The sequence below is a fragment of the Canis aureus genome, chromosome 4 (assembly GCF_053574225.1).
Source record: "Canis aureus isolate CA01 chromosome 4, VMU_Caureus_v.1.0, whole genome shotgun sequence".
NCBI classification, from domain to species: domain Eukaryota; kingdom Metazoa; phylum Chordata; class Mammalia; order Carnivora; family Canidae; genus Canis; species Canis aureus.
This window is the reverse complement of record NC_135614.1, coordinates 88,434,608-88,676,650: the sequence shown is the minus strand read 5'-3', so window position 1 is coordinate 88,676,650 and position 242,043 is coordinate 88,434,608. Positions and strand designations below refer to the sequence as shown.

The window sequence follows — 242,043 nt, the reverse complement described above, 5'->3', positions numbered from 1 at the left end:
CGGGGCGGCGACGAATGGGGCGGGGCTCCCGGGGAAGTGGGTGTGGCCAAGCCCGCTTGGGGCGGGGCTCCCGGAGACGTGGGTGTGGCCAAGGCGGGGCGTCGGCGAATGGGGCGGGGCTCCCGGAGAAGTGGGTGTGGCCGGGGCGGGGCGGTGAAGGGGGCGGGGCTCCCGGAGACGTGGGTGTGGCCAAGACGGGGCGTCGGCGGAGGGGGCGGGGCCTGCGGTCCTGCCTGGGGGGGCCGCGCAGCCAGGGGAGCGCAGAGGGGGGCGCGGCACCGGCACCGGCACCAGCAACGGCACCGGGGGGAAGAGCCGAGGTCCGGAGAGCAAGGGGCGGCGGCCACAGGCGGCCCTGGGCGGGGGGCGGGGGGCGGGGGGCAGGCGGCCGGCTCGCATGTGGCGCCCGGACGCGGAAGCCCTGGCCCGAGGCCCCGCAGGGGAGGCCCCGACGCGGAGGCCCGCACCTGGACCCCGGAGCCTGGACCCGGAGGCCCCGACCCCGATGTGGAGGCCCGAACGCGGGAGGCTGGACGGGGAGGCCCCGATGCTGAGGCCCGGACCTGGACCTGGAGGCCCGGACTGGGAGCCCAGACCCAGAGGCCCAGATGCGGGAGCCTAGAGGGGGAGGCCCTGACGCGGAGGCTGGACCCGGAGCCGGGAGCCTGAACCCGGAGGCCCCGACGCTGAGGCCCACACCCGGATGCGCAGGCCCGGACTGGGAGCCCGGACCTGGAGGCCCAGACACGGGAGCCTGGATGGGGAGGTCCCCATGCGGAGGCCCGGACCCGGACACAGGCCTGGACTGGGAGCCTGGACGTGGGAGCCCATACACGGCCCGAAGCTCAGCAGCGAGGAGGGGGCGACGGGGAAGCCGCTGCCGCAGGGCCTCCGTGGCCCCGAGTTTGCGCGAGTGCGGGGGGAGCCACGGGGACTGCACTGACCCCGTCACTGCGTTTTGCGCAGCCTCGGCCTTGACCCCGAGGGCGTCCGTGGCGCCGTGTGTCCACCCCGTCCACCCGCCGGGAGCCCGTGTCGCGGCCCAGGGCTGGCTGCGGGGCGGGGACCGCCTTCTGCCCGGGGGCCGCGGGGATGCTCGCCTGCACGGCCTGTCCACACCTCGCGGCGCACACGCCCCAGGGCACCCGCATGCCCGCTGCGGGGGTGCTCCCTCGGCCACGCTGGTGGCTTAGGGGACCTGTTCGAGTTCCCTTGGGAACTTGGGGTGTGCTGAGCCCCGGGGAAAGGCTTCCGCCCTCAGGAAGCCCCAGGCCGCGGGGGCTCAGGTGCCCCCCACTGCCGGGCCTGAGAGCCTGAACTCCCATCACCCAGGTTAGGGAAGGAGAGGCAGAGCCGGGTTTCGGGCCGATTCGGGACAATGGCATCAGCTGAATCGCCAGGAGGAGGGAGGCGAGGGGGTGGTTTCTGCCGGGAGACGAGGAGGAGGAGGTGCACCGCGGGTACAGAGTTCCTGGGGGGCGTTGCAGCCCACCGGGGCCTTGAAGGACGATCCACTAGTGGGGGGCAGTCTGGGTGCTTTCCTGCAAGCACGGGGGGGCTCCGCAGGCCCCACTTGCCCTTGAGGAGAATCTGACCACCGAGTCAAGTGGCCAGGGACGCCCTGAAAAAGCATCGTGGAAACAATTCAGGTATTTTTTTCCAGAAAATAGACTCGCCTTTGCGGGGATGTAGGCCCTGCCGCACAAGCTCCCGTGTCAGCTGGCCTTGGGGGGGTTGGGCGCGGCCAGGTGGTGACATCCTGCCATCTCCCCTACACTGCAGCCGGAGGGCACCAGAGACCAGGGACCCGGTCATCCCCATCGACCAAACAGCGTGGACGTGGACGTGGACGTGCTGCTGGAAACACGGCTGCAAGACTCTCCGAATTCCTTCGTCTCCCCGAGTTCTAATTGCCGTCGTCGGGGTCTGTGGAAGTGGTAGACGGTGTGGACAAGAAGCCACGTAAAGGCTAAACTTGTCACTGCGCATGTTTTGTGCAGTAGGTTTTGTCTCTGTAGGGGACGTGGTCTCCTCCGTCCTACCCACCCGTAGCAGGAGGCCCGCGCGGGGCCACTCGCTCTTCTCTTCTAAAGGAGCTGGGCAGCGTGCAAGGGGAGGGAAGGGAACAACTGATTGGCTCTCAGTCCAGAGGGCCACACAGACGTCAGGCCGGCCCTGGATGGCATGGAGGCGCCCCAACAGTGCGTCTGTTTTGTCTTAATCCTGCAGTAGGGCCGTGACCCGAGTCGAGTGGCGCGCATAGAGGTTTGGGGCTGACGGTTTCACCTTCTGTTCTCACCATCGCCTCTACTCCTTATTCCTCATCTTCCTTCATCTCCCCGCCACTGGGCAGGAGCACTGGAGAGCGGACTGCGGCCCGGAGAAGCAGGAACGTTGGCGACGCCTGGAGGGCCCCGAGCCTCGCCGGAGGGGAGGGGCGCGTCTGCCCTGGGTCCGCGGTGGGCGCCCGGGGTCCGAACGTCCCACCCGCAGTCGCCTGCGCCTGCCGAGCGTGGGGTCAGGGGTGCTCAGCACCGACGAGCAACCGTGCACCTCAGCTGATATCACACAACAGGGGTGGTTAAGGCCTCAGGGTGGTGATGGTGACCTGAGGTCCTACTGCACCTGGAGGGTCTCCCGGAAAGGGACTAGCCCCCTCGTGCACGCATGCACAGCAAGGACAGCTCGGGGCGTTAACTTTTTTTTTTTTTTTAATATTTTATTTACTCATGAGACACAGAGAGAAGCAGAGACACAGGCAGAGGGAGAAGCAGGCTCCCCGCAGGGACTCGAGCCCAGGACCCGGGGTCACACCCTGGGCCGCAGGCAGGGGCCCCAGGTCCCTAAGCTCCATCCGTCCCCACTGGGCCAGCACCTGCAGCCACCTGAGTGGGGCAGCCTGTGCCCTGGTGCTACCTTGGGGGAGGTCACCCAGAGGACGTGACTGCAGGTGCACCCACAGCGAGACCTGGGCAAATGCGGGCTCCCCCCGCCCCCGCCTGTCCTCGGAGGGTAGGTTTTGTCACGCCTTCCCATGGTAGGAGCCGTCTCAAGGACGCGGCCCCAAAGGGTGCTGTTGCTTACGGCCTCTGTATGACCTTTAAGGTTCTGCGGACAGGTGTGGGGATCTTGCCCAAGACAAGCCTCGTCGGTTAGGTTCCTGCGTGTTCGGCCTGCCACCTGCCACCTGCCACCTGCCACCGGGCGGCCTGCCTCCTCCCACGTCCTTGCCGTCCCTGTGGGGCGGGGGTGTTCAGGGTTCACCTGGGAAGCTCCCAGAGCTGGGAAACACCACCCTGGCCTGCAGCCTCCCACTTGGCACCCCCAAGCCCCTTGGTCCTGGTTCCATCCCTTTGCAATTTTGTATCACTCATTCCTCGTTTCTTTGTTTACGGGCCATTACACACTCATTAGAGGCCGCTCGTGGGCTCCCAGTAAGGTGGGCTAGGCGCCCAGGTCACGGGCAGGGAGCCGAAGGAAGTGAGGTGGGGGGACTGGGGTTAGCCTGGAGGAGGACGAAAGCCAGCCTGGACCAGAGAGGGGATTGGGGACAGGCCCGGCCCAGAGAGGGGAGCGGGGACAGGCCCGGCCTGGGGAGGGGAGCAGGCCCAGGGGAGGCGGGAGGCGAGGGGAATGGGGACAGGCCCAAAGCTTGAGGACAGAGTGGGGCCAGCCCTCAGAAGGGCCCCCTCCATGTGCTGCTAAGGACTTTGAGCTTGGGGGTCCGTGGGGGGCTTGCAGCACGAGGGGGTTTTAGAAAGCTGTGTGGACCGTGGGTGACAGCGCCGGGCAGGGCCTCGGGCAGCACCTTCTTGTTCACTGAGGCGAGCTGAGGGGGGCGGGGGGGCTGCCCATGCACAGGTCTGTGGGGTCCCGGCGAGCCGGATTCTGGGCAGAGGGCGGGACCCGAGAGGCCGGGGTGGGTTCCCAGCACTGGCCCGAGCGGTGGCCTGCGAGCGACCCAGGACATGGGGGGGGGGTGTAGGAGCTCGAGCTCCAGCCTGGGTGTCCTCTGGGCTAGAACCAGACCCGTGGGACGCTGTGACACGTCCACAGATGCGCCTTCAAGACGTGTGCTCCGCTCGTCACCTGTGACCACCTTCAGTCCATTAGGAATCAGGCACAAACGCTGGCGACCCCGTGGCCAGGCTGGTGGGCGAGGTGGCCCGGGTCATGGGGACCCTGTGGCCCGCGCGCGAGTGGGCCCAGCTGGGCGTTCAGCGCGCACCAGGGGGTGTTCGTGGGGACCGGAAGCTGCTCGGACGCGTGTTCCGTGAAGCAGCAGAGGAACCGTGAGGCACGTGTACCCCGCGCCGGGGCGGTGGCCCTGCTGCGGCGGGTTCCCCGGGAGGCCCCGGCCCCTGCTGGCCTCCAGCACCTAGAGGCAGCGCGCTCCGCGGAGGAGGCTGGCCCGGCTCTTGGCCCGGAGGGGACGGAGGCGACAGAGGGACGCCCGATTCCCCATCAGCCCTGTGGGCAGGACAAGCCGCCCAGTCGCTCACATCATCGGGGGCCCAGGGCGCTCTGACAACGTAAGAGGACGCCCTCCTTGTGAGCGATGGGACGTGCGGTATGGAGGGCGACACGCCGCGACGCAGCCGTGTGCCCTCAGCAAGAGGAAGTGTCGGCACATATAGAGGCAAACGGGGAGGGAGCCGCGCGGCAAGGTGGCAGGTGGCGGGCGTCAGTGGGGCGGTGGCGCCGTCCCTTGCACTTTGATTTTTTTAATTTTTTTTCCTTGCACTTTTCAACTTTCTTGTGGGTTTGAAAATTGTCAAAAGAAAAAACAAATCTGTTTTAGAAGACCGAGAAAATAAGAAATCGAGAAAGTTCTTATAGTTTTTGTTTTTAAGAAGAGCATCCCCTCTTCCTCCTTTTCCTCAAGACTGTGACCTTCAGTGATTCGTTCCTTCCATCAAGTCCTGCCGGACTTAAAATCACTGGGGCAACCCCGAGTGTGGGAATGCAGGGACGGCTGGCGTGGTGCAGCGGCGGGACGGCACTGCCTGTTTCCTCCAGAGAACCGGAGCTCTTCTATTCTATTTTTATTTATTTATTTATTTATTTATTTATTTATTTATTTATTTATTTTTATATTTTATTTTATTTTATTTTTTGTTTTTGTTTCTGTTTTTTTTGAGCTCTTCTTTAATTCGGTCTTCTCCTGTCGAGCAAGAGCCGAGGTGCCAGGTCCCCATTCTGGGCCCTGGGTCCTTGTCCTGCGCGCAGCGTCCTAGGAGAGGCACCGTGAGTGACACGACAACGAACAGCAGTATGATTTCTGCCTTCGAAGGGCTTAAACTCTGACACGCGCAGGTCGACTCAGGAGACACACGTTTTTAAGTGACGGTAATGAGCTAAGCAGAAGCCGGGGTTCGGGCTGCAGTTACTGTCATCAGTGCGTACTAGTGTCCCTTGTTGTTCACAGTCGCTGCTGTCGAAGAGCCTGTCTTTGAGACGTACACACACGCACATTAGTTCCAAGACAATAAGACTAATGGAAGGATCTCGAGCATTGTCTATTACGACCAGACATCCTGGGACAGCTGAAGAACAAGGGGCTTGTCTGACCTCGAGCTTGCAGAAAAGGCTGGAATATTCTCAAGACAAACCGAGAGGCACTCCAAGTAACCAGCACACGGTGTGCAAAAGCAGGCGCCTGGGCGGCTCGGGCAGGGAAGCTTCTGACTCTTGATTTCGGCTCAGGCCATGATCTCGGGGTCGTGGGATCGAGCCCCGCGTCGGGCGCCGCGCTGAGCATGGAACCTGCTGAAGATTCTCTCCTCTGCCTCCGCCTCTGCCCACTCCCACTCCCCCAGCTCTCTCGTGCTCGTGCACGCTTTAAATTAAAAAAAAAAAAAAAACGGATCTTAAAACGTGCAAAAGCATGAAGGCACAAAATGAGCGTGTGTGGAGCCGCACAGGTGCTCGGGGGAGCTGAACCTGGGAGCTGCAGCGTGAGAGCTGGAGCTGGGAAGACGGAGCTTGTCGAGAGCAGCTGCCCTGCTATGCTGAGGCTTTTGCGCTGATTGGAGATGGGGGGCGGGTGGTGTCATGGTCAGACTCCTGGAAAGGACCCCCGGGCGGCCGGGAGCACGCGGTGGGAGGAGACGCGGCAGGAGACTGGTTCACAGACCTTGTGATAGTCCGGGCGGGAGATGCTAGGTCTACACCAACACAAGGGACATGGAGGCAGAGAAAGGGGGGGCACAGCAGGCATTTCATGTCCTGCCCCAGCAGCGTTTGGTGACTGGATGGATGCTGGGGAAAGGGGGACGGGGGATCGTCAAAGATAACCCCGTATCGGGGCTGTCCAGAGACACAGAGCCAATGGGGTGTGCTTGTGTCTGTGCGTGTGTGTGTGTGCATGTGTGCGTGTGTGTTGTCTAAAGCTGGGGAGGATTGATTCCAACAATCGGCTCCTGCCGTCGTGCGCACAGGCAAGCCCAAGGCCTCCTGGGTTGGCTCAGGGGCTGGAAATCCAGGCAGGAGCTGATGTTGAAGTTTTGAGTCTGGAGACACAATTCCTGCCCCCGCTCAAGGGGCTTCAGAAGCCTTCAACTGATTGGATGAGGCCCACCCATACTATGGAGGGTAACGTGCTTTGCTCAGTCTCCTGATTTAAATGTTAATCACATCTAAAAAATAACTTCACGGCAACATCTAGGTGAGTATTTGACCCACCCGCCCCCCCCAAAAAAAACCCGAAAATGGGCACCTTAACCTAGCCAGAGTGACACATAAAATTCAGTGTCATCACAACCCATTGTGTCATTGCTAAAATATGAAACAGAGGAGAAAAGCTGGGGACAAATTTAGAGGAAAAGACCCCATCAATTTAGATGGTGTTGGATGTCAGTTGGTCACATCGAGTGGTCAACTGGAAGACGGGAGACCAATTTTTTTTTTTTTTTTAAGATTTTCTTTTTAGGTAATCTCTATTCCCAACGTGAGGTGTGGACTTAAAATCCTCAGATCAGGAGTCACATGCTCCGTGGGCTGGGCCAGCCCGGCACCCCGTGGAGACGGAGCCCTCCAACGGGCCACACGTCGGGAGTTGGGTGGACGCCGTGGGACCGGACAAAGCCGTTCCAGGGGACGCAGCCGCTGTGGGCTGGGTGCCTCTGCGGGCCGGGGCGCCGGGGCGCAGTGTGCTCGGGGTGACCATGCCGTCGTCACACAGCTCCCGTTTACAGGGCTCGGCAGACCGCGAGCGATGGGCAACCACACCCAAAGTTTCGGGCCGGCCGCCTCCCATGTCCCGCTGTGCAGGACGTGCGGTCCCAGCCTCGGCAGCCCGGCGGCTCACGGGCCGATGGGGAGAGGCCGGGATGGCCCGTGTCAGGGCCCCGTGTGCCGCCGGGCTCGCTCGGCACCGGCCACCGGTCGGGCGGTCGCTGTCCAGGCCGCGGGCTGCGCACCAGCTCCCTGGGTGGCCCATGGCCCGCCGGCAGGTGCACACGCGGACTGCGGGCCTCTGCCGAGCCGTTTCCCCGGCCCTGGGGGCCTGTGCCCACGCCCGGCGGGGACCTACCGGGGCGGGCAGAGGAGCCGAACCCACACGGAGGGCCGGGCTCGGAGGCCGGGGGACGCGTGGCCCGCGCAGAGCAGGTGCAGGGAGGCCGCCCGCCAGGTGAGGCCCCGGAGGCCAGGGCACGGCCCGCACGGCGGCAGCCCCAGCGGGGTCACCGAGCCGAGGCAGCCGGCGGCGCCCACGGTTCAGGGCCGGAGCGGGCAGGCCGGGGACTGGCGGCAGAGCCCGCGGCTGCAGGCCTCGCTGTGGACCCTGGGCAGGTCCACACCAGGGCTCAGCTAAAAGACGCTTCTGGGCGCCGATGCCGACGCAGACGGGGCGGGAGCAGGCCGACGAGGGGTGGCGGCCTCGTCCCCGGGCACCGGGGTGCCGGCCCGGGGGGACGAGCGGGTCTGGAAGTCCCGGGGCGCAGCCGGCAGGAGCGGCCACGGCTCAGATGCCCAGACCGACGACGCCTCACAGCTGCCGAGTGGGCTCTGGGGGATCCTCTGCCGGACCCGAGGCAGGTCCCCACACACGCAGGAAACCAGCCACGGGGACCATACACTCTGGGGACAGAGGCCCCTAAGGGACACAGACCCGGGGGAGCCCACGGGATACAGTGGAAGATGTGAGGAACGCTGCTCCTTGGATTTTCACAAGGAGGTAAGGAGTTGGGGGACTGGGAGGGATCGTGATGTGAAGTTTAAAAGAGGGGACTTGGGGCGCCCGGGGGCTCAGCGGTTTGGCGCCTGCCTTGGGCTCAGGGCGTGACCCCGGGGTCCCGGAATCGAGTCCCACATCGGGCTCCCCGCAGGGAGCCTGCTTCTCCCTCTGCCTGTGTCTCTGCCTCTCTCTGCATCTCTCAGGAATAAATAAATAACATCTTCTTAGAAATAATAAAAAATAAAAGGAGAGGACTTTTGAGATAGTGGCCTTAGGCCCCGGAAGGCCACCAGAGGGGGGTCACACCTGCAAAGCCTCTTTTGCCCTACAAGGCGACACAGGCCCAGGGCCCAGGATGTGCACAGCCTTCACCCCACGGACTCCCAGGTGGCTCCCAGGTGGCTCCCAGGTGCCAGACAGCAGCGGGGGCGGCGGGTCCCCACGTGCTGCGCGTCCACCGGGGACACAGGACGCAGGGCCGCCGGAGCCGTCTGTCCCTCCTCCTCCCGGAGGGCTGCCCTGAGTATCCACCGCGTTCAGACACATTCCGCCTTAGAGTGACAACAACAAACACAAAACGACGTCTGCTCCCACAGAGATCACCTTTTTCAGTTTTTTTTAGAGATTTTATTTTGTGTTAGTGATTGATGCACGGCCGGGAGCAGGGGAGCAGGGGAAGGCGGAGGGAGAGACGATCGCAGCCGCGCGGAGCGTGGAGCCCACCGGGGAGAGCAGGACCTGAGCCAGAATCAAGCGCAGACGCGTAACCGCGAGCCGCAGGTGCCCCCGGTGCCCCCGCTGACGGCGACCTACAAGCCAGGCTCTGCTCAGCGCCGCTCAGGACAAGTGACGGTGGAGGCGGCTGTGCCGTGTATGCTGGGGGGAGGCCTTTCTGGACCGGACCGTGAGCCTGAGCCGCGGTGATGAGGGCTTCTCCCCCTCCCCCTCCCCCTCCCCCTCCGTGCAGACCCCAAGGGAGGCCTGGGTTCACGGCTGCGCTTCCCGCGGGGTCCCTGTGGTGCCAGCTCCATGGAAATTCACTGCTAGAAAGTTCCCGAGCCTGCGGCCTGTGGCCAGCAGGTGGGACTTGCTCTTTCTCGTGAACCGGCGGGTTCTAGTTTAGACGTCGGTGTCCTCGGAGTCCAGCCTCCCGCAGGAGAGGCCCGAGCGAGCGCAGCCCCGCATCTCTAGTGCATCCTAGGCCTGCCCCCCCCTCCCCACCCCCCCCCAGCCCAGCCTGTTTTCCGCTGCGAGAGCGATGCTTAGAGTCCGAGGCTTTGCGGCCCACCCGCCCCTTAGCGGGACCCAGCGTGGGGACCCTCCTGAGCTGGCCCGGGCGCTGCAGTGGCCTCCAGGTTTTCTCTTAGGTGCTCCGTGTTTCCGGGTCTTCACGCTGTGCGCGGTGGCTGCTGCCGGGCGGGGCTGTGGCCGGTGCTCAGGGCATCTGCCCGCTGGCGACCCGCGGCCTCGGCTCCTGGCTCTGCAGGAAGGTGGCCCAGGAGCGGCGCTGACCCAGCGCTGACCACGGCCACCGACAGCGGCTCGTGCCCTCGCCCGAGGGGCCGTTGTGAGTCGGTGGCAGCCGGTGGGGCCCCTCGCAGGCTGGGGGCTGGAGCGGCCTGCAGGCTCCCCCCGGGTCTGGGGCACAGCCGGGCCCCTGGGGCGCTCCTCCGCCTGCGGCTCCCGGCCTCCGAGGCGGTGGCTCTGCGGTCCCCAGAGGTGCCGGGGCCTCCCGCGCCTGACTAAGCCTGGGGAGCCGCGGCAGCCCGGGCCCCACCGTTGGACCCCACCTCCGGGGGACAGTGTCCGAGGAATCCGCAGGTCGGCGAGGGCACCACAGGGACCCCTGGCCCCGAGGACCCACGTCCCTCCCCGCCCGTTCCTCAAGTCCAGCCAAGCCGGGGACGCAGAGCTGCGACCGGGACCCCCTCCTGAGCCGTAAGTGCCGCCGGCCTGGGACTGCCCCTGCCCCCGCCCGGTTCCCCTTCGCGGCGACGGTCCCCACGACCGTCCAAGGAGGACGGGGAGCCCGTGTCGCAGGCAGAGGAACGAGCTGGACTTGTGGAGCCACCGCAACAGGCTCACGGACACCCGGGCGGGTTTGCACGACTAGTTCCCGGCCCAGGCCCCCGGGACACTCGGGGGGGCTGGGGCGGGGGCGCCGCTTGCAGAGGGCTGGGGCCGGTGCTCCGGAGGCGCCCGCATCTCGCATCTCGAGGCCGAGACGGACCGACGGTCCCGGTCCGGGGACGGTGCCGGCGCCCACCGCCCCCCGTGGCCCCCGACGTGGCCCCGCCGGTGGCGCAGGCTGCTGGGGTCCTTCGGCTCCAGAGGCACGTGTCGCAGAGAAAGAGCGCGCAGGGCTGTGGCCTGTGGCCCGGGCTCGCCAGCTGCGCCGCCGCGGCCCCCGCCCCCAGCGCCTATGCGGGCCCAGGCCCGGGGCCCCACCGCTCACCGCGCCCCCAGCCAGGCCCCAAGCCGCGCGACACCGTCCTGGTCCCTTTGGAACCCCGCGGAGCCGGGGCGCGGCCTCCCGACCCAGACAGTTCAGTGAAGAAGTCGACGGGGCCGCTCGGGGTTGGGCAGGTCGCTGCGGCCACCTCGCCCGGGTGCAGACGCCTGCTCGGTTCCCTCAGCGGCATCAAAGGCACCCACGGGCCCACGGACTCTTGGACTCTCGGACGGACTCGCGGACTCATGGAGCCTCGGACCCACGGACTCTCGGACGGACTGACGGACCCACGGACTCTTGGACGGACCCACGGACTCCCGGACGGACCCACGGACTCTCGGACGGACTGACGGACCCACGGACTCCCGGACGGCCGCCGTCCGAGCCCCAGAGCGGCCGCAGGCCCTGGGCTCCCCGCGTGTCCCGCGGGCCTCGGGCGCCCCCTGCAGCCCAGCCCCCGCCGCGCAGACGCTCCCGGGGGAGCCGCTCCACCTGCAGGGCCCGGCCGCGCCGCGACCCCAGGGCGACCTCCCTCCTGCACAGGCCCTCGCGGGGCACCGGCGCGCCCGCCACTGGGAAGCCCTTCACGGCTGCGGCCTCCCGGGGGCCACCGGGGGCTTCACGTCGGCCTGGCGGGAGCGCGGACACCCGGCGGGAGGCGCCGACCCACAGGGGTGCGGGCGGGGAGCGCGGGGGGGCGGGGCCCGCACGGCCTCTGACCTGCGCCCCACCTGCGGCTCCGCACCGTCCGCCCCCCCACCCCGTGCACGCGGCGCTTCTGTCCCCCCCGCCCAGGGAGATCCGCGCCCCGGCCACACCGCGAGAGCAGCTCCAGGCCCCTGCTCCGGCCGGAGATGCAGGAGGCGGGGGTCCTGGCGCCGGCGGCGGGAGGGCGGGGTCTGCCCCGGCGCGGCCTTGGGTCCGGGACGGAGGGAGGGACGGAGGGAGGGACGGAGGGAGGGACGGAGGGAGGGACGGAGGGAGGGACGGAGGGAGGGACGGAGGGACGGGTGGCGCGGGGCCAGTCCGCGCGGACAGAGGGCAGTGGGGGCTGTGGTCCCTGTGGAACAGGTGGACGCAGAGCCCTGAGGACAAGGGACAGCAGAGAAGGTGGCTCGGCTTGCGACTTGCGGCCAGTGCGCCGGGTGGGCACGTGGTCTCCTCTCGGCGCCCGCTGCGCCCCCTCTGACCCGGTTATTTCTACATGAAACCTTCGAACAGGGCGAAGCCTCGGCTGAAGGCCCAGGTGTGCAGACCCACGCCGGGGCCCGCCGCGCCGCGGAGACGCTGTGCGTGCGCCTCTCGGCCTCCAAGCGGGTCGCAGGCCTCCGCCAGCTGGACCCTGGGCTGCAGCTCGCCTTCCTGCTCGCCTCACCTGCGGCCACACCCGGTCGGCGGCACCTGCCTTCAGGGACCTTCCGACCCGAGGGGCAGGGGTGCGTGGGCCTCAGTGGGGCGACCGTCCAGGGCTGCGGGGACCAGCTGCGACCCCTGCCCGAGCCCAGCGGGCTCTTCGGTCCGTCCACACCGCCGACCTGGGTATCCTCCACGGGGAGCACGGGGCAGGCACGCGTAGGGCCCGACTCCACAAGGAGACATTTTGGGGGTGAGACCATGTGACCTGAACACAGCAAGGCCTTCGTTCCGGATTCCACGGGATCCTGTCACCTTCTCCGTCCCTGGCGTCCTGCTGTGTGTCTGAACGAGCAGTTGAGGCGTCTGCGCGCCTGAGACCCGGTGGTCAGCTTAGGGAACACGCAGCGTAGACGCATTAAAACCAAACCGACCACAAAACCCAAACCCCACGAGGTGTTCGAATCACCCCGATCAAGAAAACACACTGCACGACGGCTGAGATCCTTTATTGTCAGACTGTGCTGGAGCCAGCGAACAAGGACTTCTCATGGCGATCCCGGAGAGATAAGGCAATTGTTTTTTCTTTGTGGGCAGACTTAGTTGGCCTGAGTCTTTACAACTTTTCCATATAAAAATAAAAGTCCAAGACCAGATTATTTTTCTTCTGGTCATAAACGCCAATTTATTTACAGGCACTGCGTCAGATTACCATCATAACCTTGGGATAAAATGTATTTTCTTAAAGTCTCGGCATTCATACGGTCAGGGTTGAGATTTGCTCGCGCGTTACACGCCTGGAGAAGGCAGCTTTCCCCACCCGACCCAGCACGGCTACGTGGTCATTAGCCACCTGGAGCGACACAAACTGACCTTCAAAGAAACGGTTTTTAACTTAAATCTTTTAAGGAACTAAAGCTTCCAAAATGACTTCCAATGGTTCTAAAGACGGCGTTGGAGTCAGAGTGGTTATAAATACAATTCCTTGCGTGGGCCACCTGTCTGTCCACAATACAGCAGACACAGGGCACAGACCTTGCTACATGTAAAACAAAACAGGGTCAACTGTGGTTCCCGAAGTACAGCAAAGACAGGGAAAGCCAGGACTCTGGTCTGTTAATAAACCCCCTCACAAAGTCACAACCAAAGAGCAAAACTCTTAACTATTAAAATATACAGACAGACTGTTTACACCATTGCACATCCTCTTCCCTTTGCTTTTAATGCTCATGAGACAATTAAAGTGATGAGTTTGAACACATGCATGCGGGGCAAGCACACAGACGTGAAAGAGGAAACAGAGAAAAAAGTTAATATATGTCCACGAGGAAGGCTGCCAGCAGCGCTCCAACTAAACTGTCCTGTCCCCTTGTGCTCCCTCTGTTCCCCCCCTCGCCGCCCCCTCACCTTCCTCAAAGCAGGGAAATCGGGTGGGAGGTTAGTGCAGAATCGAGGGGTCGACACCCCCCTCCCAGGCTACGTGTCCCCTGAGTCATCTGGGGGTGCTTCCCTTCAGTAGCACAGCTAAGGCACTTCTGGCTGCTTTGGCGGCAGCGGGGGTGGGGGGGGTCCTCTCTATTTTAAGGCATGTGTCATCTAAGAGTAGTAAAGCTTTCGAAACTGGGCTGTTAAGGTTGACAGCTTAATACGGGATCATGGAAACGGACGGGGCGGAAGGACCCTCGGAGACCCCTGCCCGGGCAAGGGGCTTCCAGGTGCCCCGGCTCTGAGGCAGCGGTGGCGGCGGCCAGGAGCGGCGCATCCAGACACGAAGACACGGCGGCTGAGGCGGCCTTCACCTGGAGCTGCCCTGGCTGCTCACGGAGCGCGACGTGCTGTAGCGTTTCTTCACGATCATGCTGATATAGGCTTTCATGAGCTTGGCCACGTCCACCACCTGCCCGGGGAAGCAGAGTCAGCACGCGGTCGGAGTCCCCGCCAGGGCCCCGTGCCGGGGCCACCTGCCTGCCCGAGTCCAGGACCGAGAGCTTGGCGGCCCTCACCTGTTGCTCCAAGCGTGGCTTTTCTGAATACAGTGTGCACGCCCGGTGGCTCTTGCACCCGACCGAGGGCTCCGGCTTATCGCGGGTGCTGCCATCACCAGCCCCACTTAATACTGGCTGGTGCACACGGGGTCCCCACCGTCCACACGCCGGGGGCAGCTGCTCCTGGGACGCCGGCGCTGCCCCTCCCTGGGGCCTGCACCCCTGCCCCTTCAGGGACCCTGCCTTCCATGTCCCTCCTCCCTCCTGACCTCACCCCACGTCTGTTGGCAAAGTCACGGTCATTCCGTCAGGCACAACCAAAGACCCCCAGGGTGGCTCCCTCGTGTCGCCGGGTGCCTACCGAGTCTGGCAGCTGGCGCCTGGGACCCTCCAGTCAAGGCCCGGACGCCTGCCTGTCACTGCTCAGCCCGCCAGCCTCACCCCTCCTGCATAGTGGCCGCGGCCCTACTCCGTGATGACAGCAGCATCCACCTGTGCCTGCCAGCAGCTCCCTGAGTGGAGCCCTCAACTGGCTTCCTAATGGGCCATCACGAGGACACCCTACACCTCCAGAGGCTGTGATTCCGTGAGCCAGAGTCAGCAGCGCCCAGGGTGGCTGCCCCTGTTCCTGCCAGCTGGCGCCCTCACCGGCACAAGGCTGTCTCGCCCCACTGCACACATCTTCCACGTGTGCCTCGGTTCCCTTCCTCCAACGAGTGAGACCCGCTGGTAAAGGAGAATCAGGCTTCTTGGCCCCAAGAGTAGAGAAGACCCTTGGGGTGATCCCGCTTGGGCCTCGGGAGGCTCAGCGGGGAGGGACCGCCGTGCTGAGCTTTCACGTGTGTTAAAGCAGAACAGGTGCCCAGAAACGGGGCATCACTCCGGTCCCTTGTCAGGGCCACAGGGGGTTCCCTCAGGTCGCTCCTTACCTCACTGGTTTCAAAGAGCAGCTCCCTCTCGTCGACCACGATCTTGTACGTGTTTGCCAGCGGCGCCCCGAAAGACAGGATGTGCTCGTACTGGAAGACCTCTAACGGCCTGCCCTCCCCACGCTTGTACACGGAGACTGCGTCGGCGCTGACGCCCAGCCAGAGGTCCTGGGGGAAGCCGCCTTCCCTGCACTGGGGACGAGCGGGACACCAAGGGCAGCAAGAAGCAGAGAACAGGGAGGCGGAGTCAGGCCCTCTGTGCGGAAGGCCAGGCACACCCACATGTGTCCTGTGCCGGGGACGGATAGAGGGCGTGGGCTCCCTCCCGGGATGTGCTGGCGGGTTTCTGACTAGGTTTCCCTAACGCCCAAGGTGGGTCGACCAGCAGGTGACTCCTAACATCGCACCTGTGGAGACCTTCCTCTACCCATCATCCAGGGAGCTCCCGGAGATGCCGGGCTAGGGAGGGTGACCACGGCTCCCCAGCAAACCCGGCAGCCCGAGCCCACGTCCCCTCCCTAGCTCGGCCTCCGATCCTTTCCAAACACAAAAATGTAGGTAGGATCAGAGGAAAATCCTCCAAATCCCTCCATGCTGAGCCGTTTGGCTCCTTGACAAGAGGCCGTGGAGACCTCCCTCGAGCAGAGGGGAGAGGAAAGTCCCTGGAGGAGCGACAGGCTTCCCTGTGTGGATTGGTGTTGGAAAGGAAACAAGGCCCCGACGTGGGGAGGAGCACCCCGTATGGCGGCAGGGACAGGGGCAGGGACACCACACAGGACGTGTTGCACAAAGCGTCTCATTTATACCTCAAAACAAACCACACTGAACCCGCCAAGCAACCAGTGTCCGATGAGAAGCCACGACGGGGTCTCGGGATACGTGATCATCAGTGGTTAGGTTTCTACAGAGGCTCAGCTAAAAGCCATCGGAACCGAACATGCTGAAGGGGATTGTGCTAAGACAGCCGGAAGCTCCTCTGGCCGGGCCGGCAAGCCTACCCGTCAAGGGACAGGGAATCATAGTTTAGGTTTTGGGGGCCACGTGGTCCCTGTCCCGTCTACTCAATGCTGCCGTTCTTGTGTGAAAGCAGCCAGAGGAAGTAAGGAAGGAAGGAAGGCCGCCGCGTTCCAGCAAGTCGTCCTGGTGAAGGCGGCAGGGGTCGGGGCGCACGCTGCCAGGCCTCCATCTAGAGGCAGGAGCGCTGGAGGACCTGCTGTCAGTAAAGGGGCTGCTTAACACCCGGGGAGGAGTCATCACAGCAGGTCCTGCTCGTGGCCAAATCCCGTTTGTGACACAAGTCCTTCCTCGGACAGAGATTCACGGGGACAACCAAATGTAAACTCCAGGTACAGTGGACCCGTGAACACCCTGGGGCCGAACTCCGTGGGTCCCTTACGTGCGGGTTGGTCTTTTTTTTAGAAATACAGTAGAGGCTGTATTTCCTCTTCCTTGGGACTCTCAGTATTTTCTCTTCTCCAGCTTTACAGTAAGCACGGAACACGCAACAGGCTAAATGGGTCGCTGGCAGGGCGGTGCAGGCCTAAGTCACCCCGCAGGCAGTCGCAGCCGACTCGCAGATTTCCAGCCCTCACAGTGTTCAAGGGTCAACGGTATCCAGAGTCACTGATTTCATGTACATGGCTCAAAAAAATTTTTTTAGATTTTAAAAGCTGATTTTCACCAGCACTTTCTGATTGGGTCTACCTGTTGCTTCCAAAGAAGGAAGTTACCGTGAGCCCTGAACTTTCCGTGCACTCCTGATACCATGAAATCCTCCACTGCGGGGGAGGAAAACTGGGGGGGGGGGGGGGGCTCTGACCACAGGGGCAAGAGCACCTAGGCCCCGCCTTGCTCCCTGCCCTGGGCCGCCCTCCCACCCCCAGCCCTACACCCTGGGCCGCCCCCCCGCGCACATGCGCAGTCAGCCCAGCGCACCGGAGGAGCGAGGGGCGGTTGGTCCTCACCTCCACGTCGAAGAGCGTTGACCCGTAGCCCGGCCACTCCTTGATCAAGGCCATGTACTTGGCCATGGCCTGCTCCTGGCCCACCCCCTGCAGCTTCTTCCATTTGTCCACGATGCTGGCCCGGGCCGAGGACACCTCCTCCTTAATCCACATGTCCAGCATCTGCTCCTCCTCTACCTTCTGCCGGACGACGGAGCCCGTGCGGAAGCTCCGCCTCAGCGTCCCCTCCAGGAAGCTCGTCCGCCTCTTCTCCAGCCGCTCACAGGGGGTGAAGGTCTTGGTGGCCTGGCTGATGCGGGCCTTGAGCCTCTGCAGGGAGTAAACGTCCTCGAGGGGCGGCAGCGAGGCGTGCGGCAAGTAGTCGCCCTGCAGGTACTGCAGCCGCAGGGCCGCCAGGACCTGGAGGTTCTCCTCGGGGGCCGGGTAGTGGCCGCGGATGACGGCCTCATGTGCCTGAATGGGGTAGGCCGCAGGGTCAGGGCGCACTCGCCCCAGCCCCACTTGCTGTGCCCTCACCCCCTTCACCTGACTTCACCTCCCCGCAGCACAGAGAGCATCTGGCACACGTGTTACCCCCCAATCTCTTCCCCAACCCCCGCTAGGGCAGTTCTGGGTGCAGCCGCCCCCTGCATGCGCGCCCCACTCCTCGGCACCAACCACCAACTCAGGAGGCCTATGAGCGCATTTGTCCCTGCTCCCCTGCCGAGGAATCCGTTTGGAAAGCTCCTCCTACCTGTTCAAACATAAAGGCAAATTCCACGCTATCTTTTGGCACGTTGTCCGTGTCCAGGAAGCAGTAAAGCTTGAAGTAGAACTTCCAGGGCAGGTCCCCCACCTCCGATGTGGCCGCCAGCCTAAGACGGAAGGCAAGAGGGGCTCAGAAAGCAGGAGGAGGGATGGCCCTTCGGTGCCACGAGGCGCTGACCCCGGGGGCTCGCTCCAAGGACGCAGTCTGTGCGAGCCCAGGTCCCGGGGCTGCGGGTGCAGAGCAAGGTGCAGCTGGCTACCAGAGTTCCTCACTAGGGCACTTGGCCAGAATGAAAGTCACGCTTCCACTCTGGCCCCACTTTAAGGCAACACACAGGCCCCCTCAGGTAAACTGTGCTGACCGCGTATTTGCAAAGTGCGCAGCCAGAGGGGCCCGGCGAAGCGCGTGCGGAGTCCCTCCAAGTAGAACAAACGGGCTCCGTCCTCCTTCCCTCTACTAGCCCTCAAATAAATACTTACAAAAATTGACACGATCGGTATGGAGGCTGCGCTCACGTGGAACAGAAATACCTTTCGTGTTCTTAGGGGAACTTAGGGGAACGTCCTGGATCATGTATTACAGGTCCGAGAGCTATAAACTGCAGCTTGAAGAGGGTATGAGTTTGCTTGTGGCTAGCCCTGTTTCGAAGCCAATGACACGTAAGCAGCCTGGAACCAGGAGATTCCAAGACACTGTGTACAACGGGGACCTCGGAATGGGGGTGGGGAAGCACAATGGGGCGCTAGAGCCTATTTGAGACCGTGGCTTTACTTAGGAATCAAGAAAAGCAGCAGGGAGCAATGACAAATTAACAGGAACTCAGGACGTCTGGGGGGCACGGTCAGGCAGGGGCCTGGGGTCCTGGGATTGAGCCCCACATGGGGCTCCCTGCCATGTTCTCTGTCTCTCAAATAAATAAAATCTTTTTTTTTTTTTTTTTTTTTTAAAGGAACTCAAATGCCTACTGAAGCTAAAACAGATGGCAAATTCGGATCCTCAACTCTTGCTCTTAACTTATTTTATCTGCTGACACTTTAGGGAGAAGGAACTTACTTTTCAAACTTTGCTAACACATCGGCTACGATGGTTCTGCTTTCGATGGCTTTATCGACGCTCCCATTGTACTCAAACAAGGAGAACATGTTCCTGCTGTCCTCCATGGCGAGGCCTCTGATCAGCTTCTCCACCACCTGCAAGACACCCCGAGGCCTTGAGCTTCCAGCACGCTGTCCTGGGTGCCTTCACCAGACCCCAAGGGCTGCGGGCACAGCGCACAACGCCCCCTTGAACTGTGTGGCCACCTAGAACCTCAAAGGGGCTGTTTCTTCAGTGTTCTCGAGAAATCAGATTTCTCTGGTCTTTGTGAAAAAGAACACAGAGCGTCTTGCCCACCGGAGGAGAGACAGATGCCGGGCAAATTTCTTGCAAACCCACACCAGTCGGAAAAGTGCACAGAAACTGCAGCCCTGTCTTTCATCTGGTACATTCATCCACTTCCAAGAAACAATGGCTTCAACCAATGTTTCCTCTTTTCGCACTGGAAGCTTTTCTGGGTTTTAGTCCTTCTTTTACCCAATTTGTTTTATAATGCTAAACGTAGGTTTAAAAAAAAAAAAAAAAAAGGAAATGTGTACCTCCAGCCCATCCTTCTAGATATTTGTATGGCAATCAGAGGCCCCTTAACACGGAGATGCTACAGCAAACCTGTGTCGTGCACGTGAGCTCCACAAGGCCGCTCCTCACATCAGCAGGATTAGGTCTCCGATGTTTCAGCGCCAGCTTTATTTTTGTGCCTCGACTCATCTTTGATACATATCTTTACCTCTTTGTACCTGAGTTTGGTTGTGGGTCACACCTTGTTTACCGAGTGGCCGCACTACGCAGCCCAGAGCTGCCCGGTCGCCATCCGACCACGCGCCACCTCCGGGACTTACAGGCTCTGGCAGTTAGGTACCAGACGGCACCAGCAACGCAGGGGCTCGTCCCTCACCTCGCCGGCTGTTGTGTGGGAGTTGATGGTGATCTTGCACGAGCCTCCACCATGGCAGTACACCGTGGACGTCATCTCCTGCCTGTGGATCAGGGCTTCTATTTCATCTCGGGAAGGCACAAACTCTCTGCATTTGGTTTTCTTGAGCGATTCATAAATGAAGAGGGAGTATTTTTCCATCTCAGTTCCTGGAAACTGTTCCCGTATCCTAGGAGACAAACACTTCACTGTTAATTGCTAGACTGTGGCTGGCTGGCGTCTGGGAGCTGGGCTGCTTCAGGCAGCTGCCAGCCTCAGCCGCCCAGGCCCCCTGTGGCGCGGAGCAAACACCACTCACTCTCCAGTGGGCCTGACCCTCCTGTGCAGGTTTTGTTTAAAAGCAAAAAAAAAAATTCCCAAAGAGCCAGTGCCATAACAGGGAGCAGCTCTTGATGCCAGCTAGCTCCCCGCCGCAGTGCTGCTGGGAGTCACGTCTCATTCCGTCGGACGAAAACAGTTTTTCCATAGTTCACCAGAGTCTGAATCACAGTGTTTCTACCCGTTTTGGTCTGAATCAAAATACCCAGGCGTCCCCCCAGTCCACTCATACAGGCAGCGGTAACTACGTGTACTCAACATCATCAACATCAGGACACCACACTGACAGGGGCCCAGTGCCAGTGCCAGCCTTGCATGTGGCTCGGCGTGGGGATGAGGACGCCTCCCCTGTGTAACCCGTGCCAGGGACCCACCAGCCTGACCTGGAGCCCCTGACCACACCAGGTGCCTTCTGTCTCACAGCCTCTCCTCTGAGCCACGACCCACCACGGCACCTGTGGGACTGCGCTGCCTGGGCCACCTCCTACCTTCTCAGGTGGAAGCGGAGGTACTTGAGGATCCCCCGGCTCGGCAGGAAGGTGCAGCTGAGACATGTCAGGATCTGCCAGCTGCACAGGTTGCCCACACTGCCTGGATGGGGCACTTTGTTGGTCTGCTTGATGAGCTGGCAATACAGCTCGTCTCGCAGAGGTCGGAGGTCATGCCCGGTCTGCAGGATGCCTTGGATTATGGGAATGGGGTCAGACATGGATTCCAGTTGCTGGAGGGAATTGAATATCTTGATGGCTTCATCCTGAAGGGTCGTGTAGCCCTTGTCCTTGAGCACTGGGTAGAGACAGAACACAGAAGTGTTTACACCCAAGTCTGCACAAGGGGGACACTAAGCAGCACACAAAGGGAGGGCTGGGGACAGTGACGTTCCCCGAACCTTTGCGTCAGGGGAACAACACCATCAGGACACAGAGGTGGGCAGCGTACACCACTGAACCATTTTACCCCACAGACCACCCGAGCGCTGGTCTGTGGCCAAGCAGGTTCCAGATCTGTAATGTCAGGTGTTCAGCATCTGGCTCTCTGTACGTTCAGGTGGCTCTGAGTTCACAGGGAGGGCTGGTGCTTCCTGACTCCCTTTAGAATTGCTCTGTTCGCTCGACCATCCCTGTACCAGCGCACACAGCAAGTGCCAACGGGACACGGCTAAGGAGTGACCAGGAGGACGGAAGAGCGTCGCTGGGAGCACGGGGTCGGGGGACTCACGGTTCAGGTTTATGTCTCCGTAGGGAAGGGGCAGCAGCGGCGAGTGCAGCGGGTGGTGTGTGTGGCGGAGGATGGGGTTCCGCTTGTAAATCTGCTCCACCACGTCGGAGTTCAGGCAGTTCTCCTTGGAAGCAGAGGACCCAGTCAAATGAGCATGCAAGCTCATCCGAAACGTGTGTGTACAAGCACAGAAGCATCTGTATTCTTTTTTGTGGTTTTTTTGTTTGTTTGTTTGTTTTTTTAGTTTTTTAAAATTAAACTTTTTTTTTTTTTTTAGACAGAAGGTGAGTGAGCATGAGCGGGTGGGAGGGGCAGAGGGAGAGGGAGAGCAGGTCAGGCTGGCTCCACGCACGGAGCCCCCGTGGGGCTGGGGCTCACAGCCCTGAGACCGTGACCTGAGCTACCCAGACGCCCCACGCAGGAGCACTCCCCGGAGTCCAAAGCATCCAGAAGCCTCAGGACTGTGGTGAGCACAGGCACTGGCTGGTTAGGGAAGTGTCCAACTCTGGATCTCCGGTCATGAGCTCAGGGTTGTGGGCTCTGTGCTCAGCAGAGAGTCTGCTTCCCCTGTCCCTCTTGCTCTCTCCCTCTCTTAAATCTCTCTAAAAAAAAAATTCATGCATGAAGATACCCACAGTCTGCGTTTGAAGACAAATCACACATTTTTCTTACACACGACCCTTCCTCTTCATTTCACGTATATTTTCCCACATTAAAAAAAATACCCCCCTGAGATTATATATATTTCAAAAAATTAAAGATTTTTTTTGCTATTTAGCCATCAAACATTTAACCAAACCATGTATTTTTTTTATCTGTAATTCATATAAAAATATATATTCTGCTTTCGTCCTTTAGGTGTATTCTCTGTATACCTGAAAATTATACTTGGTGATAGGTTATTATTGAGACTGTTCAACATGCCTGCCTTCTCTTTTTGGAAATTTAAGAGCTCCTTTCATGGAAATTCATCATGTATTTATGCTCCTAAAATGTTAAATTGGGATTCAAGGAAGGCAAAGTTCCTTTTAGAACGTTAAATAAACAGGAAAGTTGAAGGAGGGGCAGTGAATCATTCTATCCTGGTAATTTCCACTATGAAACTTCTTTAATAACACCTGATTGAAAGCCAAAGGGGGGGGAACCCCTCAACTTTAATTATTTCAATGATTTTATATGGACTAAATTAGGGCAACCTGATTTTTTAAAAAGGATTGTTTCATATTTGGAAAATATTATCACTCTTTTAATGACAGATTTCAAATTAGAGACTCTAAGAAGGGGTAAGATGTAGCTTTGAAGAGAAAGTTCAGCTGATGTTTTTTCACTCCTTTCTCAAAAGAAAGCTTCAAAAAAATTTTTTTAGAGCTAGACAGGAAGTTGCTGGCATTCGGCACCCTGGGTCTTGTGCAAAGCTCTGCGGAGTCTTGGGAGAATAAATGACCTAGTAGAACAGCTCCAAACACCCAGGACACAGCCCGCCTTGGAATCAAGGGGCAGACCCGGATTCGGGAGAAATGACATACGAGGCCTGCCCCCCGTAGCAGCGTCGGGCCTCTCCCCTGGATCTGATGAGCTAACGCCCCCGATGAGGACCAGTCAACGCCGCCTTGCTATCATTCCCAGATCCTTTCTGTCACTGCTCCAGCCCTTTCCCTTGTATTGGGAAAATCTCTGATGGGTAACTTAGAGGAACGGCAGTAAAGATGATCCCCATGACCTGGTTCTGCATCAGGGACTGACCAGCTGTGTGAACAGCGCAACACAATACTCCGCATTCTGTTTCCATTCCTGAAAAATAAGCGCGGTCTTCCCCGTGCATGGCTGCTGTGTAGTTATTCCTTGAATGTAGACTCACCGGGCGATTCATGTTTATGAAAAGGAAATTACAGTTTAAATCACAGTTTCAGGTCGACGGTGGTCCAGAGACTTGGACGCTTCCTGTGAGCTTGGAGGTGTCTGATAAAGGCGTTGAGTTCTCTAGACAGTCTAGGCTGCGAATCCACTTACGTGCTCTAGTAGCCGTACAGTAAGAGAATTGCTGGTGTTCCCAGAAGGTCCCCGACCCAGGGCTGAAGGGGAACGTGTGACGCAGCAGGTCGTGGCCTGCACAGATCACACCCTGACCCTGAGGTGAGGAGCCTACGCCCCACACCTCAGGCCATCTTCCCTCTGTCCACAGGGCCCATCACTCGGGTTTGCCTCGGCAGCAATATTTGATGCCCCACGGAGGCGAGGTTTGTTTTTAAAGATTTCATTTATTCTGAGAGACAGAGAGAGAGGCAGAGACCCAGGCAGAGGGAGAAGCAGGCTCCATGCAGGGAGCCCAACGTGGGACTTGATCCCGGGACCCCAGGGTCACATCCTGAGCCGAAGGCAGGCACTAAACCACTGAGCCACCCCGGGATCCCAAAGAGGTTTCTTTACTGTAAAACTTCACCTAAACTGCAGCATGAGATTTCTAAAAGCAGCGACGTTCCAACACGAATGTCATCTAAAGTTAGTTTTGATTATAGAATAAAAATGGAGCTTGGCCAACGTCTGGATTCCCAGGGTGGGACTCAGGCCCCTACCTTGATGTCCTGAATCAGCTGCTGGGTGGGAGTGTCGATCGGGGCCTTGGTGTCCGTCACGTTCTGGATGGCGCTGGACCACCTGGTGGCCTCGTTGAGCAGCTTGGTGTACAGGCGGTAGCAGTGCTTGCGGCCGTACACAGTGATGTTCCAGTAGCCTGCGGCACAGTGTGACGGCCGTGTGAACCCCGGGGACGGCCGGCACTCACGGCCCGGGAACTCAGCACCCAGCACCCTCGGACCCCATGCCCTCTGCGACGAGTACACGCCCAATCCCTGAGCACACCAGGCACCCACATGCCCGACCGCATGAGGGCTCACAGCTCAGAGGGGACCAGGTCCAACAGCAAACCCAGGCTTAGAGCTATAAATGGGGGCGCCGGGGGCTTGCCGGGTTAGCCGTCTGCTTTCCGCTCAGGTCACAGTCCCGGGGTCCCCGGGTCCTGGGGTCGAACCCCCGCGTCAGGCCCCGTGCCTCCCGCTCTGCCTGCCGCTCCCCCTGCTTGTGCTCTCTCTCTCTTCATCAAATAAATGAATAAAATCTTATTATACATAGAAAACGGTCTGCTTTGCTCTGAACTATATGTGGCTGTATATACTGCATATATGTATACATATGAAATGCTACCATTTGCTCTGAAAGAAAAACAGGCATAGACAGAGTCGCTTTCACGGCTCTGGAACCAGAGCGAGAGCGCCTCAGCCCCTGACGTTCGTTCCTCTGTCTTCCTGTCACATTTCCTTTCCTTAGCGCCCCTGTGAGAAGCCCTCTTGCTAAGCAAGCAGTCTGTGTGCCCACAAACAAGCGGGCATTTGGAACAGAGGAGCGATATTTAAAAAAAAAATAAAAAAGAAAAAGCACAAAATCACAACTAGCAACAAAACTAAAACAATCCAGAAATATTTTCATGATTCAGACAAGAAAAAACTACGCTAACATGACTGCTCTTCATTGCTCGAGGTTCATGAGCCCCCGGGGACCCAGGGTTTAGCTTCTGGGGGCCGCGTTAGGGCTCTCCCAGTGCCAGGCTGGGAACCCTGAGCCCAGAGCCGACACGGTCCTGGGAGCATCCAGGCAGCGCAGGGAGGCAGGCCCTCCGTTCCCCGCTGTCCGCCCGTGTGCACTGAGCTACCCCGCGGGGCTCCAGAGGGCGCATTGGCGAGACGTGAGCTGCTGGGGGGGCACGCGGGGGCATGCGGGGGCACGCTCATTCCCTCGCTCTCCTCACCTGTCTCCTTGAAGATCTTCTCGTCCGGGGGTACCACCGAGCAGAGGCTGTTAAGGACCAACGTGCCCAGTTTCAGAGCATTCTTCTCGGAGCTCTTGTAGTAATCCAGGGAATTGTGGGTCAGCACAAACCACCGCTTCTTGAGCTTCAGCGAAGACATCTTCGGGCTGTTCTTGCCTTCTTTGTGTAACCAGCCTGCAAAGATTCAAGCGTCCGATAAGAACCACGAAGGGAAACACCCAACAGCAGGTAGCCCGCAGGATACTGACAGGCAGGTCCTGCTGCCACATATTTGCTAGAAAGGGCCACCGCCACGTCTCATGTGATTTTTTTTTCTTTTAAAGCGACTTCAGGAGTCTCGAATTCTCACAAACACTGCTCCCATGGGAGACGCCACAGGGTCCCTGCCAAGGGAAACCGAGCTTCAGGACTGAGCCAGGCATGGCAGCAGTCACCTCTCACGATAAACTCCTGGCCTTCCACTCTGGTGTCGCCCTTGGATCTCTGCAGCAGGGTTATCCAGTGATGCATCTCCTCTGGCGTGTCAGCGTTGCAGTGGAGCACCCGGTTGGCCGTGATGATCACAAACGAGTTGGGTCTGCGCAACGGGGCGAGAAGGAAGCAAACAGCCTTAACTCGACTGGCGGCACCAGCCGTTCGAACTGAGACCCAGACGCCGGTCTCCTGGCTCAAGGGTCACAGGGGTTAAAAACCACGGTGCCGCTCGCGGCTCAGGCCCAGGCAGATGTCGCCCACTCCCGCAGGAGCTGCTTTATGCATCACTGACCCTTACACTTGGAGCAACACACTCTGGAGGCCCTCCAAGGGGAAACACTGCCTCATGCAAAACTTTCCGGATGACACTGGGTTTGGGGGGTGGAGGGGGCCGGGGGAGCTAAATAAGGAGACGGTGCAGGGAAATCCTTTTGGGCGCCTCTCCAAAGTAACTTTCTTCCTGCCCCTGGGTCCTGCCTGGGATCGTGCTGCCGAGGGGCGGGCGTGCAACGTCGGGCAGCAGTAAGAGGACATTGGCAGTGGGGGAACATGGAACATCTGACACGATGGCTGACGCCTGCTACCAAAGCCACCCTGGGCCGTGTTTGCACAGCAGTCTCACAGAGGCTCATTTCCCAGTCGGGGATCAGGGAATGATGGAAATGCACTTTCTCCCTCCTCCCTTTGGCCTGGCAATGCCCTGCATCGGTCCTGGGCTCCTGCTCCTGGGCGGTCCTGCATCAAACCACTCAAACTAATGACGGTGAACGATTTCTTGCAGGTGCTCGACTGCTGACTGTAGTTAAGTGCTGCAGAAGGTCGAGAAAAAGCAAGATTCCCAGGACTGGAGTAGGCAGACAGGTGCTCCTTAGAAGTAAGAGACTTTTCTAAAGCTGACGGGAGAAGGACGGCCACTGGAGGGAGAGAGGGGCCGAGGCGGGGATGGAAGGTCCTACACGTGGATCCTCATGTGCCCAGCCTGCCGGAGCAGAGGAGACTGAGGGAGACACAGGTCGATATGGCTAGAACCTGACTGTCAGAATGACATCTGCACGACTACTGACAACACACACTTGTCAAGGCCCCCGAGCCAGGTGCGGGGTGGGGCGGGGTGACACCAGGCGATGGGTCTGGGGTTCCGAGGGGCCTTGGTCAGTGGCCCGATGGAGACTCCAGGTCATTCTGCCTGCTAGGCGCTGTTTTCGTTGTGAGTAGGAATACGTCTCCACTGGCTTTCTAAAGCTGCGTTCCTGAAGGCAGCAGCCAATTTTCATTCTTACTCAGAATTCAAACAGCAGCAAAGGAAAATAGAGACGATGAAGACAAAGGTCAGTGGTACAGACTCCTGAGGCCATCTGCCTTCGAAACACGCTGGTGCAAGGGCACGGATAAGGTGGGGACGTCAGGGAAGAGCGTCTGTGGGTTCATCAGTGTCCTATGTCAACGTTGCCACCAGAGCCCTCTTCAAGTTCATCACTGAGTCTAGAAGGGGAAGGGCACCCTCCCCATGTTGAATACTGTTTTCCTGCGCAGGCGTGGTCTTCCTCTAGGCAGTCTGGGTTTACCCCTGTACCCAGATGGAGAATATTCCTCCGGTGTGAGTGTTTCTCACTGTCCCCTTCCCCAACATCCCGAAGGTACCCAGAGAGGAGAACTTCCCGAGGACACAAAACTGGCCACAGGGAACGCAGCCTGGGATGGAGCAGGCCACCTGCAGCTCAGAATTGGCTCACGGCCCAGGAGCCTGAGCCCTATGGGGGCAGGGGGGCTGCTCGTTAGAGTCACATCCAAACTTACCTCTCGGGGCTGTCGGAGGCGCATACAGAATCAATCAGCCCCACGTCCAGCGTGCCCTGAAAGGGAGCAAAGCCGGGGCAAGAGACCCGTGTGAGCTCCGCGCACGCGGCCATGATGTCCCTCCCCAGACTACGATGTCCACAGGCACGCAAGAAAACCCCCGTCCTGTCTGTGTGAACTGCACAAGCGGAGAGTCCCCTGCACAAGCGAGGCCCCCATCCTGCTGCTGAGCCCAGCCAGCCCCTACGCAGGGCACGGTCTGCGGGTCAGTCGCTTAAGAGAAAAAAGTCGATTAATTAATCTATCTTTGTGCTTAAGTGTTTTAAGCACTTAAAACACTTTAATTAATCTATCTTTGTGCTTAAAACACTTTTGGTGAGAAGGGTTTATAAATTTCTTTCAACCGTACAGGTTTTCTGGCTCACAGTACGGTCCGTCACCAAACTCTAGACAGACTCTAAGAAACTCTGTACGTTGCCCTCAGGAGAAATTACAGCCTTGCTCTAAAATAGGACCATCCGGTCTGTGTGCATCTAGCATGCAGTGAAGACGGAAAGAATGCGAGTCAGAATTCGCTGAGTCCCTTGAAGGAATGTATGCTGTACTTCCACGGTTTCATAAAACTCAGGAATTTTGGGGGGGGCGGTTCTTGGAATGTTTAAAGTGGGAGGGCTGGAACCTAGGACTACTACCATCTTCTTTCACTTACTCTCTTTTCTGCAGGATCTTTAAACAAGATAGTCCTGGTTTTCTCTTTAATTGTTACTCTTGTGGTTGAGTGCCCAGAACCCCCAGCGCCCTCCCACGCCCGCGGGGACGCCCCTCCCCTACCCCCCTCCCCCGCAACGCCCACGCACCACGGCATTTTGCGGGTTGGCCTGCTCATCGTGCATCTCCCGGATCTCCTGGTCGGTGGACGCGTGCACCTGGCTCAGCACGCTGAACCACTGGCTGCAGGGAAGAAAGCGCGGGTCAGGGGGCTGACTGCTGCTGGCAACCAGCACCTGGCACCCTTCTTGCCACCTTCTCTGTGAAAACGACATTTCCTCTGGGCGACTTGGTTTTTCACGTGCCTACACTACTCACGGGTGAAGGGGGGCTTCACGCGGCCTGCAGCGGGCAACGCCCAAGGGCCTGTAGCTGCCACCTGCTGCAGGCTGGGACCCATGAGACACCCTCTCCTCCAGCCACCCCCAGACCTTGCGCAGGTGATGAGCACGGGGAGGAGATCCTCAGTTACATCAAGGATCCTTACTGAAGATGTGACCTATAACCTCGGGAATATTCAAGTGCCTTCCATTTTTTTAAAAGTGAATTGCAGGGTAAGAAGGCCAGTGATGTCCGGGTACCTCCTCAAGGTGGCCCCTGAGGTACGTGCCCCGCTCACTCCAGGATGCAGTTTCCAACCACCTGATAGATAGATGAGGATAGATGCATCCTTCCTTCCTTCCCTCCCTTCTTTCTTTCTCTTTCTTTTAAATGTTTTAACTTGTTTGACAGAGTGAGAGAGAGCACAAGCAGGGGGAGGGGCAGAGGGAGGGGGAGAAGCAGACTCCCCGCTAAGCAGGGAGCCCAATGCAGGGCTCGACCCCAGGACCCCGGGATCATGACCCGAGCCACCCAGGAGCCCCAGGTTTTCTTTTTCTTTTCTTTCTTTCTTTTTTTTTTTTTTTTTAACCTGATACAATTTCTACGTAAGTATGAATAAAAACAGAGGAGAGCTGGAAACAGGAAACAATTGCTTGAAGCAGAAAGTGCAAAGTTATCTTGACCTGAGAACTCCTCTATCTTAACCTGAAATGAGCTTTCTCACTTGCAGCCCCATTAGAGTCAGACAATAAAGGAAAACAGGCCCACCCCAGAAAAGTCAAGCTGAACAAAAGCTGTGATGCAACTAGAAACACAATACAGGCTTGAGGAGAAGGACCACAAATATCCACTCGTCCGTCCATCTGTCCATCCAGCATCTATCAAGCAACTCTAAAATGTGAGAGGCACCAGATGCGAGACGCTATGACATCCTTCTCCCGCAGGGGCTAAGAAGACCAGTAGGTACAGCGTGTACAGCACTTGGTATAGGGCAGGAGATGTGAGCAAAACATGCGCGCCTGCCTTTACAGAAATGTCAGTCATGCCAGGTATCCACAACAAGGCACTAAAATCTATCTCCTATGATCCCGAAGGAGAAAAATGTGACCCAGGGGCTTGAAAATAGGCAACATATACAGATTCTTTGGGAACCCAAGGGAGACGTCTCAATGTAAATTTGCTTCATCAATTCTGATGAACTCAAAAGCAAGACCTGAGTCACTGCTTCATGAAGCTCAACAATTCCCCAAATCACTGAAAAGCACACGAGTTCAAGATGCAGGTAGGCCACATGGGATCTCCCCCTCTCATATGCATGCACACTCAAATTTGCACATTTCTCCTCTTGAGTCAAATTTAACTTCATCTGAGAAGAAGTCTTAAAAAAATGTGTCCTCCTGGTGAAGGGAAGAAGTCCCCTGCTAAAACATCCCAGATGTGGGGGCACCTGGGTGGCTCAGTGAAATGTCCAACTCTTGATCTCAGCTCAGCTCAGATCTTAATCTCGGGGTCATGAGTTCAGGCCCTGCCTGGACTCCACACCCAGCATGGAGCCCGCTTGAAAAAAGTCCCAAATGTTAAATTTAGCAGGTTGATTATGGCATCAAACAGAGAGGATGGCTACCAAGCGCTGGTCCTATAATTCAACTGAAAAGCTATGGGCTTTCCCTGGACCCCAACCAACCCCAAGTGGTCTCCAGGAGGCCCAGATGGGCTATAATTCCAGGTTTGCTTGTTTTTCCAGTCTGTGTCATCAATTATGGATCTAAGCAGGGTTTTCATGCATTCCCATGGGAAGAATTACTCTTTGCCCTTAACGCTGTTACCATGGTGTTGTATCAACTCAAACGTTCAAAGGGCAGAGAGAGGGGTAGTGAGGCACCAAGAATTCGTGACAAAATTCTAATGATTCCCAAGGTCAAAAGTAAGGGTTTTAGGCTGAAGATGCTCTCTGGCGTTGCTCAGAGACGACAGGTACCTCCAACACAACCCTGGGGCTCACAAAGCAGCAGGAGCAGACCAAGAGACGCTCTCCTGTGTCTCCTCCCCTGCATGACCCTGTGATCTATCACACTGGGGAGCCGATACCAGTTCGCTCGTACTTCATTCCACGTCCCCCCTAGAATGGAAAGTAGGAACATGAGACTACTTGGTTCGGCCAATGGACACCAAGCACACTGTCCTTTGAGTGCGGTCACCAATCTAAGTTCTTGAAGAACCATGAGAAACGTGATGCCTCGGTTCAGCAGGACTGAGCTGCTGTGACTTCACCCTTCCTCGTACCTGGGTCTCTACTCTGTGAGATGCGGTACGTGGTAACAGTGGTAATAGTGCTACTACCTCGTAGGCAGCCGTGAGAATTAAATGAGGTGATATACGTGAAGCGTCTCAGAATTTTGCCTGAAATGCGGTAATTCTCTAGGCATCAACCATCTCCTGTCCTACCGACTTCACAAACACCTAAGTGCTGGTTGTCGCTGCAGCGCTATCGTCTACTTAAACAACTAGTGGCTGATGCTCCTGCCCTCCCAACCTTTCAGCCAACACAGGCTGTTCCCTCCCTTGCAAAGCTCACAAACTTCCAGAAGGTGGGCTTTGAGCTCTGGGTGGTTGCATGGTTTGCACACGCTGCCCGGGACAACCGAAGCCGGAGCCGCGGGAACACAGGGTCCCATGCAGCAGCACCCAAGGCTGGAAGTCCTGGTCGGCGTGCGGTCCTCATACCACCCCCACCCCCCGGGACCAGTCTGTCAAGTTCGTGATGCTTCAGCCGTCCTAACAGAAAAGCCCAATGAGAAAATCACGCACAGTCTATCCAGAGCCAGCAGGGAGGCGCCCAGGCCCGAGCAGGAGTGAGTGTGGCAGGCGCTGGCGGCATCTCACCTGGCATCCTCCGGGGATTCAGCGATGAGGTGGAAGGTCCTGTCGGCCATGATGATGTCTATCCCGTTCTCCTTGCTGGTGTTATCTATGATCTCTCTGCAAAGCAAGAGCACCAAGGCCACATCAGGACCAGAGTCCTCAACACTGAGTGGAAAAGCAACTTCACCACACTAATGACTGGATTGGAAACTGTAACCGAAAAGCCAAACACCTGCTTCAGCCTTGTTTTTTTGAGAAATGATGCAGATGCCTGTGGCGTCCGGGGGAGCTGGGCTCCTCCCCCTTCCCGAGATGGGGAGGCTCGGGCTGGAAGCAAGGGCAGGTGGGTCCTTGACTTCTCTAGTCTCGCGCCTCACTCGGCCTCCCCGAGGCTCGGGACGGCTGCCCCCCTCTGGCCCGCACCTTCCTGCTCCTCTCACTGCCCTATGGAAGGGCCCCCCAGGTGATGAGGCTGCCTTTGCGCACCCCCCCCCCCATCCTCGCAGCTTCCCATGACAGCTTAAGGCCTTGGCTGGCAACTCGGACTGAGACTGCCTGGTGGGGGCACCTTATTTCCACCGCAAGAGCAGGGCTTGGGTGTTTCTGGAGCTCCACACCACCTTGCTCTCATCATCCACAACACTGGAAGTTTAGAACCAGTGGACCAGGTCAACAAGATCGGGGTAAACACAAGCGGGTGTTGGGATAGGACCAGACAGTTGATGAAGAAGGGTCTTGGGGATAAAGCCAGCTTGCTTTGCCAAGTGATGTTGCCTAACTTTTCAGGAGTTAGTAAAACATTTACATCTACCAAACCAAACAGTCTAACTAGTTGGGAAAAATAAATATCTTACAGCGAAAATCACTGAAACAAGATAGAGTGTTTTTAAAAATCAAGATGATGCACATTCCTGGAGCAGCCTGTGACACCTGGTCTGAGCAGGAAGCAAGAGGTGACGGACGGGCCAGGAATCATCAGCCATGCATCGGGTCACAGAGTCTCTTGAGCGTCGAGGCCCCAGCGAAACCGTCCAGACCATGTCATCCTGGACAGCCACGACCTCGCATGTAAAGTGAGCGGTGAGGCTCTGATGTAGCTGGAAGGCTGTGGCTCGGAACCACGGTGGCCCAGTGGATCCTGGGAAATGTTCCGAAAACACAGCTGGGGGCGCGGGGACCCTCGGGATAGGGCCCAGGGACCTGCGCTTGTAAAAACCTTCCCTGGAAGGGGAGTGATGCTATCGTCACATCACCTGGAAACACATGCCGCGGCTTCTCCAATGACAGCAAGTGATGAAGAAAACAATGGCGGGGGTGGGGTGGTGGTGGTTGTGGTGGTGGAAATTATAAGAGATTCAAGAGATCTATGAATGGAATAAAAATTATAGGCCTTATTTGGATGCTGATTGGAATAAACCAACTGGAACCAACAAGAGTGTTACCGCCTCCGTTTGCAAGACCAGGGAGGAATTTTGAACCATGACTAGAGTTTGGACTAAGAAGTTAATGTTATTTCTTTAAATGTTGTCGCCACAATGTCATTATGTATTAAGACTCCTACATTCTAAGTGCAGAGTAAAATATTCAGGACTAGAACTCTGCTGCCGGGAACTTGCTGTGCAGAACACGGAGGGCGTAGGGGCGTAGGGAGGCTGGGGTTCCTGGTGGGCACAGAGGCCATGGCTGGGGGGGGTGCGGGGCGAGCACGGGGACTTCATTATATCTGCCTACTTCTGCGGGGCACAGATACTTTCTGTAACCAAACATTTCAAAATACAAAGGGGATGATTTTAATTCAGGTCAATTAAAATAATCTTAATGTGGTAAAACCCTGACAGCTCCACACCCTCCCTCCGAACAGGGCGGAGGCAGCCCAATGACAGCTGTGTCCTTGACCCTGACACTCACAGAGCACCCGGGACCAGGGCGTTATTAGGGGGCATGGGGTGAGGTTCAGGGGCTCATCCAGGATCCCCACTGTGAGATCCCTTCCGCCCTCCTCTGAGCCTCCTGGCTTTGCTGACCTTCTGGGGGGTCGGTGAGAGCATCAGGCAGGCAGGGCCGAGGCCCAGGCAGAGCTGTGAAAATCCCAGCCCCACACGGACTCCATTCCCCAGCCTCGGCTCCTCACAAACCCCAGGGGGCAGCCTGGAGGAGTCAGTACTCTGCTCTCTGCACTTCACTATTCGCCCTCAAAATCAAATAAATGTGTAGATTCCCCGCTTTTCAATAAATAGTCATTTGACTCCCTGCTTTTCAATAAATAATCCTCTAACTTTGCCGATGCTGGTCACGAACAATGTGCTGTCCTCGGGTCTCGAGGCTTCAGGAGTGAATCACTCTCAGAGCTTATTGTACTCATTTTCTAACTACGGTGACTGCTTGGTTTTAAGTGAAGCAGTGGCCGTGGGTTATCCCAAAACACTTCACATGTAGCATTGAGGTGCCTGGCTGCTGCTAAGCCCAACAATTTCCTGCAAACTTTAATTTTTAACCCAACTAATGGGTCCTCAATAGTCCAGTGCTTTGGTTCTACAAGTGGGTAGCAGAGAAAGGGGCTGTGTGGGATTCCGGGCCTGGTTCTGTTCCTCTCGTTGCTGGGAACAGAGGTGGCTGGCACAGCCCACGTCAGTAAAAGATCAGGGATTCATTCCAGAAACATCTCCCAAAACGTTAAAACCAAAAAACCAAAATGAAGGTCGTCAAAAGTCACAATCTTCCAGTTACAAACGCCATCCTGGGGGTGCCCCGCACAACGCGGGAGAATAGTGAAGGACACAGCACTGCATACTTGGAAGCTGCGGACTGAACAGACCTGAGTCCTTGCCACCGGAAAAGAACCGCATAAGCGTGTGTGGCAACGGGCATAAGCAGACCCACCGGGGACATTGGTTTGCAACCAGGAACCAGAATGTGGAGCCCCCGGGGCCGCAGGCTGCATGGTGACAGCCCCAGGGCCAGGGAGCAGAGCCTGCAGGCCGGCAGTCTGGCCGCACGGGGCGTCCTCTCAGCACATGTACGCTGACCCACGCGGGATGAGGTCTGGGACCACAGCGCCCGGCCGACCCCAGCCCCCGGCGAATCATGAGCTGGATAGAGTGATTGGGGCACACAGACATGAACCCTGAGCACCCCCAACCGCGCCCCTGACAGGGTCTGTCCGCATACCTGGCTGCCCGGACCTCCAAGGTGCCCTTGAGCTTCTCCTCGCTGTCGTTCTCGAAGTACATCAGCTTTGACTGGCGGAGGACAAACCAGCGCTTTTTCCAGTTTCTCCGGGACAGCGTGGATGAGCCGCCGCCCTTCTTATGCAGCCAGCCCTGCTTCAGGGCCTCCTGCTTGGAGCGGAACCACAGGAAGGTTTCATCCTTGAGGACGCACCAGCGGCGCTTCCAGGAGTTCATCAAGCCACCTGCAGCCCCAGGAGCGGGGACAGAGGGGATGGACACGGTCAGTCCCGCTGGACCACGTGGCAGTAGCAGGCCTCGAGGCTCGGCCGCCCCCACCGTGTCACGCCGGCTGGCCTGAGGACGCCAATGCTGCCCTGCCTTCCAGCTCACAGCAGCCCCCCCACCCCCCAGCTGAGAGGTCTTGGTAAGATGCCCACACAGGCACAGATCACCAGCTCACGCTCCAACCCGGACTGGGTGCAGGCCGCGGGCGAGGGCCATTTCCCCAAGGGGCCGCGTGGGTCTCCAAAGGCCCCAGACAGGAGAAATTAGTCTAATTTATCTTTTAACAAGATAACAAATATTTTGTGACATCTGGGTGGCTCAGCGGTGGAGCGTCTGCTTTGGGCCCAGGGCGTGACCCTGGAGTCTTGGGATCGAGTCCCGCATTGGGCTCCCCGCAGGGAGCCTGCTTCTCCCTCTGCCTATGTCTCTGCCTCCCTCTCTGTGTCTCGTGAATAAATAAAATCTTAAAACAAACTCAGTATTCACCTATTAAAAAAAATATATGTATTTCTAGGGGCACCTGGCTGGCCCTGTCAGTAGAGCATGCAACTCTTGATCCCGAGATTCTGAGCCCGACACCGGGTGTACAGACTACTTATAAATAAAATCTTTTTAAAAATTCCTAATGCTTTTCTAGCAGAATCATTTTATCTTGGTATTCTCGATTTCCCAAGGACATTCCAGAATGACATCTTAACTACCATCAATCAAAAATCTCTTAATGAATCCACTGAAGAACATGGAATCTACCTCAGCAGTTAATTATAAAGCGACAAGTTACTTTTTTGCGATCAGCCAGTAATAAAAGTAAGGCACACATGAACAGGGATACTGAACGAATAAAGAAAATGCTTTCTTGTACAGATCGGAGATGGCGTGAAGACAGACCTCTGCAGATTAACTTCTTCAGTGACTAGCGACGTAAACCTCACACTGAAACAGGTGAGGCAGGGCCCACGCAACATGCTGGCTGGCGCGCAAAGACACTTGCTCTCACTGAACCCACTGCTGCCCCTTCTTAAGCCCCTTGCCTGCTCGCCCGGCTGAGAAGTCCGTGACCACGCGGCCACACTCCAGAGCGGTTTCCCAGCAAGCTACAAACCTGCTGGGGGCCACCAGGATAAAACTTTTTCTTTCCGATTTGTGGCTTTAATCTGGGGTTCCCAAAGCAAGCCCAGAGGAACCTGTAGCACAAAGTCATTCTATGATCTTATCGTCTTTAGGCGACAAAGGGTAATGACTGGCAATGGGTAATGACTGTTCTCGTAGGAGAACAGATGGGAACTAGACTTCTGGTGGTGGGCACCAGCAACCTGCGGAAGCGCTAACCCACTGCGCCGTACCGCTGAAGCAGAGGACACTGCTAATTGTACTTAGATCAAAAAAATGTTTTTAAGTGATAAAGGTTATCTGCAGTTGTTCTGAAGACACAGAGTATACCAGCCATCAGCAGAGCCATCAGCACAAGTTTACTGGCTCTGCTGCTCTGAAGCGGCATGTGAGACTCATCCCAGCTGCCCCCCTCCAATCCTGGGTGCTCTCTCCATGCTTTGTCCTTCACAGATTTTGATCGGTGCTATTAATTTCCTAACGGCAAACTCCTTAAGCAGACCACGAGGCTGGTGAGAACGCATTTACACTCATAAAGAAAATCTAACCACCAGGTTATATTATATTTTATGATTGGTTTCTCTGCAATGTTTGGTCACAACTTCATAAGTACTTTATTAAAAATTAAACGATAACGTATCAAAGGTTAGAAGGTGATGCATTTATACAACTTGTTTTAGTTAAAAGTTTACCAAAAATTCACTTGCTTACTTTCTTGAACTCTTTGTGCTTTAATCTTAAGATTTTGATGCTCTGAATATACCTTTACTTTTTCCTCAACTTATTTTGTTTTAATCAATTTTATGGTAATGCCATATATTCTATATATATCCATATATAATCAATGCCATATCCCTATAAAGAGTGATTTATAAGGAATTCTAAAGCTAACTTAAGGGAATTAGAATTAAATAGAGACAGGGGAAATATATACTATTAACAAAAAGCTTATATTTATTCTGAGAAATGCATAACACAATCTTTTTTTTTTTTTTGCATAACACAATCTTAAAATGCTATTAGATACATATCAGACTCTGTTCTGTGAATCTTTTCTTGACTATTCCAGTGAACACTTGATTACACAGAATTTTCCAATCTTTTTTATTCCACTGCTCCTATAAAAATTTCCACCCACCAAGGACTTCAGGCAATAGGCCCATCTCCCCTAAATTAAACCTGGTGGGGTTTCCATGAGCATTTTGGGATCTGGGGTTGAGAACAGTAGGGCTTTGAAAAGCACGTGAGCGATATTAGGAGCTAGACTGGTGTTGAAGACTGAGGGAGGCAGAAGGGGAGGGGAGGGGAAGGGGAGGGGAAGGGGAAGGAGAAGGGGAAGGGGAGGGGAGGGGAGGGAAGGGAAGAAAGAAGGGAAGGAAGGAAGGAAGGAAGGAAGGAAGGAAGGAAGGAAGGAAGGAAGGAAGGAAGGAAGGAAGGAGGAAAGAAAGAAAAAGAGAAAGAAAGAAAGAAAGAAAGAAAGAAAGAAAGAAAGAAAGAGAGAGAGAGAAAGAAAGAAACAAAAAAACTAGGTGAAGAAGAACAGGAAAACTACTGAGGAGGAGAGTGATATGAAAAAAAGATAAACATGCCACTAGGAGAGAAAAGCAAAGAACAGGAGAAACAGGGAAAGGGAGTACAGAAGTCAACACTGCTTCATGGAGGGAAACAGAAGGAAGGCTAATGAGAAGTGAAGAGTTAGGCAAACTTGTCGACAGAATGAGGAGGGGAGGGGAGGAGGGGGGCATCATCAGCGGGGTGATGGTTCTTGTCATCCCTGCCCATCCCCAGGTTTGGACCTGTTCTCTCATCTAGCCTGGAGCCGGATTGACCCTTCTTTCAGGGACCCGTGTGAAAGCCCAGCCAAAACCTGGTGAGGACTGCGTCTCCTCTGGGCCCCGCCACCACCCAGAGGTCAGGGTTGAGGGGCGCCTGGAGGCTCAGTAGGCTAATGTGTCCAACTCCTGATTTCGGCTCAGGCAGGTCAGGATTTCAGGGTCATGAGGTGGAGTCCCACATGGGGCTCTGCGCTGGGCGGGGAGCCTGCTGAAGATTCTCGCTCTCTGCCTCTCCCTCTGCTCCTCTCCACCCCCACCCAAGCAAATTAAAAAAAAAATAAATTAAAAAAAATAAAATAGAAGTCAGAGTAGAGACCATGAATTAGGACTACAAGGTCCTAATTAAGTTCCTTTCCAAAAGGAACATGCTCTGAAGTCTTCCAGGGTCAGGGGCCACTAGGTCCAGTGGCAGCCACAGCATACAACCCAAATCCTCCTCATGCAGTGCGGGGTAGACGGCAGGTGAGCAGTAAGGTGAGGGGTACCCCTGGCTCAGACCTTTACTTCTCTTGTAAAGGAAACCCTGGGGGTCCTCCAACACTCCCGTGGCAGGAGAAGGTGTGGTTTGCCACAGAAGGGGCCACACCGATGCCAGCAAGAGTGTGTGAGAGAGAAAGGAAGGAAAGGAAAAAGGAAAAAGGGAAAAGGGAAAAGGGAAAGGAACAGTGGGGGGAGGGGTTGTTGGGGAGGAGATGTAGCAAGAGAGGGGCAGAGCACAGAAATGAGATGGGGTGGCAAGAGGGAGGAGCCAGGGGCTGAGGACGGGATGGTGGCCACACTCTACCCTACAGCAGGCACCAGCGGTGCGCAGTCCAGGCAGCCCTCCGGGAGGTGTGACCGCGACAGCCACGCATCCCCCATGCACCTAAGAGGACCCGACACCAGGTGAGGGCAATGGAGTCTTCCTGGTCCTGCCCACAATCAGCCTCCATGGAAACAAAACCTCAGTTTTCCACCACACTACCCCCAACCCAAGCGCCCCTGACAGGTCATACCTTTCATGTACAGGAAGCTGTGGAAGTAAGGCAGCGTGACGCAGCTGTACACGGAGTCGCGCCGGTAGGAAAGTTCATCGTCTGTATCAAATCTAGAGTCAAAGTCTTCCTCACTGTCTTCAAACTGTACGAGAAGGAAAGAGCCAGTGGTGAGCCAAACAGAAACAGAAAAAGCCACAAGAAGGCCCAGCATCTGTCATCACCGAAAAAAATAAAAACCCAAGAGAAGCAACCTGTGGACTCGTACCATTACCACACAGGGTGGCCATCAAATCAACCAACCAATCAATCAATCCATCACAAAATAGGGACCATTAAGGTCAAATGATCTGTGGAATTGACACATTGTGAGACATACCTTGATCCAAAGGCTTTTCTAGAAACCCTGTTCAAGGGTATAATTTTCATCAAACCATACAAGAGCGAACTCCCTTTAAATTACTATGATAAAAATACCTTCAAGTCTTAGAAAATCAAGGGGATACTTAATGCACGCCCCCAGACGTAAGCCCATAAGCTGGAAAGGGCATGGGTAAGCCACAGAAAAGTCCAGAACCAGGCAGCACATCCCGGGAGGGGACGTGGAGCCAGGGAGTCTGGTTGTGCAGTGAGCCCAGGGCCATTCCAGCTGATTCAGGGCAGGCCTGCCTTCCCTACCTGCTGGGCTGCTGGGACAGCGCACACACCCCAGTGTCCTCGGGAAATGCCAGCTTGCTTGGGTGGGGGGGGGGGGGCGCATACCTTGGCTCCGTGTCCGACCTACCACCTGCCTCAAAGTTCATTTACCAGTGACGGCTGGTGGCCGGAGAAAGCGGCGGACAACCATCCTCAAGAGCTCGACTTGGAAAGATAGGCTGGTCCACCCCCGGGGGGTGGGCACGGGTGAGGGTCACACAGACAACGACGGCACCAACCCCACGCCCCTGGGAGAAGGCGCAGAGGACTGCGCCCCTCGGAGCTGGAGCAGTAGGCCCCCAAGCTGTCGTCCACCCCCACCCTGCACCCCTGGGGGGGGCTCACCAAGGACTGTGCCCCCCTTGGAGCTCACCGAGGACTGAGCCCTGTTGGAGCTGGAGCAGTAGGCCCCTGAGCCGTCATCCACCACCACCCTGCACCCCCACCCCCCGGGGGGGGCTCACCAAGGACTGTACCCCATTGGAGCTGGAGTGATTGGCCCCTGAGCCATCGTTCACCGCCACCCTGCACCCCTGGCGGGGGGGGGGCCTCACGAGGACTGTGCCCCCTCAGAGCTGAAGTGGTAGGCCCCCTCCCTGTCATCCACCCCCACACCCCCAGGGGGCTCACCGAAGACTGCGCCCCCTCCGAGCTGAAGCGGTAGGCCCCAGAGCTATTGTAGGTGCCCACGGAGCAGCGGTAGTCTGGGGACCACTGGCTGCCGTAGGAGGTGGAGAAAGTCACGCTGCTGCCGGAGGTGGCGGCGCCGTCCTCATAGTCGTCCCGGTCGTAGTCGTAGTGGCCGTCTGCCGACGGCAGGGCCCCCCCGCCCTGGGGCATGCAGTAGGCGGGCTCCCCAGCCACCGAGATGGGCTCTGACGGGCCGAGCAGGAGGGAGCCGTCCGCACTGGGGCTCACAGGCACCACCGTGTCATTCATGTACGGGTCCTCCTCTGACGATTCGTCGCTCGTGCGGATGCCACTGGTCCTCTGGTCCGAGTGGCCGTGCTCACTGGGGTTGGGCGAGTCCTTGAAGGCGTCGTCGTCGGCCTCGAAGCCCTCGTCCACCTCCTCCTCGGGGTACGGCTGGCTGAAGTTGAAGCTGGGCCTCTGGGCGACCGCGCCCTCTGCACCCTCCGCGCCTGGGGCCTCTGCGCCCAGGGCCTCGCCGCCCGCCGACAGGGAGCGCTCGATGTGGCGGACGCACTCGTCGATCTCGTCAAAGTTGAGCGACTCCAGGAACTCCTGCGCAGCGCGGCACGCCTCGTCCTCCAGCCGCCGGAGCTCCTCGTCGCGCAGCTGCTGCAGCTTCTGCAGGGAGGCCTCGGTCAAGGACAGCTCCTGCCGCTCCTTCATGCGCTGCAGGTCCTCGATCTCCTTTTCCAGGCGGAGGATCTCCTCCACCTGCTTGTTCTCCTTCTGCTTCTCTAGGTCGCAGTGCAGCTCGGCTGCCCTCTGGCTCTTCTGCAGGGCTTCCAGCTCCTGCTGCCTCCTGGCGGCTTCCTCCTGGGCGGAGGACGGAAGAGGTCAGAGAGGGCCCCTGCAACCAGGGCGAGCACGGCCATAGATAGCCCCAGGACACCTGGATGTGCCTTCTGGGGGCTGATGCCCTCTGCTCCAAATTGGTACGCAGAAGCCCTAATCTCCTGCACCATGGAATGGGTATTTGGAGATGGGGCTTTTGTTATTTCTTAAAGATTTCATTTACTTATTCATGAGAGACACAGAGGAAGGCAGAGACACAGGCAGAGGGAGAAGCAGGCTCCATGCAGGGAGCCTGACGTGGGACTCGATCCCAGGACCCCAGTGTTACACCCTAATCTCAACCGCTGAGCCACCCAGGTGCCCCTGGATATGGGGCTTTAAAGATGTGATTAAGTTAGAATAAGGACAAAAAAAAAAAAAAGTTAGAATAAGTCCAGGAGGTGGGCCGTAACCCCATCTGACTGGTGTCCCTGAAGGTCCAGGAGATTGGAACACACACATGCACACACCAGGGATGCACACACACACATGCAAGACCACAGGAGGACACAGCGAGGAGGTGGCCATGTGCAAGCTAAGGAAGAGGCGCCTTGAGAGAAATGAAACCCGGGACACCTTCACCTTGGGGGTCTGGCCTCCAGAGCTGCAGCACTATTTCTGTTGCTTAATCCACGCAGGCTGTGGTACTTTGCTACGGCACCGCTAGCAAACTAAGACAGCAGCGACTCTGCGTTAGAGAAATTACGCAGTGTCCACACTTAAAACCTTAGACATCAACAGAATTGTACTCAGTTGCAATAGGTTGCATCATAAACATCTCCTCTCAGATTCCTCTGTCATCTTTATACTTCATTTTAGTTTAGAATCCTTGAATTTTCAAAGTGTTTGAGGTGGGAAGGAAAGGGGTTAGCAAGCTGACGCACGGGCACGGCATTCTTTACCTGTTGGGTGCGGAGCTCAGCCTCTCTTCGTGCCCTCTCTCTTTCTCTAAAAACCAGTAAATAAAAAAAAAAGACGGTGATAATAACCAAAAGCAATGGGAAAAAGTCCCAGAAGCACTTTTCAGAGAGAGCTCCCTTTTTAAAGACAGCTTTGCTAGAGACAACTTAAAAAGGATGAAGGATGAACCCTCTTCCTTTGGTAAATGACTCATTCTGTACATGAATAAACATGCACATAACTCGGTCTTCGATGCTGCCAAGGAATTCTATATCCAGGCCTCCAAGAGGTAGTTTTAAACAGCAGCATCCCCTGGGAATTCTTGCTGCAGGAATGCATATTGACCTTAAAACTCAGAAAGTGTCCTTCTGCTTCATCGGAGCAAGAAAGCTACTATACCTCTCCTCTTCCTCCCATTTCCTCTTTTCTTCCTCCGCCCGCTTCTCTTCCAGCAGCTGCCTGTAAATTCTCCGGGCGATCTGGCCTCTGAGTCGCTTCTGGAAAACTATGGCGGCTTTCCTCAGGTGCAAGAATCTCCTCCTCAGAAGGAACGCTCTGTAATTCTTCTGTATGATCACCACACAATAAAGGACCTTTCGGTATTGCTTTCTGAAAATGAAGACAAAAGCCACACAACAGAAGAGCTGTTGAGGTAACGAGGCTCTGAGCTCTTCAAATGGGTTTGCGTTAATGCTACGAGACAAAAGAAGAGGGCCGAGTCTGGAAAGTCTCATTATGGAACCGTAGCGACCAGGAGGCCCCTTCGGACCAAACAAAACGGAAGAAAAACAAAAGAATAATAACAAACAAAACAAGAGCAAGGACCTTATCATTATCTTGGCTAAATAAACCCATGACCCCTAACGCTGACTTGGAAGCATCCCGGCAGTGACAGCCCAGCCCCATAGCGCTGGGCCCTAAACAGCCCCGAAGAGACTTGATGCGGTCCCTGTTCTCACGGCAGGGCGGGGGCCCTAGCGCGATGGTCCTGCACCCGAGAGCATGGAGCGACATGGGGTTCCACGGGGCCTGCAGGTCCGCATGGGGGACAGGACTTCAGGGCGTGAGGCAAGCAGCTGCCCCCCTGGGCAAACACGGGAGCGGCGCCCGTGGACCCGATGGGCTAACAGTGGAGTCCACAGCAAGGCGGCCTGCCTCCAGTACGAGGCACAGAGGGACGGGGTAAACAATTTAAATGTCTCAGCACCGTCCCCTCCTGTCACTGCTCTAATGGAGACACCGGAAGGCCCCCGGCCAGCTTTCCGCGCGGGGCAAGCCAACTGGGCATCGCTAGTTGGAAGCGCGACCCGGAGACTCCCCATGGCCTGGCGCTGACCTCCATCCAGGTGTCTCGTAAGTAAAAGCACGCAAGGGCCACCCCCGCCCGGTGATGCGCGCCGGGGGAGGCCTCCCCTTGGCGTGCCACGCCGTCCCTCTCTGGGCTTCTTACCGTGCCAAGTAGCCCAAGACGTGGGCCCGGATCACCATGGCCGCCCTCGTAACTTCCTCCTCCCGTTGCTTCTCCAGCTTCTGCTCCAGGGATTCTCGGAGGAAGACCTGCCAAGGCAAAGTGACGCATCAGAAGTAAAGAACAGGGCTGGTGAACGCAGGTTCTTGCCGAGTCAGCTCTTTTGGAGGGAAGGCTTTCTTTACTCTCGGGAAATGTGCTCCAAACACACAGTCTGCTCTGAACGGTGCTTCTCCAACTTCCTGTGGGGAAACGCTGCTTTGTTTTTTAAACTTTCTACTTGTGATGCACTAAGACATGTGAAAAATACAGTCAAAATATATGACCAGGAAGAAGCAGCAAATAAAGTCCCCCCGGGCCGTTTTGTTGGTTAGAGGACTGTGAGGTTGACATCAAAGCTCACACTCCCTTCAGCGGGACTACGAGCTCGTGAACAGCACCAGTCCTGCATGAAGTGTAAATCACAAGAAACGCAGAGATGCTCTATGCTAAAAAAAGAAAAGAAAGAAAGGGAGGGAGGGAAAAAAAATCCAACAACTTTGCACAACTTACTTTGGTAGTACATGGAAACTCTCTCTGCAGGACTGTCAAGTGACAACAGTCACAGTGTCTAGGCCTCAAAAAATTTTAATGCACATTTAAAAAATTGACATTAAGAATGTAATTCTGAAGGGTGCCTAGGGGGCTCAGGGTGTGACCCTGGGGGTCCTGGGATCGAGTCCTGCATCAAGCTCCCCTCAGGGAGCCTGCTTCTCCCTGTGCCTGTGTCTCTGCCTCTCATGAATAAATAAATAAAACCTTAAAAAAAAAAAAAGTAATTCTGAAGTTAGAACTGAACCGTTTCCGTTCCATTTCAGTCTGATCCTCACAAGAATACCAGAACTGGGACAAAACCGATCCCAGCAATTTGCTGGCCTGTTTCTGGGAACAGGCACCTCAATCCTGTGCGTGTTAAGTTTGTGAAGTGTATCTGGTAATTGGCATTCTGTATCAGCATTCCCAATACTTGAAAAGATGTGAAGACATTAAGACCCTCCCTCGACCACGGTAGCTTTTAATTTCATAATTTTGGATTTACTGCACGCATAAGAAATTCCGAACTATTCCCTAGAAGAACTAGTGCCAAACATTTGTATGCTTTTCTGTTAACGTTCAGGGCAGCCTGGAAGCATCCTGCTGGTGGTGGGCGGGAGGCTAAACGACACTCTTTCCCACTCATGATGTTTTGATTTATGTGCCTCTGACTCATTCTGGCCCATAATGATGCAGGATGTTTTCTTAATAGCACATTTTCCCAGACACTCTGCTCCGTCTCTTCCAAGACATTTGGGCAGAAAAAGCACATAAAGAATCCTACCACCATGTGACTCACAGAAGCTTTACCTGCTCCCGCTCTGGGTTCCCGAGCACTGGTAAAACTCGACCACAGATCATCCTCTCAGGAAAGTTTTCCATACAACTGTCTTCCTACAATTGCAATTATATACCCTCCTGATGCCTGAAAAAACTGTTTCTTGCAGGGGGGGAGGTGGGGGTTGGAGGGGAGAAAAACAAAGGACAAAGCTACAAGTACAAAACTTCGTTACTTGATGATAATCACAAGTTTTCAGTAATATGGATTTCTGTTCAAGGCAGTTTTCGTCAAGGCTGGGCTTTGAAGAAGTCTTTAAACTTCTTTGTGACTTTCTTCAGCCTTAAAGATCCCACTCTGATGCCGGTGCCGTGGGGAGTATTTATGGGTGCGAAGGTCAAACCCTGGGGGAAGCACGGTGGTGGCGAGGCTCTAATGAAACAGATCGCAGTTCCAGTGACCATCCACCTAGTCCATGAGCAAACAGAAAGCTTTATGAAGGGAGGAGGGCCTCCCCCGATGGAAGTCTATGGGAAGTCCTGGCTGGCACCTGGCTGGCACCTGGCTGGCACCAGAAACCCAAGAGCACCTGTGTGAGCGCCGGGTTCAGGCCGGGCGAAGGCACCCTGCGCCGCCTGGTGAGCGTACCCCCCCTTCCTCTAGGGGCTCTCTCGCCAGCCCGAAGGCCAGGAAACAGCAAAACACTCTCAAGGACCGACTCAGCCTAACGATACCCAACCGTGACTTTACGCAACGCCACCCGCTGTCCCGCCAGCCTGGCGGCGGTGAGCACGTGCCCATGGTGCCGGGACGTGGCCATGGTGCAGTCAGCGTGGCCCAGCCGCTGGGAAGGGCGCCGCCCAGGCTGAGAGGGCTGTGTCCGCTCGAAGGGCCGCCCCCCGAACCCCGCTCGGCATATGATGCGAGCACCTCACTTGCCTTTGCCTCATCAAGGCCTAAGGGCGACTCTAATTCAACGTCTTTACTGCCCCAGAATGGCGGGTACAAGCCCGGCTGCACAGTCCAGGTGCTCCAAGAAACCAAAGCGCTGGCGTCACAAGCCCGCGCAAGAGTCGAAGCAGGTCACCGGCCACCCAACCTCTCGGGGTGGACACACGTGGGAACCTTCTGGACGGGCCGCTCATCGGAGGTCCCGGCAGGACTCCTGCCTTCCCTAGGAACGTTCCCTAGCGCCCACGAACTCCTGCCTTCCAAGCACAAAACGTGTTTGTATGTGAGCCAACTCCCTTGGGCCTGGCGCCGTGCTACCCTTGCTGACCATGACACCGTCCACGTTGGCCTTCGTCACGCGTGACGGGAATTTCTTCACCAGGAGATCCAGATCTCCATTAGATTTCAGGGTTTCGAATACAAAGAACCTGCTGGCAGCAGCACTGACCAAAACACACACCAGGACGTAATAAAGTCCAATGCTGGTTGGGGTCAAAGCTACTTCGCAGACACGGTTCATTTTCTTCCCCGTGTTTCTGTGGACCGCCAAGCGTCCTTCCTCCTCCTACCTCCAACTCGTCACCAGCTGAGGTTTAACTCCTGTCTAACGATCTCATCTCGATCCACGGTGAGGCCTCTCCTGGGGAGGCGGGGTCCTTACTCCCAGAGGACACAGTGCCCAATGATTGATGGGCAGCCGTGGTGTCTTCTCTCCCAGAGCCCCGTGGCCTGAAGGGCAGCGTCATCCTGTGTCTGTGGCCCCTGTGCTATGCCCGGGCCCAAGCCTCGCCTGGGGCTCGTCTCCATAATGTAACTGTAAGTGAAGGTGGACAGGTGCTCGAGGGCCTCGAGGGAGCACGAGTGTCATCTGAGATCATGACCTGTGCTGTCACTCCACGGACGAGGTGGCGGGTACCAGGAGCGTATCCGTTGGCACAGAATGCAGTATCTTTTTGATTAAAAAATCAGAGTAGGGGACACCTGGGGGGCTCAGCAGGTGAGCACATGCCTTCAGCTCAGGGCGTGATCCCAGGGTCCTGGATCAAGTCCCGCATCGGGCTCCTTGCCTGGAGCCTGCTTCTCCCTCTGCCTGTGTCTCTGCCTCTCTCTGCGTGTCTCTCATGAATAAATAAATAAATCTTTAAAAAACAAAGTCAGAGCAGGCGATGCTGTATTGTCAAGAGCTCCCGTGTTTAGGCAGCTTCCCTCTGGGGACTGAATGGGTGACATCTCGGTCCTGTTCCGTAGGGTTTCTAGCGCTTACCAGACATGGAGTGAGCTCCTAACTCTGTGCACCATGTACAAGAACGAACAATTAAGTCTACACTTGCCCCCGCATGACAGAGAAGTCTACAGGCGATGGCTGGGTTAGGTGTCACAGGCGGACGGATGGAGACGACAGAGGGGGCCTGGCTCACTCGGGGGGGATTTGTTGTGTGGGGTACAATGGGGAATGTCAGGAAGGATTCCTGTCCTAGTCTGTCTGAGCTGAGACTGGAAGGGTGAGTCAGGTAAACGGGGACGGGGTGGGGGAGAGCATCCTGAGGTGGCCCCACAAGCAGCCATGCCCAAGTGTGGGTGCGATCTGGCTCACTTCTAGCCAACAGTGTGGAACCGTGAGGGGCTGTGACCTCTGAGACTGCACTGATCATAAAGCCCCCACGTGGGGAGACCACAGCTGGACTCTCCTGCAGCCTCCAGGTCGCGGACACGTCACGCGGGGGGCAGGTGCTGAGCATGGCCCTGGGGGGCAGCCACCAACAGAACTGGGACCTGAGGCCCCACTGTGAAGACCCAGGTTCTGGCACCGCGGAAGCCTGAAGAGGCCCCCGAGCTCCAGCGGGAAGGCGGCCTGAGACCCCGGCAGAGGAAGGGTCGGCCATGCCACGCCTGGGTCCCCGCCTGGGACTCGGTGGGGCACCTCAATGTGTGTCACTGCCGCAGCTACGCTACAGGTAGCTCGTTCCACGGCACAGGTAAGCGACCTGTCACCTCTGCGGGCCACCTGCATCCTGCAGAGGGCTGAACCCTACATCCCTGGTGAGACCGCTCAGGGGCAAGGGCGCAGGCGTGGGCGCAGGCTCAGTCTGGGAGCACCTAACTCTTGATTTTGGCTCAGGTCGTGACCTCAAGATGCAGCCCCGAGCTCAGTGGGGAATGGTTGAGATTCTCTCTCCCCACTGCCCCTGCCCCACCTCCCCCCGCCCCCTCCACCACCTCCACCCTCCCCTGCTCCTCCACTGCCTCCCCCCAGCCCCCTGCCCCTTCACCTCTCCCCCAACCCTGCCCCTCCACTGCCTCTCCCCCTGTCTTTCTCTAAAATAAATCAATTTTTAAAAATAATTAAGAGAATATGTCCATTATCCAATTTCCCTCGCTGAGTGTCCCCACATGATGCCTCAATACTCGTCCCTGAGGTTCTGGACTGAATGTCTGTGCACCCTCTCCATTCCCCAGGGTGATGGTTGGATGAAGGACCTCCAGAGAGTCCGGAGGTTTGGATGAGGTCAGGTGGGTGGGGGCCTACAATGAGATCAATGCCCTCTAAGAGGAGGAAGGGAACCCAGAACTCTCTCAACCCTTGAGCTTAGAAGAGGACCCACCCTGCACCTCCAGCCCCCAGACTGTGACAAACATAGGTCTGTCCTTGAAGTCACCCAGTTGGTGGTATTTTGTTGCAGCGGCCCAAATGGACTGAGACACTCAACCACTCTCCTTTCTCCCCCACGCCTTTCTTTTATCTGAAAGACAGAGAGCTCAAGTTGCGAAGGGCTGAGGGAAAGGGAGAGAATCTTATCAGGCTGCACACTCGGGGCTGAGCCCAATGCAGGGCTCCATCATGACCCTGAGAGCCTGACTGGAGTGGAAATCAAGAGATGCTCAACCGACTGAGCCACTCAGGTGTCCCCTTTCTCTCTCTCTCTTTTTTTTTTTTTTGAAGAAACTCTTTGGTTAAAAAGAATGTAACATGAGTACAAACTTCAAAATACTCTTCTGAAGCTGCACTGCTACCTGTAGGGTCAGGAGGTTCAGCCGTGAGGCCCAGGTCTGACTTGACTTTCGAGGACGTCCACACACTCAAAGGTCAGCCCACATCCCCCGCAGCTGCCTGCTTTCTGTGCCAAGTCACATTTCGGTCGTTCCTGTGCGACGAGGCCCGGGAGTGGAGGGAAGAGACAGAGCGAGAGGCAGAGGAGGATTTGGGCTGCTCCCTGATAACAAGGAGAAAAGGTCGCACAACCAATTTTTTTTGGCTAATTTTGGCTGTTGAGGCCAAACTGTCTGGAATCGAGGGTAAAGGTCTCATCGCAGCCACACCAGCACGTTCCGAAAGTGACCTTCACTTGGTTTTCTCGACTGGATTTTTGTCAACCTACGAGATTCCAGGCTGTTGGCTGGTCTCTCGCACAACAGCTCCTGTGGTGCAGGGACGGCATTCGGCATTTTTTTTTTTAAAGATGTATTTATTTTATTCAGAGAGAGAGAGACTGAAAGGCAGAGACACAGGCAGAGGGAGAAGCAGGCTCCAAGCAGGGAGCCGACGTGTGACTCGATCCCGGGTCTCCAGGATCACACCCTAGGCTGCAGCCAGCGCCAAACCGCTGAGGCACCAGGGCTGCCCGGCATTCGGCATTTGAATTACAAATAGTTGGAAGGGTCTAGGCTCTCACTTCTCTGAAGCCAGAGGCCACCCTGCACTTCATGGCACCAAACTGCCCACCAGCCAAGAGGGGTGGACAGCCTGCAAGGAACCACACACATACACACCCAGGGTCTGGTGTTTCCAGAAACAGAGTTCCTGACAAGTCAAGGACTTCAAATAAAACATCAACTGTCTGGAGGACAAAAGACTAAGGTGGGCACGACACCATTATCTTCCAAGGTAAAAAAAAAAACAAAAAACAATCCATCAGCCCTAGCACAGGACACCGGCCCTAACACCTCTAGGAGCTGGACGGGATGACCGCTCCTCCCCTGCGGTTTTACCTTGGTCTTCCCCAGCTGCCACTCGCTGTTGGAGGAGTCATAGAGCTGCAGCAGGGCTGTGCACTTGCCCCTGATGTCGTCAGGCACCGCCGCGTTCCTCATCAGCACCTTATACCTGCAGCATAAAGACGCCCGCGTCACCTCCTAACAATTCCTCTTCTGCCAGACCCTCGGAGAAGAAAGACCATCTATTCAGCCCCGCCTTGCCTTTTGTAAAAATCCTGAAAGGGTCTTCGGACTGCATACCCAGCCTTTCGGATCCGCACCGTCTCCAGCATCCCGGAGTACCGCAGCTGGTTTAGCACAACCGCCTGGTCAAACTGGTCTGGCATCTAAAACACGCGAAACCGTGAGAAGATAAAGTTAACAAGGCCTCCCTCTCATTCTCGTTCTCTTTCTCGCTCTCTCTCTCACGCATACCCGACACAAAAATACAGAAGAAAAAGTGAACCCCACCCCCAGGGACCCATCACTTGGCTTCACAGCACCACCATCACCCCATGAATCCTGCGCCATCCACGAGCTCTTACTCCCTGCCCTTCAATTTTTGAAGTCCCAGAGTTCACATCATCTCATTCATAAATATGATCAACACCATTTCTCGATACAAACATGGCACCATCAGCATATCTTCAAAGATACCAATGATTCCCTAGTACTTATATCCATGTTCAAACAAATTTCCAACGGTTTGAACAATCATCAACCTACCACCATTTTTAATACTGTTTTTCAAAGAACCTAAAAAGTGTCATCCAGGTATCACTTTCTTTACTTTTTAAATTTCCATTTCGAGGAATTTGAAGGCATTTTTAAATTTTAGCCAAAGAATACAGCAACCCAGCGAGGGACACAGGGAGGGGTAGGCGAGGTTGGCGTGGAGAGCGGGGAGGAAGAGAACACACCAGCAGAGAAAAAAAAAAACGAAAATAAAGAATTTTAGTTCTCTCAATACCCAGTCAAATCCTCCATTTATTGAGAGCTTTCTACCGTGATCACAAAGTACACCCAGAAAATCCAAACCAAAGACAGGCAAAAATCAAACCAAAACTCACGTCCTGAAATGTATTCTCTCATGCACGCCGTGGCCAAACAAACTGGCATTGCTGACAGGACAATAGTCTTTCAGGGTAAAACTCAAAAGTAGGCTGTTTCCCACTTACAGCTTTTGGGGCAATGACTTGTTTCTCACCAAATAGCCGTTCCCTTGAACTACTTTGTATTTTATCCTGCACAACTGTGAATAAGGGGACTGAAAAGGGGTACGAGAGGATGGAAGGACGCTGTTAAGAAGTGCAAGGAAACCAGACCAGACCAAAACAAAGACGGTGTCTTACATTTGCAGTCCTTATAAACACAGTCATTAACACAAATTTGGGCTTAAAGCCGTTATCCCACAAGTTTCCCAAACTCGGAGAGAAGAAACCTGAAGAATGCTCTGCACGTCTCCCCTACAGCTTCCGCTGGAGCAACAGCCTGCCACCCTCTCCTGCAGGCTGACTGCTCTTATATTTAATCTAATTTCTTCTGCAAACAGCCTGGTCAACTTGTCTTTACTCAGCAGTAGGCTACCCGAGTACGGCCAGTAAGTTAGCGCAAATGTCCAAAACGTTGCGGCTCCCTGATTTTTAGCCTTGACTGTTTAAATATCCCTAGAAAAATAAGAAAAAAACAAACATAAAAGTAGGTGAAAATTACCCTTGGTTATGTTTCCGCCTTATAAAGAGTGAAGCGAGGCAGCAGCTGCAGAGGCACTTGGTTAGCGTGCTCGCGATCCATCATCTGGACTATAAGCCGAGCAGAGGCAACCCCAAGAACTAACGCAAAAGGGAGCTAACGTAGAACAAACGCGGAGTAACGCATCAGACTCACTCGACCCTGTTCAGTTCGTCATCAGAGAGCTGGTGACTGAGTATCCCACCACCAGATGCCCAAAAAGCCCTTCCTCAAGCTCTCCCGGGCCGGCCCCCTCCCCGAGCCACGCTGCTCTGCTGGGCGTCTTTTCTCCCAATCCTCCCTTAACAAAGTCCGCGCGATGTTCTCTGGATTTGGCACCGGCTCCCAGGATGTCCTAAAAAATGTTACAAAAGGGACGCTCCATCCAAAAAACGTTCAGCCCCACTCACCATCTCCGGCCCCTCCGTGGAACATTCCACCTTCGGCTTGGCTCTTGGGCCAAAATTCATATGGAAAACGCCTGCCACACTGACCTTTCCGCCACAGCTAAAGACACTGAACAATAATGAACACCATTCCTGTGCTTTAAAAAGTGCTCGGTCGCCATGACAACCCCTTCCCTTCTCGGGCTAATTAGTGTGGTGTGGTTGTAGGATTTCCTACAGCCGGGAGGGGGGCACCAGGCGCAGAGGCTCCTTCCAGGCTCCCAACCCCATTGTGTTTCTGGCCCTTCCAGTAATTGAAGCAGGAAGGGGGACCCACCGGCAGATTGTCGCCACGGGCAACCCACGCAGCAGTCACGGGGCGGGGGGCTGTATGTCCATCAGTGGGTCTCTGTTTCGCTTCAGCTCCCCCCTCTGGTGCCTGTGACGTTCAGTGATGCCCGGGATCGGGGCAGACACGCCGCAGCCTACAGGAACTGCCCCCAACACTTGCCCGGCGCACGGGTCTCCACCGGAACCATTTCCAGGGCTGCACGGAGCTCACTCACACAGAGCCCACCTGCACCGTCGGGACAGCCAAGCCCGATGGCGACGAACCTGAGGACTTTGGAAGTCACAGCTAGGCATGGGGAGTCTGGGCCTTACACACGTGTTTACTGCGTGCAAGGTGTCACGGTTCTTGCTCCAGGAGGATTAAAAAAAAAAGTGGGGCTAGATTTTTTTTTCTGTTTACTCAACACCCCCCACCAGAGCACCACATGTGTTACACCTGGCAAAGCCACACGCACGCGTCCAAAACACCTAGATGCCAGCTTGGAGGGCTCGGGCTTGTGCACCTGAAGGGTTTTGATGCAGAACGACATACACCCACCGTGCGAGAGTCCCACGGAGTAGTTCTGCGGCCCTGAAGACCCCTGCGCTCCACCCACCCATTTCCTCCTCCCCCAATCCATGCCAAGCACTAATTTTTCCACGGTCTCCATATTGCTATTGCTTTTTTTTTTTTTCTTTTAAACATTTAATTTTTTAAAAAGCAGTGTAAGGCTCACAGCAAGGCAGAGAGGATGGTAGAGAAATCTCCACTTAGGGCCCCTGCCCCCAGGTGTGTAGCCTCATCACAGGGGCTACATTCTGTTCCCAGGACCCTCACACTTAGAAGGCCGGCAGGTGTCCCAATCCCCACTCCTTATCCTGCAGAAAGCCTAAAACAAAACCGTATCAAAGATTAAAATGAAATTGCTTAAGAATGTAGGAGTAAGAAGAGTATGAGGGGGTACAGGTGACACATGTTTGAACCCAGGTCTGACTGAAAGTTTGCGCTCTTCCAACCTGTATCCACTGCCTCCAGGGAAGGGTGTCAGCGAACACGGCCCAGGAGTCACTCCGGGACAGAGGGGGCCCAGTGGACCCAGGCTGCTGTGCTTTCTGCGTCTAACTCTGATGCCAACTGTTTTCAAGAGAAGCAGCCAACGAGGCTTTAGAGTGAGAGCTGAAGGCGCTCAGACCTGCCGTGTGCCAGGATCCCTTTGCTGGCAGCGCCAAACTGGAAACAAAACCCGGGGATGTTTTGATACCATGCACATCACAAAATATTATGCAGCCGTTAAAAAGACAAGACCAAATGAAAGATGCACCAGTTGGCTCTCGGGCCTTTGGCAAGGAGAGAACGGACGCAGGAAAGTATGTATAACAATCTCATTTTTGTAAGACAATGACCTCACCAAAAAAAAAACTCCCCCCTAAAAAACAAAAATATTCCTCGCTTTATCACACTTCACGGTAATTGTGTTTTTCACAATTTGAAAATCCGTGTCAAATCTGTCGGCACTGTTTTTCCAACAGCTTTGTCTCTGTGTCACGTTTTGGCAATTCTTGCAGTATTTCAGGTTTTTTCATGGTGATCAGTGACAATGACTCACCGTAAGCTCAGATGATGCTGAGCATTTTTTAGCAACAGGCATTTTCAAACTAAGATATGTACACTTTTTTAAAGATATAATGCTACTACACAGCAACAGACTACAGAACAGCATAAACATAACCTTTACATGCACCGGGAAACCAAAAAATTCATGTGACTTGCTCTTTGTGATATTCACTGTATTGCAGTGGTCTGCAACCAGACCCACAGTATCTCCGAGGTAGTGCTGTCTTAGTCTCCGTCCGCATGTGCAGAAGGCCACAGGGAGACTCATGCTTGGTATCTACTGAGCAGGGGCTGTTACGGATGCCGGGAAGAAAGGCTGCTAGGGGAAAAGGGAATGAAAATAGAGGTTGCACTGGACGGAGATAATCACATATATCCAACCCCACTGTTTCTCTACATGGCTATAGGTCTCTGAAGATGTGTAATAAATGACATTTTTTACAAGGTAAAAACCTGGATATTGAGTGGATTCTAGAGGTCCTCCAAGGAAGAAAGCAAAGAAGGGTAAGAAAAGCATGGAGACCAAATATGAAGCTCCTGGAAGGATACTTCCAAGTACAAACAACCTAAATGTCCATCAACAAATGAATGGATGGGGGTGCCTGGCTGGCTCAGTTGGTAGAGCATGCAACTCTTGATCTCGGGGTCATGAATTCGAGCCCCACACTAGGCGTAGATTACTTATTAAAACAAAACAAAACAAAAAAACAAAACAAAACCCCCAAATGAATAGATGAACAAAATACAGATTATCCAGTCACTCCTTGGGAGTATTAATCAGTCATAAAAAGGAAATGAGGCACTTATGCTATGTGAACCCTTAGATACTACGTGAAGGAAGCCCATCACCCCCCCAACACACACAAACACATGTGTGTATTATATGATCCTACTCATACGAAACGTCCAGAAAGGGAACTGTGCAGACACGGAGTCGTGGCTGCCTGGGGCTGGGGGAAGCAGGGGTGTGTGTGTGTGTGTGTGTGTGTGTGTGTGTGTGTGTAGGGGGGATGGATAGCCAATGGCAGGGGGATCCTTGGCAAGGTGATGAAGTCCTAAAACTGACAGTGGTGGTGGTTGCACCTGTGAACACACAAAACCCCACCAAACTGTACACTTCCAGTGAGCTGACTGTATGGCATACAAATTCTATCTCCATAAAGCTGGTTTTTTAAAGTATTTTAAAACCCATATGGACATGGAGGCATTTAAAATGCACAAGGAGGGTCGTGTGGGTGCCTCAGGGCGTGACCCCGGGCCCCGGGATCAAGTCCCACATCCCACTCCCTGCACAGAGCCTGCTTCTCCCTCTGCCTGTGTCTCTGCCTCTCTCTGGGTCTCTCATGAATAAATAAAAATATTTAAAAAAATAAAAATAAAATGGACAAGGAGTGGGGCACCTGGGTGGCCCAGTTGGTTAAGCACCTGACTCTTGGTTTCGGCTCAGGTCACAATCCCAGGGTCCTAGATCCACGATCCCTGCATTCTGCTCCGTGCTCAACAGTCTGCCTCACAGTCTCTTTTCCTCTCCCTCTGCCCCTCCTGCTCGTACTCTCTAAAATACGCAAATCTTAAAAAATAAATAAATAAAAGTTAAAAAACCAAAATGGACAAGCAGCAATGGATGTGAGAGACCATCTTGATCTTGGAGACTGGAGTGAATGTGTTTAGTTTCAGGTAGTTCAAGTCTTAAAAAAAAAAAAATTGGAAAAACTTTTCCCCTACAATCTTAAAAAGTAAGATTTCAAAATGCCTAGACAAAAGAAATGACTGATAACAGAACATGCTAAGACCTCTCACAAAAATCCAGTTACGAGGAAGCCCTGCCTCCTGCAGCTTCAAACCTAAAGGGCAAGGGAGATGCTGACACACAGAAACCAGGACAGCAGAGGCGCTTCACAACAAGGGTCGGAAGTAAATGCATTTATGCATGAATGGTCTGAGGACCCCGCACACTGCCTAGCCTTTCATAATTTCATACATATTGCACAGAGATAACAGGAAGTATGTCAGCGGACTTGGGAACAGCCACCTGTCTACAGTACAAGGACATTCACTCTGTGCTTACGGAAAAAATACAGTTGGTTGATTATCTCTGGACCCTCAACGTTCTAGTACTGCTTAGCATCTGAGAGATCTTTACGAACCAGCCGAGGGGCCCTGAGAACTCGGGACGAGTGGGAACCGGGCTTGCCAGACAGAGGCCCCTGGGGCTCGCCGGGCGCCAGCCAGGGTTTCAGGGAGAAGGCATTTCTCTACTCTGGGTGGGTTGGAAGGGCAGGTGATCCCACTCTGTAGATGAGGAAACCCGAAGTTCTGTCCTTGGCAGGGGCACAACCTTCTGGGTAACAGCACAAAATGCACCTGTCCCTGTGGGGACCCAACAAAGGCAGGCTTCTCTCTGGCTCCAACCTGCTTAGACGGCACTGTGCCAGCAAGCCCTACACCTGACAGCCCAGGTCCTCAGAGCACAGAACAACCAAACGTGAGGTCTGAGCGTTATACCGACAACTGCCTTCCTTATTGCCCTTAGTGGCTTCATAGAAAAATAGCATTTTGGGGGATGCCTGGGTGGCTCAGTGGTTGAGGGTCTACACCTTCGGCTCACAGCGTGATCCCAGGGTCCCAGGATAGAGTCCCACATCGGGCTCCCTGCAGGGAGCCTGCTTCTCCCTCTGCCTGTATCTCTGCCTCTCTCTGTGTCTCTCAGAAATAAATAAATAAGATCTTTAAAAAAAAATAAGTAAAAAAAATTTTTAACTTTCTATCTTAAAAGACTCAATCTCCCACCCATCCCCCTTTGGTAGACTGTTTCTCTGAATGAGTGAGTAGTAGGACATCCTGAAAGAGTTGTACTTTTTCCTCATATTTTGCAGTGGATCCTGACCTACTTTCTCTACATGAAATGCAGTCAACTTTATTTATAGATATTACGTCTGCACCTGAGAGACTTATGTCATAGTCCATATTATGTTGGATGAGTCCCTGGCATCCTAAAACATATAAAAACAAGCTGATTATCTGATTCTTTATCTTGGCAAGTAGATACTATGGCGTGGGGAAAAGCACTGCGACTGACCTTACAGAGAGGATTTAATATCTTAGCTGTATTCGTATTTGTATTACCATTATCAGATATTCCTTTGCTGTATTCACCTTCAACCAGAAATCTCACCTCTGATAACCCTTCTTCGACATTAGAAAATTGAAGGTCCCAGCAAAGTCTATCCAAATCAGCTATGTCACACTAATAAACTATCCCACCCTGTAATGACTGACAAAGTCTTGCAGTGGGACCTCTGTCCTCACCTGACTAATTCACAAAAAAATTCATTTAAAAAAAGATGCAAGGCCTCTCCATCTCTATTTGCTGCATTTGCTACATCGGACTCTCAAAAGCAGTTCATAAATATTGATAAATATTGAATAGAAGTTTATCGTGCTTTGAAGAGTTTCCTGAATGGGATCCCTGGGTGGCGCAGCGGTTTGGCGCCTGCCTTTGGCCCAGGGCGCGATCCTGGAGACCCGGGATCGAATCCCACGTCCGGCTCCCTGCATGGAGCCTGCTTCTCCCTCTGCCTGTGTCTCTGCCTCTCTCTCTCTCTCTGTGACTATCATAAATAAATAAAAATAAAAAAAAAAAAAGACTTCCATTGGACTCCACACTCAGGGAGGAGTCTTTTAAAAAAAAAAAAAAAAAAAAAGAAGAGTTTCCTGAAGCACGGTCACTAAAGCAGCAGTATAACTTTCATGACCTTGAACACTTAACAGAAGCCGATTAAATGAGCGACAAAAGTTCTTTGCACTTAGAACGGTCATTTCACTCCCGGGCTGGTACACGTTACACAGTTGTCGCCACTTGCAAGCTTCACATTTTGTGCCAGGAGACAGGAGCTCAGCGCCCCTGGGGGACAGGCAAGCCCCTTCCTCCCAGGCGAGGACTGGGGAGCACCGTGGTGACAGGATGGACAAAAGCTGCGGGGCAGTCGGGCAGGCGGACTGCAGAGCCCAGAGATTTCTGGCTCCCCAGGCACAGCGCGCTACCCGTCCCGGCCAAGCGCCGTCCCTACTTGGGAGGGGCACGGTGCACTACTACAGCTGCAAGCTGCTGTCCTCACCTCGGAGCCACGCAAACCCCGATGACTCAACAGGAGAGAGAACGGGAACAAGGAACACGGGCCCCACATAGCCCCCCACGCCCCACAGAATCGCCCACGGCTTGGGCCATGCCACGCCCCCGTTCCCACATCTGCGGCATACACTGAAGCACAGAGGCTTCCGTGGCACATTCAGGCCGCACAATGCGGCTCCAGTCCGCCCTCCAGCCAACACACGGCGAGGTGAACCCTACGTTTCATTAACGTTACGAGAACCCCAGGTGCGTCTGCACTAAAGCCATGGCTTCCCGTCTTCCTCAGCTGGAGCTAAGCCTCACCACCCGGAGGTTCTCCATCGCCTCAAACTGTTGAGCTTTGCGGGTCTCTTCGGGGGTGTCTCAAACACGCCCTTCCCGATAAATAGATGTGTTCCTGAAGCCTCTGATGGGCACACGTGTCACCTCCCCTGCCTAGAGTAGCGCACCTGTACTTGCCCTAGGATGTGACCGTGACCATACTTTCTCCTGTCGTGTGTTATTGCATGTCCATTAGGCATATCCGTGTGAGGTCCCCATTAATGATGCCTGCTCTCGAGGAGGGTCTGAATTTTATGCATTTGTCCCTAAAATGCCTACCATTGGCCCTGACACACTAGATACAGACACACGTACACTCCGGGGCTGCCTAAACAAAACTGTGGTTCTGTTCACAGCCTTTTCCAATGCACTTCTACGGCAAGGACTTAGAAACAATGTCACAAGACAGTTCATGAAAGGAAAAATGGATTAATGTCTCTGTGAAGAACACTCGTAGGACGATGATAAGACAAGACATTGGGAAAATATTTTAAAAACACTTAACCAAAAAAACACTATCCAACATACAGAAGAAGACTTACTACTCCACGATAAGAAAATAATCGCCCAATTTAGAAAACAGGGAAAAGATCTAGACACATCATCAAAGAAGATTTAGGGATGGCTACTAAGCCTGTGGGAAGATACTCGGCAGCAGTTGGTTTGGGAAATTGCTAGTTAAAACAGTGATACCACCATGCACCTGTGAGAACAAGGAAATCCAGAAACTGAGAATACTCCATGATGGCGAAGATGTGGAGCAACGGAAGGCTAATTCACAGCTAGTTGGACGCAGAATGACACAGCTAAGTTGGAAGACAGTTTCTCATAAAGCTCAGCAGTTTTATAGGTTCCAGCAAGCACGCGTTTCCAGATTTAGCCAACTGAACGGAACACACGGTAACCTGCAGGTGAATGTTCATAACATCTTCATTCATAGCTGTCAAAGTCTAGAAGCAATCAAGAGGTCGTCCAGTTGGTGAATGGCCAGAGACTGTGGTATATCCATACTACGGAATAGTACTCAGATAATTTTTAAAAAAGATTTTATTTATTCACGAGAGACACAGAGAGAGGCAAAGACACAGGCAGAGGGAGAAGCTGGCTCCCTGCAGGGAGCCCGATGTGGGACTCGATCCCAGGACTCTGGGGTCACACCCTGGGCTGAAGGCAGATGCTCGACCACTGAGCCCCCCAGGTGCCCCTATTCAGAGATTTTTAAAGAACAGCTATCATGTTCCCTGAAACACGGAGGGACCTTAAATACATAGCATTACACGAAAGCAGTCTGAGGTGAGCATATGTATCTGCTAGTTGGTCCCAATTATATGGCACTCTGAACAAGGTGAAGCTATAGAGACAGTTTATAGAGCTATAAACATCAGCGGTTCCCAGGACGCAGAGCGGAGGGCTGAACAGGTAAAGCACAGGCAAATTTTAGGTGAACTATTCATCTGATACTGTAATGGATCCATTTGCCCAAATCCAGAGAATTTTAAAGCCCAAGAGTGAACCCTGGAGGATCCCAGGAAGTAGATCGTCCCAAGAGCATCTCAGAGTATCACAGAGGCGTGAAGCCACTGCACTGAAGGACTGGGGGCCGGGCCATCCTAACTTTGACACGAGGTCTGGAAGACGTACGTACCGCACTGTGGCTGGTGGAGCTCTTCCCTGGGAAGGACCCATTCACAGCGCTGCCACGGCTCTATGGTAAGCAGATGATGACATGTGGTGGGAGCCAGGTTTCTCACTGTTGGAGTGCGGATTTTGCAAGAAAACCTTAATAAAACGAACTCTATCCAAGTAGATTTGACTTTTACGAAAACGGGAGCAGAAAGACTCCGTTCTGGTGCTAGCTTACCTGGCACCCTAAGGATGCCGGCCGCAAGGTCCAAGCGGTCCCCAAAGCGTGTTTCCAGAGAACACGCCCAAAGCTTGGCTCCATGTCCCATTATTCTTTTTAAGTACTTATATGACTAATCAGGATCTGTTTCTAGAGGAAATGGCTTGGCTGCAAAATACACGGAAGCAACTCTTCAGGGTACAGTGTGAGGACAAATGTAAAAGAAATTGAGAAATAAAAGCAGTCTCGTTTTCCCCATTAAAGTATCATTAAATGACAGATTAATGCATCCAAAGGTTATGTGTTTTTTAAAAATTAGAAACATCAGAGCACCTGGGGGGCTCAGTCGGTTAAGTATCTGCCTTGGGTTCAGGTCATGATCTCGGGTCCTGGAATCGAGTCCTATGTCTGCACTCAGTGTGGAGTCTGCTTCTCTCCCTCCCCCTCCCCCTGCTCATGTGCAGGTGCACTTTCTCTAATCAACAGATCAATCTTTATAAATACAAAAAATAAAATAAAATATTAAAATATACAATAAAATCAGAAACATGGAGAATGTAAACAGCAAAAAGTCCCACAGCTCTCCTGGAGAAAAGCGCTCTTGCCAGTTTCCCGCGTCTCAGGCTGGACACAGTCTATGCCCGTGTAAACATACATCTGCGTGTGCATCGTATATGCACCTGCAAGCACATGCACGGAGGCACACATACTTTGTTTAAAAAAAAAAAAAAAAGCGAATGCAAACATGCCCTACCTTTTGTTCTCCTACCCTAACAAAATCCCCGTCAGGACACACAGGTGGCTCCCACCTCCCGTCCTTGGCTGCACGGCAGCATCACCACTGGGAGGACTTGCTCAGCTCCCAGCAGAGGCCCTTCCGCTGCTTCTACTCTTTGCTGTATCCCATGCAGATCTTACCCGATGGAAGGACACTTAAAATGGCGGAAGGGCAGGGTCCCCAGCTCCAGCCTGGCCCCCCGGTCCCCTGGAAGGTTAAGCTTCAGAACCTCCGCGTCTCTGCCCAATGCCGCCTGCCCCAGGAAGCAGGATTCTGGAGACACCCTGGGCGAGAGGGGCTCTGCTCCAGGCCAAGATCACCCTGCGCCCCGCGGCTCCCCCTCGCCCAGTGTCCTGTCAGTTCCACGTGTTAACCAAGCAGAACGAACTACTGATAAGACTCGATGACGTCCTTCCGTCAATGGTCTATGACGTGTGTCATAATTCTGTGTGTGTCCCGATTTTCTAGAGCATCAGACCGTGGACATTTGGGGGTTTGTAGGTCACACCACATAACGAGGTCATCTGATAGTATTTCTAGTCCAAAGGATGCATAGAAATCCACAGGGATGGGTCAGGATAAAGGGCTGGGACTTAAACCAATGTAACAGAAGTAGCAGCCACTGCGCATTGAACGCCAATGCAGTACGAGCTCAACAGACAGCTCTTCGCCCTTCCAGCCGCCCTGTGCATCACATCAGCCCGCGGTGACCCAGTGGCCTGTGTGATAGAAGGCAGAGGAGCCAACATCTGCTCAGCACTTTGCAGCGCGCCAGGCCCTCCCGTAGCCGCCTGCATGCGCTCACCTCTACCTCCCTGGGAGGCAGCCGGCGGCTGGCAGTGTCCCCTTCAGCCCGCTCCAAGAACGAGTAACAGAAGCCACATCCCCGGGGAGCAGGACAGGCGCCACTTCTGAGACCAGAATCCCTGCAGATTCTCCCAAAATGTCCCTGGGGTACCGTGGGTCCTCTCCTCGCCCACAAGCCCACGCCTCTGCAGTGACGTCCTGCTCTGATCCCTGCGGGTGGCTGAGCAAGCTCAGGCGCTTCTGTGCTGCTCTGTTTCCAGGAATCCGTGCGGCCACGTAGTACTAGTACCATCTACAGCAACAGCACCAGTAAGAACAGCCGCAAGAGAGGCTAACGTACCAGGGGCTCACCACGTGCCAGGCAGCACACCAACCTGCTAAGGCTCGCTTTTATTGGACTCTGCGAGGTTTTATTTTTTAAGTAATCTCTACACCCAGAGCAGGACCCGAACTTACCTCCCCGACCTCAAGCATCGCACGCCCTATGGATGGAGCCAGCCACGTGCCTGCTTAAATTCTAGCAACTGCGTAAGGCAAGGATCCTCATCACCCCCATTTTAAAGATGCATCATCCGAGGCACAGAGAGGGTAACTTATAAGGGTCACAGAGCTCGTCCAAGTCGGAGCCAGGCCCGGGGAGGGCTGAGCCAGCACTGGGAGCCACTAGCTTGGCCTGTCTGCCCTCTGAGGTGCACGTTTGGGGTGTGGGATGGGGAGCTCCTGCGCTTCCAAAGTTTTCATTACTTAACGATGGGCTTTGTTTCCTGGTATATTTTTCTTGAATGAAATTCAGCACAATAGCTGTGTTGTAGGAGACTTTACACCAAAACAGAAGTCAGCTTCTGAGGATTAAAACTCAGAGGAAACAATACATTTCGTTAGGACAGGGCTTGGCCAACTACAGCCTGTGAGCCACATCCGGCTTCCCACCTGCTTCTGTAAATACAGTCTTCTTGGAACACAGCCCTGCATTGTCCGTGAACACTTTCATAGGACAATGGCACAGCCTACACTATTTACCATTTTGCTAGTTGCAGAAAAAGCATGCGACCGGCCCTGGAGGGTGGAAAAGCCAGGTAAATAGTGCAATCAAATAGTGCAAACTTTGGCGCAGTCAGCAGGGAATCAGGTCTAGGTCAGATAAAAAAAAAAAAATCAATATGAAAAGGAATGCAGACGACCTCATTAATAATTCTGAAATTCAGTACATGTTGAAATGACATTTTGGATATATTGGGCTAATGTGTATTATTAAAATCAACTTCGCAAAAACTATTTTTCTGTTTACACGCCAACGTGACGAGTGGGAAAATTTTAAAGGACGTATAAGACTCACACTTGATTTCCACTGGACAATCTGTGCTGCTCTGATAAATTAGGCTGAGCCCCTGGCTCGGGGAGGACATGGAGTGAAACAGCAAGGCTTCACATAATTCTATTTGCCTTTGGTGCTTGGAGCACATCTTTATACAAATGAACTGTCAGACTATTTTAATACGAAGCTTATATAAAGACCAAACTAAAATATATTACTTTTCTCCAAAAACATTGTCCTTTATTCAAATATGAAATAACGTTGATTCTAACAAAAACACTGTCCATTATTCAAACATGAAATAATGTTGATTCAAACAAAAACACTGTCCATTATTCAAACATGAAAAGCACGCGAATAATGTGAAAGATGCCCCATGAGTAGTTTCAGGAGGCTGATGATTCTAAAGAAATGAGACATGAAGAATTTCCATGAATTTCAAACAACATGGGAAATATCGACACAGTTCTCAAACAAAACACGTGGGTTTCATTTTTCCTGAAAAATTGATATGTAGCTTCTGATGTGACTCCAGAAGCTTCCTAGGGCATTCAGTTGGCCATGTTTTTAACAGGCCTCGGAGCCCAGCATCTTCAGCATCTGGAGTGACAAGACAAAGCACACCAGCAGGGAAATCTGTAATAAAGCTAGCCTGAACGGGCCACAAAGGGGGCACCCCAATCGATTTGTTCCCCCCACCTGGCAAATAACGGCTTGGAAAGGTTATGGCTAACGGCCAGCTCCCGGGGTTCAGAACAAGCTCTTTAACTGTGTCCGTGGGACATTTCCCCGTTTGAATCCCAGCTACCATTGTGCTCACATCACAGGCTCGTTTCCAAGCCCCACCAAGGCCTGAAAGCCACACGTATTTAGCGTTTGCTCCAATGCTTCCCTGCCCTCCAAGAATGCAGGCCTCCCCTCCTCCTCCACAGCCTCTTTCTCCTATTCTTACTCCTTTCCGGTTTCCTGCTTTTAACAACAGCCCTTGCACCTGCTGCTCGGACTTCTATGCCTCCTCACGGCCATGCGTGCAGAGTACTGCACACGGCTACGTCTCCTCCCCTCCTTTCCTGCACACACCGGACACAGACACCCCCAATGCCGCCTCCCTCTAAGCCATGAATCCCCAGGAAACCCCTGCAGGAAGTTCCCAGTTGACATGCCTGCATGCCTGACCCTCTGGGGGGACACCTGACCCCTCTCGGGGGATGCCCGGCCCTCTGGGGGGGACACTTGACCCTCTCAGGGGACGCCTGGCCCTCTGGGGGGACGCCCGGCACTCTAGGGGGACGCCTGGCCCTCTCGGGGGATGCCCAGCCCTCTTGGGGGGATGTCCAACCCTCTCGGGGGGATGCCTGGCCTTCTCAGGGAACACCCAGCCCTCTGGGGGGATGCCCGGCCCTCTCAGGGGACACCCCACCCTCTCGGGGGACGAGGCACACGAGAACCTGGGGCTTTCCTGGGGACTCCCTGTGCCACTCACACGAAGCCAGGAAAGCAACGTGTTCCTGCTAGAAGGGAACCCGGCGCAATCAAAGTCAAGCCACTATCGAATCCTCACAAACCAGAAGGGTGCCAGTCGGTGCAGGCTGGTGGCAGCAGGTACCAGTCCGTGAGGAGACAAACTCCACAAGGGAGAGCAAGCCCTCAGGAGCTTCAATAGAACACAACACGGACACCCATCAGGGCCCACGATATAGGACACCTGGGGCTCCGCGGTGGAGCATCTGCCTGTGGCTCAGGGCATGACCCCGGGGTCCCGGGATCGAGTCCCGCACTTCAGCCTGCTTCTCCCTCTGCCTGTGTTTCTCTCTCTCATAAGTAAATAAAACCTTACCAAAAAAAACCCACAAAAAAACAAAAACAAAAACAAAAAAGATCTGCTCTTTCGGCACATACAGCATGAGTGCTGTCCTACAAGGGACCAATGTCAGCACTGGGGGATGCTTTTAAGAAATTTCTTGATACTCATGTTTCCACAAATCTGTTATTACGGTATTAATTTTGCATTAAATACTAGAATTATTTCCCTTTCTATTGTTTAACATCGAATCCAGCTGAAAAAATAAGGGGTGCCTGGGTGGTTCATTCAGTCAAGTGTCTGCCTGGGGCTGAGGTCCGATCACAGGGCCCCGGCTCTGCAGGGAGCCGGCACTGCCCTCCACCCTCCCCTGCTCATGCTCTCTCTCCTGCTCAAATAAATAAAAATATTAAAAAAAAAAAAAAAGGTCAGTGCATTTATGTAACTCCTTCCTCAGAACTGTTACAAGTATAAAACGTCCATCCAGAAAATCCAGGATCACGTCCCTGAAACTTCTCAGAAGTATACGTATGTTCCAAATACTCTGGTTATTTCCATCTTCCCAGCTTCATCCTGTCTCCTCATCTCAAGTGTTGTTCACTGGCGGGGCCCATAGTCCCACCCTTGCGAGGGGACACCCGCTGTCCTGGGGGCAGCCATCCTGGATGACGACCATCGCGAGCCAACCTGCCAAAACTGCTCACCCCCCGGCTTCCGGCGCACAGCGCTCAGCCCCAGGCCCCCAGTCTGGCCCCCGAGCCACGCAGAGAGGTCGGGATCCCGCTTCCTTCCTAACACAAGGAGAGCGGCTCTTCCGGCCCTGCCCCTCGCACGGATCAGCCTTTACTCCAAGACGACAAAGTCTTTGTTGGCTTGATTCAGGGCCATCCCAAAGGGCCAACAGACGCTCAAAAAACAGGAGCTGTTAGCTGAATGAGGGTATTCTGTGGTGACGTGATGGCTGCCCCGTGGCTGCCACTTGGGAGCCTTGAGGAAGGACCGAGAGACCCGCAGACACCCCCGTGTGAAGCCCAATGTGGAGCCTCTAAACAAATGCTTATGAAATGGGACCCTCATAAGTCGTACAGTCCCCGCCTGTGAGTTACTCTGTCTGGCTTTGGTTTTCCAAAGGGAGACCGAGGGGTCAGTGTGTGTACACACCTGCTCCGTCTACGGTTAGGTGGACGTGGTGCTGGGGAGGAAGGGGCTCCGGCGGGGCCTGGGCTCTGGCTCCGGAAACACCAAGATCCCAGTGGAAATGCAAGGCCGCTGGATAGCTTAAGACGCGTTGAGGTTAACGCGGTGAGGTCCGAAGACACCCCGGAGGCACAGCGGAGCAGAGGTCATCATCACTGGCAGCACGACCTGGGGATGCCAAAGCCAGGCTGCAGACAAGGTCCAATCTAGGTCAGGAAGTCAGGATGGAAGACGCAGCACATGGACCGAGCGAGCGCCCTGCAGCCACGGGGACAACTTCGAGCGGGTGGCCTCGTCTGGAGCAGCCACACAGACAAGGGCCTGGGGCAGGGTCGTTCCAGGAACAGGATACACAAAACACAGTGGGAACCCAGCATGGGGGTGGGGGGGGGGTCGTCGCAGAGAGAGAAACGGGCCATCATGTGGGAGGGCCGGTGAGCCTGCTGGTCACAGATGTCCTCCCCTGAGGGGTCACGAGCCCACGTCAGCTGCTGGAGCAGGAAGGCTGACATCAGGCCTGGAGTGTGGGACGGAGGTCTCTTCCTCCAGGGTGGGCACGAGCGCGTCCTAGGAGCCACCAGAGCACATTTCTCCATGGCCCCCGGCCACCCAGGGGGATCAGGGAGGAGAACGGGGCATCACCCGAGACGAGGCTGGCCATCCAGAGGGAGGCCAGGGAGCCCAGGGTCCTAACTGAATTCCCTCCCTGCCGTAGCTGCCGTTTTTACGTCTGGGCTCACGCAGTGATCAAAGCAGGTTCCTTAGGACCCAAGCACTTGAGAAAACATGTTCGTTGCGTTCCAATCAAAAAACAAAAAACAAAAACCAAAAGGAAAGAAAGAGAAATGTAAGGCCCATCCATGAATCCAACTGGGGCAAAAATATGAAATTCCAGAGTGAGTCCACGGGGAGATTAGAAGCCACGGGGCTGTCTGGGCAAAGAAAGTAAGTTTCCCTCAAACAATGGACGGATCACAGGGTGGGCCAGTGGGAGAAATGCGAATCCCGAATAGGTCACGTAAATTTGAAATCAAGACATTGGGACTTCCCGATACATCTGTATCCATAAATCGATCTTGGGGTCAATTAACGTGTGTTGAAAGAGACTCAGGAAAACCAGAGAAAGGGGGTTGGGGGGCAGGTGCAAGACCAGAGATTCGGTCTAAATCGGCCACAGACCCCAGTGAAGATGACAGAAGGCCCGATCCTCAGCATAAACCCCATCGGGACGTCCCCATAACGCAGCCTCCCTCTTGGGTATCATCTGTTGCCACTTCATGGAATGCGTGTCACTAAAACCTTTATCCTGCTAGACTGAACCTCCATCTCCTGTGCATCACGGTTCTAGTCAAAACCCTCAGGCCACCATGTCGAACCCATCAGGGGCCCCTTTATTCACACTCACGCTGAGAAACACGCGTTAGGGGGCAGCAGCTGTGTCTCTGCAGGTGCTGCCAACGAGGCGCCCGCCGGGCACCGAACTGCCAACATTGCCGTGGACCTGCCCGACTCACACAACTGGCGAGGTGAGGCCAATGCCAAGGGAGGCTGAGCTACAACACGCGAAGCCGGGGACACGGTGGGAAATGAGAACGACGTGCGCCCAGGGGCCCCGGATGCTCTGTGTCCAGAGCCCAGAAACCTGGCAGGTGGGTTAGTGTCTCCACAGTGTTGGTACCAGGGTATCCACCGTGGGAGCCGCGTTAGTCCGCAGAGATGGTCAGGAGACCGGAGACACTGGTGGCTTCCTGGGGCGCCTGGAGGCGCAGCAGCCAAGCGGCTGCCTTGGCTCAGGGAGTGACCCCAAGGTCCTGGGATCAAGTCCCACATCGGGTTCCCTGCAGGGAGCTACTTCTCTCTCTGCTTGTGTCTCTGCCTCTTTCTCTGTGTCTCTCAGGAATAAATAAATAAAATCCTAAAAAAAAAAAAATAAAAAAGACTGGTGGCTTCTTGCTTTCAGGTAGTTGAGCTTCAGAGACAAACTTGTGAGCCCACTCACCACGGGGGGCTGAGGCCAGGACACGGGGCAGAGGGGTCCAGAGACACCGCTACAAGGGCCGATCAGGACCTGGGAGCTGAGCTGCTCTGAAAAGGATGAAGATCAAACCAGCGACTGGGAAAAATCCGAGCCCCGAAGTAGAGATGTCGATTATCAGGAAGGACAGGATCTCCGTGACACACAGGGGCTGAGAGTCACTCCACCCCATTGCCTCATCCCCGTGGGAAGAAACGGAGGCCGAGGGGCCACTGTGTGTCTGCTTACAAGGGGCCCCAGGAGCAGCTGCCCCTGATAACCGGTGGCCCGGACTTGTGAATACTCATGAATATGCACTGGGGGAGCAGGAGAAAACCAATGCGCAAGACAAGGATTTCACTTGAGAAGCGCTGGGTGCCACCTGTGCAGGCGGACACGTCCACGCGTATGCAAGGCCTCAGCTAGGTCTACTTTCTGGAAGGAAAACGAAGGCCTGGAGAGAAGGGGGTGCGGGGCGCCCAGCCTCCCAGGGCTCCTTTCTCTTGCTTATCCGTGTCTCAGAGTGCTTGTCTGCAAGTCATAATGGGAAATTAGCCAGCCTTAACCGCAGCCAATATCTGTTAAGTATAAATTAGGAACAGCACGAAATATTCCACCGAGCACTTGGGAGTTGCTAGGAAACAGGAGGTCAAGCAGCGCTCAGAGGCCAGGCTCTTCCCATCCCTGGGGCCTCTATGGGGCTCCCGGCGCCTCGGCAGCCAGTGGGTACAGGCTTCAGGCCTGTTCCACTCAGGATGCTTCAGGGGGACGCCCCTCCCGCCCCCCACGTGGGACAGGGCCCAACGTCTGCAGCCTGGCGCTTCCCTTCACGGCACGACGCCTGGGAATCAGCACACAGGAGCTGGTAGTTGAAGACAATTCCACTGATGAGGCAAAAGGTGGTAAGAAAACACAAGAGCCACGTGCGGGGCGGAGCGCACACATTCCGCCGTCGGGACACACAGAGCGATGGAAGACACGTGTGACAGGCGAATGTTCTCTCCTGTTCACCAGGCCTCAGAGGAACACTTCCAATCCACTTCCTCTACTCACCTACCTTCCTGGGAGCGCATTCCCCGTCCCTGGACGTAAAGAATGGTCTGCAGGGCTCTGCTGATACCTTTCCCACAAACCTGGTCTTTTCTACATTTACCGCAAAATGAATATATGTCCTTAGTAAGTGCTGGTGGCAGGCACAGGGTCAACCTCAGGTGAGTGGTGAATACATACAAGTGACTGGTCAGGAGGGGAAACGGACGCTGCTGCGGGGACAGCCATGCCCTTCCCATCGGTGGCCCCTGCCGAGACTACACCCCCTCCATGATGACCAACAGGAGCATGAGTGTTTTTTAAAAGATTTTACTAGAGAGAGGCAGAGACACAGGCAGAGGGAGAAGCAGACTCCATGCAGGGAGCCCGATACGGGACGCAATCCCGGGACCCTGGGGTCACTCCCTGGGCCCAAGGCAGGTGCTCAACCGCTGAGCCCCCAGGTGCCCCTCAACAGGATCCTTATCACCAGAGGTCACTGGGCGCCAGTCCAAGCTGGGAGCTCTACAGATGTGATCACAGTCAGTCCTCATGACCACCCCCAAAAAGGGGTAACTTTCGTCCTCACTCCACCAGCGAGGATATGGAGGACTTAAGAGACCAGTGACACATGGCTGGTGACACAGTGAGAGCAGCACTCTCTCCAAACATCGCTCTGTCCATCATGATACACCTGCATTCATTATTTTAACCCCAAAACGTGTAAGGAGTGGCCCGTCTTACCATCCTGTCGCCCACTGTCTAAAGGGCAGACCCTTCGCTAGCAAGCAGAGGCAAAGCCAACCTGTTGTCTGAGAACATCACGGGAGGCTTGTGGCGTTCGCCCCAGGACGCGGAGGAAACAGGTGCAGGTCAGCTGGCTGCGAGTCAGCGGGCCGGGCCGGCCGGGGCTGCACTACAGCTGTGAGACAGGCAGGAACCCGTGAGACGCAAGCACGACGACGACATGGGGAGCACGCGACACCTGCTCCTGGGTCGGCCTCCCCGTCTGCCCTGCTGAGACTGCTCAGGGATAACGAACAGACACAGAAATGATGCACCACGACCTGTCCATGCCTTCCCCGCTTCCTCGATTTTAGCGCCAGTCCTCGGTGGAGGTGACCTGCAGCTGGAGACTGTCCCCTCCTTTCTGGCCTTACAGCAGAGCCCCCTGGCGCTTGCCAGCCCCCACGGCACCCATGCCATCTGCGAGCCAGGCTCATTGCCAGAATGACCGGGACAGAGGACAGTAAACCGTGTGCATCCAGCCTGTGGCTGACGGCCTCCCAGGAGCCGCAAACCACCTCCTCGATCATTCAGATACGTCAACATGTTGTAACAAGGAGCACGGACGGGCTGGGACCCGGCAAGGTGAGTAATGGAGAACAAGCGGCGATTGTATTGTAGTTAATCTTTTCTAATGGAGCATGAGAAGAGAGAGGCCCGCACTCTGGACGCTGGCACAGCTCCGAGTTTGCGCAGACCAGGAAGGCCTCCAGCACAGCTCCAGACCGCAGGCGCTCCCTCCAAGGGGGGGCCCACCTGCTGAAGCCCCCGGGCTGCAGGCAATGATGGTCCAAGGCACGCCTCGCTCTGCAGGGGTTTTGTGACCTTTCTGCACCTTGGACACACCTGGCTCTGAGTATGCACAAGTGTGTCGGAATCCTGGAAATCCAAATCAAACGACGTCCTAGCCAGTCCAAAATGCCCTTCCACCTCCACGAGGACTTAGGTCCCGATTTACACGGTACCTGGGAGCAGAAGCCCCAAGGAGCTGCAAGTGTGGCCGATATAATCGAATAGTCCAAGCTTTATTGGAATGGAGGAGCTGACTTTGATGAATCAAATATATAGGCCAACGCTTCAGAGTTAATAAGAAAACCAACCAACCCCCAAAAAGAGAGAAAGAAATGAAAAGAAGCCAGACGAATTCTTTCTGCAACTTCCCAAGCCACAATTAACATATTAATGATGCCCCAAGCCGGCCCTCACCGTCTTGCGAGATTCATCTGACTCCACCAAGTTTTAGTTCTCTCCTTCTGTATGGCGACGACCTTAATTAACCTGTCCCGTGGGGTCCAGAGCAAGGTGCACTAAGATGACTTCATATCCCAACCCTCTTCCATTTCAACTCTTTGTGGCTCAAAAGCAGAAATCTGCTATCCAACCTCAGGACACGTTTGCAGACTTCGCTTTCTTGTAGCACCTAAGAGACTTTTTTTTTTTTTTAAAGCTTTACTTAACAGTTTGAAAGACATTGGTTTGGTAGTGACGTTTTCGTCATAAACGTGGAGAGAATAGAGCGGGGGATGCTGCAATATTTTTCACGGGGACTCTTGTCTTGCATTTCATAGAGGCATACTTTGAGAGTATCACAGTGTAATTCTGAAGCTAAACAGTATTCCCTTTTGAGCGAAACAGTGACAAATGAAGCATCTGGCGCACTTTAATGAGCTGCTTTATCCTTTCAGAGAGGCTGAAACTAGGCCACCCATTCATCTGAGAAAGCGGGTAGCACAGAGCAATTACGTAATCCTGCAAGACACACGGATATTCAGGGCACACACACCCCCCATTTAAAATTTTCTACTATTACTTACTAGGAAACAATACATGTTAACAAGTGACTCGACACATCTGGAATAATGTTAAACCATAAGCTGTTTTCCAATTTCACCAAATATCCAATAGCAAAACTCCAAAGTTCACAGCTCTAACAACTGGCATCTTAAAAATTAACTTGTACACAAATGCCATTTTTACCAAAAGCAAAGGAAAAATAGAAAAACCAAAAATCAGCAAGAAATAGGATAAAAACCCAAACCAGCATGGACAGCCTAACCCACCAGTTGCCAAACAGAGCAACTCTGCCTCCGGGGCGGGGGGGGGGGGGGGGGGGAGGGTTGGAAATGTCAGCAGACCCACGGGGGCTGCTAGTGGCATCTGATGGGTAGAAGGCAGGGTGGCCGCGACGAGTCCCACGCTGCACAGCATGTGCCCCCACAGCAAAGGATCGCCCCGTGCAGAATGTCGAGGGTGCCAAGGCTGGGATGCTCTGCTTGATAAATGACCCGATGAATAAGAAAAACCTGATAAACAGGGAGGTGGAGAGTAAAGAATGTGAAATTTAATGATGCACACCCTCTAATCTGAAATGGGAGGCGGGTGATGCAGACCAGCACAGAGCCAGAAACTTTGGAAACCCCGGGGGGAGAAAAAAGAAATTAGGTTACAAAATTAGCCTGTGAGGCCTAGAAGGTTTCGGGCTGGGGAAAGAGCGCAGAGGTACTCACCTCACCGAGGGCCAGAGGACAGGAGTGAGCACTGCTGCGGGAGCGGGCAGGTGAGGAGGAGGGCAGAGCCGCGGCCAGGCCTACCTGCCGGGAACCAGTCAGGAGGAGGGGGGAGGGGAGGAGGCCCGGACAGGTGCCAGGAAGGCGGCGGCGCCGGTCACAGCCTTGGGGGCGAGGGTGGGGGGTGAGGGCGGGGCAGAGAACCGGGTACCCGCGGGCTCTCTGCGGAGGGGAGGCAGGGCAGCTCTGATGGCACAGCATTAGGAAGAAGAAACGCGCCTGGCCTCTCTTTGGAGGCTTTTAGCTGCAAAAAGACCGCTCAGGGGAGCATCCCCTACTCACCCTCACCTCCCTCCCTTCGTGCGGGTATTTCTCTATCAAATATTATTTACACGTATTTAATAAAAAGAGAGTGTGGGCCAGGGAGTGGAATCTGGAGAGAAAAACCGATGGCATCCAGTCCGGGGGCACCCAGAAGACATTAAATCAAGAGGACAGGAGGAGCCTGTCTTTGGGAAAGGCCGCCACAATACGGAGTACAGTACTGGGAGCCGCTTCCACGACTGCCCCTGAGTGTGACTGCAGAGCAACGTGAGACCAAGAAACTCCATCTTCCACTGGCAAGCTTATCCCGCTATTCTCAGTTTTATTTCTTTGATCACGCTACTGGAGTTGTCAGGTCACTTCCCACTTGTGTGTCACTTTTTGGGAATTTCTCACTCACGTGTCTTACTCATTTTTCCACTAAAACATTGGCTGTTTTTTAGGGCAACACATCCACTGTCACACACATTGCAAAATATCTTTGGGCCGTAGTGAAGAACAATCTGGCCGTGTGCATGCTAGGACTCAGCAAACAAACTGATGATTCACCTTTAAAAAACAATCCTGAGTGTGCACAGGTATGAACACACACGAATCCTCAAAGCACTGTTTACCACAGGAAAAGGAAAGAGTCCTATAATAGAACCTATTCGAAAAGCATAGTGGCCTCGAGAAAAAGCTCAGGGAGGTCTCCAGGTACAGTAAGCCAGGAAGAAGGGACTTCTAGGATCCCGAGCAGACTCTAAATAAAAGTGTAAAGAATTTACCTTAAATTGATGTTTTGCATATTTTCCAATGATTTTATGATCAATAACTACTGCCCTCATGTTGGGGGGTGAGAGGCAAAACCCAGTTACTAAGCATCGTGCGGTTTTTACTGTTGGTCTGCACTGGAGCGTTTGTGTGTCGGAGGCCGGCCGGGCAGGAGCCGCAGAGCTAGGGGTGCAGCGGTCGCCTCCTCCGGTCCGGAGCCCCGGCCCCACCGTCCACCCCAGCTCCACCCCCATCCAGGCTCACACCTGCGCCCTCTGCCCCACACTCATCCAAGGGGAACCACTATCCGGGGAGCTGGTTCTCCGTAAAGTTGCTGGGCAGGCAGCGGGTGAGTTCTCAGAACAAAGTCACGGGGGCTGCTGTGAGAAGGCTGATGCAAGCCACTTCAGCTAACGACCAGAAACAAAAGAAAGAAATCACCCCACAGTCACCATCGGGTAGACAAAAGGCCTGAGCCAGGGATTGGCTCATGTGCTGAGCGGGGCTGCTCTTCTGATTGGTCGCGATTTCCAGAAGTTCACCAGCAAGAGCCACTGTAAACACGCACAGCTGGGGGGCTGGGGGGCACCCGGAGCAGCTTTACCCCGTCCAGCAGGTGGAGCCTCCCGGCAGGAAGCCAGGGGGCGGGCGGGTCTCCGGGGACCCTCTCCGGATCCACATCCTCCACGGGAGGGTGAGCAGCACTCACCGGGGCTAGGGTGCTGTCACCAAGCCACCTCGCAACACCGAGGGGCTGCGCACCCGGCACCTGCGTACCCCGCAGCACGGGGAGTGGGTGCGGACACCCGTGAGAGAGGCAGGCACAGGCGGCTCCTTCCCGCGGCAGGCGGCTGCCCTCCCGACCTGCCCTCCCGAGGGTAAAACATCCCCTCACGTCGGGTTTCCACCCAGCACTGGGAGCCGTGGTCCCAGACAGCAGATGGAGCTGAGTGGACGACAGCCGCATTATTATTCGTTTCTTTTAAACTAGCTCGATTTAATATGAAAGCCCGCCTTCCCGCAAGCCTGCCCCCTTCAAGGGCACTTTTAGCAAGTGAATGGGAATCAGGAACACAGTCAAGGGGCGGTGGAGGCGGAGATTAGCATTTCAGTCGCTGCGTCCCTCCCGTGGGGACACCTACGGGGCGGGGCGGAGAGAAGCTGGAGGAAGCCTGGCCGTCGGGTCTCCCGGCAGCTTGCAGAGCTGTGGCCGCCTGTGTGACCAGCCGCAGGCGCCCAGGCGGCTCCAGGCCGCCTCCGACTCCACCTCGGTCGACGAACCAGTTTATGATACGTTTTTAAAAAGAAGGGCTTCTAGGCAGGCAGAGGTCCTTCACAGGCGCACGCGGAGCGCAGAGCAAGGGAGCGCTGCAGGCCGGCACCAACTTCTAAAGGGAAAGGCCTCAAGGGGCCACCGTGAGCCGCGCCCCCGCCCACCCGACCCCAAACAGGAGTTTTCCTATAAAAGGCAAATTCCCAATGAAAACCACCTGTGGCTGCCAAAGCTCGCATCCAACCAGGTCCTCCATGGAGGCGTGGAGGCGAGCAGCACTCCGCCACCCGCTGGGACCCGAAGGGCCCTGTCGCCCAGGGGGGTGGAGGCAGCAGCCGGCTGGCAGCGCTTCCCCCACACAGCTTGCCCAAACGACCTGCCAAGGCCATGCCACCTGCCGACGAGGGGACAGGCTCCTACCTTGGGCTTGCCGCCGCCGGGCCGCTGCCTCTCTGGCAGCCCGCGCCTGCTGGTGTCTGGCGTCCAAGGCTACGGTGCCCACGCGGGCTTTGTTCAGCTTGCCGGCCTTCCCGGGCTCCTGCGTGGGGCCTGGGCTCTGCCCGCCTGAGTCCCACTCATTCTACAGAGCGGAGGCCGGCCCCGCACGCCTGGCGGCGGGGCACTCGCTGAGGGCAGCCCCATGGGCGGAGCCCACACGCACCTCCGGCCCCGACCGGGGTGTGAAGACCTCTCCAGGCACCCCCACACACACACCTTTCAAAGATGGCCTAGTACTTTAAACAATGAAAAAGCCAAGGGACAGAATGGGGCAACCAGCTGCGACCTTGGAAAGCAGGCCCTGGGAACCGCGCCCCTCCACTGCCTGGGCCCCTCCGGGCCCTTTATCCAGAGCCGCTGTCGTGGCAACGTGGTAAACAGGCTTCAAGTGACCAGGAGGGCTCTTTCGGGATTGTGTTGTTGGGGAGAAGAATGGTCGCTGGAATGCTTCCTTGGCTGAGATTTCCTGAAAAGGTGAAGCTGCCTGGCTGTGGCGTCTGTGTGAGATGCTCTCAGAAGTCAAGGGTGCAGGCAGTGGGCACTCCGGCCGCAGGAGGGAAGCGTGGTGGCCATGAATGAGACAAGAAGCGACACACAAGGTCCTGGCGCCCCTTGGGCACGCTCCAGCAGCGGGGGGCACGCGGGTCACCTCCCCAGGCACTGAGACCAGCCCAACGCAGGCAGGTGGCCAGGGGTTGCCAGTCCGCAGAGCCCTAGACATCCTTGGCTCCCTGATGCTTATGACCCTTTCGCTTTCGCATCTCCCACACACCTTCCGTGTTTCTCCCACAGAGAACGGGATCGTTTGCGTGGGGTCCTGGGCCACAGAGACCTCATGGTCAGCACTGTGCCGCTGGGCGCAGCAGCAACAGTCCTGTTCTGACGAGATCTGACTTGAGAAAATGTCCATCATACGGTGAGTGGACCGTGAACACTTGGCGGAGGGGGCACAGGTGGGCAGGCCGGGCATCCGCGCAGGTCTTTCAAAGGCCGCCGTGTGAGAAGGCTGATGTGTCCCTGGACCACAGATGGGGCTTTGGGACAAGGCCACCACAGATGGGCCAACCCCTGCTCCAGCTCCAGGCTCCTGCTTTGTATGCCGGTTTCCAGCCAGCATGAGTGCGGCGGGGCGGGGGGTTGGGAGGGGCGCTCAGAGACTTGGAGGGGGATCCCCCTCGGGACATCCCTGTCCTCACCCCACCCCACCCCAATAAATGTCACTCCACGCAGCACCTCTGCCAGAAGCCCTCCTGCAGCAGCCCAAAGCCTCAGCGTGATCCAGGTGACCCAGGGCCTGCCTCCTTGGAGGAGACCCATGGAATCTTCCAGGAGGAATCTTCCACGACACCGTAGGGTTGAGCTGAAAGCTTGAAGAGGATGCTGTGGGAATTGAGGATGTGTCCCTCCCCCCCACCACCCAAGGGCTCCTCACATCAAACCTCCTGGAGGGGAGGGACGGAGAGGAGGGTTCGGCCAGGCCCAGCTCCTGTCCGGGGAGTGCAGCCTGGCCCTCCCCACACGGAGGCTGGGAACTGGAGGCTGGGAACTGCAGGCAGCCAGCGCTCACAGCCCCAAGGCCTTCCCAATGTTTAGCAGTGTGTTTCCTCCTCCTGCGCATCCTCAGCATCCTCAGGGTGTTCCTGAGGAATGTTAATGACAGACTTTTCTGACTAGAACTCATTTGCTAAAACACCAGGTGGGGAGAGATCACAGGCCATGGGACACCCTTGGGGAGACATTCTGATGAAGCAAAGCAGGTTTCCTTTGTTGGGGACATCTCCTGGGGTGGGTTCCGCACCTCAGGCACTTCAGGCCACAAGCTAGTACCGCCAAACAAATCAGGACAGAACAAAGCCAACAGGCTACACCTTGTGGAGAAGTCTGCCCTCTGTCAACTCCAACAGTCTCAGGTGAGGAAGAGGCCATCTTGCGGTGCCATGTAAGGGGAAGAAGTGACCGCACGCTAGCCCCTATGGAGACGTAGGCTTTTTTATTTCTTTTTCTATTATTAAGCCTTTATTTTAATTCCAGCCTAGTTAACATCCAGCATGGCATTAGCCGCAGGCGTCTAGTGTAGTGATGGAGCATTTCCCACATCCCCGGCACATCCGCCTGCGCAGCCCCTCTCCCCTCTGTCGACATTCGGTCTGTTGTCCACAAGCTAAGAGCCTGTTTCTTGGTTTGCCTCTCTCTCACTTTCTTACCTTTGCTCATAGGTTTTGCTTATGAGACTCCACACACGAGTGAAATCGCATGGTGCTCATCTTTCTCCAACTGACTTACTTCGCTTAGCCTAATACCTTCCAGCTCCATTCCTGTCTTTGCAGATGGCAAGGTTTCAATCTTTTTTATGGCTGAGTAGTATTCCATTGTGTTGACAGGCAGGCTCTTTAAAATTTGCCTCATAGAAAAAATGAGTGAGAAATATCAGAAAGGGAGACAGAACATGAGAGACTCCTAACTCTGGGAAATGAACAAGGGGTGGTGGAAAGGGATGCGGGCGGGGGTTGGGGGGGACTGGGTGATGGGCATGAGGGGGGCACTTGATGGGATGAGCACTGGGGGTTATGCTATATGTTGGCAAATTGAACACCAATAAAAAATAAAAAATAAATAAATAAAATTTGCCTCATAACTTAGCACCAGAACTTCTTAACGCAGGTGAAATGCCTTTTAAACCACAACCTGCTGTTCCTAAAAAAAAGTCCATTATTGTTACAGCTGGGTTGCCAGAAGGTTCTAGCATTTCCACTCTATTCTCCCTGCTTGCACTTGCTTTTCAAAGCAAAACACAAAAATCCCGTGATATTCCCAACAAAGGACTTCTAGATGCTTTAGGCCCAAGCACCCAGCTCTGAGCTTCACACACTTACCAAGGAGGGAGGCAGCCTGTCCTACAAGCTGAGGCCCACTGAGCTGTGCTCACACTCACAAAGCCACCATGGGAGCCTTGGATGTGCTGGACATGCTCCTAAAAGCTCAAAGCTGGTTTTTCACTTTCTCCAAGGCCACACTTCTTTAAGCCACAGGCTTTTAAGCCACTATTTCTATCCCTCTGGTCATAGAACCGTCAAAAAAAACAAAAAACAAAAAACCTCTAGAACTTGCCCAAACCCACAATCCATCTTCCTGAACGATGCACAAAATACCCATGTACATGCAAGTTTGAATACCACCTCTCAGGGTCCCCTGATGAGCAAATGACTGGAAAAGGATATGAGAGAGAGAGACAGTGTCATCCCTTTGAGCCAGAAGTATACACTCCTCATCCATGGGGTGACTGCAGGTAAGATTTTCCCTGTGAAATTTCTAGAAGCACTGATCGCTGGACAAAAGAAAACTTGCAATAAACTCCAAAGGAGTGTTGTTTACATACATTTCAGAGAACGTCATCACCAGTAACATCTGATGTTTTCTGTGGAACCAAATGAATGCTAAGCAAGTCATAATTAACTATTTCCATATTCTAATTAGCATCTTCACACTTCAAATCACACCCACATCTTGAGCCTCAGATGACTGGGTTCACGTGTCTGTGCCTTTACTTTCTGGCTGCATTTAAAATGGTACCAAGATGTTTCTCCAGAGTCTCCTACGGCCCCTCTCTTGGTGATCAGTAATTAGTGTCTGCCATAGGTCAGGCCACGGGGAGACTGTAAGCCGTACATATGAACTAGGAGGTTGGGCTGTCTCATTTCTTTAAATGGAAAAACCAGAGCAATTAGGCACAGTCACATCCCAGTAAGGAAAAAAATAAACATCAAAAGAGGTGATTTCTTCAAGATTCTGCTGCCTGCTGAAGAGCTTTGCAGCAGGCCTAATTTCAGAAGCTATTACAATTTAAAGGGAAAACTCTTGGATCCCTGGGTGGCTCAGTGGTTGAGCGCCTGCCTTTGGCTCAGGGCGTGACCCCAGGGTCCTGGGATCAAGTCCCACATCAGCCTCCCTGCAGGGAGCCTGCTCCTCCTTCCTCTGCCTGTATCTCTGCCTCTCTGTGTCTCTTATGAATAAATAAAATCTTTTAAAAATAAATAAAGGGAAAACTCTTATGCCACCTGAGAAAGAAAAATACACGAGGCACTGAGTTTTAGATTCCTATCCCCATAACAGTACTGGCATGGCAGGTCCCCGGTTCACCAAATCTAAGATACCAGTGCCTCTACACCTGCAGGATCGGGTTACACACCCCTAAGACAGGAGATCTCTCAGTTAACTCTGGCTCACCAAAAGCTGTAAAATGCCCTCCAATACCCAAGTCCTTAAAATGTGGGGGGGAAAAATGGCATGTCTGAAGAATGAAATACGATATTATTAACACCATTGAGAGAAAGTAACCAAACAGCTCCTCTGAGTGTAGACCCAAAGCTTGAAGCCCACTTGTGCTGTAAATACTGCCCACTGAGATTATAACGTGAAACATAAACCAGCTGACATGGTATATCATCATGCTTTAACCAGTACTTTCCTACATTATGTCCAAAAACTACATACTGTCTATGCTGCCATTTTTTTTTTTTTTTGTGATAATCTAAGACATCTGGATGGAAATTTGGGAAATGGAACGATGAGCTACTCTTTTAAGCTACCAGAACAGAGGCGTCCATCTTCTCCACAGGACCAATCCCGGCCGCTCTATGCCATACAAATACCAAATTCCCACCATCAGAGCTCAGGGTAAGCTAGCAAACTTCACAGGTTACCCTTGGTTTGAGAAAGCACCCACTTTCGCCTCCTGCTAGAAGACAGAGTCCAATATTGCACTTCTTAGAAGCATGTTTAAACTAAAAATGGGAAATCGCTAGTATTAAAGTCACGAGCAACTAGTAAACAAGATAAAAGAAGTAGCCTCAGCAAAGTTACCAGAATACGACACAAATCTCACAGCAAACGGTTCTGACAGTTTCCTCCTCTCAAGCCTTAGGAGGATAGCAGTTTTTTGACATGAGAGGCCAGGGACATTCTCAGGGAGGTTCCTAAGAGCTGCTATGTCCCAAATCAAGATAATTTCCATTTCTCAACAACATTTGAGGGCAGGCTGCCCATTTAGTCTTGGGTTCAGCAACTACATACACTCAGTACTGAATTCTTTGTTTAGATAGCGTCTTGCAACAGTCCTATTGTTTCCAGTTGGGCCATGGCATGAAGGAGCTAAACTCGCAGAGCCTACCCTACGACGACGACGACGACGACGACGACGACGACTACGACGAAGGCCTTTCGGGGGTTCTCAAATCAGGCATGACCACCTGGTCAGAGCACTTAAACGTCAGCACTGCTATTCAGAGTACAGACTCTCTGTCGTGTTTAACAAAATGAAGAAAGAAGTCAACCACAAAACATACACCAAGTATGTCTTCCATAATAGAAGCCTGCCCAAGAACTTCAAACCAAATCCTTAAAAACAAACAAACAAACAAAAAAAAACACAGCACTTCCTCTTAAATTAGATTTCTCTAAAGCTGAATGGCATCATTCAGAAGCAGACAAATAGGCCCAAGAGACAATGGCAATTTTTTTTTCATTTAATGTTAGGTTATAATAATGTCCTATATACTTCGAACCCTCTATGATGAAAGGACTTTAGAGAAAGTGCCCCAGGAGGTGGTATCCCTAAAGACCCAGCCTCAGTCTGACACTGCTGCAAATCTTACCTTCTGCGTGTTTGGCTTGATACAGCGAACAAAGAAAGGATTAGAGGAGCTTAGCGTGGCCATTAAGGAATGCAGTGAGTCCTGTTAGAAAGGAAAAAGTATATGTTGATTTAGTCTCTTACCATGTGTCCTTCTTTAGATTTCTCAGCATTCTAGGCACTGATCAGAAACAGGAATAAAGACCAATATAAATCTACAGGAGTAGTAAGACTTTTTAATCTTTACCGTCATCGTTCTAATATAAAATAAAGCCAAGACATAACAATTCGTAGTCACTGAAATCATTTCACAGAATGCGAAGCTCATTTGTCACTTCCTTGAAATAGGGTCATTAAAAACAAAAACATGTGTTAACCAGCAAAAGAACAAACCAAGGTTATTTTGATGTTACATACACAAAACCTGCACTCTCCCCCTTGCGAGTTTTTTCTAATTCATTATTTCCGTCATTTTGATGGAACGTATTCCCCAGTCTCTCACCCTCACCTCACCAGGCAGATCAATCTTCTAAGATACTGCTTGCTTTTTTTTTTTTTTTTTAATTTTTTAAGATTTGCTGTCGTGGTGGTTGTGAAGAATTTGTAACATCTCCCCAGGCAGACAGAGCGTATGAGGAGCACTCATCACCAGCTTGGGCTCATCGCTAATCTCATCTTATCCCATCCCCGTCTGTGTACATACTACACCCGTCCCTCATAGGAAAGCAAATCCCAGACAGCGTATTAGTTCCTCCCTCAAGATTTCAGTGTGTTATTAAAGGCTCTATACTTTCAGACGTGTGGACCACCGCTACAGCATTACCCCAAAAAGCTTAAACAGGAATTCCTTAATCCCAATATTAAAAGAAGCAACTGTCTCAGATTTCGAATTAAATCAAGTGTCTCAAATTTCATCATTTTTCAAGTGGCGTGCTCTTTCAAGTGGTGTGCTCTTTCATCATTTTTCAAGTGGCCCACCTGGGTGGCTCAGTGGGCTAAGGGTCCAACTCTCAGTTTGGGATCAGGTCATGATCACAGGGTCCGCGCTCAGCAGGACCCCCTCCCTCCCCTCTGCCCCGTCCTGTGAGCGCAATCTCTCTCTCTCTCTAATACATAAATCTCTTTATTAAAAAAATGATCTGTTCTTGGAAATCAGAATGTAAATAAAGTTCTCGTGTTGCAGTTGATGTGCCTGTAAGTCTCCTGTAAACCACCATAGGACCAGGTTGCCTACAGCACAGCACTGATGAGTTCCTTCTGTGCTTTGGAAGCCTGGGGACTTCTCAGCGATGACAGAATGGCCTGGTCTGCAAGGCTCTTCACATATCGTGGTACTAACTCCATACGAGGCATCCCGTCAGTGGGCCCCCTGGCCACAGCTGTCCAGAGACAGGGCCCGACATTCCTGTCTCAGGACTCCTTCTCCTGCCTGGTCTCTCGACCTGGAAGGCCTGCCCACTCTCTGCCATTCCCTTGATTCTTAGTGCAATTTAATCCTCAAGCATCCACAAAGCCTTCCGGGGCAATTCCAGGCACCGCCATCCTAGAAAAAGGTAATGTAACAACTGGAAGACTCCGTATCTAGGCTTTAGAGTCAGACAGGCTCGTTCAAGTCCTAGCTTCAGTCGTGAATCTTCATCTCTCTAAACTTTAGTTTCCTCGCCTGTATAATGGGCGTAATAAGCACTTCTAAGATTCCGGGAGAAAGGAACAAGACAGCGTACGTGAAGCGATTAGCCCAATGCCTGGCACAGAATAAGTACACAGTAAGTGGCAGCGATTTTTATTACAGCCTCTCTGGGTCAAACCTGTCCTTCCCGTCGCACGATCCAGCACCGCGTACCCGGTGCATCGCCAGCTACGCTGTACGACCGACGGCCCTCACCACCCCGCCAGATGCATCCTGCTCTGAATAACTAAATCAGAGACCCCTTGGAGGCAGATTTAATAAATGTCTATGAGTGACATGCTTCTAGTTCTCTTCCTATTAGCATTTGTTACTTTGGAGTAAAACAATTAGGTTCAGAAAATGGTTTTTGTGTGCTCCACCTCTATTCTAAAATGATTACATATTTAAAATGCAAATAAAAAGGGTCCTGATTTACCCTGAATTCTAGGTATCTGGACAAGGTAAGTGACTCTGTTCTTATTTAAATAGGCACTTATTCAGTCATTATTCCCAGTTATGATACTGTAAACATACCTGGGAAAAACACAAAAATCCAAACATGAGAAGAGATATACTTCTATTCATACAAGCCTCTCCATACACATCAAAGTGATCCCAAATGGCCCACGAGTCCTTCGACTTAGATAAGTAGCTATTTATTTTTAACAAGACCAAAAAAAAAAAAAAAAAAATCTACACATTTTCATCTGACCCAGAAAAAGTGTATTTTAAAAGCACTGCCTGGACCAAAGAAACAAACAATCCAATCATGAAAAGGGCAAAAGACATGAAGAGAAATCTCACAGAGGAAGACCTAGACATGGCCAACATGCACATGAGAAAATGCTCTGCATCACTTGCCATCAGGGAAATACAAATCAAAACCACAATGAGATACCACCTCACACCAGTGAGAATGGGGCAAATTAACAAGACAGGAAACCACAAATGTTGGAGAGGATGCGGAGAAAAGGGAACCCTCATACACTGTTGGTGGGAATGTGAACTGGTGCAGCCACTCTGGAAAACTGTGTGGAGGTTCCTCAAAGAGTTAAAAATAGCCCTGCCCTACGACCCAGCAATTGCACTGCTGGGGATTTACCCCAAAGATTCAGATACAGTGAAACGCCGGGACACCTGCACCCCGATGTTTATAGCAGCAATGGCCACGATAGCCAAACTGTGGAAGGAGCCTCGGTGTCCAACGAAAGATGAATGGATAAAGAAGATGTGGTCTATGTATACAATGGAATATTACTCAGCTATTAGAAATGACAAATACCCACCATTTGCTTCAACGTGGATGGAACTGGAGGGTATTATGCTGAGTGAAGTAAGGCAGTCGGAGAAGGACAAACATTATACGTTCTCATTCATTTGGGGAATATAAATAATAGTGAAAGGGAATATAAGGGAATGGGGGAAGAAATGAGTAGGAAATATCAGAAAGGGAGACAGAACGTAAAGACTGCTAACTCTGGGAAACGAACTAGGGGTGGTAGAAGGGGAGGAGGGCGGGGGGTGGGAGTGAATGGGTGACGGGCACTGGGGGTTATTCTGTATGTTAGTAAATTGAACACCAATAAAAAATAAATTAAAAAAAAATGAAAAAATAAAAGCACTGCCTGGTAACATAAAAGAGAAAAAAATAAACACCTTCACAGACCTCACATACCCCCAGTTCCTGTTTTCAATTCCTAAAGTCACAGCAACCGTAGATTCATGAGAGCGCCAGCCACGCAGACTAACCTTGAACTGTGAGCTGACTGTGGGCCGTCGATGTTTGCTGCCACATTTCAAGGTATCCTGGTTATTGCGGCTTGAAACGTGTTCAAACAGGTCATAGATGAAGTCGAATCTGTGTGAGCAAAGAGCAGGAGGGCCGTGAGGGGCGCACACCCAATTACCAGGCGCCGGATTACTGTAATTAGAAAGCATTTTCCCACTGAAGGTAACACCCTGAGTCCAGGAGGAGCAAAGACGCCTTCCGAAGATTTCAGAGCCACCATGGCCAAGGAGCTTTAGGCACTGAAAAGCAAGCTGTGGCCACCTTCTGAGCACTGGAGTCTCGCAGAAGGGAAGTGGCTTGGGGTGAGTGTACCCTGGGGTGACGTGCCCCTTGGGAGCACAGTGTTTGCAGAGTGCACCTATGCTCCTGCAGCCTTGACGTTTGCCTGAAGGACAGGGGTGTTCTGCACACCTCACAGTGTCTCAAAGATCCAACCAGTTAACAGGGAAAGGGGCTCCTCTGCAGTAGAGCACACTAGGCTTCATCTTGCCTCCATCCCTTCTGAGCTACGTGACTTGGGTAGATGCTGGACTTAGCCTCATTTCTCAAATTTTAGAATTTATGTTATTACTAAAAAGTTCTATAAAATTGTGATTACGGGGCAGCCCCAGTGGCCCAGTGGTTTAGTGCCGCCTTCAGCCCGGGGTGTGATCCTGGAGACCCGGGATCAAGTCCCACATCAGGCTCCCTGCATGGAGCCTGCTTCTCCCTTTGTCTGTCTCTGCCTCTCTCTCTGTGTGTCTGTCATGAATGAATAAATAAAATCTTAAAAAAAAAAATTGCGATTACGGGGGCACCTGGGAGGCTCAGTCAGTTAAGCTTCTGCCTTGGGCTCAGGTCATGACCCTGGGGTCCTAGGGTGGAGCCCCACATCAGGCTCCCTGCTCAGGAGGAGCCTGCTTCTCCCTCTCCTGTTCTTCCTGCTTGTGCCTTCTGTCAAATACATAAAATCTTTTTTAAAAATTGCCACTACTAATAAAAAGTAAAAAGTTTCTCAATAACTTCCTGTGTTTCTTGCATGGAAGATGCTACAGCCATGGGCTGGGAAGTAGGGGGCAGCTGGCTCCCCCAGCCCCAGAGCAGATGAGGCAGGGAGGGGACAAGTTCTGGGCATCGGCCCCTCCAGAGGCGGCACCATCAAGGTGCCCCACTACCGCTCGCTGTCCCCATCCCTCCTCCATTTCCCTTGTAGGTTGCTGTTTCGGGCTCACCCTCTGAAGTTCTCTAACTGTGCTTTGAGCACTTTGGAGAAAAACTCTGTTTCCATTAACATGTCACAGATGTCAAAGGTGAAAGAGCAGAGCAAGCGACAGCCCAGGCCCCTCACATTTTTGCAGAGAGAAACCCGGACCGAAACAGAAACTTCTCCACTCCAGTCACAAAATCACCCCATGTTATGACAGAGGTGACCGCCTTGCTGACCTCCATACCTGTCCTCTCTTCACTGCGAAAGGCATCCATGTAACATCAAGGTCATTTGTAAATGTTATCCTTTAAAATCTAACCACCAAGAACTTGCTGATAGAGAGCATGCTATGGTATTTTTAAAGCATCACCATTATCATTTTCTGAACTTTTTTTTTTTAAAAGTAAGCTCTACCCTCAACATAGGACTTGAACTCAGGACCCCGAGATCAGGAGTCACATGCTCTACTGAGTCAGCCCACTGCCCCTGAACGTCCCTGTTTTTAAGATCTGAAAACTCATCTAAAGATAAAAACAGCTGACAGTGCTGTAAATAGGGAATCTCCACACAGGAAAGTCAAAACAAATCTAAATATCTTCCAGTTTTAAGGTCCTAAGCTGATGTGTAGGTGGGCTTCCTTCACCCCGATTCAGAGCTGTGTGACCAGGTGGTCACAAGACACTTACATTCCTAAAAATCTTAGGGTTTTTCATCATTGTGCTGCTTTCCTTCCCTGGATAATAAACATTTGTTTCTGTTACAGATTCACAGTGGTTCTGAAACAAGTATGGATGGAAAGTTCTACCCCAAGGGCTACTCCCTCCCTTTCTCTCACAGTCAGTCTCCCACCTTATAATAGGGCTGTCCCGCAAACAGCGACACCGACCAACTACTGAGCTAACCGTGTGAATTTATGATTCACGAATGGATGAACTAACATGTAAGGTTGTAATCTTAGCTGAACTGACACCTATTCATTTTTTCTGACATACTTTAGAGACACACGCGTCCTACACACACAAGGCTGAAACCAATCTAACACAGAGCTTTAAGCTTGTTGTGAAGAAAAGAGGTCATCCTGGTTAAGATCTTGGGTTCTGGAGCCAGGCAGAGCAAATCCAAACTAGCTGTGGGTCCTTGGCCAAGGCTTGTCACTGCCCCAAAAATGAGTCTCTCCATCTGCGCATCAGGCTAAGTCATACCTGACACATGGATACACTGTTCTTATGGCACCACATTAAATGGTAGTCACTGCTACTCTTATTACTTTCCATACTTTGGTCATTTTATTAAGGAAATATTGCCCATGAAAAGTATTATTTTATTCTATGTTTGTAAATTAAAAGCATTTGCACAAATGACACTTTGCTTGCTGATGACATCTTGGAAAGGAGATTGACATACCGGCTTTCTCTTAACAAGTTGAGAAGATCATCTCTGAAGGTATCTCTGTTCTTCTCCAAGATGCCCCGGACATCATATTGCACCTGGTTTTTAAAAAAAAAAAAGACAAATGATAAATGGTACAATTGATCAAAAGAATAGGTTCTAGTCATAAGCATCTCCTTTAAAAGCCAGACCCATGAAAAGGAGTCATTTTGATACATTTATGGATGGTTTCTGAAATTACTATTTTTCTAAATACCACATGGGAAATAGCAGTAGGAATTTTTTTCTAAAGATTTTATTTATTCATGAGAGACACAGAGAGAGAGGCACAGACATAGGCAGAGGGAGAAGCAGGCTCCATGCAGGGAGCCTGATGTGGGACTCGATCCCAGGACCCTGGGGTCATGTCCTGAGCCGAAGGCAGACGCTCAACTACTGAGCTCCCCGGGCACCCAGGAAGGATCTTAATTAGGAAGTTACCTCTCCAGCATAGTGTTTCACTCCAAAATTGTTGACCGCAACTCTGGGTTTCACGTAAAAGTGGTTATTCTAATAAAGAAACAAATACAAACACCTAATTTCACTTAATGATTTGCACGGACTTGCCGAGAGAATTCACCACAACACATAGTGAAAACAATCTCAAAACCCGCCACACATCAGAGGTTTAGGGCAGAGCCCGTGATACGCTCGATCAAAACCAAGTAGGTCTTGTCTTGTCACCTCAGTAGTGAGCTGAACTCTATACTCATAAACTAAACTTGGGCACATTCTGACAAGCAGCCCCAAGTCTATGCCTTTCACTAATTTCAATTTCGTTCTAGCAACTGGAAGAGAGCACTCTGGTTTGAGAAAAAAGTTACACATGGGAGGCACAGCAGAGCCATCAGCACTGAAAGATCTTAGGTGTATCTGATGCCACAGATGTGCTACTCAGACACCATTAAGAATTGGCCTGTTTGGACGTACAGCATGTTGACTATGCAACTTCTCCAATAATGTGCTGTCTGTGGCTTGGGGGAAATGGCTTTCTTCATTGATAAGGGCGAGGAGACCAAGTTTCTAAAAGACAGAAAAGAGGTTAAATGAATTAAAAGTTGACCACATGCCTCAAAATAGTTCAGAGCTCCTTCCCCCTTCCCTCTCTCTCAAGTAAGCATCAAAGGGAAAGACATAGCAATTTCTTGGTTTAAATTCAGAATGACACCATAAACACATCCAACGCATTTAAACTCCATATAAACATGGAAACATGGAACCCACCACAATTTTGTGGACGAAACCACAAGCGGCCAGTGTACCAGTGATGCTGGCAAAGCTCTGAGGGCTGACTAAAGTCTAAGTGGAGCCGGTTTACACACTTGATTCTAAAATATGGAGTCCGATGAAACAATAAGTTGAAGCAGCCAAGTATCTAAATTCAACTTTGCACATTTGCATGTATGTTTGCAAATGGTCCATTGTGTTCCCCGCATTCACATCTTTGATGTGCATGTTTGCACAAGCTAGTTTGTTCCCATAAATATGAATCAGCCCAGCGGGACAGCCTCGGGACAGGGCCACGATGCATCAGCAAGGTTACCTTCTCAATCAGGTCCAAGCATTCACCATTGTCTATCCAGTCAATGTCTTCCCACACCAATCCCTCCCTGTAGCAAGATTTAAAAGGTCTGAGTTATAATAAAATAGAGCTTTAAAACTATCTAATTTAGTGGCTGATTAAAAAAAAAATATTTAGAGGCGAAACTCTATGAGCACTTACCTGCTATATTCTAGTTGCTCCAGAGAAAAAATATGTTTGTTGAAATATTCCTGAAGTTTCTCATTTGCATAGTTTATATTGAACTGTTCGAAGTGATTAACCTAAGGGGGGGAGGAGGGAACCATTCAACAAGTATCTTTAGTGCTCTTCCTACTACATATGAAGATGAAGAAAAGGAAAAGAAAAAAATCTGTGGAGAAAAATATCAACATTTATTTGAATAGATTTCAGCTGAGCCAGTTAAGCGGATAGAAAAGAACTCATGCACCCCACTCCTCAGAAGCATACCTCGAAGTTCTCAAATCCAAAGATGTCAAGAATGCCAATAGATTTAAAGTCATCTTTGCCTTTGATCCTGCTGTTGATCTTCTTAATCACCCACTCGAAGCAGCGTGCATAAAGTGCCATGGCCAGGGAGTCTCTGCTGTCCTCTGCCTGGGGGAGAGGAGATGCCACCACCGTGTCCCGCTGACCACAGACCCAGGCAGCCATGTCCATCCCTGCCCCCCACCCCCAGGTACTCAACAGGAGTAACACCTGTGCACCCAATATCAAGCTAATCAGGACCATCTAGGAAAACCCAGATGAAAAAAAAAAAAAAAAAAAAAAAGAAAACCCAGATGTCCCAGGAACGGGTATCCTGGAGCTTGCTCACTCACTTCACGGTGGGATGCGCTGAAGGCTCCCTTAACTATCAAGCTCTCAAACTCAAGTGTTTATGTTGAGTTACAGGAAAGGATCTGAACCAACACATACAACTTCGATTTTGTCGGGCTTAAGACCATAATTAAGGCCTGAGTTCTCCCATGATCATCTTCTCTTAATCTACTTTGTACACAGAAAAGTTTTCCCCGTGGCATGGTCAGCATTTTTACTTATGAATCAAGAAACGGATATTGGGTGGGCCGGCACATAGGATTAGCTCAAGGCAGTTGCAGGAGCAAAACTAAGTCCTGATACATAGTAATGACAATAAATTATTAAATCTCATGTTTCTTTAGTACTTAGGTCACCGGCATGTATTTATCATCCTCACAAGTATCCTATGAATTAGGTAGGATAATCATCCCTGTCTTACAGAGGAGGAAACACACACAAATGAATGCATCCTCCAAGAACAGAAAATAGTATGTCAGGACCCCAAACTCAGGAAATCTCCATCAGACCCGTCCTTTTGTTGTTGTTTTTTTTTAAATATTTATTTATTCCTGAGACACACACACACACAGAGGCAGAGGCAGAGGCACAGGGAGAAGCAGGCTCCCTGTGGGGACGTGGATGTGGGACTCGATCCCAGACCCCAGGGTCACGCCCTGAGCCCAAGGCAGATATTTAACCAACTGAGACACCCGACTGAGCCCCCCAGGCACCTCCCCAGGAGTGTCTTTTAAAACAAGCTTTGATGGCAAAGTGCACATACCTGCTGAACAGTGAGAGGAGTGAGGATCTCTTCCCCCCTGAGGAACATGGATCTCTGCGTCAGAGCATCAGTGAGCTGTGCTGAGTCCAGCCCAAGTAGCTCTGCAGACCTGCCCAAGGCTGGAAATGAAGAACAAGGCAATAGTAGATACACTGACCCAAGAAGGGAGGGGCCAGGGGACCCGGAGCTACTCCACACTGTGCCTTGTTAAAGCAGAAAACATTCCTAAACTTACCCTTAGGTAAAATTAGCAGAGACCCTGATGCTTGGACCACGTGTGGTCCTGAGACTCCAAGGCAGAGTGTCCCTGAGACCCTGCCACAGCTCTGCAAGGTCATAACTATTTCCAATGACATTAAGATGCTATTTGCTGTTTTACTCTCATCCCCTCATCATGATACAGACGAGTTTATCCTGTGGTTACGTGATATGAGGCATCTCAACAAACCAAATGCAGAAGCCGATAAGAGAATCCAGCTGTCCTCCCTGACATCAGGTATTTTTAAAGTTGGCAAAAATGTAAGACAACTGTCAATCTTCTGGCAAATTTTCTTTTATTTGGGCAGTCTTTTAAATAAAAATATGATATTTATGTAAACACACAATGGGTTTTTTATAATCATTTCAAAATTAATTAGTAAATTTTTTTAAAGATTTTAAAGATTTTATTTAGGTGATAGCACAAAGCAGGAGGAGGAGCAGGAAGAGGGAGAGGGAGGAGCAGACGCCCTGCTCAGGAGGGAGCCTGACCCAGGGCTCCATCCCAGGACCCTGGGATCATGCCCTGAGCCAAAGGCAGTCGCTTAACCCACAGAGCCACCGAGCACCCCAAAATCAGTTTTCATTTCTAAGGCAGTAACATGAACAGACATGACTCCCGTAAACAAAAGCTCTTTGGAGTTCTCTACGGTCTTATGATGATTAAGAGGCACTGGGACCAATGTGAGAACCACTGACCTACAGCACTGGCTTCACACCTACAGCCATTTCAAACTTTAACATATCCAAACCCTAGGCTCCATGCCCTCACATGTTGCTTCCATCAAGAAAGTTTCAAAAGTAAATACATAAATCATTCCAGGAAAATGACAACTGACATAGCGATGTGCATTATTAATTCATTTAATCTTGACAACACATCACCGAGGGACTTTATAGATATGAAATCACTCATGTAGGGCATCGTCAGTACCTCAAGGCAACGGCCTGTGGCAGAGCTGGACTATGGACCAAGCATTTGTACTTGAGAACCAGTGGGCATCCCCAGCACACCAGGTCACCACTCAAGAACTATGGGAAAGGACACCAACGCCACCACAACTCCCTGCCGCAACATTTCCCTACATCTAATCTTTGTAGCTCATATTTCTTTATTGGGTCTATTCTCCTCTTTCCTGGTTGAGAATGAGAACACAGCCACCATCCCAATCAGCAATCACTCCTCATATGCTCGGATCCTTTCTTATCTGACAGTTCCCATCAAATACAAAGCTCCATACTTCTCTATACAGGACTCAGAAAGCTCTTTCTATAGGAGGCCAGAGAGTAAACATTTTAGGTCTAAGTTCCTTATGAGGACAAAGCCACAGGAGGGAAAAAGGGGAGAGCCATCTTACCTGTTTTGAAGGACACTTGGGCCCCACCAGCAGTGATAAATTCTATGTTCCCAAGATGTAAGACACCAGCAAGCAACCTCAAGACCTCCCGGACTTCTTCCTTGCTGAACTCCATGACCTCCATTGCCGTCTGAAAGAAAACAAGTTATGTTTAATTTTTTGTTGTTTTCCTTCCATATTAGAGAAAATGAAAAACCCGTTACTCAATAAAATTGTCAGGTATTATTCTAAAGGCAAGAAAACAAAAAACAGATTCACGACCTCTTGCTTTTAAATGATAAAGACTCGGCACAGGCACACATAAGAGAAGGTGATATTCAGAAAGAACTGTCGAATGTGGAGAGATCACCCAGTTGATGAAATAAAATGAGATATCTGCCTTATTACATACCAGCCTCCCAGTTATGCCCCCAGAGAACTGCGTCAGAGAGTCACAGTAAGGATGGTGGTAAAGAAATGCCCTTTCTGTAGATACTGAAGCATAACAGAAACCTTTATTTTCTTGCACATAAGCTGGTGGAGAAGGGGAAGGCCTCATGGGACTGCTCCAGTGCACATTCCAGGGCCCTTCCTAAGGGCTAAATGCAGTGGGGACCCAAGTGGGAGGAATAAGGATTCTCCATGAGGAACTCTGTAGATGGGAGCTATTCCTTTTATAATAGATACTGATAAAATCTATGAATTGATTTAGATCGGTCTTCCCTAAACATGCATCACATCTCTACTTTTAATTTCTTCAAAGAATTTTTAAAGATCTTGTTTTTTCCTCTCCATAGTAAATGGAAGTTACCAAAGTGCTGTTTAGGGCAAAATAAAAGTAAACAAGTACCTATATGAGAGCAAGTTTGTTCCCAAATACAAGTCTCTAAACAACTGAAGCCAGGGATCTTCTGAATCACATCTAAGATCATTTTCCATGGTGACTGATTGATTGATTTCAGAGATTGGGGGGTGAGGTCAGGAGGGGAGGGAAAGAGAGAAACATAAGCAGACTCCATGCCTAGCATGGAGCCCGACAGGAGACTGGATCCCAGGACCCTGAGAGATCATGACCAGAGCCAAGATCAAGACTTGGATGCTTACACTTCAACCAACTTGAGCCACCAGGTGCCACTCTATTGTGATTTAGAAGCCACATTCTTGTCAAGAAAAAAGCCTCCTTCTCCCCCAACTAAGGACAGAATTGTTGGCAATACTGATGAAAATGACCCACCAAGAGCACGTGGACCACAATGTAATAATTGTGACAATGACAATCACGTTAGGAGACTAGGAAGGAAACCATGTGACACTCTGAAGCCGCAGAAATTGTAAAAGGAAACAACTGGAGATTTAAAACGTGAAAAGTTTAACTTCTTTACAAGGAAAAAACAAAGTTGAAACAAAGGGCAAAAACAATAGGCAGGGAAACAATTTAAAAATTAGAAGCAAGGAGCAATTGCTTAGCCATAATAAAAGATACATGAACATCAAAAATAAAATAGGCATTTCTTATAGTAGCAAATGCAAATCCTTCCTAAAAATCAAATGTGTACAAATCAAAGAAAATATGAGATCGTTTCTACCAAATTAGCAAAAAAAACAAAACAAAACAAAACAAAACAAAAAACCCCTCATGAATGATAAACCTGAAGTTGGTAAACTGGGACATTTATGCACTGGTCATTGGTGTCATGGATTAATATAATCTTTCTGGAAAACAAGATGACATGACAGTATTGTGCTGGCCACATATGTACATAAATGTATAATGTTCAGAAACGTTAAATAACTTTCACGGGGTTGTACAGCTAAGACTCAAAATCAGGCTCAATGAACCCAAACTTCACCAACTTCTTATCCAGCCAATGCTATTACTCTCTAAAGACATAAAAAGAAAAAAGCAATCTCTTGTATAATCTTCCATAATTTCAATGCTGGAAATTCATTCTAAGGAAAATCTCAACAGGAAATAAAGTTCTATAATATATTCACTGCAGTGTTATATCAACATGTTCACAGAGAAAAAAATTCTACCTATCATCAGACAAGTCGAATATAGCAATAGTTTAAAACAGTTCTATAGTTTGGAATAGTATATACTTTTTAAAGGAAATTATGATCATACAGAAACATGACTTATGAGATAGCTTTATATAAAAGTTTAAAATTGTATTTTTGTGGAGTGCCTGGCTGGTTTGGTTGCTAATGCAAGGAAGCAATCTCCAGGTCATGGGTTCAAACCCCATGTTGGATGTAGTGATTGCTATAAAAGAAAAAAGTCAGTAAATTTTTAAAAAATTTTTGTGACTTTTTTTTAAAAAAGTAACCCCTATACCCAATGTGAGACTCGTACTCACAACCTGGAGATTAACAGTCGGATGCTCTACCAAAGGAGCCAGCCAGGAACTGCATTAAGAAAACCAGGCTGGGAAATAAACATACTGTACTGGAAATAGCTGCGATGTTAGTTTTAGCAAGCTCACAAACATTATGTTCCATCAAGTCTTTTAACATTTCGACAATATTTTTATGATACTAATGGGTGAATGGATAAACAAACTGCTGCCTATTCAATGGAATACTACTCATTAGAAAAAGGAATGAACTGAGTCATGTATGATGTAGATGAGTAAGGGAGCTAGACGTGAGAATACACTCTGTATCATTTCACTTACAAGAACTTCTAGAAAAGACAAATCTACTGATTTGTGCCTGAAAACAGATCAGTGGTTTCCTAGGAGAAGGGTGGCTTGGAAGGGCCAAAGGAAGTTTTTGAATTTTATTTATTTTGATTGTGCTTGTTGGTACATGGGTGAATAAATTCAAAATCCATTCAAATGTATACTTCAAATGGTAGCATTTTATTATATATACATTACATTTCAATAAATCTGATTACAAATAATAAAAACACCATGAATTATTTAATCAGGGGTGAGAAGACTCATTTTACAGGCGCAAAGAGAAACAGACACAAGAATAAGAACTACAGTCTAGTGCTTATTAAAACAATATATGGAAAAACTGCTGAAATTTACTTATTCCAAAAGTTAAAAGTAAAGGAAGATGGTTAGGAAGTACAGAATAACTTCTTATTCTCAAGACTTAAAACAGTGGTAAGGACCAAATGAAACAGTGAAATAACTGTAAAGAACCAACACTGTGCAAAAGTTAGTATTTTCCCTCTCCGTGATGAGAGTCCTCCTATAAGCCTAATACTCAACATTAACTTATAAACATTCTTAGCTCATCATAGGATGAGCATAGAAATGAAAGTCTTCACTGTTTGTCAACCACCTGGACTTTATAGAACACTAAAAGGAAGTAAGATAAAAAAATAAGTTTGCAGTAGCAGAAGACGTCAAGCCATCAAATGAAAAATATCAAGAGATGCCTGATGAAAATATTCTTGGTTAAGTTCTTAAAACACATTCCGAAGTTACATACGGAGATATGAAAGCAAACGAACTGTGCTTACTGTGTTAATAAATACAACTACTTTCAACTCAGCTCTAAGTGAATTAGGAGTGTGCTGATAAGTAGCAATCGCATTCATCAGACCACGGGGTCATTTAACGGCCGCCCCGGTTACCAGCAGCCTGGGCACGCACGCCGGAACTGCCAACAAGAGCCTCTACTTTTGTGTCCTACTGTCCTGCTTACAATCTCTCCAATAGCAATCTCCATCCCTTGGGCAAGAGTAACCACTTTAAAGCTTATTATCATGGTCTTATTTTCTCAACAATACGGCTCCAAGACTTAAAAAGCATGCTGGGAAGTTCTCAGTATAGTTCAGAAGCAGTAAACAGAAATTCAGTTATAATAAAACTGTAACAAAATAAAATATATTCAATACACTCATTAGGCAACATAAAAAATGATAGGTGTCTGGGAACGTGGGAAGTGGGTGGGGAGAAGGGGAGGGGTGACAATATGTGATCTGGTCTCAGCCATGAAGAATCAAAGGAAGCCAGGCTCATCATACTAGAAATGAATAGAAAAGTGAGATAAATTTCAGGAGCTTTACTGCCAAAAGGTACATCTAGGGTCTTGGGCAGTTGGCTGTAAGGTGTGGAGGTGCCATTCAAGGCAAAGGAACCACAGATGAATCTTGAACAAATGGTGCCACTGAAATGGGGGGGAAAGAGGCTATTCTGGGCATAGCAAACTGCAAGTAAACAAACCAATAATAATTTATCATGTAATGTTATATTAGGCAACAGCATGTTGTTTTATAAGATTTGCTTATGCTCCCAAGTTCTCCACCACTGAAAAAGATTGATGTTTTCATCTTGGCAAAATTGAGGTATAAAGATGGCCATTTAAATCTTAATAAAATCTGACTCCTGTGGAATGAATTTCTGCATTCATATACATGGGCTGACACCATTAAAAACCCATCGATAGGGATCCCTGGGTGGTGCAGCGGTTTGGCGCCTGCCTTTGGCCCAGGGCGCGATCCTGGAGACCCGGGATCGAATCCCACGTCGGGCTCCCGGTGCATGGAGCCTGCTTCTCCCTCTGCCTATGTCTCTGCCTCTCTCTCTTTCTCTCTCTGTGACTATCATAAATAAATAAAAATTAAAAAAAAAAAAACCCATCGATATACCCAGGAAAGCCGATACCGTCCGGAAACCCCAGTCCTGGTCCACAGCCGTGCATGCTATAAACATTCAACATTTGTGGAGTAAGAGATCTGAAAAGATTATCACCCAAAGACACCTGTTACTTCACACACATATTATCAGCCACCATTCTAGTGGGTCAAATACAGGCAATAAAATAAATTAGTTGCTCCTATTGACTTGAAATAGCTGCATAAAAACATGGCTATGAAACTCAGCATACATTCACCAGGAAGAACCAGGTCCCCTAAAGCCACCCAGGCTACTTTACAGGCATTTATTTATATTCCTGCCAAGTGGTGGCAATGATGAACTCTAAAAATACATAAAGCAGATTCTCAATTAAATAAGCAAAAATTTTAAAAGAAGTATACAAGAGGGGTACCTGGGGGGCTCCATCGGTTAAGCATCTGCCTTTGGCTCAGGTCATGATCCTGGGGGCCTGGAATCGAGCCCCTGCTCAGCAGGGAGTCTGCTTTTCCTTCTGCCCCTCACCCTACTTGTGCTCTCTCTGCCTCTCTCTCTCTCTCTCAAATAAATAAAATCTTAAAAAAAAAAGAATTTCTATGAATATTTCAACATATTCTGCAAACAAATGTCCTTCAGTCTTAATGGAATATAGCTCCTTTCCTCTGATCTCCAAACCACTGGGAAAAGCAGCTTTACACAATTGAAATACGAAGATGCAGATTTAAGTGGTATTTGCTTTTGGAAGAAAATACTGAGAGGGGTGCCTGGGTGGCTCAGTTGGTTGAGCATCTGCCTTGGACTCAGGTCATGATCCCAGAGTCCTGCTCCATGGAGAGCCTGCTTCTCCCACTGCCTTTCTCTCTCTTTCTCTCATGAATAAATAAAATCTTTTTTAAAGAACCAAAATACTGAGAGACAAAGTACATTAAAAACAGCAGTACAATACAGTCCAATCATGTTTCCTTCTTTAGCAGAATACCGGGATGATCTGTGGCTTATTTACTGCAGTCTCCTTGCTGCCTAGAACAGTGCCGGGCACACAGCAGGTGCTCAAACATGTTGCTATATAAAACCAACCTCAGCCTGAAGACTTCAGGGTTTCTTTTTCGCCATTCCTGTGTCACTCCTGTTATGGAGTACTGCACAAGGCAGAACAATGGGCTGGCTGGTACTGATAGGATATTCAGGATTCTAGAAATTTATTTTACAGAAATTGCAATTTTAGGAATGTAATCAAAGTTATGTAATCCTTAAAGCTGATATATTCACTGTAAATATATAACACAAAATGATAAAATCCTAGAGTTCTGCCTCGTGAGAGAATATTCTTGCCATTTATCACATATCCTAAATTATACATAAAATGCTTTTTTAAATAAAAAGATTATTTAGTATTGCAACTTATCTCCCTCAATTATAAAATAAGTTTTTCCATGTCATTAAATATACTGGAGCGTATGTTTTGCTTGCCGTAATGGACCTTATTTTATGGATATTATCATTATTTTTTAAAGGTTTTATTTATTCATGAGAGAGAGAGAGACAGGCAGAGGGAGAAGCAGGCTCCATGCAGGGAGCCCAATGTGGGACTTGATCGCGGGTCTCCAGGACCACGCCCTGGGCTGAAGGTGGTGCTAAACTGCTGAGCCACCCGGGCTGCCCTGGATATGACAAATTATTGAAGCCATTCCCCCAATCTGTGATTCTTGCATGTTAAAGTAAAGGGAGGAAAAAAATAATAATAAAGACAGAAAAATCCTACTTTTTAGAGAAAAGAGTATTTTCCTCTTTTCTGAAAAGGTACACATTTCTTTTTTCTTTTCTGACTGCACTGCTTAGACCTTCCAGAAGGTTAAATAATAATTACATGTTCCTGATTTTAAAAAAATAGCCACTAGTTTTTTGTTGACATTTCTAATAGGTTGACACTAAAAAGTAATCAGAAGGTAAATAGTTAAGAATCTATAAATGGAATACATGTAAGCTTGTTGTGTACATCTATATCAATGTCATGCACAATTTTCTTCCTTTGTAGAGGATATCTTTTCATCGTAAGATCAGATTTTAAATGCCAAAACCTACTCTTTCAACTCAATAATAAAAGCTAGCAAACGATGAAAGCAGGGTGCACCCCAAAAGTCTACCCAAAGGCTAACAAAAGGAATAAACAATTCTGAATCAGAAAACGAAGTCCCAAAAAAAAAAAAAAAAAAAAAAAAAAAGAAAACGAAGTCCCAAGAGGAAAGCGGAGGAAAGCCAAGAGAGTCGCTTCTCCGGCGCTTTCAGGGTAAGCAGGGTGCCCAGTGCACCCTAGTGGCCAGTGAGGTAATCGGTAGGAGACCTGCTACTTCTTGGACAGTTAGGAGTCTGTCTCCTGCAACAAGTTCCTTCTATCATGAAGCATTGTTCTCCAGCTTCAAGAAAGAAGAAAAAAAAATTCCTGTCTTTCTTTACCCTTTTCATCAAAAATGAGTTTCATATTTATTCTAACACACAGTAAAGACAATAATGAATGAATTGAGAAGAGAGAAAGTCTGAGTAGTGATAGAAATCCAGGGGCAAAATAAAATTGGGAAAGAAAACTTAAAATGCTTAAAAAACATTTCATAAAATCCAATTCTCGGGGCCAATTCCCATGCAGTCCAGGGTGCTCGGCAAAAGGTGCTGTCAGCAGGGGGCTGTTTTGTTGACAGTTTCAAGAAAAGAGATGTGGCAAGAGAAACTGCTCTGCATTATAAATGCAGGATAAACGGGAGACAGGGGAAGAGGATGTTCTAGCCAATGCTGTTCTTAATTTCATTTTCAATTTAAGACCTGGAAAAAGGATGTATGATATATACTCACTTAAAAAAAAAAAAAAGACCCTGATATCATTCCACAAGGCATTTTTTGAACAATCTAGAAGAATGGATGGGGATGTGGAGTACAGAACTGTTGACAACTCTGAAGACAAGAACTTGACAGACAATCTGGGATGTTGTACCGGAAGCAGGTACAGTCTCCCTGCCTTGTGGATTAGAGCCTGGGATCTGGGGTTAGACTGGCTCTGTCTGGTACTGTGTACGGTCAGACTGGGCACCAGCCTCCCCAGGTGTAGAATGTAAGACAGCCACAGTTCTTACCCTCACAGGGTTAAGAGCAACAAGAGATGTGGCTCACTTGAGTCCATAAAACAAGTGCTCGATGTCATGTATGATGATGAAATCAAGCCTAGATCCACCGTATCCAATGCTGGAGCAATGATCCTGGCAAAGGAATGGAGATTGCACTGGCAAAATCTACTGGCCATCCTCCAATGGGGGGGATGTTAGTTACGCTCAATGACCAGGCTTCCTAAATGTTCCTTAGAACAAACACCTGTGATATCAGAAAACTGTAAGAGACCACAGGTATCCACAGCTCAGAGCTGCAAGGTGACTACTGTTACTGTTGTCGTCAGAATCGGATGTCAGAATGATCCTAACAGTCACCGGGTCTAATGGTTGACAGGTTTTTAGCTGTAGAAACTGTTATAAAAACATATGTACATATATATATACATAAAAGTTCAAAAAAGAAAGATTGGTAGGTTCCACTGCCAAGCCTAAGATATATCTATATAGAAATATAGATATAGATATGTCTATATAGATATATAGATATAGATATATCTATATATAGATATAGACATATCTATACACACACACACACATATTTTAATACACTGTTCCAAGTTAACCCACCATGTACCTATCCCGAATGCCACGGATATTCATCTACCTTCCAGAGAAAGAGGATCCTCTTCCAGTCTGGAACATTCTTTTTTGTTTTTTTTTTTTTTGGAACATTCTTTACCATGATTTGGAACAAGAAGAAAGTACCTTTTCTCATACAGTGGTGCAAATGTAATTACTTCTATTTTCATTAAAAAAAATTTTTTTTGAAACAGGAATGAAATGCCACTTTTCTTTTTTGAGGTTGTCACTCTTAATAAGGGGAAAATAAGAAAATAACTTACAATCACTTCCCTGAAAGATTCCTGGTCACTGATTGTCTTGTCTCCTATACATCCAGACTGACTCAAGTAGTGGTAGTTTTCTGGTACAGATAAATAAAATTCTTCTACAAAAGACAAAGAAAAACATAAAATCAGTACTTGGCCAGGATAAGACACAATCCAAGAATTCTCACTTTGTAACTTTAAAAAAATAAAGTATGTAAATAGTTCTATGCTAACAGTCCCGTTAACATAAAAAAAGTTCTTAGTCATCATTTAGAGAAAATAAAAAGGATTTAAATTAAGAAAGCCTGGGTGGCTCAGTCGGTTTGATTTTGCTCTCTAAAGAAAGAAAATAAGTATAGCAAATATTCTTGAAAAACTAATAAGAATCCTGTTTTGATTATTTTCTCTTAAAAAATCACACTTTTAAAAATTAACTGTATTTGAGTATGGTTTAAGAGTAAACCAGATAAAATATGCACTATATATTTTTTATTAATATTCTATAAATTAGAAAAGTGCCAAGAATCCAAAAACAAAAATTTAACATTTCTCTATTGGTGATTTTCCCTCTACATTATTTGGCTGTAAAATGGACTCCGTGGGGCACCTGTGTGGCTCAGTTGGTTGAGCCTTGGCCTCAGGTCATGATCCCAGGGTCTTGGGATGGAGCCCCACTTAGTCCACCAGCTCCCTGCTCACGGGGGTGTCCCACGTCCCCCGCCCTCTGCTGCTCTGCCTACTTGTGCTCTCCCTCTGTCAAATAAAATAAATAAAATCTCTAAAAAATAATATAAAACGAGATGGCCTCAGCATCTTCAGTATTCTCGTACACCATATTTCAATGGATAGAATACCAACAAAGCCCAAGTAGATGTCTTACTGATGGCTTTTCAGGGAAAACAAGTTGCTAGTCCGTATTTCTCTGCCGGTCGCACACTCACTTACCTCTCTGTTCATGTTGTAGCCCTGCCAGCAGTGCATAGAATATGTGATAATTCCTTTCCCCGGGGTTTTGTCTTACTACTCGGTTCTGTGGGATAAATCAGATTTCTTCTCAGAGACGATTCCTCCATTTCATGAACACAAACCAGTAATTTCCAGAAATTATTATCAATAGAAGAAAATGTGAATTAAATCATGTTTACTTACTTTTTCTAATAAATCTTCATGTGAAAAGCAATGGCCAGTCAAGGAACAAAACAAGGATAGGGCATGCTCAATTGGTCCTTAATTTTCTATCCTTTGTCACCCAAATCATCACAAATCCCTGCTCCTTTGGCATTGAGACTTCCAGCGCCAAACATGAGCCAACAAAGCACAGACTAGTTCACATAAACCCATTTTCTGACAGGACACATGGGCCTCCTAGGAGGTGCCAAACTATCTAACAGAATCGATTTCAAACAGCAAACACCTGATGCTTCATGATGACTCCACGTTTCCAGATTATGAACATGATATCCGAAGTTTCCAAAAGGAAAGAAAAACTTTTGGAAGTTTCCAAAAGAATAATTAATAGGTCACATGCAGAATATTAAGCAATAACCGTGATGTTTCACGGTATCTGTCCTTAATGATAACCAAGTTTGTACTTAATAGGGTCAAATACTAACGACAGGACCTAAATGAAACAGGATACAATCTACAATTCTCCCGCCCTGAATATTTCCCTTCTGGCAGATGTTCAGCTGAACGAACTTCCCAAAGCGACTGGAGTTGTTGTTGTACACCGTCTTTGCGTTGCCGAAAGCTTCCATGATGGGGCTGTGAGAGACGTAAGGACAACCTCCAGTTATACAACACACAGGTCATGAGATGTAATTTCAGCATAAGCGACCTATCAAGAACACTGTTATCACTGTGCACGGGGTGACCGATGGTAACCAGAGTTACCGGGGGATCAGTTCATAAGATTCACAAAAATCTCATCCCTAGGACGGACACCTGAAGCTCCTACCAAACCGTTTGTCATTGTAGTTCAATCAATAATCAAAAAAAAAGTGAGGACGGTGGAGTGTTCATTAGGAGAGAGGTGAAAACAGCAGGAGCGGGCCTCACAAATGTCAAAATCCGCCACTGTGGGAAAAATCTGAAAGCGGAAAGGCCCACGGTGACCGACCGCGTTTGTTTACTGAAGAGCCAGATCTCAGCGCACTTGCTGCCGCGGGGTCACAAGGCACGTGCATTTTGGCCCGAGCTGGGGCAGGTCACGGAGCAAGCGCAGGAGCAAGCGCAGGATGCGGGGGATTCCGGGGCCGGGACGCTGGTCCCCGAGCCAATGGGCTGCGGCCCACGCTGGAGCCCGGGGCTGCGGCACAGGATCCCACCCGGGTTTGGGGACGACAAAGTCCCCGTCCGGGGCACTGCACCGTGGGCGCGCTGTCCGGGGGCTCCCTCAGGAGGCAGCTCCGCCGACCTTCCCCACATGTCAGCCGGGGACGGGCAGGCCCAGGGCGGCAACATTTTCTATAAAGGACCCAAGAGAGATTTCGGGCTCTGCGCCCCGAGGCCTGCAGTCGGCCCGCGGCGTCCAGGCGCCGAGTCCTCGAGGGCCGCCTCCACGTCTCCGCGTCTCCACGGGCGCCGGTCCTGGACAGCGGCCCACACGCTCGGGCCCGGGTCTCACGTCCCGTGTGTTCGACGACGGCCACGGGGGAGGAAGCGCGGACGCCCAGGAGAGAAACGGGCTGCGGTTCCCCGCGGGTCCCGGGGCTGGCGGCGGCGGGCGGGCTGCGGGCGGGCTGCGGGCGGGCGGGCGGCTGCGCCTCCGCTCAGGGCCTGAGGGGCCGCGCCGCCCGCCGCCTCCGGGGCCTGAGGGGCCTGAGGGGCCTGAGCGGCCGCGCTCCGTCCGACACGCGGCGGTGCGGGCGCTTCTGCTCCGGACGCGGCCTCCAGGGCGAGTGGGCGCCCCGCGGCCCGGGCTCCGGGGCACTCCCGGGGTCAGTCACCGGCCGGGGGGGGGGGGGGGGGGGCGGGGGGGGCGGGGCGGGCCGGCGGGTACCTGCTCCCCAGGATGGCCTGCTCCACGCTCGACGTCCGCTCCCGGGAGGGCAGCTCCGACGACTGCCGGCTGACGGCCGACAGGAACCGGAGGATCAGCTTGGTGCTCTCCGTCTTGCCCGCGCCGCTCTCGCCGCTGGAACACAAGGCGCCGCTCAGGCTCCCCGCGGCCCACAGAGGGGGGCCGCCCGCCCGCCCGCCGCCCGCACCCGCCCGCACCCGCCCGCACCGGAAGCGGAAGCGGGACCCGCAGCCTGACACCCCCCCCCCCCCCCCCCGCGGGTGCACGGAGACGCCGCGGGGGCAGAGGCCGCAGAGGCCGCAGGTCGGGCCCACACAGCGGGGAGCAGCGGCCCACGCCGTCGCCCAGCACGTCCCCGCCCAGGGCCCAGCGAGCCGGGGCCCGCGCACCCACCAGCCTGGGCACCCACTGGAGCCACCCGCAGCCTCGTCTCCCGCCATATCGCCTCCGAGGCCCTTGCTGTGGAGCTTTTAAAGATTTTATTTGAGAGACGGGAGCCGGGGAGCCGGGGAGCCGGGGAGCGCGGCGGCTTCTGCCCCCCTTCGGCCGGGCGCGGTCCTGGGGTCCCGGATCCAGTCCCTCACCGGGCTCCCTGCACGGGGCCTGCTTCCCCCTCTGCCTGGGTCTCTGCCTCTCTCTCTATCATGAGCAAATAAATAATAAAAAAATCTTAAAAAAATGTTTTTTTATTTGAGAAAGAGACACAAGCAGGGGGAGCAGCAGAGGAAGAAGCAGGGGAGCAGCGGGCTCTCCAAGGAGCCGCCCTGGGACGATCCCAGGACCCGGGGTCATGACCTGAGCCAAAGGCAGAGCAACCCCTGCCCAAGCCTCTTCTTTAAGTACATATTTATTTGGGGGGGGGGGTACAGAATTAAAACTTGGAACGGAGATAAAACACGGATCGGAATGGAGATGTGCCAGGGTTCTCACACTTGGCTGCCCATGTGGATCCCCTAATCTGCCCACGCGGGTCCCTAATCTGCCCCTAAGGTGCACCGACAGGGCTGGGGCCGAGTGGTCAGGACCCCGAGGAGTTTCCCAGGGGCCCCCCCACGGGCCAGTGCAGGAACCACCACAGCTGAGAGCAGCTTCCCCAGGCCACACAGCAGCAGTGATCGGGCCCGACGGGCCAGGACATGCTGCGGCGACAGGGCACAGGATGAGGACGAGCACACAGCTCACAGCCACTAAGACCCAGAGCACACGCGTGTCCCCAGGTGCCAAGGTGACGGCGGGCGCTCTACAGGCAGCACTTCCGCGTGACCCTGGTCTTCCAGCCCACTGTGGCACAGACACTCCCACGGACGGTCAAGGCCGTCTGGTCTTGGAGGCCATGAAGGAGGAGCATGTGCCTGGGGATTCCTGCACTCCCAGAGCGTCTGCAGGCGCCCGCGTCAGGCTGCACCACCGACTCCGTGTCTGTGATCCAGAAGCACAGGACTGCACAGCAGAGCAACACAGATGCCAGGGGCAGAGAGCTCACAAACGGGTGGAGGTGAAGGCCCCGGCGGTTCTGGGGGAGGGCAGGCTGACCTGCACAGGGGCAACGTGCACTGGGCAGGAGGGGGGACGCAGTGGGGGTCACGGGCTCAGCACAGTCCCCTAGCCCAGGACGCCATCCGCTTTCACCTCTTTGTAGGGTTTATTGCTGAGAGCATGTGTGGAGGGGCAGAGGGGGGTGGGAGGATCCCCGCAGGCCCGCGCCCCCTGAGCACAGGGCTTCCTGCAGGGCTTGGGCCCAGTGCCTCAGAGGGCACGGCAGAGACCCCGGCCTGAGCTGGGAACCGGCAGTTGGCCGCGCCCCGGACCGGGTGCTCTCCAACAGGGCAGTAGGGTGGCAAGGACCAGGAGTCACGGCGTTCTCAGGTGAGCCATCCGTGGGGCTCCGTGAACATGATGCACATGCCACGCACATGTGCTGGTGGGATCGCTTACAGCAAGACACTCTCGGCCTTGTCAGAGTCCCCTCTGATGCAGAGGGGCTCACACCCCCATCGGAGCTCCACGGTGACAGTAATCGGACCCGAGACATCACGGTAGGGAGGCGACTTTTGGAAAGCGGCTAGGGCGCCCAAGCTGGGGGCTGCTTCCAGGGGGACCACCCACAGGGTCGGAAGCAGGGGCTTCGGTCGCTTCCCGCAGCTGGCCTCTGGGTCAGGAAGCGCCGGGACCTGAACTCGAGGCCGAGAGCCAGGGACTTCATCAGCGGTGCCTACGGAGCGAAGCCCGCACAGCAATTCCAGGGGCGTGGGGAGGCCCATGCTTGGTGTCAGGCACACAGAGGGACGCAGGGCCCACGGCCCCCTCCCAGGGTAGGCCCCTGCGTGGTTGTGTCCTCCTGCAACATCCTTTCCTGGTAAACCTTCTAAATAGCATGAATCGCCTGGTAAGCACAGGGGTTCCTGGGCTCATGAGCCCCTTTAGCACATCCATCATGCGCAGGTGGGGGTGGGGGCGTCGGCAGGCGCCCAAGGAGGGGGGCGTGCAGACAGCGGTGTTGGAGCCGGGCCCTTCACCTCAGGGAGCCCACCAGCCCAAGGCAGACAGCGTCAGGTTGACTTCCGGGCCGGTGCCAAGGGGACGGCCTCACAACGACAGCGGCCACCCCCATGGAACCACAGGGCCAAGGGCGGGAGCGCAAACACGACAGGGCAGCCCCCGAATGCTCGCCGGCCAGGCTGACTTCTACCCACTGGTTCCCGGTGCTGGGCTCAGGTCCAGGGGCTGCCACTCCCACCCGGCCCACCCAGCAGGCTGCGCCCGCCCTTCCCCGTGTGCCCTCCCCATGGCCGCGGCGGGACGGTGGCCCCACAGCCATCACCCCAGCAAGCCCCACTCGTGTCCAGTCCTACATTGGTCTCAGCAGACCAGGCAACCACAGGCCTCACCCGGGCGCTGGCGTGATCACAGACATGCACCCAGGGTCGTCTTGATGAACCCAAGCGGGCGTCCACTGGTGAAACAAACCAACACAACCACGAAAGAGAGAGAACGTAAGCCAGAGCACCGAGCGGCGGCCTCACAGGCCTTGCTAAGAGCTTTGAGGCCTCTCCGGAGGCCGAATCCACCACCAGGCCTTGTCCCGCAGGAGAGCGTGGGGATTAGGTTCAAGGCTACACGCGGTAGGGGTCTGCGGGGGTCCACAGGGGACTGAAGGTGGGGGATGGTGGGAGAGGGGAGGGCAGAAGGGTAGCGAGCAGGGCAGCAGCGACTTGGGGAGAGGCCCCGGGAAAGACAGGGGAGAGACAGGCACGGACCGCCGATGGCCTGCCAGCAGGGTGCGGGCTGACCGGGGCGAGTGCACAGGTGCACATGACGCCAAGCCCATCGAGCTGCGTACGTGGGCCACGTGCTTTACCGTGTGGAATTCCTCCTGAATGGAGGCCGGGGTGGGGGGCACACAGAAAAGGCCTCACAGTCCCAGGGGCATGGCTAGGTCTCGGCGTGCCACCTAGTAGGATGCAGCGCCCGCTGTTGACAACGGGATGTGAGGAGATGGACACATTTCTGGGAGACGCTCAGGATGCACCTTGAGATGCCCACGGTGGTCCCCCAGGGGCACCTAGGCCACCGCCTGGACCTCAGAGGAGAGCCCGACCGGGTGGGGGGTGGAGGGGGAGGCCGGGAGGAGCACGAGCAGGCGAGGGTGAGCGAGGGACGCCCAGAGGCATGGCGCCCTGTGGACAGCAGTGGGGGGGCTGCGTGGTCTATCAGGATGCAGAACAGCTGCACATCTTCTTCAAAGGATGGAACGTGCTAGAAATGCCAGTGATCAGTAGAGAGGAAGACACTGAGGAGTCAGGGGCAGGAGGGTCAACGACGGCCCGGACGTGACCAGGGCCCCTCATGCACACCCACAGGCCTGCGCCGCTGTCCACAGACCACACCCCCAAGTCGGCTCTGCCGCCTGTTTCTATAAAGTTTTATCAGGACACGGCCCAGACTTTGCTTGGCTCACTGCTTGGGAGTGTTTCCATGCTCAAGGGCAGAGGTGCGTGGCCGTGACACGTCCTCCCCGCCCTTCACAGACGAGCTTGCTGACCAGGACCAGCCTCCGTCATCCCACGGGAGTCAAATCCCCAACTCCCAGGACACTCTCGGGACCTCCATCGGCCACTTGCTGGGCGGCCTGAAGACGTGGGCAAGGCTTTGAGTCCCTGGGATTTGGCCGTCGGGTCTCAGCCAGCAGGACAGAGCCCTGAAATGTGAGCCGGCCCCCGGAAGGAGGCTGCCACTCCGAAAGGGCCTAGTGGGACTGGAGCCCAGGCCTGGGCCCCGCACACGACTCCGAGCCTCGGCTCCCCGTGGACAGTGCCTCCTGGGCTCGTCCGAGCATAGGACGCCACAGTCTCTGTGGACGGACGTCACTTCCCTCTCTTTGCTCTCCAACCCCTTCATGTCCCCACTGCTCATGCTCTCTCAAATAAATAAATAAAATATTTTTTAAAAAAAACAAAAAGCAGGGGCTCATGGGTGGCTCAGTCAATTAAGCACCTGCCTTCAGCTCAGGTCATGATCCCACAGTGTAGGGATCCAAGCCTGGATCAGGCTCCCTGCTAACAGGGGAATCTGCCTCTCCCCTTCATGTCCCTTAGCCCCTTCATGTCCCACAGCCCCACAGGCTACCTTCCATCCCCGGATTACCCTTGTTTCTCCAAGTATCTGTTTCTGCAGATGCTTCCGTGGCCGCCCCTCCCCTCCACACCCGCCAGGTCCCCACATGGCCTTTGCCTCCTGGTCACACCTCACGTCCTCTAAGTACTGTCTGCATTCCCTCCTGAGGACCGACTGCCACCTTCTCGGAGCAGCCACGTACATGTTTCCGTGACAGCATCTGGCAGGTGCTATCGAGATCAGTCACATCGGTTTCTTCCCGTCGGACAAGGTGGTCCTAAAGGCAGCGACTGGATTTTATTACCATCGTGACTGTTTTGACCGCTAAAGTCTAGCACCGTGAGCTGCCGGGTCACGTGAGCCAGAGCCCGCGGCGTCTTATTCAGGCTGGCACCCTGCTGACCCCGGACACAGGCTGTGTTCATTGTGCCAATTCGACCATTTATGAACATATTACTAGAAACAGAAAAGAGACTGGACACCTGATTATCCATTAGGTGCCTAATCCACCCCGTGTTGGAAAACCGAAACATGCAAAGGTCCTGACGGCACAGCTGCCGCGCGTATCTCTGCGGAGACTGACGGCGGGAACGCTGGCCCCCGACACTGCCCTGGTCCCACGGGGACTGAGGCACAGGCCTGCCCTACGCTGCGGATCTCAAAAGGCCGCATATACCGATAGGCCACAACACGCTAAGCCCCGTGGGCCCCATCAACATACAAGGGGCACAAGTCAATGTGAAATGTCCCAGATCAACCAAAATCAAATGCTGCTCTTGCCAGTTAGATGGAAAAACACCTCGAGTTTTAAACATTTTTTTTTTAGATTTTACTTATTTATTCATGAGAGACAGAGAGAGAGAGAGAGCGAGAGAGAGAGAGAGAGAGAGAGAGGCAGAAACACAGACAGAGGGAGAAGCAGGCTCCCTGTGGGGAGCCCAATGTGGGACTCGATCCCGGGACCCCGGGGTCGCGCCCTGAGCTGAAGGCAGATGCTCACCCACTGAGCCACCCGGGCGACCCTTAAATATATAAAGACCATAATAGCGTAAACATTTGCTTAAATGTGCAGAAAAAGATAGAATTAGAGCTGAGGAGGGAGGACAGCCATGAAAGCGAGCCCAACACGAGGGGCTTGGACCGGAAGCCTAGACACCTGGCATTGCCCGCAGGACGCTGGGGACCTGGGCCAAGGAGCCGAGGCTCGTGAAGCCAGGGGGAAACTGCTCTCTGAAGTCCTGATTCCAAGCAGGCCTAGGTTCTGGCCCTAAGGGTCTTTGCATAAGAAAATGTTCTCAAAGTAGAGAAACATGTTGTATCCAGCAGGGGGCGGGTCCCGCCTGAGGAAACGGGCGCCGGCTACAGGGACACGGTGACAGGGACACGGTGACGGAAGGTCTATTTCTCTACTCAAGGTCTCTGATTCCCACAGCCCCAGCCTCCACTTAAAAAAAAAAAAAGCTGTCTATGAAACAAGATACGTTACTGAGCACTCTATTCTTAAAGACGCCGTTTCCTGGGTTAATTGAGATAAATACAGTTACTCCGTTCACGCCGGAGTCACACAATGGGAGCTTTCTATTTGGGATCCACTCCCCCTCCGCCTCCGCCTCCGCCTCCCACCTTATTTTTAAATACTGCGGTCTCGTTGGCATGAAAATGCTGACCCCCTCCCGTTTTATTAGACACCCTCACACTTACGCACGATGACCTCACTCGATTTACCGCGTTCTTCCCCAGCCGCTCTGTCTAGCGAGTGATACGTGAGTCATCCTCTCGTTTCTCCCATTGAAGGGAAGGAACACAAGCAATGATCAATGGCAAATATTCAGGTACAATTTGATCTTCTTAAAAATGACTATGTTTGCTTTCTTCCCGCTGGTCTTAACGCATCCTATTCCGTATTACGCTGCAACGGGGATCTGATATTCTGACTTCTGAGCTTTGGGGAGGTCGCCTGCAAGAGCCTACGAACAGGGCTGCCAGTCATAAGGCAAGTTTCTCTCTTGGGAACGGGGCACTTCAAAGCTACCCCCGCTTTAAAAGCTACTAAATAAGAGCTTCATTTTGATGAGCTGCAAGTCATCATGATTCACGGTCACCTGATTAGACCAGTGGGTAGCTCCCCCCCGCCCCGAGTTCTTTCCACAGCCCCGGACATTAGCACCAGCAAAATGGTTAAGAAAGAGGGTGCATCTGCTCAGATGCCTGCGTCCCCTAAACGTGGCAGAGGCAGGCAGGGGGAGAAAGGCAGGGTTCTGCTGTGCTGTTCATCACATTCCGGTTTGTTGCAAAGGCAAGACCCATGCAGAGAAGTAACGGGCGCAGACCCCGGGGAGGAGGATACGGGCCCCGACATGGTTTTCTGCGCGGGGCACCTGCACGCTCGGTGGTAGCCCCGGCCATCGCAGGGCCATTGGAAGATGTCAGTGAGCTGATGCCTGAAGGCTCCTGGCACCGTGCCCGAAACCCACTAACCCCTCAGGAGCTGTTGGCGAGCTCGTCTTCACGCAGGTGCCATGTGGGCGGGGGGTCTCGTCCCCGCCATCCCCTCCCTGGGATTCCGCGGTCTGCTGGCCCCTGCCTCCCCGCAGGAGCTGGGGGGACCTTTCCCTGACAGGTGACCTGGGCGAAGGACTGGAAATAGGTTTCCCCACGGTGAGCGTGGCCACCACGTACCTGCCTGCATCCGGATCAGGTGGTTTCGTCTAATTTGGGGCTCGGATGTTCGCAAGGCCGATTGGCTCGAAGTCTGGAGCGAACATATGGCTCTCCATCTGTCTCCTTTTCATTGGATCAGGAATCCGGAGGGTGGGAAAGGAGGGTCTTCCTCTCATCTCACCCAAAGCCAAAATGCCTCGTCCTTGCCTCTTAAATAATGCAATTATTTTGCCACAAGTTGGGATTTGAAAGTCGCCTGAGGGAAGTCCAAACCTTTGCCACAGATACCAAGGAAACCCAGCTGAAAGTCAGGCTCTGCACTTCGCTCTGGGTACTAACCAGGGGTGTTCTGAATGTCCCCAGAACACAGTTCTGGTATAAAGAATTAAGAAGATCCAGCTGGGTGTCACTAGAAGGTAAGCGATGAGGCCAATTCAAAGTAGTTCATAAAAGGATTTTTTTTTTTAAGAGACAGCATGAGCTGGGAGAAGGGCAGAGGGGGAACGTCTCCAGAAGACTCTGCACCCAGTGTGGAGCCCGACACGGGGCTCCTTCTCACACCCCTGAGGCCGTGACCTAAGCCAAAATCCAGAGACTGATGCTTAACCACTGAGCCACCCAGCCACCCCATTAAAAGTTTTTCTTAGAGAAATATACGCCATTGCTTGTTTTAGATGGTTCCTAGGGATGGGTTTTGACAGTGGGTTTCCTGGTATTTTGCTTTTAAAAATTTATTTAGAGAGACAATGAGAGTGAGAGCGAGCGCGTGAGCGAGAGCACACACAAGTTGGGGGAGAAGCAGCAGAAGAGAATCCCAAGCAGCCTCCCCGCTGACCACAGAGCCCGATGACGGCCTCCATCCCAGGACCCTGAGCTGAAATCAAGAGTCAGATGCTCAATCGGCTGAGCCACCCAGATGCCCCTTCTGGTACTTTATTTTAAAGAATTTGTTTATTTATTTGAAAGAGGGAGAGAGAACATGAGCGGGGTAAGAGGCAGAGGGAACAGAGAGGGAGAAGGACAAGCAGAGCCCCGCTGAGCAGGGAGCCCGACATGGAACTCAATCCCAGGACCCTGAGATCATGACCTGAGCTGAAGGCAGACGCTTCGCCGACCCAGCCACCCAGGCGCCCCCCTTGGTAGTTTAATTTGATAAAAGTACAAGTTCACTGGAACAGAGATGTCAAGACCCTCGTCTTTTGCCTGAAAGATCGAAATAAACACATGCTTCCAGTGTTCCCTGGGCGCCCACGTGGTGAGCGTCCCTTTTCTGTCGCTGATTCTGTAGCTAACGTCAGGAACGCCCAAGTCAGTCAAAATCATTAGAATGCTTCAGTTTGGGAAATTCTATGTGACCTTATTGAATGAGAGAAAAATCTCTTGCTCAAAGATACGAGCATTCTCGCTCTAGAATATACGTGACACTTCAAATTTGAAGGAACTACACATTTTCCTTAATCCCCGGAAGGACCAACGCCACAATGGAATAAACCAAAGAATAATCAAGACAAATAAGAAAAATGGAGTAATTATTCCGTGAGGCCAAGAGTCAACAAATGTGGTACATCCTGCTTTTTTTCTCAGTGAGCTTGGGTCTTTGAAAGCTGTGGGTATCAGGCTATTCAAACTGTAAAACTCCACCTGAGAAATCCAGGTGCTTATTAAAGACCGTTCTCTTGACGGGATGAGCACTGGGTGATATGCTGTAAGCTGGCAAATTGAACTCCAATTAAAAAAAAACAAAAAACCCCGACCGTTCTCATTTCCTTCTCGGCAGGTGTCGTGTCCTGGGGGCTGGCCGGTTGGGGCCCCACGCGGCCGGTTGTGCACGCCCGCGCCCCGCGTGGCCCCCTCCCAGCCCTCTGCCAGCCTCAGCGGGACCGGTTACCTGATGAGGACGCACTGGTTGTCGTGCCGCTTCCACAGGCATCGGTAACACTCGTTGGCGACGGCGAAGACATGGGGGGGGAGCTCCCCCAGGTGGCACCTGCTGTAGCGCTCCACGGTGGCAGGCTCGTACAGGCCGGCGACGGTCTTGTAGGGGTTCACGGAGGCAAGGATGGAGCCGATGTAGGTCTGCGAGCACACGGGGCAGGGAGAAGAAGGAGAGCGGGTCACACATGTGCGGCACCGGCAGGCAGCGGGGGCGGGGCACTCACCCGGACAGAAGAGTCTGGAAGGGGCTCCAGAAGGTGGAGGGCCCGCCCACCCCCAGAGCCGCCCGCCTGGAGTTCTGACAGCATCCACCTGGGTGCACGGGAGGGACGCCGCCCTCCGCAGACATTTTACCTGGGCCGTTTTGGTACAAAATCTTGTCATCCTGCACCAAGCAATGGAGTCATTTCAAAGAGGACTCGCGGGGAAAGCTAAGCCAGAGACGGACGGGGAAGCAGCCCAGGCCCCAGTCCCCACCCCGGTGACCTCAGCCCACGCCAAGCACCGAGGACTGTCCGCTCCCCGCCAGGTGGCTCAGGAAACGGCAGGATTAAAGGAAGAATTGGCGCAACACCAGGGGCTGGGTGGGTGGGGTGGGAGAGGGACGGACAGTCCCTGTCGGACAGACCGGGAGTTTCTGCTTGGACGGTCAGAAGGCTCTAGAGATGCACCGTGGTCACAGCTACGCAGCACTGCAAACGTACTGAGTGCACCGGATTGTACACGTGGAAACAGTCAAATGGCACATGTTAGATCGTGTTTATTTAACCTTAGCATCTTTTTTAAGGATTTTATTTATTTGAGAGAGAGAGAGAGAGAGACAGACACAGTGCATGCACAAGTGGGAGTAGCAGAGGGAGAGGGAGAAACAGGCTCCTCGCTGAGCTGGGAGCCCGATGTGGGGCTTGATCCCGGGACCCCGAGACCATGACCTGGGCCAAAGACAGACGCTTCACCAACTGAGCACCCAGGCGCCCAGGATATGAATACATTAGAATCAGTCTGCTCGGGTGGGCCCGGACCCAAGCTGGTGAGGATCCATTTAGAAGAGGCGGACGCTCCAAGAAATGCAGGACAGGTGTGTGCACAGGTGAAGGCCGCCTGAGGACACAGCCAGGCCAGGAGCCTCCGGGGCGGCCATCCCCGCCGACACTCGGCCTCGGGCCCGGGCGAAAGCCCCTCTCTGTCCCCTCCCAACAGCCGCAGCCTGTCCTGACGTCCCGAGCTGACCACCACAGGCGGCCTGACCCCTTAACACCCACGAGAGCCCGGGGAGCCTCACGGGACCACGGCCCCGATGTCCAGGCTGGGCAGCGGGCACAGGGCCGCTGGAGCTGGGCAGGGGTGGAGGCGGGATGTGGGCAGGGCAGCCCGGCTACAGGCTTCCAGCTTCCTTGGCACCACAGGGCCACACGGGGTGAGGGAAGTGGGCAGCGCCAGAAAGGTCAAATGTGCCGCTGGCAGCCGAGCTTCCCGCAGCCGTGCCCGCCAGGGCCATGTGCTGCATGGACCCGTCGTCAAAGGTAGGGCGCTTTGTGGTGCCCTTGAGAAACAGTCTGCACCGGGACGCCCGGAGGCCCAGCGGTGGGGCACCTGCCTTGGCCCAGGGCGTGACCCGGTGTCCCAGGATCGAGTCCCACATCGGCCCCCGGTGGGGAGCTGCATCTCCCTCTGCCTGTGTCTCTGCCTCTCTTTCTGTGTGTCTCATGAATAAATAAATAACATCTTTAAAAAAAAAAGTTTGAACCAAAAAGGTTAAAAACGTAAACGAGTTATCACCGTATGACCAACGGTTCCAGTCCCAGGTCTGTAACCAAAAGAGTTCAAGCAGTGCCCCCAGGACAGCGTATCACACGAGCCTGGGGGGAAACAACCCAAACACCGAGTATCCGACGGGCAGGGGTAGATGAGACGGGGTGTGTCCACACAGGGGGGCACTCCTGAGCCGCCGGAGGAATGTGGCGCCCACACTGCTGCCGGGGGGGGGGGGGGGGGACACGACTCTGAGGACACGACCCTGAGGTCAGGAAGCCAGACACCAAAGTCCATGTGTCTGAAAAGAGAAATACGCACGGACACACGGACGGGCGGCAGGGACTCTGGGCAGGGGGAGAGGACAGGGGGCTGCTGGGGGCTGACAGGGTTTCCACGCAGGGTGATGGAGACACTCTGGATCTGGACCCGGGTGCCGGCTGCACCCCACGTGGGTGTACCACACACACCGATTCGACCCTTTCCTGTAGGGGGTTCTCTGTTGCAATCATTTCACCTCAATTTGAAGAAACGACAGGAAAAGATCCAGCGGGTTACTGGGTGACCATGCAGGTCCTGGGAAAGCTCAACCCTCAGAAGCCCCACTCCCCCAGCCAGGCACCGTGGCAGAGCTGTGGCCATGAAGGAAGATGGAAACTGCTCATCCTCTGCGGAAGGAATCGGTCCTACTTCTGAAGGACCACCGAGAGCCACCCAACTCCCGGGGGGCGTCCCCCACCCACGCTATGACCTTGGGTGCCCGGCCTTCCTTTATGTCAGCTGTTTGCAGGGGCGAGGCAGGCGGGCATTGCTGGAGCACGGGGGCTGCACCTGCCACAACTTTGTCTAAACTCTCAGACCTGTTTCTACCTTTTGGCAGAGGATTGGTAGCCGTATGATTATTTTTTAAGGATTTTTTAAAAAGTTTAAGTGATTTCCATACCCATCATGGGACTCGAACTCATGACCCCAAGACCAAGAATTGCCTGCTCTTCTGACTGAGCCAGCTAGCTGCCCTGATTTTTATTTTTATTCTAGAAATACCAAAGCTGGTCATTTTCTGTTGAAATGAGTTCTTACTTTCTTCCTACTTTGGCAGAAATTAAGACAATGCCTTCTCTCTTAAAACTGCCAGGTAGGCACACTGCAATCCTCTTTCTCGGTTACAAATAAAATGTAAGAGCCACACGGTATCAAGCTGAGTATCAGATTTAATTAATATTAGGATATTAACCCATGATTAATGCACTTAAAAAAAAAAAAAAGGATATGTCCCAGAGCACCTGGCTGGTTGGCTCAGGAGAGCATGCAACTCTTGACCTCAGGGCTGTGAGTTCAAGCCCTCGGTTAGGTGTGGACCCTACTTAAAGTCAAGAAGAAAAAAAACACCAAAAAACCAAAAAAACAAAATTAAGAAATGACATGCCCAGTGCATGTCTTGACAATTTTGAGCACCTTGTCATAACACATTTGTGTCGTTGTTATAAAATTTGGGGAGAGAAAAAATAAAAATAAAATAAAATAAAATTTTGGGAGATGAGCCTTTCTTTTAAAAAAGTATCGATTGGGGATCCCTGGGTGGCGCAGCGGTTTGGCCTCTGCCTTTGGCCCAGGGCACGATCCTGGAGACCCGGGATCGAATCCCACGTCAGGCTCCCGGTGCATGGAGCCTGCTTCTCCCTCTGCCTGTGTCTCTGCCTCTCTCTCTCTCTGTGTGTGACTATCATAAATAAATTAAAAAAAAAATTAAAAAAAAAAAAAGTATCGATTGACTCATAAACAGTATCAGCCTTTCCACAAACCTTGACTTTGAAAGCGATGATTTCGGTGAAAACCGCATAGGCAGGCTACCCCCGGCCGGGCTGGGCAACCCCACTGGTCACCCCGCGTGGCTCAGGGGGTCATGTGTCCTGCATGCGATGACACGCTATCTACACGGGGGTGGGAAATCCGAGGGCATTAAAAGCCTGTTGGCAAAGTCGAGGCCCCAGCATCCAAAACGGATCTTCGGCCTGCCTGAAGTGACGCTCAGTGGCCGGGGAAGCGGCAGACGAGGTGTCAGGACGACAGTGTGGCGGGGTGCGCAGGGGCCCCGCTCGCTGCCAGCAGGCCCGGGGAGGCGGCAGCCAGATGCCCAACAGTGGGCGTCCAGCTCGGGGGCAGCTGCAGCACCGCCCGTGGCACCTGCCGGGCCCCCCGAGGCCGCGCAACAGTCGTGCCCGCGCAGCTGGCCCCACACGGAGGTCCCACGGCACCGGCGGCTCCGAGGAGCCTTCCCAACACCTGTCCGCGTGCCTCCGCGGGCGAGTCACCACCCTGACCTCAGCAGGGAAGAGAAGCAGGCGCGCTGCCAAGCACGACACTCCCAGCAAGAGCCCTGAGAGGCCCAGAATTCGAGGGGAAGCCAGCATGCCACGCGGGGGCAGCTGGACGACACTCTTCATGCCCAATGACCGCCACGGCTCTGGCGGTCGCCGCTCTTCCTACAGCAACAGTGACCTTCGCGTGGCTCCACAGCAGGAGGCTGAGAATACATTCCTCGACTTTCAGTCTAGCCGGCTGCCGTGACGAACGCGTGGTCCCTCATACGTTGTCGAGAGGATGGTTTCATATAAATATCACTAAAAACAGACCTTCCCCACTTTATGCAAGAAAGCCTGACTTTCCCCATTTTGATGGAAAACGGGAAATGGACAACACGAGCCTGTCAAACCCAGGGTAGTGTACCTAAATTTACTCTTTCAACGATATTTGGTCTTTTTTTTTTTTTTTAAGATGTTATTTATTAACTTATGAGAGACCCAGAGAGAGAGAGATGGAGACAAAGGCAGAGGGAGAAGCAGGCTCCCTGCAGGGAGCCCAGTGCAGGACTCGATCCCATGACCCCGGGGTCACCCCCTGAGCTACCCAGGGGCTCAATTTTTGGTCTTCTTCAGTCTCTCAGCCTATGACAATGATGCCCACCCTGAAGGGGGTGGACACAGTCTTCTCCTCTCCACTAACACCTACCCCAGACCCTGAGCTCCCGAATGCTCCTCCAAATGCAGCTTGTCCACCTTGCCAGGCACCCCAGTGGCGACATTTGCGGTGGCTTTGACCTGTGGAATAAAAGGACGAAGGCTTCTCCTTCTGAGACTGCTGTGTTGGAGGAATGGCTGAAGGTGCCAGAAGAACCTGCGGATAAGAGGCCGCTTTGCTGTGGGGTTAATGGGAGATACCAAGCCAGGCTTCTACTTTACTTCGCGTTGCCCACTCCACATAACACATGAGATGAAGACCTATGTTGCAAGTGATCTGCATTTCAACTGCTTCACACCTTCACCATTATAGGAAGGTAGGAGCTGCCTGTCGTCAGCCACGGGACAGCTCTTTGCACCCCCTGAGCACGTCTGCATCTCTACGCCAGACGACGAGCTGAAGTCCTCTGTGTACACAATGCTCAGGACCCTTGCTGGGTGCAGAGAGAGCACTGAAGTATAAAAGAGCTGCACCGGATTTTGAGAGACGGGGCATTCAGTGGTATATGGCTATATTCTGATGTGACTCTAAGAAGGCAGGTACTCCTGTTGGGGTCCTTTCCACTCTGTAGAGGTAGAGTCTTCTAAAATAGAAAGAAAAGAAAGAAAGAAGAGAAAGAAAGAAAAGAAAGAAAGAAAGAAAGAAAAGAAGGAAGGAAAGGAAAGGAAAGGAAAGGAAAGGAAAGGAAAGGAGGAAAGAAAGAGAGAGAGAGAGAAAGAAAAAGAAGAAAGAAAGAAAGAAAGAAAGAAAAGAAAAAAGAAAGAAAAAAGGAAGAAAAAAGAAAGAGAAAGAAAGAAAGAAAGAAAGAAAGAAAGAAAGAAAGAAAGAAAGAAAGAAAGAAAATCCCTACAGTTTAAACCATATTAAATACACTAAGCAGATTAACAGGTCTTGTTTTTTTTTTAATTTTAAATATTTTATTTATTTGAGAGACACACAGAGAATGAGAGAGAGTGAGAGAGCAGAGCACGAGTGAGGGGCAGAGGGAGAAACAGACGCCTGAGGAGCAGGGAGCCTGATGCGAGACCATCCCAGGACTGTGGGATCACGACCCAGGCCGAAGGCAGACGCCTAACCGACTAAACCACCCAGGTGCCCTATAACAGGTCTTGAATCTGTTCAAGGTTTTCCTTAAATCAATGTTCTCCAAGCACTTTATTTTCTTCGCTGTATTCCTACTGAGTGAAGAATGGCTTTTCAAACTTGACATTCTCCGGGGCCTATAAAAGAATATCACACAATAGCTAAAAGGCGTTAGCAACCCACGTGTCCACCAATGGAAGAATGGATAAGCAAACTGTAGTAAATGCACATACAGTGGCGTGTTGTTCAGCCTTAAAAAGGAAGGAAATTCTGACATACACAACGTGGCTGAGCCCTAAGGACATTATGCTAAGTGAAAGAAACCAGCCCCAAGGGACAAGTGTATGATTCTGCTGAAATGATGGACCAACAGCAGTCAAACTCATAGAAGAAAAGTGGAATGGCAGTTGCCGCGGGCTGGCATGAGTGGGGATGGGGCACTTGTTTTTAATTTTTTTTCTTCTGAAAGATTAATTTTTAGAGAGAGAGAGAGAAAGTGCACACGTAAATGAGAGGAGGGGCAGAAGGAGAGAATCCTCAAGCAGACTCCTGGCTGAACACAGAGCGGACACGGGGCTCGATCCCACGACCCATGAGCCAAAACCAAGACCAAGACGCTCAACTGAATGAGCCGTCCAGCCGCCCTGGGGAGTTGCTTAACAGGCACAGAGTTCTAGTTCTGAAGATTTAAGCGTTCTAAAAGATCCACAACAGTGTGAATGTACACTACGCTACCAAAGTGTATGCTTTAAAATGGTTAGGATGACAAAAGTTTGTGTGTGTTTGATGACAAACATTTTAAAAGTTTAAAAGATTAATATTGTGGAACACTCAGGTGGCTCAGTGGTTGAGCATCTGCCTTCAGCCAAGTGAGTGATCCCTGGTTCCAGGATCGAATCCTGCATCGGGCTCCCCACAGGGAGCCTGCTTCTCCCTCTGCCTGTGTCTCTGCCTCTCTCTGAGTCTCTCAGGAATAAATAAAATATTAAAAAAATATATTGAGAATTTTGGTACTGATAGAATACATAAATCTCTTTTTTTGTAAGATCAAGGAAAGATCTGAAAACAAGCACAGAATTAAGGGTAAATAACAAGAAGCTTCATACTCCATTTTCAGAAAATTTTAACCCAAATTGAGAAACAAAAATATCCTGGCAACAAATTACAGACTGTTTACTAAGGGAGAGGACAAAAGGCATTTAGACTTTCAGGGATGAAGTAATCTCATCAGAGCTCAAATATTAATAAGTACATAGGTTGTGGCTGATAGTGAATTCAATAGCTGGACTCCCACATACCAGCAAACGACTAGGCCTAATTTGAATCAAACTCAATCTGAAAAGAAGAAGAGGAAGAAAGAAGAAGGAAGAAGAAAAAAGAAGAAGGAAGAAGAAGGCAGAAGAAAGAAGAAAGAAGAAGAAGAAGAAGAAATATATAAAAATGTGTGTCTGGCTGGCATGCATAGAGAAGCCAATCTTTTATTTCTTAAAGTTCTTTCATTATTCTTTTTTAAGATTTATTTATTTTAGAGAGAGAACACAAGGGGGAGAAGCAGAACACTGGAGAGAGAAGCAGACTCCACACACTGAAGCCAGAGCTCGACACAGGGCTGGATCTCCGGACCCTGACATCATGACCGAAGCCAACACCAAGAGTAAGATGCTTAACCCGACTGCACCAGCCAGGTGTCCTTATTTTTATTTTTTAAGATTACGGGCAATTTTGTGCCATTCAGAGTTAAAAATGCCTCTTGCATACCTTGAATTTAAGTGAAAACTTAAAAAAAATAATTTTTAAAAACGCCTGTCCAATCTAAGTACCTCCATTTAGTACCGGAGGTTAACCAGGCTCGTCCAACATGCATGCCCAAGTTTTACTACTTCACCTTCTCACTAACGGCCTCAGACATTTCTTAAAAGTCTTGTCACCAGATTTTATTTATTTATTTATTTTTAAAGATTTTATTTATTTATTCATGAGAGACAGAGAGAGGCAGAGACACAGGCAGAGGGAGAAGCAGGCTCCATGTAGGGAGCCTGACGTGGGACCCGATCCTGGGTCTCCAGGATCATGCCCTGGGGCCAAGGCAGCGCTAAACCGCTGAGCCACCTGGGCTGCCCTTGTCACCAGATTTTAAATGACAAGCCTACATGTTTCCAAAGCAACAATTTCATGGTTGTGGGACACGGAGGACAGCCCCACCCACGTAGACACGTCTTCACAGCCCTCATTTGCTCCAACACATCCTTGAGATGTGGGCAGGCCACAGGCCACGGCTGGGTCTCCTCTGACACAGGAAGGGACGGCTACATGCTGCCCCTGCAGTCGCAGAGCCCGGGTGTGAGATCAAGGGCAGGAACCGGGTCCCCGGTGTGCCCTACTGCGGGTGTGTGGTGGCCGCCTCTGCTGCTTGCCCACGTACAGGACGGGAACCCCTGCAGACTGCGTCCAGCTCTCTACCCAGGCCCAATGCCTCCACACCTCGTGTGTAAGTCTTTCAACAAACCCCAGGGTCCATCTCCTTCCCGTCCGTCTCCTGCCCTGGCTTCACTCAGATTTCCCAACGTAGACCGGCATGTTCAATCCAAGCTCCTCCGTGACACACGAACTCCTGACCCTCCAACAGAGTCCCCCACCTTCGGGGTCCCCCCACCTGGGATATGAGAGAAGAGAGTCTGAGTGGCTCCCAAAAGGGGAGACAGTCGCCTGACTCCTAATGAATTCTCTCTACAGCTACAGAAGCTGTGCGGGCGGGGGCGCGAGGGCTTCGGTTACTGAGTTTTTGTTGTTCCTGCCCGTGTTCGTGCCAAGTGGCCCTTCTGAACCTCCATGAAACAGAAGCACAAGACAACGTGGCAACAAGAGCAGTAGTTCTTGGGATCCCCAGGTGGCTCAGCGGTTTAGTGCCTGCCTTCAGCCCAGGGTGTGATCCTGGAGACCCGGGATCGAGTCCCACGTCAGGCTTCCTGCATGGAGCCTGCTTCTCCCTCTGCCTGTGTCTCTGCCTCTCTCTCTGTGTCTCTCATGAATAAATAATAAAATCTTAAAAAAAATAAAAAGAGCAGTAGTTCTTAAGAGCTTATTCAAAGGACGACAAATTAGGTGAAGTCTTAGAGGTCTATCAGCAATATAAATAATTACGGCCAAGGGCATCTTATCTTTCCCCCACTACTGTACACATCCCGCTCTGCATGGGTTATTTTATCACCAAAACAAAGGCTGCACGGATAAGAGAGCATTGGGTAAGTGAAGTTCAAATAGAAATAGAAATAAAAATGGTGACTGGCCAGTTAATCTACAACCAGGCTCTTCTTTGACCCTCTTAACTACCCGGTGAAACACAGATCACATGTGGTAAGAAATCCCAAGAGCTGTGAGACACATTTGTTAGGTCTCACCATTTATCCCTCTATAAAAAGGTATGACTACGGCTCCAGAAATGGCCAGGACGATGCTATGCCTCTTCAGACTCCAGACACGTGAAGCTCTGAAACATAGGGTGGGACCAGGTACTGGTCTCCTCATACTGGATTCCAACTTCCACCAGGATAAATAGCTTGGTCATTTTCATGGCTTTTCAGAAATAGAAAGAATGCTCTATTTTGAAGCACATAACAAATCTTCCTAGTCAGAAAAGTTCCACATAACTCACCAAAAAATACATTTCCTTGCCCATTTTAATAATCTGGAACAGCTGCAGTACATATTGCTTAAAAATGTTGGAAGAAACTCACTCGCTGCATTTCTTCAACCCAAAGTCTACCAATTCAAGATTTTCAAAAACAGGTAGAACTCAGAAAAAGAAAGGTGACCCAGTGGCCTCAGACGTACTCTGTTCCGAGACACCGAGGGATCCGTGCTACCATTAGGAAGACACTATTCAACCATGGGAACCAACAGTCTATACAACAAGGTTTGGTCATCGGAACCCAAGGGCTCCTCAGCCCAGAGCCACCTTCCCTGGAACATGACTTAACCCCCTCTGGGCCTAAGATTGTGATCAGTCATAAACACACGCCCTCCGTCCACCCACATGATTGCTACGTGCAAATACTACATAACCCAGAGCTGTGTATTGTTTTCGTTAGGGAAAATGAAAACCACAACTGCTTCTCCCCATGCGATCGTGAATACATCTCCCATCCACCATTCTCTACTTTCCTTCCGTCTTGATCACCTGAACTACCAACAGCAGTTATCTTTATCTTGAACGCAGCTTCAGTTTTAAATCACAGGTCCATACGCCCAATGGCCCACTGGACATCTCCACCTGGATGACCCTTAGCTCTGACTCACATGGACAAGGCTGAGCTCCCCAACACACCTGTTTCTTTTTACTTAGTGACACCTTTTAAAAAAGTTGTTATCTATTTACTGAGAGGGAGAGTGCAAGCAAGCACACACACGTGAGTCAGGGGAAGGGAAGAGGGAGAGAGAATCTCAAGCCAACTGCACGTTGAGCGTGAAGCCTGACACGGGGCTCCATCTCACAACCCTGAAGTTGTGACCTGAGCCAAAGTCAAGAATCAGACACTTAACCAACCGAGCCATCCAGGCTCCCTTCACTTAGCGGCATCTTGATAAATGCACCATGGTCAACCCAAAGGGTTAATCCAGAAATCTGGGAGTCATCCTATAGAAATTCAGCCTACTTGCCCCCACAAACCCTACAATCTTCCTCTCAGTGTCCTCCATACTCAAACTCCCCCCATCTGGTTTGGAACCCCATCATTTCCCATTCTGCTCGCTGGTCCTAGACTGGATGTCTGCTGAACTCATCCGTCACCCTGCAGCCAGAGCGAGTTTTCCGGGAACTCAGGTTCAAGCTGTCGCACGCAGCCTTCACAAATATATTCGAACTTGTTCACTTGTACACAGAGCCCTTCCTCACCTGCTCTTGACCACCTTGCCAGATGACTGCATGCGACATTTCAGCATCTGGAATGTCCTACAGCTGGACGAATGTGCCGTACTAGTTCATGTCTTTAAACACGCTGATCTTCTGCTAGAAATAGGCCAGCCTCCCTCGTGGCCAAAGTCCCCTATGAATACTTCAAAACTCAGCAGGACTCGTGCTTCTGCTGGTAATCGTGGTCTGACCTCTTCCTTTTTTTCCTCCTTTGGATGCCCATTCATTATGTTCCAAGTACTTTTATCACATTCAGTGTCACCCTGGGCAGTTGTCAACGGTTGGCCTGTGTGTCTTCACCAGTGAACTATGAGGTCTTGGAGGCGCAAAGTCTTTCATTTATCCAATCTTCCAAGAAATAACTACTCTGAACAAGAGTAATTTTGCAGCCTTAGAGCTTAGCGCCCAGCCTGGCACACAGGTGGGGCTGTATCAACGTAGATATACTGGGAGCACATGATTTGACCACAAATCTACCAGATAAATTCACATTTCCACTGTGTTCTAGTGCTCTGTGTCCAGTACCTTCTATATAAGAGAAACTGCTGTTGTTATCCAATTTAAAAATTTAAAACATTTTTGAACAATGAACAAGACTGTTAAGCATTCAAGTTTGATGAAAACTAGATTACAACAGGTAAGTCAAGTTGTTGCTGAAGACAAGCTCTTAAACTTACAAGTGACGTTTCCATTTAATTTGAGTAAACTTCTGTCTAAAATTTCCTCCTTGTTGAAAGGAATCTGACCCAAAAAAAGACCCAAAAGAGACAGGAATGGAAGAAAAAAATCATAAAAATAACGTCCCTAATTGCCACCATCATGTGCTGATGTGGAAGTGGCCACTCAAGAGTATGAATGTTTGGTGAAGTTTAAAAATACATATAGTCAGACAGATGGTTACAATCATCTTTTGGCAACACCAGTCTTGATTTCATGTGAAAAAAAGGCCCCGACAAACCACACAGCCTTCAGCTGTTCCCCACACGAGGCGCACGCGGAGGCTGCTAACCGCCGGCGCCCGGGCCATCCCGGCATCCGAGAGGCACGCGGCTACCTGACATGGGCTTCCGAAGGGGCCGGAAAGGAATCCAGAGACAGTCTACTCTGGGAAAACTCCCCTCAGAGTTAGATTTGCGCGTGGGAGCAGTCACGGCCATCTAGGCCAGGCCTCCCCGGCTGGCGGCCCAGGACCCGCGGGTGAACGCGGCTCACCTGTCTGCTCCGCGAGCGGGTCTCTTGCTGGCTGCTGGCAACACATCACTCCGCAGGAAGGAGGAGGCTTCCCAGGTCACTCGGGAACATCGTCCCGCACGCTTACAGACTCGGGGGGCAAGGCCACCCAGCCCAGGGAGGAGGTTTTTGAAACAACCTAAAAATACACTAGCTGCAGGGAAGCCCTGGGTGGCTCAGTGCTTTGGCGTCTGCCTTCGGCCCAGGGCCTAATCCTGGAGACCCGGGATCGAGCCCCACGTTGGCTCCCTGCATGGAGCCTGCTGCTCCCTCTGCCTGTGTCTCTGCCTCTCTCTGCGTCTCTCATGAATAAATAAATAAAATCTTTAAAAAAAAAATAGGCTAGCTGTGAAGAATTGTGGGCGCTGATATCAGCGTGTGTCTTTAGTCGGGCCGCTTCTCCAAGTGGGTCGTTAGCTGCTCATCTCCACACTGTTCGGCAGGACCAGCAAAAGAGCCAGGGTCCCGGCGCAGCAGAGCGCGGCCTCCCTGGGACCCAACCCCACGGCCACAGCGCGGCCTCCCTGGGACCTGACCCCACGGCCAGAGCACGGCCTCCTGGGGTCCAGTCCACAGCCCTCCACGCACCTGCCCCAGTGCGTGACAGCCCAGGACGGAGACCCTGCGTGTCCCCCAGAGGAGGATGACACCCTGCCACAGCATGGGCTGCGGGGCGGACACGGGGCCTGCGCTCTCCACAGTGGAAGCCCCGCTTTCCTGTCCCCACCGTGTGCACGTGCAGGGCCCCCAATAACGTGGAACCCCCCAGGCTCTGAGGGTACAGCAAGATGGGCATCCCGAAGCAGCTCCGGCCCCAGCATCCCCTCCCAGAGGAGCTGCCTGGACCGTGGCCCAGGTCCTCACGGCCATTAGGGCTTCCCGAGACTGGTGGCCACCAGAGCTGCCCGCCCTCCCCCAGCATCCTCCCCCTTTCCTCCCGACCCCTGTGCCCAGGCTAGACCCCATGCATGCGCTCTGCGCCACTTGCCCTCTGCGCCACTTGCCCTCTGCGGTCCGTGCACTCCACCCCTACCAACGTCTAAGTTCTACCTCTGGGAAATCCTCTCCCCAAAACCCTTAACAAAGGTGCTGTGCTCTCTCCCGCCCAGCCCGGTGCCGCTGCGAACCCAGTCTGGCCTCGGGGTGCGGGGTGCGGGCATGTGTCCAGCCAGTTGGCCTCTCAGCTCGCCACTGCTGACAGTTCAGCCCAGGTCCCGCTCTGCTGCGTGGTCCCGGGCACCACTGGCCCCACCCGCTGGACACGTCAGCATCCCCAGCCTGGGCCCTGCAACCAGGAGTGTCCCCGGGCAGTGCCGACCGTCCCCTGGCACAGTCCCCCGGTGGAGGACCGCTGCCTTAGGCTGTCCTGACCACAGCCGGCCGCCCTGTCGGAGGGCTCAACCCTAACACACACCACAATCCACGAGCAAAGGAACTCCCTCAACCCAGGGAGACCATCACCCCGAGTCCGCTCCCATCGCTCCATCTTCACGTGCAGTGTCCACCAGCCTCTCCGAGCCAGCTCGTACACTCCTCTGAAGTGTCATTGCTGCCCCTCCCGTCACCGCCGTACCCACCCCACCCCCCACATAGGGCTTCCCACGGCAGCGCAGGCCTCGTCCACCCGCAGGTTACCTCGCCCTCTGTCTCCCCTCGTCGTCCCACAAACACGTGCCGGGCTCCTTCCCTGAGTCTCTAGGAACCTAACGGGGGTGGGTACTTGTCCTCCTGGTCCCATGACGGGTAGGAGGAGAAGGGATCGCGGGGCCCTCATCAGACCCTCTCCCAGGGAGAGGCAACCAGGGAGCGGCCTCTGTGGCGGGAAGCCCAGAGAAAGGGGGCTCGGGGTGGGGTTTGGGGTGAGGCCCAGGCTGGGGGCTGTGGTGCGACTCGGGGAGTCGCCAAAGAGGGAAAGACAGGTGGGGCCTCAGGCGCCAGGAACCTGAAATCCCAGGAAAGGACCCCAGCATCAGGGGGTGAGGCTGTGGCTCGAGCGGAGCTGCTCTCACCAGGGTCCGATCCCAGAAGGACCTGCAGCGGGGCCGGGGCCACGCAGGCCCTCACTCGGACAGAGAAGGCCGCCCAGTTCTGCCCTCGAGGACTCAGGACAAGTGTCCGGCGGAGCTTCCTACAGACCTGGGTGCAGACGAGGAGGACGCGGGGAGAGCTGCAAAGGTCCCAGAAGCCTTCGCCCGCCACCTGCTTCGAGAACAGCCCAGTCAGGGACGCCCCGTCCCTCTTAGAAAACAAACCTTAAAAAACCGACAGGCTCCTGACGCCGAGCCCAGGAGCGGGCGAGTGGAGAAACCTGCTCAACTCGGACCGGTCTCCTCGGAGCGCTTTAGCGCTTCCTGGCTGTGTCCCCCGTTCACGGCTGGGGACGGCGGGGGACGGCTCGTGGGGTCCGGGAAGGCCGGTCCCCAAGGGGAAGAGCGCCGGGGCCCTCACACAGGCCAGCAGGCCTTCCTGCCGGGCCGGGCCTTCTCACAGCAACCTGTTTCCCGCCCACAAACCCAATGCTGCGAGACCCGGGGCGTCGGGGGAGACCCGCGGGGGCCGCCTCAGGGGCGGGGGGCGGACAGGGCGCCCCCGGACCCCCGTGGCCAGTCCGCAGACGCCGAGACCGGGCCGCCGGGAGCTCTGGGGATGTGACCGCGGCCGGAGGTGCCGGATGCACCCGTACCCCGCCCGGCGGGCCCCATCCGACCGCGGGGGGACGTCCTGGCGGCAGAGGGGACGACGGGGCGGGAGGAGAGACCCACGGCGAGAGCCCCGGTCCCCGCTGCTGGCTCTGAGGGCCGAAGGTGGGGACCTGCCAACAGCCGGCGGCCCGCCCGCCAGACGACGGGACCTCCGGCCTCCGAGGGCGCGGGTGGGCCCCCGCACCCAGACGGTGCTTCCACGGAGCCGGGGGGCAGCGGGCCTCTTAAGCTGCTACGGTCACGGCCCGCGGCGATGACCGGTGCCCGCGGCGGAAACCGGACCCGGCACCTTCCGAGCAAGCGGCGTCGTGTCCCCCTTCACAGATCTGGGCAGGCGGGCTCGGAGCGGGAGGGCAGCGCGGCCGCGGCTCTGCCCACAGCGGGGCCTCTGTCCGCAGGGGCCGCGCCCGACGCGGGGACGGACGACCAAGGGGCGGCCGCGGGACACCTCGCCCACGCCTCAGAGGGGCGAAGGGCCTCGTACTGAGCCGACCTGCAACCGGAGGTGCAGGATCCTATGTTCTTCCCTCAAAGGGGAGGAAAAAGACCTTCATTCCAGGGGAAGAAACAAGACGGTATTCACAGGCTCTACTGGGCAGCTTAGCTCTCAGGTTTAACGTCATCACAAAAGGAGGGAGAGAAAAACTTTTTTTTTTTTAAAGATTTTATCTATTTATTCATGAGAGACACAGAGAGAGAGGCAGAGACCCAGGCAGAGGGAGAAGCAGGCTCCCTGCAGGGAGCCCGACGTGGGACTCGATCCCGGGACCTCGGGATCACGCCCTGGGCCCAAGGCATATGCTCAACCGCTGGGCCACCCAGGTGCTCCGGGAGAGAACTTTTACTTTTATTTTTTTGAAAAAAAACTTTTAAAAGGCTGTGCTTGGGTCATTTTTTCCCTTTAATGGACTGACATTTCCCTGACTAATAAATGTAGAGTAAGAACTTGCACCTAAAGAGGGAAGAGGGCGAGTCCTGAAATCCTCACCAACGAGACACCTACCGATGAAGAAATTTTAAACCCAGCTTCACATTTTATCATCAACTAGAACGGTATTTCTGATATGCACGGGCTTTGTTTTACAGACATTTCTTACACAGCCGCCAGGGGCCCTGGGAATGTCCTTGGCTCAAGAAAGACAAAATAAGTCCTTGGCAAACTGAGCGAGGAAACTGCTATGTAAACCAAGGCAGCGTCGAACAACACCGCACACACAGGTACAGTAACTGGGACCCGCTGCTGGCCCCCCCGCGGGAAGCAGGGAGTTCCCGGGTCACCCTGGTGTTTCTGACAGGGGAAGACAGCAGAGCTTTGCCAGTACACGCACAACCCACAAGAGACGGCCGCTTCTTCCTAAATACGTACAGAGGCTGCCTCCCCTGAAGAACATATGGGAAATCCTGTAATCTAAAGACCCTGTAAGGAAGCTCAGCCGGCAGAGGACTGGAATCCCTCTGCGTTTCTCTCCATAGGGCTGCTTGAGAACATGTGGCGAGCATTAGGTCAAGCTGGCAAAAATGACAGTTTCACAGTGTAAAAAGCAGAGGAAAATTAAGCAGTAAACCCACAAACAACTGATTTCTCATTGCCCAGCTCTCCTCTTCCGGTCTAAGGTCAATATACTGGAGACACAAGAATACCAAGCAGGCCTTGAGTTTCCATGAGCATCTACTAGCTTGCCATAAAGGCGGACATGACCCATCAGGATCACCAGTGCATTGGCAAAATTCAGCATAACTGCTGAAGGACAAAAATTACTGAAAGATCAAGAGTTTTCACAATATCAAAATTTTGGTTTTTTTTTTTAAAACCTATATGTTTGAACCTGACAAGAAAAAAATATAGGTAAGCAGTTCACCCCTTTACTATGAGGACTTGGAAGCAGGCAGATGAAAGAGATAAAATCCGCCGGGCAATCTTGACAGATAAATTCAAGTATGTACTTTAGTGCCAAAAAGTAATGACATATTATAGAAATGATTTTTTAATGATTTCTAAATATTACATGTATAATACAGATATAGTCACATTTCACAAAAGTTGAAACATGTGCATGCCTGCTTTTTTTTATGGACATGTCTCCCTTCAAAACAGCAACCCTGCAAGTAAGAAAGATGGGTTCCCTGAATCCAAATATTCCCCTGGAGGGGCTCCAGGGCCAGAAAAAAAAATGTGAGAAATCCATAAAAGGAGAAACATCAAGAAAAGGAGAGAAAAGTTGGAGCTTGAGGTGCTATTATTTGCAAATCCACATTTTCCACCTGGCCCTTAGCTGAGAAAGACAAGCACTCTGGTGACTTCTTCGTAAAAGAGAACCCTTCCAAGACAGAATGCACTCACAGGGGGTCAAATCACCCTTCCACGCATAAAGCAATTCCTTCTAATAAAATCAGGGCAACACACACAAGAACACGATTCACTGGACCTGGACCACGTTTCTAATTGGGCTGAACACCTGAAAACACAGTTTTACTTAGATTAAGTGGACGGTCTCAAAGGGCAGGAAACACTCGTTGAAAACAAAACTTCACAATCACACGAGGGATTTTTAGAGAGAATCAAAGCAGAACTTACGTATATTTGATCCCTCTTGTATCGCTGGTGTAAGTTATGCATGATGGAGCCCCCGTGGAGTTCCGTCAAAGTGGCCATGTCATCTACGCCCTCCTCGGTCGTGGGGTGCATAGCGGTCACCTTCTGCTGCGTAATCGTGCTCTGCTTGTAAGTGAATACCTGGCGGGCAGAAGGAATCCCACTGTTTAGTGGTCAGCAACGAACAGTGTCCCCGGACATTTCCCCACTTTGAAGTACAATCTCAGTACAGTTTCCGCGACAAGACCCTGAGTTGGCCAAGAGAAAGCGCACCGCAGACAACCTCTGCATTCTCCGTGCCACCATCTACTTCTAAAGGAAGCTATCATAGGACAAGCGCTAATAGACGTTCCTAAACGACAGCAGTTCCCGCAGCAGCCACCCCTTGGGAATCGCACAAATCATAAACTCACGCTTCACTGCTCTGCATGTTTCTCCAAGCGCTATCAATCCGTAGCGGTGGAGAACCCGCCTAACCAAAGTTTTTTGAAAGTACTTTGGCTCCACTGTGTAACATCTCACATGGGATCACACGATATATTTCAAGACTTCATGATAACCGCTCTTCAATGCAAGTGTCACATAAATTCACCACGCAGTCGGATTTGTTCAAACACGTATTTGCTTAGAGGCTGGAACACATCATCACAGGAATATTTTTAAAATGTCCTTAAATCCCTTCTTGGACTTAAAATCGGTTGGTGTCCTTGACAGCTGTCTTCCTTAAAATTCCGAGCATCACGGATGCGTGCTGCACACGTGCGGTGGCACGCACAAGCCAGAGCTCGGATGGGAGAAGACTGAGCCCTGAATTCACACGCATTTCCATAATCTACTCCACGCTTCTCGACCACCACTGACTTGGTGTAGGATTAACCGTATTAAGTCAGCTCCACCTATTGATCAAAAGTTGGCCAGCTTCACCTACAAACACGTGTACGTAACAATCATCTGGCGGCGTCTACTCCACAGTTATTCATTTTATACTTTTGTGACATTCATCCCTAAAAAACACGAAGGTAGAAAAAGCAGGGGCCTAAACGACGTGAAAGATGTACCGCGTTCGCATGCGCACACACTTCACTCACGCCGCAGACGCAGAATGACTTTGGGAGACTATCTGCAGGACTTCCTGACTGGGGAATTCTATTTTTACACGTTGACCGGTTGCCTACGTGGCAACAAATAGCATGTTATTGCAGACGAGAATGACCCACTAAGAAAAGCAAAAGTACCAATCCGATGGTTTTCAGAAGCCATGAGAAATGGCATGTTTTATGTTTCTAGAGGAAAAAAATAAGACTTCAGCCGTGGCATCTCTGCCACAGTAACCACAAGAGTTGGTAGAAACCAGTCCTGAGAAACTGCTCCAGGCGAGGGCGGACACCTGACCATGTCCTGTCAAGGCCGGCCGCTGTCCCCAGCTGCATCCTGGGGCCCAGACCTCCCGCAGGACACGCGCCGGCCGCAGTGGCCCACCTCCTGCCAGCCAGCCCCGCCACGTAGGCACCCGGAGGGCAGGACAGGCCGGGGCGCTGCCCAGGGAGTGCACGGAGGGGCAGGCCATGGCCAAGGATCAGTATTCAAGAAAACAACCCTCGGGAACATTCAAGAGTGTGGACGCACGTTTAGGACACTGACCCTCCACTCTAACTCAGACCCCATGGAAGAAAATTAAAGGGAGGGATTCAGACCAAGGCTCGGAGTTGTCCTGGGGCATCTGGAAAGGCCCAGAAGGGAACAGCTAAAATTCTCTACTCTTCCCCAGCTTGCTACATGCCAACAATGCTAATCCAGGCAGGTTTTCTTTTCTTTATTTTTTTAAGACTTTATTTATTTGAGAGAGTGCGCGTGCGAGTGCACATGAGTGGGGTGACAGGCAGAGCGACAAGCAGACTCCCCGCTGAGCAGAGGGCCCAACGTGGCGGTCGATCCGGGGACCCCAAGACCCTGACCCGAACCCAAGGCAGACGCCCAACCGACTGAGCTACCCGGGCGCCCCAAGCAGGCTTCCTGGAAACACCAACAACTGGGCTGGTACTTGGGTCTCACACCTGCAGGGGCTGTGAGGGTGGCCAGCCGAGCAGTGCAGAGAATCCCGTGCCGCCTCTCTGCTCCTGGCACACTCGGGAGGCTCGTCATCTCCCCGCGCTTGCTCAGAGCTCCCGCCAATCCCGGGGCAGAATGGTTGCTCCGATTCCCAGGGAAAGCTTCTTGCAGGAAAGAGGAGGGCAGCAAAGCCAGCACCCTGTCTCCTGCCCAAGCCCTCCCAAGACTCGTCATCAGCAAGTCTTTCCCCACGTGGAAACAACTCCTGCTAACTGTCTCTGAGTATATGGAGAATTCCAAATTTGAGGATAGAAAGAATTCAGATTCTGCAGACGGTCTTCTGTATTCATCCTGAATGTGCCTTTTGGAAATGATCATAGATAGTCCACAACGACAACACTTAGACATTAAGAGATTATTTATGTACACCCCTACCTATAACATACACAAGGAAATATCGATGTCGTATATAAACGTGTGTCTTTTTTAAAGCCCTGGGAATAGCAAGACCACATGTGGACTCAAGTCCAGAGCGGGGCACAAGGGCACTGGAGGAAACGGCTACACACCACACAGCTCCCCACCTTCGCACACCTGGCCTCAGGTCTGCAGGGGCATATGGTGTGCCAAACGTGGGCACGTGCCCATCCTAGGGGGGGAAACCCAGAGAACTGGAACCCATCCTTCCCATACCCTCAAGGACTCAGAACCATGACGGAAGATAAGGGTCACGTAAACAAGAGACTGTGAACAGAAACAATAAAAACACGATGCCAAGACGGAGGCCAGCAGCTGCTCAAAACACTAATTATCTCCAGAGAAGGAGAAGAGTAGAGAGAATGTGTTGGCGAAGGCAAGGCCGGGGTGACCAGCCCTTCAGAGCCGGGCTGACACGGGTGAGGATCTTCCGAATGGTACGTGGCACACGGCAGGTGCTAAGGAAGGAAGGGTCTCATAAATTAAGGAAACCCATTCATTCAACCAAGTATTTACTGGCGTGGCCTGCGCACTGGGAATAGAGCTTACATTCCAACGAGGGGAAGGAAACAAAACCAAATACACAAGTAAACACCGATCACAGATGGTGATGAAAGTTTGTGAACATAAATGTGGGTAAACGGACTAAGTGCCGAGAGACGTTACTTTCTAGGAGGAATGAGGCCAGCCTCGCCGTCAGGGTAACAACGCAGTAGAGACCCTACGGAGGAAGGCGTGGATCCAGCCCCCTGCAGCAGCGTGTTGATGCGGGCTGGCTGAATGAGCACCTGATTTAATTTAGAAAGATTTCAAAGGATTAATGAGACCCACGGTCTTATTCAAGAATTTTTCAGGCGAGTCCCTTGAAGCGTCAAAAGTCATTGGTATGTAAAAAAAAAAAGTCATTGGTATGTGCAACAATTAACAGGGTATTACTTACAGGAGATTATTCCCAAATAGCAGGAAAACGCTAGGTTTAAAGAACGGAATTCTTTTTACAGGAATTTTTTTGGGGGGAGCAGCAGCCAAAATACAGTAACAAAACGTATTCCGTAAAAACCCAACTCAGAGTACGTGGAGTTCCCTGAACGGAGCATGTACTAGGAGAAAGGCGGTAAGGTTGAGAAGTGGGGGAAAATATGGAAGATTAATAGACAGGAAATCAATTTAGAGAAAATGCAGCCTCAGAACAAATAGCTCCTGTTACAGAAATACACGCCACCGGTCACAAGACCAGACCGGATTAGGCACGGGAGCAGAACCAAGGAAACCAAGAGTGTCGGAAAAACTACTCGGAAGGCTTGTCTAACGCTGGGTTCACTTCTGCAGGAAAAATCTAAAGGAAAGGAGCCAATTAATTAGATTAAAAAAAAATAGCTGAGCCACTGTCAACCCACTTTTACTTTTAAGCTTAGGACAGCACCTACACTGCAAGGACGCTCCCACCACGTGGGGGCAAGAGGCTCTGTGACACAGGGTTCTATAATCTATACACATGATTTCTCTTATTACAAGTCATTGGAAGCCCCAGTCATAATATTTGACTTTTCCAATTAAAGAGAAAAGAAAAAGAAAGGAACCCTGGCACGTCCTCCCTTGATGGACGGATGCGATGGAGGGTATCCTCGGTCTGGGCCACCTCCTCTCACTGTATCCTAGAATTCCTGCGAGAGTAGTTCTCAACTCAGCACCTGCCTCCTCCGCCCCCGGGACACGTGGCAACGTCTGTAAACATTTCTGGTCGTCAGAACCGGGGGAAGGAGACAGGTGCTACTGGCATCAGGTCACCAAAGGCCAGAAATGTGGCAAAACAGCACTGAATCGTTCAGTTTAAATGTCAAGAGTGTCATGTTGAGATGCCGCGGTCTAGAAAGGCCAACCAACCAGAGGTCTGCGTCGACACTAGGGGAAGAAATGATGTGGACAAGCTGAGGTCTATAAACAGGACCTTTCATAAAGTATAAAAATATTTTAGAAACAAAGAAATAAAAACATAGAAGAGAGGTTAACCAAAGATTGGCATGACAATACTCTGCAATTTGGTTTCTGGTTCTTCCTTATTTGACCTAAGTTAAGGGGGTGACGGTGGCGAGGACCAGGATGATGTCTAGGCATTGGGGTTTGCTCATAGCTGCCTTACTATTTTCCACCGTCCTGGAATTACGGTCGGATGCGAAGGCCCAGCTCCTTCCAGGCCACACGCATCCTGCGACTCCCCTTGAGGTCTCAGCCCCGAGGTTGTCCTCTCAGGAGATGCCAATGTGGCGAAGGACACGGTGCCGGCCTCCTCCTCCTCCTCATTCTGTTGTGTGTACGGTCTTCCCAGCTCCCAGGACAGCCTGTAATCGCTCATCTAATCTGTCATCTTGTGTGAAAATCACATCCAGGTCCGCCACTCTGGGACCCCAGGCCAGTCTCTTTCAACTCATTTGACCATTAAAACCATAGGAATGGTTTTGGGATCCCTGGGTGGCGCAGCGGTTTGGCGCCTGCCTTTGGCCCAGGGCGCGATCCTGGAGACCCGGGATTGAGTCCCACGTCGGGCTCCCGGTGCATGGAGCCTGCTTCTCCCTCTACCTGTGTCTCAGCCTCTCTCCTCTCTCTGTGTGACTATCATAAATAAATAAAAATTTAAAAAAATAAAATAAAATAAAACCATAGGAATGGTTTTAACCATAGGAACCAACTCATTTGACCATATAAAACATTAGGAATGTTTTATACCGTAAACCACTATGCACAGAGTTTCAGAAAACACCTGTCACGACGTTTGACGCATCTCAATATTTTCTCTCCGGCTTCTTTTAAATGCTGGCTGTGAGCCTCCGAAATGATTTCACACCCATTACGTGTTGCCAACCGTGGTTCGAAAGTTCTGCGAGGGCAAGAGGCATGCCTACCCGGTTCTCCGGGGCCAGTCTTGGCCCATGATACAGACTCAACAAACATGGAACAAACGGTCCTGGCTCTCCAAGTGGGCATAATGTATATGGAGAGGTAGTGGGGGGGGGGGGTGATGACCACAGCACGGCCTCGGAGTACCGGAGGCAGATCTGGCTGGGTTCATTTCTCCTAGATCTACGCTTCCGAGAGCTTAGGAAAAATGAGCACGGTACTTACACCTGCTCTGGCCCACGCTTTTCTTCCACCTACAAAATAGGAATGGGAAGAACAAGAACTCAGAATTATCACTGAGGCTAAAGAAAATGATGGTGGGAAGAGCCACAGTGATTGGCACCAATGGGGGCTGAACAAAAGGTGCCTAATCCCACGAGGAGGGGCAAAACACAAGGAAGAATGAAGAAGGTTCTAAAAGGAAATACACCAATTGTCTTTGCACACACAGGAGCCCGGGCACGAGCCCGGAGACTAGCTGCATGCCGGGAGTCAGCAAAGGGGGGGAATCAGCAGATGGTTGGTTCTACGTTTTTTTAGGACCACTGGAACCTGTACATTGAGGAGCGGTGTTGAATCCAGAGAAAACCCAGACAAGGCCAGCCGGATCTGTGCAAAGGGATCGAAAACGTCAGGTTTTCATTGCTCCTGGCGGGTGCCTCTCTTAATTTAATTTCCTTCTTTCGTTCGTTTATTGGCTCACGAATTCATGACTGCAAGTATGAGCCAAGACAGAGGTTCAGGCTTCTGCGTCCCCCCACACGGCTGAGATGAGCAGTCATGGGAACCAAAGACGGGCCTCCCCACGGCCAGCCCCACTGACTCGAGGCTCTCCGTGCCGACCTATGTCCCCGGCACAAGCTGTCTAAGAGGACGCGGCCTACTTTGCTGATATCTGCCTTGGCCTGTTTCTGCTGCTCCCTCAGGAGACCACAGAAAGAAGACGGAGCAGAGAAATGTTAGACTATTCTACTGTTTTATTCAAAAAAAGAAGATTTTAGGAAAATCTGCACGAAGAAAATCTCATTGCTCCAGCTGCGTTAGGAAGCACCTTGCAAAGCTCTCTCGTGTACATCACAAGGCGTTAAGGCCGTCTTTGCACCTTGAAGAATCTAGGGTCAAGAAAAAGCACGATGCAAGTATTTTTTCATCACAGTTATGCTAAATCATGGTAACATTATACTATGCACATAGTATAATCCCATGTTTAATTTTTCAAATGCACGCACACAGATACGCACCCCAGTAACTGTGTGCACACAGATACACACCAGCAACTATACTCTTGAGCACTCATTCTACCTAGATGAAAACTTACGTTCGCACAAAAATGTACACACACGCATTTATAGCGGCGCTGTGTGTAAAAAGCAAAAGCTGAAAAAGCCACTCCCAGAAGGTTACACGGGGTATGATCCCATGTATATAAGATTCTTGAAATGACAAAATTATAGAGAATGGAGGGCAGGTTGGTGGTTTTTCCAGAAGTTGAGAAGCTCGTGGGGGTGAGAGGGTAATGGAGGTGCTTTCAAGGGGCCACATGCTGGATCCCAGGGATAATGGAAAGGCTCTGTGTCTCCGTTCTGTGTCAAGACCCTGGCTGTGATATTGTGCTTGAGATGTGCGAGATGTCATCACTGAGAAAAAGCAGGTAAACGGTATATGGAATCCTTCTGTATTATTGCTCAAATGCATGTAGAACTACAACGATCTCAAGACAAAAAGTTTAATTACAAAAGTTTTAAAAATGCATGTGAAAAGCCTGGAAGGCCTCTCTCTGTGTGTTTTGTCAGGAGTAAATAAATAAAAATCTTAAACACACACACAAAACCCTGGGACGCCTGGGTGGCTCAGTGGTTGAGTGTCTGCCTCGGCTCAGGTGGTGACCCCGGGGTCCTGGGATCGAGTCCCACATCGGGCTCCCTGCAGGGAGCCTGCTTCTCCCTCTGCCTGGGTCTCTGCCTCTCTCTGTGTCTCTCAGGAATAAATAAATAAAATCTTTTAAAAAATAAATAATAAATAATTTTTTTAAAAAGTCTGGAAGAAAATATACCAGAACTCCAATAACGGACCACATGCTTGTAGAGGTTTCTTTGTTTATACTTTTCTACCTTTCCCATTTTCTCAAGTTTCAAAACATTTCTAGCCTTAAAAAAAAAAAAAAAATCCAGTCCAATCAAAATCACTATCACTGAACATACCTGGCTATGAATAACTGATTCAATTAATTTTAAAAAATGTCGTAGAGCTACTTGTGCAAACTAACAAATGACATAGTGCCCCCGCCCCCAGAGTCACTGGCCTTTGGAAGGAGTAAGAGCTTCTCCTCCCACCTACTGGTACTGAGCGGGCTAAGCTTCAGTCCAGAGAAAGCACAAAGCAAGAGGCACGGGTGGGTAACAGCCCAACGGCCCCGATTCCGGGCTCCCTGCGCCTGGGACAACTGGTTCACCAGTCTTCACTTCGGAGGTTGCTCATTCCCGGTCCTAAGGCCCTGGCCCTCGTCCTAAGTTCAAGGGCTCATTTCTGATCCGTCTCTTCTGAGTCGGAAGCCTGGACCCTGACGCATGAACCTGAACTCCGGTGTACGACCTCCATGCCCGTAACTGCAAACCAACTTGACGTTTCAGAAGCATCTTTATCCCCCGCCCCCCACACACTGGACCTCCACATCCTACCCCGTGCCTCCCCCCATCCTCCCCCTCTCTCAGGGATGACACCCTCATCACCAGCTCCCAAGCTTGAAGTCTGAGTCGGTCTAAAGCCCCCGCCCGCTGCCGGCCGCGTCTCCTTCCCAAGCCCTACCCTGGATGGCCAACATCGCCCGGACTCCATCTGCTCTCGCCTTCCTCCCCCGGCACCTCGCAGTCTTCATCCGACCCCCACCACTGCGCTCTGGTTAGTGCTTCTGCCCCCCGTGTCCCATGGCACGAACCTGATCATTCTCAAATCAGAGTCCGAGGAATGTTTTTTGATGCTGAATTTTGAGTTTAATGATTAAAAAAGTATTTTCCCCCACTGGTTCAAATTTCCTTGGCACTGGTAACTTCGAACTGGAAGAAATTTTCAGAGGTGAGATTCTGGTTCCTTGGGCTGGGGTTTCCCCAAATGGATCCTTTTAGGGAAATGCCGCTCAAGTCTGAACAGCGTGGACGGTGGTGGCTCTGAAGCCCCCGTGCTGCCCAGTGGCCAAGCAACGCTAGCCTCTAGCTGCTGCGCGTGTCGCCCTCAGCTCCCCACTGTGGGGTTAGGGTCATCACACCTGCACTCGCGGGGCAGGGAGATGGCAACGAGACGACGCACGGGAAGGGCTCGGCGCAGGTCCTGGTGCGCAGCAAGGACCCCGGCGTTGGGCTGGTGGCCGTGCTGCTACCAGCGGCCTCACTGGCCGTGCACAGATGGCAGCTCTCTGCTCCCGGTCACCTCCAGGTGAGGAATCATCTCAGTGTGGCTTCCCTGCAGCGTATTTCCCGAGGGGCTCCTGCCACCTGTCCCAGCACGCCGGCCGAGGTGTTCCTCCCGCCCACCCGTCCTGTGTCCCTTGCCCGGTCACCCGCCCTGGGCTCCTGCAGGTCGCCCTCGCCCAGGCCTCCCCCCATCCCGCCTGGCCCAGCTCGGCCCGGGTGCCCTTCTTCGTGCAGCCCCTCGGCCAGAACCTCTCCTGTCCCGCGCCGCGCCGCGAGGACGCTGGAAGTGCCGACGTCCTGGGCACCGCTGCCGGGAAGGGGAGCCGCACGGGGCCGGAAGGGGGGCCGCACCAAATCGCGATGCCACCGCCGTCGGGGGGCTGTGTGGCCGTCCTCGAACGGCGGCCGTCGTGAGGACCCGGGTGGCACGTCCCGGGAACCCCGAGCCTTCGCTGCCTCGCCAAATGCCCGGCGCGGGTGGCTGCTTACACGCCAGCCGCCCCGCCACGGAGCTGAGATCACTGGGCGGGCGCCCCTCGGTCACCCCAGCCCAGCCCCGAAGCCTGAGCCGGAAATCCACACCTGTCCTTTACTGGCTGCTCTGCCACAGCCTCGGCCGAATGACAGCAAGTCCTTGGCTGCTCTTAAGTGAAATGAAAAAGTCCTATTTGAGCCAAGCACGCGTCCGCCCCCGAGTCGAGAAACAGCGGAAACAATCTTATGAGTCCCAGCTTTAAGCTCCAGGTTTCTTGCAGCCGCTCACGTCCCAGTGTCAAGTGAGAGGACACACAACTCAAAGCATGTAGTCCAGTGAGGAAGCAGAACCGGGATGATTCCGGATCGAAGCCAGAAGTTCAGACTGTGGCTGAACGTCTACACAGGCGCACGAGAGCCGCGGGGCTCAAACCGGGGGTAAAAGAACTAGGAGAAGACACGCCCCCAGATAAGGAAAAGCCAGAGACAAAGCACCACAGGCCCGAGCGCGGAGTAACGAGCTCCCACACCTCCCCTGCATGCCAACCCCACGGCCCTGCCAGGGAGATCTCTAGAAACAGCAGCAAACTACTGGAAATACTGGAAAGATGAAAAGGAGGCAGAAGGCCTGAAAGATTGTTGACTGGAAAAACTATGAGATCACTAGGTGAATGGGGCAAAGGTCTCTTCAAAAGAAGTGTATTTAGGGGACACCTGGGGGCTCAGGGGTGGAGCGTCTGCCTTGGGCTCACGGAGTGACCCCGGGGTCCCGGGATCCAGTCCCGCATCGGGCTCCCTGCAGGGAGCCCGCTTCTCCCGCTCCTGTGTCTTTCCCCAAAAAGTGCCAACAAGGACTTGTTTCTCCGCCAAGGTCTACAAACCCGAAGGATATAAAAGCCCTGTACACCCTCTGTGGGAAATCTGGCCCTAAGAGCCAGACTACCTGAGGTTTAGAAACTTATGGGAATCAGGTTGAAATCTGAATCCTGAGGGCCACGGGCATGAGGGTAACCGCGGCCGCGCTGTTGTCAGCAGCAGCATCCTCCCCGCAGCGTTCCCAGAGGGCATCAGGAGGGCCTTCCTTCCTGCTGAGCGAAATCCTTATCAGAAGCTTGCATCTCTGCAAATCCCTCAGAATGTGACAGAGTCAAAACATAAAGTCGGGACGCCCGGGGGGCTCAGCGGTTGAGCGCCTGCCTTCGGCCCAGGGCGTGACCCCAAGGCCCTGGGATCGAGTCCCGCATCGGGCTCCCCACATGGAGCCTGCTTATCTCCCTCTGCCTGGGTCTCTGCCTCTCTCTGTGTCTCTCATGAGTAAATAAAATATTTAAAAAAACCATAAAGACAAAGGGGTCCCTACACTGTCACCATCGCCACCAGATGGTCACTATTCCCACCAGAGAGCAGCAGCTCCTCCCGGACGCAGACCGGACACACGAAAGCCTCACGTCCCCCTCCTACCTCCACTCAAACTCTCACACCCACAGGCTCTCAGGCGTCAGCCACCAACGGCTTTCCAGGGGCAAAGGTCGTGGAGAAGGCCGAAACCAGAAACCGCGCAACCCCACGCACATGACTGAGCTGACGGAAACCGATGAAGAACGCAATGATGGACGTGCACCAAGGGACGGCCTCCTACCTGTGGACCTCTGAACGCCCAGAGAAGCTGCGTCAAACCCAGAGCAGTCAACTCCCTCTCAAGATGTGCATTAAGCATGAATCAATCCACCTTATTTTTATCACTGTCCATATTTTAAAATAACGTAACGCTATCTTACCGTCTTGACAGCTGGCTACAGACGCCGCCATTAGGAGGATGGGAGTGAATCCCCTGCCAGAGGGAACTCAAATGACGCACCTGCTCTGGAGAAGAGTCTGAGGTCCCCCAAGTTAGCACAGATGCCAGCAATTCCGCTCCTAGGTATATACCCAAGTGAGACCACACCGTGTCCATGCAAAAGGCTGAACACAAATGTTCACAGCAGCATGACTTCTCTTAGTCCGAAAGGGGGAGCAACCCAAATGCCCACCGACAGAGGACGGGATGAACGTCACGCGGCATACATGTATGACTAGTGGTGGGAGAGCACCCAGAACAAGGGGCCGGAGTCCCGAGGCACGCTACAACACGCGGAACCTCGAGAGCAAGTGAAGGGGTGAAGGGGCCCGTGTTCTAGGACGCCTTTTATACCAGACGTCCAGAGCAGCAAGTCAAAGACAGCAGATGGGTGGTTGCCAGGGCCCGTGGTGGGGCGGCTGGGGTGGCTGCCCACAGCTCCGAGGCATCCATGCGAGGTGATAAAAATGTTCTAAAACGGACCATGGTGATGACTGCACAACTCGGCAAATATACTAAAAACTGAGCTGTGCACCTTAAATGGGTAAATCTATGGGGTGTGAATTATATCTCAGTAAAGCTGATGGTGGGGTTTTTGTTTGTTTTTATCAAATACTTGAATAAGGTACTTGGCCCAGAAGGGGCACAGGCAGGCACAGCACGGGCCTCCCCCTGGCTGCACGCCGAGCCCACCTCCCACCCTGGAGCCCCCCCACACCCTGCTGACTGCTGCTCCGCTGATTACAAGGCAGGGACCAGAGGGGCATGATGAAGCCATGAGCAGAAATGGGGCAAAACCAGCACTTTTAGAAGGAGGAAGGTCAGCCTGCCCACGACCAGCGGACCCGCCCTGTAAAGCCCAGAAGCCCAGGGCTGACCACAGACACGACGCAGACCCCAGGCAGCCTGGGGAGGAGAGGCCGGGAGCAGGGAGAGGGTGACGGGGGAGCTAAGAGGATCGGGCTGAGGGTGCCCACGGCCCCTCACGTCGAGCCAGCCGGGTGGCTGCCCCTGCGTTACTTGTACTCTGGGTGTGCCCTTCTCATGCCCCTGTCAACAAGAGGCTCTTCCCTTGGGACGTGTCCACCATCTTGCCACCAACACAACCCTTCCCGCCTTACGCTACTTGTGTAAAAACCCTGCCACACTACCCGGGGGCCTCTCCCGAGTGCCCAGTCCAAGGCAAAGTGCACTCGTGGCATTCGGACGGGAGAGGGCTCCACCATTCTTCACGGGCGGGTATTTAGGGCCCTCAGTGCATCCGGGCTGTTTTAGTGACCACAGGACAGGACCCCACACGTTTTCAAATACCCTCACGCCTCTGGCTGGAAGACACTGGGCTGCACCAAGCACGGGCATCCGCCGTGTGGTCCAAGCACGCCGATACAGGCACCCACAGCTGCACCAGGGGTTTAGGCCGAAGACTTAGAAGCTTATGAAGTCACAGGTAATCACGCACGTCATCAGTAGAACAACCGGCCCCTGTGACAAGTCAGCACGACCGGATCACCATCTCTGGCATCCCAGGGATCCCGGCTCTAATGCCCGCTCATATCCCTGGCACATCCGATCAGGGCTGCGCAGCCTTGAGAACGAGGCCCTCCCACCCCATGCCTCAGTTTCCAGAACTAGAAATGAGAAAGCAAGAGGCTTGCCTCCTGCCATCGCTAGGAGCGAAGCCACGTAAGGCACTGAGTACAGCCCCGTCTCAGAATAAACGCTCAGAAGCACCTGACGCGCTCGGGGACAAGGTCAACCGGCCTCTGCAACAGCGGGTGCGGGGCTCCTTCCACTGCAGGTGCATGTTCTCCGCTAAAGAGCGGACACAAGAGGCCTGTTCTTGACATCGGTGTGTTCACCGTTATTCCAGATGATGAGACATCTCAAAACACCGCACCCTAAGCGGTTAACCACAACCCAAAGACAGGGCCAGGTTAGTGGAGGGAAACTGCCATGAGCATCAGGTTTCATAATAATCGAGGCCGGCATCTCCTCCGAGGGCGAATCTGCACAAGGTGCTGCTGCCCTGATGTTGCCCGGGCACGAGGCCACGGCATCACCGACTACTTCCCATTCTGAACGCGCGGTCCCTGCCAGCAAGGGACAGGTGGCAGAGAACGGTGGGTATTCATAACCACGGGGCGATGCCCACTGCTGTGGGCCTCCCTTCTAATCTCCCCAACGGCCTTACTCTCCACGCACCTGCCACGGGAAGACCGGCGGAGGGGGCCACGCAAGAGCTCCAATTTCTCTGCCCGCGAGATACCCGAGAACAGGAGATTTTCTTTAATCCATGGGAATATTTTAAGACTGAGAGAGATCTGTCTGTAACTAGTAGACACACTACTGATAAATACTTAATAGATAAAGCCCCCAAAAGTCATTAAATAGAGTTAACTGAGCGTTTAAGAAATAGGTCGAGAGATCGTTCCATACAACTTCCGACTGCGCGGGATCTCCGGTGGGTCTGTGAAGGCTGTGAATGCTGATGAACCAAGCAGTGGGGCGCTTTGTTCAACTGATCCCTCAAATACGGCATTGACGCAGGCAGAAACGGGGCAAAAGCAGAGCTTCCAGAAACTCCTACACTTTGCAGAGAATTACAGAATTCTGAATTACCTTTTTTTTTTTTTTAATATTTTATTTATTTATCCATGAGAGACAGAGAGAGAGGCAGGGACACAGGCAGAGGGAGAAGCAGGCTCCCTGCAGGGAGCCCGATGTGGGACTCAATCCCGGGACCCCGGGGTCACGCCCTGGGCTGAAGGCAGGCACTCAACCAGGGAGCCACCCAGGCGTCCCCACTTTTTATAGAGAGACTCTCAAGTCATCTCGACACCCAACATGGTTCCTTGAACTCAACCCTGTGGTCAAGAGCCACATGCTCCATGGACTGACGCCACCAGGTGCCCCGTTACCTTGCTTTTTGAACCGAGTTTCCCCAAACACCTCGTTAGAGTGCAGAGCCCCATGCAGCACCCAAAGGAGGGGCCGGGCCGGCGTGGAGGACCCAGGACGAGTGCCAGGCTGAGGCTAGAGCTGGGGGCACTCAACCTCCAGCCCGAGGGTGAGGAGCCACCAGCAGAACCATGGACGAGCCCCGGGGCCCCTCGCGGTGGCTGTGACTGGGTGGAGGTGTGGGGTGGGGTCAGTAAACCGGGTTGGGGCGATCGGCGAGGGCAGTGGCGTGGGGCACAAGGGGGGCCGGCTCAGGGCACCGGAGACCCTCAGCCCTGGCCGGCGACAGCCCAGCACGCTACCCGCACACCCGGGGAACCACCGCCCGCTTCGGGACGTGTGCTGGGCTGGCTTAGGAGTCCCTGTCGGGCCGCAGAAAAGCTACGAGGGGGTCCGGAGGGCCGGCACCAGCTTCAGTGCTTGAGCAAGCCCCTCACCTCCCACACCTCCCGGAGGACCTGCACTCAGGCCCCCTATACCGCCGCGCCCCCTCCTCCGCAAGCCCCTTCCTCACGGTCCTCAGAGGCTCTCTGCGTGTTTTACCTGCAAGGCCAGTGCACAAGGGAGGATGAGCGCGGGAGGGAGGCAGCCAGGTAAGAGAGGAACGGAGTGGACACAGCGCAGCAAGGCCTGGGCGCCCCTGGCCAGGTTCCTGCCGACGGTTTTCTGCTCTCATCGCCGCGTGACAGCCTCACGCAGAAGGGCTCCCGCACACCTGCCCCCCGAGACTCGGAGTCACGGCTCACCAGCAACACGTGACCTTCCTTCTGTTCTTTCGAGCCCTCATGAAAAATGATTTAGTACCGACCACCCCCAGGAACCGAGCGGCTACCCGCACGCTGGGATCGAAATCAAATGCTGAAAATGTTTACCTGTCTTCAGAGAAGGTGCTATTGAGGCCAAAGTTGCATACAAGGCCTTATTTGAAGTGTCTGGCTGCCAACTGTGGAAGGAGCCTCGGGGTCCATCGAAAGAAGAAACGATAAAGAAATGTGGTCTGTGTATACGATGGAATATGACTCAGCCATCGGAAAGGACGGATCCCCACCATGTGCTTCGACGTGGATGGAACTGGAGGGGATGATGCCGAGTGAAGTCAGTCCATCGGAGAAGGACAATCACATGGTCTCACTCATACGGGGATATAAGAAATAGTGAAAGGGATTATAGGGGAAAGGAGGGAAACTGAGAAAAATTAGGGAGACAAACCATGAGCGACTCCTAACTCTGGGAAACACACAAAGGGCTGCAGAAGGGGAGGTGGGCAGGGGGCTGGGGTGACTGGGCGACAGGCACTGAGGGGGGCACTTGACGGGATGAGCCCTGGGGGTTATACTATATGGTGACAAGTCGAATTTAAATAGAAACAAATGTAAAAAAATAAAAATAAAGATTTTTATTCTGTTAAAAAAAAATGCCTGCTGCTACAAATAGAATTAAAAAAAGAATGTATGGGGGCAGAAAACAAGATTCAACACAGGGAAGGGTATCTGAGAAAATAAAAGAGACTTAAAAGGTGTAGAAGCTGCTCACATAACCCCGAAGACAGACTCAGAGAAAAGTCTATTCAGAATCAATGCCCGTTTTCAAGCGAATTCAGCTGGAAGTCTTTTCACCGTGTGTCAGAGGCACTGAGATATTACAGGTGATCATTGTGTGGGTCGAGCTAAGCCTATTAAAATGGAGACAGTATTTCTGTACAAAAGGTCAGGACAAATTTATTAACAATGCAAACAATTCTGGGAAGCAGGCTAGGACCCAGTAGTCAGATGGGTTTTCCGGATTTTAGAAAAACAGCTTAAAATGTCTTTACCTTGTACTAACACCGAACTTTGCCTCTCTCCAGGTCCCTTTTTTTTTTTTTTTAAGATTTTATTTATTTATTCATGAGAGACAAAGAGAGAGGCAGAGACACAGGCAGAGGGAGAAGCAGGGTCCCTGCAGGGAGCCCGACGCGGGACTCGATCCTGGGACCCCGGGGTCACGCCCTGGGCTGAAGGCAGACGCTCACCTGCTGAGCCCCCCAGGGGGAGGGTGCCCCCTCCAAATACCTTCTAAATTATGCCTGGGCGAGCCTGGAACAGCAGAGCCGGAGGCCAGTTCCCATTTGAAGAGTGTGGATCTACGGCTACGTCAGGGGAGCTGCACAGCCCTCCGAGCGGAGGAGCCGCTGCGGCTGGGGACCGCCGGGAGGACCCCGGGCGCCCACAAAGCACGTCCCCCTGGAACCCTCCAGCACTAGGCGTGACTTCCATGCCCGCCTGGTTTCCACTAACCAGCCTCCCCGTGTGTCTAATAACAAGGCCCGCGCTCTCTCCGTCCCCGTCTCATTGTTCCAGGCTCGGGCTCCTCAGAGGCCTCGGTGGTGGTTTTGCTTTAGCTGCTCGGGCACATGTCAGCGCGGGATCTGTACGGACACGAAGAGCCCCCCATCTCGGAAGCCGTGAGCCTCGTCTTTTCTTGGGGGGGGGGGTGGCTGCTGTTCGCGGCGGGCGAGCATGTCCCGGGTTTCCGAGGGACCAGGCCCTCAGCATCCGCCGCCCAGCACGGAGCCCCTCACCCGTAACGCGCCTTGGGAAACCTGTCCGCACACCTGTCGCCACTTCGAGGCAACCTGTCGGCACACCTGTCGCCGCTTCGATGACTGCGGCCTGTTCCGAGGTGTGACGGAGACGGGCCGCCTGTCGCCTGAAGCCCCCCTGCTCAGCACGCGCTGACTCCACACCTGGCAGGTGCCAGGGCCCGGGCAGAGGGAGACCGGAGACAAGGAGCAGAGACACCCCAGGGAGGGACGGGGCACCCGGGCCGTGACCCTGAGGCCACCCTCAGGAGATGCCCTACGAGAGGCGCAGGGCCCCAGGCGGCGGGAGGCCACGGCCACCAGGGAAGCCACCTCCCACGGCAGCCCCGATACTTCGGTGATACGAGCAGACCCCAGGCCTGCTGTTCCGAGCACTGCTAACCAGCGAGCGGCGATCCGGATCTGCGCGGCCTGCCTGCCCCTGGGCTCGGGCGGGGGGCTCTTCTAATCCTAAACGCATAATGAGAAAACCAGGGCCACACAGTCCTTGCCAAAGGGCCTGCCGCGGACACGCCGGGCTGTGGTGGAAGCGCAGGCCTGGGCGCCGCTGGTGCGTGTGATGCTCCCGGGGCTCAAGACCTGGTGTCTCATCCGTTTGCATAAGGTCCTAAAAACTCCCTTATCTAACTTTTTAAATATTTTTTGGCTTTTTAGGTATTTTGGAAAGTCACCCTTGCCGGCCCATCGCCACACATCAAATTAAAATGAGCAGTGTTTTCAACCTGCCTCCATGCTAAGCACCTGGACTCTCGTCTGACGCACCAGACACACGGCGATGGGTAAAATCACAGGCAGATTTTGTTTTTTAAAGGAGGTGAAAAGTGCCGACACGAAAACCAGGATGTTAATGCTCAACCAAAAAGCTGGTAGGTCTCCTGAATTCGTTAATAGCCTCAAAACTGGTTTGCACAGGTTAGGCTGGGCAGGCTGAGCGAGGACACCAATAAATAATAATTACAGGGTTACATAAGAGCTTCAAATACAAACCCACGGTGCTCTGCAGCACTCTATCCCAACACACAAGAATGACAGACGCACAAGAGGGGGAAAGTGGGCCCTCCTAAGCCAGCCCCGGACACCTGGCCGAGCCCACTCCCTTCCTCCCCACCGCCCCCTCCCCTCAGCTGGCCTGGGGAGCTCTGGGCCTTTCTCTGTCTTATTTTCCCCCGCATCTCCTTCAAATCCTACTACCCGGAAGCAATTGGCTTCCAAACAATTTTAGCCACTTCTTTTTGATGAGAGAATGCCTGCTCGGACTCAAGGTCGACCAGCTGGGCTCTGAGCTCCTCACAAACCTCAGAGGAGCGGCATTCCATGCGGTCGGGCCCACGTCACACCTTCACACAGACCTTTCCCTTCCGTGCGGTCTGTTCTCATCTCCAGGGCACCCCTAGGTGAGGTGAGGGGAGCAGACAACAGTGATGCCTGAAAATAAAGGGGATGTCCAAGGGGCCACGACGGACCCGCTACACTTTCTCCAGAAACTGGCCTAATGGGCTCTTCACTCTCTCTATAACCACAATCAAAAAGGACAAATACACAGTTATAAAAAGAATTATGATAAGGGGACTGTTTAAAGACCAAGCCCAGGGGTCTCTGGAGGCTCAGTGGTTTGCCTTTGGCCCACAGTGTGACCCCAGGGTCCCAGGATCGAGTCCCACACCAACCTCCATGCGGGGAGCCTGCTTCTCCCTCTGCCTGTGTCTCTGCCTCTCTGTGTCTCTCATGAATAAATAAAATCTTTAATTAAAAAAAAAAAAAAAAAACCTCAGTTGATCTTTTCATTAGGTTAATCCACGAGAACCGAATGTCTCGGTGTTTTTTTGAGAAGGAAAAGAACCTATAGCCGACCACTAATTTAAGTTCTGTGTATTCTAATTTTTGTCGTTCCAACTGGGTCCATGCGACTGTGAGGTTAGGTGAAGATCACGGCAACATCAAGAACACGCGCTACGTCGACCCGCTCCTTCTCAAGGGCCCTCAAATCAAGGTCTGCAAAACTCCGAGGTTCAGGGAAACCCCAGCTAAGAACTGGAGGGGCCACTTGGGCGCACCCCTCCTTATACAGTCTGTACAACCCGTAGGCTTTCCAGTAAGATCTTGTCTGAAGCAGAGGGATTCCAGATATGTATTTTTTTGGAATATAACTGTGTTAATGATCCCACCAAAACATATAACTGAAGCCTTAACTAGACATATAAAAATAATCAAACCTCATCTTTAAACAACAGGAACGAGAGTAATTTAAAATGCCAACTCCAGACCCAGCTTTCTCCCGAAGACCAGGTCCAGGAGGTATAAGCCAGAAGCAGGGACTGCATTTTCTGTTAGGAAAAGATTCCCATTGTTGAATTCAACTGTAGTAGGAACTTCCAATTTTTTTTTTAAATTTTCTTAATATTTTTTAAAGTAGGCTCCGTGCCCAGCATGGAGCCCAACACGGGGCTTGAATTTAGATTCTGAGATCAAAAGGCAGACGTTCAACCCAATGAGCCACCCAGGTGCCCTGGGACTTCCAAATTCATACCTGGGGCTGCAGATTTTCAGTAGCCAAGTGAGAAATTGAAGACAATGGAACCAGGTTTTCATAAAGCTTAGTTTCTTCCCTTTAAACAATTGTCCTTTATTCTGAGATTACATCTTCCCCACTCTCGATGTGTTAAAATTGTGGGGCCTGACTCCTGACTTCAGCTCAGGAGTCGATCTTAGCGTCGTGAGTTCAAGCCCTGTGTTCAGGTCCACACCAAGAGCCCACTTAAAAAAAAAAAAATGTCTTTTAGATTTAAAATAATGGCAAGAGTTATCCCAATGCCCTTACCTGACCATATAAGAGACGGGATAACGGTGCTGGTCTAGAATCTCTGGATGCCGGCGTCCCAAGGCCTGGGAACCACCATCCCGTCGCCACGGCAGCCAGGTTGATGAGAAACACCAGAAACAGACGGACTGTGGCAAACCGTGTGTGGACTGGACTGGTGATTTGTTTTCAAAGTAAAACAAGGCCAAACAGAAACACAAGCTCCTGGAGAACTAATTATAACATTACTATCTTTAAGTGTCATGAAACCAAAGAGGATTTGGGTGGTTTGTTCACACCAAGCTTTTCGCAACACCGAAAACCAGCACGAAAGCGCTGAAGGGCGACAGTCACTGCTGGGTGTGAGACGGTTTGTTCTAGAACCTCCCAGATCCCTTTTCTTCCTCCCTTCCCACACCCAAGCACGAAGGCGAACACCGGGCTCCAGAGAATCCATGACCGTAGAAAATTCTTCTGGATTTTGGTCATGCTGAAAGAGCAGAGGTCTCACCCCCACCTGCCAGCGCCAACCATCATCTCACTTCTTTGCTGTCAGAGTAGCTAAAACAGGACAAGAAGCTGGATGGCCAGACAGCTTGGTAACCCGCCAGCTGGGGCTGAGAGGTGGGGAAGATGCTTATGCAACAGGGCCAGCCTTGGGATGACACTTCCTAATGCATGACAGGTGCTAATAGACACGATGCCGACAGATCACTAACCACGAGTGCCCCCCTCTTCAAACCCTGAACGGTGAGTATCGCCATCGCCAGGTCACAGGTGAGACAACGGATGGTTCACGTTATGTAACTGTCCAAAGTTACTCCGTCGGCAGCGGTGAGAGCTGGGGTCCTGCTGTCTTTGTCACCAGAGTCCTATTTAATCTCTGAGATGCACCTCTTCAGGCCACTTAAGATAAATCACCGCCCTCCACACGGCTGAGTCCCTTCTGCTGTGATAGGATAGGAAATGCACGCAGCCTAGAACACAGCCCATCTTCATTCCCTCAGCCACTCAATATTTACTGAACACCTGTTAGGTGGCGATATCCTGGGAGGTGCTGGGGGGACACAGACGAACAAAGTTAACACGGCCTCCACCCTCACGGAACGCAGAGGCCAAGAAAAAGACAATAATCAAACACACTTCTAAAGTTTTTTTTTTAAATAGGAAAACACTCAAACGGTACTTGTAGAGGACTCCTATCCTAAAGACAAGACTGCTATTAGGTGATTCATGCTGATAAGCACCCAAATGAAAGTGGCAACCACAAAAAACAAAACAAAAGAAACACACACACACACACACACACACACACACAAAACATCTGAGTCAGCATTTCTTAAAATGAAGGCCTGTTAATGGGCATTAATTTGCCCCATGGCTTCTCTTGCTGCTGGGGAATATTATTAAGCAAAGAGACATTTCTTTACTGTAGAAATTAAGATTCAATGTGTGCTCTTAATTTCTGAGAAATAACAGAGCTTTTCCCAAACTGGACTCGGCCAAAGCCCCCGCCTACTGCTCCCAACATCATTTAGAAGGCGTCAAGCCTTTGGGAAGCCCTCGTAGCTGACACTACCACTAGTGACACACCTGGGGCTGACACCCACCAGCCACCGAGAGAAGGGCCGGTCCCTCTGCCACACAACCCGAGAGGCTGGTGTCTACACGGGCAGCATCACCACCGTTACTGGAGCCAACTGCCATAGGAGGCCACGGTGCTTAAATAGAAGTCCTAGAGGGTATGGACGATGCCTCCCCTTGAGCTGTGCCTAGGGCGTCAGCATTCCTTAGGGGTATTTTCAGCTACATTTGGAAAAACAAGTATCACTCAGAAAGATTAAAATAATAGGAACTAAAAAAGCAGTCCTGACAGTCTTATCTGAATTATGTTTAAAGCATTTTTCTCCTGTCATTTGGATAAGTGAGAAATAGCCGCAGCCCATAATCTGCCTGCTGTACGCATCTATGGATTGCTACAGCCTAATCTGCTGCCGGCCATCAGTCATCTCATCCCCTGCCCCACCTGGTGTGTGTGGTTTTTTTGTTTTTTGTTTTTTTTAAACGTAATGGCTTTTCCAAAGGTAACTAAAAATACACTCAAAAGACAGCTTCTAGGCATCGTCCTGAGTGATAGATTCACATAAAAGTCAGGTATGACTAAATCTGTATTAACCATGGTCTTTATGCCACTAGAATATAAAAGGTAGACTATAAAAGCACAGCACCAAAAAAAAAAAAAAAAAAAAGTCACATTACTTAGGAAGATACATTTAGAAATTTTGTTTTGTTTTGTTTTGAAACATAAATTTCATTTACTTATTCATGAGAGATGCAGAGAGGCAGAGACCCAGGCAGTGGGAGGAGCAGGCTCCATGCAGGGAGCCCGATGCGGCACTCCATCCCAGGACTCCAGGATCACACCCTGAGCCAAAGGCAGATGCTGAACCACGGAGCCACCCATGTGTCCCCCATTTAGAGATTACTGCAGGGTTTTATGGTTGGGAGGGGAAACCATTCCATAATACATTAACAGCAAAATATTTCAGGGTCTGACATTCTCTTCCTATGTGTGCTGAAGCCAAATCACAGTTGCAGGATTCAGACATAAGGTAAACATCTGGCTAAGTAAAAACAAAACACTCCAAAAACCCAGATCAACAACAAATTTAGAGAAACATCCAAATGTTGTGAAACAAATGTACTTATTTCAGAGGACACTCGTTCACAAAATACTCGGGTTAGTCAACTTAGCGGTGAAAAAGAACACGCCACCAACTTACTTTGTTCTCCCACAACGTGGTCTGAAATCTTCCCAACATCCCCAAGCAGCTAAAAAAAATATACGCCAAGCACGCAGGAGAAATTAAGACGGCAGGCTCGCACATCTGCCTTCACCTAAACACAAAAGCCGTGTCTGCGGTCTCGCGGAGCAGCAAGACGAAGGCACCCAGCGCCCCGTGGCTTACACCTTCTTCTCACAAAGTGACCGAGAGGAGGACCCTCTGGACTGCGTACTAAGTCTGATCCTCACGGCAAATTCGAGCCTGGAATTTCTGTAAGATGAAGAGGAATGCTTTTAGGCGAGTAAGAATTTTTTTTTTAAGATTTTTATTTATTTATTCATGAGAGACACACAGAGAGAGAGAGGGAGGCAGAGACCCAGACAGAGGGAGAAGCAGGCTCCATGCAGGGAGCCCGACGTGGGACTCGATCCCGGGACCCCAGGGTCACACCCTGGGCCAAAGGCAGATGCTCAACCATTGAGCCACTCAGGGGTCCCAGAATGGCTTTTAATTAAAATAGTAGCCAGCATGAAAGCTTTCATCTGCCTTGGGGTCGATTTTACGTTTCCCAACCGGAAGTCTTGCAAGAGGAGAATGAGAAAGCAGCTGTTACTTTCCGGGACCTTTTTCTCCGCCCTGTGCGGTTTCACACTTTTTAAGAAAAAGTTGTACATAAAGGATGGAAGCCTCTAGGCCAAGAATCTCACCCCCGGCCGCCTAGCTTTGTTTTACCCCCGGGAAGTCAGATCCCAGGGACTGCCGGCCTCCCCAGATTGCTTCCATCTATGCGACAGAGAAGTTGTAACAAGCAGATCTTTACAAAGGACTTTTCAGAAATTGGAGATTTGAAGTCCCATTTGTTATAGGATCAAAATGGGATCAATCCATTGAAAATACACACCACTGGGAATTCTATAAATGCCAGGCTCATGCAGCACATCCGCAGCGCGTTTCAGCGCTCACAGGGACGAGAGGCAGGGACCCTCGGAGACTCTTCAGATTTGCACAACTAGTGAGTGCAATTTCTCTCTTATTTGCTGAATTGGGTGCATTGGGAAGATCCAACCAAATAATGTAAACGTAGAAAAAAAAATAGAAGTACCAACAGACAAAACACATGATATTACTGGTTCATCAGGTTGATGAAATCAGAGAAGACTCGGTCATCATTGGTTAGGGTGGGTGGAGGGCGCAGGACTTACAGACGGGTGAGCGGGCCCTATCACAACCGAGTCTTAAACAACCAACCACGTTCAAAAGGCGTAAGTTAAAGTCACGAAGTAACAGAAAGTGCAGCCTCTGGTCACACACGTGCTGTGAACGATCACGTACGGGGGCTTAATCCTGGGTGTAGAGAGACAGCTTCCCTCTCCTTGGACCTGAAATCAACTCCTTCATTGGGTCTCCTTTTCAGTTTTATCCTAAGTGTGTGGGTCCACGAGGGTGGACAGCAGGTACCCAAAAATAACTCGCCATTTTGCCCCTGGCTTTTGACCTTGATGGGATCTCTTAGCAGGTTTTGGGAGTCTGGCCATGAGTCGCTCGCCGCCCGGCCTCACCTGCTCCGGGTCCTTCCTATCAGGCTGCAGGCCGGTCACCCACCCACAGGAGGCGGCCGCGCAGGACCAAATGAGGCTCCGGTGCTTCTGCTTTTGCCCTCACGTGACTTGGATGGAAGCCTCTAGGCCAAGCCACTCACACACAAAATGACCCGACAAAACGAGGAGACGCACACAGCCCTGCTCCCCACCAGGCCCCGGTGGGCCTCCCTGGCATCTCCTCCAGGAATTCCTCCAAAGCCTCCGCCGCACAGTTGTCGAGAAGAGCCAAGGATCGGCGGTAACCTGCCCCCGCGGGGGGCGAGGGCTGTGGACCCCACTTAGGGAATCTCGGCCTTCCACTAGAGAACACTCAGCGCCAACGGTGACCTCTTAAGGGTACATCTTGTCTCTTTAAAAGCTGCCCCGCTTCTGTGGCATCGCCAGATGTCCACGCGGTCCGGAGTGACTCTCACCTGTGCCTCAGGGAGGCCAACCGCCGCACCCGTACAAGGAAATATTCGTGACCATCATTGCCTGCTTAGACCGAAGGAGGGGGAAGACCCCGGCAATCCTCGGCTCTAGAATCCACAGCGTTACTCCTTTTCCAGGTGGTGGGAGGCCAACTATTCCTCCCGGAGGCGGAGTCGTCGGCTGCTCTGCTGTCGTTGGAGCTCTGAGGTCAGCGTGGCCTCCCTGGGCCACCGGCTCCCCCCGTGGGGAAGGACAGCTAGTCGCACCATCTACGCAAGCATCCCATCCGCTTCAAGGAACCCATGACCTCCTCCCAGCTCCTAACCCACTTCCCGGGCTGCTCCTGTAGAACCCGTTCCTCGAGGCCTTAGGGAGCTTTCAATCCCACCCACAACTTTGGAAAAACACCACCTATTTTCAGATAGGAGACTGTTACTAGAAATAGCATCAGACAGGAAGTCTCAACTTTTTTTTTTTTTAATGCCTAGAAGACTTATGTCACTGCTTTTACATATTCTGACCCCAAGCTTACGGGCCCACATGTCGTCCTTACTCACGGAAACATCTCAAGCGTGACCCATTATAAACCATATGAAAGGTGGCTTTACAAGGCTGGCCGTCCTTTCTCTTTTGCGTTGGTCTCTTCTGCTTAGTTTTCAAGGGCTATTCCTGTTCCGTGAAACGTGGCACACGCGTACCGTGGGGTGTTACCCCGCAGTGAAGACGAGCGGAGGCTGGCACGCGCCTCGGCGCTGAACACACGCCGAGCGCACGGAGTCGTCACCGAGGATTCCCTGTTGTGTGATTCCGCTTCCAGGGATCCCCCGGGACAGCAGGCAGCCGCCTAGGGGTGGGGCCTTGGGGAGGGGGCGCACAGCCGCTTTTGGGGGGGTAACCGGAACGTTCCACAGCGGGCCGTGGCGATGGCTGCACAGCTCTGCGGGTGTAACGGAAGCCACCGAACAGTACCCTCCAAACGGGTGGATGGTTCGGGGGGCGACTCATACCGCAACTCAGCTGCTGGGAGGAAAAGCAGGATGGGGGTCATTAACTAACCATCCCTTGCCCTAGGTGCTAACCTGCGGCTACAGTCGCTCTTGCTCCTTTAGCTAAAAGGAACATGTGCAAAATCTCCGTGGAGGACAGCAAGCGAGCCAGTAACGATCCTTCGGAGTATATGACTTTCCTCAACACGCGGGGATTCTTTTCTCCAGCCTATGTACGTCTCTACACGGGTGCAGAGAAGGTCCTAAATAGGAGCCCCCCAAAGCAGGTTTGGGGATCCGGGTGCTGCCATCTAATGTTCACGAGGCCCCCGTACTGTTTGCCAAGGCAAGTCCTTTTGAGGAAGGGGGTGTGGATGGGGGTAGGGGCGACACATAAAGCCTGTTAAAAATGAACCACCTTCAAATTTTAATCATGAGCATTTTTTAAAAATCAGAAAAAAAAATGCTAAAGTTGAAGAACCTGCTATCTTCACCTCCCTGGTTTATCACTGCTCAGGGAGGGAAATTAGTTAATGGGACCGGCTCTGCCCTTTACAAAGGCCTGCGGGCAACATTCCCCAGAGGCCTGATCCCTTCAGAGTCCTTTGTCACAAAAGCTTCCGGATCGGGACAGCATATGCTCCAGCCCTTTGTCACAGAGCGGAGGTTTCTCAGCGTCACCCCACAAACATCTGTCATCAGCTGCCTTTGCAAGAACGAAAACAGATGCTCGAACGGCCCTGAGACCTCCGGCACGGCAGGAAGGTGGATGCATTTCAGAACAGAAGGGCATTCCAGAAGACAGAAACACTAGAGACCTCAAGGGCCGGCTACTCTCCGTCCGTGCGAGGCTTAAAAATACCATTAAGTCACTTAAAAATCATTACGAGAACTATTCAAATACCTGAAGAGGAGCCAGATCAAAGACCAGCTTGAGCCTCTGAGATGAAGCCATGCACTTGGAGCTTTGATAGAGCCCACGTGCTGCTGCGTGTGCGACGGCCACGTTGTAGTCTTAGGGGAGACCGCACACGCCTGCTATACAGTCTTCATCTAGGAAATCCTTTGGGGGTGGGTTTTTTTCCCCCTTTCAAAAATTCATAAATATCCATCCTATCATCCTATTACACAACTGCAGTGGGTGCTGAAGTCATTTGATTTTTTTTTTTTTTTTAGAGCAGAGTAGAATTTTTTTTAAAGATTTTATTTATTTATTCGTAGAGACACAGCTAGAGAGAGAGGCAGAGACACAGGCAGAGGGAGAAGCAGGCTCCATGCAGGGAGCCTGATGTGGGACTCGATCCCAGGACTCCAGGATCACGCCGCGGGCTGCAGGCGGCACTAAACCGCTGCACCACCGGGGCTGCCCAAGTCATTTGATTTTAAACCCATTCCCTAAGACAGACGGACGGAAACGGAGAGTGAAACACATCAAAGTAGGACCGTTCAGACGGAGTCATGCCAGGAAAGGAAAGGGGAGAGGGGAGCCTGGGTCTACAGGGGGCCTCTGGTCCTAGGGAGCCCGGCTTCTGGCCAGGGCTGGGCGAGGGCCAGGGCAAAACCGTTTAGAGACCGACCCCGGTGGGGCGGGCATGCACCTGCAGCATGGCCCGACCGAGCCCTTCTTTACGTTTTGCACCCAACACACCCGGCTGGACTTATCCTCGTCCCAGTCTCCCCCTGGTCCCCGGCCCCGTGTTCCCTAGGCCAGGGCGCCGTGGACAGTGGGATTATTAGGACGTTAAATAGAGCCGACTATCAAAAGCTTGGTTCTAACCACAGCTTCCAAACACAGAATCACTGTCCCTCCTGCCCTGGCCCCTCACATAGCAAACACAGGCTCCGCTTTGCCCGGCACAGCCGAGGGCAAGCTGACAAGTGAACTGTTCTTCAAAATTAAAACAGGCATCAGGCGTCAAAACTTGCAGAGTAACTCCCGAAAGTCGCCTCTGAGCACAAGCCCCTCATTTTCTGCAGAACTGCCAGGAGTGTACCTTCCGTGGACACGTGCTGGGGTATAATTAACCCACGACACTCGGCCTTTCTTATTTATGCCGTGCCCGGGGGCGGCTCTTCGGGGACCGCTCCCCCTTCTACCCCAAAATAGCCGCGAACAGACTGAACCATTGACAGGTGTCGGTATTTAAAACTAAGCTCGTCTTGTTTTTTGACAAGACACCTTTCACGGATTCCTTTATGGAGGCCGCAGTCGGAAAAGGTACTTGGGCAGTGTGAGTGACCATCTGTGCTTTTAAACAACATGTTTTGGGGAGAAGACTGTGTATTAGATGCTTTTATTTAGAACACGGATTAAAAAAAAACCCAACAGCGTGTACACAGAGCCCCGACAAGCCCTACAGACCAGTTCTCTAAGTGGGGCCCCGGACGAGCAGCGCCAGCAGCAGCTGGGAGCTCGTCAGAAACGCCGATTCCCAGGCCCCCCTCGAGGCTCGCTGAGCCAGAAGCCCTGCGGGAAGGCAGGACCCGGTGGCTTCACGAGCCCCCGGTGGGGAGGGGGGCGGGTACAGTCTGATGTTCCAGGGCTGTTCAGGTCCCAGAGCCCCCGCCCGACAGGCAGCAGCAAATACGGGTTTTGTCACGATGCCCTCTATCCCCTTGGGCAAGGAGTTTCCACCCCACGAGGCTTGATCACTAATGGATCTCGGGGCTCACAGCACACAGCCTCCTGCTGGCTGGTTGCAAATCCGGGTTCCCGGGCCCCGTCCCAGAGAGCCCGCCCCCTCCCCGGGCATGGGTGGGGGCCCTGGAATCTCAGCGGGCAGCCCCTCAAGTGAGTCCCATGCACACCCCACCAGCCGGGGCTGGGAACCAAGAGAGCCCCTTGGCACTCAATACCCCCAGCAGGAGTCACTGGGGAAAACGGTCCCTTAGATGGGGGCCGACAAATGTCTTCTGTAAAGGACCAGAGGGCGAATACGACCGGCTTCTTGCCCCGTCCCGTGGCAGCGTCCTGGGGAGGCAGTCCTACCTGGTGGGTCAACGCAGTCCATACAGCTCCATCGTATTTGAATTTCACGCCATTTTCACGTGCCATAAAATACTCTTCCTTTGGGGTTTCCAAACATTAAAAAAAATGTCAAAGCCCCTCTTAGCTTGTAGACCGTACGCACCCAGGCGGGAGACACGGGCTGTGCCGCTCACCGCTGCAGTCACACCATCAGCTCTGAGGTCCGCCGTGTGTTGACAGCTGGATTTCAACACAAACAGCTGCCTTCGCACAGGCTGGGGGTTATTTTTAAAAACTCAGGTTTACTTGGCACGAAGTAAAATACACAGCTCGGCGAACCACAAGGACATACCGAACATTCCCAGTACCTGAGAAAGGGCACGGCTGTCCCCCCACCAGCAAGACCCCTCAGGAGCGCACGGAGTCGGCCTTCTCACCTCTGGAGGCAGCACGATCGGCCTGAAGCGGAAGCTGGAAGCTCACACTTTCACTGCTGTTTTAGGAAACAGCCCCTCCTTACGTGGAAGTTACTAGAATAGGTCTCCACTGGGCAAAAGCCCCCCTTCCCCCTGAATGTGGGGCAGCCGCCGCTTGGGATCTCCCCATCCCTTCTTTCCTTGTTCCCCCACCCCATCCAGCCCAGGTGGGGTCTTTCCGGGCATGACGGCAGGTGCACTGCTGGAGAAATGGGGGAAGGAGCCCCTTCCAGGGGAGACCGCCTTCACCCACCGCCCTCTCTCTCTTGAAAGAGGAACAGGTATGGTTTTCCTCAGAAACCAATACAACCAAACCAAACAAAATAAAAATAAATAAATAAAAACAAAAAACAAAACCAATACAACCTAATTGAATTGTTTGAACTCAAAGACCATTGCTGAGGGTCTCTGTGCACAAACTTGATTAGGGGATTTCAGGAAGCTGCTTTACCACTGGGATTTCTCCACTAACAAATTAGAAGAACCTTCCCAGTATCTGCAGCTGGAGGGAGAGGACGGCAAACACTGGGCTCCGTTCCAGACACAGAAGCAGAAGGCAGGGGGGACCGAGTGTGAGGGAGAAGGGGAAGATGAGGTTCACGCCATCAGGAGGGCCGGCCCCTCCCCGGAGCCCCCGACCCCACAGGGCACTTGCAAACAGCAAGTGAGACCAGGTCAGAAGGGCGAGGACAAGGCCTCTCCAATTTATCTCACATCGACGGGCCCACGAGTCAATGGTGCTCTCATGTCGAGGCCAATCAAATCAGGTGGGAACCTTACTGAGCCACAGATCCCAGGGCCATCTTCACAGAAGGGAGCCCACGTGGTTAACAAGGGCCCTAAAGACCGTGAAGTAGCTCGTCAGAGACCCGCACACGGAGGAACACTGCTCATGAGTTTGGGACGTTGAAAGCCCCACCCTAATGGAGGGTCCAACGTGAGAGGCCGAGAGAGGTGGGAAGAGCAAGGGCCTGTGGGTTCTCCCCACAGGGAGAAAAGGTGGACAAACAGAAGGGGCTGTAAGCAAATATAACGCGGACACGACAGACGTTTCAGAGAATCGCCGAGGAAAAGAAGCTCAGGAACCAAGTTGCATGTGGGAAAAACCAAGGCTGAGCAATCACAGGTTACTAGCATTTTCTCTCTCTCTTTTTTTTTTTTACTAGCATTTTCAAAAGGCTGTGGCTTTTTTGGTATTTTTATTTTCTAGAGAGAGAGCATGTGCGATCAAGGAGGGGCAGACTGCACGCCCTGCACGAACCCAACACGGGGCTCGATCCCAGGGCCTGAGATCACACCTGAGCGGAAATCAAGAGTCTGACTCTTAACCGACTGAGCCACCCAGGCGCCCAGCAAAAGGTGTGCTTTTTTAAACAAATGTTTAAAAAGGTTTATTTGAGAGAGTGTGCACCCACGAGCAAGGGAGCTTTAAGCAGGTGTAACACGGACACGAGAGACGTTTCAGAGAACCACTGATGAAAAGCAGAGGGCGAGGATCTCAGGCAGATCCCCGCTGACCGTGGAGCCCAACTCGGGGCTCGATCCCAGGACCCCAAGACCACGACCTGAGCCAAAATCAAGAGGCGGCCACATCACCACCTGAGTCCCCGAGGTACCCCCTTTTTAAACAATTTTTAATATTTTGAGAGACGCTCATTGACTCTACGAAGCAGCTCTGACCCCGGCGGCACGTTAGCCAAGGCGCCCGGGCAGCTTTTTAGAAACGTAGCTGGGCCCGAGTCCCATCCAGGATCCAGACGCCGTGGCCGAGGGGCAGGGCCAAGGGGCAGGGCCGAGGGCTTCCCGGGCGTCAGGGGAGGCAGCCAGGGTCAACAAGGATGCGTCAGAAGCAGCCTGCCCGTCCCTCATGCCAACCCCACTGCGGACACGGCCCAGACATCGGGTGCCTCCTTTCCGCCACTCGCCAGGGAGCTGATCACGGAAAGAACGTGAGGCCCTGACCCCCGCACACAGCACCCTGGGCTGGAAAGCTGCAAACACGCTTCCGTGGGGATCGGGCCACAGCAGGCTTCCGTGTGGCCCCCATCTCGGTGCACTGCAGGCACCGGGCTCCATGCACCATCGGGCACTCAACCCCCACGTCGATCACGGAGTCTTTGGGAAAACTGGTTCCAAGTAACAGGCCTGTAAATGGATTTTGGGAATGGAATGCAACTCAGTCCCAAACAGACAACCACCTGGCTTCGTTTTAACAAACCGCCTCTGCTTTTTCTACTGAAATTACACCCGGCACTACATGGTGTCATGTCTAATTCCTGTAGATAATTTGCGAATCGTTTTGTTCCCAAACAAGATCTTTACATACATTTTTCATAAAACGATATCATGATACACAGGATTGATTTAAGCCTCCAAAATTCAAAAAAAAAAAAAAATCTAGCTTTGACTTCCTGTTTTCTATTTACGTCTCCCAGTCATAAATTGCGACCTCGTCTGAGCTCCGCACACAAGATTAATCAGTTGACGATTTGCAGCATTCACGGGAAGCAAGAATGCAAGATCGCACCTGCTTACCTCGGAGTATGCACGGCTCCATTTGCTAAGCTAACCTCAAGACCGGACGTAACGACGGGATCGAAGGCACTAAATCGCAAGCCTTCTCCTCCCGCCTGCACACCAGCTGTGGAGGACGGTACACCCGCCCTGGGGACGGCGCGGCGCAGGCTCAGGGTGCCACCTGGAAGCGGAGCCTGGAATCCCCGAGTCTACTGAGGATGAGTGAGCCGCGGGCCCACAGAGGTGGGCGGGGGTACAGAGACGAAGCCCACGGGCGGGAAGAGGCGGCTCAATGCCGAGGACCAAGGGGCCACAGTTGAGGGATGCCCACGGGGAGGACAGGCAAAGGCCAACAATGTGGCCCCCACAGGAGGACAGGCCAGAAGGTCAGGACCCACGGCGCAGCTCCGTGCTTTCTCCTGCAGAAGTGTTCACAGGCGGAGAGCGTGTTGAGCTGGAGCCTCGCTGGGGCTGGTAAATAAATCGGGGCCAACAGCACCCAGTCCCCTGGCCAGCTGTCTACTGGGCCAGGGGTGGGCCCGGCCCAGGTGCGGCCCCGCTGTTCAGTCCAAAGGGGCTATGGAAGAAGCCGCGGTCTCAAAGAGTCAGAAGTAAACTGGATTCTAGGTCCACCTCAGCTGGATTCGCCTCCAGGTGCAGGGGGCCGGGCCCCAGGGAGCAGGCCCTGTCCGGGTGCAGGGAGGCGGGCCCCAGGGAGCAGGCCCTGTCCGGGTGCAGGGAGGCGGGCCCCAGGGAGCAGGCCCTGTCCGGGTGCAGGGGGCCGGGCCCCAGGGAGCAGGCCCTGTCCGGGTGCAGGGGGCCGGGCCCCAGGGAGCAGGCCCTGTCCGGGTGCAGGGGGCCAAGCCCCAGGGAGCAGGCCCTGTCCGGGTGCAGGGGGGCGGGCCCCAGGGAGCAGGCCCTGTCCGGGTGCAGGGGGCCGGGCCCCAGGGAGCAGGCCCTGTCCAGGTGCAGGGGGCCGGGCCCCAGGGAGCAGGCCCTGTCCGGGTGCAGGGGGGGCGGGCCCCAGGGAGCAGGCCCTGTCCGGGTACAGGGGGCCAGGCCCCAGGGAGCAGGCCCTGTCCGGGTGCAGGGGGCCGGGCCCCAGGGAGCAGGCCCTGTCCGGGTGCAGGGGGGGCGGGCCCCAGGGAGCAGGCCCTGTCCGGGTGCAGGGGGGGCGGGCCCCAGGGAGCAGGCCCTGTCCGGGTGCAGGGGGCCGGGCCCCAGGGAGCAGGCCCTGTCCGGGTGCAGGGGGCCGGGCCCCAGGGAGCAGGCCCTGTCCGGGTGCAGGGGGGGCGGGCCCCAGGGAGCAGGCCCTGTCCGGGTGCAGGGGGCCGGGCCCCAGGGAGCAGGCCCTGTCCGGGTGCAGGGGCGGCGGGCCCCAGGGAGCAGGCCCTGTCCGGGTGCAGGGGGGCGGGCCCCAGGGAGCAGGCCCTGTCCGGGTGCAGGGGGGCGGGCCCCAGGGAGCAGGCCCTGTCCGGGTGCAGGGGGGCGGGCCCCAGGGAGCAGGCCCTGTCCGGGTGCAGGGGGGCGGGCCCCAGGGAGCAGGCCCTGTCCGGGTGCAGGGGGGCGGGCCCCAGGGAGCAGGTCCTGTCCGGGTGCAGGGGGGCGGGCCCCAGGGAGCAGGTCCTGTCCGGGTGCAGGGGGGCGGGCCCCAGGGAGCAGGTCCTCCGTCTTACCGGTGGGTGCCCGGGAGCAGCGCGCACTCTCTGCAGGCTGAGGTCGGCAACACCCGACACGGCCCACGGCCCTCAGAACGCATCTCCCGGCCCCGGGTACACGTCCGAGTGGCCGGGTGACCATCTCAGGTTCCAAAACGCGAAAATGTACACTAGCGAGCAAAATCTACCACGCGCCCGTGCTGCAGAGACGCACGTTGTCTTTCTGGAGCGAGGTGCACTAAGGGACAAGCAGACTTTTTAAATTTTTTCTTCCCCCGTAGTCTCAGAGTGAAAATTAATGGAAACATCTGACTTTCCATCTTTGAGCCACACGATGCCAAACCAAATTCCTGGAAGAGGTCTAGAGAGTAAGACCCACGTGGCTTTCAGAGCATGAAAACATCCTCTAACTCAAAACCAAGCACTTTGGACAAACTGGTCTCCAAAGCAAGCCTGGAATGGAAATCCCAGTGGTGTTCAGTCTCCGGGATACAGAATTCTAAGAAACCCTGTGGACGGGTGTTCAGGAACTCAGAGAGGGGTATTTCCAGGATAAAACAGCAAAATGTGGGAAAAGCCGAGTTTCCCAGCTCAGGGCTGACTAATACAGCTGCTGTGCTGTGATTACAGGGGCTTCCAGGAAGCACAGATGGACCCGAGCTGGCGCTTCCACCAAACAAGCCAACGTGTCTGATTTTTCAAAATCCTCTGTCACTTGTCCCCAGTGTGACGCTCTGTCCCCTTACTTTTGGATGAGTGTGTGCACACCTGCCGTTTGAGAAGGGGAGGAGCCGGGCAGCACCATCCACGTGTGGTAACCTCACACGTAGTTAACGTAGTGAATGATGCCACTAAACTACAGACTTAAAAATAGTTAAAATGGTCAATTTCATGTTATGTGTATTTACAACACACACACACACACACACACACACACACAGGATGATATAGGAAAACCCAAACTCCAGTTCCACAAAAACAAAAGCAAAACAAAACAACAACAACAAAACCCTGTACATCCATTCATTTCTCTTTCGACTCAGACCTGGACGTTCGCCGCAGAGACCCAGCACAGCAAATCGTCCAGACACCCGGAGAAAACGGAAACCCCGAAAAGGATGCAAATGTCACGACCCGTCACAGCTGTGGGCAGACGCGCACACACAAGGGCCCCGGCCCGGGGGGAGCCAGGTGGGCTCGGGGCAGGCCCGGCCTCTCCAGTGGCCGCAGAAAACTGCCAGGTGGCTCCTCCCAGCCGCGTGGAAAACGCAATCTTTCACTCTATCTTGAAGTCCTAGACGCATCAGTAAACTAACACAGCCCCGCGGGGGGCTGGGGCACGTTCGTGGGCGGAACCATCTGGAACTGTGGGACCGAGCGCTGGACGCCTAGAGAGGTGGCAGTCGCGCAGGTGGCAGGTGCACGCAGGCCCGCAGTCACTCGGCTGGGGCAGCGTTGCCGTTGGAGGGACGCCTGCGGCCCGAGGCGCTGGGGGGGCGAAAGTATACATGCTCCGTGGCTGTTTTGTTCTGAAGACTAAACGACTAAGATTTGCCCCCATGCGTGTGCATTAATGAGAATGTTCATCTTTACAAAAAAGGAAATTAAAAAACTGAGAATGCGCTAGAATAAACAACACAGGGCAGCCCGGGGGCTCAGCGGTTTAGCACCGCCTTCGGCCCAGGGCGTGACCCGGGGCCCCAGGATCGAGTCCCATGTCGGGCTCCCAGCATGGAGCCTGCTTCTCCCTCTGCCTATGCCTCTGCCCCTCTCTCTCTCTCTCTCTCTCTCTCTGTTTCTCATGAATAAATAAAGAAAAAAAAGAAAAAAAAAAACAACCCCAAAGGCCAGGGAATTACGTCCAGGCCAGCTGTGCGAGAGCAGGTGTCCTGTCGTCCTGGAGCCTGGCCCCGAGACTCGGCGCCCTGGGGACGCTGCTGGGCACCGGGAATGCTGTCCCCACCTTCCTAAACTGAAGATCTCTCCCTGCTGGTCTCCCCCCGCCCTCCCACGCCGCGAGGGCCCGGGGACCCGCGTACCCGGAGCACTGGCAGGGACACCCGTCTCGCCAGGACCCGGCGTGCAGGCATGGAACCCCGACACGGCCCACTCCCGAGCCCGCGGGGCCCACTGCACCCCGCTGCGCCCCAGCTTCCTTTCAGACAAAAACTTTAAGTCTGATCAAGTAGCTCGGAGCCACCACTTCCTGCTAACAGCGGGGCCAAGCCGATGCCCCGGAGCAAGCCCACAGAGCGCCCGCCGCCCACGGCAGCCCCGGGGACACACACGTGGCGGTGACCGGCCCACGACATGCCAGGGACACAGAACGGCATGGGGGCGGGGGGCGGGGGGCGGGCACAAAGGGAAGGCAAAGCCACGAAGAAATACAGCCGGGCAGCATAGAAAGTGTGAGAAAATGACCCCAAAATGCAACAACAACAACAACAAATCACTACTAATCCATTCTCAAGTTTTACAAAATTGGACCCACGTTATTAATCCCAACAAGTCAGCACCGGAAGGTCAAACCATAAAGGTTGGAGCCGGGAGGGGTGGCTGTCAGGAAGCCGCGTGTCCCCTGCCGGGCTGGAGGGCGCCTGCCTCGCCCGCCGCGTGGGGACGCCTGACCGTAGCAGCAATCAGTGGCCTCCTCGTGAATCGACCAAATGAGAACAGTAACTTTTTTTTTTTTTAACTTTTTTTTAACAGTAACTTTTAAACCCAAATCTAATCACACTTGTTTTGCAAGCAAATAAACAGAGAAGGGAGAGGAGGAGGGCATGTACTTGTAACTGGGGTGATTAAATCCCCAGCCACGAGAATATTTCTCAAGACCCCGTAGAGAGATCACGCAAACAAACAAGCAAAACCCTACAGAATCCCTGCAGAGGGTAACTGACTTAAGTTTACTGGGCCGGGGATCCCTGGGTGGCTCAGTGGTTTGGTGCCTGCCTTTGGCCCAGGACTTGGTCCCGGGGTCCCCGGATCAAGTCCCATGTCGGGCTCCCTGCATGGAGCCTGTTTCTCCCTCCGCCTGTATCTCTGCCTCTCTCTGTGTGTCTCTCATGAATAAATAAATAAAACATTAAAAAAAAAGTTTACTGGGCCAAGTTGACCAACTACCCCCTAAAACACAGGTGAGTCGATACCACTGTAAGCTGTCTCCAAGCAATCCAATGAAGCTCCTCTCAGAAAAGAGAAGAGCTCACTCTCAACGTGAAAAATCTGATTTAGAACTTACGACTCAATTTACAAGGCTCCCAACGGGGGCCATCGTGACTGCCCGAGCACCTCAGGAATGTTCTGGAAAAGACCAATCTTGCACTTCTGTTCTCGCGTGGGACCCGTCTTCCACTCCCAGGGCTCGCTCTCCTAGCCACACCGTGCCCTGCAGAGCGGTGGTGCTCCTCCAACGTGGGTCTGCAGCTTAGTGTCCAAGAGACGCCCATGCACAGGCGGCGCACCTCGGAAAAGCTGCAGCTTCTGTTGCACACCCTCGCAATCAAGCAACTCAGATGAATTTTTTCGGGTTTCCCAGTGCATCTAAAAGTCACATTTACACTGTCATCTATTAAATGTGCAACAATAATACCTAAAAAAAAAAAAAAATCAATGCAAGTACCTTGATTAACAAATACTGCTAAAAAAAGGCTAACAGCCATCTGAGCTTTCAAAGGAATCATAATCACTGATCACCCTAACAAATAAAATGAAAAAGTTGAAAATACTGCAAGAATTACCAACACGTGACACAGAGACACAAAGTGAGCAAATGCTGTTGGAACAACGTCACCGGCATCTTGTTCCAGCAGGCCCGTCACAAACCTTCAACTCTTGTTAAAAAAAAAAAAAAAAAAAAAAAAAAAAGCAAAAACCAACCAAACAAAAGGCAGTGTCTGCAAAGCTCCGTAAAACGAAGCGCAATAAAACAACACGTGTCTCCTACTAACTTTCAGGGCAAGCGCGGACCCGCCCAGGAGCTGTGTCCTCCGCAGGCCGCCAAGTCTTCAACAAACTGTGTTAGTGTGTCTCTTGCACACTTCTTTTTCCATCTGCAAATACTCCACGGCGAGCAGAGCACAAATTGTAAATCAAATGGGAACGTTTCGGTCCTCTATTCCCCGGACCAACCTACGGTAGTTTGAATTTTAGTGCGGAATGGAATTTTAAGTTCACAGTAAAACTATCTCCCTGGCAAAGAAAAAAAAAAGAAAGAAAAAAAAAAAAGGCCCCAACCCAGCTGAGTGCACACGCAAAATTCTCAGAGCCGGAGTGAAATCAGAGAACGCGCCCTTCGGTGCTCTCACAAAAAACACACACTTGTGTCCTGCCCACCCGGCGTCCCTGAGGTCCCGCGTTAGGATTTGAGTTACACACGGCCCTGCTTGGCTTCCAGCCCGAAACGGGACATCGATGCTGCTTTCTGCTCACGGGGCGTCCTTCGGCTGCAGGCGGCAGCCCCCGGGCGCACTCGCGAGGTGGGTGCAGGAAGGGGGGGCACAGGGCAGGAGGCCGGAGGGCTTCGGAGGGCCGGGGAAGGCTGTAGCGTCACCGCCGGCCCTCCTCCCACTTCTGCGTCCTCCACAGCCCTGCGACCGGGGGTCCTGGGGGTCCCGGGGGGGCCTCGGCTCTTACTGTGGGCACCACCACCCGAGGCGCTTCCCAGGCATCCTCTCCACCCTCACGCCCCAGATGTGGCTGTGACCTCTCGGGGAGCGCGTGGGAAATGCAGACTCGCAGGCCCCACCCCAGACCCGCCAATCCGAATCCGCACCTGAACGAGACCCCCAGGGCCTCATGTGACGTTAGGGGCACGCAGCTCTCAAATGGGGGCAAACTAACAGTTTCATGAGCTTTTCTGTTTCTTTGAGAGGTCACTTTTTCCTAACAAAAATGTCACCAGAATTTTTTTTATTTTTAGATTTTATGTGACACAGAGAGCGAGCCTGTGCGCACAAGCAGGGGGAGCGGCAGGCAGAGGGAGAGGGAGATGCAGGCCCCGCACTGAGCATAGAGCCCGACGTGGGCTCGAACCCAGGACCCCATAGATCATGACTGAACCCCCCAGGGTGTCCCTTGAATTATTTTTTTAAATGCAAAAAAAATACCCGTTTGACAGCTTTTACCAGTTATCATGTGACCTCAAACACTGATTTTTTTTAATCATAGTAAAATGTACAAAAGGTAAAAAAAAAATGTGCCACTTTAAGCATATAGTTCAGTGGCATTAAAGCACATGGACACTGTCCTGCAACCATTACCACCGTCCACCTCCAGAAATGTCCCCAAGCTGTACCCATTAAACAATACCTCTTCACTCCCCCCTCCTTTCCCACACGGATTTCTTTATGCTCTTTAATAAACTGAGTTCAAAGGAGACCTTGAAGAGTCGCCATAGAGAGGCTTAATGAGGACAAGGCCATGCTCCGGTATCTTTGACCCCGATTCCTTCTACAATCTGCTGCTGCCCTATTACAGAGTGGCTGCTCCTGTCCTGCGGACCAGCACCAGAGCTTCCCCTACTCCTCTGTGAACGCCCCCCACGGCTCCGCAGTGAGCTTGTGATGTGAGAAGATGAGGAAGGTCAAGGAGGAAGGACACTCGAGTCCCCCGGCCACCATCAGTTCTTGAGCCAAATCTGACTCCAAGTCTTTCCGTCTTGTCTCACTCCTCCTGTACCGTCAGCCCTATAATTCCCATACAAATCTCCAAGCTCATCATACGCCGGATGACAGCGTGGACAACCCAAGACCAAGTATTCGGTGACCGCTGGAAGGGGAGATGTCACAGTGGGGCCTGCCTTCACGTTCAAGTGCAGGTCATTCTGGGTCGGTTGACTGTCAGCCCGCAATCCCTACGTGCTGTCAACAGCGAGCACAACTGCCGCCCTGGCCACCCCGCTCCACCTCTGCGCACGGAGCTGTTGGTTAGCTGGGGCCGGAAATGGCTTCACGTGGCATAGGGTCCAGACCCCGTGTCCTACATGGTAGCACCCAAGGGCTGGCGCTGCCACGTTAGCCTCTGCTGGGCAAAGCGTCATGAGATCAGAATGGAAAGCATCTTAGAACCTCAAGGACAGGGGCCCCGGGGTGGCTCAGCGGTTGAGCATCTGCCTTGGGCCCAGGGCGTGACCCCAGGGTCCTGGGATCGAGTCCTGCATTGGGCTCCCTGCGTGGAGCCTGCTTCTCCCTCTGCCTGGGTCTCTGCCTCTGTGTGTCTCTCATGGATAAATAAATTCTTAAAGAAGATAAAAATGAAAAAAAAAAAAACCCTTAAGGACAATACGTCAAGTGAAATAAGCCAACCACTAAAAAAGGACAGCTACTGTGTGAGTGATCCCTCCCTTGCACACAAAGTATCTAAAGTAATCAAAATCAGAGCGTAGAAAAATGGTTACCAAGAACTGGTGGGAGGAGATATGGGGAACTGTTTGGTAGGTTGAGAGTCTCAGGATCACAAGATGAAAAACTAAAAAAAAGAAAAAAAAAAGAAAAAGAAAAATGTCTAGAGGTCCCTGGGACAGCAGTACGAAGATACTTAAGGCTACTTACATAGACACTTACAAAGGGTTAAGTTTGAAGTCATGCGTTTTTACCGTAGTTTTTAAAAAGAGGTGGAGGGAAAGTTAAAAAGAATTATCTTTGGGATTAAAAAACAAGTCAATAAAAAAAAAGAAAAGTCCACTGAAAATCTATGGCACAACATTTTCAGGAACAGAAGTCATAACAAGTCGGGTCCATTGTTTAAATACTATTTTCCTGCAACTACAGGACCCAGCAACTGCACTACTAGGGATTTACCCCAAAGATACAGAAGCAGTGACCCGAAGGGGCACCTGCACCCCAGTGTTCGCAGCGGCAGTGCCCACGAGAGCCAGACGGGGGCAGGAGCCGCGCTCTCCGCAGGCAGACGGAGAAAGACGCCGCGCTGTGCGCACCATGAGCTCGGCCCGGCCGCCAGAGAGGAGCGATCTTGCCATTTGCAACGTGGACGGAACCAGAGGTTGTGATGCTGAGCGAGGCCCGAGAAAGACGATTACCGCATGGGCCAGACAGCCCAGGAGCGTCGCTGTTTACTGAGCCCAGAAACGAGAAAGGTGCCCAGTGGGCGAGCTGTGCTGAGGCCTGATAGCCAGGGAGCACCTGTGCCTTACGCTGCGCGACACCCGCCCAGGAGGTTCTGTTCTCAGCAAAACCTGCAGGTTCGGAGACCCTGAGCTTTGAATCCGGGCGTGTGACATCGCCTCTCTTTGGGTCTTAAGTGTTGCTACGTGCCTCTGAAAAACGGACCCGTTTGTGACATTAAAATCAGGTGCCTTAATCAAAGGGAGACGCCGCCTCCTTTGACAAGCGCCCAGATATAACCAGTGAGCTAGTTTCTGGATCCACCTTTTTGATTTTCAGTGACACAGCTTTTATGGTACATTAAGGAACCGGGAGCCAGGGGGCACCTGGGTGGCTCCGCGGTGGAGCGTCCGCCTTCGGCCCAGGGCGTGACCCCGGGGTCCTGGGATCGAGTCCCGCATCGGGTCCCCACAGGGAACTGCTTCTCCCTCTGCCTGCATCTCTGCCTCATGAATAAGGTCTTAAAAAAAAAAAAGAACTGGGATCCAGAACCAGGGGATTATCCCCCTACCAAAGGAGCCTCCTCAGTTGACCAACTGGGCGGACACACAGCCCGGCTAGGGGGCCCGCGGACCTGGCTCTCACAGGGACCCCCACCCACGCTGTCCCCGCACCGGGAGACTGCAGATGTTAAGCGGTACGGAGCCCAATTCACAAAGAGCAGCGATTGTGAGGTCCTCCTGGACACGCGTGCGCCCCACACATTGGGGTGTGTTTGCCGAGATCCCCAGGAGGGAAGCGGCCCCTCGTGGCCCCTCTGCCCCGCGCTGCTCAGAACACTTGGTCTGATCCATTTGGAGAATCTCATGGCGTCTCCACCCCCGGAGGTGTACGTGACACAGTCTTCTCCGGATCTGGTTCCCCGCCCAGGAAAAAATGCTAAGGCGCTGGGGGGGGCGGGGGGGGCGTAGATGCCCCGGAGCAGGTGCCCGGGCGCAGGTGCGCGGGGCTGCAGGCTCACCTGGCCGTAGTCCGTCCGGAAGACCACGACGCCCTCGGCGCAGGAGCTCACGGTACTCGGGAAATGCTGCCCGTTTTCTCTCAGCCAGACCCGTGCCCCCTGCGAACAGAAAGAAGACGATTTAACGGGGAGTTTGCATTGCGTTCCGTGGCCAATCACCGCCTCCAAATTACGGGCCGCTCCATTCCTTTAAGGGGAAAAACCCCCCAAACACCACACTTTTTAAAAAGCCAGTAATTTGCTCCGACAGGAGCCACTCGGGGAAGGCCGACCGAGGGCCCTGGGGGAGGCGAACCTGTGACACCCCCCCCCAGAGCGGGGTCGCGGACGACCTCCGGTGGCTCACCAGTGCCCGGCGCTGCCCCGGCCTTCCGGGCGGACGTGGGGGCACCGCAACCGGCCGAGCATCACAAGACGGAAGGAACCCGCCCCCCGGCAGTGGGGTTCCCGAAACCAGATGAACCAGGTCCCTGGGGCGCAGCAGGCCTCGGAGAGCCTCTGGCTCTGCGGCTGCGGGCCCCACCGCCCGCCCCGTGCACGCCCCGTGCCGCCTGCCTGCTGGCCCCGAGCCCGGGCGGCAAGGTCGCGCTCCGGGCGGGCACAAGTTTCAGCACAGGTCGCAGCCAGCACCCAGCTGGGAGGCGCGCCAGCCTCCTGCCCCGCCATCCCGCGCCCGGCTCTCAGGACGGTGGCCGGAGGCCGCACTCTCCAGACCCCTCGGGTTTCACCTGCCGCCTGACCTTTGGCGTCGGGTTTATTTCCCTGTTTTATCCGCGTCCCCTCCCCCCGCCCCGGGCGAATGAAACTCGCACAGTATCCGCCTTTTCGGCGATCAGCTGCCTCCTACTTGATTTCACAACAATGAAAACCACTTGCTTCCAAGAACAAGTGATAAAGGTTTGAAGCGACGACCGGGTGTTCGCGGGTCTAATGACAGAGAATCCCTCCGTGTGACGTACGCGGGACACTGAGCTTTAAGTTCTCATGAAGTCATTTCTACTTTGCTCAGTGTCACCAATCCCAACAAAAATCACCCCCAACAAGCGCATCCTCACGTCGCAAGTGCATTAACGTGGAAATACTACCCCTGAGTGAGCACTTCAAACGACACACGGGACAACTTTCTCCAGGAATTTCAACCTCATTTTATCGGTGTACTTCATGTGTTTGGATTTCAGATATTATGCGAAATATTTAAAATCTATTGATCAGAGGGTCTTCAACTTCTCACGGAAGGGGCTGCTACTAGTCTCTTGACACAGAGTTGGCGGGAGATAAATAATATAGAAGGAATTCATCACTTTATGCTGATTTTCTGAAGGAGTCGTTTATGAGAATGGTAAGACGTTCCGCGCCGGGCACGGAGCCCAACACAGGGGCTCCCAACCCCGAGACCGTGACCTGGGCCCTGATAAGAGTCGACGCTTTCGCCCTGAGCCGCTCGGGCGCCCCCACCTTCCGCTACGACGAACTGTGTTTATGGAGAGCAAAACCAGTAGCTGACTTCCAGTACGGGGGCCGTGATGGGCACGGCCGGGGCTGGGCGTCAGGACGCCTGGTCTACCCCCACTCACCCAGTGGGCCACTGTCCCCCTCCAGGGCGACGCAAACAGCCAGCCCTGCCTGCACCGCCACACAGCCCATGACGGACCACGTCTCAAACCCCCTCCATTCCCTCCATGCTCTCCCCACGCATCGTACTATTTGTCCCCTTAGAGTAATTCATTAATTAAATAAATGAATTAGGGGCGCCCGGGGGGCTCAGTGGCTGAGCATCTGCCTTCAGGGCGTGACCCCAGGGTCCTGAGATCGAGTCTCGCACCGGGCTCCCCGCAGGGAGCCTGCTTCTCCCTCTGCCTGCCATTCCCCCTGTTTGTGTTGTCACATAAATATATAAAATCTTTTTTAAAAAAATAAAATCAATGCACAACTAAAATATAACAACACAGAGGTCACTGTAATGGCCAGCTATCACACTCCCAGCCATGTGTTACCTCCTACCTGTCCGGAGGGAAAATTAAAGAAGATACAGAAATCTGACTTGGGGCCCCCGGAGGGCTCAGTCAGTGCAGCAGGCGACACTTGATGTTGGGGCTGTGAGTTCCTGCCCCACACTGGGTGTAGAGATTATTCACAAATTTCTTTAAAAATCTTTAAAAAAGGGGATCCCTGGGTGGCTCAGGGGTTTAGCGCCTGCCTTTGGCCCAGGGCGTGATCCTGGGGTCCTGGGATCGAGTCCCGCATCGGGCTCTCTGCATGGAGCCTGCTTCTCCCTCTGCCTGTGTCTCTGCCTCTCTCATGAATAAATAAATAAAATCTGAAAAAAAAAATCCTAAAAAAAATAACTGACTTAAAATGACTCCCTTGTTGCCATTAACCACCTTGTTTGGAGCAGAACCAGAACTAGCCAGGGACGCGGGATCCCAAGTCCACCCCGAGTCTGGTTGACGTGCTCGGGGCGAGCCTCCCCGTCCGCGTGACCGGCTCCCGGAGTTCCCTTGGGGTGCCAAGGCTCTCCTAGCATCCCTCCCAACTTCCCTTGGGGAGCTCGACGCCCTCCCACAGCATTCCCTCTCTCCGCACGCGGGGGCGGGGGGGTCCGCACTTCTTCAACCTTCCCTCCAAAGAGGGGTGGAAATCCTCCACAGGCACAGGCAGAGACGGAGTGTGAAGCCTTCGTCCAGGAGCCCAGGAGTCCAGGAGCCCAGGAGCCCAGGAGCCCAGGAGCCCAGGAGCCCAGGAGTCCAGGAGCCCAGGAGCCCAGGAGCCCAGGAGTCCAGGAGTCCAGGAGCCCAGGAGCCCGCCTTACGTACAGAACGCAGAACATCAAGACGGTGAGTTCCCGTCTCCGCAGAGGTGAGTCCTGGACCTCCGGGCGGCAGCTCGGACTGAGACTCGGGGACCCCCCAGAATCCCCCCTGCGACCGCCTGTCCGTCCTGACCGAGCGGCGGACAGCTGCTTCCAAGAAGACGACGGGCTTCCGCCACCCTCTAAGGCTCTTCTCGCACGCGTCACTCCACACCACGACCACATCGTCGGATCACCTAGAAGACGACTTCCAAGCGCCTGAACTACTTTTATCTACTTAAGTAATCTCTACACCCAACGTGGGGCTGGATCCCACTCTCTGGGATCGAGAGTGACATGATCGACTGACTGAGCCCGCCAGGCGCCCCGTTTCTATCCTCTTTTTAGTTTACACATTAGAGACTGCGCATTTTAAAGCTCTGAGATACTTGCACACGCTCACTCTCTCTCTTTCTCTCTCAAATGGAAACTTTCAAAGTTCTACACGGTGAGAACTTTTACTCATCAGGTAAAATCATGAAACCATAATCCACAGTGCTCCTCCATCCTCCAAATCCTAAATCTGAAGCACTGTTCACTTGGACCTGTACTATTCTTTGTAAAAAAAGTTTTTATTATCAAAATGGATTTCATGTATTTCCCAATTATTAAAATCATCTACTGGGACACCCGGGTGACTCAGGGATTGAGTGTCTGCCTTTGGCTCAGGTCGTGACCCCAGGGTTCTGGGATCAAGTCCAGCATCAGGCTCCCTGCATGGAGGCGGCTTCTCCCTCTGCCTGTGTCCCTGCCTCTGTTTCCCTCATGCATAAATAAATAAAATCTTTAAAAAATGTTTTTAAATCGTCTACTTAGTAAGAATCAAATATTTTTATTGTGAAACATTGCTGAATTGGTATAAATTGTCACGAGGATTAACACCAACCTGACTTCCAGAAGCCACTCGGGATGTGGTTTCTTACACTGGAGTTTTGTTGTGCGACTTTTTACCTTCTCCTGTGAAGGTTCCATAAAGCCCTTTGCTGACACAGTCCTACAGGATCAAAGGCACACAGGGCTCAACCTCCTCAGTCCAAAGGTCTTTTATCAGGTGTGAAGAGCTGCGGACAAGCGAGTCCTAGGAAATGCCCCAGCCGCAGCTCTAAAGCCCATTGGCCGGTTCCCACTAGACCGACAGCCGCTGGCCTCCAAGGCAGGCAGGGAGACGCATTCGAAACCCTCCTCTGTTCCTTGAAAAAGTTGAAACTGGCGATTGCCATGAAATCGGAACTGCACAAACCAAAGTGGGTATTTGTACATGGGTTTTTCCCGGTGGTTTCTCTGAGCCCCGCAGATGTTCTGCGTCCATTCTATGCGAATAGAAGGCACATGCCCAGGTCGGGAAGAGAGGCCACCCGCAGGCATTTGGGCATGAGGTCACACGCGGACACTGAGCAGACCATCCGAGTTTGCGTGGGCAGGAAGAGCGGCCCGCCGTACGCAAGCCGTTAGGTTCTGTGCTTGTCAACTAAGGCCGATAATTTAATGCACACTTCAGGGAGCCTAGCCTACGGAGAGCGCGCACAATTTGAGTTTAAAAACGTCCTTACAAGATTGCTCAGAACCTAAACGTTGTATTAAAAAGTTGGGCAAGTTTTCATCGTAATCTATGAAATGGACAGATGTTAAATTTAACAGCCAAAAACTTTCCTGCGCATAATCGCCAGCAACATTTTTACGACACAAAGCACTTGCACAAAAGTTCCCATCTCCTTTGATCAGGAACAAGCCCGTAAGACAGGGAGGCAAGTGATACCATCCCTTCTCCGGAAGCGAGGTTCACAGGGGTTCGACTTTCCATCACCAGCAAATGATTTCCTGGATATCATTAAAAAAAAAAAAAAAAAAAAAAAGCCTGTACCAACTGTGGGTGAGGATGTAAAGTGGTATACCCAGTTAGAAAACAGTTTGGCAGTTTCTTAAAAAGCTAAACACAATCTTACTACTGGCTCTATGTCCTCAAATGTCTCAAAAAGTCTTGCATGCAGGGGCGCCGGGGAGGCTCCGTTGCCTTCCTCTCAGGCCAAAATCCTGGGGTCCTGGGATCGCCCCCTGGGGTCCCAGATCAGCAGGGCGTCTGCTTCTCCCTTTGCCCCTTCACACCCCCCACCCCAGCTCATGCTGTGTGTGTCTCTCTCTAATAAGTAAAAGCTTTAAAAATATATATTGCATGTGAATATTTGGAGTATTAATAGCAAAATACCAAAAATCATTTGAATGACCGCTAACTGCCATAGAGACAAATAAAATGTAGTAAGTCCACACAATGGAACTCTTCCAAATCATGGGAAAAAAAATTGATGTCCAAACCTACATACTTTCCAACTGCACCTGCACACCCTTACCCATTCCGTAATGTGAAACATCCAAATGTGTCTCTATCACCGGGCGGTGAGAGGTCAAGAAACGTACCCAGACACCCGCACGCACGCACATGCCTGCACCCCCAAAGGGCAGGTGAGGGCGGAGTGGGAGCTCTGAGGACCCGGGCTGAATTCAAGTCGCTGCTCTCCGCTCGTGCCAACGAGGGACCCTTGCCCAAAGGATCCAAAGAGGAGGCCGTGGCCCCTGACTCAGTGTCTCCTGGTCTCCCCCTGGAGGAGGAGCACAACCCCGGCCAAGGCGGACTTGCGGCGGCTCCTCCGGGGTAGAGAACCGCATCTGGCGCTTCCCCAGCCCCCTGCACCCCGCACTGTGAAGTGGCCTGCAAGGCTCACCCCCAGCCCTCGACACAGGGTTCGCTGATCCTACTGGAGGTGAAGAGGATAAAACCACCAGCATAGACGGCAGCCTACTTCTAAGGACTACTGTAGTTCTCTTTGGTTCTAAAAAGGATGGTCTCTCCCAAACTTTGGAGGAAAAAAACAAAAAAAGTTGAAAAAGGCGGCAGGGAAACGAACCTAAAGAGAGATAACGAGGACAGCATGTTGTCGTTAGGGATTCACAGAAAAGAGAGCACTCCTCCCACCCAGACACAAACTCCACCTCGACCCCGAACCGGCGCCGCACCTGCTTTCCTCCCTGAAGTGCTTCTGCGGCCTGGGTTAGGTCCCACCGTTCCCGAGTCTCTAACGGCCTACACGGTAAAGTCACAGCGCGTTAGGAAATGTAATTTTTTTTCTTTTTTTTTTTTTTTTAAGACAGAGGGGTCAGATAATTTTGTAATGGCTAAATTAATAGGACTCTTCAGATCTGCAGGGGCAGCTGGAAAAGCACACGACTCTTGAATCTCAGGTTTGTGAGTTCAAGCCCCATGTGGGGTATAAAAATCCGTTAAAAAAAATGAAAAAAAAAAGTTACAATGCGTTAAATTTGTAGTAAATTCAGCCACCAAAGGAAAGTTCTCCTCTCTTGCCTGCAAGGGCTTCTAACCTGGCATCTTCTGAGACCTCTACTGGAGAAGGCCGGGCCCCTGCCTCCGACCACACTGAAATCCAGAAACGAGACGTGGATATTATACCACCAAGGATTTAAATAGCACCTTTCCTCCACTTTTAAAAGTTGAGATACAACTGATAGATGACGTTATATTAGTGTCAGGTGCACGTGATTTAACATTTGCATATATTGAGACGATCACCACAGTAAGTCTAATGAACACCCGTCAGCACTCACACTAACAATGGGTTTTCTTGTGATGGGAACTTTTAAGATCTACCTTCTTAGCAACCTTCAAAGATACAATACAGCATTATTACCTACGCTCACCGCGCTGTACATCACATCCCAGGGCTCCTTTATAACTGGACGTTTGTACCTGTTGACACCCTTTACCTACTTCGCCCGTTCCCCTGCCCCAAACACTGATCTAAGGCTGTTTTTGTTTTTTTTCCCCAAGGGTGGGGGTTAGCTTCCACATATAAGTGAAATCTCCCCTGTTTCATAGTCATTTTTTTTTTCCTGTTGGGAGTAGGAACATCTTTTCAACTGAACTGATTTTTTTTTCCTGATCTTTATTCAAATCCATTTTAAAAGGCACATGGCTTTTACAACACACAGACTTCTCGTGCTGGTTTCTCAACCTGGTATCAGTGACATTTGGGTCGAGGTAATTACTGATTGGGGGTGCGGGGACGGTCCTAGTTGAGAACCACGGAGCTTGACGTTCTAGAGCCACAGCCAGATCAGGGTGTTCAAAACCCCTCACGGCCAGTGACCTCATTAACTGAAAGCAGACTCCATTTCCACAACCTCCCAGAGTAGGATCAGTCACATGCAGCCTACCTGGGGCAGATCTAATTTCTGGGGGCATTAAACCAGGTGCAAACAGAAGGGAGGGGGTGGCGACAGGATTCAAAGTGCTTGACGAACAGGGAAAAAGGTCAAGGAGGCAGATGGTTTGAGGGTGCGGGAGGGATGCTCTTCTCCTGTGTCCAGTCTGTTTTCTTTTTCATGTTAATTAGAACAGACTTTTAATGTTTTTACACAGATGACTGAACTGTAAGGACAAAAACTATCCTTTACGCTCTTCACCCCCAGGAGCTATTTCAACCTCCCACTGCTCACAAACCCCAACACAAAACTCATCAGAGAGCCTGGAAATGGTGCCCACGAGAACGAAGAGGGGGCGGAAGCACATGCACAAAATGAGTGTGAAAAATACAGCAGGCTCAGGAGCAGGGGGGACAAAGGAGAGACGCTGGCTGGGGGCAGACCCAGCAGATTTTTTTCCCCCAGAAATGAACAGGGAAGGTGAAACGTGACTTCTCCCCTAGAGAGACGGACCCCCCTCTGGAGGGGCCCTGGAAACGCGGCGAAGGGGCGGGCACCACCGTCTCCCTGCATCCCCACACCCGTGGGTGGTCTTTCCATCCCCCAACCACACAGCGCACCGGGTGTGGGGCCCACAAGGCTGAGTGAGCCCAGACTCATGTCCTCACCTCGTGACTGCAGGGAGCTAGGCCTCAGGCTGCCCATCATTTCTCAACGACTGTATCAGATGCCAAAGTGGAACGCTTCACCCAGCCCCACGGCTCCTTAGACTCCCAGGGGACCCTGGGTGGCTTGCGGCTCCAGCCTCAGAGGATGCAGAGTTCAACCGGGTGCTGAGGCCAGAGCTTCACCCTCAGCTGCCGAGGAGGGAAAGCTAAGAAAGGGAAGGTTCAAGAGAAAGCCATGAACAGACAGCCCGTGAGGACAGAACCGTGTGGCTCGAGGATCCCCCGTTGGTCCAATTTTACTGCTGGCTGTGGAACAGGGTAGCCCTGGTCTTCTGTATAGGCAACCCCAACAACCGTCCTATGCCCATCGGAGCGGACGCCACCACTAGATTCCAGAGGAAAACGTGTTGCTGACATTCTGCTGCAGACTCTCAGGAGTAACTGCCCCCACCCTAAGACGATGCCAGCAGCATTAGGTAACTCCCCAGATAGGCCTCTAGAGAAGTCCTTGATGGTATTGTTGAAATGCTGCATATTTTTAGAAGAAATGCATTCCAGCTATTTGCAGCTAGGTCACCCTCAGCTTCATTAACGTCATTTCCTGGTCTGGCCTATGGGCCTACAGACCATCTGTTGTACTATCTCCACAGGTAGACGTGTAGTGTCCCCCACAACTAGCTCAAACACACCGAAAACACAGTACGGCTGCAAAGGGAGGCCTGGCTGCACTCATCATATAGTCAGGACAATCTGCCCATGTCTTTGCATAGCTCCTTAAGATCCCGCAGCCCCGGGATCCCTGGGTGGTGCAGAGGTTTAGCGCCTGCCTTTGGCCCAGGGCGCGAGCCTGGAGACCCGGGATCGAATCCCACGTCAGGCTCCTGGTGCGTGGAGCCTGCTTCTCCCTCTGCCTGTGTCTCTGCCTCTCTCTCTCTCTCTCTCTCTCTGTGACTATCATAAATAAAATTAAAAAAAAAAAAAGATCCCGCAGCCCCCACCCCACCAGGAAGGATCATGAGCACTCACATCTTTGCCTCTCGTCCTCTTGTACAGAGGGTCAAACTCTGTACCGCTAGAAGCTACCTGGAAGGGCAGCTTCCATGCAGAGGACGTGAAAAGTATAGGAATGGTAGGAGATAAAGGGGGAAGAAGAAGAAGAAAAGGAGAAAAAGCATCACCAACCAGAAACTAACCTTTGGCTCACTGTTCCCCAGATAAAGATACAAAGACTCACCGGCATCCCCGATCCCGGATCCAAAAATCAAAACCAAACAAACTATATTAGATGGCGAGATGCCTCAGTTATGACCCCGTGATGCTGTAAAGAGTTTACTCCGCGGCTGCTACGGGCTTCCAACTTGCCAACTGATTCAGTCCTGATTTCATATTCTAATTTTTTTCTACCATCCTCACAATTCCTTAAAACAGCTTTTTAGTTACTCTTGTAAACTACTGACTAGAAATAATCCCAGAAAGAATACTGAAAGAAAGGAGACATCCCCAAGCTGCTGAGATAATCTCAAGCAGGGAGAATCCAAGGAACCAAAATCAGACGAATCCATTAGTCAACCAATCGTCACGCAAGCCAACACATATGTGTTGAAAAGAAAACAAATGAGGCTAAAGAATCCGTCAACACACCTGAAATTCATCCACCGTCTGTAAGTCACTCCCGGTGAGGCCGGGCATCCACCCACCCCCGGCCCACTCCTCCTACAAATATCTTTCGAGCTCCCTATTTCGTACCAGACGCTGTGAAAGATTCAGCAGGACACAAAACTGCTGCTGCTTTAAAGAGCTTACATTATACCCAAGATAAAGTTTGCCTTTCCTGATACCTTCCCCATCCACTCTCTTCCCAAGGAAATAATTATGCACCATGAGGAGACCAAGTCAAGACAGACAAGTAGGTAAATGGAAGAAAGGACACGCAGATTTTACAAAATGAATGAAACTCTTGTGATGCTAACAACTCTCGAAAACCAGTGAGAAATCCTCCCTAAGCGACTTAAAACTGCACCCCTTTCTTCCTTTGAGTGGAAACAGTGGGTATGGAACAGAAGGGGCAGTAAAAGACCAGCATGAGATGTTTGCCCTCTTCATGAAGAGAATACCAGATATTCTTTACCTCTTACTTCCTAGAGTTTATTGTTCTTTCCTATTCTTGATCTGAATAATTTGTATATATATATAAAAAAAAACAACCCTACAAATAAAAACTGATAGGATGATCTCAATGAAATCCTGTTCCGGCTACTGTATGTTTTTAGGGGGAAAAAAAACCCATAAACTTACTTGGAACAGGAGTTTGTCATCCATTACTCCCTAAAAATGAACCAAGAACACAGTAAATAAACTTAACTCAGCTACTTCTCACTTCTGTGGCATCTCTACGAATTCCTTTGCAGAATTTTATTAAAATTGTTATTATTGGGCACCCCGGGTGGCTCAGCGGTTTAGCGCCTGCCTTCGGCCCAGGGCCTGATCCTGGAGACCCGGGATCGAGTCCCACATCGGGCTCCCTGCATGGAGCCTGCTTCTCCCTCTGCCTGGGTCTCTGCCTCTCTCTCTGTCTCTCATGAATAAATAAATAAAATCTTTTAAAAAAATTGTTATTTATTAAATTTCAAGAACAGTTGTTGTGTTCCGTAAAATTATACTTTTTTGAACTAAAAAGAGCTTAAAAAGTAATCTAGTCCAATCAAAGAGACAGACCGCAGGTTGGCGAGAATGTGGAGAAACTAGGACCCGTATGCCCCGCTGCCAGGAGGTACCACGGCACCGCTGCTCTGGGAGCTGCCCAGCAGTTCCTCTACAGGGTAAGCATAGCGTCACCTACGACCCAGAAATTCCCTTCTTAGGTAGATATACCCCAGAGAAATGGAAGTCCATGTCCACACATCGAAACCTGGATACGAACCTTCACAGCAGCGTTATTCGCAAAAGCCCAAAAGTGGAAATCACCCCAACAGTCCATCCACTGATGAACAGGTTCTTCTAGAATGTGACACGTTCACACGACGGCATATCGCTCAGTGATAAGAAGGATGAAGAACCGGCGCACGTGACACCGTGGGTAAGACCTGAAAACATTATGCTCAGCGGAAGACGCCACACAGGACCACGTGTGGTCTGATTCCGTTTCTACGACACGTCCAGAAGGTAAATGCACCCGGGGCTGGGTGGAGGCGCTGACTGCTAATCGGTGGAGGGCTTTCTTGCCATTGCTTTTTTTGGGTTTTTTTTTTTTTTTTTTGAGTGATGAAAACCTGCTGGAATCAGATGGTGATGGTTGCACGACTGTCTCTCTCCAGCAGTATTCACAGGTACTAATACACTAGTCCTAGTAATTAGTGAATATTCCGAAACCCACCCAACTGTGTGTGTCAAAGGGGTGGATTTTCAGTTGTGCGAATTACTCTGCAAATAACAAAGAGGAGAGGAAGAGAGACCAACATTCACACAGACAAACTCACCCCCGACCCCGTTGCCTGCTGGATCCCGCCATCCCAGGGGCCACCGTCGCCCTGACCCCCCTTCCTCCATACACCCAGAAAGTCCCCTTCTCAGGTCACACTGCTTCTGATGGGCTCTCCAGGATTCACGAGCAAAGATGTGTCCGTTAGTAGTTTGTAACACCCAAAGGTCATAACGTTCGGGAGACACCAGGAGGCAATTCACTCCTCCAGAAACTGTTGCAGGTGCTTCCCGTAGGGCCCCGAAACCACAGTCCCCTCCGTGCTCTGTTTGACGCAGGCTTGGATCTGCACCCTCTGTATGACAGGAGGCCGGGACGGCTTGGTTTCATGCCGTTGAACCTCCAGCACCCGGAACAAGGCCAGACGGCCTAGATGAAGGCCAAAAATTAATTAATCTCTCTCAATCTCAAGCCCCACCTCCATCCCAAACCCCTGCTCAACGGGCAAGAGATGAGAACCGAGCTGCTCGCAGGGACCAGTGCCACTGCGGGTGTCGGCAGGTGTCCTAGGAACCGCCCGGGCCACTCCCCTGGAAGGGACGCGCTCACACTGGATGAGCTGAGATCTCTGCACAAAATGAGGGGTCGCGTGGCCTGTGTGTCGTGCAAGCACGAAGAGATGATGGGAGCTGGCCCAGCCAAGGGCTCCAGGGCCGGGGCTCTCGGCACACCCGCCGCACGCACCTCGGGGCGCACCCGGGGGCCCTCGGGCACCCGCCGCTTCAACCACTCTCCTCTGAACGCCTCGCCGGGGAATCGGAGAACGCACAGGCCAACCCCAGTGCAGCACGGGAACAAGCTCTTCTCTGAAACTACAGCGCTGGATGCTTTTCAGTTGGGAGGGATTTAAGAATGACTTATAACTACAGGCTACACCCACCAGGGAAGTGATGTGGGGCGGGGGTGGAGGGGTGAGGAGGATGGAAACATTTCTAAATCACCCAAGGCCCTGGGTTTGTTCTATCTACTGAGATTTCATCTAAATAGAATTATTTCTCTCCTACGCCAAAATCCATTTCCAGTTCTTTCCATATTCCATCTCCTCTTGGGTGGCCACAGAGTAGGAACAGGACACTCTTGGTTTTTGTTTTTTTTTTTTTCCATAGAAAGGCAGCATGTCCAAAAGCCCAACGGCAATGCTACTGCTAACGCAGGGGGAGTCGGAGGAGATGCTTTTCCAAGGATGTGAGGCCGTGCAGCGGCAGTGAGTACAAGACGGTCAGACTCGAGGACACAGGAGCACCGGCAGTGTGACTACCAGACAGGCTCTGGAGGGCTGTGAGTGAGGCCGGCGGTTTTTTATTGTTGTTTTAAATAGACTTTTAATTTCAGGAGCGTTTTAGATTTTACAGAGAAGTTGCAAAGATAATAGCATCCCCGTATGAACCGTCCTGCACTGTGGGTGGGAACGCAAGCTGGGGCAGCCGCTCTGGACAACTGTGTGGAGGGTCCCTAAGAAGTTAAAAACAGGGTCACCCTACAACCCAGCAATTGCACTGCTGGGAATTCACCCCCAAGATACCGATGTGGCCACCTGAAGGGACACCTGCACCCCAATGTTCACAGCAGCAGTGCCCACAGCAGCCACACTGTGGGAGGAGCATCTGTCCTCCGACGGATGGATGGACAAAGAAGATGTGGTCTATGTATACAGTGGGATATTACAGAGCCATCAAAAATATGAAATCTTGCCATTTGCAATGATGTGGATGGAACTAGAGGGAATGATGCTGAGTGAAATAAGTCAATCGGAGAAATGTAATTATTATACGATCTCACCCAAACGTGGAATTTAAGAAAACAAAACAGGCTCATAGGGGAGGAGAGGAAAAAATAAAACAAGACGAAATCATAGAGGGAGACAAACCGTGAGAGACTCTTCATCACGGGAAATAGACTGAGGGTCTCCAGAGGGGAGGGGAGGAGGGACAGGGGCACTGGGTGACGGGCACCAAGGAGGGCGCGGGAGGTGCCGAGCACTGGGAGCTACGTAAGACTGATGATCGCTGACCTCGACCTCTGAAACCAATAATACATTCTATGTTACTTAATTGAACTTAAATCAAAATGTTTTAAAAATAGAGTCCCCGTACGTCCGTCATACAGGTTCCCCCAGCTGCCCTCATCTTGCATGGCCGGGACGCACCTGTCACAACTAAGGAACTGACAAAGGTACTTTACATCAGGCTCCACACCTCCTTTGGAGTCCACCAGTTTTTCCTTTATGTCCTTTTTGCTGTCCCAGAATCCGCGGGTCCCCGTTTCACCATCCAGAGAGGAGACACAGATACCACCTACGCCCCCAGGTTTCTGTGAGGATCAGACGGGCCGACAGCACAGGCGAGTGCAGCGTCAGGAATACCCCCGAAGAGCGCACATGGCCACACGGACGCTGTGCCCGACACGCAGCCTGAAGATTCACCGCAGACCTTACTTCCAAGAAGTCTGCGGCCCCCGGGGCGGGGGGTGCAAAGTTGAAATAGGTAACGTCAGCCCCAAGCCGCAAGGGCCCCTCGGGGGCATCCGCACAGAGCCTGCACCCGGGCGGGCGTGCACAGAGGAAGCAGGGCTCCCACCAGCGCGGTCCTGAGGGATGAAGTGGACGGACTCCCCGAGGGCAGGTGGAAACCGGGTTGAAAGGTCAGTCCTCTGCAAATTAGCCAAGCGCCAGCGTAGGCCAGGACACAATGGAAAGTGGCTCAGCCGCTCTACGTAATCGCCGTCCATAAACTATTAACAGCCCCACACAGCTGAACAAAGAAGGCATTCACCTTTGTCCAGTCCGAGAAGAAACAAGTCTCAGACTCTCCCCACCGAGCTTCTAGAAACCACCGAGGGCTAAAGCCGCCTCCCCGCTTACCCATAAAACGGAGGCCACATGACATTGTTTTACAATGCAACGGACTTTTTTCCGACTGCATTCCTATAAAAACAAGGAACAAAACAATCCTGCAGCCAAGTCGTTTCGAAGTATCAACTCTGAATCCCCTCTCAGTTCAAAAGACGTGGCCACTCGGACCTTGGAAACACTCGGGGCCTCCCTGAGCGGGATCAACGGGCAGGCCGAAGCAGGGGCTGCCGTGAAGACCCCACTGGGGGGATGCGGAGAAGGAGCCGGGCCCGGGCGGGCTAAAGTCTGGGGCCTGCCCTGCAAACCTGGCCGGGGGCCGTCGGGGCAGGAGTCACAAAGCCCTCAGTCCCGAAGCTGAAGGAGAGCTCCCCACAGCCGGCTTCTCCGCCGCTCCTGGATGCCAGGCCCCGTCTAGACCCAAGCAGCCCTGGTCCAGAACGAAGGCCCTAAGCGCCCCTTCCCACTCCCTGGCGGCCACAGCCACTGGGGACCCGTCGTGAGCACAGGCCCAGCCCAGCAAAGGAGCTGCTTCCCGGCCCGAGGCCAGAGGACATCTCCTGGGAGTGGAGTCGGGCAAACCCATCCCGCTCCATCCTTCCCGAACCTCTGTGGCCACGAGGGAAGCCCCCACGGCCAGTGAGCGCGCTCAGTGGAAAGCCGGACTCTGGCTGCAAGCAAAGGCACGCCCGCAAGAGCCGTCCACGCGAGCTCTCAGCCACGGGCTCCTCCGGGCACACAGGGCGGGTGGGACGGAGGGAAAGGAAGGTGGGCAAGACCCCCCGGCCCTCCCCTCTCCTCCCCTCCCTCCCGCAGTGCTCCGGGCCTGCAGAACGGAGCCCACTGTCCGGGCCCCGGCTCACGCCACAGGCAGCTTGCGGGTCGGAGGCCGCCGACCCCGGGGGCCAAGCCAACCTCCACCCAACCCCCACGAGACAGGGGACGGTGCAGACGGGAAGTTCTCCTCTCTGACTCTACAGCTGGATCAAACACCAGGGGAGCTTGTAAACCTGGACGCCTCCCGGGGACCAGCTCCAGACGTGCAACCTGCACACTCCGCGGCCCCACCGGGATTCTGGGTCGTCGGGGAGGGGAAGTGCTCCCGCGCCGTGCCCGACCCCGCGCCCGTCCTCCGCAGGATGGGGCCTTCCAGCTGCCTGTCCACACGAACGGGGCTCCTTCCCTCACCTCCCCTCTCCCAGGGCCACCAATTCAGCGATTCTCGAAGCTGGCCCCAACGGCTTGGTGCTCTGCGGCACCCCGCGCGAAGTAAAGCAGCTGAGAAGAGCGCCGGGTTTCGAACCACGGATCCAAAGAGCTGCCCCTGGAGGGGAAGCATGCGGGCCGAGCCACACCAGGAGAAGAGACGGAAGGAAAGGCGGAGGGAAGGAGGAAGTTCGTTGACATGAATAACCTGTCCCCAAATCGAGTGCAACGCTCCTGAATAATTCCCTACACGGTGCCACGCACACCCCGGCAGTAGCCGCTTATTCAACCATTAATGCTCACTGCAACCCAAGTGGTTTGTTTCCAAATGAGCGGACAGTTATTTTTTTAAAACACATCATTTACAAGCTATTTTAGAAGTCCCCACAAAACTACCTCCCACAGGGCTGGCTTGCTGAGCACCACCTGGAGAGACGCCCTTCGGAGCATCACGGAGGGAGGGAGCCCGCGGCCCACGGACGCCCCGACACCTAACGCGTGCCAAGTGCCCCGCTGGTGCACCAAGCCAGCCTCCCCAGATAAGGCCTGTGAATCTGTGTCTAAGCCCACAACTCGGCTTTGCAAACGGCAGGAGATGTCGCTGAGAGACTCGTGCAGGTGCCCAGGCACGGTCACTGCTGCCGACGCCGGCAAACTGGAAGGCGGCTCAGGGGGCATAGACTCCTCTGCTGTCCTAACAGACGCCGCGCTGGTCGGTCAGCAGACCCTGGAAGTCTAGAGAAACCACCTCTCGGCTCCGATGCCCCAACTTAGCGCCTCTGGAGTCCTGGGGCCATCCTGCCATTAGCTGCAAGACCCAGCAACATCAGAAGGGAGACACAAACGGGCCCAAAGCCCCCTCCTCGACAGAAAAAAAGCTCCCAAAGGACGTTTAGTTTTAAAATCCTGGTGGAGGGCGTCAGGTGGCTCCGTCGGTGAAGTGTCTGCCTTGGGCTCAGGGTCCTGGGACCTGGGTCCCATGATCCCGGGACTGAGCCCCTGGTCGGGCTCCCCAGTGAGCAGGGAGGCCGCTTGTCGCCTGTGCTCTCCTTCAGCCCCTCCCCCTGCCCATGAACTCTCTCAAAAAGTAAATAAAATCTTTAAAAATAAAATAAGGGGCAGCCCGGGGGGCTCAGTGGTTTAGCGCCGCCTTCAGCCCAGGGTGTGATCCTGGAGAACTGGGCTCGAGTCCCACATCGGGCTCCCTGCATGGAGCCTGTGTCTCTGCCTCTCTCTCTCTCTCTCTCTCTCATGAATAAATAAAATATTTTAAAAAATTAAATAAAGAAAAATAAAGTAACGATCCCAGTGGATCACAGAAAACTAGCAGGGACCAAAGTGCCAAGGCGGCTGACACAGGAACCCGAACAGTCACGGGCAGCCCACCAAATGCTATCGGGCACTTGAGGGCTGCCGCTGACACCCTGCGGGCGCCCCTCACCTCAAGGGCCCCGGAGCTCCTTTCTGCTAGAGCGAGCTGACCCACAAGCATGCATGCCCCTTGCTGTCATCCGTCCCAGGCCGGGAGAGAAGCAGGCGGCCTGGGTCCCCTGCAGCGCTCCCCGGGCTCAGGGCCGCAGGAACTGGCACCGGCGGCGGGAAGGGCTCCAAGGGGACGTTAGCAGCTCTCCAAGAGCCTGTCCTGCCTCCTGGGCGACAGCAACGTCGGACCGCTGCTCCCTGACCGAACCAGCAACAAGCCACGTGTGGAATCTTACGCTTTCTAACAACCACAGTTCTTTTTTTTTTTTTTTTAAGTGAAAAAGGGACAGGTAAGACTAATTTTAATAATGTTGTTTGACCCCATAGATGCAGTGTATCACCTTGGCATGTAATCAGTATATATGTATAAGAAAAAGTATTAAGGTATTTTACATTCTTTTTTCCATACTGATTCTCAAACCCTCGTGGGTATCTGACACTCCCCGCACATCTCGATTCACGAGGCGACTATAGCAAGTGGCTCAAGCGCCGGACAGCACAGGGGCGCCCGGGGGTGGGGGTGGGGGTGGAGATGGCTAAGTGTCCACCTTGGGCTCAGGTCATGATCTCGGGTCCCGGGATCGAGCCCCACGTCGGGCTCCTGCTCAGCCAGGACCCTGCTTCTTGCTCTGCCCCTCCCCTCCTCTTGCTTGTGCATGCACATGCTCACTCGCTCTCTCTCGAATAAATAAAATGTTAAAAAATATTTAGAAGCAACAAAGTGCCGGACAACACGGATCTGGAATCTGGAGACGTCATCCTGGAGCTCAGATGGTGCTGTGTACACGAAGACAGGGAAGCCAGGTCTTCTTTCCGTTTGCTTCTTCTCCTTTTAGGGAGCAAACACGCAGATGTCCCCCAGCGACGGCCCACAAAGGTGTGTGTGACTCACCGGCCCGTCACCAGCCCCCACCATCCCCCCGAACCCACCGCAGTGCGACGCTACCTGGAGAGAGGCCAAACCGTCTTTTTCCTTACTTCTGCAATAAGAGTGTAATGCATTAAAACGGCTCTAAGAATGTAAAGTCTACACGCCCAGCGTATGATTAAAATAGTTCTGGAGAACTTGGTACATAAATTGCCCTGTGACTTCTTTTTTTCTTTTTTTTTGAACCAAAGGAAGAAAAATGTATCTGTTTACTGTAACACAAAACTTGCAATTTCAACAGCAATGTTTTCTAGACTCTCGAACTCTTAGTTGCACACGTCAACGCGTTATCTGAGTTATTGGTGGTTTAGAGTTCCAAATAAATAAAGCTGGACAATTAATTCTACATGTAGCAGAAGAAAGTATGTGCCTTTACCCCCAGCTGCCCTCTGGGGGCAGATATTTTTAATATGATAACAAAAGGACAAGAGCGTCCCGCAGACGTCATGAGCGCCGTGTAAGACAAATGTGGTTAACTGGTGTTTCCATGAGCTACGGGGTGGAGCGTAATGAACTTGAGCAACAGTAAAGGCCGCCCCGGAGCCTGGTGTGTAGGGATCTGAAGACAGACTGCAGAGAAACTTGAAAACTCGCCCCAAGACCCGGCAGGGCGGTGAGCAGCGCTGAGAGGCAAGTTGGCTTTTCAAAACGTGGGGACCGAGGGCCACCGGGCACCTGTTCTCACCCGCGTCCCGGGCCCATCCCCATCCTGGTCCCCACAGCCAATCTATGTGCACCAAGAAGCGAGAGTGGCCCTGCCGACCGACGCAAAGCCTTCTTCAGTTGAACGGAATCGCTCCCGAGGCCTACGGGCCATGCACGCCCTGCTCCCTGCTTCCCCTCCAGCCTCCCCAGGACGCTCCTCAGGCCCCAGCCAGCCCGAGCGCATTCGCACCCAGCCTGTCCCGGGCCTCTCCCGGCTGCTGCGCCAACCCCACCCGGGCACCCTGGTCCCTGGGCCTCGAAATGGCCCACTCGGGAAGGGCCTGGCCACCTCCCCAGGCCGGCCCCATCTGCACGCTGCACATCTGTCCACTCAGCACGGGCACAGCACACACGGACATCCCGCGGTGTGGTTCCGGGCCACCGCAACTAAGGATTGTGCTGAAGCGAGCAAGTCAAGGGACTTTGCTTCCCGGTGCACAGAAGGGTCGTTTGCACTACACTATGATCCCTTAAATGTGTGATTCCATTAGGTCTTTAAAAAAAAAAAAAAAAGGCAATGTATAGAACTTAATTTTTTTAAAGATTTTATTTATTTATTCATGAGAGACCCAGAGAGAGGCAGAGACACAGGCAGAGGGAGAAGCAGGCTCCCTGCAGGGCGGGTCACACCCTGGGCCACCCATCTAAAACCAGGTATTCAGGTGTGTTGAATCACACACGTGAGCTCATGGGAGACGAGCCACACGCTCCTGTGAACGAAACAACAGCTACGTTTTCTGGAGACGCTTCAAGCTCTGGCTTGTGAGGTGTGGATAAAACACTTAAATTCACTAGTTCAACAAACTGAAAATCATGGCACAAAGCAGGACCGGTTGGTAAAGCTACAGTGACATGGTATTTAAGAACACGATATGGGGATCCCTGGGTGGCTCAGTGGTTTAGCGCCGCCTTCAGCCCAGGGTGTGATCCTGGGGTCCTGGGATCGAGTCCCACGTCGGGCTCCCTGCATGGAGCCTGCTTCTCCCTCTGCCTGTGTCTCTGCCTTTCTCTCTATCATAAATAAACAAACAAATAAATAAATAAATCTTTAAAAAAATAAAAAAATAAATAACACGATATACCCAGGGCGCTGGGTAGCTCAGTCAATGAAATGTCTGCCTTGGGCTCAGGTCGAGATCCTGGGGTCCTGCGGTCGAGCCCCATGTCGGGCTCCCTGTCCATCGGGGAGCTTCCCTCTCCCTCCCTCTCTTCCTCTGTCTCTCAGATAAATAAAATCTTCCAACACACACAGACACACACGATACATCCCTTCCAGTGCCTCTAAACGTGAGCCTCTTGATGGACACATCGACGTAGGGGAAGACATACACTGTATTCGTAAAAGTCATCCAGAGACATTTTTATACCACCTGCTTCATACACGTTTCTACAAAATCAGGGCCAGCGCTGGAACATCACGCAGCCATAAAGAGGGAGTCAGGCTGACATACGTGACCAAGCGGACGAAACTCAAAAACAGGTCAAGTGGCACGAGCCAGACTCAAAAGGTCTCAGACTGTGCGATTCCACGCGCATGAAATATCCAGAAGGGGTGAAGCTACTGGTGATCGCCAGGGGGTGGGCAAGGGGTGAACAGAGAATGTTCAGGCTTTATTCCAGGGTTATATCAGGTCCCAGGAGTGAAGCTTTGCTCCCACAGAAGCAGCGTCCCTCTATGACTCCGGGACACCAGAGCGCCTTCCAGGTGAGGATGCAACCGGAGGGCAGCCCTCTGCAGGACAGGGGAGGAGTCCCCACCGGAAACCGAGCCTGCCAGCGCCTCACCCTCCGACTGTGAGCTCCCGGGACGCCGAGGAAGCACATGGCTGTTATTTAAGGACGCCCGCCCACCCACCCCAGTCTGTGGGGTCCGGCGGTACAGCCCAAGCGGAGACTCAACTGACCCAACTCACTGTCCACATGCGATGCAGGAGACACAGAAGAGCGAGCGTGGCAGCGGGCCCCAGGCCGCCCCCTCCCCGGGCCCGCCAGGACCTTGCCCTCGCACCCACACTCCGCAGGGAGGCGTCGGTCTTGGCGAGCGAACACCACCTGCCCAAGAGAACGAGGGCGGACTCCCGGTAGGGCATCCGACCCTCCACGCCCCACAGGCCGGGGCCGGGGGCGGAGAAACACGTAAACCTATATAATTGGAATATAAGACTTTTCTCCCCCCTTGAAAACACAAAATTATCCAGCTTCTGTCCCTGGATTCGCCAAGGAAAACATAAAGAAGGGGCCAAAGAGACAGAATAAAATGGGGACCCGTCCTGGAAACGCGGAAGTTTAACCTAGACGCCACCCTCGCAAAAAACAGTTTTACAACCTAGTAAGTCAATTTTTTGGAAGCTAAAACCCACCCAAAGGAAAAGAGCCCGTTCTGTTCCGTTCCTCCGCTCCAAAGTCAAGAAGCGTTGCCTCTTCACCACTTAGAGAACGTAAGCCGTGGTCAGGTCTCGTTTGCCTCCCCCCCCCGGCCAGTAGAAACCAAACCGCTCTGCATTACCTGTCCACATTCTACGATCAGGACGATTCACAGAAATCTACACGCGTGGCCTCTCTTTAAAAAACCAGGGAGCCTGGCAGCAGCGAGTCTTACACTGTCCCAGGTTCGCGAGCCCTGGTCCACCGCGGTCCCCTCCACTCCCGACGGCACATGCCCCGGCTCATCCACGCATCCTGCTCACCTGCGGATCCCCACAGGACGCTACCTGCACCGCTGTCAAGCCGGGGGTCACGCAGCCGGGGCCTCCACGCAGGTCTCCAAAAATGCACCGCTTTGTGCATAATGCCTCCATTCAGAGTACGCTTTGGAAGGGAAGGGCTTCGATTCTTGAATGAGCCTGTCAAGCAGGGTTCTTTAATTAAACTTGGCTCAAATCAAAAGGAAAATGCGTATGTTTGCAGGCCCGTCCTGGGCATGACGTAGGGAATCACATCTTAATTCTGACCAAATGGCAGAATGAAGCCCTTTTTTTAAAAGCATGGACGTTAGCCACCCAAGTCCGTGTTCTATTTATAGCTGCCGGGGATCAGGGCTTCCAACGCCTTCACGGCCATCCCGCTCCAGCACTAGTGAGCGTGCATGCACAAGCACGCACACACACCCATGGCACCGCCCCCATATTGGATTTCAGCTGCCAGCAAGTCAGACTTTTTCCATTAGTTTGGTTTGGGATGATTCCTGAGCTATAGGCACGCTTCCTGGCCGACCGCCCACGGAACACCCGGACGCGGAATCGTTTCTCTCTCAAAAAAATAAAATAAAAATAAAAAAAAAACGATTCTATCTTCTCTTTGGTTTCCATAAAGTCTAGCAAAAAGGAGCCTACATTTCTGAGGGTGCTTCCATTCTTTTTTTTTTTTTTTGATATCCTAATACAAATATCAAAAATCTTTTCTCTAGTTGTAAAAGAATTTCCATACTCAGGATCGAAAGGTGCTAAAAACTCAGAGCAGCATCAAGCAGCTATCAACAGGCTCTCAAAACGCGCTAATTTTAAAAACCCAGACCTTGAGGAAGAACCAAGTGTCCTTTGACTGGCAATGAAGCAGGGAGCTGACACTTGGTAACTGGGAAAGGAATCCAGGCCTTTGCGCCATGAATTGCTCGAGAACATTTCAAAGCGTGACGTGTGCTTCTCCTGGCACGTCCGGCTGAAACTCAAGACTGAACGGTTAACTGCAAGTTTCACCCCTGGCATCGCAGTGTCCTCTCCGCACGTCTGTGCATGAAGTTCCCTCTTAAGAAACTGCACGTGTAGGGTGGGTCCTCCAGCTGGAGGAGGAAAACGAGACCTGTCGTCACTGAGGCCCCGGGAGAGGGACAGGCCCGAGACTGGGGAGGCGGCCGGCGCGGGGACAGCTCTGCACAGAAGCACGAGCAGCCCTGGGCAGCGGCCGGTGGCCAAAGCAGCAGCAGGTGTGCGACGCGGGCTTTGGGTGTGGCCAGTGGGCCACAGGGTCTGGGATCAGAACTCGAGGGACCACTTGGAAGTTCAGGGAGGAGGCCCGGCCGAGATCAGAGCTCCAAATTCAACAGGCAAAGCGAAGCCCTGACCTACACTGGGGGAGGGGTGCGGGGCGGGAGCTGTGGGACCTGGCAGAGGCCTGAAGGACCAGGGTGAAGGACCAGGGGGAGAGCCAGAGGACCCGGCTGGCCCTCTGCAGCTCGCAGGGCGGGGGCGGGGGGGCTGTTAGCTTGTTGGGTCCAGGCAAGAGACCGACACCGGACTCAGCTGGCCTGGCTCCCCCCCAGCAGCAGCAGGCACCTGGGAGCAGGGCCTGCGCAGGGAAGGAGCGCAGGGAAGACACAGGCGGGGGCACCGGGGGCTCAGCAGGTTAGCGTCTGCCTTGGGCCCAGGGTGTGACGTCGGTTTCCAGTCCCACGTCGGGCTCCCTACTCTTCAGGGAGCCTGCTTCCCCCTTTGCCTGTGTCTCTGCCTCTCCCTGGGTCTCTCAGGAATAAATACATAAAATTTCTTTTTTTTTTAAGATTTATTATTTATTCATGGTAGACATAAAGAGAGAGAGAGAGGCTGCCTATGGGGGATCCCGCGGTGCCAGGAATAGTCCAGACATCTGGTAGATCCAGTCAGCCTCCCAGCGGGTCGGGAGAGCACGGATGAACTCCTGAGAGACTGGGAAGTGAGCACGGCCTCCGGAGTCAGGCTAGACCTGGAACGCCGTGTCTTAGCTGCAGGACTTGGCTCGTTCTCTCACTTCTCTGAACAACAGGCTCTTCGCCTCTAGACGGGATTCACGCAGCTCCCAGCAAGTGGAAAATTCGATGAGATGATGGACATGAAGGGATGAGCACAGCACACGGCACCCAAGAAGCATCTCATAAAGGTCCTATTACTGTCATTGTCGTAGAGGTTTATAGCTTCCAGATGAATCCACGGTACCTTTCAAGGTGCACCAGCTACTCAGCTGCACTTGGCTGGTGTCCCCTGGGGTGTCCCCTGGGGCATCCCCCCACCGGCGTCACGGCCTCGGGAGGGCAGCGGTGGGACTCCCACTGGCCGCGGGACGCCAGCTGCAGCTGCCCCAGCCTCACAGCTGAGTCATGCTGAACTCCATCAACATTGATCCTTAACAGGCCGTGATCTCGGAGGCAAAGAAATCCCCACCATACTCAAGTTTCTTATCATTAATCTGAATTAACCCAGCTGGTGAGTAAGTACTTGGCACAGATCCCCCCCACCCCCAGCCGAATGGCTCGGTCCTCTGAGGAGTAGGTCCAAGGCTCGGTGACAACGGCATCCCTGAAGCCTCATCACCGACCTCTTGGGCCCAGGTGCTATCACGAACTGTATGTCCAGAGTCCTTAACCCCACATCACGGTCTGCGGAGGCCCCAACAAACTACCCACGTAGGAAGGGAACTCTGCGTCAACGGACAGTGGTGTGGACTCTTGTCCTAGCAAGACAACTACCCCCCTGGGAGTCCTGAGAGCCTTTCTACTCAGATGGTTCCCAATCAACAAACAAAAACATGCAGGAGGACACTATAAGCTCATCTAGACAGAGGTCTTGCTGATGGCGCCTTCCATGTGAAAAAGCAAGAAGGTCGAGAGAAAATCAGATTATTTCTCTGGTCCTCCTGCGAGTCGAGGGAGAAAAGGTGAGAAGGAAGACGGGAAGAAGTCCTACCCTGATGCACCCTCCAAATGTCTTATAGTATCATATGCCAATTATACCTCAATAAAGCAGAAATTAAAAATAAAAAAGAAAGCAAGAAAGAAGAAAACTCATCCTAAACCACAGATTAAATCCAGGAACTTTTTTTTTTTTTTAATTAGGCTCTGCATCCAACGTGGGGCTGGAGCTCATGACCCTGAGCTCACAAGTCACATGCTCTCCTGCGCCAGCCAGGGGCCCCGAAACCCAGAACCCGACTTAGTCTCCCCGCCGCCTCGAGGCCCGGTGTGAGCCTCCATTTGCCGTACGGCCTGGCCTGCTGGTGCGACCGCCCGTACCGAGCGCGGAGTGAGTCATCGCGGTGGCTTGCAAAACACACTGAGCTGGGGCTGGGTGAACACTAAGCCGAAAGGGAAAAAAAAAAAAGATCACACACCACTTACTCATCAAAAGGGAGAGAAGCAGAAAAGAAAGGAAGGTGTGGAGTTTGGTTGGTGACGGGTCACTCAGCCCTTGCACGAGGCTGCCCCCCGCACCGGGGTCGGGGCCCAAGGGCTTGGCCACGCACGAAAATCACCGGGCGGCGGGAAGGTCCAGAGGGCAGAGCTGTAACCCTGGCCCCTCCAGCTTCCCGCCGTCTCAGGTCGACACGTCGGTCTCCTGGTGTCGTGTGAAGGAAAGTGTCCTACCGTCCGTTCCTTTGCCTTTTAAGACAAATGGAGGCTCAGAGTTAAGAAGGCCCAGAAAAAAACACAACTCCATGGCCCACTGTACAAATGTGCAGACACATATATTCTATTTATTTTTTCACAGATGCCGCAGAAACCAATTTTGGAATAAACATAACTATAAATCTAGATGCATAACATAACCAAGCCATAATAAGTATAATTTGGATGTGAAAATTAAAAAAAATCACACGAAGGCATCATTCACAGCCCCTGAAACTACGTTACAGGAAATTACGTTAGCAGTGAGCATCCCACTTAGAAAACAGAAAGCTAAAATACAAAAGGGTAGACTTTTACAGAATCAGGTCAATCTTGGCTATGAGGGTTTCTCGGTCCCGGCACTACCGTCGCTGGGGCTGAAGCAGTCTGCGCCGTGAGCAGCTGTCCTGCGCGGCCCGAGGCCCAGCGGTCTCCGTCACCCTCCACCCGCCGGCGCAGCGGGACCCTCTACATCACCGGCAACCACCAGGCCTCGCTAAGGGCCCGCAGGGGGCACACTGTCCAGCGCAGAACCGCTCTTCCATACAAAATTCAAACCCCACCGGTCACGACTACGCACTGTGACCAAGGACTCGGCTGCCGCCATAGCCGTGCTAGCTCTTCCCTTCTCGCGCCAGCACGTTTAAGCTACAAAATCTGTATTCAGGAGGAATAGAAAACAGGAGCAACCAACATACCACCACCTTACCTGAATTCCGGCTCTACAAAGTTCACTTATTTTTTTTTTAAGATTTTAGTTATTTATTCATGAGAGACCCAGAGAGAGAGGCAGAGACACAGGCAGAGGGAGAAGCAGGCTCCATGCAGGGACCCCGACTCGGGACTCGATCCCGGGACCCCCGGGTCATGCCCTGGGGCAAAGGCAGATGCTCCACCCCTGAGCCCCAGGGCGACCCTACAGGGTTCACTTAAATGCAAACCCTTAATGGTCTAGGAGAGATCCCCCGGCAGGAGGAGGGCCAATGTCCAAAATCGTGGTCTCTTACAATTTTACCTCTTGCGGTCAACCTAAAGCTGCTCTAAAAAAAAAAAAAAAAAAAAAAAGTCTCTAGACAAGAAGAGTTGGCCCCACGCTTAGGGAGACGGCAGGCCCGCACCCCTGGACAGCCCGGGCCGCTCAGGGCGCAGAAGCCCCGGCGACGCCCGTGCCCAGCGGGGCTCCCGATGCGCACCCGCAGCCCGCAGAGGACCCCGCAGCACACCCGCCTTCTCACAGCAGCACCCCGCGGGCCTGGGGCCGGGCAGGGGTGTGCCGAAGCCCAGGAAACCGATTTCGGAAAGTCGGCGTGACCTCTGTCCCCAGAGGGCGGACCCCCAGGAACCTACAGGCCGCGGCACAGACGGGGGGGTCAGACACGCTCCCCCACCGCAGGCCCCAAGGCTCTCGCGGCCCCACGGCTGGGGCCCCGCGGCAGAAAACGGCCAGGCTGCGCTTCTGCTTTGCTTCCGGAGAGCTGGACACCTGCTCTCGTCGCGGCAAAAAGCGCAGGACTCCTGACTTTGGCTCAGGTCGTGATCTCAGGGTCGCGAGACAGAGCCCCGCGAGACAGAGCCCAACACGGCCATAGGTGCACACGTGTGCACACGCGCGTTACACCCGAGTCCTGCTTGACGCCGTCGTTGGGTGGTTTAGGCCTTGGGTCAAGTTACCCAGCTCTCCTGCCTCGGGGGAGAAGGAAGGTACCTGCTGTCACAGAGACACCAGGCGAGGCAGGACAAAGCGACCGTGCCCGCCCTCGGAGCTCCCGGAGGTTTTGCAATTTCAGAGGCACATTTTCCTAACGCTGCGCACGGGCCACCGAGGGAGCCCCACCTACAACTATTTTTGCCCCCTGTTTTCACTTTTAGGGCTGACGACTGGTGCTTTAATGTTTTATGATGGTAAAATACGGGAACATAAGAACTGTGGTGAAAAGCCAGATGCACGGGTTCCCCCCCCACCGCCCCCCGCACCAGGAGGCCCGCCTCGCCCGCTTAGTGCCCAAGACACCGGACGGCAACATCGGGTCACGCAGCCGGAGCTCGCTCCATCTGCTGCTCTCCCCTGCTGGACTCTGGCCACCGGCAGGACGTTCCACCTGTTTTGCGTGTACGTTATTTGTATTCCACCGACATTTAGCAAAGGGACGCACCAGGCTCAATGCTCCGCAAACATGACTTTCGCACCCAACGTGACCCGACGGGCCTGCCCAAGGGCAGGAAGGAAACCGTCACAGCCAAGAAGCGACGGCACCCGGGCAAACAGCCGAGCTCCGGGGGCTTCTCGGGGTCTGGGAACCAGCGGCAGGACGGTGCACGGCAGGCTTCCCGGCCTTGCACCCACGGGAATGCCCAACCGTGAAAATCCCAAGGCTCCGGGAGGGGAGCGCGGCGGGCAGGGCGGAGGCGGGCGCCGGCCCGAGGGCGGGGGCGCCAGGAGGCGGGAGGCTGCTTTCCCGACCTCATCTTCATCTTCTTGGAAAACTGGCAGCAGCTCAGACATACATGTCCGCTGGAGGCCACGGGTGGCTCCCTGCCCTGCCCAGCGCGTGCCTGCCCCCCGCCGGGGCCACCGGCGAAGCCCAACACGGCCATAGGTGCACACGTGTGCACATGCGCGTTACACGGAGGCCTGCGCAGCGGGCGTGCCCATGACATGCAAGCACTGGTGCACCCGTGTGCACAGGCCCAGCCCCTCTCTATGATGCAGTTCGGCCAGACACCTCTGGCACTCGGGCCCACAGCTCACCCGCTGGCGGCCCCAACACCCCGTCGCACGCTCTACACGTTCTTGGTGCAGAAAACAAGAGCATTTTTTGTAAAAAGAAAGAAAAGAAAGAGAAAGAAAGAAAGAAAGAAAGAAAGAAAGAAAGAAAGAAAGAAAGAAAGAAAGAAAGAAAGAAAGAAAGAAAGAAAGAAAGAAAGAAAGAAAGAAGGAGGGAGGGAAAGAAAGAGAAAAAGAAAAAGAAAAAGAAAGAAAAAGAAAAAGACCCAGGAGGTATAAAGAAAAAAAATTTTTTGTACGTGGCAAAACCGTTTGCTGCAGAAGCCGGGGGCGAGGAGGACACGGCGCCTTGGGGACGCAGGAAGCCCCGCGCTCGGGTTCTAGCTCCACGAGGGAAGGGGCACCCGGGGGAGCCAGGGTGCGGCGGGCGGCGTAGAGGCCGGGCCCTGGGGAGTTACCGGGCCCACGAGCAGCCCTCGTCACAGGACCGGGCTCCCTTCGCCCGTCCCCGCGCCCACGGGCCATTGTGTCGTCAAAGCAGGGGACCAGGAGCCCCTGCCCGGGGAGGACCACTGGGGCAGCCGCAGCCCCGGGGCCTGGGCTCCGCACACAGGCACCCCAGCACCAGCGTCCCGCCCGCATCCAGGGTCCCACGGCCCCCGAGGCTCCCCGGGGGCACCTGCCTGGGGGCTGCTCCTCCGCCTCTCCCTCCCCGGGGATAGACCCTCACCGCCCAGCCCGGGGCTGCAGCGAGCACCCTCTCCTCGGCTCCGCCCAGACACATGCCCCTCCACCCAGGCCTGCGGAGATGCCGGGGTGGCGGGAACACCCCGGGGCGCCCCTCGGCGTGCCCAGGGGGCTCAGCTCACATCATCAGGGCACACGCGGCGGGGGCATGAGCAGGTGCAGACCTGTAGCAATGACAACGGTCTGCACTCCAGAAGGCGCGGTGTTAATTGTCGCCTAGCCCTTGTTCAAAGTCCGGGGAGGGATTCCATGGGGCTGGGAAGTAAGCTTTGGAGTAAACACACACCGAGCCCTGGAGGCCACCTACGTCCCTACAGTTAGGGCCACTGCCACCAAGTAACTGCTGGGCAGGCTTCCCACTCCAGGATTCTCACAGCACAGGAGGATGAGAATTACAAGAAAATCCCATAAACAGTTCCCCAAACCTGGCCAGTGGCCGGGCCTCCTGGGCGCACTCTGACCCCTAAATGAGCATCAGCACGCACACAGGGATCTTGTGAGGGCCCCACAGGAGTCCCCAGCCGCTGCTCGTGATCACCTGAGACCGTCCCTGTGCACTGCGCTCTGAGGAGACCCCGACGGGGGACACAGGTCCAGCACCCCGCCGTAACGTCCTTTGTGAAGCAGCGCACGTCATTAAGACTCTAACTAGAAGTCACAAGATCCCTGCCGTCAGGGACACATCCTGACCGGGCGCCTCGGCTGTGCCTGCTGTACGTAAGCTGTGCGGACGCCTCTCATAAAACTTTCACTGCCAAGTCATCTAAGATGTGCAAATTCTTTGATCAAATCTCTCCACTCCCAAGAAACTTCATCCTCAAGAAGGAACCAGACGAGCACACAATGATGTGGGCATACGAACGTTCGTGGGTGGTTTTCCACAAAAGCAAACAGCTACAGACAACCGAGAGTGGTCCTATAAATGATGATACATGCCCAGGAGGAATGGGAATGTTCACTCTTAGACCCGGACACCTAGGACTCCACCTTGGGCTGCAGGCTCTAGAGTGTGCCCTGCACGTCACAAGGACCGGGGCCGGGGGGGAGGAGGGCAGTAAATAAACAGAAGTTCCTTAAAGAAGGAATCATCGTCTTTGGTGGAAAATATTATTTTGAACATGAAGTCATGGCTGTTATTTGATATAAACTATTGCTTTACTATTAATACTTAGCAAAAATTTCCAAAAACAAGGGGTGCCTGGGTGGCTCTGTGGGTTAAGCATCTGACTCTTGGTTTGGGCTCAAATCATGATCCCACGGGCCATGAGATGCAGCCCCACAGAGTCTGCTCGTCCATCTCCCTCTGCTCCTCCTCCCGCATGCTTGCTCTTCTTTCTCTTGCTCTCTCTCATAATAAATAAAAATTTTAAAAAAGCTTCCAAAAATTCAAAAACTCTGTTCTAAAATTTTAGAGAAGAATTTCAAACAGAAACAACAGGCAAAGCATACAAAAAAACTGAGATTTTAGGAAAACATGTAAAGCAGAATAAGGAAATAAAAACACTTATAAGACCGACTTATAGGGAAGGAAAAGAGTCACACACACACACACACACACAACCACCAAACACATCTTTATGCAGATTATTTTGTGGCCAAGATGCATTATACTTTATTCCTCTGAAAACAGATCTTTAATCAATGAAGCTGTTTTCTTCATAACATACGCGGCATTGAAAAGTTTAAGGAACAATAGAGAAAATTCACAGTACTAATGATATGGTTTATATAATGAACTTAAATATTTAGTACTTTCAGTAAATTTAATGACCCACGCAACCCTATTCTTTCCTTAATCTGAATATCGCTGTCTGAGTGACAGGGAGGGGATTAAGAGGACACTTATCCTGATGAGCAGTGAGCAATGCAGTACAGTTGGGGATTCATCACACTGTAAACCCTAAAACTAATAACACTAGGTTACTTATGCTTCATTCAAAAAAGAGAAATAAGTAAATGCCACCATATGAATGGCGTTGGCAATGCCCGTAACGACTGTCCTGCCTTACGAAGCAGGCCTTCTCCCAACTGACCTTGATTAAAAAATAATCAAAGAACCACCGGGACTCAAGAAAGGTCTTTGACTTTGGTGTTACCGCCAATAAAACATACTGTGAAAATCTTGACTATAACCATATAATTTATTGATTTTGCTGAAACACGGGCAAGAGAAATAGATTTATGGAAAATATATTATGGACTACACATCCATTACTCATGCAAACATCACTGGCCTATCAAAGAACGTCCCGGCATGTGCAACTGTAATTATCTCCATTTCCCTTTGATAGTCTGCTGACTTTCAGCAATAAAAACCATAGCTTTACACATTTTTTTTTTTTACTGCGTCCTAATGAAGGTAGATGTGTCAAGGTAGGCAAAGACATTTTATTTACCAGTTTGTAGGTTTGATTTATAACTTTTAAGTATGCAGATATGAGATACAGGGTCTGCATTTGTAGTCTTGTCCCTGACTTTGAAAATGACACATGCGAGCTTCTTGACATTTAAAGCTTTTTGCGATCAACTCTTAAATGGAAAACATGATAGGTGTGCTTTTATAGAAACATAGATACAGAGGCATGGAAAGCACAAGTTCTAAAACATGGAAAGTAGTGCCAAGGCTGTTTTTGTCTCTTGCTTATGGCATTTTGTAAATTTAGTACAACATATTCTTTGTAGGATTAAAGAGAAAGGAGAAATGAATTTAAGAATGATACAGGGAACAGCACATGACCTTTGACATAGTAATGTCGATTACCGGCCCCAGAGTAAACCTATGTGCGTCAGATGTCTTAGAGCACCAACATTCCTGATCCTAAACATATCCCCTTATACATAATTTAAATATCTATGAAGCGAGTAAAACCAAAATTTTATTAATGGTAGCTGCGCACATGAGCGGGTGGTCTACAGTAAATTTCTTTCAAAGAGAATTTTAACACCGAAAAAGTAGGCCTCTCGAACACACGCTCTGAAAGAGATGAGTCCACCTCTCTCCATAATGTATATCATCATCAGTGGGCACTAGTCACGTGCTATTAACGGACAAAAAATAAAGGAGAGAGAGAGAGATTTAAAACAATTAAGGAATTCTTTGTGGACTCAATGTGGGGCCATGTACAAAAGCTTACATTCTACTCCAACAGCCCCCAAACCTTTTATCTTCACCTCTCAAGGTCCAGCAAGTCGTAAAGACAAGCAAGACTACCCCAAAGTGCAAAATTTCAACCTTGCCTACCTTTTCTTTGCTAATAACTCACTTAAAAAAAAATTCACATATAAAATGCCATTACACAGAGAAGCTTTTAATCCTGAAGAACAGATACCGACGCTCGGGTGAAAGCAGAGGCATTGCATGGACGGCCCCGCGGTGTCACCCCCCTCGCTCGGGCTGTGGCTCTGACACCCAATGCCAGCACCTGCCCCTTGATTGGCAGAGTCAGGCGATCGGAGGTCACGTGACAGGAGATGCTACATTTAAACTGAGGCTCAGGTTTCCTCCGTCACCCCCGGCGGGCACATTCTCCAAAAAAGCCCATCGCCAGGCAGTAAGATGTTTTAATCAAGGCCATGCTCTTGGAGGAACGTTCGGCTCCGCTGCCGGTGATCGCGCCGCAGGTACTAAGACGCTAGCAACGAAAACACAACCGATGTGGAAAAACTCCGGGAAAGCTGCCAGGATCTTGAGGGAAAGGAGACGCCGTCAGATGACCCCAAACAGAAAGCCCACGATCAGGGATGGCTAGCTCTGGGGGACAAATGAGTCCTAATAAACACATCCCGAAAGGCGAGTTTCCCAAGCGTCTTATTAGACCCGTTGTCCTACCATGGTCATGAGGTCGGGCCGGCAGCTCTAGAAACCACATTTCACAAGGCAATAGAAGCTATGTCTTTCTTAAGTATAAAAAGCAAACCAGAGAAACAATTAACAGCAGGGTTAATATTTTCCTACTGGGTTTCAAAGTCTCTGGAGCGTAGATGTTTCCCCAAACTCCCACACAGCTTAGCTCAAAAATCATTTACGAACTACCTACTAGCTTCAAAGAGCCCAGAAACAATGATAAAAGCATAAGGCAAAGGACACCAACGGGACAGAGAAGAATGGCAGTGAAGACTACAGAGGATCTGCACGCGGGTGTGCATTCGAATCCCGACGACCACTCTGACTGGGTGATGCTGGGCCACTTACTTCACCTCTCTGCGTCTCACTTTCTTCATCCATGGGGACTTAACCCAAGAGCCGTGAAATGAATTAAAGTTGCTACTGAACGCCCGGTACTCAGGAACATGCCTGGCACGTAGAGCCCCCAATAAACATGAGCTATTTTGATTGCTGACCTCGAAGAATTGTGAAATGCTTCACAATCAAGAAAAAAAAAATATCATAGGCATCACCCCTCCCACCATGAAACGATCTGTACTTGAGGAGAAAATGAAGGCTGTACCAGGAGAGAGTCCCATCCATCCTGGAAGACCTCTCCGTGCAAATGAGGTGATAAAACTTACACATGGGATAGTTACGGTCCCAGGACTCTGTTTACTCATTTGGGGAGGGCAGGGGACATCCAACCAGGATAAAATCCTAACCAGACCAGGATAGAAAGAGGAGGAGCCACGTTCAGAGGGAAGGAGGAGAGGTAGGGGTCACGGTCAACCGGAGCCACCAGCTCTGGTCTCAACAGGCAGCTACCAGGGAGGGCACCCGATGCGCAGAGGGGACGGCACAGAAGCCTGGGGGTTCCCCGGAGAAGAAGTCACGAGAGAAAAGGAGTGAAGAGATGTCAGATCAGAGGGCCTGGAAAATCCAACTGAGGAATGTGAGCCTGATTTTACTAGCGATACGGACATGCTCCAGACAAAATTCTGGAAAGGCAAAATCTGCCAGAAGGCTACAGGTCGAAAGGGAGAGAAACATACGTGCAATGTAGCACAAGGGATGATTTGGGGCCCAGCTCTGAGGCCACGGCCTCCCTCACCACTGAACCCTGGGGTTCCATCCTCTCACTCTGAGCCACTACCCACCTGCCACGTGCCAACCGCTCTGGAAATCTCTCAAATTCTAAGAGTCACGCAAGGTGGACACCCCTGTGCCCACAGAAAGAAAGCCCAGCAAGGTCAGAAAACCCAAGATCCCACAGGCGAGGGGGGTGGGTAGCCGGGTTTCCAAAAGCCACATCTTCTCTACTTTTAAGGATGAGGCACTTTTCATTCCAGCAGGGGCACTTTGGGGTGGGGAGGTATGGCCGAGCGAACGTGGAGTCACCGGTTGCTCGTTCCTGAATGTTCCCCGCAGGTGGCTTGAAAAGCTCGTGCCGCAGTTACCCTGCATGCCAACCTTGAAACCCACTGATAAGGCATCCTTAACAGAGAGCAGTAGGGTTAAGAGCCCACTTAATCATGATGAGCACTAACACAAAGGAGTGTTGAATCATATCGTATGCCTGACACTAACAACACTGTACCTTAACTTCAATAAAAAAAATCTTAAAAATTAAAAAAAAAAAAAGAAGCGTCCCATTTCCTGCCAGTTTCAACAGAAGAGCACGTTCAAGGGTCTTGTCCTTCAAGGTGACCCCATGGAAAGCCAGCAGAGCTGGAAAAGCAAACATGGCTCTCTCCTGCCACCACCCTGGTTAGAGACCGAGGGCCCCGCCTCCCACGCGGGGCTGTGCCTGATGTGAGAGGTGAGGACAGCAGGGAGCAGCCCTTGCCTGCCAGGCCACGGAGATCAGGGCTCCCTGCCCACAACAACTGGCCTGCTTGCAGCTGCTCCGGGGCGGGGTGGGGTGGGGGCGGGAGGGGGGCTGTGCTGTCCCCAAATTGGCAGGGGCCGAAAAATGAGTATTTGACAATAGGAATCTTTATAGAGTGTGCAGAAAAGGCGAGACACTCGAACTCCCCTGGGAGAAAAGAAGATACCAGCAAATGGTCTGATTGTGTTTGACAGTTGTCCAAGGGATCACTTTCAGGATCTGATGGAACAAGGAAGTCCTCCTCGGCACGTCCCTCCTGCCCTCGAGAGAGGATTTGGGGAGAAGGGAAGGAGCTCCCAAAAGTAACAGTCTTAAATCTTTTTGTTTGTTTGTTTTTAGAACAAGACAATACCTATCACCAAGATCTAAAACGAAACAGAAATACTATGAAAAGAGGAGAAAATTGGGCTCAAAGAACCCTTTCCAGCTTTAAAAGCTATTTGAACTCCTCATTAACAACCAAAACCAAGACACTTTCGCAAATGGAGGGGAAGCAAGGAAGGTGATTCCACTTAACATCCTGAGCGTGAACCAGGTCGTTAAGAAACAGGCGCAGCTGGCATGTCTTCAGGAGCAAGTCCAGTCTTAAGAGCGTTATGACCTGCTTTCTATATTTGTATTTGTGATCGTACTGGTGTACGTTTTGCATATTCTGAAAACTCGAAGCATTCATGTAAGTTCCATTAATCATCCTCAAAAGGGCTTTTGTCTGAACAGCCAGTAGGCCACACCGATTCCTAAAATAGAAGACAGAAAAGTCCAGCTCATTTATGTGATCAACGGGTGCTTACCGGCCCCTCTAGCACCCTAGGTGCTGTGCTTGGGCATCCACTTCAAAATATCAACAAGTTTGCAAAACAGTCTTGCCACTTGGTTGAGCCTTTTCTGTTTGCTTAAAAAAAAAAAAAAATCGCTTCCGGTTATGGACCTACCTCAACTTAGTTTCCACCTAAGTAAACTTTTTAACAACCTACCTCCTAATGCCGAAAACACAAGTGTTCCCAGAAGCGTGCACACAACTTAATTGAGAGCAGCCATAAAAATGTAAGGTCATGAAGGAACTGCAACTCTAGTTGGGGGGGGGGGGGCCTCAGCCTCTGCTCTGCAGTCCCGGGGAACGTCTGGAAGTCAACGGGCACGGGCGGATGGAACAAGCCGCCCAAGCATCTCAGTGGCCAGCGGTAAAAGGCCTGGTGCTATTTAGGGCAGGCAAGCGCAGGCAAGAACGCGGCCCTTCCAGCACGCACAGGAATTAATGCCACGAGCCAGGCTCGGTGGGCTAGCTCAGGGTCCTCGACTGGGAGTGATTTTGCTCCCCGTGGCTCATTTGGCAACGTCCGCACACATTTCAGTTGTCACAAGTTGGGGGCGCTACTCGCACCGAGTGGGTGGGGGCCAGGGAAGGTGCTCAACATCCTACGGGGCACAGGACGGCCTCCCAACACCAAAGAATGAACTGGCCCAAAATGTCAATGGCACCCAGTTTGAGAAACCCTGGCCTGGCTCTAAACAGCAGCTGCTACTCAGAGGTAGCTCCCACTTTGTTATTATCTGGCTATAGTCACCAGAAAGCTAATCATGCAACATCTTGTTCACTTTTTTTTTTTTTTATGCTCCAGTTGCCAGTGTTAGCTTCAAACTGTTGCCCAACAAGCAACAAGTCATTATGCCTAAATCAGGACGGAAAAAGTGAGCAAAGACACCGGTTACCAGGACATGACTTGGGGCTGAATCCCCATAGTTTTGTGGTCCTTGGAAACCTAGCACTGGCCCCCTGGCTGTGGCTACTCCCACATGATTGACCTCACTGGGATAATTTATGAAACCTTAACAAAAGGACGGTCTGTTACAAGACATCAACAGAGGGAGACGGGATCTTTGTTAGGAGTTGGTCTCCGATTAAAACAGCACCGTGCGGCCTCTCCGCCCTTAGAGCCTCCCACTCAAAGTGATCACAGTCAGGGATGGAACTTGGAAGGTTGATTAGAAACATTAGGATGCAAATACCCCACAAGATGAAAAGTATGACTTTAAAGAAATGAACATCCTCCCACCCAAAAAAAAAAAAAAAACCTCAAGTCGCCAGCAAGAGAGAAAAAAGACTCCGGATTCTATAAAAGAAAAAAAAGCTCAAGGTTGGGCAAGTGACTTAACATCTTTAGGTTAAGAGTCAAGCATCTAGGAAATAGGGGAGGGGGTGAGGGTCACCAAAGGCCGACTTCAATATCATATACCGATCACGGAAATGAAGCACCGCGCCTCCTTACCCCGAGCTAAGGAGCTAAGATCCCGCGTCCCCAAGAAGAGGAGGGAATTTCAAGGAGAGGAGGGGAGGGCAGGTGGTGGCTGAGCACACTCCCCTACAGTTTTCCCCACTTGCACTAGAGGGCAGAGCTCGCCCCAAGGTGGGGGCCCTCCCCTTCCTGCCCCCCCAGGCCCACGGGGGGGGCGGGGGGGGGGGCGGCCTGGAAACCCCAACTAACTGGACACAAATCCTGTGTCTCAAGAGCTTTCCCAAGGGTCCCATGACACAGAACTAAAAAAAGTGAAAAAAAGAAAATTAAACGAATTAGGAGAGCCTAGGTCTTCTTCCAGAGGAAAGCAATTAAAACACAGCCCACTGGTCCCGCATGCTTGGTTAACCTGCAACTCCTATAAAAAGTTTTGGTTGCTTTCTCCCCTTGATGACGACAAAGGTCTATGGAGCAAAACGATAATAATATAATAATAATAATAATAATAATAATAATAATAATAATAATAATAGAAAAATAACAAGGAAGGCAGGCTCAACCACAGATTTCTTGAAAACATAGCAGTCCATGGAGGACGGATTCCTTTCCAGCCTGCCTGTGGCCGCAAGTGTGGGTGTCACAGAGGAGATGCCCCTTTGAGAAAGGGGGGACGTTGCTAGGACTCAAGACTGTACCACTCTGGCCACTAAAACCAGGGGTCTGAGCGCAGTAAGGGAGCGTCGGGCAGGTGAGCCAGGCTGCAGGTAGCACATCCACTCGAGCCTGATAACGCGAGCTGGGGCGCGGGCCAGGCCAGCCCCCTCCACGCACTTGGCCGGAACCTTCCCCAAAACTGTGCCTGGGCTCCCGAGCCCTCCCCTGGGCTTTCAACGAAAGTCACACCAGGCGCCCCTGAGTCAACCAAGTTCGCTCTGGGCCACTTCAGGCCTCGAGCGTAAACAGAATTCATTAAATAAACACAAGCGAGAAAGGGAAGGGGGCCGGGAGAGCAGTGGGACCGGGTCCCGGAGGGTGGGGGCGGGGGCCTCAGGTCCCCGGGGAGGGGAGGGGAGGGGAGGGGAGGGGGTCCCGACATTTAGGAAGCATCCGTTGGCCCCAAAGGGCACCGTCCGCGCGCTCCAGGCTGGAAACCCGCGGAGGGCACGAGGCCCGGGCGGCGACCCGGGGCGCACGGAGCCCGCCTGGGGGGTCGGCCCGCGCCCCGCCCGCAGGAAGCCGGCTCGTCCCGCAGAGGAAGCGCCGGGCCAGGGCTTCCCCGGGGAGGCACGTCCCCCCGCGCCCCCCGCGCCCCCCGCGCCCCCTCCGCGCCCCGGCGAAGGGGCGGCCCCCGGGCGAGCGCAGGGTCCCCGCGGGCCGGCGCGGCCGCACTCACCTCGGGGAAGAAGCTGTCCATTGTTCCGGGCGCTCCCGACCCGCGGGGCCGCGTCCCGCCCGCCGAAGCCCGCCCAGCGGCCGGCGCTCGGCCCCGGGCCCCCGAGCGGTCACGCCGCGCGCCCCAGGGCCCCGAGCCCGCGGGGCGCCCCCGCCGCCATTCGCCGCTGCCTCCTGCGTCCGCACCTTTTGTTCGCCCGAACCCGAGTCTCTAACTCCTCCGTCCCGGCCGCAGCCTTTGTCTCCCGGCCGCCAAGTGCCCTACTCCTGGGCGCAGCGCTCGCCGGCGGGGAGCGGCTCGGGACACATGCTTCCCGGGCCGGGGCGGGGGCCGGGGCCGGGGCCGGGGCGGGGGCTGGGGCTGCGGCGCCGGGGGTCTGGGGGCGCGCCCCGCGTCTGCGCTCCGGCCCGAGGCGCCCGCCGCCGGGACAGGGACCGGGGCCGCCAGGCGAGACGGAGCGGATCTCCCGGCGCGAGCGCGGCCGCCGCGAGGGTTCGGGCGCCTGGGCTCGGCGGGCTCTCCGCGGCTCCCAGCCCTGCAGAGCGCAGCGCTGGCCACGCCCCTCGCCACGCCCCTCGCCACGCCCCCTCGCCACGCCCACCAGGCCGCCGTCCCGGCTCGCCACGCCCCTCCAGGAGCGTTGACCACGCCCCTCGCCACGCCCACCCCCGGCCCTTCCCGGCTCAACCTCCTCGCCCCGCCCCTCCAGGAGCGCTGGCCCCGCCTTCGCTCCGCCCCTCGCCCCGCCCCACCCGGGGTCTAGTCCCGACCACCCAGCCGCCTTCCCAGCGCGTCCGCCTCGCCCCGCCCCTCCAGGAGCACTGGCCCCGCCCCCTCCCCGCCAAGCGGCCGCCCGCCCGGCTCGCCCCGCCCCCCGGAGCGCTGGCCCCGCCCCTCCAGGAGCGCAGCCCCGCAGGCCCCGCCCACTCCGCGCGGGGCCCCGCCCACTCCGCGCGGGGCCGACTCGGGCCGGGCGGCGGGAGGGGAAGGCGAGGCCCGCGCTGCACCCCCTCCGGCCTCCTCCCGGGCGCGGCGGTGGGCGGGGCGGCGGACTCTCCCCTCGGGGGGTAGAGACCCAGGAGTCGCCGGGGCCGGGGAGGGGGGCTGCGGATCCTTTCGGGCCTTTGATCTTCGCGGGACCCCGGCGGGGGCTGCGCGCGGAGCCCATGAACGCGGCGGGCGGAGGCGCGAGCCCGGGGAGGGAGCGCGGGCGGCGGGGGCTGCGCGGCTGCTGCGCGGGATCAAAGCGGAGGAGCGAGGCTGCCCCGGGCCCCGGAGCTGCCTTCCCGTCTCGAGTTTCTCCCTTGCAGTCGCGTTAAAGGACGTTTTCCTGGCACCCCGGGGGGCGGGCGGAGGAATGCGGTTTCGTAACCTGGAAGAGGCCAGGCCAATGCTCCGCAGTAAGCCTCTCCCCAGACCCAAATGGAACAGGCGAAGGCAAGTGAGATGGATGAAGGATCAGATCCGCCTGATACTGTTTCCTCTAGGGCAGGTGCTCAAACCTGAGCGCGCCCGGGCATCACCTGGGAAGCTCCTTAAAGCGCGGCCTGGCATTCGGCGCGGGCATTTCCAGCGAGCTTCCAGGGCGCCTGGCCCTGTGCCGGCCCGAGAACCGCAGCCTGTCTGCAGCAGGTAGAAAAAACTGAGAGCAAAGGTTTAGGAACTTTTGCAGCAATTTGAAAAATGCCACGGGAGCCCTGCAAATGATCGGTGGACTCTGAGCCGAGTATAAACCAGTCTTGGCGTTTGTCAGACTTGCTGGTGACTCATGCCCGGCACAGCGGGGTTCTCCTATCAGTACCTGGAGAATTGGAAACAGAAAGGACTGGTTCTTCACCACAGGGGTGTGAGAGGCCCTCTCCAGGGGGTTTACCAACTGCTCCTCCTCCTTTAAAGCTCAAGTCAGAAAGGCCCATCTTCCAGGGGAAGCCTTCCCGGAAATGCCAGGCCACTCATCCAGCTTCCAGCCCCACCTAACCACTGGGTGTGCCTTCTTCCTAAGACTGTTGAAACTGTATGTTTTAAGGGTCTTTTTATTGCTGTCCCGCCCCTGAACTGGGCTTTGAAATTTGTATCCCCAGCCTGTCTCCGAGGATGAATGGATGAAGCGTCCTCTGCTATTCCTGATGTGAAAACCTAAATCTAGAGCAGTGCTTCAGCATAAATATCCTCACACCCACCCCCACTTGCCTTTGGAAAGAGTCAAAGTATAAATTAGTGATTGTGGGCTATCCCAGGGCCCCGGTTTCACAGGTTTACATGCTTCAGCCGTGGAAGCTTGCGTCCCAGGGTTGCAAGGAAAATTAAGATGGAGCCAGGATAAAGACCAGCAATCCCTGGCACCAACCAAAGTGCTTAGTCAATTGAGCCCTGGCTGCCACCGGTGCTCAGATACTGGCGCAAAAAACAATTACAGTCATTACGGTGTTAATCTGTAGGGAACATCTCTCGAGAGAAATCACCAGGCCGCTTGTTCAAGCGAGTGTGTGGGTGTGGCTTGGTTCCCAGCACAACCCGGCCACTAATGTTCTGTGCGGCCTGGGCCGGCCGTGTCGTTTCAAAGTCACTTTCCGGTACTGGCTCATCAACTGTAACGAACCTGCCGCACTAATACAGCAGGTTGGTGTTCAAGGACACTGGGGAGAGGGAGACAGTGAGGGGACACTTCCCCTACAATCCTCCTGTAATCCTAAAACTGCTCAAAAACAAAGCCTATTAATTTTTTTTTGAAAGTCACTTCCTTGTTGATTAAGAAGATATGGTTAATGATTACCCCCTACTTGACTCATATAAAGAACTGTGAGCCAGATCCAATACATAAAAGTTGAGTTTTACTGAATTATATTTCTTTTAAAAAGTTTACACCACCTTATCAAAAATCTCCTGAAACAGTTGTTAAAAAGAAAACAACAGCAGAAAAAAATATGGCTCAATCCCAGGGGTGGGCTGGGTGCCTAAATACATCGACAATTTAGTAAGCACCCCAGTGGGCAGCTGGGAGTTCGAGAATCACTACTCTCCTTAGTCACAGTTCATCGGATTTTCTGTATAAATACATGTTCTCCAACAGGTGTGAAGCGGAGCTGTAGCCTCAGTGAGACTCTGCTGACCTGCCAGGTGCCTGGAATCATGAGCGTTTCTGCACAGGTAACGCTCTGCATACGTATCTGCATGCAGGTAACCTTCTGCCCAGGGTATCATCTAACTTGCAAGTCTTTGCCGTTGAATTGGTTGTTTCAAAGGACGATGTTGACTTTACAAGGGCTTAGACGAAGTCGGACAGAGAAGGGGAAGCATTTTTTTTTTTAAGATTTTATTTATTTGCTCACGAGAAACAGAGAGACAGAGAGGCAGAGACCCAGGCAGAGGGAGAAGCAGGCTCCATGCAGGGAGCCCGACATGGGACTCGATCCTGGGTCTCCAGGATCAGGCCCTGGGCTGAAGGCAGGGCTAAACCGCCGAGCCCCCCGGGCTGCCCAAGGGGAAGCATTTTAAATCAATAGATTTCCAAGAATATCTATTCATGTTGCCATGTTTGAAGTGACGTGCTTCCTTCCAACAAGGTGCCTCCCCCCCTGGTCAAAGCTCGGTGGGCGGAGGCGGTTGAACCCTGCCCTCTAAGAAGTGACAGGTCGAGGCTCCAAAGGATGCTCGCGCCAGAAGGGGCACACTTCTCTGGGGCAAATTATCCTGATTTCTCAAAGACGCCATGCTAATTTTTCATTTTCGGGATGAAACACCAAAAGAGCTCAGGTTACCTTCTCGTACGTAGCTGCCAAGTCTAACCCATGATGGACAAAACTTAATTCTGGTGCAGATGGGACCATTTCTCCAGTTTAAGGGAGAGCTGTGTGGGACTATGTGTGAGAGAAGTAATCCAACCTCCCTCTGCTTTTGTTTTCCATCGTGTGTTTGTTTCTTTTTAGTTGAAGTGTGTTGTCTTAAATTCCTTTGTGATTTCACACGGAGTCCTGTGTTGTGGGTGACGGGTTGCTGCCGGCAGTCCCTAATCTGCTGTGTCTTCCAGTGTAAAGTCTCTCCCATTACTTTTGTTTTTACAAAATACTCACCTCTAATTGCTCCAGTCAGAGTAATGGTTTAATTACTAGGTATGGAAAGGGAAAGTTCAGGAAGGTTCTTTCACACAAATTAGAAGTGAAGAAATGACCCAAGTCTAAAATCCTGTTTTCCGTGCTCACCCAACAGCAGTGGTCCTTCCGGTTGACTTGCAGGATTGGGTGTTTAAAAATTCAGATGCGGGGGATCCCGGGGGGGCTCCGAGGTTGAGCGTGTGCCATCGGCCCAGGGCGTGACCCCGGGGTCCTGGGATCGAGTCCCGCGTCGGGCTCCCTGCGTGGGCCTGCTTCTCCCTCCTCCTGTGTCTCTGCCTTTCTCTGTGTCTCTCATGAGTAAATAAATAAAATCTTAAAAAAAAAAATTCAGATGTGTTTGCCTTTTTGAACAAACAAAAAAGGAAGGGAATTTTTTACGAATTTTCTTTAAACGCTTAGACGAATGTTCTGTTTGCTTGTTTACTTCTGATAACTTGCAGTTCTAAAACCCTGAAGGGAATTTTTTTTTCATGTGAAATTGAAAATGATTGTGCAAAATTTCTATAGTAAGAAGAAGAAGATGGCGGGGGTGGGGGAGGGGGAGATAAATGTTTTCCATTGTCATAGAATTGAACGAGTCCAAGAGAATAAACAGAAATAAGGCACAAGGGGGAAGACGCTCCGAAAACTCAGTGGCCGGCGCTCATTTTTTGTTTTGTTTCTCCTGACGGCCCTGACGCAGGGCGCAGATGGAGTGGACCTCCCGGGAGCAGGCCACTCCGACGGGACCGTGGATTCTAAGTCCCGTCACTTCCAAGTAGAGCAGGGATGCTTTCTCGGTTGATGTCACACACGCACACGCGCACACACGCGCACACATGGGTGGTTTTCAGGAATTAACCCATTTCCTTTTAAAGCGCTTGGTCCCGGTTCTGTGAACGTGATCGATGTCCCGCGATCCCTGAACCCCTCCAGGCGGGCCTAGTCGCAGCTCGGGTCCCTCCTGACCTCTCGGGCCCTCCTGGACTCCCCCCCGCCCGCCCGGCCCCTCCGAGCTGCGCCCTACTTACCTCCTGCATCTTCGGTTTTCCTGCTCACGGGATTCACGCCGCGAGCCGGGGCTGGGTGTCTCCTGCTTGAGAACGGCCGGGTGCTCACCGGGACTGGGTGCTCGCTGGGGTGAGTGCCCCCCGGGTGGGTGCTCACTGGGGCTGGGTGCCCTCTGGGTGGGTGCTCACCAGGTGCCCTCTGGGGCTGTATGCCCCCCGAGACTGGGTGCCCACTGGTTGCCAGGTGCCTGCTAGGGTGGGTCCTCGCCGGGGCCGGGTGCCCCCCAGGGCTGTTTGCCCCCCGAGACTGGGTGCCCGCCCGTTGCCAGGTGCCCACCTGGGTAGGTGCTCACCGGGGCCCGGTGCCCTCCGGGTGGGTGCTCACTGGGTGCCCTCCAGGGCTGTGTGCCCGCCTGAAGCACCCGGCCATCTCCTCAAACCCCTAACGCCTCACACTCTACCCTGCGTCTCAGCCATCCCCGCCTCAGCCCCCTGCCATCAGATATCTGCCCGCACTTCCGCTGTCTTCGAGATCACCGTGGCCCTGAAATGATCAAATCCAACAGCTTGTTCTCGAATGTTCTCACCCCCTCCCGTTGACATGGCGCCTCCCCTGGAGCCCTTGAACTCTGGCTCTGGGGCCAGCTTCCCCAGAGAGCGTCCCCATGGAGGCCTAAGCCCAGGAGGGCCCTAGGATGGATGCGACACGCGGGGCGCCGTCCACTGCAGCTTGGACGGCAGTGCCCTGCCGGTTCCCTTGCTCTGGCCTCCTTCGGGGCCACTTTCACAGACTCCTCCTCTCGCCCCCGCCCCCGCCCCCGGGACGCTGGCCCCCACGCTGCCCCCGTCCCTAGTCTCTTCAGAAGTGACCGTGACTCGGGCTCTGGGGAGCCCAGCCGTGTATTTCCACAGCCGTCGGCCCGTGCGGGCAGGTTGCTGCTCCTCCTTCCTACACCCAGACTCACCTCCCTCACTCCCTGTCCCCCCCACCTGCCTCGATGCCCGGGCCGAGTGTCGGGTCGAGGGCCCTCTGGGCTGCCCCGTACCTGCCCAGGATGCTGCGGCCTGCTGCCAACGCCTCCCACCGTGAATCCCTTGAACCCAGCGGAGCATCTGCAGGCTTCTCCTGCTCCGGACACGTGACTTCCCTTCTACCAGTTGGGGGCACCCCTCGAGGTCCCCCGGGGAAGCAGGGGGCTCGGCCTGTCGAGGAGGTGGCACCGGTGGCGGAGACGGGGTGCACGGGTGGTCAGCTGTCGGGCAGCGGGTGGCCGCAGGGTTCCGAGGGGGTGGGTGGGTGACCAGGCCCCCCGGCTGCGGCTCGGACACCTGTCTCCACAAATCCCCGACCCGCTCCTCCCGCCCCTCCGGTACAGCAAGCTTCGCAAAGCCCTTGAATCAATCTCTTGCTTGAATTCACAGATGTGGGCTTTGCCGTCTGCCGGGCGCCGATGCCTCCGGAGGGGGTGTGGCGCTTAGACCCAGGCCAGTGGGGCCCCGTGCTTGGGGCGCCTTTCTCAAAGGGGTCAAAGAGCTCGTTTGGTGCCAGGAGTCCATCCAGAGGAGCCGCCGAGGCCCCCAATCAGCCGCATGTGGGTTTGTCCTCACTGTCCCTTTTCAGGGCCTGTCTGCCATGCACAGGGGTCCTCCAGAAGTCCAAGCCGGAGGGAACCACGGCCAGACCCCGGGCCCAGGGAGGCGGCCACCGGGACCATCCTGCCGGCCAGCGGGCCTTGGGACCCGGGCCCAGGGAGTAGCACCCGGAGTACTGTTTGCAGCGTTGGTCCGTGCTGACACCAGTATCACTGCCTCATTCCCGTTTGCCGACTGGGTGACATCCGTGGTTCAGATGAGCCACATGTCGCGGGCCCGTGTGTCAGGGGATGGGTCTTTTCCTTCTTGCTAAGTGAACCGTGCTGCTGTGATGGCTCACGCACCTGTCCGCAATTCTTTTGGAGAAGCCCACTCGCCCAGGAGTGGACTTGCTGGCTCACCCGGTGATCCCACGTTGAGCGGCGCGAGGCCCGGCCCAGCTGTCCTCCGGGGCCGTCTCCCGTCTCCCGTCCCATCCCTATTTCTAGATGTGGAAGTATGAGCGAGTAACAAAATGACACGTCCCACGTGCATGTTACGATTTAAAACAGACCGTGGCTGAAGGCGGACTAGCTTACCTTCCTCGGGTAAACAGAGCCGGAGGCCGGGATGTTCCGTGGAGTCTCCGGGCCACCGACTCCTCGCGGCTCGCTCTGCAGCACCAGCGCCCCGCGGCTCCGAGCCGGCGGCCAGCCACCCCCGCCACCCCGCCACCCCCACCACCCCCGCCACCCCCGCTCCCGGGCAGCAGGAGCCGAGGGGCGATGGCCTGCAGGGGGACACGGCGCCGGCCCTTCCTCGCGCAGGTGCCTTGGCACCGTCGCACGCGCACCCGGGCGTGTCGGGTCGACCAGAACTTAGTCGCCAGCTGCAAGGAATACCGAGAAACCCAATATTGATTCTGGGTTTGTATTTACCCAGCGAAACACTACTACTTGGAAGCAGGGAAGACTAGATGCCAGGGAACAGCTGCTGGCTCTTCTCATCTGATAAAATTAATTGTGCGGAGAGCTTCGAAAGAAAAAGCAAATTGCTGAACAGATGTTATCCCTAGATAACAAGGACACGGACAATTTACAAATTATTCTTGACCCTATTCTGTATTTTCTGACGTTTTGGCGATACCCAGGGGATCATAAAGTTATTCTTACTTTCAAAAATAAAACGCACATTTCCTAAGAGCAGAACTTTATTTCCTCTTCTTTTTCTTTGATTATTAAAAAAAAAAAAATTGGCGTGTATCTGTGATGTTGGGTATTAGGAGATATAAAGATGAGTAGGACAGGATCTCTAAAGAAATCAATAGCCCAGTTGCGGAGAGACACTAAAAGACAATTTTGAAATGACTGTGGAAATTTCTGTAGGAAGAAGCACACACAACATTTTAAGGGAAGGATTACGGTGAAAAGTAAAGTGGGGTTGGCGCCTGGGAGGCTCGGCGGTTGGGCGTCTGCCCTCGGCTCAGGGCGTGATCCCCGGGTCCTGGGATCGAGTCTCCCATCAGGTTCCCCGCAGGGAGCCTGCTTCTCCCTCTGCCTGTGTCTCTGCCTCTCTCTGTGTGTCTCAGGAATAAATAAATGAAAAAAGAGGAGAAAATCTGGATGCGCGAGGAGACACAGGGGAAGACCAGGAGAGGACACAGCAAGCCAAGGACAGAGGCCTCAGGAGAAACCAAATCTGCCAACCCCTTGATCTTGAACTTCCAGCCCCTAGAATTAGGAAAAAATTAAATTGTGTTGTTTAAGCCACTCGGTCGGTGGTATTTTGTGATGTCAGTGTTAACCAATGAATACGGGGAGTCAGGAAATATCCCCAGGGAGCTGCACCTGCCCTGGGGCTCGGTGGATGCGTAGGAGTCTACTGGGTGAAGAAGAGAAGACAGCATATCCCAGGAAAAGGGCACGTGCAAGCAGCCGGAGGTGTGAAAAGCATTTTCAGCCAAGGGAGCCCCTATGGGGGCAAGGGTTATAGGGCGGGGAGTGGGTGCCTGCGTGTGCTTCTGGGAGACACATCCGCGGGGGGTGCCGTGAGCTTCTATTACGTCGTTTTACACTGGGCAGTGTGCCGGTAAATGTGCGGTCGGGGGGTGCGGGCGGCCCTAAGTTACAGCACAGCGTTTGCCAGTTTCTGGGGTGCGGTCGCTCTCCCCGTGGCTGACTGCAGGCTCTCAGCACGGTTCACTGAACACGGAGCTGAGAAGAGGCACGTCATTCGTCAGCGTTTCAACCACACAGACCCAATCGATAGAACTACCTCCGTGCCTAGGTTGTAGCAAACATGTACTAGAATGATCTGTAAACGCGTATTGAGTATTTACTACGTCTGGCTTTCGTGCAATTTAATTGCAAGGTTAGGTAATGTGGTGTCGAGTGATGGCCGTGTTCCACAGCCGGGTCCGAAGCCCCGTGGTGTCATGAGCCAGGCTGAGCGCGCCCCTGTTTACGGCTGCTATTTCATGGATTACAGCCCTTCCCCTGGGGTGCGGTGGGGGGTCAGGTCTCCGTAGGTGAAACGCCGCAACTCAGGTAGATGTACCTGAGCAGGTGAACCTGAGGGACGTGCTGAGAACGTGGGAAGCAGGGGGAAGAATCTCGGTGGCCCCAGTAAGGCGTCACGCCGCCCACAGGAGGTGGGGTTAGCTGAGGCGGTGGGTCATGTCCGGAAGGCAGGAGGAGGAGAAAGGAAGATGTCAGGGAGAGAAGAGATGGTGAGCTGGGGAGGAGGACGCACGAGGGCGATTTCAAATGCGATGCCTCTGCAGGCTGAGCTCCCGCAGGAGACCCAGTGAGGTGCGCACCTGCTCTGATACCTGTACCAGGTAACTGTCATCGGGAGGCCAGAGTGCTGCAGCTTTAAGAGATGAAGGGGTTCTGGCAACTGCAAGCCAGCAGGCGGAAGGGCTGGGGCGAGGAAGGGCAGTGGGTGCTCGGGGTGCGGGTGCAGGGCCGGGGCGTGGAGGGGCAGTGGGTGCTTGGGGTGCGGGTGTGGGGCCAGGGCATGCTTGGGGACCAGAGGCAAGGCGTCACACAGAGGAGATACGGAGCCACCAGGCAACGGGACCTCCACCCACTGACGTCACGATTCCGGCCTGCTCCCACCAGGCCGTGGCACCCTGGTCCTCTCCAAGCTCCCTCTCTCCTTCCCCTCACCATGCTCCCCCACCAGCACCATCTTCTTCCCTTCCAGATCTTTCTGGCCAGCAGACCAGCTGCCCTGGTAGTGCCACCTTTGAATCTCTCAAGGAAGGCACATCCTCCAGTGACCCCCCCGCCCCGGAGTCTGCACAGCAAAGCGCACCCCAGACAGCATCGAGGCACCGTGTCCCTGGGGCCTGCCCCCGCCACCCGGCCCCTGGGTACTGCGCCCCCCACCCCCTGCCATGTGTCGGGTGTGCACTCGGTGCCAGCTGCAGCCCCTGGGGCCGAGGCCACGCGATGCCCGTCGTGCAGGTGCAGGCCTGTGACACCAGCCACCCGGGCCGCTCAGACGATCCGCGAGGGCCTCCGGGGCAGATGCAGCCACATCCCGGGGCCTGACGTGTCCCCTGTGTGTCCCCTTCGGGAGGATGCGCGGTCCCCGAGGGCCTGGGCTATGGCGTCCCTTCCCCTACGAGGAGGCCAGGCTCCCGACAGCAGGGCTGCGGCTCTTTCCCGTCGCCACTCGGGTCGGGGCCACATAAACAGTCGGCCACGTGCTCCACGATGGGAGCAAGGCCCGAGGTCCGCCATGTGTCCCACGATGGGGGCAAGGCCTGAGGTCGGCCACGTGCTCCACAACAGACACAAGGCCCGAGGTCGGCCATGCACCCCACGGGGGGAGCAAGGGCCAAGGTCATCCTGGCACCTTAGGCCCAGGGCCACGTGCTCCATGACGGGAGCAAGGCGCGAGGCCCCAGCGAGGCCCCGTGAGCTGGGCGCTGCTGCCCTAAACACCTTGCCTGCATCTTGCTCGACGCCTTCACCAGCCCGGCCACCACCGATTCCTTCTCCGGGTTGTATGTGGAAGGAAACTGAGGCCTCCGAACGCCAGCACTTGCCCATCTTCTCGGTGTCGTCCGCCGCACACGGTAACCTGAGGTCTCCCCAACTTCTGCTCTCTCTTCGGTCCTCCCCTAGAAAGACCATGAGCTTCAGGGAAACACCTTGGCTCAGCCTTGGACATTACGAGCTTTACGACTTCTTCCTGGGCAACGCGGGTGGTCTGAAGCCGGGAAATCGCACCTATTTATCAGGAAAGTTTAGGATCGAACAAGAAGGAGAAACACATAATGTGGCCCCTGAGACCTAGAGAGTACTCAAAAAGGTGAGCTTCCTTCTCGAAAGGACAGGTTTCCTTCGCAGTGTGGTTTCCCTTACCCCTGGCGGGGAGTGGGTGGACTGTGTAGGGCCGGCCTTCCCGCCTGGCGAGCCACTGGTGTGCGTGTTTCCACAGCAGGGACAGCACCCACCCGCTGGGACACCGGCCACAGTTTTCTCCTGTGTGGCCCTGGCCGCTCCCTGCCTCTTTGACTCCTTCCCTTTTGGGGCACAGAGTCCTGTTTCGACTCCTTCTACGTCCACCTCTGCATATCCAGCCTCCTGCCCTGATCACTGCCCAGGACAAGGAGAAATTGGGACAGAAAACAATACCCGGCAAGAAGTAAAAGTATCTGTGGTTGTAGCGCCTGGGTCTGAGTGAATGCAGGGAATGGTGCAAACGGGGAAGCTTTGCAGGAATCTGAGTATATTAAGACTGTAATAAATTTAGTGTTGCCCGAAGAGAGCCTTTTGGGGGTGGGGGGGAGGTGGGACAAGTGGCAGGGTCATGAGCTAGTCAAGGGACTCGCTGAATTAATAATAATAAAAACCAACCCTGCCAGGCTCGAGGAGGAGAAAGTTGCTTGCAGTAGATTGGACAGATCGTAGAGTCGGGGGGTCGAGGCTTCCTCTTCCAGCACCATGTTGAGTAGTAGCAGGTAAGGGGCGCCGGGCGGTGGGGGGGCTCCTCAGTTGAGCGCCTGCCTTCAGCTGGGGTCATGATCTCAGGGCCTCGGGATCCAGCTCCACTTGGTGCTCCCTGCTCAGCGGGGAGGCTGCCTCTGCCTCTCCCCCTGCCCCTCCCACCCTGCTTGCGCTCCCTCTCTCTCTCTCAAATAAATAAATAAAATCTTTAAAAAAAAAAAATAGTGGCACGTACCTCCACAAACGCTTTGGTCACACCGAGTGTGTACAAGTCACGTCTATTGCAAGTGAGGGACACTCTACAAAAATGCTTGACTAGTGCTCCCCAAACTGCCAAAATCCTCAAAAACAAGGGAAGACTGAGAAAGTGTCACAAATGGAAGTGGGGGGCGAGGGAGGCACGATGGCTGCACGTCCTGTGGGATCCTGGAACAGAAGAAGGACCCTCGGGGAAAAGCTAGTGGAATCTGAGTAAAGTCTGAGGTTTAGTCAAGGGAAACGGGCCGGCGTTGGTTGGTTCGTTCCCAAAGTGCCACGGTTCAGGTGCCAACGAGGTGAAAGGGGTCCTCCATCTACCTTTGCAACCTTCCTGTAAACCTAAAATCATTCCCCCCCTCCCCAAAGTGTATTTTCTTAAAGATCCATAAGTCTGCCCACCAGAAAGTGAGGGGAATCCACAAAGGCCCGAAGGAAGAGAAGGCAAAACCGCGACGGCAAGCGACTCCCCGGGCGGAGGACGGAGCCAGGCCTCAACCTCCCTGAGTGGCAGCGGAGGCTCTTGTGTCACGCGGGGATCCTCGGGTCTGAGAAGTCGCAGCTGCTGTCAGAGATGCTGACAAGAAAGCGTGTCCATGTAGGCCTTGGTGCGGGGGGTGGGGGAAAGGCTCCCGAGGACTCGAACACGAGCGACTCGTACTCTAGTTTGGACTCTCAGCTTGTGCTACCGGGGGAGGTTGCAATGCTGAGCTCCAGCACCTTGGGGTACGACCGTGCCTGGAGTCAGGGCTCTGAAGGGGGTTACCTGGGGGGCCGTCAGGGCGGGCCCGGATGCAATACGACCGTGTTCTCTATGGACGAAGAGATTTGCACACGGGAGCGTGCGTGCCCTCCGATGAATCCGCGTGAGGCCACGGCCGGAAGGTGGCCGTCCGCAAGGCCGGGCCAGAGGCCCAGAGGCCCAGAGGCCCTCGATCTTGGACGTGGAGCCTCCAGAATCGTGAGAAACGAGTTTCCGTTGTTCGAGCCGCCCCACTCGTGGAGCCCGTGGTGGCGGCCCCAGCCAGCGGCCGGGAGAACCCACGGAGGACACTCCTTTTAAGCGCACGCACAGGTGAAGCCCTGTGCAGGCAGACCCGAGTGAGAATTCCTGCTCGTCGCCACGTCCTCGGCTGCCCGGGGCTGAGGGGCCGCCGCAGGGGAGCCCACGGAAGCCCCAGATGTTGCCCTCTCGTCACAGCAGGGCGCTGGCCGTCGGGGCTGGTGCGGGGCTTGGCGGCGCAGGTGCCTCCAGGCCCTGGGGTCCCACCGCGGCGATGGCAGGGGGTGTGGGGGGCTCGGAGGGAGAGGGCAGGACGGCGGCGAGGACAGGCTTGCTGCGGGCTCCGTGTGAAGGGAAGCAGCCACCTGCGGGGGACCGTGGGAAGGGAAGCGAAGACGAAGGATGGGTTTTATCTGAGGTTGGAGAAGAGGCGCAGTGGAGAGGAGGAGAGGGCAGAGGAGGGGAGGGGCGGGAGCGTCGCTGGAGAGATGTCCTTGCGTTGGTGAGAGGGGAGGGGAGGGGGGTAGGCCCGGACCCTACGGGGCGCTGCCCGGGAAGGACGGCCTCAGGGAGCAAAGGGCCCCCAGCTTTGGGGTGGGGACCACATAGGAACTGAGCAAGGGGCCCACTGACGTAAGCTTGAGGCCTCTCCCTGCCGCGGCACCTCCTGGGGCCCAGAGGGACTGAGACAATGTATTCCTACGGTCCGGGGCCGTGTGAATCCTTCACGAGATGTTTCCACGGTAGCGGGGTCACCTGCAGCCCGCCGCATCGTTCCACTCCCCGTCTACTGCGTCACTCTTCTGTACGTCCAGGGCGCTGGGGGAGAACTGGAACCAGCGGGATGCACGCACGCACTCACATAGGCAGACATGCAAGTGTAATTTTTATTAATTGATTTTTAAAGATGTGTTTATTTGAGAGAGAGAGGGAGCAAGCACATGGGGCGGGGAGGGGCAGAGGGAGAGGGAGAGAGACTCTCTCAGGTGGACTCCCCTGGGAGCACGGACCCCGACCGGGGGCTCGATCTCACAACCCTGAGATCATGACTTGAACTGAAATCAAGAGTCGGACGCTTAGCCGATGGAGCCACCCAGGCGCCCCACACAGACTTTTTTTTTTTTTTTAATTGGCTCACGTGATTTGGGCAAGCCCAGGATCTGCAGGGCGGGCTGATATCCTGGGGCCCAGGGAAGAGTTGCAGTCTGAATTTAAAGGCTGTCTGCTGTCAGAATTCCTTCTTTCTCAGGGAGATGAGGGCTTGTTCTATTAAGGCCTTCGACTGATTAGATACGGCCCACCTATATATTAGAGAGAGACGGTAGTCTACTCAATACACCATGAAAGGGTCCCCATCATTTGGTTATTTAATATTTCCATCACCTCATATATTTATCTTTTTTTTTTTTTTTTTTTTTTTTTTTTGGTGAGACATTTAAGTTCTACCCTTTTAAGCAAATTTCAGTTATACAGTACAGTCTTCTCCACTAGAGCCGTCATGTTTTCTTTTAGATCCTCGGGCCTTATTCATCTTGTAGCTGAAAGTTTGTGCCCTTTTACCAACCTCTCTTTATTTCCCTCCCTCCTTCCTCCCTGCCACCAGTCCCTGGCAACCACTTTTCTACTCTGTGTTTCTAGAAGTTTCCTTTTTTTTTTTTTTTTTTAAAGATTCCACATATAAGTGGTAGCACGCGGTACTTGTCTTGTCCATCCTATTTCACTTAGCATCATGCCCTCAAGGCCTGCCCAGGCTGTTGCTAATGGCAGGATTTCCTTCTTTCTTATGACTGAATGGCATCCCCGGGTGTGCGTGTGACATCTTCTCCATCCAGCCACCTGCTGAAGGACAGTTAGGTATAATTGGGACAATGAACACGGGGGTGCAGATGTCCCTTTGTCACAGTGTTTTCGTTTCCTTTGGGTAAGTACGCAGCAGTGGGATGACCGGGTCATAGGACGGCTCTATCGTCAGCTTCTTGGGGACCCTCCACAGCGTCCTGCAGAGCGCTGCACCACCACGCTCCCACCCACAGTGCACGAGGGCTCCCCTTTCTCCGCATCCTCGCCCACACTTGTCATCTCTTGTCTTTTTGATAATAGCCTTTCTGACGAGCTTAAGGGAAGGTCTTGAGGTTTGATTCGCATTTCCCTGGTGATCAGTGATGTTAGCACCTTTTCATATATCCGTTGGCCATTTCTAGGTCTTCTTTGGAAAACGATCTCTTCAGTTTCCCTGCCTCTTGAAGTAGGCTCCACACTCAGCGCTGAGCCCGACACAAGCCCCAAACCTACCACCCCGAGATCAAGACGTGAGCCGAGATCAGAAGTTGGCCACTAACCAACGGAACCATTCAGGTCCCCCCGCTTTGCCCATTTTAAAAATCAGATTTTTTTGGTTCCTATTCATTTTTGAAAAGTTCATTTGATAATATACACATCACACATTTGCCATTTTAACCATTTCAAGTGTATAATTCAGTGCCGTTAAGTGCATTCCCAACATTGTACAATCATCACCATTATCTGCTTCCAAAATATTTTCATCCCCCCGAACAGAAAGAAGGTAACCACTGTGCAGGAACTCCGTTCACCATCCCCCGGCCCCTGGCCACCTCTGCTCTGTTCTGTCTCCGTGAATTTGCCTGTTCTGGATATTTTACGTGAATGAAATCACTTGTTATTTGTCCTAAGGTATTTTTTTTTTCCTTTTGGTGTTTATTCAAGTTCTAGTTAGTTAACATACAGTGTAATACGTGTTTCAGGTGCACAATATAGTGACTGCACACTCCTCTACATCACCCGGTGCTCATCACAACACGTGCCCCCTTCATCCCCATCACCTGTTTCACCCCCGTCCCCGTGCCCGCCCCTTCTTCCCTCTGAAAACCTACAGTTTGTTCTCTATGGTTAAGAGTCCATTTCTTGGTTTGTCTCTTTCTATCTCTATCCTTTTTTTTTTCCATTTAGGTTAATGCTATCAAGGCTTTATCTGTGCTATATTATATATCAGAACTTTATTCCTTTTTATGACTGAATAATATTTCATTGTACGGACATACACGGCTGTTTCTCCATTCATATGTCAACGGACCTTTGGTTGTTCCTGCCTTTTGACTAATGCGAGTGCTGCTGCAGTGAACACTGGTGTTCAAGTATTGGTTTGAGTCCCTGCTTTCAACTCCTTTGGATATTTACCTAAAACTGGAATTGCTGGACCGTATGGTAATTCTATAGTTAGCCTTGTAGGAATTGCCAAATCTCCTACTTGCTGTTTACAGCCTACCTGCTCCACAGGAACAGCCACTGAGCTCCAACATCATAGCATCTAGGGTCAGCTCCTTGGTCATGGGGCGGTAGCACAGGGCCCCACGCTCAGAGAAGCCCACCTGCAGAAGGGCCCCGTGCTCAGAAGGGCCCCAAGCTAGGTTTAATTCTCTGCTGCCAGCATGTTGAAGTTCCTAATAACCTTATCTTTGACCTTGCAGCGTGAGTGTTCTCACCATTCCTTGCCACCCCGTGTGCATCGAGTGTTCATAATGCCCCCTGAGCACAAACTTCTGGGGGGCCCAGCATGCTCAGGGCACAGGGGTGCAGTGAGGCCCAAAGTGAGTCAGTACAGGGTAAGCGCATCATGTCCGCGACGGGGTAAGATGGGTGTGGGCCTTGCTGAAAGCCCCGGTGGCCTCTCTTATGTTCAAATATAAACAAGGGGTAGTGGAAGGGGAGGTGGGTGGGGGACGGGCACTGAAGGGGGCACTGGATGGGCTGAGCACTGGGTGTTATGCTATATGTTGGCAAATCGAACTCCAATAAAAAAAATACAAAAAAAAAAAAAAAAAGTAAACTTTCTTTGAATGCAGAATGGAAGCCACAGTGGTTCAAGAGACACGAACCACCCCCAGGAGCCCGGTCATATTCTTTCCTGTTCCTGTTCCTGTTCCTTCCCTGTATTCACCAACTACTTAGGCCGAGAAGCAGAGGGAAAGACAATGCCCGGCACGTGGTTTCTTTCCCATCCGGTCCTTCCTTACTCATAAGTAAACCAAAGGCAGAGGGTGGGGTTACAATGTGTGTGCAGCCAGAAGGGAAACGAAAATGATGTCGTTTTATGCGGCGTTTCCACTGTTCTTGTAAGAATAGGATGCATATGACACACGGATAAACAGCAAAATACAGATCGTGTGACTTCAGTGCCTTCGCGCGACTCAAACACGGATATTTTCATTGAAAACTGGCACCGTGCAACATTAAAACGGGTAGTGGAATTCCTGCTAATTAAAAATTTTATTTTTTCTTTACTTAGGATGATGTGAAAACTACCGTGACAAGTCAAGAGAGAGAACACAGGAGCAGGAAAAAGCTTTTCAAGTCTGTGCTTTTAGTGGCACTTTTTCCTTGCTTTTTGAACACAGGGCCGTGCGTTGTCATTTTGCACCGGGCCCCGTAGATTATGTAGCCAGCGCTGAAGCCCCCTATTCTCAGGTTCTACAGCAGCAGGTTGATGTGCAATGAGGGTAGTGGGGGAGGGATGAGGGTAGTGGGGGAGGGATGAAGCGTCACGGTATTATTTTGGGAAGGGCGGAGGCGACCATAATTTCGTGTAGGAATGCACTTCAGAAAATAAGTCCACAGATGAAAGAGCCTGCAGACTCAGGCTTTCATTATACACTGTCTCAGCGTCCCCGTGCTCAAAGGAACGAGAGATAACCCTATCCTAGAGAGATAGAGGAAGAGATAGAGGAGACAGAGGAAGGCCAGGCCAGTAAATATAACCTAACACACAAATAAAGAAGTATAAAAAGAGTAACAGTGGGCTCTCTATCACCGATATTGTTATAAAAGGCAAAATATATACATTTTTTTCATCCAAAGTCAATACAAACTTCAGTCTTATGGTCTGATGTATATTTAAGAATGCTTTGTTTTGACTAACTGATCCATAAGATAAAAATAAACTCCGTCATCATGGCTCCCCCTTTTAGATTTTTTTTTCGACATAGCTATTCTGTGGGCATTCAAGTGCACCGACAAGTATCAGAAGTAGTATCACTCTCAGAAGAAATAGTCCTGCTGACCTTTGGCAAATTTTAAGATTTTGCATTCTTTAAAAGGTACTCTGAAAATAGCATAAAACATTTTGGATCAGTGACTGGTTTGTTTGTTTTTTCCCCCTCTATTTTTGAAAATATTAAATCTGTTTTCATGTGGAAAGCTAGCTGGGTGCCGGGTGGCTCAGTCGGTTAAGCGTCCAGCCCTTGGTTTCCACTCAGGTCCTGATCTCAGGGTTGTGAGATCCAGCCCGCTCCGAGCCCCAGTTGATTGCACGGTCAATCAAGAGTCGGCTTACGAGGTGATCCCTGGGTGGCTCAGCGGTTTAGCGTCTGCCTTCGGCCCAGGGCGCAATCCTGGGGTCCCGGGATCGAGTCGGGCGTCAGGTTCCCTGCATGGAGCCTGCTTCTCCCTCTGCCTGGGTCTCTGCCTCTCTCTGTGTGTCTCTCATGAATAAATAAAAAATAAAAAGTGTCATCTTACGACTCTTTGCCCCTCTCCCACGCTCTTTTCTATCTATTTATGTAAGATAAATAAATACATCTTAAAAAAAAAAAAAGAAAAGAAAACTTGTTTTCCCTAGAGAGAGAAAACTGAACAAAATAGTGATATTTCCCTTATTTCTCTGATGATCTGCTACTTTTAACCCCGTATTGGTTAAGGTGGCCAAGTGACCCTACAGAATGTAATCAAAATGTGTCTAGTCTTTGAAGCCCGTTAGGTTGACCCAATGCCATCTGTCAGGGGTGAAGAATTGCAAAGGCACACACCACAAAATATTTAAAAAAAAAAAAAAAAAAGCTGATTTCCCCAAGCACTAGGCAACATCTAGACTATGCTTAATTTATCATTATTTCTCTTCTCTCACAAAACAGTTTAGCAAGAATAGGTGCTCCCGTCTTGTACTAGTCACCGGCAAACTAATGAATTGATTATTTGTCCCTATGCTCTTTAGTGCAAGGGGATACCTTACATAGTACTAAACTCAGTTATTGAGCACTTACCTTATTCTGTGCAGTTTGCCTGGATTATCTAACTTAAACCTCCAATAACACCATGAAGTAGGTCTTATTATTAACTTGTTTTACAGATAAAGAGATCGAAGATTAAAGATTGAGCCACTTGTCCAGACTCAGAAAGCCTGTGAGCGATCAAGACAGAATTGAAACCCTGGTTCGTTGATTCTAGAGCCCATCAAACCACGGCACACTTGCTCCTCAAGGTGTCGGCAAAAACACCGCAATTTTTTAGCCTGTGTATGGGGGTTAAGATTCACCATGAACGGATCTCTCCTCCTCCTCACGAGGGTGATTGCACGCGTGGGTTCCTGCTACGTTTGAACCTTGAAAGGCAACGTGAAGAAGGGAAGTATCGGAAGGGAGGACAAACCTGGTGTCATTTGTCTCTGCTCAGGATTTTGTATTCTAACACCCATGGAAACTAAAGCCATGGGAAAGATCTAGAATGCATTATAATGTCCCCTTGCTGCCCAGAGTAATAATAAGAGATGGTCTCATAATATCTGATACTTTAGGTAGTCTAAGAAAATACAAATTAGTAAAATTTACAAGAGACTTTATTTAATCAGATGATCCCGGAGCACTTAGTAAAGAATGTACTGGCTTGGATTCCCTAAGAGCAAAGTTGCCACACTAAACTAAGTTTTTACAAGGTTTCTGGAATTATCATGGAAATACTCTGCAAACCCCAACTAAGTCCTTTGAAAAGTTGGTGGCCTGAGCTTCTTGAAAAAATAGAGGCTGAACGGTACTACGTCTCCTTCTACTATATTATCATTGTGTTTTTCGGATCAGTGTGGGTCTGGGGAGCATTTTCAAGTGGCATCTCGTAGGTTGGTACCCTTGACTGTGTCCTCATAGACTCTTCTCAAATCAATAATTTTGGTAAAAACACAGAAGAAATGTTTACCAGATTTTAAAGTGATCAAGTATCCATTGTAAAGCATGAGTGGATCGAGATTCTTAGCCATCGTGGGGCACCCAGGTGGCTCGGTCGGTTGAGCAGCTGACTCTTGATTTCAGCTCGGGTCATGATCTCGGGGTCCTGGGATGGAGCCCTGAGTTGGGCCCTGTGCTCACGGGGGAGTCTGCATGAGGACTCTCTCTCCCTATCTCCCTGCCCCTCGCTGTACTTGCATGCACGTGCTCTCTCTCTTCCTCTCAAATAAATACATAAATCTTAAAAAAAAAAAAAAAAAAAATCCTTCGGCATTGTGAATGCCTGGGAGGCTTGGCCACTACAGAAGAGATGAAATTTAGCGGGAATAAATAAAAAAAATTCCTGTTTAGATTTTAACAACAGACTCATCTACAGAAGAAGGACTCTGCATCTGTCAAGAGAGCCTAGATTAGTAACAAATCATACCCCCCAAATCCCAGGGACTCGACAACAAGGTTTTATTTCTCATTCACCTCACACACCCACAGTGGGTCATCTGGGAGCTCTGCTTTGCATTTTTCCTCACCCTGGGATGCAGGCAGGTGGAGAAGCTGTCATCTGGACCTTGCTGGTCACAGTGGCAGAGAAAAATCTAATGAGCCCCTAATGGTCCCAGTGAAGTGTCATGTGGGCAAGAAAATCACGTGGATCCTCCTTCTAGAGGGTCAGGGCAGTACCGCCCTATCCTGGGCCTGTGGGTGGGGGGAGAAAACAGTCCTCAGGGCCACCGCCGCTCAGACCCAGCACACCCTTTTTCACTGTGGATGTGAAAAAGAGTGCGAGCGTGTTGGTTGGCAGCAAAGTTTGGTTGATAAAAAAAAGTAATGCAGTCTTAAGCGTGCATGGGCTGAAGTATCTGCGGTAGGCTGCAGATATCCAAGCCCTGATGTCGAGAATCTGTGGACGTCACCTTCCATGGCACAAGGGACTTTGCATCTGTTGCTTACGCTAAGGATTCTGGGGTGGGAAGATTATCCTGGATTATCTGGGTGGGCCTTAAATGTACTCGCAAATGACCTTATAAAAGAGGGAGACGGGGGCGCCTGGGTGCTTCAGCGGTTGAGCATCTGCCTCCAGCTCAGGGCATGACCCTGGGGTCACAGGATCGAGTCCCACATCGGGGTCCCTGCAGAGAGCCTGCTTCTCCCTCTGCCCATGTCTCTGCCTCTCTCTGTGTCTCTCATGAATAAATAAATACAATATTTTAAAAATATAGAAAAGTAGAAAAAAAGAGGGAGACCGGACAGACTTTGAAGGTGGGAATGGCAGGAGCTGTGTAGACATTTTGATTTCAATCCTGCAAGATTCATTTAATGCTTCCAAACTCCAGAAGCGTCCTATAGCTAATTTATCTTGTTTTAAGCCACCTCATTTGTGGTAATTTGTCGCAGCAGCACTAGGAACCTACTACGGTGTCTACATCAAGAGTTCTTTTGTTCCCAGCAAAACAATCAGAATACTAAAGAGGCTCCCTGAGAGCACATCGTATGTGGGTATGTGGCGTGGCTGAGGCTGCCAGGGAAGTTTCACCTGAAGCAGAAAATACAATGGAGGCTTTCACATCCGAGGGCTGTCTTGTGGGTTCGGGTGAGGCCTGCGCCGTGTGGACACAGAAGCCAGAACCTGATCGCTGAGAGGTATTGTTGGAGGGTTGGGCTGCTGGCGACAGTGGAGCTTGTCTGACCTCAGGCCAGGCTGTGTGGTGGCCCTGGACACAGGCATGAAGATGCTAGACGACCACCGGTCTAGGGTACGTCGCCCTGACTCGGGTAGGACGTTTAGACAAGTAACTCCTCAAGTCCCTTCCACGATTTTCCCCCTCCTGTAGCTGATGCTGATGGTGACCTTGAGGAGGTGCCAGAGCTATGCCAAGGGCGGACACTACCGCGGTCAGCCAAGGAGCTGCTCAAGGGGAGGACACGTAATTCAGATTAGAGAAAGTCAGGGGCAGGAGGATGCCCAGTCAGAGAACCTCAAAGGAACAAGCAGGGGGAAGACCCAGAGAAGGGGGGGCCGGGGGGTGTGCAGAAGGCTTTGCCCATAGGTGAGTCGAGGCTCAAACGGGCCCAAAGGGAAAGACAGGGATCTGGAATGAAGCCTGTGAGTATTTTCATAGATTCTAAACTCACAATGTCCACTGTGTGGCTTAAGGGTCAGGGGCCTTTTTTTTTTTTTAAAGATTTATTTATTTATTTATTCATGATAGATGGAGAGAGAGAGAGAGGCAGAGTCACAGGCAGAGGGAGAAGCAGGCTCCACGCAGGGAGCCCGACACAGGACTCGATCCCGGGACTCCAGGATCGCGCCCTGGGCTAAAGGCAGGTGCTAAACCGCTGAGCCACCCAGGGATCCCCCAGGGTCAGGGACCTTGAAGGGATCTCATAATCTGGCTTTCCTCTTCCCTCTGTTCTCAATCCCCGATGGTGACTCCATGTCCTCTGGCCACCCCCGAGACCTTGTTTCTCCGGACACCACCGGCACCGTCACCACCTGGGAGCTAGTTAATAAGGCTGGGGTCATGAAGGTGGGATCAGAGAATCTCAGTTCTCAGCCAGCTCCCTGATTGATTATTTTTACTCATTGAAGTTTGATACCTGATGCCTGAGATACTAACTCTGAAGTCCTGCCCTCATAATCTCTGCCCCTGGGTTTGATGCTCTCGCGAGCCCATCACCTGGCGTGTAGGAAATAGACAAAATATTTATGAAGCGAATGAATAATGTCACCCAAAGCTCTTTGCCCGTTGCCCGTGTGTTGGTGAGGACTCCTAAAATCAGATCCCTAGGTCTCCTGCCTCCTGAGGCTTACACCAAACTCCCAACCGCGCATCATCCCACAGGTACCCCAACCCTACCAACGCTTTGCAGAGTGGAACTCATCGGCTTTTCTCCGTAACTCACGTCTCCTTGCAAATATATCCTTTAATCAGGTTTCCCTAGTTATGCCACCATCTACCCTATGTTTTAAGGGGAAAAAAATGAATACTTATTTTACTTAACCCCATTCCTATGGGATATTCATCAACCCCAAATTTTATTATTGCAACATCTCCTCACTCCGTCCCTCAGCCTTCGTTCCTCACTGCAGTCACCCTAGCTCCAATCTGTGTTTTTGTTGCCAGGAAAACTGCAAGAACCTCACAATTAATCCTTTACCTGCTGGTCGCTCCTGGCTGCAGCTGTTTTAATCCTTGGCACAAGAAGTCATATCCCAAAAGAAAATGTTGATCCCATCAGCTCCCTCTCCTTTTTGGTAGGATGACTTCCAGATTCTCTAGGATGGCGAGCAAAACTCTTCAGTCTGTTTTCAGGCTTATTCTAATTTCGTCTCCCTCCCCACCCCCCAACCACTCCCCAGCAGTCAATAGTCATAGTCATAGTCATGAACCTATGGCCCAGTTACACCCAACATCTCATGGGTCTGGACCAAGCCAGCTTTTGACATCTCCATGCCTTTGAACATACCAGGTTCTTTGCCTTAATTGCCCACCTTCTTCTCGGCCCGACACTCTAAGACCAGTTGAAACCCCAAGTCTCTTGACTAAGTTTTTAAGTGAGGGTATGCATAGTGGTCCAGAGGCCTCGACTGCCCCCAGCGTCTGCGCGCGTCTCTCTTATCTCACAGTCCTGCCGTCAATAGCAGTTAGCTGTGTGTTGGCTTCCTCCCCCAGGAGACTATGATCTTCTAAGAAAAGGAGCCACGTCCTTTTCATCTTTGCATTTCCAGTGCCTGACAGAGAACCTGCTGCTAAATAACTGTTTATAGAATTAATCAATATGGGAGCTGATTTCAGGGAGGCCCCCAGAGGGGCTCTATTTTGGAGGCCGTCTCAGAGACCCCCTAGCACCAGTGACAAGCAATGCTGCTGTTGAATATGCTCACGTTGAGGCCTTGGAACTGTCCCCGTGTTCTGTTTCTCCTTCCGCACTTGGGATAGATGAACATTATTAGGTGATCTTTTTTTTTTTTTTAATATTATTTGAAGATGTAACCTCTTGTAGAACTTTCTATGTCTGATTATTGCTCCAATCCACATGAGAGAGTCTTTTTAAGCCTTATTCTTAGAGAGGGTTTAACGCAGCAACAGTAGGCCCAGCGACGAGTTATTGCAATGGAGGAAGCAAGTGCTTATTCAGTACATTCAACAACTAAACATAACTACACTCAGTATGATTAAGGCTACCAGTTTTCCACGGGGGATGTAACTGCCAAGACTCTCAAGACCCTTCCTGGAATTTGCAGTCCCTTCCTTCACGCCTGTGTCTGTGCTCGTGGGGAGGTCGTGACTGTGGACGACAGGAGTCAAAGGAAAACAATCCTCTGCTTAGAACTGCAGAGAACCACCCCCAGTCCCGTGGGGACGTAAGAACCTGGTCTTGGGAGATATGGAATTCAAAATAGTGAATTCAATGTGTAAAAACTCTCTCTCTCTCTCTTTTTTTTTTTTTTGCTTGCTTAAATTCAATTAATCAACATATGGTGTATTATTAGTTTCAGAGATTCATCAGTCTTGCATGTGACTCCCAGGGCTCATCCCATCAGGCGTCCTCCTTGATGCCCGTCACCCAGTGACCCTGCCCCCCACCCCTCTCCCCTCCAGCGACCCTCAGTTTGTTCCCTGTGATTAAGAGTCTCTGATGGTTTGTCTCCCTCTCCCGTTTCATCCTGTTTTATTTTGCCCTCCCTTCCCCTACGCTCCTCTGTTTTGTTTCTTAAATTCCATATATGACCATACAAGAATTGTCTTTCTCTGATGGATGTATTTTGCTCAGCATCATACCCCCTAGTTCCATTCATGTTGTTGCAAATGGCAAGATTTCATTTTTTTTTTTGATGGCTAATTCAGTGCATAGAATCTCTCTCTTATCTATTTCCTCAAGGAATGGACAAAACATAATAAACACCGGGAAAAAAGTAATTGATTGGCAAGAAAGACCCAAAGAAAGAAAGAGGTACAGCTTCATACCATTGCCATGAAAGTGGGGTAGGGTGCCAAGAAGGGAAACAGAAGATTCCAGCATGGTTTTGCTCCGTCTCTAAAAATGCTCATCAAGCTTCCCAACTCAGTGATGGGGACTGAAGGGGTAAGTCCAGGGAAAAGATGAAAAAAAAGTGGCAGCAGCCGAGTCCTCAGGTTACCAGCCCAGAGCCGACCAGTGAGCAAAGGATGCATGGGCTTTCTGGTTTTCCGGGGGTCACCCCCGACCTGGGGCTGAGCCAAGCCCTGCAGGAAGCTCCAGGAACGTTGCTCCATCCAGCACCGGGTGCGGCCGACGTTGGCACAGAATCCTGGTTGAGCGAGAACATCTCAGGCAGGAGAGCGGAGCCCAGGTGCTGGGTGATTTATGATTTTATTATTTTCGGCTTTAGTCCTCTTCCTCAACAAATGCTTTGTAATGAGCATATGCCTTTAAACGATAAAAGTAACCAAATCACAATCATTTAAGAAAAACAAAGAAGCCATAAAAAAATAACAAAAAACAAAACCTCAATCTTGAGAAATCCCTTTCTGGCTTTTCCTTGGGTCCCTGAGGGAAGGAACCCCAGTTGGCCAGTCCACGCTCTCCCGTGGGCCCGTGGCCGCAGCTGATGAGCCGTGAGCCCGCCCAGCTGGTTGGAAAGGCTCCAGAGGAGGGCTACCCAGGTTGGGTTTTTTGAGGACGAGCGTATTTGGGAAAGGAGCCGGATTTTCCAGCGTCCCAGCGGTGTCTGCCCTTTCCTCAGCCAGCTGGAACTGGAGTGACAAATCCTCACACGGTTCCTTAGGACACCTGACCCCCCACGCCCTGCCCGGGGGCCTTGGCCCCACGCACCCTCACATCACCTTCCCGCCTGTGAGGCCTGAATACTGCAGGCTTAGGTCCTTGGGTGCGGGGCTCCAGCGACAGGAGCCCGTCCACAGGAGACCGTGCGCATGGGGCCGTGGCACACGGGATGATGTGGGCATCACATCCTCGCTGGCAGGGTTTATATGCTTTGCATTTCTCCCCCCCACCCCCCAATTTGCAAAATGGACACGTGCTGTGTATAGGTCAGGACTATTATGATTTGCAACAGAATAAGAAATCCTTCAGGGGATTTTTAAATACTTATTCCCCCCCTCCCCCTCCCCCTGCCGCCCCCACGCACAAGGACACAGTAATTGAATTAATTCCTCCGTAGAAGGGATTGCTTAAGCGAGGACAACTAGCTGGGAAGGAAACACAGAACAAATAAAAGGAAATAACTCCTTGGCGCAGCTTGTGGTCGCCAAAGGAATTTGCTGTCACAGAAGGTCAGAGGGTCGAATGCAGTCGTTGGGTGACCTGAGAGGCAAGCCAAAGGAGGCGGCTTGGGGGGGCGCAGGGGGCCCCGGTTCTCAGCTGGCACCGGGGATGCCACGGGGCCCAGAGGAGTTTCAGCCCCAGCTGGTGACAGGAGCGTCCTCCCGGCCTTGACTCGGATCTTCGGCCCAAGGCCTGGCCGAGAAGTGGCTCAGGAAGACTGAGGCTACGTTGGTTTTCACGTGCCGGGGACCCTGGGCCTGCTGCAGGGCTCCCGCGGGAGGTGGGGGGGATGGGGGGGAGGAGGGTACTCCCGAATGGGCTCGGGCCTCTGCTGACCTCAGGGCAGCGGGCCGTGCTGGCATCAGGGCCGGGCAGGAGGGAAGGGCTCGCCGTCCTCTGGACAAACAGCCACCTAAGAAAATAATTCTAGGACAACCAATGAGCGCCGTGACACCTGCGGGGTGAGAGCACCCGGGACCCTGGATGCAATGCCTGTGGCTCGGGGGGCTCAGGATGTGTTTCCCCAAGCTTCCCTAAACTAAGAATCATCCTTACAAACCTGTCAGAAAGGGGTGCCGAGCCGGCTCAGCCGGGAGACGATGCAACCCTCCATCTCAGGGCCTTGGGGTGAAGGCCCACGTGGGGTGTGGAGCCTACTCTAAAAAAAATAAAATAAAAAATTATTTATTTATTTATTTATTTATTTATTTATTTATTTAAAATTAAAAATTAAAAAAAAAAAAAGTTTGCAGGAAAGACAGAGTCTTTGATTCCAACCCAGGCCTACGGAATGAGAAGGTCCAGGGCAGAGCCGGGAATCTGCGCACAGAGGGCCCCCAACTTAGGATGGTTTGATTTCACAATTTTCCAACTTTACGATGGTGTGGAATTCATACGCGACTGGTAGAAACTGTCCTTCGGACTTTGAATTGGGATCTTTCCCCAAGTCGTCTCTGGAGAGGCTGGCCAGTGGGGAGGCTCCCCGCCAGCCCAGCCACCACAGGGGGCGGCGACTGTTACGGTGACAGGCCCCCAAACGCAGGCAGCCTCTCCGTGCATCCCCCCAGGACAGGGGCCGATCCGTCCCGGGGGATAGTCCGATGGTTCTGCTCAACTGCAGGCTCATGGAAATAGTCTCTAGCAGCACATTTATGATGATCAGTAGGTTCGGCGTATTAAACGCATTTTTAATTTAGGATATTTTCGACTTGCTACGGTTTATCGGGCTGTAACCCCGTCGTAAGAGCAGGAAGGTCTGTCCTCAGCAAGGACCCTGGGAGATGTCACCCCAGAGCCTTTCTGGAAGCCTGGCTCGGGATGGGGGGGGGCTTGTCAGGTGAAGTGGGAAGCAGGTTCCCCCAGGATAAAGAGGTCCCCCTCGGATGTCTGTGCGCACGAGCTGTCCAGGGCTGCGTTCATCTTTTTGTTTTTTTTTTAAGATTTTATTTATTTATCCATGAGAGACACAGAGAGGCAGAGACCCAGGCAGAGGGAGAAGCAGGCTCCGTGCAGGGAGCCCGACAGGGGACTCGATCCCGGGACCCCGGGGTCACGTCCTGGGTCGAAGGCGGCGCTAAACCGCTGAGCCCCCCGGGCCGGCCCAGGGCTGCGGTCAAAGGCAGACCTGCTGCGGCGGCGCTGGCGGGCCCGGGATTCCGTTGCTAAGCAGGCCCCGTTATGCCAAAGCGGGTGGCCTGCTGACCTCTCTGTGTCTTCGTAATCAAGTACCAACAATCTGGACACGAGGTCCTTGGTGGTCCCAGCTCTCGGCCTCTCCAGACAGTCCCCTGCCCTGCGCACCCCGTATTCCGTTCTGACGAACTCCCCTGTGTTTGTCTACACCCACTGGCCCCTACGTTCCCTTCTACTCACCCTCTGCCTCTCTGTGCGACCAGCCTCTGGTTCCATATTTGGGTTCCTAGGCACCCTTTGGGCCCCCACTTAACCTGCATTTCTTTTGAGAAACATCTCCCGATGCCCCAAAACCTGGGTTAGGGACCCACGCTGAGTATCTGGCTGCACCTTTTACTCTCCCCCCATGGCGAATTGGTGATTGCGTGTTTGCTCGTCGCGCTGACCCGGAGCCGTGCGATCTGGGTCTCTGTTCCCAGGACACGCAGCCGGACTGCAAGGAAGCACTTCAGCAATAGAGGTTCAGGAGGTGAATTAAATCGAAGGTCCACACCAAACAGATGGGAAAGGATTTGCAAAGCTCTGAGACTTGAATGTTGCGCAAGATGTTTTTGGGGCCCAAGGAGGAGTTCGGTGTGAGCGAGGCTCCTAAATCACAGGGAACAGCACGTGCAGAGACAGCAGGACGCGAGCACCCCTCGAGGCCTCCGGGCGGCTCTGGAGGCAGAAACGACTGTCTGAGCACCGGGATCTTGGGCTTAACTTTCCTTCAGTCATGAAACCTTTGAGAGGCTAATGAGAGCTATAGATCCTACCCCCGAAAAAAATCCTCCTGCAAATGAAAACACTAGGAACATTTTGAAACAATTTTGATGAGTGTGGAGGCCTAGAGCCTAAGGACCCCAGGGTCAGAACTTTGCCTTAAAGGAGACCCTGTAGGGAGAGTAACGTTGGCAGAAGAGGAGCTGGGAGTGGGGTTGGATGAGGGAGTGGGGGGCGGGGGCGGCTGTTTTTTAAATAAAGATAAGGGAACACACCATTCTTTAGGTCTTGTCTGTGGCAGCCTGGGTGCTACGAGGACAGTTGAATAATTGCAACAGAGATCGTACAGCCTGGAAAGCTCAAAACGGTCCTAACCGGCGTTTTATGGAAAGTACTCACTGATCAGGGGGGGTGGCTCTGCATATGTTCTGGTTTGGTGGGTTTTCTACACGTACAGTCTGCAGTTGGTGTCCTTTTATTTAAAAAAAAAGAATTTTAGGGACGCCCAGGTGGCTCAGCAGTTGAGCATCTGCCTTCAGCCCAGGGCGTGACCCCGGGGTCCTGGGATCGAGTCCCCCATCGGGCTCCCTGCACGGAGCCTGCTTCTCCCTCTGCCTGGGTCTCTGCCTCTCTCTCTGCATCTCTCATGAATAAATAAATAAAATCTTTTTTTTTTTAAAGAATTTTATGCACTTTAAATTGTCTTTCCTTTTCCAGGTTAAAGAAATAAATTAAAAACCAAAACAACAACAAAACCCAGGAACGCCTAGTGCCAAATAGCGGCCTGGTCATTAAAATTTTTTTGAATCAGAAATTTAAAATTATGTAAATATCTTCAGTGGATGACTTCCAGTTGGATCCAGCCTCTCCCCACGTGCTCCTTAAGGAGGTGGGTGGCAGCATGGGGATGTGCAGCGGTGAGCCGCCTCCACCAACGTGCCCAGGTTATTTAGCCACTGGGCACCTCTGTTTCCCTTTTGTAGCAAAAAGGAGCAGATGCCCATTTTGCACAGAGTTGCCGTGAAGAGTAAGCGACAGCGCGCAGGCGGGGGGATAGTTCCCACGAGCGGTTCCCATCGTGTAGCCCACGACGCTGGTGTGGAAAGCGGTCAGCGGGCGCTGGTGTCCGGTAGAGTCTGTTCCCAGCCCAGGTTTACTCCGTTGACATCTACGTGAAAACGGCTCCAGTAACTGCCCACTTCGGCCCCGGGGGCCGGATACCGCCACAGCCCAGGGGGTGGACTGTACTCAGTTCTGGCGGAAAGCCCGTCCACTGGTTGGATCAATGAAGGATGGTGTTGAGAGCCTTTTATGAGCATCAGAAGAGGGAAATGCCCTTTAGTGACTTAAACAAGAATCCCATCGTCCTACCTTTATAAATGCAAGGCCTGTAATGGGGGGATGGTGGGAACATGAGCAACTCTGAGCAAGATTGTATTGGGGTGAGAAACAAATCAGGCAAAGGATCGTGAACTTCCAAGTCTTCCATTAAAAGGAGAAAAGACTTCCTTAAAGAGGTGAGGCAGGGATGCTTGGCCGAGGAGGAAGTGGCCCATTGTCACTTCCCAGCACCCTGCCGGGCCTCCCTCTGCACCCTGGTCAGTCCTACCCGGTTTTGTTCCCAGCAGACATGTTTGAAGAACCCCTCGTAACAGTGCTTACCGTGTAGACGGGGCTACGATGACCTCCTCAGTCCTTCCCAGGGACCTTTTGTTTTCTGCCTCCTGGTAATCTCTCCCCTTGGCTGTTGAAACAATTTATGCGTGTGCTCACTTTTCCTCCTTTTTGGTTCTCATAGATTCTTTATCCAAGGTTCCCGAGCATGGAAACACACTGACTCTTTTTAGACAATTTTTTGTTTGTTTGTTTGAAACTTTTTTTGGGGGGGGGGCATTTCATATTGATTTCTCTCTTTTTTCTTTTTTTTTTTCTCTTGTGGTAAGAGCAGACACCATGAGCTCTACCCTCCCCGTAAGTGGCAAGTCTCCGTACAGTCCTGAGAACCAAGCGGACTACGTAGTCTCTTCATCCCGTGTAACCGACACTTTCGTGAACAGCAACCCCCTCCCTATTCCGTCTCCTTGCTGGAGGGCCTTTTGAATTTACGACACCGATAGACTGAGAAGACCCATGGGATGATTTTAGGACAGGGGTTAGAGGAGAGAGAGAAAATGTAAGAGGGGAATTGATCTACTTTCTAAAAGACACACCCCCTCCCTGTCACGAATACATTGCATCCAACTGGGGGAAATGAGAAGCTTTCGAACTTAAGAGTCACAAGAAAATATAGAAGCTACCAGAATCACGGCGACAAGAAAGGTCCTGAATCGCAAAATACAAACCGAGATGGAAACGACTGAAGAATGAAAAAGGTTCCATGGGAACCCAAGGATGGAGCTTCAGTCTGGAAGTCCGCTGTCTCTGGGACTCCCGTTGCCCGCCACCGTGGTGTTCTTGGGAACCTTCTAGATCATTCTTCTCCATCACAAAAAAGGTGTGGACCAGCCCGGCTTCCTCTCTAATTAAAGAGAAAAGGGTGGTCACATCCGGCACCTGCCCAACACGGTGCGTGGGCTGGAGCTACCTGTCTCCTCTGCTTTTCCCACTAGAAAGAAAAGAGAACCGTGGAAGAGGAAGGCAAAATTTTGTCCTTCTGTAAACAAGTTGATTTCTTTCTTCACCTTCGAAAAGAAGATTTGTGAGACTTGATGAGTACATCTCTGTAAAGTGCTTTGATACTTTGAGAAGAAAAAAATGATCCATGAATGGACTTAATCTAGCCTGAATGATCTGAAATAAAGCCGTAGTAGTTTGGGATTAAAATCTTTCGTTTTTCTGTGAAGACCTGCTTTTTACATACATTTATTTGTTTATTTATTTATTTATTTATTTATTTATTTATTTATTTATTTATGATTTTATTTATTGGACAGAGAGAGAGAGAGAGAGAGAGAGGGAGAGAGCACAAGCAAGGGGAGCGGCAGGCAGAGGCAGAGGGAGAAGCAAACTCCCCGCTGAGCAGGGAGCCTGATGTGGGGCTCGATCCCAGGACCCTGAGATCATGACTGAGCCCAAGGCAGACGCTTCACCAGCCACCCAGGAGCCCAGAACACCTGGCTTTTAGAAAGTTTGAGTGAACCACCACCTGCACAGTAAGGTTCACTCTAGAAAATATTTAAATTTCTCTTAAGTTTTACTTTAAACTAAACTCTTCAGAGAACAGATGCAGTAACGAGTCCAGCTCAGGGCACAAACACAATGGATAAGCGTGTGTTCCTTCCATGACATTTTGTTCTTTGGGAGTTATTGTCATCATACGAAAACCCTGATGTGGTTTGAGTTAGATTAAGAGATATTAAAAAAAAAAAAAAAAAACGAGCAGCAATCACTTTCATGTTCCGCCTGGAAGGACAACATCTGAGGGGTTGTATGAGGCCCACGGTCCAACATGTCTTGGATACGACAGAGGAGTGAATCGTAGCACAAACAAGCGAAAAAAAAAAAAAGGGGAGGAGGGATAATGCCATATGATTACCTAATTTTTATTTTCATCTTGTCCCCCCAGATTTTACTTCCATGGATTTTCATAAAAGGGCCTCAGGTTATTTATTGTCTCCTTTTTTTTTTTGTTTATTTTCATCAAAACCCAAGACGAAAGGGAGATACATGATCTCTCTTTCCTTCCTTCTTCCTTTTTCCATCTCTGCCCTTAACCTCAACCTCCCTGCATCCTCCACGAGCCTCATTTTAAATGTGGATGAACCACAAACACTCTGTGGGAGGGAGACCCAAGCCCTCCGGAAGGAATTTTGCCCGTCAGCGTCTGCGTAGACCGGTGTTCTGCTGAGGTTTACGGTGACGTGGGGTGCGCTGTGGAACCCACAGGCAGGCGGGCAGGAGTGACCCTTGGGCCCTGACACCGTGACCTCGTCCCCGTGGGGAGTCGCCCAGGACGGAGGACAGTGATGAGGCAATGGGATTGGACAGAGTGACACAAGGAAAGGGAAGGGGGAGAGAGGCTCTTGCTTGGAGCCGCAGGCCGTCCCTAGCCGTCCCTAGCTGTCACTAGCGGCCTTAGCCGCCCCTGCTGCTTCTCACTGGATATCATGATATCCGCTCTGAGCGCTGCTCGCGTGTCGCCCGTGTAGCCGCGGCCTCCTGGGAGTGTGAAGTGATTTTGCTCTCAGCTGCGGCATCGCACAGACGTCCCCCCCTCTGGTCTGATGACAGTGCACAGTCTCTGCAGGGCAGGTTACGTACAGAAGCCCCTTTCTCCTCCGTGCGGTAGATGAACACCGATTTTTTTTTCCGATTTATGACTGAGCTTTTCCTGGAGAGCTGGTCACTTTTGTTTGGCATGTGTCTATCTTTTTTCTGCTGCTAATCTTTTAGGGACTTTTTATATGTCCTTGCTCATTTCCTGCAGCTGCGCATGATGTGTCAACTATCTCAACAAGCCAGGGCCGTCTTCCCCTCAGTCAAGAAGAAAAGGAAGGAAGGGAAGGAAGGGGTCGGGTCTTCCTCCAACAGAATTCCATTTCTCTTTCATTTTTCCCTCTCCCTCTTCAGCGTGGATCTTCAGGAACAGACCCGGGTTATCTAAATGAATCTCAGTTTCATTCATTCATAAATTTCTTCATGGAGCCCCTGGTGGTTGTGTCACGATGAGCAAGATCGATTCTGAAAGTCGGAGTGCATTCTAGAAGGCAGGCCCCTTGTGAAATAAAAATTGGAAGATGTCGGGAAGGGATGGATTGGCGTGGACCAGGAGGAAGAAAGAAAGATAGAAAGCAGAGACCGGAGAGGAAGGAAGGAACAGGGAAGGAGAATAAAACGGGAAAGAAAAGGACGCGTTTCTGAAAAACAGGAACAAAAGAAAGATTAATTCGGAACCGAAGGTGTGCGGATGAGTCTATCCGGTCCCTGGAGACCAAGCCCGTCGCTTATTGTTAGTCTCTATCCGCCAAGAATTCTCAAGGAAGAGCAGAAATAAGATTTAAAACTTTGCAGACGCATGTTTGTCTTTGGCTTTACTTGTTTCCTGAAATAAATGAGGAGAAAGGTTCCTAACGTGGGTAACAGATTTTACTTCTCTATTGAGGAACTTCAAGCATGTGGGAGCTCTTAACATCTAGACGGTTTGCAGTCTGTACTTTGTTGCTTATAGATCCCTTTTCTTTTTTTTTTAAGTTTTTAAGATTTTATTTATTTATTCATGAGAGACACAGAGAGAGAGGCAGAGCCACAGGCCGAGGGAGAAGCAGGCTCCATGCAGGGAGCCTGAGTGGGACTCGATCCTGGGACCCCGGGGTCACGCCCTGGGCTGAAGGCAGATACTCCACCACTGAGCCCCCTGGGGGCCCCTATAAATCCCATCTCTATCTCATGGCCCAGGTGGGGGGCTTCGTGGACGCCCAGGGCGCTGGGGACAATCCCTGGGCCGCGTCCCATCCTCTCGCCCAGAAGCCAGAACGTTCTGTGTCAGTCAGTGGGAGGGAGATGGG

At 52.9% G+C, this 242,043-nt stretch overlaps 1 protein-coding gene and 2 long non-coding RNA genes across 9 annotated transcripts; 1 reads left to right on the top strand and 2 right to left on the bottom strand.

The window, feature by feature from the left end:
• Nucleotides 1-12,477: 12,477 nt before the first annotated feature.
• Nucleotides 12,478-208,309, bottom strand: MYO10 (myosin X). 7 transcript variants are annotated; one of them, XM_077896391.1, is made up of 41 exons: nucleotides 207,980-208,309; nucleotides 170,398-170,496; nucleotides 129,417-129,575; nucleotides 112,101-112,288; nucleotides 102,917-103,051; nucleotides 101,555-101,679; nucleotides 101,065-101,078; nucleotides 100,861-100,945; nucleotides 99,931-100,034; nucleotides 91,357-91,486; nucleotides 89,741-89,859; nucleotides 88,609-88,755; nucleotides 88,321-88,421; nucleotides 88,141-88,207; nucleotides 87,528-87,620; nucleotides 87,039-87,107; nucleotides 86,574-86,656; nucleotides 83,944-84,052; nucleotides 80,548-80,628; nucleotides 49,679-49,803; nucleotides 49,472-49,586; nucleotides 43,165-43,271; nucleotides 42,114-42,323; nucleotides 41,717-41,762; nucleotides 39,921-40,796; nucleotides 38,616-38,739; nucleotides 34,389-34,632; nucleotides 31,242-31,337; nucleotides 28,127-28,220; nucleotides 27,270-27,325; nucleotides 25,433-25,575; nucleotides 24,978-25,172; nucleotides 23,749-23,906; nucleotides 21,176-21,299; nucleotides 20,446-20,743; nucleotides 19,601-19,808; nucleotides 18,664-18,800; nucleotides 17,596-17,716; nucleotides 16,863-17,315; nucleotides 14,899-15,090; nucleotides 12,478-13,881 (listed from the first exon to the last, which is right to left on the bottom strand). In XM_077896391.1, the coding sequence occupies exons 1-41, from the start codon at nucleotides 207,998-208,000 to the stop codon at nucleotides 13,780-13,782; spliced, it is 6,153 nt and encodes a 2,050-aa protein (XP_077752517.1). In that variant the 5' UTR covers nucleotides 208,001-208,309; the 3' UTR covers nucleotides 12,478-13,779. The 7 variants fall into 7 exon arrangements, with proteins under 7 accessions (XP_077752517.1, XP_077752515.1, XP_077752519.1 ...); XM_077896389.1 differs by lacking the exon at nucleotides 207,980-208,309 and adding an exon at nucleotides 191,460-191,585; XM_077896393.1 differs by lacking the exon at nucleotides 170,398-170,496 and having other exon boundaries at nucleotides 207,980-208,015.
• Nucleotides 74,828-77,385, top strand: LOC144313079 (uncharacterized). The gene is made up of 3 exons (XR_013378811.1): nucleotides 74,828-75,495; nucleotides 75,689-75,812; nucleotides 76,127-77,385. It is a non-coding gene; the product is annotated as an uncharacterized LOC144313079 (long non-coding RNA).
• Nucleotides 208,310-232,832: 24,523 nt separating the features above from the next.
• LOC144311972 (uncharacterized) lies at nucleotides 232,833-238,315 on the bottom strand. The gene is made up of 3 exons (XR_013377448.1): nucleotides 238,202-238,315; nucleotides 234,705-234,803; nucleotides 232,833-233,287 (listed from the first exon to the last, which is right to left on the bottom strand). It is a non-coding gene; the product is annotated as an uncharacterized LOC144311972 (long non-coding RNA).
• Between the last annotated feature and the right edge of the window lie 3,728 nt (nucleotides 238,316-242,043).

Excerpts from the sequence above, each read along its gene's own strand:
- MYO10 (XM_077896389.1), bottom strand. The coding sequence starts at position 191,570 with ATGGAGGCATTATGCACAAAGCGGTGCATTTTTGGAGACCTGCGTGGA. Across the intron at positions 84,053-86,573 it reads AACTTGTTAAGAGAAAGCCG|ATTCGACTTCATCTATGACC; the intron begins GTATGTCAATCT and ends TTGCTCACACAG. Across the intron at positions 18,801-19,600 it reads CCCACACAACAGCCGGCGAG|GTGGTGGAGAAGCTGATCAG; the intron begins GTGAGGGACGAG and ends GGTGTCTTGCAG.